Genomic DNA, 288,358 nt, shown 5'->3' with positions numbered 1-288,358 from the left:
AGGCCTTTACAGTTTGTTTGTCCTTCTCCACTTTAAGCCCCTCTATGAGCCCACCACACACAGCTGTTAATGGGTTAGGAGGGATTGGGACCAATGTTCCCTCTAAGGATCGCTCACACGAATTCAGAGCATCACTCATACTTCCCGCACGATCGCTCATTCCGACGGCGTCGCTCGTACTTATCGCGAAAATTGGTGCTCGTAAATTTTTGGCTTAAACAAAATGTCGCTCATAAACAATGTTTCTTGCTCACTATATGCTACTCCTTAGAGGGAACATTGATTGGGGCACCAAGGCTATCGGAGTGGCGTTTATAGATTTCTGTCCAGAATGATGTTAATTTGGTGCACCCCTAAAACATGTGGCCCAGTGAGACCAGAGTTCGATTGCAACGTTCACAGGTTGGACAATTTGAAATGAGAAGGATGCTCTCGATATATAATTTTAAGTTGAATGTTTGTATGGGACGGCACGGTGGCGCAGTGGTAGCGCTGCTGCCTCACAGTATGGAGACGTGGGTTCACTTCCCGGGTCCTCCCTCCGTGGAGTTTGCATGTTCTCCCCGTGTCTGCGTGGGTTTCCTCCCACAGTCCAAAGACATGCAGGTTAGGTGGATTGGCGAACTTAACTTGTCCCTAGTGTGTGTGTGTGGGTGTGTGTGCCCTGTGGTGGGCTGGCGCCCTGCCCAGGGTTTGTTTCCTGCCTTGCACCCTGTGTTGGCTGGGATTGGCTTCAGCAGACCCCCATGACCCTGTCGTTAGGATATAGCAGGTTGTATAATGGATGGATGGATGTTTGTATGCTTTTCACATATGGAGCTCGAGTGAATTCTGTGCATGGCTGCCTTCCCCTCCTCTTCTGAAATGTTGAGTGGGAGATCCTTTTTTCCCAACTGTACTGATTGATCTTTAAAACGAAGGGGCTTTAAAATGTTTTATATATTATAGAAATGCTGTCCGAGTCCCCAAGACTGATTCGTATCTCTTCTGGAAGAGAAGTAGGTGGGAGGTGAGGAAAATTGGGCAGATTTCGTTTAGCAAAGTTTCTAATTTGGAGATAGCGGAAAAATTGTGTTGATGGGAATCTAAATTTGGAGTGTAATCATTCATAGGATGCAAAGACATTATCTATATACTTCACAAATCTCTAAATGATTTAATCCTATTCGTTTTCCAAGCATTAAAAACTGTGGGTGGAAAAAGGTGGTTGTCATGTAGAGGTGCCACAGATCAAATATTCTCTAACTACTCCAAGTGCTTCCTACGTTGGTTCCATATTCTGAGTGAATGAAGCACAGTTGGGTTGTTAGCATATTGACGATAACTCGTATTTACTGGGGGACAAAGCAAGGAATCTAAGGAAGTGCTGCAGGATTTCATTTCTATTGCAGACCAAGCCTCTGTGTGTTCATCAGCTTGTGTCAATGGCCAGGTGTTTTACAGCTTGTATGTCTGCCCCTCAGTAATAAAACTGAACGTTAGGCAGAGCCATGCCACCTTCTGATTTAGGTCATTGTAGGGTCACCCTGTAGATGTGTGGATATTTCAAATTCCAAGTAAATGGGGTTTTGATTAAATCTAATTTCTTAAAAAAAGATTTGTTAATGTAGCTGGGGATGTTTTGAACTAGAAACAGAAGCTTAGGGGGGGATATTCGTGTATTTTTCAAGCCGACGTGATCCAGACCAGGGTCACTTGGTCTGGTGACTAACACTACCAACTAGCACAGCACTGATCAGGGCACCGGGCAGTCCCTACATTGATGGATTGAAGGCCAGATGTCCACATGACCATCCATTTTCTAACCCGCTGAATCCGAATACAGGGTCACGGGGTCTGCTGGAGCCAATCCCAGCCAGCACAGGGCACAAGGCAGGAACCAATCCTGGGCAGGGTGCCAACCCACCGCAGTGTCCACATGACCAGCATCATCTAAAGACCGATTGAGATCATTGATTTTAGGTAGAATGACTAGTGGGGGCTTGGTGGTCTTGTGGCCTTGGAACCCCTGCAGATTTTTTTTTTTCTTCCAGTCCTCTGGAGTATTTTTTATTCTTTGTTACTTAGTATTGCCTAATCTTATTTTTACATTTTTCTTTTTCTTTCTTCATCTTGTAAAGCACTTTGAGCTCCATCATTTGTTTGAAAATGTGCTCTAGAAATAAATGTTGGGTGTGAGTGGTATTTAGTTTTTCTTGGTCCTGACTTTTGAGTTTTGTGTCTTCCTTCGATTCCCGACTTACAATTTTGATTCGAGGAAAGACTGGCCGGCCTCTCGGTTTTACACTTCATGGTCTGCTTTAACATTTCCTCTCTTGATGCTCCCTGACTTTAGTTTTCATCTCCCGGATGCTGCATTACACGTCGTCTGTCAGATGTGGCTGCACGACAGTCGAGTAGCCCTACGCTGTTAAATGTGGAAGGCCAAAGTCTTCCAGTGAAAATCATTCGATAATTTTGCACAATCTGTTAAACGAATCGGCCTTAAGTTGGGAGATGATTCTCGCTAATGATGTGCCTCATCTACTGGATTGCTGTCTTTAAGTCCCCGGGGTAGTCGATGGCTACAAATGATAATATCGGTCATATCCTCTTACCGTTGCGCGCAGTGCGTCCAGTTCGGCTTGTATGTTCTGCATCTGGCGGCGGCTTTCAGACAGCTCGGATTTTGCAGCGTCCATTTCGGGTTGTGCTTCACTCGGTTCTTTTAGATTATTGCTTTCCGCCTAAAGTGTGGGAGGTAAAACACAACAACAAAGGACTCAAGCACCGCTCGGTTTTATGTCAAGCTAGACAGAGAGAAGCAGCAGCAGCCGCCGCCTGTACCTGTTTGTTGAACCAGGACGCCCATTCGTCTCTGTTTTTGCGCATGATGTTCTCATACTCATCACGGAGGTCTTCAAGGATTTTGTTCAAGTCGGGGCCTGGGGTGGAGTCCACTTCCACGTTGATGGTGCCAGTCATTTTCTGCCTGAGGCCACTCATGTCCTGAAAGAACCAGTGGACAGAAATGACCTTTGATCCTCAACGCATTTTAAAGGGCTAATGTTTGCTATCCGCCATATTGTTCAAGTCATTCCCTTTTATTACATTCAAGCCAAGAATCCATCTTAGTTCTGTTTTTTTTTTTTTGAGTAAGACATCTGCGCATACTGCTGGCTTCCTTACCCCGGCAGGATGCTCCTTCTACAGAGAGGTGACAATTTGTTTGTCCCCTTAAGACTTTAGAGAAATGTAAATATTAGAACAAACAACAAGAACTTCTAGCTTGGCGAATGTATAGAGAGCCGTTGGCATCATGTATGGTAGTTGGCATTAAGAGGGAATATGCTGCGGCCAGACCTGCCCAGTCGTGCCACAGGTTTACATTTAAAGGCATTTCACATTTAAATAAAGCTGGTGCAGCTTATTGCGTCCATGAATGGAAGATGACGCACATTGGAAGTTTGTTGTTTTTCCTTCCGCACCCTTCTCCTGATCCACCATGCCATACCTTAATAATAACTCTTTACATTTATATAGCGCTTTTCTCGCTACAGGGGAGCCACTTCAATCAGCACTACTGTGTAGCACCCACTTAGATGATGCGACGGCAGCCATTTTTGCGCCAGTATGCTCACCACACATTGGAGATTGTCAATAAGAGACGGGGGATGATTAGGGGGCCAGAATGATTAGGCTATGGGGGGCAATTTGGACAATTCTTTACGAAGGATGCCCAGGGATCTTTTATGACCACAGAGAGTTAAGACCTCAGTTTTATGTCTCATCCGAAGGACGGTGACATTTTTACAGCATGGTGTCCCCATCGCTGCATTGAGGCACTGGGATCCACAGTCAGACCACAGGATAAGCGTTAAGCGCCCCTTACTGGCCTCACCAACACCTCTTCTAACAGCAACCCAAGCTTTTCCTGGTTGGTCTCCCATTCAAGTCCTAGCTGGGCCTGCACATGCTTAGCTTCAGGCGGATGACCTCTTCTGAAGTGCAGGTGGCTTAGATTATGATAGATTCTGACCGTCGGCCAAATGCTTTGGCGGGTTTGCTTGAAAGACTCCCTGTATGTGGTGACGTTTCCAAGTACATTTGTTAATTCAATCAAACACTTTTTCCCGCTCTTACCTCTTCGTGGTTCTTCTTCAAGTAGTCCAGTTCATCCTGCAGGCTTGAGATTTCGCTCTCTAAGTTACGCTGGGTGTTGGTGTAGTCCGCCTTCAGAGCATGCAGGCCATTGATGTCAGCCTCCACCGACTGTCTCAGGAGCAGCTCAGTCTCATACCTGAAAAGATTCAACGCTTGACTCTCTCTCTCTCTCGTCTAGACCAAAAAACAAGAACCTTCTGGCACGGGGTCCAGCAATGACATTTTACTGTAATAAAACTAAAGAACTGCTTTACTGGGGGGTAGCATTTTGTGAAGTTTTTAACCCATCCTTTCATTTTCTTTAACTGTCTGATCCAGTTCATTACAGTCAGGTGTGTCTCATCAGTGGAAAGCCATTGTGATGGTGTAGTGGTATAAAAATATGAAGATGTTAATGTTCAAAACACACAATAGTGAAGTGTCCTTTAATCAACATAGCTCTCTATTATAAGAGACGAGACGAGACTTTGGCCATGAGATTTTTTCAAGTCCCGCCCTCCTCTCAACCATTTCCGGTTAACGGCTCGCGCACACGGCCCTCTCACCTCTCATTCGTGTGAATGCTTTTGCGCTCTTATCTCTTATAAATCTTAACGATTTCCTCACTTTAAGTTCCCAATTAAAGAAGACTTATTATGTCCAAATCTTATTGAAGAATTTCATCCCGAAGGGATATCAACAGAAGCAATGAGTACACAGGCAATCCTAGCACCAAGAACCGATGAAGTCAAACGAATTAACACCAGAAATGTTGATCGGTTACATGGCAGATTGGTTAAACGCGTATCAATAGACTCTGCTGAAACAGTTGGTGGTGATGGTGCGGAAGATGAAAACATCGACTTACAATATCACGAAGAATATCTACAACCGTTAACAGTGTCTGGTCTTCCACCGGCCAAATTACTGTAGAAAGAAAGATGTATCCGAGAAAGGTAATGTAGTACATCTTCAGGGGATAACATGAGACACCAAAGGAGATCTCGATATGCCATTCGTATTAAAATGTTTACAGTTTCCCGTTAGGAGAGCGTTTGCTATGACAATTAACGAATCACAGGGGCAAACAATCGAAAAAGTTGGTTTATTTATTAGAGAGAAAGAAACAAAATTCACTCCCACGAAGTTATATGTTGCGTTGTCACGATGCAAGTCCAAACACGGAATCACAATTCAGTCTGATATTGATGAAAATTTAATTCCAAAAAATTGTTTTTACTAAAGTTTTACAGTAAAAGTGTAAGTTTAAAAAATATTTGCGTGTTAATTTCAAAGCCAAACACAACAAAATCATATAACGCAACAAATACCTCTAACGCAACATGAAACATAATTTACTTTCAAATTCCTACGTTTTATTATTTTTTACTACGGTTAATTACTCACTGTAATGTAAATAAGTTAGGTCTATTATGCATGTGTAACAACTCCCATGGAAATAACAATCTGTTTAAATTGTGAGTAGCAGAAGCGCAAAGAGGCCAGTGCGTAGCGCCCGCCCGGGGGTTGGCGAGCGAAGTGAGCAGGGGGCAGAGCCGCCTTTCTTGTTTGTTTGTTTTTTTTCCTTCAGACTGAATGTCCGCACATGTTTGTTTTGCTGCGCCTGTGACGCTCCTCGGTCATGCGCTGTAAAAAAAAAAATGGCAGTAAATTTAACGGTAAAAATACTCTAAACAGTGAAAGTAAAATACCTTTTCCAAAAATTAAAAGCAAAGTAACCTCATGTTCTGCTGAAAATTACCTGGATATCTTAAACAATACATTTCATTATGTTTTACAGCCAAGTTCTATAAAATCAATATTTTTCTACCTAAAAGACACGACATACTGTTTAGTGATGCATTACGGTTACCCTGAAAAACTCGCAGTTAATCTGACAATGTAAAACTGTTAAATAACGGAGGTTAACAACTGTAAAGCGTGGTGTCAGTAACACTGAAGTTACGATATTTGCATAAGGCCACGCCCCGTATTATTCTACCCTTTGAACAATCGGGGTTTATTAAACAACGTTAGCAGATTTCTTTTTTCCTGCGTGCTGAAGGTTTTTTGACGTTCTAGAAGTTCATTTATGGTGCGTTGTATTCTGTTAGCTGGCACACCTGTAGGACACCAAACACCACAAAGACAAACTTTACTTCTCCAGCAGACAATGAGACGGAAATTCCTTAAACATCGAATTCTTTTCAATAAATATAATTGAATGATACACATTTGTTTTTGGTTGTTGTTACTTTACTGATACAAGTTGTGTACTGGTGTCTGATCCTGACGATATTTTTCTGATGGTTTGATTGGTTTATTTCTTACAGTGCTTTGATTTCAGGTTATGATGAAGTTTTCACTTCTAGTGGAATGTGTGGTAAAGAAAAAAACAGTTATGTACTACAAAGTTATACCGTAGACCTTAAAAGATTGTTACCTTTGACGCCCAGGAGGAACGGAGGAGGGCTTGTGCCTCCTCCAGACCGCGAGGGGGCGTCCGCCCTGGTTATGTTGGTGGCCTAGAAGCCCAGCCCTGTCGGGACCCGTGGCTGCGCCCCGGTGCCTGAATATCCATGGAGCCCAGCACTTCCGCCACACCAGGAAGTGCTGGGGGGAAGACGACAGGGGACACCCGGACGGCTTCCGGGTGCGCAGCCGGCACTTCCGCCACTCTGGGGCGTGTCTACGGAGGAGTGCCGGGAAGCAGATGGAGCCCATCCGGGTTCCTATTTAAGGGGCCGCCTCCCTTCAGTCGATGGTGGAAGAGGACTGGAGGCGGCCAAGAGAGAGGCACAAGGACTGTGAGGCCTGGACATTTGGGGGAACGGTGCTGGAGGCACTAGGAAGTGCACTAACATCATTATTGTAATATATTGTAAATAAACGTGTGTTGGGTGAAATTAAGATGTCCGCCTGTCTGTGTCCGGGTTCAAGTCCACACCTTCTTTCTTACGGTAACATTCTGGCAGCCACAACAGTACTTTACTGTATATTTATTTATTTATTTATTTTTTTTTACAGTGAGGAGTGCGACCGTGACGTGAGAGGCCATTGCTGCCAGTCAAGCAGAGGTATGTGGCATTCACAGCCTATTTACTTTGGAGTTTGGAAGGCAAACTGAATTCACGTACTGTAAATGTTTCAAATAAGTGCAGCTTTTGGGAGGCGATGCTTCAATGGTGTTTAAAGGCCAGAATCGCCTGATTGTGTCGTATGGATGAGTTACAATACTGGGTATTTAATACAGAGATTTGCTTACTTGTTCCGGAAATCATCCGATGCCAGTCTTGCATTGTCAATCTCGAGAGCCAATCGGGCGTTCTCCATGATCTTGTCCTGGATCTGTAAAGTGGAATATTCAGAAAGAGCAGAGGTGGTCAGCCTAACTCGTGGAAAAGGGTTTGATGTCGGGCGTTGCCATTCCTCCTGGAAACAGCACTTATTTTTAACATTTTATGAATTGTATTAAAATCAAATAATATTCCATACAAGCAAGTCAAATTTAACAAAACTAGGTTCGAAACAAATCAACCCCAACAGCACTGGCTTATTTCATATATTAAGAAAAAGAAAAAACTGATAACAATTACAATACAATTTATTTTTGTGAATCTCAAAATCACACAAGGAGTACCGCAGTGGGCTTTCACAGGCCCAGCCTTTTGACAGCCCCTCAGCCTCGACTCTCTAAGAAGACAAGAAAAAACTCCCAAAAAAAATGGAAGAAACCTTAGGGTAGGCAGTTCAACGAGAGACCCCTTTCAAGGTAGGGTGTATAGTGGGTGCCAAAAAGAAGGAGATCAATACAAAACAGTACACAGAACAGAACACAAGTCATCAATACAATAGAAATTCTATCTGTCTGTCGGTCTGTGTTATCCTGTCTATCCAACCCACTATATCCTAACTACAGGGTCACGGGGGTCACTGGAGCCAATCCCAGCCAACATAGGGCGCAAGGCAGGAAACAAACCCCGGCCAGGGCGCCAGCCCACCACCGCAGGTTATCCTGCCTACTACACTAAAGTCTGTCTGTCTGTCTGATCCTGCCTACTACACTAAAATATCTAGCTATCTTACTAGCTATATAGTGCCTTTCACATATATCTATTGTCATGGGTGACTGGGTGCCATACCCATCTGGGACGCCTATGTAGCGCCTCTGCTCGGAGAGGACAGCCGCCTTGGTTGTTATGGGGGTCACTGGAATCGAGCTGGGAAGCTCAACCCTATAGGGGCCCGTGGCCACTGCCAGGGGGTGGGTTAGTCCGGGGTCACCCGGATTGCTTCCGGTTGCTCAGCCGGCACTTCCTGGTGGAAGTTCATCAAGGGGCACCTGGAGCATATCTGGGACAATATAAAAAGGGCCGCCTTCCAACAGTCAGGGTGGAGGAAGGCAAGGCTTTGGAGTGTGGAGAGAAGGTGGCCCGAAGAGGACCATTGTGAGGCCAGACAGAAGGGTGATTGGCGCTGGAGCACTGTGTGCTGTGCGGGACTGGTTATTGGACTTGTAAATAAATCGTGTGTTGTGGACTGAAGATGGTGTCTGTCTGTCTGTGGTCGGGCTGGCTTTCACACTATCTAGGTTGGGCGTGCAGTGGGTGTCAAAAAGAGGGGTCAATACAATACAATACACAGAACAGAACACAATCCTCCGTACAATATAATGATAAAATGGTTTAACTAACTGGGGTTCACTTGTGGGCATTTCAAATCCAGAAACTTTCATGAATTCTAAAGCTTTTGTGTTTTGTCATAGTGTCCGAGTCCATGCTGTTTCATTACAGTAAATCCCAGCGCTACCAGTATGGAGTTTACGGTTCCTTCCCGTGTCTGTGTGGGTCTCGCTTATCTCGGAGGACGTCTAAACTGATCGGACTGATTAGTTATACCACATGGGATGGGCGCGCTTCCTACTTAGTACAGTATGTTGCCAGGACAGACTCTTGCCACCCTTGACCCTGATTTAAAACAAGCAGGTTTCCAAAGAATATATATTAGTATAATAAATTATGTTCCATACATCCATTTTCACAACCTTCTAAGTCTATTACTAGACATTTAGGAGACCTGAGCTTTCCTGGCAGAATTAGATGCAAGGTGAGAGTCAAGTCGGCACGGAGTTTCAGTCCATCTCAGCGTAAGCTCAAAATGGCAGCCGCAGACACTCAAACTGTTTTCATTTCGAGTCACCAGATAACTACCAGCTGTGCCTTTGGTGGAAAACCAGTGGGCTTGGGCAACAGGGACACAGGAAGAACATTTTCAATGGAGCTGTGATGCCAGTGGCATCGTGCTATCCATCCACCCATCCTCTTAACCTACTTATACAGGGTCACATGGGAGCTGGAGCCAATCCTAGCAGTTGTTGAGCGCAAAGGTAGGAAGGACCCCCCACCGCCCCAAGGACAGGGCAGCCGTCCCATAAGAGGGCGAAAACACAAACACCAATTTACCGAATCTGCATGTCTTTGAACTGTCGGAGGAAACCCACACAGACACGGGGAGAACATGCAGATTTCATGCAACGCAAAATGGGAATGTGAACAGCAACAACATTCATTTCTGTCGCACGTTGTCATACAAGTGGTAAAGCTCAAAGTGCTTAACAAGATGAAGAAAGAAAAGTTTATTAAAAGAAAATAACTAAAAATAAGATTAGAAATTAGGAAACCCCGACTCCTTGTTGCAAGGTGCTGTGCCACCTCCTTTGCTGCCCACTGTATGGCAGCACGTTATGTTGTCCTGCACCCTCGGCTCCTGCATTGTTCTCGCTTGCACATCATCATCGCACTTTATTGTGCTCTTGACTAAGGTACGCTTTGAGTGGCAAATCAGACTACGTCACCGTGACGAGGTGATTAACTAAATGCAGTAGTTGGTCGATGTGCCCCTTTTATGTAAATGAGGTCATTTTAGAACGTGAAGATCACTTCTTTGTGCTATTGGGCATTTTATTTTGTTTGTTTTTGTGTTTCCTTTTGTGACATTAACCCAGATACTGCTTAAAATAAGCCAACCTGGAAACCCACCCATCAAACAACCATGAGAGAGACGAGAGGGAGAGAGTATATCGAAAGGGCTATCACTGCCGAATGAGGTCTGCTGGCTTCGCCCACCTTGTGTCGTTTACAGCACCCATCAGCACATCATCACAGCGTGTTTTACTCGTCAAACCCACGCCTCGTTCATTTGGCTCACTTTTTCTCTTTTTCTAACTCCGTTTGCTCTCGTGGGTCCCATTCGTTAAATGGTGATGTCGATCCTGTCTGCTCAATCGATTCTGTTGAACTACCCGTTTAAAAGTGTTTTCACGTTCAGAAGTCCAAATGAGGCGGTGGCACCTTACTTTACTTCAGTTTCACAGTGCAGACTTCCAAGTGAACGAATCCTATCGATGAACATCCCACATGTGTATGGTGAACGACGTTAAATTTGCAGAAATTGGAGGGTCGGGGGGGTGCATGGAGGTTGGATAACAGTTTGCACAACGCTGCATTTTTCACATTTATTCGGTTTGCTTACGAAACGCAGCTCAGTGAGCAAAACGCCTGTTTATCGAGGCACTGGAGGACTACTTGGAAAATGTTGTACATTAGGGAATTTGTTCAATGGCATTGGAGTTGGCGAGATTTGACCGTTATGGGATGTTGTACCGTAGAGACTTGGGTCTAGTCAGCCTAAAAACATTGTAGCATTCTAAATGTGTAGTGTGACCCTGAGCAAGTCACTTCACCTGCCTGGGCACCAATTGGAAAAACCAAAAGGAATGTAACCAATTGTATCCTAAATGTTGTAAGTCGGCCCCAGCTGCCAATTTTCTAACTAGCTTACCAACTTCAGGGTCAGGGGAAACATTGGCAGCAACACAGGAAGCAGCAGCAGCAGAAGAGATGGTAAAGGTGCCAGTCCATCTCAGGAGACACACACACACACACACACACAGAGTCAAGACCCAGACCCGCTCTCATTATGCCAACAGCCCCTTACTTATAATCACATTTAGCCGCCTCTTCTTCACAAAGCGACTTACAAAGGTCATTGTTAGAGTGAGAGGGGAGGAGCACATTAAGACAATTACTTGGCGTCCCGAAAAGAAAAGGAGTTTGTCATCGATTAGACACCACCATCACTTCCTCACACTTTACAAATCTTTTATGTTGAGAGCAAGATTTTCATTTTCAATTACTATTTTTACTTTTTAAATTGAGCAGCCACCCACTTTCCAGACCCTGATTTACCATTTGTACCATTTACAGGGTCTGCATCAGGCTTGGAGAGCTTTAACACTCTGACACTAACATTAACTTCCATCCATCCATCCATCCATCCATCCATCCATCCATTTTCTAACCCGCTGAATCCGAACACAGGGTCACAGGGGTCTGCTGGAGCCAATCCCAGCCAACACAGGGCACAAGGCAGGAACCAATCCTGGGCAGGGTGCCAACCCACCGCAGGACACACACAAACACACCCACACACCAAGCACACACTAGGGCCAATTTACAATCGCCAGTCCACCTAACCTGCATGTCTTTGGACTGTGGGAGGAAACCCACACAGACACGGGGAGAACATGCAAACTCCACGCAGGGAGGACCTGGGAAGCGAACCCGGGTCTCCTAACTGCGAGGCAGCAGCGCTACCACTGCGCCACCATGCCGCCCACTAACATTAACTTACAGAAGCAAATCAAATCCCTCACTGGCAGGGATATGAGAAACTGGAGCACCAGGAGACTCCCACTATATGGGGGCTCCCCCAAACACTGCACTGGGGCATTGGGATCCACACACAGACCACAGGGTATGCACCCCCTGCTGGCCTCACCAACGCCTCTTCCAGCAGCAACCCTAGATTGGTGGTCTCAAAGTCCCATCCTAGAGGACCACCGTGGCTGCAGGTTTTCATTCTAACCCTTTTCTTAATGAGTGACCTGTTTTTGCTGCTAACTCACTTCTTCTGAACTCATTTTATTTGAGTTGCTCTTGAAGACTCAGACGCCTCAATTATTTCTTTTTCCTTAATTAGCTGCCAAATAATAGTGAGATACAAAACGAACCAAAATGTGAGCAGCAAACTGTGACCATCATATAGCATCTGAAAATAAAAAGGGTGGAGGTCTCAGGAATGCTGATCTGCTTGGCTCCCTTAAACATCTTAACTGCGCTCTTAGAGAAATAAAGAAAAAATCGACAATTTCGGAAATGTCTTAATGCATAATGAGAGCAGCAACAAGCCATGGAATTAAAGATCAGGTTTAATTAACTACAAGAATCAGAGTCTCATTAAGCAACCAGTTGGAATAAAATTGGCTGGAGTTTGAGGCCCTGACTGAGTTGGTCTTCTGTTGGCTCACTCACTTCACATTTCATTTCTGTTTAAGGAAAGAAGTGAAGAAATACAGGGGAACAAATCTTAAAAAAAACAAGTCAATTAAAATGAAAGGAAAAGGAGTTAATTAGCAGCAGAAGCATTGCACTAATTAACAAAAGGGTTAGAGTGAAAACCTGCAGCCATGGGGGCCCTCCAGGACCGGAGTTGGGGACCCCTGACTTAAGGGGGAACACTAGCACTAGAAGTCAAGCGTGATAATCAAAGCCAGATCCCTGGAGATGAGGAGGCGACGGTGCCAAACGCTGTGCCGCCACACCACCTCTGCAGAGGATAAGCACAGAAGACTGGCAACTCATTTCAGCTCCATAGCAGACGTGCCCGTTTCTCTTAGTACTTGTCTTCTGTCCTCCTATCCCAGTGACCCGTTCTGCACAACAAAACGCTGCTATCATTTTAACCGTCTTTACACAGAATTAAGTCATATTTGAATCTGCTGGTGTCTTACCTGCTGCTGCAGTGGATGGATTTTGTCATAGTAGCTAGTCCAGTCCACCTCTTTACCAGCTTTAGCACTGGCACTGACGGTATCGTGTATCTTGCCCTCCAGCTCAGCGTTGGCCTTCTCCAGGGCACGCACCTTCTCTAGATAGCTGGCCAGACGGTCATTTAGATTCTGCATTTCAGCCTTCTCATTGACTCCACCGGACAACGAGCCCCCACCACCTCCTGTTCCTATGCCACTTCCACCAATAAAGCCCCCTCCACCACCAAAGCTTGACCCATAGCTGCCAGAGCCTGACCCAATGAACCCTCCACCACCAAAGCTTGACCCATAGCTGCCAGAGCCTGACCCTTGGCTGCCACCACCAAAGCTTGAGCTATACCCCACGCCCCCCATACTAGAACCCCGCACTGAAGCTCCCCCACCCCAACCCATTTGGGCTGTGGAGAGCTGGGGCCTGCGCTGGATGATCACAGACTGGCTGTTGTACTTTGGAGTAGTTCTAACAGACATTGTAGGAGCCCAGAATGACAAGAACTTGCGTTGAGCCTCGGTGTAGCCAGGAGCTGAATGCAGTGCTGGAGGTGGCTGGGTGACGACTCTTTATCCTGCCAGGTGTGACATGAGGCCCAGCCTCGTCTCCTCTCATTGGACATCCCGGCTCCAGCAGATCTCGCCCTGGGGGGCCTACAGTATAGTGAACTCTAATGAGGTGATGAGAAATGACAGAAAAATGCAGAGTCTGCTACAAGTTTGATTGTTTTTGGCAAAGACGAGCCACGATACGGGAGAGCCCAAAGCACCGAAAAGAGCTTTTCAGAATGTTAACTCTTCATAAACATCAGGAGGGTCACAACGGGACCACTAGAATGCAATGGCAGATTTTCTGTGGCTACAAAAGGGCCAGAAAGTTCAACTTTTTGACTCATTTGCCCATAGAACTTTTAAGAGCCATTTGGTCAAAGCTGCTGATGTTGTTCTTAGTGAGCTGTGGGCAACTACAGCAAGAAACTTTTACTGACGTCCCAAATGTTTGCTTTATTTGGACAGATTTGCTCGAGATGGCAACGTAACTCCATTCTACTAGAAATCCTGCATGAGTGTCTTTTAACCAGGACATGGCACGCTGTGTATCTAAAACCTCTGTCCATACACCTCACTCAAAGTTGGTGAGATATTCATATATGTATATACTTAGGGGGTTTTGCCCCCTTCCCGGCCTGCGCTATGTGCCAGCCACTTCATGTCTCTGCCGCTCGCGTTGTGAAGGGAGACGCGGTCGCTCCTCCGAAACCCCCTCTTAAACGGTGATACAAGGGGAAACACATAGAAGTTTTTTTTTTAAACCCCTCTTTGCTCAATCAGCTGCTGCTGCTGCTGCTGTGCTGTGTGATCCGCATCTCCCGCGGCGCACTTCTGTCATATCGCTTATGTCCATATGTTCAATCTCTTTTACCTTTTTGTCAGTATAGCATTGGATTTTGATTCTGTGTTTGGAATTACATCGTGACAATGCAACATATAACTGCCTGTGAGTGAATATCGTTTCTTTCTCTCTACAAGAAATGTGGCTGACAATGGCATTCGCACAAAGGAGAAATGATTTCTCTCGCGGGATTTCACTTTCACCAAACAACAAATCTTCATCTTCTTCATTGGGAAGCGACGTTACTTTTCCCTGATTGCAACATGAGTTAGACGAACTACAAGTCTCCAACTTAAACTTTAAATCCGAACAATATATTCAATCTCTTTTTGCTGTTCCGTTATTTCGCCGAGTAATAATTTCCGTTTGTTTACGCCAATGCGATCTTTACTATCCTTTGTTTTGTGACTTTCGAATTTTAGTACTTTCATTATCTCTAACCTGCTCTGCATGTGTATCGCGCCAATGTTTTTGAACCTCTTTACATCGTTCTACTTTGTCATCTACTCTTTCTTTTATTTCTGTCCCCGGGCCTGGTTACAATATACATTAGCAGCTGGAGATCCACAAAGGGAGGAAATGAATCACGTATCATGAAGTGGTTTTAATTCCTGAGCTCTCAGCCCTGTATTTAAATAAAACGTTATGACCAATACCCCCCCAGGACGCCCCATCAAATTTTGCCACATATTGCCTTTGATTCTTGTAAGTCTAAGCATTATCCTCTGATGAAGACTCCTGGCAGGGCTGAGAGCTCAGGAATTAAAACCACTTCATGATACGTGATTCATTTCCTCCCTTTGTGGATCTCCAGTTGCTAATGTGTATATATATAATATATACTTTATAATATATATAAAATATCCCCCCCTCTTTACTGAACTGTTCATTTTGGGTTAAATTTGCTGACAAGCATTGGTGGTCTGCTATCTTCAGATCTTTCCACAGATTTTCAGTGTGATTTCGGTCTGGGCTCTGACTGGCCACACCAGGACATTCACTTTGTTCTTCTTCACTCACCATGTTCTCAATGTTGCTGTGTGCTTCAAGTCGTCGTCGTGTTGAAAGCTGAACATTCTGCACATCTTCAACTTTCTGGCAGAGGGTAGCAGGTTTTCCTCAAGAACTTGATGGTATTTTGCCCCATCCATTTTCTCCTTCTACCCTAACGAGAGCCCCAGGCCCCCCACAACAGGATGCTGCCCCCTTCATGCTTTACTGTAGGTATGGTTGTGTTGTGGATGGTGAGCTGCACTGGCGTACCGTTTGGCATTGAGGCCAATTAGTCTGAGATTGGTCTCATCTGACCATAAGACCTTTACCCACTTGGCATCAGAATCTTCAAGGTGCATTGTGGCAAATCCTTAATGTGGCCTTTCTTGAGAAGTGCGACCCTCCTGAACAAGTCACAATTGTGGAGCGCTTGTCAAATTGTTGTCACCTGCACACCATTAATGACCACTCTTTGACATAAAGTCCTGTAACTCCTTCAAAGTGGCCATTGGCCTCTCAGTAGCCTCTCTCACCAGTTTCCTCCTTGCTCTTCCATCCAGTTTGGAGGGTCCTAGTAGTGCCAAACACTTCTTTATTGTGGACTTTACTGGGCTCCTTGGGATTGATAAAGCCTTTGAGATGTTTTGGTCTCCATCTCCTGCCTTCTGTCTGTCCACAACTCCGTCCCTGAGATCTTCTGAAAGTGGCCTGCCACCCGTAGTCAGTTGTTTGCTGTCAGTTGCTCTGCCAAGGAAGGGAATGAATGGACCAGGAACAGCTTCACTGATCACACTCATTACAGCTGATCAACGGTGGGAGGAAGACAGTAACCGCAATGGAAATGGTGGGCACTGACACCTGATGGAGTTTAGGGGGGTCCTTTATTCATCTCAGGATTTCTTGTTTTTGATTTTTTAAAATTCTTCTGAAGTGTAGCTGTGATGTCTTTCACTTGGATGTTAGAGACTGAATTGAGTAAGTAAAGCTGGAAAAAATATTGGTTTGTGTGTGTTATCATTTAAGGCCGTAAAGAAAAAAAATGGGAATATTTCAAAAGGGAGGGGGGGGTGGTTCTTAACTATACCCACTGTGCATTACTGCAGTTTATTTGATCTCCTATCTAGTATTTCAATTCTTCGGTAGTAATAATTAGTTCACATTGTGTGTTATGCGTTTTGTTGTTCTCTGAGTGATAATTAGTGGTTTTCAGTCTCGATTATTAGTATGATGACATAAAGTTATAAAGCACAGGATAGGATTTTTTCATATTAGGACGGAACATTTATGGTTTATCCTTAAGCTAATGAACATTTCGATCATGTGAGCTTTTCATTATAAGCTCAGTTATCATTTATTCCATTATAAATGAGCAGTTTGATTATCGAGTTGAAAGTAATTGTTTCATACCTGTAATCACTTACCTGGCTTTAGGCCGCCTAACCACCTGTATGGGTGACTTTTTGTCATTGAATGAAGTAAAATTCTATTAACACCCTCTCATGACCTCGTCTTCGCTTGACCTCATATCATTGTCGTTCATTTCAGCCATTCAGCGTCTGTTGCCAAATGTGAATGAAGCAAAACAGACGAGGAGAAAAGGTGGGGCTCGGAAAGAATGAAATTGAAAGAAAAAGAAACTGGCAGAAAGTGCTTCAAAGGCACTAACACCTACTAGGGTACTGGCACTTGGACATGGCATTGAGTAAGCCATGTTACTAAAGTTTTATCCATCCATCCATTTTCCAACCCACTGAATCCGAACAGAGGGTCACGGGGGTCTGCTGGAGCCAATCCCAGCCAACACGGGGCACAAGGCAGGAACTAATCCTGGGTAGGGTGCCAACCCACCACAGGGCACACACTAGGGCCAGTTTAGAATCGCCAGTCCACCTAACCTGCATGTCTTTGGACTGTGGGAGGAAACCCATGCAGACACGGGGAGAACATGCAAACTCCACACAGGGAGGACCCGGGAAGTGAACCCGGGTCTCCTAACTGCAAGGCAGCAGTGGTACCACTGTGCCACCGTGCCGCCCTACTAAAGTTTTATTTCTAAGCATGTCGTCAAATTTCAAGTTGTGTCTAAGCTACAGTGTACAGATTAAGTTTGGCAACAGTTTAGAATTCGTAGGCTCATAGCGAGTAGCAAGCCGCGTACTCGCCACAAATTTTAAGAAAACTATAATGAATAACGGGCCGAGTGGGTCGACGTCGTCACCTCACTCGTTGAAGGAGGCCCGGCTGCTCCTGACTGGGACTCTTCCTGGAGTTTACCATCCGACCAAAACTGACTAACTGAGCAAGAAGAGCCTTAGCCAGGGAGGTGACCAAGAATCCAACGGTCACTTTCAAAGAGCTTCAGACGTCCGCTACTAAGATACTGTTGGGAGGTCCTGTCAGATGGACGACTGTCTCAGCAGCACTTCAATCAGGCATTGAGGGTAGAGTCGCTAAGATGGAGGCCACTCGTAAGTAAAAGTTGGCCAAATGGCCTTTAAAGGACTCGGAGAGCATGAGGAGACAAAAACTGACCTCTGTGCAGAACTCCGAGCACTGTGTCTGGCGAGGATCGGGCGCTGCTCCTAACGGCACACCCATAGTGAAGTATGGTGGTGGCAGCATCACGCTAAGGGGGTGCAGGAACAGGGAGACTGGTCAAAATTATAGGGAAGGGTGAATGCAGCCAAATATATAGAGGTCCATATTTGGGTCTGACCCTCTGCTCCACAGTGCATGCCAACTCAGCCTAGAGTGGCAGGTAACTTATCAGCGCGACGATGGCCCAAAGCACACAGCCAAGCCAGAGCTGGGGTGGCACTGCCAAAGCCCAGACTTAAACTTCCATAGAACGTCTGTGGAGAGACCTGAAGGTGGCAGTTTGCAGATGATGCCCGTCCAATCTACTGGAGCTTGAGAGGATCTGCCAGGGAGAATGGGCCTAAGTGCCCAAATCCAGGTGTGCAAAGCTTGTAGAGACTCGCATAAGAAGACTGCAAAGTGCAAACTGGAATTGTTGCTTCAACGGAGGACTGAATTAAGGGTCTGAATACTTTGATGAATGAGCGGTTTCAGTTTTTGACGTTTAATACATTTATACACCTTTTAGAAAGCATTTTCACTTTGCAGTTATGGGTTATTGAGTGTAGACTGATGGGCACCAATGCAAATTTATCTGCTTAGAATGAAATCTACAAAACAATGCAATGTGCAGATAGCGCAGACTTTCTGAACCCGCCATACACTGTCGTGCACGCTGGACTTTATTCTGGACTGGTCTGCACCAGTTAAAGAGCTTGACTGGAGAATCTGTGCTGGTATCTGGAAGGTTGCCAGTTCAAATTCTGTTACTGCCAGAAGGGTACTGCCTACTCTACTGTGCCCTTGTGCAAAGCCCTTAACCAGGGGCACCATAGAATGGGTGACTCTATGTTCTGATATCCAAAAGTCACTCTGGGATTAATAAAGCACACCAGACAATCGAATTTGTTTTATGTAAGCTGCTTCACGTCGTTTCCCTGCCTACTCATCACCTTCCTCACTCATTTTCTGCTCCCTCAGGGCATCGGCTTAGTTTTCCACATTAGACCGTTTGCTACATGCCCATCAAAAGTCGCCTCATCCCAATGCCTTGCAGCCCTCAACGTGCTGCTGACTTTGGCAACAACATAAACAAAAATATAATTTGGGAGCGAGGTGTGGATCTTCGGTATTCTCTAGAGACCCAATTCCATTTCATTAACAGCAGTCGAAATGGGCGTCTGCCTTTCTCTGGCTGGCCACGGGCATTATCCTGCCATGTGCCATCCAGGCCTCTACCGCAACAAGCAGCTCTCAAGAAAGAAAATCTTTCAGGCAGCTTCTGCCAACTGCAGTGCATTTACATTATGGAGAGACTCCAGCGCCATGAGTCACTGGCGATACCCTGAAGGAGCTCAGGATAACAGCACCCTGGCACAGCATGGCACTGTGCCAAAAAAAAAAACAAAAACAGGAGATGCGCTTTATGGCTCTTTCACACTCATGGTCAGCTACACTGAAATGGGTGCCTGGTCACGTCGGCAGGACGAGCCACTTGTCCCAGGTGTGCCTCTGAACAGGCATCACACCCATGCTGCCATTTTAAAGAACAGACATCATCACCAAGGGGTAGTGCTCTTTGTCTTTTGCCCATCGCCATAGGACTTTGATGCAGGAGAAAAGGAAGAGGAAGACAGATGGAAGGAAGAGCCTGCGCAAAGGGGGGGTAGTTGGTATCAGCGGTAGTGAGGGGGCACAATCCTCAATCGCACCACCAAGTTAAGTGGAGGACAATGAGGGATGGTGGGAAGTTGCGCCACTTTGGATGGACCCTTGTGAGATGGGGTGTGGGTGGGTGAGTCTGTGTTAGCCAGGACTTCACCTCTGACCTCGCCGCCATGGGTGGGCCTATCAGGAGCACGCGACTCTCGACGGCGTCGCTCAGGGGATCATCGATCACGTAAACCACTCCACCACGTTATGGAGGGCTATGCGTTACAAGTTCAGACACATTCATTTGGTTTTATTTATTTATTTATTTATTTGAAGAAAATAACATTCCATGTGATCAAATCTAACTGAACAAACCAGCATAGCCGAGAGAAAGAGAGGAGAGCCAACAGCCAAGCTAAGAAGACAAGGAAAAGCTCCCAAAAAAACCCCTGTACGGAAAAAAAAAAATGGAAGAAACTTTGGGAAAGGGAATTCGATGAGAGACCCCTTTCCAGGTAGGGTGGGCGTGCAGTGGGTGTCAAAAATAAAAAAGGGGGTCAATACAAAAACAATAGACAGAATAGAACACAAGTCATCTTCAATACAATGCAAGAGAAATACTGTATCATCTATCTATTATATAGTGCCTTTCTCTTTCTATCTATTATATAGTGCCTTTTTCAATACATCTATTTTATAGTGCCTTTCATATATATCTAGTATCTATTGTATAGTGCCTTTCATATCTATCTGTCTATCTGTTTATGGCGTCCTATGCCCCCCTCTCTTAGTGCCCAGTAGACCAACTGAAGCAGATTTATTAAACTTGACTTTTCTCTGTCAGCTTCCTTTTTTTAAAACTCTTTTTCAGTTGATCTCACAGCCCGAAATGTCAGAGCTGCTGGTTTGAAGTCGTTTTAGGTTTTAAGGTTTCTGTTTTCGGCCGTAAGGGTTACTTGTCGTCTACTTTTGTAGCGTCTCTTATTTATTTATTTATTTATTTTTAATTTTAAGAGATTTAGTGAAATTTCAAAGCAAACAGTCCACACAAGAATTAACAAAACAGGTTGTTACACAGAAGAAAAGGCAAAACAAGAAATGGAAAAAATATCTGTTGTCTAAACTTAGCTTTTCTTACCAGACTTCAGTTGTTTCTATACTATTCTTTACTTCACCTTCAGTACGCTCTCAACCAGGGGTGCCCAATGCGTTGATCGCGATCGACCGGTAGATCGCGTTGCATTCAAAAAATTTTTTTTTTAACGTTAGTCATTTGCCACTTGATTGACTTACAGGGCGGCCAGTCTGAGATCTCCTCTCTTCTCACACACTGGTCATCCCGCACGCACGATCAAAGGCACCAGCTACTGCAAAACTCTGGCTGTGATCTAGTTAGCCTTCCAATTTCTATCGACTAAAGAAGGGATTTAAAAAAAATTGTTTGGGGAGGGTGTGGGCTGAATGTGGAATTGGAAGAGGATTTTTTTTCTCTCACAATGTCACAGTTGAAGTGCGTTTGTCTGATCTGTCAATCTGTCATTGCTATTCCAAAGAAGGAAAATGTGGAAAGGCACTATTGAACCGTTCATAAAAACTACGAAACTGACTTCCTCCCGAAAAGCGATCTGAGAAAGAGAAAGGAGAGGGAACTAAAATCGCAGTTAATCAGACAGCCGTCATTTTATACTCAGCTGAATTCAAAAGCTCCTTGACTGCATTATTCGGCTCTACTTATTTATGTGAGTCAGCCTGTTCTCACATGACGATTATTAAATCCAAATACTGTAGAGACCATAAATGTATTGAATTGTTATTGTGCCATAAAGGTTATTCAGTTATGCAAGGTACGACAACATATATTTTATGTATAAAGTATATATACTATTTATATAATATATATATATATACATACAGTACAGACCAAAAGTTTGGACGCACCGCCTCATTCAATGTGTTTTCTTTATTTTCACGACCATTTCCAGCACTCCATCACTCTCCTTCTTGGTCAAATAGCCCTTACACAGCCTGGAGGTGTGTTTGGGGTCCTTGTCCTGTTGAAAAATAAATGATCGTCCAACTAACCTGACTTCTGCACAACACAACTGCTGGTCCCAACCCCACTGATAAAGCAAGAAATTCCACTAAATCACCCTGATAAGGCACACCTGTGAAGTGAAAACCATTTCAGGTGACTACCTGTTGAAGCTCATCGAGAGAATGGCAAGAGTGTGCAAAGCAGTAATCAGAGCAAAGGGTGGCTGTTGTGAAGAAACTAGAATATAAAACATGTTTTCAGTTATTTCACCTTTTTTTGTTAAGTACATAACTCCACATGTGTTCATTCATAGTTTTGATGCCTTCGGTCATGAAAATAAAGAAAACACATTGAATGAGGAGGTGTGTCCAAACTTTTGGCCTGTACTATATATACATATAAACTCATCAAAAAAAGAAACGTCCCTTTTTCAGGACTGTGTATTTCAACAATAATGTTTTAAAAATCCAAATAACTTTACAGATCTTCATTGTAAAGGGTTTAAACAATGTTTTCCATGCATGTTCAATTAACCATAATCAATGAATTAACATGCACCTGTGGAATGGTCATTAAGACTGCTTACAGAAAGTTGGCATTTAAGGTCACAGTCCTAAAAACGCAGGACACTAAAGAGACTTGTCTACCGACTGTGAAAGATGCCCAGGGTCCCTGCTCATCTGCGTGAACGTGCATTAGGCCTGCTGCAGGGAGGCATGAGGACTGCTGAATAAATTGTCATGTCCGCACTGTGAGACGCCTAAGACAGCGCTACAGGGAGACAGGAAGGACAGCTGATCATCCTCGCAGTGGAAGACCACGTGTAACAACACCTGCACAGGATCGGTACATCTGAATATCACACCTGCGTGACAGGTACAGGATGGCCACAACAACTGCCCGAGTCACACCAGGAACACACAATCCCTCCATCAGTGCTCAGACTGTCCGCAATAGGCTGAGAGAGGCTGGACTGAGGGCTTGTAGGCCTGTTGTAAGGCAGGTCCTTACCAGACATCACCAGCAACAACGCCGCCTATGGGCACAAACCCACCTTCGCTGGACCAGACAGGAGTGGCAAAAAGTGCTCTTCACTGATGAGTCACGGTTTTGTCTCACCAGGGGTGATGGACGGATTCGTGTTTATCATCGAAGGAATTGAGCACGTCTGGGACCTGTTGGATCGCAGGGTGAGGGCTAGGGCCATTCCCCCCAGAAATGTCCAGGAACTTGCAGGTGCCTTGGTGGAAGAGTGGGGTAACATCTCACAGCAAGAACTGACAGATCTGGTCGAGTCCATGAGGAGGAGATGCACTGCAGTACTTCAAGCAGCTGGTGGCTACACCACATACTGACTGGTACTTTGGATTTTGAGCCTCCCTTCATTCAGGGACACATTGTGAAACATTTTTAGTTTATGTCTTATGGTGTTGACTCTTTTAGTGTTCATACAAATATTTACACATTAAGTTTACTGAAAGTAAAACAGTTGAAAGTCAGAGGACGTTTCTTTTTGCAGTATATATATATATATATATATATATATATATATATATATATATATATATATATAATTTTTTAATTTAGGTAGATCATTTCAACCTGGTCATTTTAAAAGTAGCTCTCAACCCGACCCCTGCTCTAAAGATACGGCACTGCATGTTCAATACAGCACGTTAACTGGCCTACTATTAGGTATCTTACAGCAGAGTTTAAAACCGTGCGCCCTCCAAGGCTTACTCTCGGCAATGCAGGTCACTAACTCGCAGTGTCTCATATTTTAATGAAAATAAAATTAAAAATGGAGCTCATCCGTTGTGCACAAAAAAAGCCTTCCATTTTATTTCGCCTTGCAAATTTTCCAAATGGCCCATTCGATCGTCCTGACTGACGTACTTCCCGTGCCCCTTTTCCAACGGCGTGCGGCCAGCGTCGCGGTTTCCCCAGCAGTACGTTAACAGAGCAGCACTGACCCCTACTGGCCACAGTGCTCATCACAACACTCCTGTACGACTGAAGAGAGACGAAGGGCGCCCGGTGACTGACTGGCACTTCATCCAGGGCGGGCGCAATGGTGCTGACTTGGATCAAGTGGGTTAGAAAAATCAGCGTTTGGATGGCGTGGCCAGTGAGGGTCAATTGTAAGGGGACAGTGTAAGCACACGTTTAATATGTCACTGTGCTCAGTACAACTCTTATCTTATAAATGTGCTTTTTTCCGCTCGCATGCACAGCTGACACGTATCCAGATTATGCCCAGGGGTTCAGCACATAGAACTGCTAGGCAAGCGGTGTGACATGAGACGATTGAAACAAGTGGACAGCGTGAGCTGCTGTGACTGAGTGCTGTTTCTATCTGCTGAGTCAGCATGGAATTGTATCCTCGTTTAAGCACCGCTGCCTATGTGTGCCCTGCACGTGAAGAAAGGCGATCAAGTCTTGGCACATTGCCCGGCACACCGATCAGAGATACCGTCATCCGATCCCGAAAATGCCTTCCACTCCACCGACGACACCGACAGACTTCATTCATCTTTGTATCATAAGCAGTGTAAGCCGTCATTAAATCCTGCGTGATTTCGTGCCGGCATATCGCTAAGGAAGGGTATCGCATTTTATGGAATATCTATAGAGATTCGAGTTAAACAACACACCGCAATTACGACAGAACTCCTTCCCAGGGAGCGAGCGCCCCCTGCTGGACCAGAATGATTATATACTGGGCTGGAGTCTTGCAAACTCAGTAGACGTTCCAATGGCTCACAGATCATTTTCACAACTGAAACACGCGCTGGTGGAGCGACTTGCAAGTGAAACTTCGGCTCGGATTAAATCCGAAAACTCCAGAGCGTCAGCCACTCCAGCACACTTCCTGCCGAGTGAAGTCCAAGGAGAGCCGAGCGTCAGCAGCAGCAGCAGCCAAGTCCACCTCGCGAAGTGACAACACAGGAGAAGCAACAGCACGGTGGCCTCCCTGCATTTGACTAGCAGATCTTCTTGTAGTTGTCCGGGATTGCAGTGTTCATATTGTCAGGTGTGCAGAGAGCAGCACAATTCTTACTCGCATGGCTAATGAACGTGCAGCACATCCTGAGCCCCTTTATGTCTGGGGGTCCCAACAACGCATATGCAGTATAACTATAACCCCAAACACCCCCCTTTCTCACCTCCCTATGGCGTTGCCTCTGCCTATTGACATTTTGTCCCGCGTTTAAGGGTTTATGGCCACCACCAGGTGTAGCATCTGTGGTCAGGTATGTGCCCTTGGGTGGCCTCTCGTGTAGCTCCCTCCAGTGGTCTCAGCATTCCTACTCCCTTTAAAGGAATACTACACCCAAAAATGATAGGTTTTTTTCCATCTGTTTACCACCATAGATAGTGATGGCCAAGAATAAAAATTAATCCTAAGGTTTCATGCAGAAAAGAGATAAAAAAAAGGCAAAGAACTGGCGTCAAAGATCCAACGATGGATAACAGCGTAAAATACATGACTTTTTGATTCTAACAGATGGCACATCACAAACCTTTGCATATATAAAATGCATTACAAGAAATGCTTGTGATGCGCCATCTGTTGGAATGACAAATGCAATGCATATAGTACATCTCTGTCTTATGACATTTGGTATTAGTTTTGTAAAAGCTGCATTAAAGTTTGTGTTGTGCCATCTGTTGGAAAGACAAATGCAATGCATACATCTCTGTTGTATGACATTTGCTGTTGGTTTCATAAAAGCAATGTTAATGTTTGTAATGTGCCATCTGTTGGAAAGACAAAGATATGAAACCCTAATAGACCCAAAAATAAACACAGGCACTTGTTCCTTTACTATCTGTGCTACTCACTTAAAACAGGTTTAAATCAAAGTAATCAACGTAGACCTCGGCAATAACGTTGCAGTGCACTGTCTATTGTAATGTATTTTGCAGTTCATGTAGTTATAAAATACAGATTTCAACAGGTGGCACATCACAGGGATTTGTATTTATAAAATGCATTACAACAAATGCTTGTGATGCGCCATCTGTTGGAATGACAAATGCAATGCATATGTCTCTGTTGTATGAGATTTGATGTTAGTTTCATAAAAGCAACGTTAAAGTTTGTGTTCTGCCATCTGTTGGCAGGAATAATATAATTTATTTTCCATCCATCCATTATCCAACCCACTCTATCCTAACTGCAGGGTCACAGGGGTCTGCTGAAGCCAATCCCAGCCCATCCCAGGGCACACACACACCAAACATACACTTGGGACAATTTAGGATTGCCAATCCACCCAACCTGCATGTCTTCGGACTGTGGGAGGAAACCCGCGCAGACACGGGGAGAACCCGGGAAGAGAACCCACAGGTCTCCTAACTGCGAGGCAGCAGCGCTACTCACTGTGCCACTGTGCCGCCCTATAATGCGTTTTATTACAACAAATATTCGCGATGTGCCATCTGTTGGAACAACAAAGATATGAAACCCTAACAGACCCAAAATAAACACAGATCCTTGTTCTTTTATTATCTGTGCTACTTGTTTAAAACAGGTTTAAACTGAAGTAATCAGCGTAGTGATTCCAACAGGTGGCATGTCACAAACATTTGTATTTATAAGATGCATTAATACAAATGCTTGTGATGCGCCACCTGTTGGACTGACAACTGCAATGCTTATGTCTCTGTTATACAACATTTGCTGCTGGTTTCATAGAAGCCTGACCTGACCTTTGCCGATGTCAAGTACTGTAGTTGCTTTTGTTATGTGCCATGTGTTTTGTGGCTGGTCCCCCCAAAAGGCAGGGCCTCCTGCCAATCACCACCAGCAAGTGCCCTCTGCCCTATAAATCTGGAGGATCTCCCACCACTCCTGGCAGTTTAATGTGAATGGGGGAGGGGTTGCCAACCAGCACCCGAGCTGTTTTGTCATGTGGCGACGTGCTGTGCCAGTGCATGCCCCCCAACTTGACCTGACCTCACCTGATTACTGTATGCAGCACCTCCCCATTCACGTTAGTCAATCGCTCCTTATCATTTTATCACTAAGTTATAATAAATGCACTTGCTGAGTAGCCTTAACATCCAAAGGTCAGTGAAGTAACAACCCGGGCACTTGTCTGAGTCCTCAATGGACTGGCAGTCCTGTCCTGTCCTGTCCTGTCTTACACCCTGTGCTCACTAGAATAGGCTCCAGGCCCCCCACCAATCACCCTGGTCTGCATTAAGCAGGTTAGAAAAATGATGGGATTTCTCAGAATCCACACAATGATAAAAGTGCGCAGCATCCCACCCATTCATCCGTCAGGAGCCTCGCATGTTCGGTCAAACTGCTCACTCAGGAGGAGCTTCTGTTGAGCTGCACTGACACCTGCTGGCCAGAATGGCAAATCCATAAATACTCTTCCTAGGCCACCAACTTCCCCCCTTAGTTAAATTATCATTATCACGTTGTGACAAAAGAGACCATAAAGAGTTGGGTGGGGCGCCATGTGGTGAAGCAAATGTAACTGTAGAGAAAACAAAAAAAAAAAACAGCAACTCAAAAATAATCTTGAGAGCACCGTCTCTGACACGAGTGACTCAAGATGGCAGATCGTCCGGGTTTAAGTCCTTCAGTCCAGGTGGGTGGACACAGGAAGGGACCCCAGTGGTGTTAGAGGGAGGGAGAGGAAAGGCATTAAGACACAGCGCCAACCCCTGGAGCGGCAGGGAATGACAATCACTAGAGTCCTTTAAGCTGTCCAGTATGTGCTGGCATTTGAAATATAGTATATAAAAAATAAACACTTTAAATGCTACTGTGTGTGTGTGTGCACACAGTCTCAGGGCTGTGCCAACCTCCAATTCCCAGTGGTGCCACAACTGCCCAGGAAGGCCCTCTAGTGTCCTGGGGAGGTAGTGCCTTGCAATTTCCCTTTCCCCTGATTGGTCAGTTTGACTTTGTCCTGATTGGTCAGTTTGACTTTGTTCTGATTGGTTTGTTTGACTTTGTCCTGATTGGTCAGTTTGACTTTGTCCTGATTGGTCAGTTTGACTTTGTCTTGATTGGTCAGTTGGCCTGTGGTGGCTCAATGATAATGATGGTGATATGACACCTTAGGGGTGCAAAGTTCAATTCTGAATTGTGCCATTTTTTTTTCTTTCTTTTTTTTATTTATAAATATGATGACAACAAAGCCAACAGCTCACTGAGTGACATCGGGTCGCTAACTGCTAGCAAAGCTCAACCCGAGTTGCCTTCAAAGACCAAAAGTATTGACAAGGAGACAAAGGCCTGATGCCTTATGGGAGAAGTGCCAGGCAAGAGAGTCAGGGATACTCGAGGAGGGACGTTGAGGGCACACAAGGGGCGAGACAGCAAGTTATGTAAACCCTAAACGTGTATTGTGTGGCACTGAATGTACAGAATTAGAAATACTCCGACATGATTGGCTGAGGTACATTCGCACCCAGTCCCCTTTCTCAGTCCAGGTGACGTTGGCAAGCCGGATAGGCCAGCAGGTAAATGTGACGACGGCCAAGCAGAGCTCTTTATTTGGCAGGGATGGAGGCTCCTGCTTCACCAGTCAATCACGATACGAGCACAAGACACGGCAACCAAAATCACTGGCATCACCTTGGGACCCCCGCCTTGGGATGCCCAACTAGCTAACCTGCCCGCCAAGTGAACAAAAGAAGGACAAGTCTGAGTGTTTTACTGGAGTATTTGGGAAGACTGGGTGCCCCCCTGGCACTCTGTGTTATCAAAGGCCCTCCACTTTAACATTGCTGGCCTCCCCCTAAACATTCCAAGAAAACGAAAACGGCAGCGAAGCCCACTGGCCTTGTCGTCAGTCGTTCTGTACCCTGTGACGTTTCATGGCATCAGAGGTCCCCAGTTTAGTTTTTCGAGCCTTCTCACCCACCTGCCTGTTTGTATTTTTCAGCGCCAGGCCCTCATTAGTCGTATTGTTGTTTGACATTTTCTTATAAATCCGCGTGACGAAGCCCTTAATGCCACTTGGAAATACACAGCAGGGGGCAGAGCTGCTCCACACAACAGCGTAACGTCACACGTAATCATCCCCCTCTGGTGAGTGCGTGTGGCCTCGTGGTGAAGATGGGGGACCTCAAACCTTGAGGCTGTTGGTTCAAATCCCACCACTGACACCGTGTGACCCCCGAGTGAGACACTTCACCTGCCACTGTGTCTCAAGTGCAGGGCAGTCAGGAGCGGGGGGCTTCAGGGACTCGAGACCCTGTTCTCAGTGCCCAGTCCCTGATCTTTCTTATACTCCTGATCAGTGGTGGCAAGCGGCTGGTCTTCATGCCCCTGTACTCTGGTGACCACGTAATGTTAGATTGCTGAGCACGTCACACCAGACCCCCTTTCCCAAACCCCCTCTGTCGTGCTTATGTTTTAAATATTGGATAGACGATCTTGAAACTTGAGAGTGAAGAGTGAGACCCGCTTCAGTGTTCTTCAATTTGTTTTTTTTAATCCAAATAATCCGCATAACTGACGGAGGGCTCTGAGGCTGACACCCCGGCTGTGAGTGACCTTGGATGAACAATCATCTTAATAATCGCCGTCATTTTAAAACCTGTTTATTTTTTTTCTGTCCCTGAGACGAGGTTACTGCCCGGGCACACCAATGCCACGTTGAGTCTCCTGACGCTCAAATACAATTAATGGCTCAGCTGCAAGATGCCTGAGGATTTAATACACGCGTAGGATTAGCACGTCAGGTCTTGGGAGAAATGCTGAGCACGCAGGACAACACAGCGGGCCGAAGACAAAGAAAGACATTTGTGACGCAAAGGTGAGACCTCGCGATGACAACAGGAAGGAGCCAGAGTGCCATACAGGGGATCCGATGGTGGCACCCAAAAGAGCCGTCTGCAGGAACATTCTAGAAAGATCCACAGCAGGCTCCGGAAATAACCAGAAATAGACGAGCAAAGATTTGTGATGTGCCAGCGGGCCCCTCGTTTAAATCGGCCCCTTACAGTAACATGAGCTCAGCTCAAGTTTACGTGATCTTCATCTGGCTGTGCAGTCAGGTGTTCACTACAGAGCTGTGCTTGATCCACATGATAAGAACCTTCTGGAAGCGCAAAGAAAAAACTTCACACCCTAAGACCCCCAACTCAGGAAGAAATGGAGCTACGGGGAGACACAACACCCAGTCTAGTGCCACTCTGGATAGATGGATAGGAACGGCGCTATACTTGTATAATAGATAGGTACAGTGAAAGGCGCTATATAATAGATAGATAGATGTGAAAGGCACTATATGATAGATGGATAGGAAAGGCACTATATAATAGATAGAGAGATAGTTAGGAAAGGCGCTATATAATAAATAGATAGAAAGGAAAGGCGCTATATAATAGATACAGTGAAAGGCGCGATATAAGAGAAGATGTTAAATGCACTATATAATAGATAGATAGATAAATAGGAAAGGCACTATATGATAGATGTGAAAGGCACTATATAATAGATAGATAGGAAAGGCACTATATAATAGATAGAGAGATAGTTAGGAAAGGCGCTATATAATAAATAGATAGAAAGGAAAGGCGCTATATAATAGATACAGTGAAAGGCGCGATATAAGAGAGTGAAAGGTGCTATATAATAGATTGATAGATGTGAAAGGCACTATATGATAGATAGATATGAAAGGCACTATATGATAGATAGATATGAAAGGCACTATATGACAGATAGATAGATGTGAAAGGCACTATATAATAGATAGATAGATAGATGTGAAAGGTACTATATGATAGATAGATAGATAGATAGATGTGAAAGACACTATATAATAGATAGATATGAAAGGCACTATATGATAGATAATGTGAAAGGCACTATATAAGAGATAGATAGATAGATGTGAAAGGCACTATATAATAGATAGACATTTTTTTTAATTGAATGTTACCAGTAAACTGGAGTGAAGATGACGAGCAGAGACCCTCGGCCATTATAAGCTGAATCATCCTGCTCCCCCACAATGCAAAAACTGACTCAGAAAATGAATGAGTGAATCAAGTGGACACAAACAAATTGGGGGAAAAAAAGAATTCATGAGGATGGCCCTTTGGTGTCCTCTGTTTCTTTTCTCTGCTCTCCATTAATTTAAGGCGACCCAATGTTCAAATAAAATGTATTGACAAAGTAGTCCGCACTCACTCACTCATTCATTCATTCTGTGAGCTCACAAACCTCATTTTTATGAATTGGTATGCAAATAACTAAATAAAGGCATTATGGGAAATAGGGCTGCACCCTCACTCGGCGCCCGTGGATTGGAGTGGGAGAAGAGACGGAGAGCTCGACCACGGGACATCTTTTGACAGGATCTGTTGGGGTGTTGATGTCCGCTGTGTCCCGTCTCCCTTGGCGCCCTCCTTTATGACACCCTGCATCAGTGACTGCTCCACCATCGGCTCCCCTCTTAATCGGCTGAGGCTTTGTTTCCGAGCCTGCGTCGGTGTAGCTGGACGTGGAGTGTTGTTGCTGGGGCCTCGTCAGGCTGGATGATCTCCTCACTTGCCAGGTGTTGTCTTCATCTCAGTTCTTCTTTGTCCTTGCTGTTTGTCATTACTGTTGTTGAAGCTGGCTGGTGCCCCGCTGTCATTTAAAGAGCTGCATGTGGTCTTGAGGTGTCTCTCTGTCGTTTATTCACCGGTGGTATGTAGGACTCATGTGAAGTTCTTCTGAATGTTCTGAAGTCATATTGTCCTGTACCTCTTGAATATCCAGATTAAGAAGACCCCCACGTGTGATTATGTCATTTAACTGGTCTCGATGTCTGGTCAAGCTCTTTGGGGTTCCCACCTATTTGTGCCCCTCTAGACCTGGAAACCCCTCATTTCTTGGCTAGACTAAGCAGTACACCAGTGGGTATCTGCAGCAGAAATGACCAGAAGGGCATGAGGTTGTGTGTTCCACATTCACGGACCCCAGCAGTTCACACCTTTATATGATAGAAGGGGTCAAAGTTATCCCTTTTACTCAAAAATAATAGAAATATCAGCATGTGGAGTGTGGTCTGATGCTGATCACGAATGTCAGAATATTTTCCATATTTGATTCTTTACCGGTGGTCCCAGCCCTCTAACCGCCACTCCCAGAAGGTTACAAGTAACAGATTTCAAGCGTGAGTGGGTGGGCATCGTTTTAGAGACTTTCAAGGTCGGTGGTTAGAAATCGGAGGTTATTTTTGATCTTTTACAAAGTGTCCAGCCTGCTGCGGACCACCAACGGTGGGTGACAAATGACAAATGTCTTATTACGATGGAGAATGTTCAGATCTGAAACGTTTAAACCGAGTCACACATGTTAATATTTCAGATATCTGACGTGTCTCTCGTTGTTTGTTATGCGCTTCTGCCTCGTGACGTAAATCCTTGCATTTCTTATGAACGCCCTGATTAGTGGGGGCTTACGCTAATTTTGAAATCTTATTATCCAAAGTGATCCACAAGTGACAATGTCAATCACCATGTCTGGGTGTCACCGTGGCTGGCACTGCTGCCTCCCACCTCTAAAGTCCGAGGTGTCAAATCAAAGGTGGCACTTGGCGCCCCTGCCCACCTGCCTAAGGTAAAGTCATCTCTGATGGAGGATGGCAGGAATTGTCGGGTAGAGGGGTCCTTACATTGGATTGGCTGAATCTGATCTGGAATGGCCAATAGGGGGAGGCGGTTAAACAAATCTGAACCCCCATACGTGATCTCATCGACTCGTGTGTTCTGCTCTCTATATATATTTCTATTGTATTGAGGATGACTCGAGTTCTGTTCTGTCTATTGTTTTGTATTTGAACACCCACTGCACACCCCACTGCACATCCAACCCACCTGGACAGGGGTCTCTCTTGGAAATGCCTTTCCCGATGTTTCTTCCATGTTTTTTTTTTTGACTTTTTCCTTGTTGTCTTAGAGATTCAAGGCTGGGGGTCCGTCAAAAGGTAACAACAACATTTATTTCTATAGCACATTTTCATACACACAGTAGCTCAAAGTGCTTTACATAATGAAGAATAGAAAAATAGAAGACACAATAAAAAATAAAAATACGTCAACATTAATTAACATAGAATAAGTAAGGTCCGATGGCCAGGGTGGACAGAAAAACAAAAAAAAAACTCCAGACGGCTGGAGAAAAAATAAAATCTGTAGGGTACCAGACCACGGACCACCAAGTCCCCTCTGGGCAATCTACCTAACATCAATGAAACAGTCGTCTTTGGATTTAGGGTTCTGACAGAAGGACCTGATGATGACGGTCACGTAGACTTCTGGCTTTCAGTCCATCAATGTTGGTGCATCATGAAGCTTTGAGTAGGTGGAGGTGACGCAGGCAAAAGAAACAGAAGAGAGAGTTGGGGTCAGTACGGATTTTAGAGCCACCATGAATAGTTTTTATGAAGAATTGAACATACACAGTATCAGGATTAAGTTAAATTGAAGTTATAAAAAGGCCATGTTACAGTAATGTGTTTTCAGCAGTGTTTTAAAGTGCTCCACTGTAACAGCCTGGCGAATTCCTATTGGCAGGCTATTCCAGATTTTAGGTGCATAACAGCAGAAGGCCGCCTGCCCGCCTCACCACTTCTTTGAAGTTTTGTTCTTGGAATTCTAAGGAGACACTCATTTGAGGATCTGACAGGAATATAACGTGTCAGACACTCCGATATATAAGATGGAGCAGATTATTTAAGGCTTTATAAACCATAAGCAGAATTTTAAAGTCAATTCTGAATGACACAGGTGACCAGTGTAGTGACATCATGACCGGTGTGATGTGTTCGGATTTTCTTTTCCCAGTTAGGATTCTAGCAGCTGCATTCTGCACTCGTTGTAAATGATTTATATCTTTTTTGGGTGGTCCTGAGAGGAGTGCGTTACAGTAATCTAGTCTACTGAAAATAAAAGTGTGAACTAATTTCTCCGCATCTTTCAGTGATATAAGAGGTCTAACTTTTGCTCTGTTTCTTAAGTAAAAAAATGCTGTCCTAGTGATCTGATGAATATGCGATTTAAAATTCAGATTACAGTCAACACTTACCCCTAAGTTTTTTACTTCCGTCTTGACTTTTAATTCTAGTGCATCAAGTTTATTTCTGATAACCTCATTGAATCCATTATTGCTGATCACTAAGATTTCAGTTTTTTCTTTATTTAACTTGAGAAAGTTACTATTCATCCATTCTGAGATACCAGTAAGACATTGTGTTAGTGAATCGAGAGAGTCGGGGTCATCAGGCGCTACTGATAAGTACAGCTGTGTGTCATCAGCATAGCTGTGGTAGCTCACGTTGTGCCCTGAGATAATCTGACCTAACGGAAGCATGTAAATCGAAAAGAGCAGCGGACCCAGGATAGAGCCTTGTGGACCACCATATCGGATATCTTGTGTCTTTGAGTTGTAATTCCCACAACTAACAAAGAATTTTCTCCCTGTCAGGTAGAACTCAAACCAATTTAAGACCCTGCCAGAGAGGCCCACCATTGACTAAGGCGATTTCTAAGAATATTGTGATCAATGGTGTCAAATGCAGCACTCAGATCTAAGAGGATGAGAACAGATATATGGCCTCTGTCTGCATTCACCCGCAAGTCATTTACTACTTTAACGAGTGCAGTTTCTGTGCTGTGATTTGTTCTAAAACTTGACTGAAATTTATCAAGAGTAGCAGGTTTATTGAGGTGGTCATTTAACTGCATAATGGCTGCCTTCTCCAGAACTTTACGAAAGGCAGGTTAGAGATGGGTCTAAAATTTTCAAGAGCCGAGGGGTCAAGATTTTGTTTCTTAAGAAGGGGTTTAACTACAGCAGTCTTAAGACAGTCTGGGAAGACCCCCGTATCTAATGACGAATTAATTTTGTCCAGAATATTGTCAATTAGCACGCCTGATAAACAGGCAGGACCCGTTAAACCCCATTACGGCCCTCCTTGTGTGACATTGGGTGATACAAAAATAAAATTGTATTGTAAATCCCAGCATAGCTGCTTGTTTGTTCAGGGGTCTTTTCAGGGTCTTCTCTTATTCCAGTTTGGCTCTCCCATCTCCCAGAGCCGTGCAGGTTAGCTGGACTGGCAGCTCTGAATTGCCCCCCAACATGAATAAGTGTGCCATGAGGTGAATGAGCGCCCATCCTGGAGATGTCCCTGCCTTGAGACCAATAGTGTTGGGATGTCATCTCCGTCCCCCTACGACCCTGACACGGATTTAGGGAGGTAGAATATGGATGGGGGTCCCTGAAGCAGCAGTCCTCTCCTATAGCCCCCGGGCCACACACTTAGTCCTAATGATGGTCCATATAGCGCCTTTCCAAGGGTGGAGTTAAATTCATAGTAATTAAATCTAAAGTTTTGATAATGTCCATCCATCTTGGCTAAAAACGTCTTCATTCCCCGTGTCGAGTCCTTTGGGGTCTCTCCGTTATTTCAACAAGTGGTGATGGCACAATAATAGCAAAGGGACACGTTGATTCCAGCTTTTATTTATCAGATCAGATGCTCGGTGGGTCGCGACTTTCCACACACCAAGCTGAATGTCTGGTTAACCAGCCTGGGACAGTCCAGAAATTGATGTCATCACTTCCTGCAGCCTCTGATTGGCCAATCCTCTTAATTGAGTTAATGGGCAGGGCACCTGTGGTCATAGTTAAGGGTCCGACCGCCTTTAGACCCAGTGCCTGGCTGCCGTTTGGAAAATCCAAGGAACGAAACGATGGGCCTTCACAATCCAAGTTCCTGCTTAGCAGTAAAGGCCAAACGACTGAAGATCTTGTGCCAGGAGCATCTGAGCACACGGTGGGTGGCACACAAATACAAACACCGGGGGAGTGCAGAGGTGGGATGCTCCTCTGGGCGAAGACACAAACGAAGTCCCAGGGATGGATGAACTCCACAAAAGAACAAAGGAGGTGGGAGCCTCCCAACATTGTTGTGACCTGAATGGCCCTCACACAAGGAAGAAGATTCTCCCCCTGACTTCAAGACAGACTGGCTGAAGTTTGCAGGTGATCTCCAGGAGGAAGGAAACAAAAATGGAACTGCTTGGTCGGAATGATCAACCACCACGTATGGAGGAGGGAGGATGAACATTATGGGGGGGGTGACAGCAGCATATCGTGGGGGGGCACTTCAGATGGCATGATGAGGTAGGAGGATCATCTAGAAATCCTGAAGCAACACCTCAAAACCCTATCAGCCAGAAAATGTAAATCCGGTCCCGCAGAGGCCAAGCAGACCAAAGTCGTAACAAAATGGCTTCGAGACATCGAGGTGAACACATTGGAGTGGCCATCAGAAAGTCTTCACCTGTGGGCTGAACTGCAGGAGGTCCACAAACCTAAGTGACTTCCAGCAGTCCCATCAGGAGGAACGGGCACCAAGTCCTGGCACGCTTCGAGAGAAGCTTCTGGAAGGTGACCTTGGGTGTCTGAATCAAGTGAGGCCATTAAAAGGCCACCACTGACTAACACGGAAACCTGATCTGGAAAATAAAAAGCTGGCGTCAATCCAACGAACGCTTAGCGATTATAGTGACTTGATGTCTTATGGAAATGAAGTCGACATCCTGAGGGGCTTCACGTGGAACATACGGTGACGTGACACGAGTGCAGCTGGGAGACACGCAGTTCTGGACATCTTGAGTGGATAGAAAGTCTCACCTGTTAAGCACTAATAGCGGGTTTAGTGACTTGACTAGAAAGGACTTATATAGCGCCTTTCACAGCGAGTCTTCCTGTTATGTATTGAGGTGAATATATCGGTAATCATGTTTGGCAGCAGGTGGCGCCACAGTAGGGTTTAGGGGTGTTATCTTTGGGGCACAAGCTTTCTTTTGTTGTCTTCCGGGGTTCTCACTAAGTAAAGACTGAAGTGCGGGTGACGACATGACTTCTGGCCTCAGCGTCTTCTTATCGCATGTCTGCCCTTCATCTTCCTCGTATCACCGGACGTAATCCTTGCCAACAGTTAAAAACATGAAGAACAAAAATCTCCGTCTTTAACTTCGCCACTTCGCCCCTTTCCCCTCACAGGACCAAACCACAAACTGCATGGTGAAAGATGCCCCCCTAATGGCGCCCAACCACACGCCCCAAGACAGGCGTCTTCACACTCCTGCCGCCTTACACTCTTCACTGGGATGTGTCTCTGGAAAAAAAACTCAAATCCCACATTAAACTCAGTGAATTTGTCTCATCTGTAGCTTTTCATAAAGTGTGATTATTATTTTGGACTTTTGAATTTGCATAAGCAATATAAGCAAGTTTCATCCTCCAGGCTTCCCAGGGCTCTTTCAGTACTGCTCACATATACTGCTTTTATTTTTATCTCCAGTGTTTATTTCAGCATTTCTTGCACTGAGTTGCACTCTGCACTTTGTATGCATATTTATACTGTATATATATTTATATTCATTCTGTCATTTTTATCTCTCAGGTGTGTGATTAGCGGTTGTGTGTATGTCGATTATGTAACTTATAATTGGGAGAGTCACCAAAACCGGAGTCAAATTCATTGTATGCATCCATACTTGGCCAATAAGTCTGATTCAAATTCTGATGTTACCCAGTAGGTTGTTGGCACTGCTACCTCTCAGTTCCTTGGATGTGTTCCGTTTGTGGTTTGCTTCAGGTTGTTGTGTTCATCCATTCTCTGCTTCTATAGGTGGGTGGTTTTCAACAAACTTTCCCCCACACTCTAAAAACCGTGTGCGTTGTATTAATTGCCAATTCAGACTTAAGCCCGCACTTGGTGTGAGCACCGTGGACTCCTAGCACCTCATCCAGGGCTGGGACCTTCACTTCGGGTTCTGAAAATGGATGTTAGCAGATGCCGAATCTTCCTGTGACATGAGGGAGCGCGCCGGGCCGGTGTGGAGAGGCGACTCTTGAGCGGAATGCGCGCCCCCGACAACTCCGCGTGCGCGCGCTCCCTCGCCTGCATTCACATCCGCATTCCCGTTAGTGCGCGACACGGACACTTGACGGCAAATAAATCCTCCGACGACGACACGGCTCTGATTCCCCACAGTTGGTCGTTTAGCTCTCGGTAACGTGTTGTGGAAAAATAAACGAAACAATCTCATCATGCCGGCGTAAGACATAAAAAGGCAGATTTGTCGCGTTGTTAAAACTCCGCTCCGCCGTATCTCAAACATCTAAAGCGACGACTTTTTCTTTCCAGGTTTTGTTCTGCCTTTAAGGTAGATGGCGGATTCGGCGTCGTCCTCTGTTTGGTTTGCTTTCTTTTTTTTCTTTTCGTCGACCTGTAGCCATAAACACTTAAAAGTCAGGAGCCAATCAGATTTGAGAAGCGCGGACGGCGACTATTCTGCGGTTACTCGGAAGGACTTTAGAATCTGGCGCGGGAGGCATCTTTTGAAATTTCGTTTAGAGGATTCTATGTATTATATAGTGCCTTGTCTATCTGTTACATAGATGTGAAAGGCTCTATCTGTCTATAGTGCCTTCCATATCCATATATTATATAGTGCCTTTCATATCTACTGACCATTTTTATATTTCTGTATTTTATAATGCTTTCATATCTATCTATATTATATAGTGCCTTTCACATCTATCTATCTATCTATCTATCTATCATATAGTACCTTTCATATCTATCTATATTATATAGTGCCTTTCATATCTATTTATCTGTCTGTCTTCCCTATTTTCCTGATATTACTGAGCCTTCCCGAGAACTGGTACTTTTGGGGAACCGTCCATTATTTATTAGCCACCCATTCTGGCTGCATTACCATTGACATCCCAGCCATAAAGATGACATTTTGATTTTTCTCACAGCTGCAGTTTATGATGAATATGTTTTATTCAATCCCAGTTATAAATTTAGAAAAGGTTAGCATCTACAGGGTCAGGGAATCCCCACTCGCACCCCTGCATCTCTCTGAGTATTGGGACGTCATGTCATTGAAATCCTCTTCCATGAATGCGACCGTCCAGCCATCCATGATGTGCAGTCGTGTAGCTTGACATCCCCTGGTCTGTGATTCACTCCCACAGGTTTGGTTTTTGTTTGCAGCTACGAGGAATAAGGAATGAGGGTTTGTGTCGGACCTTGAAAAAGAGAAAAGTGCCTCATGTATCTGAGGCCTCGTGTTTGTCACACCACAACAAAGTGGAATACAAGGACATAAAGTCGGAGTGTAGCTGAACTCCCCGTACCCGACTAAGATTTGCATGGCACCGGCCTGTCGGGCAGGGCACTATTTTATGTCGGTGTGTGTTGAGCTCCCCTGGCAGTCATCAAACTTGGCACACCCTTTGGTTTCTAGTTGTGTGTTCTGACCTCCTCATGCAGTGAGATTGTTTGTCACCGCCAGTGACTAGAAGTCATGTGATGTGACGCTGGCTTCACCGTACCCTTTGTCAGTGTGCCACCCTGGATATGCAGCCCGTTGTAGATTCTTCTTGATATTTGTGTATTTGTCAAGCTGGGGTAAAGCAGGAAGCACAAATGAGGACTTAAAGCCGAGGAGTGTGCGTCTGCGCTCAGAGGTGAGTAATGGAGCTGAATTAATAAAGCGATTGTTCTTGTTGCTGGACTCCTGGTGATGGACACGGGCAGCGAGGGAGCGAGTTCAGTGACACCCTGCCGTCCCAAGTCGTTTCCAAGTCGGCAGTTCAAGGTAAAAGCCAAGGCAGATGCGGTACCAGAGCACAAATAAACACGGCACATTGACGTCATATTTCACTTCGTCCATCTTCTTGTGTTTCTCTGCAGTTCAGGGTGTGAGGAGCCAGCAGCTGGCCTGGCAGCCTTGAGCACAAAGCAGAAATAAACGATGGACAGTGCGGTCCACTTAACACACACACACACACACACATATCTTTATGATGAGCACCAAGACAACACCTGTGGGGGTCTCAAAGTCCTCACAGAAAGCAGGTGGGCTGCGATTTGGAATTGGCACTAGCTGTGCACGGTGGCATTTGTGGCGCAAACATTGTGGTGGTGCCATAGCAGAATTGTAACAGGCTTCTCATTAAGTCACCTCACTGATCGTATCTAACTGTCTTTCGGTGACATGGGAGGTCTCACACTGTTCATGTCATCAAAAACGTCAATCAGATGCTGACATGCTGCTGCCAGGTCTGTCACCGTTGTCCCCAGATCACTGTGCCACCCTTTGAAGTTGTCATCAATGGAAGCCGCACCGCCAGCACCTCAGACATGTCATCCGCCTGAAGCTCAGCATGCGCGGGCCCGGCCAGTGCTTGGATGGGAGACCAGCCAGGAGAAGCCTGGGTTGCTGCTGGGTGAGGGTGTTGGTGAGGCCAGCAGGGGGCGACTACCCTGTGGTCTCAGAAATGGCGCTGGCCTTCACGGGAGCCATAAAAGGGAGGTCCTGCCACTCTGCTGCCATTGAAGATCTTTCGAGGACATGTTATGTTTATTTATTTGACTGACGCTTTTATCCAAAGTGACTTCCAACATTTGAGGTACAACTGCTTACATTTCTTTTGTTTTTCCAATTGAGGCTTTTGAAGTGACTTGCTCAGTGGTGTCAGCAGTGGGATTTGAACTCAAAACCTCGGGATTTGAAGTCCAAAGCCTTAACCAGTGGTGGTGAGAGAGGAAGCCAATTATTAGGAACAGGGAGTGATTAAGGGGGGCCAGAATGGAGGAGACCGTGAAGGGCCGTTTGATGATGTAGTGTGTGGTCGCTCGTATTTACTTCAATCTGCCGTCTGCGTCAGTGCCAGTTGGCCTTATCAGCAGCCCCCTTAATTTGATTGTGTTGTCTTCGGCCTTAGAAATGTTAAACTTATAGAGAATGTTGGGGGGGGGAGCAAACATTGTTATCAATGGGCTGTGATGCCACACCTCTCCTTCCAAAGGCAGTCGTCTTGGAATTCAATTGTCTTGAGTAGCGATTGCCCTTACAGTCATTTGAATACAACATAAAAAGAAGGACAGTAAATAGCCTGGGGGTGAGCAAAGTTGAAAAAGACGTCCTCAACGCGGCCCCCCTCAGAGCTCTGATTGTAAGAAAGCCAGCAAGATTAAAATCAGGACTGAAGCTGGACGATGGCTTCACACCCAAATTAAAAAGCTCCATTTATTAACTCTCAATTTGCATGTATGATAGCATTGAACATAATTATAATAATAAAATAAGAATAAAGATCGCGCTATTCCTATGTGGCGGTGGTAGATAATCAAAGGTAGGGCATTAACTGCACTGCAGCTTGCCCATCGGCCCTAACGCCAAAAAGTTAGAGTCGGCGGTCTGCAGGAAGCGACGAGACACAGCGCATTTTTGGGGGCGGGGCTTCCTCCGGAGTCACACCCCGCGCTTCCTCCCCGCCTGACTCACTTGAGGACAATCCGCGTTCTGCAGCTGCGCTCTTGCTGCTCTGTCCGTGTTCGCTCACCAAACTGCAATAAGGGGAATATAAGGAACTGGAAGGAAAGCCTCCGGCTGGCACATAGTCACCAGTCCGGTCACCTCGGCACTTGCCATGGAGCACCGCGGTGGCGGCTGATCCCCCCCCCAGTGTCCGGGATCCACCGGGCTCGTCTCAACTGTGTTTTTTTTTTTTTTCCAGCCAGCGTGTGTGACCGGGTTAAGCAGCGCCACCTAATAATAGCGCCTCCTAATTATAAGGCTGACGATGCCGACCTCCTGGGCTCGGTTTTCTCCGTCCAGGGCCTCCTGTCAGAATAATGGCAACGATACGGACCGGCGGAAAATATGGGCCGAGCTGTTCGAGGAGCTGGACCTGAATAAAGACGGTCGGATTGACGTGACGGAGCTTCGGCAGGGGCTGCTGGCGAGGGGTCTGGCGGTCCGCAATCATGCTGAGGAGGTGAGTCTTTAGGGTGGGAGTGATGGAGCTGGCGGGGAAGACGAGCTGAGCGGGTTACGCGTTTCGGTCCAAAACCAAATTGTGCCCACTGCGCCTGTCACCTGTGTTGGGTGGTTATGTAGTGTGGCAGTCGCACCTGTGGGAATGGCGGGGCTCGCACACCTGTGACCAATGAGAAGTGCTGGCCTCCTGCATTTTCGTGGCATGTTATCAGAGGTGGCATCGCCTGGGTATGTGTTGGTATTGCAGGGTTAGGATTGTTGCTGGTAAAGCGCGTGTCCTTTGACTTAGGTGACCAGATGGTAGAAGCAAAGGCCACTGGCATCATCAGGGTATCATTTTAAAGTGTTGGCCCCAAGAGTAGACGAGTCTTCGTTTTTGTTTGTGCTAATCTCTTTATTCAATTAAATCAGATTGTTTTTTTCTATCCCGATTTTCCGATGAATTCCATGACTTTATCACGGTTTCCATTTTGGAAATGCCGGTTTTGTAATTCCATCATCGAAACATTGTCAAACAATAATAAAAAGCAATTAACAAATAAATACACAGTTTTCAAAAGATACAAAAAAAACTTGCTTTGCCCTCGGGGTGGTCCTTCATTTTTTTTTTTTTTTTTTGAATCAGATAATTCTGTCTTGTCCATGGCCGTCTGCAAAACACTCGTATTGGGGAGAAGTTTCTCTTTCTTTATATATAACCGCCTCCTTAACCCAAATTGCTTCTTTTATGTAATTTATTCGTACCCAGTGCCACACATGCCCTTTTCTTTATTTACTGTGCCACTTACAATTTGTTTTCCACACTCAAGCGGTGCACGTTTCGCAGTTTTGATTTCGTTGCCTGGTGAGTCTTCGTGTGTTCTTGTGACGTCTGACCCAGCAGTGGTGACTTCACCTGTCCAGAGGGTGTGATCGGCACCTGGGCTAACATCTGGAATGGTGTCTTGCCATAGCGCCCGTGCTGGGAGTACAGCTGTGTTACTGGTGCAGACACAACTCCTCTGCCTCTCCCAGGAGTAGCAGTGGTGCCTTCTGGTACCACCACAGTGTCTGCCCACGTGGTGGGTGAGGGTGCACCGCTGCCAACTGGCACAATTATGGCATCTGTTTTAAAAGTTATACATGCGAGAGGAGACCATTGAGGCCATCAGGCTCGATTGTTTAGCTGGTAGCGAAGCCACCTCAGTGTCCCCCCTGAGAGACTTCTTGACTCGTCTCAGCTCCGTAGTTTCTTCACCATCTACGACTGGATCATCTGTTCATGTCTTACTGGTGCAGTTCTGAGTATCTGCCGTCGGCTTAGTCCTGTATGGTAGACATGATGGATGGACTGGCATCCAGACTGGGATGGCAGGTGGTCCCCTACTTGGCCTGGAGACCAGTATGGAAGAATAGCATTGATGAATGGGCATGCCTCCAAGCTGTAGTGCTTCCTATTCCCTTTTCCCACAGTTGCTGAATGCCCCCCCGCACCCCCCCCGACTATGATAGGCAGCACAGGTTCAATTTGGGCACCCATAGGGCTGCATGGCAAGTGCACTTCCTGGTTCCTCAGTTGCTGCCAGCGGGTGCTGCTGAGAGAGGACTCCCCCTTTTTTTTATGGTGGGTCCGCCTGCTTTCTGGATGTTGTGTTCTGGCACTGGACGTGCCCACAGGTCCACCATAAAAGGGACCACCCAACCTCACCTCCCTTCACTCGAGGCGGTGGACAAATCTCATCGGGGGGTTAGGACAGTGGAGGAGCTGTGGTGTGGGAGGCAAACCTGTAAAGCCACAGCTTTGAGTCAAAAGGGCTTCTGAACCATGGGGGGGGGCTCCGAGACCCCCCCCGTGGCCACACCCAGACCTGTTAAGGTTTTTTTTTTTTCTCTAGATGCCGACTGTGTAGCCATTACAGTGTCGTTCTGCCAGTTAGTGGGGGGTGCAGCGTGCGTCCCACCAGGTGCCAGGAATTCATCTGTCCTGTCACACAGCTGCTGGAGTTCTGCCACGTGACCTCGGGGGTAGTGTGGCCAACTGCCGCTGTCACTGCATTGGTCTTGGTGACGGCACTGGCTGCTGCTGTCATCGTCCCAGTGACACAACCTTTATACGTGTCCACCGTGCCAGTCCTGGGCGCCGTAACTCTCTGTCTGCGCTGTTACAATGTCGGCCCCTCAAACGTCCGTGTGCTCAAGGGTCCCCTTCAGTGAAGTGGCTGTTGTGCCCAGCGGTGCCAGGATAAGCTGCAGTGACCCTGAAGTGGATTAAGTGACGTTGAGAGTGCTGTGGCATGGCATCAAAGCAATCTGATATGGCACTGGGACGGGGGCTTGAGGGGCACATCTGAGGTAATGCTATTTGATCCTGCCTGGAAAATGTCGCTGTCTTGGTCACCTGACTATTTCTGTTTTACTTTAGTGGGTTTTTGTGGTTAATTCACACATTTTTATAAATAAATTACTGCTTGGCATGGTGCCAGTCTAAGTATAAAAAAAAAAAAGAGAGAGAGAGAATTGGACTGGATTTTTAATACCCCCTCAACCCCCCCAGCCCCTGGACCCTCCACCCCTGAAATAATGTCTCCCCGTCTCTCTCTCTCTGCTAATTTTATTCTGTCATTTCTTGTCCCCAGTCCTCACTTTTGATGTCTCTTCATACTCACACAGTGCCATCTCCAGGACTGGCACCCTATAAGTGCCCACTTATGTTGTCACGGGTCTCCCCCAGGACGCTCGTGCTCTCGGGGTGGGAGGCTCTGCCTACTCTCACAGTCGCAGCATATGACTGTCATCGTCTGCTATCAGTTGTTCTTTGCAGGGTCACAGCCATCTGTCCTCCTGCAGGGGGCACTCACAGTGGGTTTGCCAACTGCTGGCCGAGTCTCCGAGAGCTTGGTGGGGCTGTGAGTATCAGGTGGTGTGGCAGCCGGGCCCCTCTGTTCAGGATGGTCACCATTGTCACTGCTGCCTTCTATTTGCTCTGGCAGATCCAGGGACACTTTCTACCCACATCTGCTGCCTGTGTGTGTGGAGATTCCTGTATGTCATGAACTTGATGGGCCATCGCAGACCACCGCAGGACTGGACAAGGCATCCAGTCCCAAAAAGCCCCTCTTGTTACAGTAGGGTACCAATATAAGGGCGCCTTTCCAATTCTGAAAGTACTTGTGTGTGTGTGTGTGTGTATAAAAATATATGTGGTCACTAGGGGGCGTCTCGGCAGTCCAACTCCTCAACCCAACTGCACAAACACCAGCCACGGGTTCAAGTAACCTTTTATTTTGAAGATGGTACCTTCAGGGCACACAGGCCCCTCACAATAGCCCAATCTTTAGGTTTTTTTCATGCCTTCATTCCTTCCTTTTCTCCAAATGTCCTCCAGTAAGTGTTGTCCTCCTTGGACTCCAACCCCCTGAATGAGGAGAGGAAGCCCCGGTTATGCTGAACCTGGCAGTACTTCTGGTGCCACAACACTGAATGAAGGAGTCACTTCTGGGTGAGACAGAAGCTCCGGAAAATATCGTGAGCTGCAGCCTGCGGCACCCAACAAACCCATCAAGGCTGGCCAACGGGACTACAACACCCAGTAGGCCCTGCGGGGGTGTGCATGGGTGCGACGGCCCAGGGTTTAGGCCACCTACTTGTATTGGGAAAGCATACAGTTCTGAAAAGCTGTCCATCTATTTTATAGTCCCATCCAGGAAAGGGAATGCCGTCCACCCCCCCGAAACACCAATCCACTGTCGTCTCCCATTTCAGTATGCATACCTAGCTGGGCTGCCTGTCTGCCTTAGATGGGTTGAAGTCAAAGTAATCGGTGCAGACCTCTGTGTTAACATTTGTAGCGTCCCATTTATTGGAGTGTGCTTCTTAATAAGTGTAGTAATAAAGTGCCTTGTGTTTCATTCCAACAGATGGCGCATAACAAACATCTTTGTTCATAAAATGCATTGTCTTTGTCATTGCAACAGATGGCGCATAACAAACATTTGTAATAGTAAAGTGCATTGCGTTTGTCATTCCAACAGATGGCGCATAACAAACATTTGTAATAGTAAAGTGCATTGTGTTTCATTCAAACAGATGGCGCATGACAAACATTTGTACTAATAAAGTGCGTTTGTCTTTCCAACAAATGGCGCATGACAAACATTTGTAGTAAAAGTGCATTGTATTTGTCATTCTGTGTCACCGTATGCTGCAATGTAACACATAGCTGGTGTGACCCTGAAGCCACTTGACTGATGCTGGCCTTCTAGTCCGAAGTGACAGGATGTCACTTTTGATGACCCCGTTCCCAACAGGGTCACCCTTAGACGTCGTTTAGATGTTCAGATTTACTGGCTAAGTAGCCCCTCATGAGTGCACAGGGCCGATATGCGCTGGTATGTGGGCACCGGGTAGAGGCTCGGGCTGCCGGACGTGGCTCTCTCTTCACATTCTGGCTGGGATGTTCTTCGGCGGCAGTAGCTTTTGACACCTCGGCTGTTAAACCAGTGCCACAAGCCCCCTACCCCCCTGTTGTGCTCACAGGTCACCACGACTTGTTCCTCTTCTCTACACACTTCCACTTTTCTTTCGCGGTTGCGCAGCCGCGTATCTCAAGAGGCCCACGCCATTCAAGTCCGGTTTCAATTTCCTAAGAGGGTAAGTGTGGCGAGTCAGCAGTGACGTAACACCAGCCGGGAAACGAGACACTAAATGTGATACCTCCGGGGTGACACACAAAGATGAAGACCACGTGTGTTTAGACCCTCCAAGCCGCTCAGCCCCCGGGTGGAGTCTGCTGGATGTGAAGCCGAACTCGTGGAGGAGATGCAGTGTTGGGGATCCTGATGCCACCGTCCTTCAGATGTGACATAAAACCGAGGGTCCTTGACTCTTTGTGGTCATTAAAGATCCCTGGGCAGTAGGTGGGGTCCCGATGTCTTGGCTAAATTGCCCACCCCGGCCTGGTCATTCTGACCCCTAATCACCCCCTGTCTCTCTCACGGGAACGCAGTTGGAAAACTTTTACTCTAAAGTTTTACTTTACACAAAGAACAATAGACCCGGGCGGCACGGTGGCGCAGTGGGTAGCACTGCTGCCACACAGTTAGGAGACCAGTGGGTTCGCTTCCCAGGTCCTCCCTGCGTGGTGTTTGCATGTTCTTCCCGTGTCTGCGTGGGTTTCCAAAGACATGCAGGTTAGGTGATCCTAAATTGTCCCCAGTGCGTGCCCTGAGGTGGACTGGCGCCCTGCCCGGGGTTTGTTCCTGCCTTGCACCCTGTGCTGGCTGGGATTGGCTCCAGCAGACCCCCGTGACCCTGTGTTGGGATATAGCGGGTTGGAGAATGACTGACTGATGACAACAGACACTTGGAATAGGCGACCAAGTAGTGTGGTGGTCAGTAAGACTTTAGGGTCCCTCAAAACTCGACTTGCGATTTTATTGAAGAATTAAGTGGGCAGGACTGGCAAGCTTTGGTGGGCCTACCGGCCTGTTCTGGTCTGAGTGTTCAATTGTTCTGATAATCTGAAGATGAAGTGTGATTTATGTGGACGCACCCCACCGACTGCTTCATACTGACTCGCTGATTCTGTTTTCGCTCTCGTGTTCTTCCTCACTTTCTATTGTTTTATTTAAATATTCTTTCAGGTTTCTTTATTTTGTGTTTTTGTTTTATGGCTGTTGTCCTTCCTTGTGTTTTATGTGCGGAGCCCCTTCCCCAAGAGGCGGAGCCGCCGTGATGTCACTGTGGAGGGACCGCCCACTTCCTTTTTATATTCAGTCTGCGGAGTCGGGTCTGTCAGCTCAGCGGCTCTCAAGTGGTGGGTCATGACGAACATTTTGTGGATTCAGAGATGTTACGCCAGAAAGTCCAGTCGTTTTCAGGGTCTCTCAAGTGATTGGATTGAATGGCTGTACGCCCCAAAGCCCCCCGTGGTAATGACATGCTTGAGGAGCTTTCTGCGTAAATCGGCCCTGACCATAAGCAGCAGCACTCTTCATGGCCTCGTCACCATATAAGCCAACTCAGGATCTTCTGGCATTTGCAGCAGGAATTTCATTGAGTCTTTGAGTAGGAATGAAGCTGTCATCACGGCTAAGGGACAGAGGGGGGTGTCTGTGTGTGTGTGTCTGTGTCTGTGTGTGTGTGTCTGTGTGCGCGTGCGTGTCTGTGTGTGCGTGTCTGTGTGTGCGTGTGTGTGCGTGCGTGTGTGTGTGCGCGTGTTTGTGTGTGTGTGTGTGCGTGTGTTTGTGTGTGTGTGCGTGCCTGCGTGTGCGCGTGTATGCGCGCTCTGCTTTTAACACTTTCAGCATCAGAAGGACATCCAAACAAATGTCACATTGGAAAATGTGCGATGTGTGCCAGCTGCAGACTCGATGGCGCTCATTGCAGGCTTTACCTGACATGGCGTGAAGCAGAGCCCGTGAGCTGCACGCCAGGACACAGATTAGTGAGTGTGCGCTGCCACCGTCGCGTCACGTCCTTAAAGAGCACCTCCAGGCTCTGCGCTGTGCCCTGCTGGAGAGACCCGATGAAACTCCAGTTGTGTTCAAGGTGGTCGCCGTCCATTTCTGACCACCTTCAGATGTGGCCTGAGAGATCAGACCTGATGATCTTCCTGGTGGGATTTGTGCCCGGCTTGTTATCAGTTAGTGGATGAACAAGCAGAGACCGAAAGTCAGTGTCCTCCCCTGTACACCAGGTGGCAGTGGTCCTCATATGGCAACTCGGTCGGGACACCCGCTGGGGTGCTTGGGACTTGGGAGAGCGGAAGTGCAGCCCTGTTGGGGTCCCTGGGGATCGACAGATTGAACTGTCAGGCCAGGGCCTCCCAACTTGCAGGGCGACACGGCATAACAGCAGCAACGTTTATTTCTAGAGCACATTTTCATACAAATAATGGAGCTCAAAGTGCTTTACATGATGAAGAAAGAGAAATTAAAAGATAAAATAAGAATTAAAATAAGAGAGCACTAATTAACATAGAATAAAAGTAAGGTCAGAAGGACAGAAAAAACAAAAACAAAAAAACTCCAGACGGCTGGAGAGAAAAAATAAAATCTGCAGAGGCCACAAGACCACCCGGCCCCCTCTAGGCATTGTACCTAACATAAATGATCTCAATCAGTCCTCATTGTATTCAGGGCTCTCATTGAAGGACTTGATGATGATGACGTCACGTGGATGTCTGTCCTTCAGTCCATCAATGTAGAGACATCACGGTGCTTTGATCAGGTGGTGGTGGTGCAGGTCGCCACCCCAGAAAACCGCAAAAAGAACAGAAGAGAGAGTAGGGGTTAGTAGGGATTTTGGAGCCACCATGAATAGTAATGATAATTAATTAAATATGCAGAGCATCAGGATTACACTAAGATGAAGTTATGAGAAGGCCATGTTACAGTAATGTGTGTTCAGCAGTGTTTTAAAGAGCTCTACTCTATCAGCCTGGTGAATTCCTATTGGCAGGCAATTCCAGATTTGAGGTGCATAACAGCAGAAGGCCGCCTCACCACTTCTTTTAAGTTTTGTTCTTGGAATTCTAAGGAGACACTCATTTGATGATCTGAGGTTACGATTTGGAATATAAATTGTCAGACATTCCGATATATAAGATGGAGCAGATTATTTAAGGCTTTATAAACCATAAGCAGAATTTTAAAGTCAATTCTGAATGACACAGGTGACCAGCGTAGTGACATCAAAACTGGAGAGATGTGCTCAGATTTTCATTTCCTAGCTCCATTTTGCACATTTTATGTCTTTTTTGGGTGGTCCTGAGAGGAGTGCGTTACAGTAATCTAGTCGACTGAAAACAAACGCGTGAACTAATTTCTCAGCACCTTTCAGTGATATAAGAGGTCTAACTTTACTTATGTTTCTTAAGTGAAAAAATGCTGTCCTAGTGGTCTGATGAATATGCGATTTAAAATTCAGATTACAGTCAACGGTTACACCTAAATTCTTTACCTCCGTTTTGACTTTTAATTCTAATGTATCCAGTTTATTTCTAATAGCCTCGTTGTATCCATTATTGCCAATCACTACAATTTCAGTTTTCTCTTTATTTAACTTGAGAAAGTGACTATTCATCCATTCAGAAATACCAGTAAGACATTGTGTTAGTGAATCGAGAGAGTCGGGGTCATCAGGTGCTATTGATAAGTACAGCTGTGTGTCATCAGCATAGCTGTGGTAGCTCACGTTGTAACCTGAGATAATCTGACCTAACGGAAGCATGTAGATTGAGAAGAGCAGCGGACCCAGGATAGAGCCTTGTGGACCACCATATAGAATATCAGGGGTCTCTGAAGTATAATTACCACAACTAACAAAGATTAGCAGCAGAAGCTCTAGCTCAAGGAGTCCGAGTCGGGAGACCGCAGGCAACGTAAGGAGAAAGAGTTCATTGTGTGGTTTGGGATGTTCTTTAGAATGCTGGCTAATTAGTGTATAAATTATAATTAATTAATAAATAATAATGATAAGAAGACGATTGTGAAGAGGTGCTTTGGGGGAATAAACATCCCTTATTTAAATAACTAATAAACGTGTTGGAAGTTACTGTGCCTTGGGTTTGAGTGGGGGGCTCACTGGCACCCCCTTGTTCAGAGCTACAGGGGATGAAATTTAATGTCAGTAAATGTAAAGAACAACACGTAGGAAGTCAGAATGTGAGGTCTTGAATACACAACAGGACGTCTGATGAGTTACGAGTTAAGATCAGAAGTGCTGAACCTTCTCAGTTTAAGGAAAAGGAGATGAAGAGGAGACCTGATGTGTGGACTTCAAGTCCTATTAGTGCTTTATAACACACTGGTGAGGCCTCATCTGGAGTCCTGGGTGTAGTTTTGGTCTTCAAGAAGGACATGACAGCACTAGAGGGGAGCGACGAGGCTGATTCAGGACTACAGGGGATGAGTGATGAGGGAAGATGAAATGAGCTGAGCCCTTAAAGGAGATGAAGAGGAGACCTTACTGAAGTGTTTCAAATTATGAAGGCAATCAGTCCAGTGGGTCGTGACGGTGACTTTAAAATGAGTTCATCAAGAACACGGGGACACGGTTGGAAACTTGTGAAGGGGAAATTCCACACAAAGGTTTGGAAGTTTATCTTTACACAAAGAATGATAGACACTTGAAAGAAGTGACCAAGTAGTGTTGCGGACAGTAAGACTTCTGGAACTTTCAAAACTCGACTTGTTTTTCTAGAAGAAATAGTGGATGGGACTGGAGGCTTTTGTTGGGCTGAATGGCCTGTTCTTGTCTCGATCGTTCTAATGTTCTAATTATCTGTTCTTACGAAACGTTCTTCAAAATTCAGTGACATGTTTCCTGCCACCACAAGGTGGTCTTCTTTGGCAGTTGCCCTTTGTGTGCCTTGTGTGCGGCAAGGAGCTTGTAGTGTTGGTCTGCAGAACAAGAAGGAAGAAGTGAATTTGGAGATGAGCAGCCTGGCGGTGACGGCCATGTCCAGAATCTTGGTTTACGGCATGTAAAGTGGAAAGAGGTTTGGGGCAGCCACCCGTATCGTATGCATGAGTAAGGCTGCAAAAGTAAGATGTGGGTGCACAGAGGGGTGTCCACAACAGAGCGGAGTTCATGCAGTACGTGGTCTGGGTTTTGTGGCAGTTGGGCGGAAGTGACATCATGGAGGGTGGAAGCAGAAGTGACGTTTTTGCGGATACTGGAACCAGAAGTGACGTCATGGAGGCCCAGTGCTGGAATTGACATCATGGGGCCTGGAACCGGAAGTGACCTCTCCATGGATAGCAGAACCGAAAGTGTCATCATGGAGGGCCCACCTCGGGAACCAGAAGTGACGTCTACATGGATACCGGAAGTGATGTCATGGGAGTCTGGCAGGATTTCCTGTGTCCTGGTGTGCAGAGATTAAAGAGAGAGGTTTACTGCACCCTGCCACCCCCTGGCCTGGCATGGAATTACCTTCTTTTGGTCCTTCTTGCTGCCTCCCATGCCCACGTGTTTGACAACTGGGAGTTACGCACTGCTGTGGTTGAGCTCCGTGGGTTGAACGTCCAGCCAGTGGTGATTTTTAAACTGCTTGGCTATAAGCAACTGTTGCAGCCACAGGGGGAGCCGCGTGTGCCAGCAGGGTGCCAGTTATGTAAGTGGGATTTTAGCACTGATGGGGCTTTAAGGACAGGCGCACACACACACACACACACACACACACCTTAAGCATCTTTACATTGCTATTGATAGACGTCCAGTCCTGTGCACTGGCGCCGGCTTTGGGAAGTGTTTTAAGGAGCCCACGCGCCAAGCACAATGAGTTTGCCATTTTAATAATTGGCAGGATGGAAAGAAATAGTGAAAAAAGAAAGAGGAAGGTTTAAGAAAAAGAAGGTGCAAATCCCTTTTATTCATGCAGCTGCAGAGTCCGATTTATTCAGCTTTACTTTTGTAATAATTGTTCAGTGTAATTATTAATTTGATTTTTTGTTGTTGATGGTTCTTTAATGTATAGAATATTATAAAAGTATAATCCTTGTCTTGCGGTTTACTCCTCAAATGCCATCCCCATATCTGACTATGAGAAAGTCGAGGGGAGAGCACTCAGTAGAAACGACGGGTGAAGTCAGCCAACGGGTAACCAGCTAAGTTAGCAGCTTCAAACTCCAACCTGTTTCATTCCAACCATTTTCTTAATCAGAAGCTGATGGTTGTTATTAATTTATCTCATTATTTAATTACTGGGCTTGTTGGTGCTCTCATTTGACCACAGCAGGAAGCCCCGTCAAAATGTTTAGTGGGCCTGAGTAGATCAACATTACTGAGACCTTCACCTTTCGTTATTTTCTGATATTTTATGATGGACACTATGGGTTAGCTGGTTGTGTATTGGCTTGTTTTGTATCTCATTATTGTTTGGCTTCTAATTAATGAATGAAAGAAACAGTTAAGGGATTTGAGCCTTAAATAGCAAGTCAGTTAAAATGAGGGGGGAAAAAGTAATTCATTAGCAGCAAAATCAGGTCACTATTTAAGAATACAATACCATTACAGTGCTGCCATTTATTTGTGCACGGCCCAAATCACACAAGGAGTGCGGCGGTGGGCTTTGTCCCAGACTGAGTTCAGCGCCTGAGTGTTCGGCCCCACGTGTGTTTCTTCAAGTCGTTACTCGTGTCCGGCTCTTCTTCTGAGTGACGTCGGTGCTTTTCTTACACTCAAGCCCAGTTATCGCTGATGCGCTTCCTTGGAGGCTTTTCAAACCGGCTGGGATTTGCGGCGGTCCAAGTTTTGGAGGTGGTCTGTGCTTAACTTCCAGCTGAAGGGTGTTAGGCGATTCCTCGGCCCCTTGCAGGGACACATTCTTTCTGCACATCACCATTGACTTTTTGGTATGAATGTTTTGTTTAAAAAGGAAAAGAAACCAAATGGTTCTGCATAAATGAAGATGGATTATGATGTAGCGCAGAATGCATTGTTATTTGCTGCCTTTTATGACGTTATGTTGCTTTATTAACCATAATTACAGGAATACGAGTCCAGACGTGATGGTGAGATGAGCCCACCCGTCCTAGGACAACCCGTTAAAAAGTGTGGTGAATAGCGGTGAAATCCTGCACTGCCAATGCTCCGCCCTCCGGGCTGACTCCACCCACAGGATGGACTCAACCCGTATGGGGTGAGTCTACTGACATGATAGGCTCCACCCACAGGTCTGTCCCCACCCACATGACTGGCGCCATCCACCGGGCCTTTTCCACCCACAGGATTGGCTTCACCCGTAGGGTCAACTTTACCCATAGAGCCAGCTCCACCCACAGGACTGAGTCCACCTATATGGACAGACTCCACCCAGAGGGCCGACCCCACCAACATGACTAGCTCCAGCCACAGGGCCTTTTCCACCCACAGGATTGGCTCCACCCATAGGGTCGGCTCCACCCACAGGACTGACTCGACCCATCTGGCTATCTCCACCCACATGGCTGACTCCACCCTTAGGACTCCACCCATAGGAACAGCTCCACCCACAGGGCTGGCTCCTAAAACCCCGCCCCCAATTCCTCAAGCCTGTGTGTTTTTAAACTGCCGCTGGGCTTTCGGGGACAAAGCAAAAGCCACTGAACAAAAGACGTGACACGGACAGCATTATGGTCTCTGCGTATACAACATGTTAAAACACTGTGGCCATTTTTCAAAGCCGTGTTTGCATTTCTGATTAGGCAGCCACGTTACGGTTCTTTATTTATCCGTGTAGACGTTCAGGTGGATGTTGTGCTGCCTCGTCCGGGCTTTACTGGTGTTTCTGGGCACATTTGTCATTTCGGGTGTTTTGAGTACTGAAATCCGCATCTCCTGTGGTTCTCCGTTATCCCCTCTCTTAACAAGCATGCCCCTTTGGAGGAGTGTGACGCGCCGTTAACAGTTAAGTTAAGTTGCCAGTTCTTTCAAGCCAACTCAGAGTCCACTCAAGTCGCCATTTTGAAAGGAGAGCCGCGATTGTCGCTAACCGGGCCTCCTCGCCCTCAGTGGGGTTGGCTTGTGTGCCGTCCGTCAGCAGGACCACTCGCTCTTACAGCCTTTGAGCTCGGGTTTCAAATTCTCTCGAGGGTCTCTGCCTTTTGATTATTAGATAGATACTTTATTAATCCCAAGGGGAAATTCACATAATCCAGCAGCAGTATACTGATACAAAGAAACAATATTAAATTAAATAGTAATAAAAATGAAAGAAATTAAAATAAAATTATTGTTAGCATTTACTCCCCCGGGTGGAATTGAAGAGTCGCATAGTGTGGGGGAGGAATGATCTCCTCAGTCTGTCAGTGGAGCAGGACAGTGACAAAAGTCTGTCACTGAAGCTACTCCTCTGTCTGGAGATGACACTGTTAAGTGGATGCAGTGGATTCTCCATGATTGACAGGAGTTTGCTTAGTGCCCGTCGCTCTGCCACAGATGTTAAATTGTCCAACTTTAATCCTACAATAGAGCCTGCCTTCTTAACAAGTTTGTCCAGGCGTGAGGCGTCTTTCATCTTTATGCTGCCACCCCAGCACACCACCGCGTAGAAGAGGGCACTCGCCACAACCGTCTGGTAGAACATCTGCAGCATCTTACTGCAGATGTTGAAGGATGCCAACCTTCTCAGAAAGTATAGTCGGCTCTGAGCTTTCTTACACAGAGCATCAGTATTGGCCGTCCAGTCCAATTTGTCATCCAGCTGCACTCCCAGGTATTTATAGGTCTGCACCCTCTGCACAGTCACCTCTGATGATCACAGGGTCCATGAGGGGCCTAGGCCTCCTAAAATCCACCACCAGCTCCTTGGTCTTGCTGGTGTTAAGGTGTAATTGGTTTGAGTCGCACCATTTAACAAAGTCTTTGATTAACTTTCTGTATTCCTCCTCCTGCCCACTCCTGATGCAGCCCACGATAGCAGTGTCATCAGCGAACTTTTGCACGTGGCAGGACTCCGAGTCGTATTGGAAGTCTGATGTATGTTGACTGAACAGGACCGGAGAAAGTCCAGTCCCCTGCGGCGCCCTGTATTGCTGCACACAATGTCAGACCTGCAGTTCCCAAGACGCACATATTGAGGTCTGTCTGTAAGATAGTCCACAATCCATGCCACCAGGTGTGAGACTATTTGTATTTGGCCCGAGATGCTCACAGTCCAGCACCACACCTGACCTCTCCGGCGGGCTGCGTCTTTTTTTTTTGCTTCGTGTCCCCCCACCCTAATCTGTGTATGGGGGGAGGAGCTAAAGCTTTAGATTCATCCAAAATTTCAATGTCCAATTTTTGAGGGATCTCGATGTTTTAGGGTATCCAGATAACAAAATCTCGATGACGAACGTGTGTGTGTGTGTGTGTGTCGCAGTTTCTCGAGGACCTTTGAGAGCTAAAACAGCCGAACAGAAAAACATTGAAACCTCAGAGATGACGAGTTTGTGACGTGACATGACCCTGTACATTCTCCTCAGTTGTCTCTTCATGTAATCATCAGTAAGTGGTGGACTGTTTATTAACCAGACCAGTTCAAGTGGTGGTATTTTTTGATGTAATAGGTATGGTTTGGGGTGGGGTGGGGGGTCTACGGGGCTCTGGTTATTGGAAGAAGACAGTTATGGTGGTAGGAGGACCAATCTATTACAAACACTGGATCAGGGTGTTAGCCTTGCCTGCATTCCCTTCCAACAGCCGAGCCCTGGAGTCCTTGTGCCCAACACTGATGAGCAGTCCATTCTTAACATCTCCCATGTTGCTGAAGGGAGTTTGATGACGAGGTGCTGATTAGTTTTTGAGGCCCTCCATTCCCATAATTCTGAATTCTCGTCATTAATTTCTGTCGTGATGAGCTGTTTTATGGTCAGAGCTGTAAAATCAGGACTGAAGTCTTAGAGGAGATTCAGGTCAGTTGGTTTCTAGGGGCGCAAAGCCTACTGATGCTCACGTCCACATTTTTTTTTTTTTTTGATTCTTCTTCCCTGGCACAACAGGCATGAGCTGTTAGACGTTACCTGGCAGCAGCCTGTCTGACATGAATCCCCCCCTTAGGGTGGCCGTCCCCCTCCTCCCTTTTCACTCAACAGCAGCGAGCTGACTTGGCAGAGTGTTACGTGAGCGGAGGTCATCTTACTGTATAAGTGAGGCCTTCACAGCTGGTTGTGGCAGAGCGCGACTCTGGGCAGGGTGGGTGGGCGAGGTGAGTCTGTGTGTAATGGACCAAAAAAAAAAAACGTGTAGACCCCCCCTAAGGGGCTTCAGAGAGCCGCATCAGCGTGTAGGATGTGAGGGCCCAGGGCCTGTCTTGGCCGGCAGTGAGGTGGGGAGTGGTAAGGGATGGTGTCACTAATAAAATGTTAGCCCCCCCACCTAAAGAACCAAACGTCATTAATAAAACACACAAAAGAATAAGGCAGTGAAACCCTGGGATGTTCTTCTCTTTTTAGTGTTTCCCAATGACGAGTAGAACTGGAAGAGAATTCCCTCCAGACCAGAAAAACTCCCCCTGTAAGTCAAACCCCTCAAAAATCTGCTCATACAGTCGTGTGAAAAAATAGGTTGCCCCCCATATGGAAACGGATGACTTTTTTTAAATATATTTGGACAGGAGAGCAGTAGATCTTCATGCAGGCCGTGCCGACAGGTAGAGGTGACATCTTTTGAAGTGAAGTGACTCAACTTTATTGTCACTGTAAAGGGGGGTCGGAGCGCAGGGTCAGCCGTTGTGCAGTGAGGGTCTCCGGAGCAGTTTTACAGGTTAAGAGTTCTTGCTGAAGGGCCCAACAGAATAGGATCCCTTGTGGAAGTGATGGGGTTCAAACTGGGAACCTTCTGGATACCCGACGCATCAAACTAACATGCCGTCTTCACTCTCGTACTCTAAACGGGTGCAGATTTGTCACATCCACCCCTCAATGTGCCACCCCTTCCTAATCAAGTGTTGTAGATGAGGTGCCCATGATCTGAGCCTCCTTAGTGAGTAGGAAGGCAGACCCGAGTGTTGACGTCGAGGGTCTGCTGTTCGCTTTACTAAATGACGTATGCCAGCGTCTTAAAGAGCCCTCCAAGGCCATCAGAGAGAAGGCTGTGGAAGCCTAGGAGTTTGGCAGGGGATGTCAGAAGACCACCAAATTCTTTGAAATCAAATCAAAGTCCTCTGCAAGTGGCGTAAATTTCACACCACTGCTAATTTGGCCAGAACTGGGCTGCCTCGCAAATTCTGGCCAGAAGCTGAACCTTTTATACTAACAGTAGTTTTCAAGAACTCCAAATTTCATTGTGGGATCTGCAGGCACAACTCTGTTCCAACAGTTGGTGTCCAAGTGCCAGCCTCTACAAGCAGAGGCAGATGGCACACATGTGACCCACATGCCAGCTGTGCCAGGAATGACCAGTTGCTGTCCACTGAGAGTGGCAGAGCAGGGGGCCAGTTTGCAATCAGACGTCTAGGCAAAGACCAGGTCAGGGATTCTGGTGAGATGAATCAAAGACCGCGTAACAGTAGACATGTGTGGAGCAAACTGAACACAGACTGCATTTCAGGGGAAAGAGTCTCATGCCAGCTGTGAAGGGTGGTGCTGATGTTCTGGTTTGGAGTCGCTTTGCTGCTTCAGGCCCCGGGCAGTCATCGAGTCAACTAGGAACTGTGCTCAGCATCACAGTGAGCTTTAGGGGACCGTGAGGCCATCTGTGTGAAAGTTGATGGTGAGCCGGAAATGGGCCTTTCAGCCCGATTATGATCCAAAGGACGCTGGCAAATCCACCAAGGGGCGGCTCAAAAAAGAAGAAATGGAGGGCTGTGGACGGCGGGCCTGGTCAGAACCCTGACGTTGGGTCCTATTAAAATGTTGGCTGTGGCAGTGGATTTTGATTTGATATTCTTGATTAACCCCACGGGGCACAGGGTCAGTCCCCTGGAGCAGTTTTACAGGTTAAGGGTTCTTGCTGAAGTGCCCAACAGAGTAGGATCCCTCGTGGCAGTGATGGGATTTGAAGCGTCAACCTCCCGGACAGCAGTGGAGAGAAAACCCACAGAACCTCCTACAGCGGAAGAAATCTCACATGGAGTCGATGTCTGAGACTGGTGGGCAGTCGCACACACAAGTCATTTCTGCCAATACCAGCTTAGGGTGGGCTTAACCTTTTTCACCACAGACCACCTGTTGATGTGTTTGATTGAATCAATGATTGAATGGTTTCCTCGTATATCACCAGCACTTGCCTGTTTGGCACTCCCGTGGGGTGCACTTACTTTTTCACATGTGTGTGTGTGTCTGTGAAACTAAACAAGCACATCCCACCAATGACACATACAGTGCACAATATCATCTTATAGTTTAGCGTTCTGTGCTCTGTACTGAACTCGGTCAATCCTTGATCTTTAGATCTGTAATCTAATGCTCTGTGTGTTTTGCCCACCACAGGATATCCTACGAGCAGGTGACACCAATTTGGATGGCCAGCTGGACTTTCAGGAGTTTGTGGAGTACCTCAAGGAGCACGAGAAGAAGCTGAGATTGATGTTCCGCAGCCTCGACAAGAACGACGATGGTGAGTATCAGAGGGGTGGAACGGCGTGCACGTCCACGTTGCTCCACCCTGGAACTCGTTCGTTTGTAGGCCAACTTTGGGCGAGTTTGGGGTTTAAAGGAAGCTCTACCGTTCATATCCTCGGTTCTAGCTGAGGATTTAGCTTCTCCTCCGTGAAGGGTGTGGCGAGACTGACTTGGCTATCAAGACGGCTGAAAGCGGTGCCCCCGGAGAACACCTGAGTCAAGTCTTTGTCTGCCTGCTGTAGGTGAGATCGATGTGTCGGAGATCCTGCAGTCGCTCCAAGGCCTGGGGTTGTGTGTGTCCCAACAGCAGGCGGAGAAGATCTTGAAGAGGTGAGTGTTTCACTCGAATGCTTTGGTAGATATTCACGTTTATGGGTTGACCTTCTGCTGATTTACCTGTTTGTTCCTCCACATTACCAGTATGGACAAAGATGGGACAATGACTATCGACTGGAAGGAATGGAGGGATCACTTTCTCTTGAATCCTATCACAAACATGGAAGAGATTGCCTACTACTGGAAGCACTCGGTGGTGAGTAATGTTTAAGTGAGTGGTTTGCAATGTCATGAATACATCATCTGCTGTGACCCCATGACCCCAAGACCCCATTAGTGCAGAATCATCCAAGTGACATGACCCTAAAAACTTGTGTCCAGTCTGTGCAGTCTCCTCAGTTGTCTCTTCATGTAGTCATCAGTAAGTGGTGGACTGTTTATTGACCAGACCAGTTCAAGTGGTGGTATTTTTTGATGTAGTAGGTATGGTTTGGGGTGGGGTTGCGGGGTCTACATGGGCTCTGGTTATTGGAAGAAGACCATTATGGTGTGTGAACGCTGGCCCCGGCACAGACAGACGGACAGCATATTTTTACCACACACCATTTATTTACAATACTATTTACAAAGTTTGTGCTCACGTGCACCCCCAGTGCCTTCTCGCACCGATTTCCCCAAAGTCCAGGCCCACAATGCCTCCGTTTCTCTTCAGGCCTTACAATGCCTCTCTCTCTCTCTTTTCTGGCCGCCTCCAGTCCTCCCGCTAGCTCCGTCCACTTCCTCCCGACTTCCACACATCACTGGAGGGAGGCGGCCCCTTAAATAATGCTCCCGGATGAGCCCCAGGTGTTTCCGGCATCTGTTCCTTGGCCACTCCCCAGCGTGGCGGAAGTGTCGGCTGCCTTCCTGGCAGCTCTCCGGGCGCCACATAAAGTCTTCCCCCCGGCACTTCCTGGTGTGGCGGAAGTGCCGGGCTCCCGGGATAATTAGGCACTGGGGTGGCCACGGGTCCCTACAGGGCTGGGCTTCCATGCCCTGTACCCGAGGCCCCCTGCCTAACCAGGACGGACGCCCCACTCTGTCTGGAGGAGGCACTCGCCCTCCTCTGGTCCTCCAAAGCGTCCCGGCCGGGCTCCAGACCCAGCCGAGGACCGTACGGGATACACCGGCATCGGAGCGCCGCCTGGCGGTGGCCACGGGTCCCTACAGGGCTGGGCTTCCAAGCCCTTGACCCATGGTCCCCAACAGAACCAGGACTGACGCCCCCTCACTGTCTGGAGGAGGTACAAGCCCTTCTCACGTCCTCCAAGGCGTCCCGGCCGGGGCGACTGCACGGGATAAACCGGCATCAGGGCGCCGCCTGGCGGTGACCACGGGCCCCTACAGGGTAGGGCTTCCATGCCCTCGACCCGTGGCTCCCAACAGAACCAGGACGGACGCCCCCTCGCGGTCTGGAGGAGGCACAAGCCGGGCTCCAGCCCCAGCCGGGGACCACAGGTGGTAGGAGGAGTAATCGATTACAAACACTGGATCAGGGTGTTAGCCTTGCCTGCATTCCCTTCCAACAGCCGAGCCCTGGAGTCCTTGTGCCCAACACTGATGAGCAGTCCATTCTTAACATCTCCCATGTTGCTGAAGGGGAGTTTGTTTTCTGCTTTAGCTCTGTAAGCTTGCTGATTTGTCGCCTGGTCACTTCCCATGCAGAAGAAGCTTGCTGTCCGTCTCTTCACCGGGGCTGTGTTCAGGTGTCCTGGACCATCAGGGTAGATGTGACGCCCGGGCCTCCCGTTCAGTGCTGGTTTCTATCTTGTGCTGGTTTTACTGGGGTAATGCACAATGCAATCAAACTTATTTTTGGTGTAGCGCCCTCCACTGAGTGCTGGCGCAGGAGCGCTGTGAACAATGCAGATGGCACTAATGACTAAATACAGAACCGGTACACAAAGATTTGTTAAAACACACAGAGAAGAAGGTGGAGACTAATTAAACATAAATGGAAAACAACAATATGTCCATTAATTAACAGACGGACTTCAGCCAGTCGACAATGGAGAAGATTATCACATCATAAAAAAGGAAGTCGGAAGTAAAGTCACAGTCCTGGAGACCCCAGCCCACAGGCCGCCCACCCGCTCCTGGGTTTGCTATATTAGAGTCTGTGCTGGCCGTCCAATCAGATGAATTTTTCCATCCAATGATTCCAATGCTCCTTTGTCCAAGATGAGAGCAGCCTGGCAAGAGAGCATTGGTACCAAGGCTGTCTTAACACATGGGCACGCTGGGCAGTTGCCCTCACTCTAATCTGTGTATGTTGTGACTTGCTGAGTGGTTGTGTAGGTTGGGGAGCCTGTAATGCTGTTAAGATGGCACTGGCCACACCTGGATACCAAGAAGAGAAGCAGAGTAGAGCAGAGGGGGGCTAATAACGGTTTTAAAATATTAGGGATGGGCTCAAATCGGACTGAGTACAAAGCAGTGTTAGAAAACGAGCCGCTCTGTCTCCTCATGGCATGAAGGGTCTAGGGGTCAAATTCTGACCAGGCAACTGTCTGGAGTCCTTGTGCCCAACACTGATGAGCAGTCCATTCTTAACATCTGTCACATCTGGGTGGACTTTTCTATAAAGTTCTCACGGGTTTCCTGAGCAAATGTGCGGGTTGCTGGATTGGTGCCACTCATAGAGATGGTAACCCGCCCTGGCGCTCAACGTGGCCACGACGGGTTCCTGCTTCATATCACCTAACAGAATGGCGGGCACATAAAATGGGCAGTAGTTTAGCGCTTGTGACTTGCGGCTCAATTCTAACTCTAATGGGGTCTCCTGGTGTGGAGTTGGCACGTATTTATATGCGCCTCGGAGGATTCTCTTCATGTCCCCAGGGGCCAGTGGTGTCCCCTGCCGACTTGGTTTCTGTTTCTCACTCATGCAGTGACACCGTTAAGGAGAAAAGAAAAATGGATTAAGGGAAAGGCTTCAATAATAGCTGAATGGACGGAGCTGCCATGGGCTTAGATTTTCGTTTCTTGCTTTGTTCTCCTGTGCCACCCTTTGCCCCGTGGGCAGAGAGTCTCCGAATGCCTACACCTTTGTTTCAGATCCCAAGCTGAATAGTGAAGCTTCTTCCCCAGCGTGGCGAGGAAATGAAGGTGAGAGCAGCTTGAACTGGTTTGCCTCTCCTTGCTGGCCGCTTTTAGCCTCTCCAATCCTGTAACAGGATTTCAGGCTGTTAATGAAGCTCTCCCCGCCACAGGACTCGAGTGTTTTGGTCAGTTTGTGTAGGAGAGAGGAGTGCGTGAGCGAAATGCAGATTGGTCGTGAGAAAAGGCTCTGGCAGGCAGATTGAAAAAGAGACGAGCAGGAAAAAAACAAAAAATAAATTGAAAAACGCACTCAAAAAGGTGCAGGCCGGGGAAGAGGGCAAGAGTAGCTGTGCCATCCGAAGGATAAGGAATTGACCTGAAACTGAGCCTTGTTTGGCTCCCCGTGTGAGTGGTCTTAAGAACTGAAAACTGTATGGGGTGGGACAGGTGGGCATGCAAACACCGTCTCTGAGCTCCTGCTCAGGATGAACAGTAACAGCCAGGCAGAGCCTTCGGAGGAAAAGAAGGACCTTGAGGAGGTAAGTAACACTCCTGTCCTTGGCATCTCGAGTAACTGGCGTCAACGTCAGGCTTACAGATAAACGAGGGTTCAGTCCGTCTCCCCTGGGGTTTTAATTAATGGCAGAGTAAGAGGGCTGCTGGGTAGGGGGGGAGACGCTCCGACAGTTAGCCGGCAAGAGGAGTCTTGGGAAGAGAATGTCTCTGCTCAGACCACGCTGTCACTCAGGCACAGGGCGGCTATAAATAACTACAAAGGCCGCAGTATTTAGTGATAACAAAGCCTTGCTAAATTCTCAGAAAGGTTCTGCTCTGAACTCTCCAGCTGGGCTCCTCTTCCTAGTCGGCCGGTGGAATGTCAGATGTACATCAGGAGACCCTCGGCATCTAGAAATTAACAATGGAGTTGATCTGAAGAGCCAAGGAGATGAAGCATCGCAGTGAGGTGGCGAGGACCGCTTGTGCCAAGACATTGGCGAGTCGTGTGCCACTGCCGGGCAATTCTTAACACCGTCTCAGGAAAGAATGAGGAGGGGAAACAAAGGACGAATACGTATCTGGTGACCGTGGCACCTTTGGTGGGATAATAATCATAATAACTTTATTTATAAAAGTCATCATGCAATCTATAATAAGCATTTATTAATAATAATAAAATAATCTGATAAAAATAAATATAATAATAAAAGATAAATAATAGTCACTTTGTAAACATCATACAATCTATAATAAACATTTATTATTAATAATAATAAAATAATCAGATAAAAATAAATAAAATAATAATAAAAGATAAATAATAATAATCACTTCATACAATCTAAATATATAAAAGCCAACTACCATGCATGGACTCGCTCATCACGAAATCTCCTGAACCATCAGGACTTTGGAATGTACCCTCGGCCCATAGGCGCTCGCTAAGAAACGGTTTGAAAAATGTCACTGCCCAAGCACGAAATTTCTTATAGTTTTTTAGACCCGTTTGTATGTCTGTCTGCTTTTCACGAGAGAACTAAACGGATTTAGATCGGGTTTTTTTCTATAATTTGTTGGAACATTCTGGTTGATTCTGCGACTTCTGTCATCGCACTAAGTGTCAGAGTTCGCTTGTGGTACCGAATTATTAGCACAAATCCAAGAGAGACTCATTGGACTGCGGGGCCCTCCTCACCCACGCGCCAGCCTCGGGGCATAACCTTAACTCTGCTTAGCTAGCAAACAAGAGAACTACTTAATGGATTTAGATTGGGTTTATTTCTACTGTAGAATTTGCTTGAACATTCCGGTTTGATTTTGCGACTTCTGTCATTGCGCCCAGAATCGTAGTTCACTGGCAGGAGGGATGCATTCACGCTAATCCGAGACTGAGGCTGTGAGTCGAGGGGAGGGGGAAGCGTGAGGTTAGGAGTGGGGATCCAGACGGGGCCATCCTCACTGTCCTGTTTCACTAATATGCGGGCGGAGCCATGGGGGACGGCTAGTTAATAATAATAATAATAAACATTTATTAATAATAAAAATAATAGAATAAAATAATCAAATAAAAATAAACTTTTAATAATAAGAACTATTTAGAAAAGTCATCATACAATCAATAAACATTTATTATTAATAACAAAATAATCAAATAAAAATAAACAAAAATAAAACAAGCCAGACAGTTGCTGTTAGAATCGCACTCGGAGGATAGTTCAGCTGGTGACTACGCTGACGATTTTAAAAATGAAACCGGTGATGAGGATTCAGATAATGACTTACCCGCTTGGCACAACACTCATGACTTGGACTAGCCAAAGTGTAGTAAGACATCGCGCAAGGTGCTTCTAGGCTTTGGTTCTGCCAACAAAAGATTGTTTTGAGGCACATCGTTCAAAGGCTCAGTTCTGGCGAAAGGTCATGAAAATGGAGCTGCATCGAGGGTACTTGTGATTAAAAACCGTGCACCTTTATCTTACAGACAGCATACCGAGACTTGAAATATGGAGTTACAGCAGTATAAAAAATGTCACTTTGTGGTAAAGTTTTACTTTTCAAGTTCAGAATATGTTGGGGAGCCGAGGGGTTATGGGCGGGGAAGTCAGGGTTCAAAGGGTGAAAAGCCTTTGCTCCACTTTTAGGCCTGTGTAGGCCACAAGCCTGCCTTTTGAGTTAGGGCAGGGGTGGTGAACTCCAGGCCTCGAGGGCCACAGTGGCTGCAGGTTTTCATTCTTACCGTCTTGTTATTTAGTGACCAGTTTTTGCTGCTGATTACTTCTTTTAATTCACTTGACTCAGGCCCCATAGTTGTTTCTTTTTCTTTAAACAATAATGAGGCACAAAACAAGCCACCACATGACCAGCTCCCCTGTGCCCATCACACAATAATAAGGGCGGAGTGGTGGCTCTGAGGCTAAGGATCTGCGCTGGTATCCTGAAGGTTGCCGTTTTGAATCCCCGTCACTTGAGCAGGGCCCTTAACCTTCAATTGCTCCGGGGACGCTCGCTGTACAATGGCTGACCCTGCGCTCTGACCCCAAGGGGTATGCGAAAACTAACAAATTCCTGATACGAGAAATTGTATAAGACGAAATGAAAAGAACAAAACAATTAGAGAGGTGATGGTCTCGGTAAGGTTGATCTCTCAGGTCACTCAAACATTTTGACATTGGTGCTCTTACAAAGAACAGAAAAACAGCAGTTTTGGAAATGTCTGCTGTGGCAGGAGGAGAGCAGCAACAAGCCACTGAATTAAAGAACGGGTTTAATGAACAGCAAGAATTGGCTTCTCATTTAAGAACGTGCTTGGAGTGAAATTGGCTGGAGTTTGAAGTGCCAGTTTAGCTGGTCATCTGTCGGCTCGTTTCACATCTCATTTCTACTTGGCTGTCATTTAATGAAGAAAGGAATCCATTCAGAGGGTTAGGGTTACTGAACTCTTCTAACAGGGCCGTTAAAGTGAAGGCGAAAAAGTTCATTAGCAGTGAAAACTGGTCACTGATTAGGAAAAGGGTTTGAATGAAAAGCTGCGGCCCTCCAGGCCTGGGGTTCACCACCCCTGAGTTAGGGGCTAGTCTGCCCAAGGTGAGGCCTGTTCAGTCATTTTCAGACAATCGGGAACAGGCAGGTCGGACTTTTTGAGGCCTGCCCACATTTTGAGGTCACAACAGGGGGTCCCTCTACGAGTCCTGCGGCAGATCTCTGGAAAGGCCCGAAAACAGCATTAAGTGCCATTGTGCTGCCCTTTATGAGCCCTTGTTTACTGACTGCCCATCAAGTAAGCTGTTCCCATGAAATGAAATGCCATTTAACGGTGGTGCCCCTGGGGGGGACAATTGAAACCCATTTGGGGCCTGTGAATCACAATGGACTCGGTTAATCTGCTGTTGAGCTTTCCTTCGCTCATTAACATCTGTCGAGCCGCATTGCCTGACTGCACTGCTGGGCACCGGGGGCTGCGTGTTTATTCTTATTAAAAGCCTTTTAACTACCAGGACCGTCGCTGGCGCCTTGAAGCTTCTCAGGTGGTGATCTCAAAGAGAGAGGAGAGTTAAGGAGACAGGAGCACAGGGAGCCTGCATCAGTGCTGCCCAGTAATAATCTCCCTATTATAATACCAAACTCCTGGGACGAGACGAGACTAATCCGACGACAAGGATGTGACTTTTTGGAATGAAGTCCCGCGAGACGGAGACCCTTAATATGAAGTCCTTTCAAGTCACGTCATACTTACAACTATTTTCAGACAATACCACCGTCCTCTAACCTCTCAGTCGTGCGAATGCTTTTGGCAGACACACTTCCTGCGCTCTCGGCTCTTATAAATTTTATCAGGACATTCATTTTATACGTTTCAGACACGTCAACGACTAAGCGAAGAAGAAAGAGCAACGCGTCAAAGAGAGACCCAAAAGCATTGGAGAGAAAAGAATGCCAAAAAAGAACAATAGTAATCTATGTGCAAATTGAGAAAATAAGGAAAGTAATAATCAGGCCGGACCAAAGTGGAATTGAAAACCTTGCAGGCCCAGTCGGGGTCGGAAATAAAAGACAAAGAGTAGAGGACAAAGTAGAACTTCATAAAGACGTTCAAAAAACGTTGGCGCGATTACAATAGCTTTCACTATGACAATTAACAATTCACAGGGACAAACATTCGAAAAAGTCGATTTATTTATTAGAGGGAAAGAAATGAAATTCAGTCACGGGCAGTTATACGCTACGTTGTCACGATGAAAGTCCAAACACGGAATCAAAATTCAAAGCGATCTTGATGAAAATTTCATTCCAAGTATTGTTTTTACTGAAGTTTTAAAGTAAAAGTGAAAATTGTGCATATGTAACAATCTCTTTAAATTGTATATCCGGGTAAGCAAAACCGGGGGTGGGCGAGCAAAGTGAGCAGGGGGCGGAGCCCCCTTGTAATAATAATAAATAATAATAATTGTTTCCATTTATATAGCGCCTTTCTCACTACTCAATAGCGCTTGAGTGAGTTGGCAGCCCCTTGAACCGCCCCTAACGTGTAGCGCCCACCTGGATGATGTAAGCTGTGGACCCCCCTTCCCTAGAGATCTCTGTATATAAAAGCCAAATGCAATGCACTGACTCGCTCATCACGAAATCTCATGAGGACTTGGGACTTGAAATTTGGAATGGAGGTTACCTTTGGCCCATGGGTGTTCACTAAGAAACGGTTTGAAAAACTTTGTGGTCCGAGCGCGTTCTGTCTGTCTGTATGTCTGTCCCGCTTTTCACGAGAGAGTCACTTAACAGATTTAGATCAGGTTGTCTTCTAGAATTTGCTTGAACTTTCCTGTTGATTTTGTGACTTCTGTCATCGCGCGAAGTACCGCAGTATTTATGCAAATCCAACAGAGCAGGGGGCGGGGCCTTCCTCATTCACGCGCCAGCCTCCGTTCGAGTCATTCTACCTCTCGCCACGTGTTGGAGCGCACCTCCCTCTGCTTAGCTCGCAATACCTGTTTGTTCAGCAGACATTAATATCTACAGGGTGTTAAGGAGTAACGTTTGACGTTTTTGAGTGAGAGATCAGAGCTGCGTGTGTTTTAGGGGGTAGCTGCTCATTGGCAGTGATATTACGGCTATGTGATCTTCACCCCACGCGGCGGACACTCTCCCAAACACGATCAGATACAGTGCCAACGTCTATTGATTTTTAAAGTTTGTCCTGTTTCACTACCATGTGGGCGAGGCCACGGAGTACAGCTAGTATTCACATAAACACAACTTTGCATTAAATCAATATGATGTACTTTATTTATCGAGATTTGTTTTTCTCATACATATATAACATACACAAAGTATTCTTAAGTTCAAAAATCTAAAAAAAACATGCAAAACGTAATGGCCACTCATAATTATGAAGTATAATCCATCCATCCATTATCTAACCCGCTATATCCTAAGTACAGGGTCATGGGGGTCTGCCAAGACAGGGTGCAAGGCATGAAACAAACCCCAGGCGCCCACCGCAGGGCGCACACACACACCAAGCACACACTGGCGATTCTAAATTGTCCCTAATGCACCTAACCTGCATGTCTTTGGACTGTAGGAGGAAACCCACGCAGACACGGAGAGAAAATGCCAAACACTGCGAGGCAGCAGCACTACCCACTATGCCACCGTGCCGCCCTGAACTACAATCCTCTTGTGCAAATTAAAACGGATCTACTACATTTTCTACTACCATTACTACTACTACTGCATCTACTCTAAATCAACAGTATATAAATGCTCAATGTTCATGAACCTCAGGTTAAGAACCAACCCTGACTTAGATGATGTGACATCAGCCCTTTTTGTGCCAGTCCACTCGCCACACGTGAGCTGTTAGGTGAGAGAGAGCCAATCGGAGACTGGGGATGATTAGGGGGGCCAGAATGACTAGGCTGTGGTGGCCAATTTAGCCAGGACATCATGATACCCCCCTACTACCCAGGGATCTTTAAAACTGAGTCCGGACCTCTGTTTTATGTCTCATCCAAAGGGCGGCGCCATTGTTACACAACACAGTGTCCCATTTTCCCCCCCCCCGTGCACTGAGGCATTGGGGTCCCCACTCAGACCACAGGCTAAGCGCCCCCTGCTGGTCTCGCCAACACCTCTTGCGATTCCCTAGATCAGGGGTGGGCAGCGTCGGTTCCTGGAGGGCCGCAGTGGCTGCAGGTTTTTGTGAGAAGTCAATTATTGCTGGCGAAGCCCTTGTTGCTCAGGTGACGTTTTGATGCTTCATTTTAGGGGTCTCACTTGTTCAGGTTCCCCATCCTGAATTACTGAATGCAGCGGTTCAAGACTGAAATAAGCGTTTATTGGCAGCTTCTTATTAGCAAGAAGAAGTAAATGACAAAGCAGCCAGCAGTTCTCCATGTGACTTGTTTCCATTGACGTCTGCGTCTCTCTGATTTAATGAGGCCGAACAGACTGAAGATGACACCTTTTAGGATTCAAATCATTTGGATGATATCCTTGGAAAGGAAAAAAAAGAACCTGACATGGCAGACTAACAAGCTGTAAAAATGAAAGAAGGTCTGAGACTGGCAAGGCTTGGTTTCTAATGGAGCAATGTAAAACCAGCAGCCACTGTGGCCCTCCAGTGCCAACATTGCCCACCCCTGTGGGCCCAAAACGTGCCTACCTTTACGTGGCTGACCTCTTCTGAAGTGTAGGGTGGCATGGCATGAACGAATGTGAATAAATGTATGGCACATGAATGAATAGCCCGTGCCCATTTGATGCTCAAGTATGCCACCGTTATCGGTTGGCACTGCTCTACTGGTCTGGCTGTTCAAATCTATTCTTACATGCCTTGGGGTGTCTTTACTTCTTCACAAAAGTACTCAAGGAAGTAATCTTTGCCAACTGCGTGAATAACTTTTATCGGTAAGCTGCTTTTGTGCCTCATAAAGGTCAGCGTTGTTAATCATTAACACGGATTTGCCTCTCGAAGGAGACTCGAGTGCTGCCAAGGCCCTCCTGTCAGATAAACTAAAGCAGGCCTGAAAGCCCACATGGTGGGCAGTGGAAGCAACCGCTCTTACGAGGCTGGGGGGGCTGACTGGTTTGCCCTCTTGACATTCTGCCGAGTTTCAATGAATTAACAAGCCCCCAACCCCCCTTAGGAGTTTGAAATGGAAAAAATCTGAGTTGCCAATTCAGTCCATGCCTGTGACGGGCGACGTGACCCTGAGACGTCACGTCCCCTTGCGCCCGGTTCTATGCCCGCGTTAAGCGTATTGATAAGCTCTTCACTGAGGCCAAACTTTTCCATCTGCCTCGGCTAAAGACTTTCAGATCGTCACACGTTGTTGTGTTTCCATGCGTCCTGTCATTCAGATGAGATCAGACAGACTTTATTAATCCCACCGGGGGGGGGGCAGATTTCAGGTGGGCACGGCGGCAGAAACACAGAAACGAGGATATGGACTCACAGGACAGCTGGTACAGCCAATCGATCCATAAATAAAAATGAGCTGCACAAGTACATCGGGCGGAAGCATTAAATTGCCTGAGATTGGTGGGCAGAAAAGACCCCCCCAGAGTGGCGCTTCGTAGCACACCCTGTGGAGTAAAGTGCTCTGAGACACAGCATGCCTCCAGGAGGGCATTTTTCATGATGGCATCCAATTTTTGCCACAACTGTGCCCAGGGTCCGCCCGGTGATGGCACAGGCTTTACTGCTCGGGCCTTGTGCTGCTTTTGAGCTCGGGTTGCTATGCCAGGAGACCACCACACTGGCTACGACGGACTGGTGCGGCTTGCTGCTCACATCAATAGGCCCGAGTCTCCTTAGGAAGTCCAGCGCCACCGTGTTGTCACACCAGTCCAGTCTTGCTGGTCCTTGTCACCCTGAATGGTGAGTGGACTCAGAGGCTCCTCGGCGTGTCCAGAGGTCCACTGATGTTGAGTTGTCAAGGAAGTTGTTGTCCCCGCACCTCAAGACCAAGTCCTCCAGAACCTTCCTGAACCCCGACTCCTCTCCATTTATTAATGCAGCCGGTGACGCCAGTTTCAGTAGATGGCTGTGACGGTGCGGGTTCTGCTCCCAGACTCCCGCCTCCAGTTTGGGGAGCATCTTGAACCCGACACTGTCGGTAATGTAATCAGATGAGCTGGACAGTGAAGACATGAATGACGAAGCAAAGGGATGGTGCAAAAAAGTGCAAAATGAATGGCGTCCAAATAAATAGTTCAGTGTCGCAAACAGTCCTTAAATAAATAATCTGTGGAGGTTAACATCCAATAAACACATCCTTTAAAAACGAGGTCATAATAACGATGGCAGGATGCAGTCTTGTCTTACTAACAGGCGGCTCACCTGCTTCTCCCATACGGGCCCCGCGACAGGGAAGTCACCCTACCGCTAATGCAGCTGCCCTTCTCCTCCGGGTCCGCTAGCCTCTTCCATTCCCTGGCTACGGACGGAGGGCACCAGCCGGGTTCCGCAGCGGCCAGGGCGCTCACGCTGGGGCTCAAGACTCCTCGACTGCCACTTCCTTCCTTCAACGGTGAGTCGTCTCCTCTGCCGGTCACTCCAGCTCCTCCAAAACTGCTCAGCAGGAGTGACCGCTTCATTCGGCCCCCCGAGAGTTGGCCTAACACTCCTGCCAGCTGCATGCAACCTTCAAGCGAGCCTTCTGTCACCCGCACTCTCGCCCGCTCCGGCACTCCTGCCTTCACCTCCCTTAACCTCCGTTCTCTCTTTCCGTCCTCTGCTGCTTCTCTTTTTCTCCTCCCCTTCCACACTCGCCGCTCCTACTGTATAATATAATGGGGACGTGGCTCGGGTGTGGATTATGGCTGCGGACGATTTGTCACCTGTGCACATAAGCGAGGACCGCCTGGGAACCACTCCGGCCACACGACCAAGCCCCCCTCCTTAAGCCACGAGTGCGGCAATTATGTATTTTAGAAACTGGCCATTCATCTGAGCCGTGGACCACCCCCACCATACCACAATGGCAAGCGCTGATGTGCTTAGGAGTCTGCTGTGTGGTGACCAGGAACAGAAACAGGACAGACCCCTGAGGTGCTCCAGTGTGACACCCCACCATTTCTATCACACAAACTGCTCTCTGGTGGTCCGTGATCCAGGGGATTGTGGGGGCATCAAGATTCAAAGCCTTGAGCGTCCTCCTCAGTCATTTCTCTCTATCCATCCATTATCCAGCCCGCTATATCCTAACTACAGGGTCACAGGGGGTCTGCTGGAGCCAATCCCAGCCAGCACAGGGTGCAAGGCAGGAAACCAACCCCGGGCAGGGCGCCAGCCCACTGCAGGGTCATTTCTGTCTATTATAAAAATAAATCCTGGAAAGGGAAAGCAGGGCAACGAGACGTGATCTTCTCAGAAGACACTTAAAAGACCCGCGAGACGCAAACAATACCAAATAACACCCGGTCGTGTAAAGGCGCGGAGCACACACACGGATCCTGTGCTCTCCGCACATATAAAGCGTATAAGGACGATACGTTCGAGATGAAACGTCAACGACTAAGCAAAGAAGAAAGAGACGCAAAAGCATTGGAGAGAAAACAAGGCAGATAAGAGATTCTGAAAGCAGTGGAATTCGAAAGGTTCAAACCAACGATGGCGCGATACGCATGCAGAGAAAGGTAACGAAGATGAAAGCAGTAAAAGTCGAAAGTATTGTAGCGTCCCAGCCAGGTTGAAGCCTCTTTTGTTTTAAGGGACTGTTAGGGGGCAGCATAGTGGCACAGTGGGTAGCACTGCTGCCTCGCAGTAAGAAGACCTGTGGGTTCGTTTATCGGGTCCTCTCTGCGTGGAGTTTGCATGTTCTCCCCGTGTCTGCGTGGTTTCCTCCCACAGTCCAAAGACATGCAGGTCAGGTGTATTGGTGATCCTAAATTGTCCTGAGGGTGTGTGTGTGTGCCCTGCGGTGGGCTGGCGCCCTGCCCGGGGTTTGTTTCCTGCCTTGCGCCCTGTGCTGGCTGGGATTGGCTTCAGCAGACCCCCGTGACCCTGTAGTTAGGATATAGCGGGTTGGATAATGGATGGATGACTGTTAGGTCCGATTGAGGGAGGGCAGAGTACAGCACGGAATAGCGGGGTATTGATTGATGCGGTAATTTGGAGAAGGTGCTAGAAGGTTGTGTTTGGGGTTACGAAGTCGCCGATTGTTCACACTGAGGGGTTTCTAAGTAATCGACACAAGTCGGGACACCTGTGTTAATTGTTGGCTTCACCTTTCAAGGCTTCATTTCCTTGACTTGCTGCAGAACTTCTGTAGGTTGTAACCCGTTAGTCGTCCCCTGATGAAGGCCCACTTGTAATTTTCTGAAATTTCCTCTTTTTTTCGCTGTTGCTAACCTCCTAAACTTTACATTTTAAACTCTGCCACTTTACTGCTTACCTTTTCCCCATTTTGGGTCATTCATTGCATTTCAACTGATTACATTTGAAGAAGACCTGAAACGCCTGAGGTGTTCTAAAACGTTTGACCGGCTGTGTCCATCTCGCCCCACTGCCCGGTGGTCCCTGTTTCCACTTCCCAGCCCACTGGTTATCCCCCCTGACAAAGTGACTGTTGAATAAGCATTGTGTGATGAATGAGAAATTGTTCTTAATGGTTTCCCTCCGTGAGTTAAATTTAAAAGAATTCAATTCAGAGCAGCCCACCTACCTTTGGGTGTCAGGATTTGTAATGCAAGGACGGGGTTCTTGGCAGGCAGGTGGCATATTTGTCTTGAAACGGTTCTAACCGGCGCGCTGAATTTCTCGGCAGCCCTCCTTGTATGATTTCCATTGTCTTTTAATTGCTGATTTATTATAATTGCATCCCCCCAGGGTGAGTTCCTAAGTTGCTAGATTTGTACCCCCTACTGCTCTGTGAACCAGCGGCCACCAGTCTGGACCGGTGCTGAACTGAGAAAGGGAGCGACACTTGGAAGCAGTGATGTGAGGAGTGTGGCACTGGTGGCAGAGCTGCAAGTCTTCTGCTTGGTGCCCTGATGCCCAGGTGCCCAGACGAAGGGCACTCGCTGTCCTAAACGTCACACTCCGTCGTCACGGGCTTGTTGTTTTTTTTTATGTCCATTATAAATGTCATGGTGTCTCCGTGTTCTGTTTTGGAAACCCGACACAGAAGGAGTAACGGGTAATGGGAAAATACGGCAAGCGCAGCAGTTTGCTATGATTTGCGTAAAATACGAAATAAAAATGAGCAAAATCAGAATTCTTTATTCTAATTGTGTGTTTGTGGTATTGGCGTTAGGGTTACAGACTTGCCAGATTCTCCTCTGAACACGCCATACATGAGCTGCCTGAGCCTGCGACCACAGAGAGGCCGGGGTGCAACTCCACTTCTGGGGGGCTCTGCTTGTGGCGGGCGCTCGGTGGTCTGTTATTAGACATTTTAGCAGGAAGGCTGAATGTCACACAGCTCTGCCTGCGATGGCACTTGGTTCCTATGTACATAAAATACACCAGAGGTGTCCCATCATCCAGCCGTCCACTGGCTAAACCTGCTTTATCTTGAGAAGGGGCAGCTGGGGCCGATCCCGGCAAGCATTGGGTGCCTGGCAGGATTAACTCCTGGACAAAGCGAGAGCCAGTCCATCACACACGGGCCACTTTAGCATCCCCAGCGCACCTCACGTGTGTGTCACGAAGTCAGAGTGCGTATTTGGGGGCAGAATGGGCTCAGACGGTGATGGTGTGAGGAACCTCATCAGCATTAAGTGAAGTTAAGAGTGGTGACCTGCAGGGGGCAGTGCTGGGGCTGCTGCTATTGTTAATAAATGATTTGGATAGGAATAGAAATAACAAGCTGGTGAAGTGGGCAGAAGATACCAAGATAGATGGATGGGCAGATAACCGAGAATCCACTGATTTCTTACAGGGGGACTTGGACAGCAGACAGGCCTGGGCAGATTTGTGGACGATGAAACTGAATGTCAGTAAATGTAAAGAATTACAAATAGGAAGTGAAAATGTGAGGTCTGAATACACAATGGAAGGTCGGAAAATCAAGAGAACTCCTTATGAGAAGAAGTTAGGAGTCGTAGTGAACTCTCAGCTATCAAAAGCCAGACAGTGTGCAGAAGCCATTAAGAAGGCTAACACAGTGTCAGGTTATATAGCGCCTTGAGGTGTGGAGTACAAGTCACAGGAGGTTCTGCTCAGGCTTTATAACACACTGGTGAGGCCTCATCTGGAGTCATTCACGTTCTACACACTTTATTGTGCTGTTAAGGTGTCTATCTATCTATTATACTGTACAGTGCCTTTCATCCATCTATCTATCTATCTATCTGTCTGTCTATCTATTGTGGAAGATGAACCCCGGGACACAGACAGACACCAAATGTCCAAAAAACACACATTTATTTCCGTCAGCACCTTCCCAACCAATACAGTGCACAAATCGCTATCCAGCTCACAGTCCTTCTCCTTCTCTCTATTTCTTCCTCCACACACAAGCTCCGTCTTACTCCTCCCGACTCCGGCTCATCTAATGGAGTGAGGCAGCCCCCTTTATAGTGCCCCGGATGTGCTACAGGTGTTTCCCGATAGTCTTCTGACGGCACTTCCTGGTGGGACAGAAGTGCCTTAAGAACACCTGGAAAAACTTCTGGTTGTGGCGGAAGTGCTGTATTCCACGGCTCCTTAATCCTCTGGGCGCCCCTGCCGGTGGCCACGGGCCCCAACAGGGATGAGCTTCCCAGCTCTGTTCCCGTGGCCCCCATGCAGACCAGGGTGGCTGCCCTCTCGTGGTCCGAGGGGGGGGGTATTGTCCCCCTCGTGGTCCTTCCAGGCGTCCCAGCTGGGTAGGGTCCCCAGCCATCTGTCTATCTATCTATTATATAGCGCCTTTTCTTTCTTTCTATTATATATTTTCATCTATCTATCTGTTATATAGTGCCTTTCATATCTACCTGTCTATCTATATCTATCTATCTCTCTCTCCATTGTATAGTGCCTTTCATATCTATCCATCTGTTATATAGTGCCTTATCTATCTATCTATCTATCTATCTATCTATCTATCATATGGTGCCTTTCATATCTATCAATCTATCTATCATTATATAGTGCCTTTCATATCTATCAATCTATCTATCATTATATAGTGCCTTTCATATCTATCAATCTATCTATCATTATATAGCGCCTTTCATATCTATCTGTTATATAGTGCCTTTTGTTGTCTGTCTGTCTGTCCATTTTTGGTCTGTTTGCCCAGAGCTGAGCAGTTTGAGTCCTGCCTCAGTCCTTCAGGTTGTGTTTTCCTCTTCACCTCAGCGCTCTTCCTCACGTTGGACAGTCGAGGTCTCACTTGGCGATGAGTAACGCTTTGTTGTTGTTTTATTTCTTATTTTTTTGACTGCGTTAGGACCCCTGCTGCCCCTGAAGCCATATCAGTCCATTAAGTGCTCGCTCTGGGTCAGCAGTAGAGGATTTTTGTGAATGCGCTTACAGGGAGCATAAAGTAATGAAGGTGGTGTCTAAATTATTGATGAATCAATCAGTCCATCAGTGGCGTTCACTTTGAATTCTAAATATAAATTGTAAAAGAACACTTGTAAGTAATGACTTTTAAAACGTCATTGCGTGGGTTGATGGGTAATTAGCGTCTTTTCCATAATTGATGAGGATCCATTTGCTGCAGGATGTTGACGCCTGTGTTGTCGCCTTTAAGCACTTTGCCTTTCCGTTTGCCACACGGCAGATGGTCCTGCCAGGTCTCGCTCTCTTTGCTGCCCTTTTCCTCCACAATGCGTTGCCATAAATCAGCCTACTTCCACTCGGTCAGCTTATATGCACATTTTACAGGAAGAAAACGTTCAGCTTACTGCCTGTGGAGACGGCCGACAGGATGATTTATAGAAATTTGTGTTGAATGCACCCCTTCTATTGAGGTGCCCACAGTACTACATGGAAGGCGAGGGCGGGCATATGCCAAATAAGACTCGTCTGGAGTCTGAGAGCCAGGAAGTGCAACTGATGGGACAGAATCATCCGAGATGGTGAACCAGTCAACGGTGCACATGAAAGCCAAACGTGAAGGTATGTGTGCTGACTTGAGTGAGTGATGCCCTACTCCTGAGCCTGCTCTACTCTCTGGCTTAAATAGGGGTGGTGACACCAGGATGGCTCCGCCTTTTGGGGCTCCACCCACAAAGCGCAGTAAAATAACAGAATAGAATTCTAAATATAACAGTTGTAAGATCAAAGCAAGACCCGTTAGTCCACCATTGGTCAGGGTACCAGCCAGTCATCCCATTTAATGAGGGGGACTGCAAACGTTCACAAGGAAAATGCACAGCAAACTGCATTGAGCCTGTGAAGACCAAAACAATAAGGTGCTGCGGTCTAGATGTGTCATGTTCAGGGGTTCAAGCCCTCTGCGACGTCCCACCCAGCCCAGTAGACGTACACCCCGGGACATGAGTGGGTCTCCAGTATGTCCTCTCTGCACATCCTCGGCAGTGGCACAATGGCGCTCAGTGGCTGGCAACACGAGTCAGTGGCAGAGGCCGTCCACCTCTAAAGCCGTGGCTAACAACGGGGTCACCCGCAGCCAGAGGCTGGGAGACGTGGGCAGGCGGCTCAAGTTCCCAGACCGTGTTACGCCAGCTTACTTTGAGCCCAAATGTGGAATTAGGGTGCTCATAGTGCAGCCAACGGTCCCTTGGGAGGACCACATTGAAGAGGCAAAGAGGTCCAAGTACCTGGAGTTAGCGGAGGAGCCCATCAGGGTGGGGTGTAGAGGCTTTGCTGGCCGGTCTACAACACATTTGGCATCACAGGAGCCATGAAGCCCACCATAGAGACTGCAGAGAGGGCCTCTGGGTGGCTTTGGATCAGGAGGTCTGAATCGTGGGCTAATTGTTGCCTGGGCCTGATCAACCCTGGCGGTGTCATCACCTGACCTCACGAGACTCCAAACACCAGATGACTTCAGAGGTCATCACTTGATGACTAGGATGTGCCTTTAAACTAAGGAAAAGTCTTCCTCGGATGTTGGTCCACAATTGAATGCCCACCTCCAGTGGCTTTGGGGCTCCTGGTAGGAGTGGGGCTTTGTGGCAGAAGTAGAAGGTGGGTCACTAGTTGTCCGGCTGGTGAGCTTCTGCAGATGGCATTGATGATGACACGCTCCCTGTCTGCTCAGGGTGGTATGACTTCCATGGTCTAAGCCCTAAAGTTCTCCCTTGAGTTGGCACAGCAAGAATCAGATCAGGTTGGTGAGCATGCACTGGCACAGTGCCCACCACAACCTGAGTGCTGCCATGCAGTAATGATGTCATTAAAACATGAACTATACAGAAATACTGGGAAGTTGAGCAAAATGGCACCATGCTGGAAGAAGGGGCCTGCGTTGCCTCAAAAGCTGGCATATTATCTGTTTAGTGAGCCAATAAAAGGGGAAATTTTGCTTGACGTCTCATGACATCCATAATGGCTGACACGGTACAACATCCTACTTCTACTGGAAAGGAGATCCCCTGGGAAGCCCTGTGTCGGACACTGGCTGTGATGTTTGCTCCTCTTAAATATACAGGCCCAAAACCAGATTGCCATCCATCCATTCATGAACCCGCTTAATCCAGTTTGGGGTCCTAGGGGGCAAAGCATTGGGTCCAAGAATAAGAAACCAAACCCAGACAGGATGGCAGTCAACTGCAGGGCGCACTTACAGTATTTGCCAAGCGGTGTGGTGTAGTGGTTAAGCCTGTGGACTTCACATCCAGGCTGTACTTCTTTCTGTGTGACCCCAAGCAAGTCCTGAAGACCACCAGAGCTCCACTCCATGGAGGAGGTTGTCACTTTGTTATATGTCATTGGCAGCACCGAGTGACACTGGGGTTAAGATTGGGGTTTGGGGGGAGGAGCTCCCTGACTTAAGTCAAGTAAATCAGGTGACCAAAACCTGCAATCCCATTGGCTGTCCAGTGAAGCAGAGGTCTGCAGCTGAGCCCATCTCAGCAGGTCACTTAACCGGTCTGTGCTTCAAGTATTAAAATGATGATAATAAGCAGTGTAGAGTCAAACACACACCACTTTGGGACGTGAATAGAAAGGACCCTGGCAGACGTGGGGGAGAAGGTGCCAAACCGTACCCCCTGATAGTGACAAGGCCAAGAGTCTAGCCCTGGACAGTTGAGCTGTGAGGGGCTCCATGCTAACCCAGAAGAAGAGGGAATGTCAGATGACGTTAAGATGGCCTCACCCCAGGGGAGCAATCCCATAATGCATCACTAATCTCTGGCCGACGGGTTCAAAAGCAGTTGACGTCATATGTAACCCGAATGTTGATTAACTTTTATAACGTCTAGACGGCCCCCCCACAGCCGGACGCTCATCAAATGGGCTGTCGTGGTCTCCACTTGAGGTGATCTGTGGAAGCGGGCATCCTTCATTTTGATTGTTTTCACCCCCTTTTTCATTTTTTCTTTTCTTTCCATGTTTTGAAGGTTCTGGACATTGGCGAGTCTCTCACGGTGCCCGATGAGTTCTCGGAGAAGGAGAAGCGCACGGGCATGTGGTGGAAGCAGCTGGTGGCGGGTGGCGTGGCAGGAGCCGTGTCCCGTACCGGCACGGCGCCGCTCGACCGACTGAAAGTCTTCATGCAGGTGAGGTGGGCGACGCAAGGAAACGCCGACTGTGACGCACTTGGCCTCGGCGCTCTCTGTGTTTCGCGTGTGGTGTGGTGTCCTTTCAGACAACGGCTGGAGGCTTCTGGGCCGACATGCTGTGGATTCATCGAGACTTGAGACCCCTTTGCTGTTTTCACGTTTTCTTATGTGGCAGGCCTTGTGTTCCAATCAAGTCTTCTCCGCAGAAGGACCAAAGTGAACGCAGGATTTTACAACCACCACGAGATTTGTTTCTGTCAGACATTTTCATACAAGTGATGTCGCTCAAAGTGCTTTACAGGATGAAGAAAGAGAAAAATGACAAAATATATAAGAAAATACCGTTTGTACTCGTGTAAGACGCATACCCTAATTTTTACAAAGAAAATCACGAAAATTGTTTTGCCCGTGTACAACACCCGTTGTGATTGTATAGGAAGCGTTTAGGGCGTGTTTTCCGCAAAATGCCCTTCTGTTTTTGTTGCGTGACGAAAGTTTTTTCTTTCTTCTGTCGCCAATCTCGAACACATCACTCAATCAATCAACATTTATTTCTATAGCACATTTTTATACAAAAAAATGTAGCTCAAAGTGCTTTACAAAATGAAGAGTAGAAAAATAGAAGACACAATAAAAAATAAACATAAGTCAACATTAATTAACATTTAAGGGGTCCGATGGCCAGGGTGGACAGAAAAAACAAAAAAAAAACTCCAAAGGCTGGAGAAAAAAATAAAATCTGTAGGGGTTCCAGACCAAGAGACCACCTGACCAGTCCCCTCTGGGCACTCATGACTCTGGAGCAGTGTACTTGCGACCTGCTGCCCGATTTCCTATCTTCTCTGCTTCCAAAATCACTTTTAGTTTCTCTCCCGCCGTGAAGGAGCATAAACGCTCGCTACTATCCGTGCTGAATGACGACGCCAAACTGACTCAAAAACGAGAGTGCGAAAGAGAGAGCAGAAGAAGTCACACGGGTGGCACAGATCTCAAACTTCCATAAAGCCTGTGACTATTTGTGACACGAGGGAGACTCTCGTAGCGGATGATGAGTGGTCTTCTGTGGGTTGTGGGATGAGGCCACATGTGAGCATTGAAAACAATTGGGAACAACAATACAATACAATACAATACAATACAATACAATTTATTTTTTTGTATAGCCCAAAATCACACAAGTGCCACAATGGATTTTAACAGCCCCCCAGCCTTGACTCTCTTAAGAAGACAAGGAAAAACTCCCCAAAAAAAAAAATGGAAGAAACCTTGGGAAAGGCAGTTCAAAGAGAGACCCCTTTCCAGGTAGGTTGGGCGTGCAGTGGGTGCCAAAAAGAAGGCGGTCAATACAATACAATACACAGAACAGAACAAATCCTCAATACAGTATAAAAATAAAAAATGTACAAGTATGGAAGAGAATTTAACAGTATATGATATCACGTAATAGGATTTGGATTTGTTCAGAGTCCTGGAGACCTCCGCCATCAAGCTGCCTGCCCCTATTGGCCAATCCACAGCTGAAACAGTGCCTGGCCAGCCAATCTGATGAAAGGACCCCTCTATCCCACGATTCCTGCGATCCTCCATCAAGGATGACTTTATCTTAGGCAGGCGGGCAGTGGCACCACATTTGAGTACCGAGAAGAGAAACCGAATAGGTGAGGGTTAGTAACAAGTTCCCCCCCCCAAGGAAGCTTGCAATATTGTCATCTTTCTAGTTATCCAATAAAAGGGGGCATTTTGCTTCTCATCACTTCCATAATGGCTGACATGGCACAACACCCTGGTACTACAAATATCCCACTGAAAGAAGCAGCCCGAGCCTTCATGAAGTACTGTGGCTGCCATTCCTGCCCTAGTGGGTGGTCTTTGTTTTGATGTGACAGGCCTCACCCACCTGGATGGGGGAATCTCCTGTCATTCTTCTGAAGCTCTGTTATACTGGATGGTGGAACAGCTACAGTGCAGGAAAATACGCATTCGTTCCCCTGCTGAATCTCTTAAGTTTGCTCCTTTACCAAGAAATGAGCCGTCTTGAATTGTTATGGTGGCTTCACTTTAATGGAGAGAGAAGAGAATGTCAGCCAAAAATCCAGAAAACAAACACAAAACATAAAAGACAGAAATTGATTTGCATGTCATTGAGAGAAAGAAGGATTTGATCCTCTACAACCCAGCCAGAATTCAGGATCCCATTGTGACGATGTTGGTTCTGGCTCCACGCTCCCATGGCTGTTTGGGAACCCTTGAACTCCACACCGTCGATAATGTTACCGAGTGAGCTAGTCAGTGAAGGCAAATAATTGAGCATCTTAGTAAGGGGATGGTTAAAAGTGAAACAGTGCTTTTATTTAAAAACAGTGAACAAAATAAACAGTGTTCATAAAGTGCAGTTCTTTCTTCATCAAATAAATAATCCATAAAAAGAACACATGGAGGTTAAAACCATTGGGAAAAAAAACAATCCTTTAAAACCAGAGGTTAAAAATCTTCTTTAGGAAGCAGTCTTTAAAACAATAACAAATCCGGTGCATCATTTCTATTAGCGTCTCACCTGCTTATCCCGTTTGGGCCAAGCAGCAGGCAAGACGCTCTATGCAGCTGCCCTCCTGAAACACACGCGAGACTGGAGACCTCCCGATCCCTGGCTTCGGTATGGCACTCATCCCAGTCCCCGAGACTTGATGTCCACCAATGACCAGGACGCACACATTGGGGACTCCACCACCAAGCCTCCCGACTTCCGCTGCCTTTCCGCGGCTTCTCTGCGGCCCGTCGCTTTCCTCTAGGCACTCCCGCTACCTGGTCACTCAGCGGGAGCAACCTCAACTCAAACGTCTGGGTGTTGGCCTAACACCCAGCTTCCTTACAGCTGCCCTCGATCGTGCGCTCACCACACGCACGCACTGCGTGTCTGTCTCTCCTGCACCGCATGCTTCCTCGCTCCCTGTAACCTCTTTCCTCATCTCCTTTCTCCTCTCTCCATTTTTCTCTCCGATCGTTTCTTTTTCACCCCCTTCAACAACTTAACGCTTCTTTTTTATAACGTGAGGGGCCATCACAGCTGTAGCATTAGCCACGGGAGCAATCACGAATGTGGGCAGTTCCCCACCTGTGCACATGTTGAGAAACGCCCACATCGACGACTGCCCCACAGCTCGCTACAACATGGCCCCCCCCTCATGAAGCCGCCTCGGGTGCGGTGATTATTTAAAAATGGCCTTTGCTCAACGAGCTGTGGACCCATAACACCACACCCACCGATTGGCTGTGTGCCCACATGGCACACAAATTACAATCAATCAGTCACAGATCCTGTGTGTCTCACATTAAAATGAAACTACTGCACAAATTAGAGAGACGCTTCATTTCCTGGTAAAGGTGCAAACTTACAGATTCAGCAGGGGATTGAATGCGGATTTCCCCCACTGCATGTGTCAGGTCTCTCCAGAGATGTTCGATTGGGTTCAGGTCTGGCCAGGCTCTGGCAGGGGCAAATCGTGAACATTCCCAGAATTATCCCTCAGCCCACCCCCATGTCGTCTTGGCTTTGTGCTTGGGGTGGTTGTCCTGTTGGAAGGAGAGCCAGCGCCCAGTCTGAGGTTCACAGAGGTCTTTTCATTAACGGTATCTCTTCATGCTGGAGAGACACACCTACCCAGAGGGGCCACTTCAAATTGGGACCCGAGTGCTGCTGTATTGGCTCTTCCGGGAATGGGGCTTCCGAGGGCTTTCCCCTATCCCGTTAATAATGCGAGCAGCCGCAGCTGAGCTACTCCTGCAGAGGGCAGAAAGGGTTAGGGTTTGGCCGCTGGTTTGACTTTGTGTTGCTCACGAGTCCCAAATGAGGTACATGACCTGCACTGTGAGGCAGCATCAGTTACGGCACTACGGCCATGTGGCACGATTACCCGAGGGTGATCCGGCTCATTGTTGAGGACCTGAGTGGCTGGACCAGGCCAAAGGGACGCTTATGTGACACCTGGTGGTGGCAGATAGATGGCTGGGACTGGGCCACGTGTCCTGGTTTTTCCTGTCTTGCTATATGGTTATGAGACATGGACTCTATCCGGTGACCTGAGACGCAGACTTGGACCTCTTTGGTGTCTCTTTGGAGGTCCGAGGGTCCTGCTGGTTTGACTTTGTGTTGCTCACGGAGTCCCGAATGAGGTACGTGACCTGCATTGTGAGGGAGCGTCAGTTATGGCACTACGGCCATGTGACGCGATTACCCGAGGGTGGTCCTGTACGTTGAGGACCCTTTTTAATCTTATTAAAGAACTCCAGCTGTGCCTGATGAGATTCAGTTGCTCTGCCAATCCAACCCTTTGCTTGACTTGTCAGCTGGAGTCGGGTGCCCTTTGTGCGCTGGAACTCCTCGACACTTCCGAATGAGGACTGGGTGGTACTGGTGATTTTCACGTCGTGTTTTGGGTGGGGTGTGCCATCTTAACAGTCTGCAAAGCTGCTCATCCGCATATCAAACACAAAGGCGTTGAGCTGAATAGAAGATGTGAATGGCTGTTTGGCAGCATTCTTTAGGTTGTGGCCTTAACCGTTTTCACTTCTAAATTTTATTTAGAGTTAATAACAAACACACCCTTGTTTGACAGAAGGAAACACTCCGACCCTAAGTAGAGTCAATGTGACGTATCAAAGAAAGGGTCGTGACGCAGCGGACTCGGGAGAGTCTCCGGACCCCCTTCGCTGCCTGCGTCCTTTACCATGTTGTAGATTTGAAACGAAGAAATCCACACTCAGTAAGACTGTGAATGACTCGATTCAGACAAAAAAAAAGGTTTGGGGGTCCTCCTCGTGAGTCGTTGATAATCGTTGAGTAGTCACGAAGGACTGATGCTGGTCTTTTTACTACAGGGTAATAAAATACAAAATGGTTTACAATACGATTTATCTTTGTGAGGCCCAAAATCACACAAGAAGTGCCGCAGTGGGCTTTAACAGGTCCTGCCCCTTGACGGCCCCCCAGCCTTAACACTCTAAGAAGACAAGGAAGGAAAAAAACATGGAAGAAACCTTAGGAAAGGCAGTTCAAAGAGAGACCCCTGTCCAGATAGGTTAGGCGTGGAGTGGGTGTCAAAAATAAAAGGGGGGTCAGTACAAAACAATAGACAGAAGAGAACACAAGTCATCCTCAATACAATAGAAATATGACAAGTACGGAGCAGAACTGAACAGTCGATGATATCACAGGATACCATTTGGATTTGGTCAGAGTCCTGGAGACCTCGGCCATCAAGCTTCCTTCCCCTATTGACCATTCTGCAGTTGAGTCAGCGCTGGGCCAGCCAATCCGATGAAAGGACCCCTCTACCCGACAATCGGATGAAAAGAGACTAAAAGACAAATGAAAAAGGTGAATGGACTTGGTTTTCTAATAAGGCGGCAGGAAGCAGGGTGAGGTCACCAGGAAGGGACGGAAGTGAGGAAAATTCTTCTCGAGAAAAGATGTTAATACTCATCACTAACCCTGTTTACTTATCGTGTTATCGCCCTGAATTGGACCCTTCGGCTGCCCCTCCTATGCGCACGTGTCTGACAACACAATGACAAAGTGAAAACCTGTTCTGAAAGGTCTGCAAATTCAGGAATGTAACCACAAGGGGGCGCCAGACAGCCGTCAAACCTCAGGTGCTGTACATTGATTGGATAAAATAAAGGATCTGAGTCTTTTCCCATGCACCTTTGCAAATCTCCTTTCAATAACAAAGCCACAAACGTGATAAACCAATGAAACGTCTCTCCTCCTCCAGCTGAGTGTTGCCCACTTCTTTCCTCCCAAACTCCAAGAGGCTACAGGTGGACTCCAATGAAGTTCTAGAAACATCTCAAGGAGAATTAAAGCAACCGGGATGGACCTGAGCACAAGTCTGGAGTGCCACAAAACTTCAATGAAGGAGAGATTTCACTTTTTTCTGCCCTTTGTCACCCATTCTGTTCAGAACATTTATGGACAGAATTTCTAGGAGCAGGCAGGGCGTTGAGGGGGTCCGGTTTGGTGGGCTCAGGATTGGGTCACTGCTTTTTGCAGATGATGTTGTCCCCGTTTGCTTCCTCAGGCCGTGATCTTCAGCTCTCTCTGGATCGGTTCACAGCCGAGTGTGAAGCGGCTGGGATGGGAATCGACACCTCCAAATCCGAGACCCTGGTCCTCAGCCGGAAAAGGGTGGAGTGCCCTGTCAGGTTTTGAAGCGAGATCCTGCCCCAAGTGGAGGAGTTCAAGTATCTCGGTGTCTTGTTCACGAGTGAGAGAAGAATGGAGAGTGAGATCGACAGGCGGATCGGTGCGGCGTCCTCAGTGATGCGGGCTCTGCATCGGTCTGTTGTGGTGAAAGTGGAGCTGAGCTGAAAGGCAAAGCTCTCAGTTTACCAGTCGATCTACGTTCCTACCCTCACCTATGGTCATGAGCTGTGGGTAGTGACCGAAAGAACGAGATCGCGAATACAAGCGGCTGGAAAGAGTTTCCTCCACAGGGTGTCTGGGCTTTCCCTTAAAGATCGGGTGAGAAGCTCAGAGTAGAGCCGCTGCTCCTCCGCATCGAGACGAGTCAGATGAGGTGGCTCGGGCATCTGATCAGGATGCCTCCTGGACGCTTCCCTGGCGAGGTGTTCCAGGCACGTCTAACCGGGAGGAGGCCCCGGGAAAGACCCAGGACACGCTGGAGGGACTGTGTGTCCTGGCTGACCTGGGAACACCTCGGGATTCTCCCAGAAGAGCTAGAAGAAGTGGCCGTGGAGAGGGAAGTCTGGGCATCCTCTGCTCAAGCTGCTGCCCCCGCGACCCCATCTCGGATAAGCGGAAGAGGATGGATGGATTTTTAAAAACGTTTTCAAACCTTTGCGTAAAATTTGCAAGTTTCTCCCGAATGAGTACAAGACAGGCCCCCCCTGCATGTCCCGTTTTTGTCACCGCAGCTTGAATTTCCACGCTGACCCCACCGCAGAGTGCTGCCATCTCATGAATTCAAGTAGCCGATTAGCGGTGATGCAGAGGAGTCGCCCCAATTCTGCTAAGCAGGCCACATGCATGATGATGTGACGGTTAGCGTGGTGGGAAGTGATCAGCGCAGGACAAGCTTAGGGGGTCCTGCATATAAAGAAGGTCAAGTCGGGCAGTGGGGCAGAAACCTGACGTAGCGCAGCCATGGCGTGGGAATACACGGATTATAAATGAATGTTTAGAAAGGCACGTTTAGTGCAGACACATGGATGTGACTCTCTTTTTTATTTATTATCTCGTTAAATGTATACGATTAAAATGATAATTATTGATCTTGTCTTGAAAAGGTGCAAGCACACAAACACCGCAGCTACAACGTCTTGAAGGGCCTGCGAGGAATGGTGCACGAAGGGGGCTTCCGTTCTCTCTGGCGTGGAAACGGAATCAACGTGCTGAAGATCGCCCCCGAGTCGGCCATCAAGTTCATGGCTTATGAGCAGGTAAGTAGGAGCTTTAGGATTGTCTCATCAGTCGACCGAGCAGGTCAGACCACCGAGACGTGTTACTGCGCTGAATACACGGGATGAATGAGGAAATGAAACTCGGTGGTCTCCGGGCTCGGCTCCCAGCCTCGTTCCTGCCTATGGAGTTTCTCCAGAGGATCAATGTTTTGTTCAACATTCCTAGGGTGCTTGCATGTTAACCGGAGTGAAACCTTTAAATTGACCCTGTGTGAGCAAGGATGGCGGTTTGCGCCTGGCACTTCTGCGGCATCGTCTCCCAATGCCCAGTTTATGCCCGATGCCACTGGAATAGGCTCTCTCCTATGAGAATAAGCCGGTTTGAAAAATGAGCGACTGTGGGTGTGCCGTGTAGTCACCTGGGCATGGCTGGGATGCACCCTGTAGCCCCCTTTAGCGTTATTTTTTAAAACAAGTCGAAGCATAAAAATGTCCTGTCGTGTAACAAAACATGGGGGTATCAAAACGTCAACGTAAGTTTGGAGGGGAAGGCAACGCCGAGTGCCCACTGCTGTACTGATGTCCTTTGTGTGACACGTTTTGAAACGGCATCCAATGCGCAGCGGTCTTTGGGGGTACAATGCCAGTGCCTCATTGGCACAATCAACACACCCCATGTGTTATTGTAGGCTACCACAGCGCATGGCTTAGTGACTTCCATATTCCCCCTGACACAAACTTTAACAGTTGCTGCTTTTGCTGCCATCTTTCATGTCCCCTCACTTAATCATTTTGCCTTTTTTGGCCAAACAGCTGCTGTCACATCACATGACCAAAGTCACCTGTCATATCCCATTGGTTTGGTCGCACGATGCCATATGCGCCAGCTTCACTATCTGTCAACATCTGATAGACGTACTTTAATTGTCCTCAAGGAGTAATTAGAACTTTACTGAAGCTCAAGAGAAAGAAAGTGAAATATTTAAATATGTAATAATCTTCTTCTTCTTTTGGCTGCTCCCATTAGAGGTTGCTATAGCAGATCATCTTCTTCCATCTGTTTCTGTCCTCGTCATTTTGTTCTGTCACCCCGTCACTTTCATGTCCTCTCTCACCACACCTACAAACCTCCTCTTAGGCCTTTCTCTTCTTCTCTTACCTGGCAGCTCTATCCTTGGCACCCTTCTCTCATTATACCCCTCATCTCTCCTCTGCAGATGTCCAAACCAACGCCATCTCTTCTCTCTGACTTTGTCTCCCACCCTGAGCTGACCCTCTAATGCCCTCATTTCTAATCCTGTCCATCCTCGTCACACCCAATGCCAATCTTAGTGTCTTTACCTCTACCACCTCCAGTTCTGTCTCCTGCTTTCTGGTCGAAAAATCGATCATAAAATCAGACCCCGACTTATACGCCCGTTCAAAAATGTGACACTTACTTAATGTATTTTTTTTTACATCAGTCTCATATTAGTTTCTCAGGCACATCGAATTTTGTGGCAGCAGCGCAGTTGCCAATTTCTTTCGCCACTTCAACAACTTTTAATTTAAAACCAGCTTCATATTTTCTTCTGATCGAATGCTCCATCGTAGATACGCGATGCATTTACGATAAAAGGTGTATGAGGGTGTGAGACACAAAAACACCAAACAGTGCGAACGTCACTTCGGAATAGTGCGGGTGTCACCGTGTGGTCACGTAGGCACAATACAGAGAGAAGCTAGAAGCACACGCTGATACGGCGCATTGCCCTTATAGAAATGAAAGGCCGTGTGCTCCGTGGTGACTCTCTCAGGTGGGCGTTAGCATATCATCCCTTGGACCAATAGCGTGAGTTTTCCGCATTCAACTTATACGACCGACATTATGAAATACCGTAAATTATACGGTAAAATCAAGCCCAGACTTAATCCGCCGGAGAACTTAAACGCGAGTATATACGGTATTGATGAATTCTTCTCATCAATTGCTATCTTAATGACCTGTTTTATGATCAGAAAGATGAGCATCAGGGGCGGCATGGTGGCGCAGTGGGTAGCGCTGCTGCCTATCAGTAAGGAGACCTGTGGGTTCGCTTCCCGGGTCCTCCCTGCGTGGAGTTTGCATGTTCTCCCCGTGTCTGCGTTGGTTTCCTCCCACAGTCCAAAGACATGCAGGTCAGGTGTATTGGTGATCCTAAATTGTCCCTGGTGTGTGTGTGTGTTTGTGTGCCCTACGGGTGGGCTGGTGCCCTGCCCGGGGTTTGTTTCCTGCCTTGCCCCCTGTGTTGGCTGGGATTGGCTCCAGCAGACCCCCGTGACCCTATAGTTAGGATGTAGCGGGTTGGATAATGGATTAAAGATGAGCATCAGAGCAGTAAATCGTCACTGAAATGTCATAGAAGGGTTTGGGTAACTTGATTCCAAGGGTGCAAAGTCTACCGACGCACACGGACAGATTTTCATAGCATTAGCGCCAGTGTGGGCGGGGTGGTCTTGTGGCCTTGGAACCCCTGCAGTTTTTTTTTTTATTTATTCTCCAGTCCTCTGGAGTTTTTTGTGTCCTCCTGGCCACCGGACCTTTGTTACTTAGTATTGCCTCATCCTATTTTTATATTTTTCTTTCTTCATCTTGTAAAGCACTTTGCGCTCCATCATTTGTATGAAAACGTGCTCTAGAAATAAATGTTGTTGTTGTTGTTGTTGTAAACCATCAAGTGACAGAACGCTCAGAAATCTCTGTGATTATTTCATCCACTAGGTGGCAGCACAGAGTACTGTGCCGAGTGTTCATGCCGATTGGAATTCCACACTTGGGAGTTAACATTAAAGAAGTTACTGGAAAAAGGATGTTTCAAAGACATGGGGGGAAATACGGCTGACGGCAAAAGGTGTTGTCGGAAAATGATTTTTTATTTATTTTTTGCGAGGTTTTTAAGTTTTGAATCAATTTGCTTTATTTTAGTACATGGAATCCAAATAGCTTTTAAGTTCTAAAGTGTTCAATTATTTTGCATAGTTTCTGATGCCAGGGGCAGCACGGTGGAGCAGTGAGTGGTTCGCTTCCCTGGTCCTCCCTGCGTGGAGTTGGCATGTTCTCCCCGTGTCTGCGTGGGTTTCCTCCCACAGTCCAAAGACATGCAGGTGATGTGCATTGGCGATTCTATATTGTCCCTAGTGTGTGCCTGTGTGTGGCTGGGATTGGCTGCAGGAGACTCCCGTGACCCTGTGTTAGGATATAGCGAGTTAGAAAATGACTGACTGGTTTCTAACGCCATTTTCTTATGTTGAGGGCAAACCTTCTTCAGCTGCGGGTCCTATGTTGTCTGTTTTTCGATCACACAGAGTCAAGATTCTCAGTCCTCCGTTTTGTGGACTGTCTTGCTATGAGATGCCATCGGTGGTTTAAGCCAACACTTTTGCACGGTATGATAGCCCCCCTCAAAAACAAATGGCTGTCAGTGGAGGTCCTCTGGGTGGGGGGTCAGTGATAATTCTGGGTCTAAAAGGTTTAAGAGCCTCTCGTTGACAGATGGGTTGCCAGGGGCGTGGCCTCGGAGGTCGTGACATTTCTCATCTGAGAGTGAGAGCAGAAACAGTTACTGTGCGCAGTTCTCTTTGTAAAGGCTGCCCTGCTTGATGATCTTTTGGCTTTGAAGTTTTGAGTGATTTTTAGATTTCTGACAACTGTCTCTTCATCTTCTCGGTTGCAGTTTTACTTTCATTTTGATGTTTGATCTCCTTGTTCAGCTCCCTCTTCTAACGTCTGGTCCTCCAACTCTAGCAGAACAGGCGTACAAAGTTAAACAAAGGTGTTGGTTACAAAAGAAGACCTGATGTTTGTTTGGAAATCGTTTAGAGTCGACGATTTAACTTCCATGCGTAACGAGGCAGCCTCGGCCACGGCTCGGAGTCCCGGGTTACTTGATACGTTTGACAGCTGAGATGGTGGCTGCTGCCTGCTAAGGCCTGGAGCTGTGAAGGAGCCAGAGACGGGTGACACGGCAAACGTACGGAAATTCAAACGCTGGGCATCTGGCCAGCATTCCCATCCAGCGTCGTTAGACGCGGGCATCGGCTCAGCGCTTTCTGCAGGAGTTCACAGAGCTCCATTACTCTGATTCACAGAATGCCAGCCTCTTCCAGGAGGAAGGCAGGCGGTGATTAACTGTCGGGTGAGGTGGTCCTCACTGCTAACGAGATCCGGTGGGCTGGCGGGCTATTTAAGGCTTCACAGTGTGCTTTTTAATTGATTACTGCTTGAAAAATAAAACACAAACCCAGCAGGGAAACCAGTAGTTTAGCAGTCCTTTTAGAAAGTAGAAATAGTGTACTGTAGATATGCAGTTATAGGCCGTTGAGTTATTTACAGTAAATAGTGTGTGTGTGGTCACAAATAATCACACCAGCCACCCGTATAATGTATCCTGGCTGCAAATATAGTACATCTTCAAAGAGTTGTTCACAAGACTGAGTCCGAGACGGAACTGATTACATGAGGCAAAGATGGAGGCTTTAAAGACCCGTACAGGAAGTGATATCATCAAAGGGGCTGGACTCGGATGTGACGTCATCTGAACCAGAAATGACATCATCAAAGGGGCCAGAACCTTGCAGGATTTCCCAGGGGGGCACGGTGGCGCAGTGTGTAGCGCTGCTGCCTCGCAGTAAGGAGACCTATGGGTTCGATTCCCGGGTCCTCCCTGCGTGGAGTTTGCATGTTCTCCCCGTGTCTGCGTGGGTTTCCTCCCGCAGTCCAAAGTCATGCAGGTTAGGTGCATTGGCGATTCTAAAATTGTCCCTGATGTGTGTGCGCCCTGCGGTGGGCTGGCGCCCTGCTCGGGGTTTGTTTCCTGCCTTGCGCCCTGTGTTGGCTGGGATTGGCTCCAGCAGACCCCCGTGACCCTGTAGTTAGGATACAGCGGGTTGGATAATGGATGGATGGATGGGTCTGTAGGGAAATGAGAAAGACAGTCCGCGCACTCTGCCGCCCCCTGGTCAGATGTTTTATTACAACTACTCAGGCCCTTTAGCTGCCTCCTACTCGCACGTGTGTGACTGTGTGTGTATATAGTAGAAGACCAGCCCGGCTACAGACAGACGCACAGACCTGCAGTGTCCAGAACACACACGTTTGTTTATCTTTGGCACAGCACAATGCACAGGCCCCAATAAAGCTCTGTCCTCTCTTCTTTTCTCTGACCGCCTCTTCTCCTCTCCCACAAGCTCCATCCTCTTCCTCCCAACTCCAGCTCCCTCACCCGGCAGTGGCCCAAGTGCTCCTCGATCAACTTCCAGGTGTGGCAGAAGTGCTGCAGACCACAGCTCAGGAAACCTTCAAAGTAATGTGCAGTTAATGTCTCAACAGCATTTCTGGAGCTTCGTAGAGCCAGATAACTGGAAGAATCGCCACCAAGCAGCTCTGAAAATGTCTGCTGTGTTTGGGTCTCCATACCTCCTGTGAGTCTGACGTGAATGTCATGAAGTCAAAGTTCAGAACAAGACTGACAGACGAACATCTAAAGGACTCCATCAGAGTGAACCTCAGTGGCTCCACTCCACCACACACCTCAGCGCCAGGCATCTGACCAACTTGGGATTAATAAAGTATCTATCTATCTATCTATCTATCTATCTATCTATCTATCTAGTCACACATGCCACTGGACACATGAATAAAGTGACACAGTGACCAGTGACAAATGAATAAGTCACATCTGTGTATTTGAAGTTGCTTTGTTCTGACAGCATTCGTGTTTTAATTCAATAGCGTGAGATACACGAGAAAATGCCTAAAGACGCACAACATGCACCTGCAGGGGAACTCGATAGTTGTTGTGCTTTTTTAGTGCCAAATGTGAGTTGTAGACACCAACATTTTGTAAATGTTCAGACAAAACAAGCGTATTCAGTCTGTTTGGGTTGAAATAAGCTGTGAGAATAAACGTTAGAAAACACGAGTAGCTCTCAGCCATTTTCATTTTATAAAAGTAGCTCTTGGGGAGGTTGGAGACCCCCGGTGTAAGCCGTGTAGTTGCTTATTGAATCCCAGTGGAACAGACCATATTCTCGATTAGGGGGGGTCACTTGTGGTGTTAACTTAGTTTCTGCCCGTTGCAGTTGAGTGAAGGAAGAACAAGTGGCCACTGGAACTGTTGGGGCACCAAGCCGGTCGTCCCCGTTTTAATTCTAACAAAAATCTTTTCTTTAGAAGAAACACAAATTAGGGCCGCTACGGGCGTCAGCAGAAAGTCTCCCCAAACTGCTAAGGTAACTCCCGCCGGAATGAACGTCGTCTCCCGTCAATAGTGGGGGGGTCTTGAAGGGGCGGAGACAAATTCTCTCATTAGGTGTCTTCTCTGTGTGGTGGTGGGAATAAAAAAGGAAAACATTAGTGCCAGCGCCCCCTCTCGACCCAAAATCGTATTAGATAGATAGATAGATAGATACTTTATTAATCCCAAGGGGAAATTCACAATTCCATACCTGTGGTGAGTGGTCCTCAGATGTGCGTGTGGCTGACACGGTTACTTCTTTCTCTGTTTTTCTTCCTCACTGTTCCCTTTCTTTTTATCCCCTTGATTTTCCTGTCATTCCCTTTCTCCCTCCTAGCCCTGATATTTTCTGTTCATCTGTTCCAGTGTGGTGCTGAGGTGTCACCTGCTACACTCGGGTCCCAATCCAGGTGGTTTGTCATGTGGTGGGTGCAGCGACGCGATATCAGTGCCTGCTCCCCTCCTCCTCTTCCTTCTCTGCTTTTATCTTCAGTGTCTTTTTAAATATTTTGTTCTTTCCTCTTTTTTTTGTTGCAGATCAAGAGGGCTATACGGGGTAACGAAGGCACCCTACAAGTGCATGAGCGGTTTGTTGCGGGGTCTTTAGCTGGAGCCACAGCACAGACTATTATTTACCCCATGGAGGTGAGATACGTCTTTCCATTACAAGCTTTCATTCGTTGCTCAGAGATGTTTTAATGGAATTCCTACCAAAAAGGCCTCACAACCCCCACCCAAACACCCCCCCCCCTAGGCCCAGTGTTGGGCCCCTCCATTTGTTCCCCTTTTCTTTGAAACAACAGCGAGCTCACATTTCTTCTTGAATTGAAACACAGCATGCGGGTCTGCTGCCCCTTTCATTAAATCCAAATCCAGTCAATTGAGTGATTGATTGTCTATTAGACCTGTCCTGTGGTTGATTGATTGATGGCTATACTACCTATCCTGTGATTGATTGGCTATGCTACCTGTCCTGTGATTGATTGATTGATGGCTATACTACCTGTCCTTTGATTGGCTATGCTACATGTCCTGTGATTGTTTGATTGGCTATGCTACCTGTCCTGTAATTGATTGACTGTGCTACCTGTCCTTTAATTGATTTATTGATTGATTGGCTATGCTACCTGTCCTGTGATTGATTGATTGATTGGCTGTATCATTTGTCCTGTGAGTTTGTATCCTTGCTTTTATGTTTCTGCTGCTGTGTCCATCTAAACGCCCCCCCTGGGGTTAATAAAATGTTTTAAATCTAATTGAATTCCTGTTATCTTAATCAGGTCCTGAAAACGCGCCTGACTTTGAGGAAGACTGGTCAGTACGCGGGCACGGCAGACTGCGCTCGTCAGATCCTGCGCAAGGAGGGCATTCGAGCCTTTTATAAGGGCTATGTTCCCAACATGCTGGGCATCATTCCATATGCTGGCATAGATCTGGCTGTCTATGAGGTAAGCTGAAACTGTAAACATCACATGAATAGTCCAGCCACGAGTATCTGTGTGAGTGTGTGTGTGGGTTTGGTCGATTGGGGGGATTCCATTGGAGGTCATGTTACGTACGTGCTGTCCTGCCAGCCTCCATGTGCCACGTCTGACACTCACAGCAACTGCTGACAGCCGCGGCTTTAAACGTTTTTTTTTTTTAAATAGCCACCCTGGCTGAGTACAGCGAGTGAGGTTTGTTATTCGGTGCCCACTGTGTGCCCGTGTGGTGGACCTGATCCTTCTGAAGTTATTCTGCCCGTCTTCACTTTACAAACTGGGATTGTGGGTTCAAACGCTTAGCCTTGCAGGATTACTGAGGTGTCATTCTTATTCTTTCTGGTACTTTTCAATTATTGTGACGCACATTAAGGCACCGTGTGCATGTGTACAGCCTTAGAATTCTGGAGAGTAATTTTAATATTAGGGTGGGGTTCTGGAGGGTTCATTTATTAAGATTAGAGACACACAGTGGGTATAGAAAAGAATCCCCTCCTTCAAAATATTCCTATTTTGTTTGCTTTACTGCCTTAAATGATAACACACAAACCAATATTTCTTCCCAGCTTTACTTACTCAATGCAGCCTCTAACATCCAAGTGAAAGACATCACAGCTACAGTTCAGAAGAATTATAAAAAACGCTGGCAACACGAATTAGACAATCTACACGTCTCCGACTTAAAGGTTAAATCCAAACAACATATTCGATCTCTTTTCGCTGTTCCGTTATTTCACCGAGTAATTTCCGTTTGTTTGCGCTAATGCGATCTTTACTATCAGTTTTTTGAGTCTTTCAAATTTTCGTACTTTCATAATCTCTAACCTGCTCTGCATGCGTACCGCACCAACGTTTTTGAATTCTTTACGACGTTCTACTTTGTCATCTATGTCCTTTATTTCCGGCCCTCTCTTTCTCGCGGGACGTACAACGCTGCTCATGTTGGGGGTGGCTGAACGCACGCTAAGGAGATGCGGTCTGATCAGCTGCTGTCTTGGTGCTGCTGGTGTGCTTGCATGTTCTACTTGTCGTGCTGCGTGTCCGTCATTTAAAAGCCCGTACAGCAGCTGTCCTTTTGTCTCGTGGGACGTCAAATTGTCTTCCGAGAAAATCACGTCTCCTTTTATCTATACTAATAAAAGGCAAAGCCCTCACTGACTGACTGACTCACTGACTCACTGACTGACTCATCACTAATTCTCCAACTTCCTGTGTAGGTAGAAGGCTCATTCCTTACAGCTTCCTTACAAAAGATGGGCAGGTTTCATTTCGAAATTTTACGCATAATGGTCATAACTGGAACCTATTTTTTTCATCCATATACTGTAATAGACTGCAGCTTGATTGCCGTGGGAGGCGGAGTTTCGTGTGACATCATCACGCCTCCAACGTAATCACGCAGTACATAGAAAACCAGGAAGAGCTCCAAAAAGCGCTGAAGAAAACATACATTATATAATTAAGAAGGCAGCGAAACAATTAGAAGCGAGCGAGTGACATATAAAACCATATTCAGCGGCTCACGTGAACTGACGCAGCACGCAGACAAAAACCGACAGTTCCAAAGACTGCTGAACAAAAACTGAATTACTCTGCTACGCTCAAATAGACAAACCACACGCTGTGGCGCAATAGTAGAGGTTTCGCCTTTAGCGCCGGCATCCGAGGTTCGATTCCCGAGAGGGGATGCACTGAGTATGTACGCGCGCTTCTTGATTCATTTTAGCCTCGCATCCCCTTGGTTTGAGACGTATGAAAAAATATGCGGTTAACGCAGGAAGACAGATCACCAATTGAAGCTTTATGAATAATGGATACTTTATTCGCGATCAATGATTGTTTTGGTAAAGCCATACTCGGTGTATTCATTAGATGAACAGTAAAAAAGTAATAGCGAGGGGAGGATGACTTATTGAGTCACGCAGGCAAAACCACAATAGCACGCGGGCTCGATGTACTGTAGTGTGCGTCAACTCGATCTGAATTGCGCGATCACATTCGAAAAAATATATCTTTTCAAGTTCTATTTAGTCCATATGTGTCAAACTCAAGGCCCACGGGCCACATCCGGTCCGGCGTGTAATTCTATCCATGGTCAGCGGGCACTCGTATTCGCATGCGCCCCAAACCGATTCCACACACGGGAGTTTTTCGTGCCTCTCAGCTCGCTCCTTTTAATTCTCTCTTCTCCCGGCTCCTTCTCCTTTTTTCGGTAGATGGTCCGTCCCCTCGTGTCACACACCAGCGCGTTTATGCGAAGACCCTCCAGCTCCCCTTGAAGTGCCGTCCTGAACACCATTAATTCCTCAGACGTGTATTTTAAAGTGGACAAGGCGGCAGGAACAGACCAAGTGAATACAGCGTGCAGTGACTGTTAACACCAATGTTTGACGCCATCTTCTTTTACGTGATGCCAGTCTCAGTCTGTCTGTCTGTTGCTCCTTTTCATTAAATTAGACCCTGAAGAACACGTGGCTCCAGAATTACAGCCAGACGTCTCCGGACCCTGGCGTTTTGGTCCTCCTGGCCTGTGGAACGGCATCCAGCACTTGTGGACAACTGGCCAGCTACCCGCTTGCTCTCGTCCGGACCCGAATGCAGGCACAAGGTAAGCCCACCCTCTCGGTAAGAGTTTAGTTGATTGGCAGCCCCCCATTCGGTGCCCTCAAGAGCTTCCTCGTCTGCTTTGTTGTTTCAGCTTCACTGGAGGGAGAGCCGCAGCTCAGTATGGTGGGCCTGTTCCGGCAGATCGTATCGCGGGAAGGAGTGTTTGGCTTGTATCGAGGCATCGCGCCCAACTTTATGAAGGTGATCCCGGCCGTCAGCATCAGCTACGTGGTGTATGAAAATATGAAGCTGGCCTTGGGAGTCGTGTCAAAGTGAGAGTGTTAACAACGGTGGTCCCAGTTAAGGTCTTCATCCCCGTCGGGCACTGGAGAAGGACCGGGCAGATCCTGCAGGGAATCGGCTTCAGTGTTCAGATTGTCTCCCCCTCCGTTGAGCCAAGCAGGACGCACAAGAGGTGGAATGAAAGGTGTGCTGCCCGCTAGTGACAGTGTGGCATTTCTGCACATATACTGAAACATCTGCAGATGGCAAGCCATCTCTGAACCTCGTTTTGCTCTCGGCAATAATATCAAATATTCTTTTTTTTATTATTTTTAAATAAGCATATGCACCTTGAAAGCCACTCGTCGCCCCCATCATTTCCTGGGCCTCATTTCTTTGCCACACAAATTTTTTATTAGAAGATTTTAAACCTAGGCAGCATGCTGGCATAATGGTTGGCACTTGCATCTTGTCCTGGGTTCAGTTCCAGCTGTCTTTATTTTTTTCGGCTCTTGTCACATCCTAAAGACGCGCCAACTGGATGAACTGGTAACTCCAACCTAGCCCAGTTAGTGAGCAGGTTTGGTTTTTACCGTAAGTTGGCCCTGCTGTAGATTTCAACTCCTGTCCCAGGGTTGGTCCTGCCTTGTGCCCAGTCCTGCTGGGATTGACTAGGGCTCGGGTAATGGAATGAAGAGAAGATGAATGGATGGAAACTTCTGGCTGGCTGGCTGGCATCTCACCACCGCCAGATGCCCGGGCTTCAAACGTGGTCAAGTCAATGCATGGCATTTGTGTTTTCACCACTTGAGAGTGACTGGTGACTTTAAAATTGGCCCAGTGTGCATGCCCTGGCATCTCACTTGGGGTTCGTCCTACCTTGTGCCCAGTGCCAACGGGCACCACCAGGGACTTGCAGCTCCTTATAACCCACTAATGGATGGACACTGAAACGTGACGAATACTTGATGCCTACTCTGGCATGAATGTGAAAGGACTTAACCTACAAAACACTGCCAGCTTTTAATGCCAGGGTGTTTCCTATCAGGGACTAAACTGAACACCTGATTTATTTTTCTTTCCGAAAACTTGGGCTCCACCGCACTCCTTCTTCCTCTTTCTACTGAGACGCCACCACAGCACGACGAGACCTCGGGCCTCAGGGGCTTTGACGTCAGACAACTTGAAGAAACGATTTTTTTTTATTTGGTTTTCCTGCCCACTCCAAACGTTCATTAGATGAGCCAAGTGCCTCCCGTTGATGACGTGGTGGTCGTCGATGTCCGCTATTAATGTCCTGAAACTGAAAGAAGAAGAAGGAAATGCCAAGTGGGTGGCCAAGGTGCGTGTACAGCTCAGCTGCATGCGTTTGCACAAACTCTTGAATGTGTTTGGAGATCCTTGAACTTGCGGACCACCTGCCCTATAGAATGAACAAGAAACTTCCAGAAAAGAAACGGGAGAGACTCCATGTCATAAAACCAAAATGGAAGTGATGACGTCCTGTGGCCTCCCCGATACCCCGTCTTGTCACCAGGAAAGCACCGCTAGTGGAAAACGTGGCATGGGATTCAAGTGTCGCTGTCGTATCTCCTGTTCACCGGTTGCCCAAGACCCCTACAGTTAGTTGCGGATAGGAAGCTTATGAGGCTTAAAGAGGTCACCGTTACTTAAAAGCGAGCGCCGCTAAAGCGTGACGGCCAACTCGGGAGAGGCGAATGTGACGATGAGGATGCTGAGGGATGGCATGTCAAAGATACCAAAGCCCACTGCAACCAAAAAAAAAAAAAAGCACCCACAAACTTGTACAGTCAGTGCGGGGGGGTCCGCAAACAGACAAAGTGACGCACAAATAAGTTACCCCAAAGTCAGGGCAAATTATTCTAGTGGTCCAGGATGGGGGGCTGCATGTGGTGTCATGAAGACTGGCTCAGATTTCCACAATGCAGGCAGCACACCCAAGTGCCGAAATCTTAACCAGCCGTCCCCCCAGACCCCGAGGTTCATGGAGTGGGCTCAGCAGCTCTGAGCGTCTAAGGCTGTGGGTCCACACTGCGGTGTTTTCATTTCAAGATTCAGTCGTTCAACGTATCTGATATATTTTTTTAACTATTTTTAAATGGGCATATGCACCTTGAAAGCTGGTTATCGCCCCCATCATTTCCTGGGCCTGATTTTCTTGCCACACAAATTATTTATTATAAGATTTTAAACCCGGGCAGCATGCTGGCATAGTGGTTGGCACTTGCACGTTGCCCTGGGCTCCACTCTAACTGTCTTATGGTTTGTTTGATTATTCCGCTGTTGTCACAACCCAAAGACGTGCCAACTGGATGAACTGGTAACTCTAACTTGGCCCAGTTAGTGATCGTCGTGGTGGGTAGGGGGTGGTTTGGGGTCTACCGTAAGTAGGCCCTGCTGTAGATTTGAATACTGGTCCTGCCTTGTGCCCAGTCCTGCTGGGATAGACTTGGGCTCGGGTAATGGAGTTGAGAGAAGATGAATGGATGGAAACTTAGATGGCTGGCAGGCTGGCATATAACAGTGCTCCAGACGCCACCAGGCTTCAGACGCGGTCAAGTCAATGCATGTCGTTTACGTTTTCACCAGCTACTCCTCCAGACGCACACCCAGGTGCCCGTTCCAGCAGACCGAGGCAGAGCCAGAGGGTTGTGGATTGTGAACGTCTAAGGCTGTGTGCCCACACTGCTGTGGTTTTGTTTCAGGATTCAGTTGTTAGCCATCCCCCATTTTGCCTCTTCGCCCACACTACCCTGGCATTTTTTTAAACCCCCAGACTTTTGGAAAAAGCATCTCGTGAAATGGATGGAGAGACAGGAATGGCGCTTTGATTGGGGTGTGTGTGCGTATTCTGTAGCCCTCCCCTGATTGGACCCAGCTTTTAGAACAATCGGGACCAGAACAGGCCATTCAGCCCTCCAAAGCTCACCAGTCCTGTCCACTTATTTCTTCCAAAAAAACATCAAGAGGAGTTTTGAAAGACCCTTACTGTCTACCACACAACTTGGTCGCTTATTCCAAGTGCTTATTATGTCTCATTCCCTGATTGGTCAAGCTACTTGTATTCCAACATGGCGGCACAGAGGAATTGCCTTTTGTTGGGTTGCTTACCCGTACGTCATCTAAAGCGAGTCTTGTGCGGTGTGAGTGCTGTGCACACGTGTGCAAAAGGCAAATAGTTTACCGATGGGTACAAGTTGGTGGCATATCCCGTGGCTGGTAGTGTAAAGGATTTTTCACGTCAATGCACACATGCCCAGTGTAGGTGACTAGCAACGTCTTGTGCGTTTTTTGGTTGTTTTTCTTCTGGACGGTGATAACTTTTGCAAACGATGTAAAAATGCCGGTGTGGATGGAGATCGTGAATGAACACCTAGTAGTGCGGACGTAGCCCGAGTATCTCATCGTACGGTAAGTGGGGTCTTGGCAGGTTCATCATGGCACCCTGAGTCTAAACACGTGACACACACGCACACACTGTCCGCTTACATGGGTTTTGTTTCAGATAATCTCTAATTCCGAGGTCTTTTCCCCCCTTTAATGATTTATAGGATCAGAAAGAATCCGTTTTGTTTTTTTATGTTTGAATTGGCCTTTGTAATTCAGGATGGCATGCAGAGTTTACAACGAGCGTTTCAGACTCCCCTCCTAGTTTTCTTTACGGCCATTTTCCTTGATTTGTCCCCAATTTGCGTTGGAACACGCCGTCCTGCCTCGATATTCCTCGACTCAGTTTTTACAATTCAGAACCCTCAATTGTTTCCCACGGAAGCCAAGAGAGGACGTGCGATAGCGTTTATTTTTTAATTTTTTTTTTTAATTGTTTCCTCAAGATAACGGGCTCATTTTATCGAGATCTTGTTTTCTCGAAATTATGAAATAATTGTATCTAACATTTAATGTTTAGTTTATCGAAGCCACGTTCTGTTTGAGATGGCAGAAGAGCAGAACTGTGTTGATCAGCGCCTCACATTTTTGTTCAATCAAGGGCTGACCAGGCAGGCTGAAATATGTTTACGCCTAATAACGTTTGTGTCCGTCATTTAAGAAGACGGTTAGCAAGGCTTCAGCTGTATAGGAGTCCCAATCTAAGTGATCCTGATGCCAGGAGCCAAGGTTAAGTTTCATTTCCTCAAGATGTCGATAAAATGAGTCCGTTATCTCGAGGAGACCATTTAAAAAAAAAAAATAACAATATTGCACATCCTCTCTCAGCTTCCGTAGTTTCCAGCAGAATAATAACGAAAGTGCAAAGTGAACCAGCGGATGACACTTCTAGTAAAGGGGAACGTCAGACGTGCCCAGCACGGTAGCTGATCCTCGTCGCCAGAGGATGTCAGATTATGCGACTAGAAGTCGCAGGGTGTGTCCCTGATGCTTTTTTATTCCCGCTTTTGCCCTCTTTTTATTCGGAGCTGGTGCCGTGCGAAGGATTTACAGGTACACAACCAGTTTGGGCCACGATCATGGCTCACTCTTTTGTGTTATCGTCCAATCTGCCGTGATACATAAAACATGAGACGTCAGACAGACGAGCATCTCTTCTGCGAGCGAGGTCCAAAGTACACCCGCGTCCCTTAACTCTTTCAGGGCGGATGTCGACTTTTATCGAAAGTTGGGGGTTGAGGTCGGTAATCGGCTTGTCCACTTGCACCACACTCACCGTTACGTTTTTAGTTCGACTCTCTTTGCTGGAATGAGCGTGAGCTTCGGTGATGTGACCTCGTGTGAGCAGCACAGAGCAAACGGCCTCTAAAATGGCATCGACATCTGACGAGAGACCCCGTGGACGACGGTTTTCCGTATTATCATTGAATCGGACTCTGATTTTGATGCAAGTGATTTGGAGATGGAGAACGGAAAGTGAAAGTGAGGTCCTCCATATCAGCTGATCACGGTGCTCGACACGTTTGTGTAGCTGACGCACCGGCAGCAACATTCGCCTGGGGGGGACCACCACTTAAAAACAACACGAGATACAAAGCAGATTACGTTGCCCTGCGACTGCCACTGCTGCCCACCTTCTGTGCGGAGACCGCCAGGCAGCCGGCCCCCATTAAGCCCAGCCCCGCACAACCGCTGCTGCCTGAGACTGCCATACCGGCGCTGACAGCACACAGCAACAGACGTTTCATGTTGATTTATGGATGAAGCCATCGTTTTGCGTGCTTTTCAGAAAAATATTCAGCCCTCAAAGAGTTAACTCCATGTTTGTGCGTTGTACTTTTGGTTGTCGGCTCTCGTCCACGCCAAGCCGCCCCCAACGATAAGGACGAGTCGGAGGGAGCGAGCGAGAGAGAGAGAGAGAGACGAAGCGACCCACCATAACAGGAGATGACGGAAGAACGTCAGCACATGTGCCGCGGCTCTGAGCTTGTTTCTGTTTTGAGGTTTGACATGTGGACCCCCCACAGAAGCTCTCGTTTCATGATCCCGTCCTTGTTTTGGTCAACTGGAATTGACAATAAAAACACGGAAGTGTGAAAGGATTTATGGGAAAGGTTTGGGAGTAGAAATGCTACCAACAGTCGAGTGCAGTTCATGAACCAGGAATCAGAAGTGACCCCGTGGTCAGACCTCATTCACTGTACTGCCGGATTACGTGCATTGTGCTTGTGACGATGCGGGTTCGACTCCATCCTCCTATTGCTGTTCAGGAGCCATTGAACCCAACACCGTCGATAATGTTACAGAGATGAGCTGACACATAGGGACAAATCTCTCAAGGCCAGGGGATATTCCATAAAGTGCTTTTATTCAAAACAATCAAAAACAAAAAGTGCAAAAGTGCAGCGTCAAAGTTCAACAAATAAATCCATAAAAATCAAGTGTCCAGTGGGGTTAAAACCATCGACAATAAATAAATCCTTTAAAATCGGAGGTAAAAATGTAGAAGTTAAAAACGCAGTCTCTCACACCCTTCTTGTTCTCTGGCCCACCTCCATCACTCTCTCCCCGGCTCACCATTACTTGCAGCCGCGGAGACCCAACAGTCATGAGCTCCTTCTGTCAACCTCCGTCCGTCTCGGACTCCATCAGGACGTCCCTGCCAGACCGACGAGGCTGGCTGTCCTCCCGTGATCTTTCGCGCACCTGTAGTCGCTCCTCGGATCCAGCGGGATGACACCTCCTCTGCTCACCCCACTCGCTAGTTGTCAGTGGGGCGAACTAGCCCCCTAGAGCGCCTCCATCTAACGCTCCTTCGCGGGGACCCCGCTCGTTCTGTCTCTCTCTTAAGGTGGCCATATCATCCAGCTGAGACTGCAATTGCTATCCTTTAACCTCCTTCCATTTCTCTCTTTTTCCACGATTCCTGATTTATCCCCCTCTCTGGTGTACCTTCACTTATATATAATCCATATACACCTCTCTCTGCCTCCGTGGGCACAGCGTCTTAATTACACACCGCAGGAAGCCAATGAGGCAAACAAGAGCGACCGCACCCTCACGCAGGTGCGACTCGCTCAATCACCCCATTAACTCCCCGCGGTTGTGCAATCGCGCCCACGGAGAACGACACGGATATACGGATTTAAAAAACCTGACTTTTTTCGGAAGCCGCGGACCCGCTATACCACAGTGCTCCCTGCTGTGAAGTGCAGATCGGGTAGTGACAGGGACAGACTTTGTAACGCTGATGTCATTCGTCAATTTCTGGGTGTCGGTCAGTCATAGTGACAGGAGCCCTAATACGCAATAAGGGAAAAAGGATTCGGAATATGATACTGTCTCGAGGAGAGGTGTGGTGGCACAGTGGTTGGCGCTACCACCTCACGGCACCAGTCCCGTCAATAAGCAGTCCAGCGCCCTCAGGGACATATTAAGGGACTCTGCACTTCCTCCGCCGCTCCCTCCACCTTGATCCAGCAGGCTTGATTCTGTCTTTAGTCATAGGGGGCGCTGCTGAGTACGCAAGTGCTGACAGTCAATGGCCGCCCCTCCCAGAAGTTCCAACGCATTTAACACGACGACAAGGAATAAGGAACACTGGGGGGGAGGCTTTGGACCTCACAAGCAAAAACGAGGAGCTCGTCGTGTACCACGAGAGAATTGTGGGTGAACTTGCTGCGGCTGTGAACCCTTTGTACAGGGTGGGCTCCGTCAGGCAGAAAAAGGGGGCGGTGACGACTGTGCTGGCAGGTTGGCACGCACTTGGTAAATGTGATGTGGGCAGCGAAATCGAGTCATTTAAATTGACATGACCCCATGACAAGATCAGCAACTGTGGTGGGCAAATCTGATGTACCCCACAAGTAGAAGTCGCAAAATATGACATTGGCTTAAACGCAGCCCATCTCACACTTTGTGGTGCCGCTTGACCCGCTCTGCACATGGCACATTCACACATTGCTGATGTGACACCTTGATTTGGAGGTGACGTTGGCTCAAGTGTAGCCCACCTCATCGCGTCCTTTGCCTGCTGCCATCAGGGGCGTTTCTTGGTCAGACCCCCCCCCCAAGCTCCCAGGCTGTGAAAATGGAGGATGAGTAAGATGAGGAAGAGTTCTCCTCACAAGCAAACACAATCAGTTTTCTAGAGCTGCTCAGATACGGGATGGATGTCTTTTTGTGATTTTTTTTTTTTTTTTGAAAGCGGTGGTCCGTATTTCATCCAAATTCTGATTGCCCCCCTCCCTGTGAATGCTACTGATTTCTCTTTATTGTCGCTGACTTTTAAACTGCATGAATTGATGAGAAGCTCCTGGCTGCGTCTCCGCTTGTTTTCAGAGAGCGAGTTGTACAAAATCATTTGGGAAGCTTCCTGCTCAGGGCGTATTTATTTGGTTTTGCTTGTGTTTCTTTCTTTCTTTCTTTTGTTTCTTTTTTGAAGGATGACTTCTGTGTGTTTTTAATGATAAAGTCCCAAAAACTGATCACAGCTTCCTGGTTTCTTGTGTTTTGTTGGACTCTTTGAAGTTTCTTGTCTCCTTTCGTGTCTTCAGTACAATTTCCGAGGAAGATGAAAAAAAGTCGTTTTTGTTTTGTTTTACGTTTTTCCCCCAAAGGCACCCGTGAATAGAATTGGGGAAGAAAAACAAAAATCTACCAACAAGAAAGCGCCATTTCAAATACCTGACACCACACGGAGGTCCGTGCCAAGGAGCCACGTCTAGTTTGGCACGTGTGCACTGGAATTTGATCCTGCATGTCTATTTAGAAGAGAAATAAAATACAAAAGCAAATACACAAAATAATTAAAGAAAAATACGTGGCCTACAAAAGCCAAAACCTTCTGACCGCTCAGGATGGCGACTGTGCCCACAGGCCCTCGTCTTTCTATGACTGTAAAGGCCCTCTTAGTGGCATTTCTATGCATAGCACCAGGGGGTGTGGGGGTGGATTAGCTCAACTGGCATTTATACTTCTACATAGACGTCTAGTGAGCCTCCTACCAGTGCTTGCTTACATGTGTGCCAATCTGGGCACCATACTCTCCTGCTACGCCTTACAGGTATGCCTGTCAGGGCATTATATCAGGTGATCTCCTACTAGCACTTACAATTATGCCACTCTGGACACCATACATTTATAGCTCTCTTGACATCTAGTGATCTCCTATTAGTCCTTGCAGTTATGCCAATCTGGGCACGATACTCTGACATTTCTAGTTCTCTGATGCCTGCTGCTCTCCTACTAGCACTTAGAGGTGAGTCACCTGGGTACCATACTCTGTCATTTATAGTTTTCTCACATCAGGTGATCTCCTACCAGCACTTACAATTATGCCACTCTGGGCACCATACTTGTATAAATATTATTCTTATTCTCTGACGTCTAGTGATCTTCTACCAGCACTTACAGATGTGCCAACCTGGGTACCTTACTTTGGCATTTATAGTTTTGTCATCTTAGGTGATCTCCTACCAGCACTTGCAGGTATGCCAATCTAGGCACAATGCTTTGGCACTTAAAATTCTTTGACAGCTAGTGATCACTTACTACCCTTTGCAGGAATGGCAATTTGGGCACCATACTCTGGTATTTCTACTTCACTGATGCCTGCTGCTCTTCTACTAGCTCTTACAGGTATGATGATCTGGGTACCGTACTCTGGTATTTATACTTCTGTGATGTTTAGTGATCTCCTACCAGGACTTACAGGCATGCCAGTCTGGGCACCATACTTATATATTTATTTATTCTCTTACATCTAGTGATTTCCTATTAGCACTTGCAGGTATGTCAATCTGGGCAGCATACCCTTGCATTTGTAGTCCTCTGATGCCTACTGCTCTCCTCCTAGCTCTTATTGCTATGCCAATCTAGGTATCATACATTTACAGTTCTCTCACATCAGGTGATTTCCTACCAGCACTTACAGGTATGCCACTCTGAGCACCATACTCTGGCATTTCTAGTTCTCTGATGCCTGCTTCTCTCCTTATGTGTTGATGAGCCAAAACATTCTGAGCACTCGCATATGAAGCGAAGGATGGCGACCATCTGGTCACGATGGCTCGTGTCACAGTCCGCACATATGAGGTGGTAAGCTGACAGTGGGTGCTCATAGTGGGCATGCTGAAGACTCGGGCAGATGTAAAGAGCAGCGTGGCACTGACAACTGGGTCCGAGCAATTCAAGAACAGAAAGGCTTGTGTTGTGCTCCTCTGGTGATTACAGACCGGGGGTCCAAGAAGGGAAAAACCAACAACAAAATGTTGGAGTCATCGATGGGAGAGATCGACATCCTGTCACGTATGAACCAATGGGAGGGCTGTGATGGTACAAGTGGCAGTGCTGGTTGGTCTGATGGTCAGTCGAGTGTCATAGCACAACGTGCACTGAACCCTGTGGCGTGTGGGACTGGGCAGCTGCAGTTCCCTTGCCAACCCACATCCACCGTCGGAATTCTCTGAAATGCCCACATGAGGGTTAGAAGTGCACCAGGTTCTCTGGTCCCATGAGTCACGTGTTCTGTTTTATCCTGTGGACCGGCGGGTATGTATGTGTCGTTTACCCAGGAAAGAGATGGCACCAGGATTCACCGTGGGAAGAAGACAAACAATATGAAAATATCTCCTGTTACTCGTGTCATATAAACTGCAGGTCATGTCCTGTCTTCAACTCAACGGGTTATTTATTTAGTAACACTTTAACACAAAATGCACCCGTTTTACATGCTGTGAGCATCCTGCACAAGAGCACGTCAAGTGGATTATGTGTCCTGAGTAACCAGAGGGGGTTTTTCAAAGACATTTTTGATATTTGCTGATGTCCATTGTTGGCTCACGTTATTTAAGAAATTTCCTGTTCTTTCTCTATGAAGGCCATCCCTACAAACTAATAACGTGTGAAGGGAACATGCGTTGCGTTGTAGAAGAAAGAGAAGGGATTTTTCAGGAGGTTGGGTTGGTGACGGAGACGTGCTGACGTCATCCTTACAAGTGGATTCGGAAATGAAGTGCGGAGTGTTTTCCTTACCCGACATATCTTGAGTTCATTAAAATACAAATTCTGCTCCTAAAAACAGAGACTAAGGATCTCTGGGGGAATTTTAAACGCTTCTTTTTTCACCCTTTGGAATTTGTGACAGATAGGGGCCGCCACTGAGCCCCAAACCCGGGGCACAACCAACACAAATACAGTCACGGGCGCAAAATGGAGGTTTCTGTTCTACCAAAGCCTCCCAGAGGTTTCTTCAAAGGTGGCACAAACACAATTCCAATCAAAGGATTCTCATCTCCTCCTCTCTAATCTCGTCTCTCCTCTCTTCTTCTCTCCTCTCTTCTTGTCCCATCTCCTCTTCTCTCCTCTCTTCTTCTCTCCTCTTCTTTCTTCTTCACCTCCTCCCCTCTAATCTCGTCTCTCCTTCTCTCCTCTTCTCTCGTCTTCTCTCCTCCCCTCTAATCTCATCTCTCCTCTTCTCTTCTCGCCTCGTCTCATCTCCTCTTCTCTCTCTCTCTTCTTCTCTCCTCTCCTCTCTTCTTGTCTCATTCTCTCTTCCTCTCTCCTCCTCTCTAATCTCGTCTCTCCTCTTCTCTCTTCTCCTCTCTTCTTCTCTCCTCTCACCTCCTGTCTCATCTTCTCTTCTCCTCTCCTCTCTTCTTCTCTCCTCCCCTCTAATCTCATCTCTCCTCTTCTCTTCTCACCTCCTGTCTCATCTTCTCTTCTCCTCTCCTCTCCTCTTCTCTCTTCTTCTCTCCTCTCACCTCCTGTCTCATCTTCTCTTCTCCTCTCCTCTCTTCTTCTCTCCTCCCCTCTAATCTCATCTCTCCTCTTCTCCTCTCCTCTTGTCCTCACACCTCATGTCTCATCTTCTCTCCTCTTCTCCTCTCCTCTTGTCAAATACGTTAAACAGCAATTCCATAGTGGGAAGAACGTGAGGCATATAAAGAATGATCAGATACGGTAAAGCGTTAGCGCTGGTAGAATACGATGGCACACGCGTTTGTAAGTAAGAAAGCGTTTATTAAAGTACAGGTAGGTAAAGAGATCGGGGGGGTCTCTGCTGTACATAGCTGGACATTTAGTGAGAAACGCTGATCAGACCCAAGTGACTGCCGAAACAGACACAAGTCGGTAAGGAAATAATCAACGATGAAGTGACGAATAAAGTAACAGCGATTCTGTAGTGAGGTCAGAAGTTAAGGCGCGTCACGAATGATGGGGGCGCTCAGCATTTTGTCTTGAACAGAATAGAAGGAAAACAACAGATGAACGTAATACTTGCGTGGACAGTTAAGATCAAAGGCAATCTGTTTTTCCTAATTCACGGTGCCATTTGTTTGAGCTGACCAGCAATTCAGGAGATTCCTCAGGCTATCGATTACTTTAAAACTTCGAGATCTGGGACAACAAGTTGCTAAATTGGTTTACAGCCTGTGAAAGGAAGACATGCCAGTAAGTACTAAGCAACATCAAAAGTTTAATTGTTGAGGAAAACGAACAAAAGAATTCATTCATCATATTGACAGCCAGCCAATCAAAATATCTGACAATCACATCCTGCGAAACACCGCCGGGGGAATTTTATAATAAACTAGCTGTGTAAGCCTGTGCTGTAAAATTCTAGGGGGGTCCTAGAAATTATTGAAATCGTCAGAAAAAAAATGAAATGTAGAGAAGTCGGGTAATTGAAAGGAACGACTCTGGGCATCTCTCTCCTAGGAGGATTCGTTTTGCCAACGCGCTCATCTCGCTTGTGTTAGTGGCTGAGTGAGTTTTCCTTTTCCTTGGAGTCGGAGCCCTTAGCCCAACTCCACCTCTCACTTCCAGGCCAGACAGGCAGGCTCAGGAACCACTGCAGTGCCCCCTGGTGGCAGACCCCCAACATCTCAACGGGGTCGTAGAGAAGTCCATCTCCCATGGAGCCCTGCAGGATTCCAAGTAACCACTGCCACCCAAGGGAGGCTGCCATTTTGCATACTGAGGAGGTACAGTTCAGTCCACGCCTGTTCCTTTGGTCCATATACAGAAGAGACGTCCCGGCAGGGTCCGCCACAGAAGGAATATAAACCGCGTAAATGGCAAGGTTCAAAGTAAGGAAGCAAGGTGGGCTGCAAAGTTAAGAAATCAGAAGTGAAGCGAAAGTGAAGTTTAATAACTTCAGCAGGCAGGCGAGGGGCCAGAAGGTGTCAAATAACTGCAAGTCATTCTTCATTGTGTTTATTTGTTCATTTTAAAGTATAAGTTTGAAATTTTTCACATCAAAAGTTATTTCTTCACAAGCGTGGTATGCGTGTGCCACCTGAAATTGTGTTCTAAAGTTAACCGTTTTCTAGAAATTAGAAAACCCTGGATGATGGGAAGAATGTCAACATGAGGGAGTCAACCAGTATGACAACTGTATCCATCACTGGGCAAATTATTAGGGATGCCCGCAAGCCCGCTCATCCATGCAATGATCTAATCAGCCAACCCTGTGGCAGCAGCACAATGCAGATAGTAGACAGCAGGTCAGGAGCTTCAGTTAATGTTCACATCAAACAACAGAATGAGGGGGGAAATGTGACTTCAACTGTGACATGACTGTTGGTGCCAGATGGGCTGGTTTGTGCTGATCTTCTGGGATTTTCACGCACAGCCGTCTCCAGAGTTTATTCAGGATGTAACAAAAAACAAAAAGACGTCCACTAAGCAGCAGGTCTATGGACAGAAAGACATTGTTGATGAGGGAGATCATCAGTGGAGAACACGGCCAGATGGGTTCAAACTGGCAGAATGGCTACGGTAACTCAGATAAGCCAACGGTGGTGAGTAGAACAGCATCGAGGCAACAACGGCAAATCTGTGCCTAAATGTAGATAAGACGGAAGAGACGACCGTCGACTTCAGAAAGACCCAAGGTGTGCACACCCCACTGCCCATCCAGAGCTCTGCTGGTCGAATTGGGCAAGAGCAACAAATTCCTTGGTGTGCACCTGGCAGTGGACCTTTCTTGGTTCAGCCACACCACCTCCATAGTCAATCAAGAAGGCACCACAGCATCTCCACTACAAGGTCTACCTCCCCCATTCTCACCACATTCTACCACCGAGAGGGTCCTGACCAGCTACATCACCATCTGCAGCATCTCTGACCATAGGCTCCTACAGTGGGGTAGTGCAAAAAATCATTGGGCCTTCACTACCCTCCATTACCCTCCATAGTTTCCGGAGCCGCATGCGAGTGGCAGCCATTCCAGCAGCTCCGTGTATGACTTTATCTTTTTACCTTTTTTTTCTTCTATTTTTCTCTATTTCACTGATCACTTCTACCACTTTCTTTTATGTGGAATCGCTCCCTGGACACTTTTTACTATTTTTACTATTTGACATGGATTTTTACACTCCGAGAATCGCCTATTCAAGTAGTCAGCTTAAAGCACTGAGAAGAAATGCCCACATCGGTGTGGTTCCCTATTTACCTGACGAGGTAAGAAGACAATATCGGGGCAGCGAGCCGGCGCAAAGATAAAAGATAAGATAAAAGCCAGGCAACTTGAGAGAAAATGGCGTTATAAACCGTCGGTGCCTTCTGTGATCCTGGGAAATGTGAACTCACTACCAAATAAGATCGACGAACTGGCTGTGCTGGTGAAAAATGTCAGAACCTACAGAGAATGCAGCTTGCTGTGTTTTAGTGAAACGTGGCTAACAACTACCATCCCAGATGCTAACGTGGAGCTACCCGGCCGGGTTTAGCACAGTTAGAGTGGACAGAGACGCAAGTACCTGCGGGAAGAAGAAAGGAGGAGGACTCGCTCTCTATGTGAACACAAGGAGGTGCAACCCTGGACATGTAAACGTCAAAATCTCCAACTGCTGCAGGGACATCGAACTGCTGGCCGTAAGTCTGCGTCCCTATTACTTGCCCAGAGAGTTTGGACACGTGATTGTTGTTATTGTTTACATCCCCCCTCGGGTGAACGCGGAGTGACATCATCCATTCCGCAGTTGCTAAGTTACAAATGCAGCACCCTGAGGCACTTGTGCTAATCGCTGGACTTTAACCATGTGACGCTGGACAAAACATTACCTGCCGTCTCCCAGTATGTGGACTGTAACACCCGGGGAAACGGGACTATCGACCTACTGTATGCAAACGTTAAAGACGCATACAGCGCCACCCCGCAGATCATAACCTGGTTCTGCTTCAGCCTCACTACAAACCAAGAGTGAAGGCGCTACCTACAACCACACGCTCATTCAGGAAGTGGTGCCCTGAGGCAGAGCAGGCTCTGAGAGACTGGAACTACAGACTGGGAAATCCTGCTGGGGTCACATAGTGAGAACATTGAAGAGGCTGTTGACTGCACAACTGATTACAGTAATCCCTCCTCAATCGCAGGGGTTGCGTTCCAGAACCGCCCGCGATAGGTGAAAATCCACAAAGTAGAAACCATATGTTTGTTTGGTTATTTTTATATATTTTAAGCCCTTAGAAACTCTCCCACACCATTTATAAATATTCTCCGCAGTTATACAGTAAACCCTCGTTTATCGCGGTTAATCCGCTCCAGACAGATAAATGAATTTCCACAAAGTAGGATTCTTTATTTGTAAATCTAATATTTTCGCAGTTAGAGCATTGAAAACCTGTTTACGACCTTCTAAATACGTTTAACATTATTAGAGCCCTCTAGACATGAAATAACACCCTTTAGTCAAACGTTTAAACTGTGCTCCATGACAAGAAAGAGATGACAGTACTTCTCACAATTAAAAGAATGCAAACATATCTTCCTCTTCAAAGAATGTGTGTCAGGAGCAGAGAATGTCAGAGAGAGACAGAGAAAAGCAAACAATCACAAATCAATACGGGCTGTTAGAGCTTTTAAGTGTGCGAAGCACCGCGATAAAGCGGCCGCAATGAAGGGATCAATGTGAAGGTAGTCTTTCAGCATTTTTGAGAGGAGCGTCCACGTCCGTATCTTCTAAGCAAACAGCCCCTCCGTCAGGAGCAGAGAAGGTCAGAGAGAGAGACAGAGAAAAGCAAACAATCAAAAATCAATACGGGCTGTTGGGGCTTTGAAGTGTGCGAAGCGCCGCGCGGGAAGCATATCGTATATCATTGAGAAGTTTTATTTAATACGTAATACGTGCTCTGATTGGGTAGCTTCTCAGCCATCTGCCAATAGCATCCCTTGTATGAAATCAACTGGGCAAACAAACTGAGGAAGCGTGTAGCATAAATTAAAAGACCCACTGTCCGCAGAAATCCGCGAACCAGCGAAAAATCCGTGATATATATTTAGATATGCTTACATTTAAAATCCGCGATGGAGTGAAGCCGCGAAAGTTGAAGCGCGATATAGCGAGGGATCACTGTACTTCAACTTCTGTACGGACATTGTAGTTCCAGTAAGAATGGTACGCTGCTATGCTAACAACAAGCCATGGATTACAAGTGACATCAAGGGCCTTTTGAACCAGAAGAAAAGGGCTTTTAAAGGCGGTGAGCAGCATGAGCTCAAGTGCGTGCAGAAGGAACTCCGAGTCCAGCTCAGGGAGGTGAAGGAGCAGTACAGGAGAAAGCTGGAGCAGAAGTTGCAGAATAACAGCATGAAGGAAGTGTGGGATGGGATGAAGATTATCAATAGCTGCAGCTCGAAGCGGGGTGCCACCATCGAGAGAGACGTGGAGAGAGCAAACCAAATGAACAACTTCTTTAACAGGTAAACCCTAACCCACTCTCACCTCAGAGTACTGCATCCTCCAACCATCCTTCTGTTGATACCAACATAGGAGAGACATCCTCACCCATAATTACAGCAGCCCAGGTAAGCAGAGAGCTGAGGAGACTTTGTGCCAGCAAAGCAGCAGGTTCAGATGGAGTATCGCCACGACTGCTGAAGGCCTGTGCGTTGGAACTGGGGAGTCCTCTACAGCGCATCTTCAACCTGAGCCTGGAACAGGGGAGAGTCCCGAGGCTTTGGAAAACATCTTGTATCACTCCTGTCCCAAAGGTATCACGTCCTGGTGAGCTGAACGACTTCCGGCCTGTCGCTCTGACGTCACATCTGATGAAGACCATGGAGCAGCTGCTGCTTCACCACCTGAGGCCACAGGTCTGCCGCGCCCTCGACCCTCTGCAGTTCGCATACCAGGAGAAGGTGGGAGCGGAGGATCATCTCTATGCTACACTTGGACAGAGGCAGTGGTGCTGTAAGAATTATGTTTCTGGACTTCTCTAGCGCCTTCAACACCATCCAACCTCTGCTCCTCAGGGACAAGCTGACAGAGATGGGAGTAGATTCATACCTGGTGCCATGGATCATGGACTATCTTACAGACAGACCTCAGTATGTGCGTCTCGGGAACTGCAGGTCTGACATTGTGGTTAGCAGCACAGGAGCGCCACAGGGGACTGGACTTTCTCTGGTCCTGTTCAGCCAACATACATCAGACTTTCAATACAACTCGGAGTCCTGCCACGTGTAAAAGTTCGCTGACGACACTGCTATGGTGGGCTGCATCAGGAGTGGGCAGGAGGAGGAGTATAGGAACCTAATCAAGGACTTTGTTAAATGGTGCGACTCAAACCACTTACACCTTAACACCAGCAAGACCAAGGAGCTGGTGGTGGATTTTAGGAGGCCCAGGCCCCTCATGGACCCTGTGATCATCAGAGGTGACTGTGCAGAGGGTGCAGACCTATAAATACCTGGGAGTGCAGCTGGATGATAAACTGGACTGGACTGCCAATACTGATGATCTGTGTAAGAGAGAACAGAGCCGACTATACTTCATTAGAAGGCTGGCGTCCTTCAACATCTGTAATAAGATGCTGCAGATGTTTTATCAGACGGTTGTGGCGAGTGCCCTCTTCTACACGGTGGTGTGCTGGGAGGCAGCATAAAGAAGAGGGACACCTCACGTCTGGACAAACTGGTGAGGAAGGCAGGCTCTATTGTAGGCACGGAGCTGGACAGTTTGACATCAGTGGCAGAGCGACGGGCACTGAGCAGGCACCTGTCAATCATGGAGAATCCACTGAACAGGATCATCACCAGACAGAGGAGCAGCTTCAGCGACAATCAATCAATCAATCAACATTTATTTATATAGCACATATTCATACAAAAAATGTAGCTCAAAGTGCTTTACAAAATGAATAGAAAAATAGAAGACACAATAAAAAATACACATAAGTCAACATTAATTAACACAGAATAAGAGTAAGGTCCGATGGCCAGGGTGGACAGAAAAAACAAAAAAAAACTCCAAAAGCTGGAGAAAAAAAATAAAATTTGTAGGGGTTCAGACCACGAGACCGCCCAGTCCTCTCTGGGCAATCTACCTAACATAAGTTAAACAGCCCTCTTTGTATTTAGGGTTTTCATGGAAGGACCTGATGATGACGGTCACGTAGACTTCTGGCTTTCAGTCCATCAATGTTGGTGCATCCTGATGCTTTGAGTAGGTGGTGGTGGCGCAGGCCACCACCACAAAGAAACCGGAAAAAGAAGCAGAAGAGAGAGTTGGGGTCAGTACAGATTTTAGAGCCACCATGAATAGTTATTATGAGGAAATTTAACATATTGAGTATCAGGATTAAGTTAAAGTGAAGTTATGAGAAGGCCATGTTACAGTGATGTGTTTTCAGCAGTGTTTTAAACTGCTCTACCGTATCAGCCTGGTGAATTCCAATTGGCAGGCTATTCCAGATTTTAGGTGCATAACAGCAGAAGGCCGCCTGCCCGCCTCACCACTTCTTTTAAGTTTAGCTTTTGGAATTCTAAGGAGACACTCGTTTGAGGATCTAAGGTTACGATTTGGAATATAACGTGTCAGACACTCCGATATATAAGATGGGGCGAGATTATTTAAGGCTTTATAAACCATAAGCAGTATTTTAAAGTCAATCCTGAATGACACAGGTAACCAGTGTAGTGACATCAAAACTGGAGAAATGTGTTCGGATTTTCTTTTCCCAGTTAGGATTCTAGCAGCTCCATTCTGCACTCGTTGCAAGTGATTGATGTCTTTTTTGGGTGGTCCTGAGAGGAGTGCGTCACTGATGAGATAAGAGCGGGAGATCACGTCAGAAAGGCTTATCGTGATGTGTGCGCTGTTCGGACGTCCTGTTTTGTGATTGGAATTTAATGAAAGGGATTATTAATATTATTATGTGTGATTGTACGATTGTTTTTTCTATTTATTGATTACATTTTATTTATTGCCAGAATCCAATAAAAAGGATTATTACTATTATTTATTAAGTGTGATTGTATGATTGTTTTTCTATGTATTGATTACATTTTATTCATTGTCAGAATCCAATAAAAGGATTATTATTACTATTTATTAAGTGTGATTGTAAGATTGCTTTTTTCTATTTATTGATTAAAATGTTATTTATAGTCAGAATTCAGTAAAAATGATTAATATTATGTGTGATTGTACAATTGTTTTTTTTTCAATTGCTTAAACTTTATTTATTGTCAGAATTCAATAGAAAGGTCACGTGTGGTTTGCGTTTTTGTCTCGTGATGGGTTGCCGTAGACCACGGGTGTCGAACTCCGGGCCTTGAGGGCCGCATTGGCTGCAGCTTTTCATTCTAACTCATTTTCCTAATCAGTGCCCAGTTTTCATTGCTAATTAACTCCTTTTCCCTTCATTTTAATAGCCCTGTTTTTAAGGATTCGGCCCTCTGAATTGATTGGTTTCTTCATCAAATGGCAGCCAAAGAGAAATGAGATGTGAAACGAGCCAACAGATGACCAGCTAAACTGAGGCTTCAAACTCCAGCCAATTTCACTCCAACCAGTTCCTTAATTAGAGGTCCGTTCTTGCTGTTAATTAAACCCATCGTTTAATGCCATGGCTTGTTGCTGCTCTCATTCTGCCACAGCAGACATTTCCAAAACTGTTGATTTTCTGTTTTTTCTAAAAACGCCTTCAAAATATTTTGGTGACCTTGGAGATCAACCTTACTGAGACCCTCCCCTTTCTTTATGTTCAAATAATGTGGTTAGCTGGTGATGTGGCAGCTTGGTTTGTGCCCCATTTTTGTTTGGCTGCTAATTAAGGAAAAAGAAACAACTAGGAGTCTGAGTCAAGTTAATTAAAACAAAGGCAAAAGAAGTAAATTAGCAGCAAAAATGACTCACTATGAAGATGGTTAGAATGAAAACCTGCAGCCACTGCGGTCCACCAGAACTGGAGTTCGACACCCGTGCCGTAGACAATTTAAGTCATCAACGTTGCTCTGCTACGACCTGCTGTGGCGAATCACCAAGAGGTGAAAGAAGACTGTTGGCTGTGATTCTCCAAGGGGGACCAACGGGATGAGTTTTGGCAGGGATTCCAGGTCTCAAAGACACTAAGAGGGCAAAATTGGGTCACATAAAATAAAGTTTAGGAAACACTAATTTATAGTTTTCTATACCTCTTTACCTGGTTTGCACTTATCTTGTGTTTCTGTTGCACTGCGGTGGTCCTGGTGAGCGTTATTTCGTGCCGCTGTATGCTGCAATATGATGTATTAATACTTGGACAATAAAGCCACTTCACTTGATTACAATCCTGCCCAAATCTGTCTTACAAATTTTCTAAAAGGATATATTTGCTGTACGAAATCTGAAATGGATTTCCTTCACTTTTTGCATTACTGGAAATGTCATATAATTTATTTGGAGTTTTTCTATGTGCACTTCTTTTTTTTGTAAATCTGAGAAACTGAATTTCTATTTAATTGCAAGGGTTCAGTTTTATTGTACTTATCATGTCACAGTAGATGCGTTTCAGATGAATAACACGAGCAGACATCCAGTCCATTTTTTCCTTACGCCGTGAGACCTGTTGGTCGCGATTCGGTGTCTCTTGAGACTTTCTTTATAAGAGTTGACATCAAGCACCACTTCAGTTGTGCAGCACCGACCCATATTACGTTATTCAAATAAAGACAAGACCGAGAATGCAACCTAGACAAACACGTGCGCGCTCTTATATCTCAACATCAGATGGCGTTTTCTTCCTTTCCTTTACTGTATTACGTCTTTTCGCATTGTACATGTGGGCTGATCCAATCAGTTCAAGGCAGCAAGGTCACGAGTTCCCGTATATTACTACACAATGGATGCCATCAATCGGACGAAAAAGGGTTTGATTTTGTTTTATTTGACCGCTGCCCAGTCGTTCAACTCAATTTCTATCGCTGATTGGTCAGCCCCATTGACCCTACTCACCGCCCACAATTTATCCGTTCACCATGCGGATGAGTGATCGTTGTTTGATCCCCATAGGATTACAACTTGTCAATCACTAACGTTCTTCAAGTATCTGCATGCTGGTTGGCTAAGCTCGATTTCCATCATTTGGAGTAGGTTCCGCCTTAGCCGGCTTCCCGCTCCTTCTCCCCACCCCCCAGGCTCCCTGCGCTCTCTGAGATTCGACCCGCTCGCTTTGCCGCTCTGCGCAGCCACAATGTCGGAGTATAACGCGGTACCGCCGCCAGGCCCCGGGACACCTTCATCAGCACAGCAGCCTCCTGGCGGTGCCGGGATTCGGAAAGATGCATTTGCGGACGCAGTGTTGAGAGCCCGACAGGTAAAAGGGAGACGTTGAGAGAATCAATGGAGGCGGCGTGTGTTTGTTAGGCCTCTGTGGGGCAGCGGAAGGACCGATGGTGGGATGAGGGAGGGCATGCGGGAGGGAGGAAGGAGTGGTAGTAAAGGAGGAGGAGGAGGAAGAAGAAGCCACCGGGCACATCCACATTCTTTTCCGCTCCCTCTTTTTTTGTTCAATTTGGCGGTTAAAAGGAGATTGGCGATGGTGGGAATGTACTTCAGAGCAGGCCCAGTTTTTTTGATTTAACTCCCACGACGGTGGCCGTCACGCGGGCTTTCTGCTTTGTTAGCGGGCTCTCGGCGTGCGGGTTGGCGGTGCTGGTGTGTGCGCGCGCTCTCTTTGCTCCCCGCACGTTGTAAATCCGGCGTGATCACAGCGGGTCCTGAGGCGGCGAGGAAGAGGAGCGGAATACGAGTGGCGTTTCACTCGTAGAGCTGCTTTGGAACGATCGCTGCGATTCATCAGGCCCGACTTCGACTGAAGGGCCGCTTTCGCCCCGACTTGGCCGTGTCTGCTCGTGTTTACATCGGGATTGAGGGTCGAGATGTTACAGGTAACTGAAATGGCTGTCCGAACGGCACGCGCCTCGATGGCGCTCTTTGTAACAGAAACACCAGCAGGGGAGTTCGTACGCTGTGTTTGGGGTGAAGATCTGACCTTAAATGCGGGTAGCGTGAAAGAATGAAGTTAAGTGGGCCACGAGCGATTTTTTTTTTTCCGTATCGACCCCTTTTGATAACGGCGAGGTGTAGAGTCTACATTATCCTGTCTTGGTTTAGCTGGAGGTGATAAGACACCGGTTTGTCGTATTATTTTATGTTGAACGTTTAGTGTAACTCTGTGCTACATTTCTGGCAATAGCTCGCGGATAGACCGACACCTTCACGTTGTTTTTTCCTGACAAATAACACGTGTTGGCTTTACGCTTGGGCCCATCTGTTTATCGTGGCGCTCTGATGGCAGAATACTGGCGTCTTTTCGAAATGTCGAACAAAAATTGTAGTAGGCCTTGCTGTATTCTAGGAGATGTTTACTGCGTCGAAAGATCTTACCGCGGGTACTGCTTTAAATGAGCGCACATTCAGGTTGTATTGGAGTCCTCCTTTGTTGTAGTGTAGTTTAGTTTTTGTTTGGGGTCGAACTAACCCTCTCGGTACTTGGAGATTGATCAGAAACGAGCGCATATCCCAGGTCTTAATAGCACACTGGCTCTGAAATGGCACATTACCACGCTGTGTGCTTCCTCGTGGAACTATTGCTTCACAAAGAACCGCCTCATTCTAGGAAGAGCTTTTTACATATAAAGCTGGTTCGTGGCTTTTGAAAAGTCTCCCAGTGTGTGTTTGTGTATAAAGTTAGAGCTATGGCCTTTGGAAAGGCTCTTAATGTGTGGACTAAACAGAAATCTGAAAACAGCTTGAACTTGACCCAGTGAGAGTCCTTTTAGAATCAAATACCCACCGATGTTTTACTCCTCAGTGATCTCTTCATGGTTATTTATGGTATGGATGTAAACAAATGAAGTTCTTTTTTGGAACCTCTTTATGTGAAATGGTGCTTTCAGGGAACTAAAAATGTTTCCCCAATGGAATCTCTCTGAAGAACTACTTTGCCACGTTTATTTTTACAAGTGTATAACATATTTTAGGTAATGGTTATCAATAGACAGTTGCATCAGAACCTGTTTAGGTGTTTTATAACAACTGTGGTGAATACTTGTGGAATTGAACGTTATTTTATTTGTGTTTATTTCCAGGTAAGATTAAGATCTTATTTGTCGCATACAGATTATACACGCGTACACTTAGTTGTTCAACTCCAGTGACTATTCTTTAAGAATAATAAAGGACAATAACAATAATACACAACTTTTAGAAGTGTCAACAATCATTAATAGAATTCTAAATAAATGACTAAATATAAATAAGTTAGCGAGTTAACAATAGGGCAGTGTTTTTCAACCGGGGTTCCATTGAACCCTTGCCAGCCAAGGGTTCTGCCAAAAAAGTCCCATGATATAGGACATACTGGTGGATAATTGCACAGGGTTCCGTGAGCAAGGTAACCATTTGCGCAAGGTTCCACTCCAGCGAAAAGGTTGAAAAACACTGCAATAGGGCAACATGTTGCTCATAGCACTCTCCTCATTTAGGATGCAGATGGACTGTGGGCAGAAGCTCCTCTTTAGCCTCTCTGAGCTGGACTTTAGACAGCCATAATGTTTACCTGACCCCACAGTACAGAATAGAGGCAGTTGTTGCAATGGCTGAAATGTTTGAGAATTTTCTTTGCCACGATCCAACATTGCTTGGTGTAAATGTCCCATACCCAGTGATGCGCTCCACTTACTTTATTGCAGTCCTGCTCTGTGCTGTTCCCATGCCAGGGGGCAATACTTCCAGCTGTGGGTGTGTAGAAGGTCTTTAGTAACTGGGAGGGCAGCCTGAAATCCCTTAGGTGGTAAAGTTGTTCTTTACAAAGGTGTCTGTAGGCTTGGACCATGTCGGGTCCTTAGTGATGTGGACTCGGAGGTTGGAAGGATCTTTTTGGCAAGTTTCTAATATAGCTCTGTGAAGAAATGTTACACAGGTCTGCAAACTCACAAATTGCTTTAATTGTAAAGTTATGTTGATTAGCATTTATAGGCTTTATAGAAATAATCTGTTATGTCACATTTATGTTTAAAATTGAAACATTAAAATGTAACAAATTATACTTTTAACATGAGTGGCAAGTGCCTATAAACCACTTGAATCTACTTAATTCAGTTTTAGACTGCCCATCATTCTGGTACTGGGTTCCCACTTCAGGATTAACTAAACATCCATCTTTCGTGACAGTCTGATTCTGATGAACGCCCCTTTTGCCATTTTCATAAGTCATGACACTCATATTTACAGTATGTGCCTCGAAGCAAAAATCGGAGAAACAAAGAGGACAAGAAGAAGCAGGATGGTGGAAAGTAGTAAGGGATCAGGAATCGGTCAGTCAGGCATTATCCAACCCGTTATATCCTAACACAGGGTCACGGGGGGTCTGCTGGAGCCAATCCTAGCCAGCACAGGGCGCAAGGCAGGAAACAAACCCTGGGCAGCGCGCCAACCAAACGCAGGGATTAACTAAACAGGCAGTGCTTATTTCCATGGATGACTTGACTTGAGGACTAAACCTCTCACCCTCATGTTGCTTTCAGTTAAATCATATTGAAGTCTCACTTGGTGTTAATTACTGAGAAAGTCAAAGTAACCAAAAACAGCATTTTGAGGGCTTACATTTGTTTCTCTTGTTTTTGTTTTATGTATGTAAGGTTTAAGTGACAAATACCCTTGACTTGTTTCTGCGGTTTTCTTTTTCCTGTTGTTCACTGCTGACCAGATTCTTTGGTTTGTTCTTAATTCATAAGAGACCTCCTGTTAAATATTCAAGTGAGAAATTTTTAATATTAGCTTTAGGGCGAGTTGTGTTGCAATGGTTGATGATAGGGGAGTGTCATGTTGGAGCTGAAAAGAGGAGATGTGAGAAAAAAATAGGTGAAAATACAATGTTTTATAGGGATAAAAAGACCAATGCAGGTCTGAGTTGGGGGGCGATGATTGTTGTGGAGATAAAATAAATTACAGAGACCACATTGGTCTGTGGATCCTATGATGAAGAGTTTTACTGGTTTGGAAGTAGAGACTCTGGAGAAAGGTTGAGGAGGATTTGATTATAAGCGCCTTTTCTATAAATCCCTTTGATTTTATAAAGTTGTGGATATAATCTAAAAATTAGAGACATGGAGAGTTGCTGGTCCATATGCGTAAACATTTGCTGTCTGTTTGTGATTGTTTCAATTTGTAATGTATCACTCGCCCATAAAATATCTGAATGTGTTTCCACAGATAGCGGCCAAGATTGGCGGAGATGCTACTACAACTCCAGTTAACAACAGTGCGCCAGAATTCACATTTCAGCCTCAGAAGAGACAACTGGAGGATGGAGGTGAGCGGAAATGCATCAATGCTGCATGCTTGGCCTAGACGTGGTGTTCAAATTGACCTTTGAGATACAAATCTAAATGGTTTGCCTATACGTGTTTAGGTTGGTAATAGAAACGTTTGATTTTAATTATTCTGATTTGCCAGTGTTTATTATTTCTTTACTATTTCCCTGGATACTTTTATTTTAAGGTAAGGTTTCTGATGGATGTAACATTGCCAGTCTTTTATGTTTATCAAAAAATAGTCTAAACTTTTGTTATCGCTGGGTGGTATTCGTAGTAAAAATTTTCTAAAGCTGATTTTTAAGGTTGATGATAATCTTAATAATTTGTATCTAATTTTCTTTACGCAGAGCAACCAGAAAGCAAAAAGATGGCCCCTCAGCCTGATTGTAAGTACTAAAGGAATTTTTCTCCTATTTGACTAGACGTTCATTGTTTGGAAGCATTCTGTGTATCATTTGAGTGGCCTTGATGTGTGCAGATTCAAGTTTTCACATCGGTGGCAGGGAGACATTCTCTAGAGTGTTTGTTTGTTCTTATTTGGGAAGGTAAAAAGCAGTTTAATAAAATGCATTATGGCTAACTTTTTTTTTGTCGTCCTGTTCTTTCTTTTAGCTGTTGGCCCTCAACTTGGTGCCATCCATCAGCAACGGTAAGCTGTGCAGAAACTGTCATTACCACTTTTTTATTGAATCATATAGGATGAATAGAAAAATGAGTTTAACTGTCGACAATTGAGTATAGCTGGGGGATTGACTCTGTAATGTCTGTTTCCAACTGAATGCCCTGCTTTTAGGTTGTACTGAGCAGAGTTTCCATGGGTGGATGAAAATCATGGCATCTCCCTCAATCAAAACCCTTTTTATACTTTTAATTTAAAAAAAGAAAATAAAAAGTGTGTTTGAGTGTAATTTGTGGAGGTGGTAGTAAAATCATTTCAACTTAACCACGAATATATTTAGCACTAGAGGGGCTTACATCTACTTAAAATGTTGACATGCTTTTTTTTATTTTTAAACATTATAGAAGTGTATATATGAATGTAAATTATTCTGTTATTGAAGAATACCTTCTGAGCACTTGTTGCATCTCTTCACCAAAATGCAGCTGTTCCCAAGGCCGATCAGTATTAACAGTTAATAGGGTCATTTTGTGTACAGAGTACAGTAAATATCTTGCTTGCGCATCTTAACCTACATGTGGCACTACACTACTCTCTGGTGCCATGATAACCGAGTGTAACTACTGTAATAAACACAAGAAACAGTTCAAGGTTCGGGCTTTTTAGCCCTGTATACTGCAACAAAAATATTCGGTCAGTTCTTGCAAAACTCAAGACACTGAAGGGAGGGAAGACGGACATTTTATGGGGGCGGACCGGATGTTGAAGTGAGGTATGCTTGGATAGGTGTGATGAATTCTGGGATTTGTGACGTCATCTTAGGTCATCGAAGAGAGCACGTAGACCCGGAAGTGTGCTCTTCTCACAACAGTCTTTGTGTTTACGGCTTTGTCGCCTCGGTTCTTCTAAGGAAGGAAAGAAAGACACGTTAGTACACTGTCGTTGTCCTTTCCCTGGGACTTTTCTGAAGCAAACCGGGTCGATTAGCCGTTCCCCAAGCGCTTGTTCCTAACCTGAAAAATATCAGAACATATTCGTCCAACAGGTGTATTGCTCCATTATAATAAAACATATTTGTTCACCTGAGACCATATATTAATTCTATTGGTTTTTTTTTTTAATTTTACCTCTTAGCACATTGTACTATCTATGAAGCACTATGGTATCATTGGCCTTAGCACAAACAGTACATGTCACAATAAGATGCTTATATCTGGCATCATCAGACAAATGTCTGTTTTTTTATTAGCTTTTTTGGAAGCTTGTCAGGTTTCAGTTCAGAAGCCATTTCAAATCTACTGATTTTTAAAATGAGGGTTACTAAAATGTACAGTACTATGAACACTCCAAGGTACATGGAAAGACAAATTTAGCCAGATGGCAACAGCTGTATTCATATTAAATAGTAGTATATTTTTTTAGATATTTAACTGTTTTATGGCTGATGTCGACTTTTGTCAAAAGGAGGTGTTGACGATGGTAATCAGCTGTAAACTGTGACAAAACCAGCCGTTATGTTTTAGTTGGACTCTTGTGTTGCCACAAGGAAAGTTAGCTTCATTGTTTTGACCGAGATTTCCTGCACGTCCGTGAATAGTAAGGCGCAAAACTGGCACTGACATAATGTCGAGAGATCAAAGCGAATGCGTAAAGCAAAATACACAGTGGATGAAGTTTTGCCTATTATCTCTGAACTGGACTATGACTTGCCAGACTCTGATTTTGATACAAGTGATCAAAAACGAATGTGAGGTTCCAGCTTCAGCTGACTGTTCCCCAGCTAATCGTGGAGCTAAACAGGTTCACAAAGCTGACACACCTACAGCACTGTTCCCTAGGAGGACTGCCACTTAACAATGGTAAGAGTTAAAAACCAGATTGCAACTGTTTGCAATGCACTGCAGTCGTGACCGCTGCTGCCGCCGCCCCAGCCACGCGAAGACAGCCTGAGTTAAAGCCTGCCGCACATTCTTGCCAAACTGGCGGCCACAGCGTGCAGCAACAGACATTTTATGTTGATTTCTGTGTGAAACCATTGCTTTTCAGAAACTGTTTTTTTGGAAAAAATATTCAGCCCTCAAAGAATTAATGTGAATTGGTCATTGGTTGCTTTATTGTAGTATTTGCTTGGGGAACCTTGTAGAGTTCTTAATGAAGTTTAGTCTCAAACACTTGTATGTTAACTGCAGCGACACAAATTGTTAAACCATTCATTTACTTCCATGAATCCATAAATTAGTTTAAAACACAATAAAAACACACTTTTCAGTTGTATAAACATAAAATGTCATTGCGCTACAAGTCTTATTACTATTTTAATGAAGTCATAACACAAATTTCAGTCAGCAGCATTCCCCTGGGGGAATGAACCTGCGAACAAGTGCACAGTTTGGTTATCACGGACAAAATCGCGTGCAAAACCTTAACAGTTACAGGTGAAGTGACCGACACCAACTGGCCACCTGCCACTAATTAAGATTCTTAAAATGCAGATCATAAGGAGTATTGTGGTGGTTGTTAATGGAAGATGCATATTTATATTGTAACTGAAGTCTTTTTTTTTTTTTTTAAATGTTTTGAAAATAATTAGTCGTTTTTGTTTCAAGGGGAACTTTTAACTTCATTCAGCTTGGTTTCATTTTAAGATTTCAGATTGATTTTATTTTAAACTATACAAATATGGTTATCTACAGTTAAAGTGCTTGTCTACAAGCTACAGTTAAGTGGGTTACAAGTCCGTAATCACTGCCACACTAAAAGATTACATGCACAGGAGATATTCATATCTTACAGAGAATACACAGACATGGTTGCAGCTCTGTTCATGTAAAATTGTTTCTAAAAATAGCCTTTTTGGTGGATTGTTGTGGCATAATAACATAGCAAATGGTGCTACAAGTCCATAGCTCATTTATTCCGAGATCAAAACCACAATCTATATGCAGTTTCCTTGGTCTTTTCCACATGGACCACCTTTGGATGGTACTCTTTTATTAGTAACTCTATATTGGTGTTCAATAAATGAGTGTAGATATGAGCATACCCTGTTAGGGGCATCTGGAATCCTGTCAAGTGAGTGGTGTTCCCTGCCTTGCTTCTATTGATGTTGGTATTGGCCTTTAAACTCCCTCAGCCCTGACTTTGAATAATTGCATCAGGAAGACAATCACTAGTGTTCTGATTCTATTGATGTTTTGAATTACAGGAATAAAAGATAATTAGTGGGGGTGATAATCTGAAAGTAGACAGTTTGTAAATGCCCATTTCAAATGATAACATTTAAATGTGTTCTTACTAATGATCACACATACATACTTGCAGTACATGTATATACAGTACTTTTCATCCCTCTAGATGCCTGTGTTACCCACATCTTCCCAAATTGAAACTGGAGTGCATTCTAAAGTGACACTGTCTGCTACAGACCCGACAGCGTCACGCTTCAGCGAGTTCACTTGTATCGTCTGCCTTTGCCCAAGGAGAATTACAAACCTGTATCCCCACATTTTGTGCATTCTCTTCAGTGCCTTAGTGCTTTAATCGCTGCTCTAGAATTTATAAAAGTAAAATTTTACGTTTTCAAAAGTTTGAAGGAAAGTATTTGAGTTAATATAACTAGTATCTTTGGATTGTAATGCTTGCACTGTATTATGAAGCTGTTGTCTTCCACCGCTCCTTGAAAGCAAGCATTTGTGCTGCTACACTTGCAGCTTTTAGAACATTATCTGCTGTGTTTTCCATTGCAGATATTTAATTTAATTTCTCTTAAGACTGGAAAATCTAGTAACGTATCCTGAGCAATTAAAGTAACAAAATTAGTAGTGCAGTCATTTGCTCATCTGGATTTCATAAGTATACTTTCCCTAATTTGTTCTTGTGATGCATGCCTCCTTGTATTTTTTGCATGCATGCTATATACAAATTAACTGTCAACTCTTGTTTTTTTTTCTCAAACAAGTAAACTTTAATTAGTAATTTGGATTCGTGGACATAACAAGCTGAACCTGCTCAATTTGAATGTGAAAAGGCCTTTAAATGTAAACCTGCAGTACAAGTGAGCAGATCTGCCCACATCTTACTGCTTATCCTACAAGTCTGTGATTGACAGCAGCAGTACTCTTATTGAAGCCAGAAGCTCTTATCTGTGTTTGTGGGGTGGCTGGTTGTTTGCTTGAGAGAGATATATAAAAGAGAGAAAGAGAGAGAGAGAGATATCATTCTTTTTCCTTGAACTTGGGTGAATTTTTAATTTCTCCTCGACAACAAATAAGCTGTCTAATTTTTAATATATAAACTTAATACATATTGTTATGCTCACTCCTGTGCCTTGTAATCAGGGCTGTGGAGTCGGAGTCGAGGAGTCGGAGACAATTTTGGGTACCTGGAGTCGGCAAAAAGTTAACCGACTCCGACTCCTACTAAATTTAAATGGGAATTAAAACAGTAAGTTGAAATGTCCCAATTCACAAACAGTCATAATGAACTACTTCTCTGCTGTAAGAATAAAGCCCAATGCATGCAGTGCATAATGTTACCACAAAACGAACATGTCAGGTAACCATGAAGCATGCATTGTCGTGTTCCACTGTTACAGGGAACTGTGAACCTAGCCTAAAGCCCCCCATACATTTACAGATGCACTGCCGATTTTTCGGCCATTCAACGAGTCATCACGCGTCAAACGCCTGAAAAATCATCTGGTGTGTTCTCAGCTCCGTCGGCTCCCCTTCGCTATGCGCTAGTGAAGGGGGCCGAAGGAGCCGAGAACACAGATCTTCCTACCTGTCTCCAGCAGAGGCTCGTTCTGCTGATCAGCTGGCCGGTGAGTGACACAATGCACTAAACTTCCGGCTGGCTGACAGAGGACACAGCCACTACAGCAGACAGAGGCATCACATTACTTTGGATGGGGGCGGTGGTCGAGATTTTCGGTAAGCTGGATCTGCCCGTCCATGTGGACACCCGCAATCTGCGGCCGCCAGTCAATTGTGTTTGTCTTTAATCTGGCATTATAGTAGAGTGTTGGCTTCCTAGCCAGTAGTTCTGTGGTGAAATGACATGCATGTTGCCTTCCTTTCCTTCAATGGATGTAGAAAATACATTAGCATAGTATATACATACAGAGGAGTTGGAAGATTTAGAAACTGAGGAGTCAGAGTCGGAGCATTTATCTACCGACTCCACAGCCCTGCTTGTAATGACTAAATCAGGTTCAGTGTTTCATTGTTTATGGTTGTTGGATTAGAAGCCTCATACTTGGTTAACATCGCTGATTGTCTGCTTTAATATTGGGTTTCTCCAACCCTACTTTAGTATTTTTTTTTTAATTCTATATTATTTATGGATCACCCACACTGCCTCTTTATAAAAGTGGACGTACTTGTTTTCTAAGTTCAGTTTCATTTGCAGTTACTCAATAATGAGGTGAAAACACTACTACTAATACAAAACTAATCAGTATTTGTTTTTGAGGGTTTTTATATTTGTTTTCTTTTTATAATACATGAACCATTTCTAGTAATTGACCTAAATATTTCTAAATGAAGCATTTTCTTTTTTTTCATATTGCTAAGGAATGTTTAACTACCAAGCATAATTTTGAAGCACTTAAAGCTTTTATGTTTCATATTTCACCTTTTTAATCATGCTAAGAATTATTTTTATACATTTTACTTTAAGAATGCAATTGTTTTGCTGGTTGGGGAAAAAATTAAAACGTTGTGTTTTGTTTTGTTAGACCTACTACCACAGAAGAGTATAGAGTTCCTGATGGCATGGTGGGACTGAGTAAGTACTCGTTTTTAAGGATGTAATTTGAGTTTTCTGATTAATCAAATAGTTTAATGGGGTGGGGGGGGGAATGGACTTGATACTTTTTTGTATTTGTATGTATTTCTCTCTCCTACCCCTTGCTAGAACTAGGCAAAAGCAGTAAAGTTCCACAATATCAATAGTTGTGCTAAAGTGAATGTATTTTAGTATTATCGTTGATAACTGAAGCCATAGCGTGCAAGAACATGAGTGCATTGTTTGACTGCTTTGTAATACGTGCTTGCACAAATGTGAAATGTATCTGTCTATTCATTGTAACACTAATGGCTGCCCTAAAACTGTCTAAAAAGTTCAAGAAATAATCCTCTACATACAATAATTTTGAATAACGTCTGCTGTAATTTAGTGAAATGCTTAATCCTAGTGTTGTAGATCCTGATAGCTCAGAGTCCAGTGTCTGTTTTACTTTTATTAGATCGCAGCTTCCAGATCAAGGTTCAACATTTTGTTATAATTCTTCAGTTTAACCAAAAATGTATTCGCACAGCAGAGGATTGGGAACATGTTCACACAGAGGTGGCAGAACATGGCAAGAATTATACATTGAGCATGAGCATGGTGCATTAGGTTCCAGTTCTAAAACTGGCACAACTGTTCACCTGATTTTTCAGGCCGTAATCTCAACAGCTGAATGCTTTCGATCCCTACATATGTATAAGTAGTTAAATTAACATTTTTTTTCTGTGCGTGTCTCTCTGCATATTTGTGTGTATGTATCCTATGTAAAAAGTCAAAAATATATAATGACTTATGGATTTGCATTTGGCCCAGGGCTGTTTTCTTTCTTGCAGCCAGTGCTGCCGATTTAGGTTCTGGCTGTCTACCAGCCGTGTTATTCTGAAAATGTGTTGTGGGAGTCTTTCTTCATCTTAAATCATTCTTTTGTAAGCTTATTTGTTTTCAATCAAATCAAAAATGACTAAATTCATGATAGGCCCACCAAGACCACTAAACCAGTGTAACCGCATACTTTTTAGTTTCATCTTGCACTTGGCAGATGCAGATCAGGTTAGTGTGAAGGAAGTGGGCAGTGTGTGCCTGTAAGTAGGAGTTTGGGAAAGAGAGAGAGAGATGTTAGTTACATACTGTATTGGTGCTTTGGATATATAACGCCTCACTTCTTCCTTCTGCCCATCAGCTTTCTGCATCCATTACATTTTCTTTACTTTTAAATAACAAATACTTCATTAACCTTAAAGTACAATATTTAAATGTCCATTCACAAAATGTAGGTAAAATTGGTCAATTTCTAAATGGGTTTTATAGTTCACAGTGTAAGCCTCACTGCTTATGGTAGTTTATAAATGAGTTTATTCAGCTGCTGCATTGATGCTAATAAATGGAAGCTTAAAGATGGCATGGGGAAGGAGAAGTGTAGGCTGATTGTTTTTGGTCCCTAGCATGCGAGTTGTATATTGTGATGACTTTAGAAAAGTATTTTCCTACTTATTATCTGTGCCACGTTTTAATGTGCCGATGCCATATTGGCTGGATGTGTTCACCCTCGACAAAGGGGAAAAAAATGATTGTTCCTTTTCAAATCTGAATATAAACTACAAGTTTCTAACTCCAGGTTTACTCCTAACCCACTGTGTGCACAGTGTTGGTGGAATCCACATTTCTTGCTTTGTGCCAAATGCTCCCACGGTAGTGTGTAGATTCCTATTTTCAAGACTAAATATTTTAGAAACAAGAAGGAAACTGAGTTAAGTGCATGAAATAATTGGTAGTTTTCGTCCAAGTTAGTTGCTGAGTTTTGAGGAATATTATGAAATATTGTCTAAATGAGGAGAATGATTTACAGGGGAACATTTTTAAAATGGAAAAAAATAGTTTTCATTCATGAATTAAAAATTTATGTTCAGGAGTTGGAGATAACTCTTTTTGGTTGGGTAACAGTGCAGATGTGCTCATTTTATTACTCTGAACTATTTTTATTCTAAGTCTAATCCCTGCCTCTTGTGGGTATTGTGTGGGAAGATGGTTTTTGAGCACTGCAGAGTTTGTATTTTTTTTTTTAATAATCTAACTTGCATACAAGATTTAATGATCAAAGTTAGCAAAACTATAGCAGTATTTGTGCTCAAAAATAAAATAAACATTCAAAGTATAATAGGCATGAATAAACATTCATAAACAATGGTAACCCCCTCCCCTTTCTTGTTTTATCAGTCATTGGAAGAGGTGGTGAACAGATTAATAAAATACAACAGGACTCCGGCTGCAAAGTACAGATTGCACCAGGTTTGTAAGGATGTTAATTTTGTTTTCTTTTGCTCTGTCTTGTAGTTTTTTTTTGTTTTTTTTTTTTTATTTCAGTGTATACCTCTTAATACTGCTCTGTATGATGTCTTGAATTCTATGGAAAAGTTTAAATGCATAGATAACTGATGCAAAAAAAATATTGGAGTATTGCTGAATAGCAGTGTCTTGGAAAATTGGTAGTCTGTAGATGATTAAAGTTTATTGAGATATTTTGGAGTTTTCAAGTAGTAACATTTTCATTTGATTCTCAATTAATTGGGGTAACGGCTCTTACTGTGGTAGTATATACTTGATATGAAGCCATAGTAAAGTTGTTGAATGTCTTAACTCTTAAACCTCTGGAACCAGCTGTAGTCAGTTTGCAGTGCAATTTCCCAGCACGCCGAAGCCAAGTATATTCAGCAACATATATTCATTGAACTGCGCAGCAGGCTATATTCGCTTCCCAGTGCATTTGGCCAGCATGGTGGAGCTGATCAGTCAGTGCTGTATATTCATTGAGCAGCCAGCTCATGCCCACTGCCAGCCCCAGCAGAACTGCAGCATCACTGTCCCTGGGACTCGGCCGCTGCACTAGACAAGCCTGCAAGCGTCAGTGCTTACCTCTGTGTGCTTGCGCGCAGTCAGTTCAAGAACAGTTGGCTCAGTGATTTACTGAATTTCATCAATGATGTCGGTTGCACCTTGTACATATTGTTCCAGTAGGGTTTTTTTTTTTAATAGCTTTTATAGTTTATTAGCAGTGTGTAAAATGATCAGTGTTGCAGTAATTGTTCTGGTCTTTGCATGAAAAAAATTGTGCTCCAGTAAAATTTCACATTTTCTTTGTGAATTGTGACATCTACTTAAAGTGCAGCTAAAAAGTATTTGACGTCCAAAGGTGCATTTTTAAGATTTTGCAGAAGTGTTTATGCAGATGACTGGGTGCTACTGAACGTGAAATATTGTTAGATGCTTCTTAGTGTCTTCATTTGTGGAATTCAAAGGAGAATGGCACCAGAAACTAGATGGTTTACTAACTTGTGTTATATATACTATGTATATCTCTCTCTCTCTCTCTCTCTCTCTCTCTCTCTCTCTCTCTCGATCTACAGTCATGTGAAAACATTAGGACACCCTTTGAAAGCATGTGGTTTTTTGTAACATTTTTAATAAATGGTTATTTCATCTCCGTTTCAACAATACAGAGAGATTAAAGTAATCCAACTAAACAAAGAAAACTGAAGAAAAGTCTTTTCAAGATCTTCTGTAAATGTCATTCTACAAAAATGCCTATTCTAACTGAGGAAAAAGATAGGACACCCTTGCCCCTAATAGCGAGTGTTACCTCCTTTGGCTGAAATAACTGCAGTGAGACGGTTCTTGTAGCCATCTACCAGTCTTCGACATCGGTCTGAGGAAATTTTACCCCACTCCTCAATGCAGAACTTTTTCAGCTGTGAGATGTTTGAGGGGTTTCTTGCACGTACAGCCCTTTTCAAGTCACCCCACAGCATCTCAATGGGATTCAAATCTGGACTTTGACTTGGCCATTCCAGGACTCTCCATTTCTTCTTTTCAGCCAATCTTTGGTTGATTTACTAGTATGTTTTGGGTCATTGTCATGTTGCATGGTCCAGTTCCGCTTCAGCTTTAATTTTCTAACTGATGGTCTCACATGTTCTTCAAGCACCTTCTGATACACAGTAGAATTCATCGTGGATTCTATGATGGTGAGCTGACCAGGTCCTGCTGCAGCAAAGCAGCCCCAAACCATGACACTTCCACCTCCATGCTTCACAGTTGGTATGAGGTTCTTTTCTTGGAATGCTGTGTTTGGTTTACGCCAAACATGTCCTCTGCTGTTGTGTCCAAATAATTCAATTTTGGACTCATCTGTCCAAAGAACATTATTCCAGAAGTCCTGGTCTTTGTCAACTTTATCTCTGGCAAATGTCAGTCTGGCCTCGATGTTTCTCTTGGAAAGCAAAGGTTTCCTCCTTGCACACCTCCCATGCAAGTTAAACTTGTACAGTCTCTTTCTGATTGTAGAGGCATGTACTTCTACATCAACAGTAGCCAGAGCCTGCTGTAGTTCTCAGATGACACTTTAGGTTTTTGGAGACCTCTTTTAGCATCTTGCGGTCTGCTCTTGGGGTGAACTTGCTGGGGCGACCAGTCCTGGGCATGTTGGCAGTTGTTTTGAAAGCCCTCCACTTGTAGACTATCTTCCGGACAGTGGAATGGCTGATTTCAAAATCTTTTGAGATCTTTTTAAATCCCTTCCCAGACTCATAGGCTGGTACAATCTTTTTCTGAAGTCCTCTGACAGCTCTTTTGTTCTCACCATGGTGCTCACTCTCACTTCAACAGTCAGGAGCACACCAAACTAAATGTCTGAGGTTTAAATAGGGCAAGCCTCATTCAACATGCAGAGTAACGATCTACTAATTATGTGCACCTGGTGTGATATACCTGTGTGAGATCTGAGCCAATTTAAGAGGGAATACATGTGAGGGTGTCCTATCTTTTCCTCAGTTAGAATAGGCATTTTTGTAGAATGACATTTACAGAAGATCTTGAAAAGACTTTTCTTCAGTTTTCTTTGTTTAGTTGGATTACTTTAATCTCTGTATTGTTGAAACGGAGATGAAATAACCATTTATTAAAAATGTTACAAAAACCACATGCTTTCAAAGGGTGTCCTAATGTTTTCACATGACTGTATATATATATATATATATATATAATATACACACACACACACACACACACTGACCTAAAGGATTATTAGGAACACCATACTAATACGGTGTTTGACCCCCTTTCGCCTTCAGAACTGCCTTAATTCTACGTGGCATTGATTCAACAAGGTGCTGAAAGCATTCTTTAGAAATGTTGGCCCATATTGATAGGATAGCATCTTGCAGTTGATGGACATTTGTGGGATGCACATCCAGGGCACGAAGCTCCCGTTCCACCACATCCCAAAGATGCTCTATTGGGTTGAGATCTGGTGACTGTGGGGCCATTTTAGTACAGTGAACTCATTGTCATGTTCAAGAAACCAATTTGAAATGATTCGAGCTTTGTGACATGGTGCATTATCCTGCTGGAAGTAGCCATCAGAGGATGGGTACATGGTGGTCATGAAGGGATGGACATGGTCAGAAACAATGCTCAGGTAGCCCGTGGCATTTAAACGATGCCCAATTGGCACTAAGGTGCCTAAAGTGTGCCAAGAAAACATCCCCCACACCATTACACCACCACCACCACCACCAGCCTGCACAGTGGTAACAAGGCATGATGAATCCATGTTCTCATTCTGTTTACGCCAAATTCTGACTCTACCATTTGAATGTCTCAACAGAAATCGAGACTCCTCAGACCAGCCAACATTTTTCCAGTCTTCAACTGTCCAATTTTGGTGAGCTCGTATAAATTGTAGCCTCTTTTCCTATTTGTAGTGGAGATGAGTGGTACCCGGTGGGGTCTTCTGCTGTTGTAGCCCATCTGCCTCAAGGTTGTGCGTGTTGTGGCTTCACAAATGCTTTGGTGCATACCTCGGTTGTAACGAGTGGTTATTTCAGTCAAAGTTGCTCTTCTATCAGCTTGAATCAGTTGGCCCATTCATTCTCCTCTGACCTCTAGCATCATCAAGGCATTTTCGTCCACAGGACTGCCGCATACTGGATGTTTTTCCCTTTTCACACCATTCTTTGTAAACCATAGAAATGGTTGTGTGTGAAAATCCCAGTAACTGAGCAGATAGTGAAATACTCAGACAGGCCCGTCTGGCACCAACAACCATGCCACGCTCCAAATTGCTTAAATCACCTTTCTTTGCCATTCTGACATTCAGTTTGGAGTTCAGGAGATTGTCTTGACCAGGACCACACCCCTAAATGCATTGAAGCAACTGCCATGTGATTGGTTGATTAGATAATTGCATTCATGAGAAATTGAACAGGTGTTCCTAATAATCCTTTAGGTGAGTGTATATCTGTCTGGTGCATAGCTAATTTTTTCAATTTTGGCCAAAGAAAAAACACATTCCATGAAATCCTTTCAGGAGGGCAATATGGTTGATTTTCAAATCTTCAGCATGTTTGTCCTTTATGGTCCTCAAATTTTTTTCCTCCTAAAAAGACTGATGCCATGTTTTAACAACATCTGGATAGTAGTCGATACGTGAGCTCAAGATAGTAGCACCTTTTTACTTTTTGATTCTTGACTTTTGTGCTGGTTTAATAACAAAATGATTCCTGCTTACCTTTCTAGTTGTAGTATGAGTAACATTGACATTTCTTGGCTAATAAAATGCATTTTTCTTTCATTCTGCATTATTTTCTTTATATTGAGCACAGGGGTTTGTCCTGTTTTTTTTTCCTTACTTGCAGGTTACAAAAAAGGCAGTCTTACTAATGCAGCATTTTTATGTGGGCTTCCTTTTATTCTGCGGCGTATATGCACATTTGGATATTGTAGTTCATCCAAGCTGCCATTGGTCATTTATCTTTTTAAATCATCATTTGTTTTATAAAGGAGCATAGAACATTTTTTTTGTATGCCTCATCCCAATTGTCTTTCTTTATTCAAGAACTGACATTTGCTAACTAATTTCAAGGTCCTATACTGCCTGCAATGCAAGCACTTCTAAGCACTGCTGAAATGTTTTACGTGATGATTAAAGCATTGAAGCCCATGCTCATTACTAAGAATGAAATGTAAGCTGCAATTTTTCCATCCAATCTCTCAATATCAGAGCTGATCCTTGCAGCGTCACGCGCTTATAAGATACTTTAAAAGGACCTGCATCAAGATGGCAATCGATACATTATTTCATTACATTCAATTTATTGCACACGGAACATTCATTATTTAAATTCGCTTATTCTAATATAAAAAGTGGAATCCCCCCGAGTTCACCTCTAGTTGTGGTTGGAAACTGGTCGCTGTCTTTACAAATGAAGATCCAAGTTATCCACAGCAGGCCAACTTCTTTAGCATTTTAGGAGACTTGGGTGGCAAGTTACATTTACTTGAATCCTTTTGTATTTGCAGCTTTGAGTAACCATTTTCACACTGCTAGTTTTCAAAAAAAAATTGCTGATATGTAAGTGTCAGTTTCGTGTGTTGCACAACCTTCTGGTGTGAGGCTGTAGAGAGTAAAGTGCAATTTCAAACCAAGAAGTGGCTTATTCTGTATTATTCAAATTATTGATCTTTTTGAGTAGAGCTTACTGTGGATTCAATTCCTACCATAGTTTGCTTCATTGCTTATTGTAAGCTGCAGTAAGACCTAAAGGACATGAAACAAGTAAACTGCAAACAACTTCAGAGTATCTGCTTTGCACATAAAGTTTTAAACATCTACTTGCATCTAATTAGAATTATGGCCATGTAGAGTAATGCAACAGGAAAAACTAAGGGTGATGTACTGTAACTGAGTGTAGCTCATGTGAAAACAAGCTGAAATAGATCAAATTGGCTTATTGTAAACCATATCGTAGGTGTCCTGCATTTGCACTGCTGACACTTGTGGTATGGGGCTGTTGAGCACAAGAGACAAGCACTTGGATGTTCACTTCCATCTACACACGCAGTACCAAAGTGACAAGAAAATTCAGCCTCCCGTTGTTTGTAGTTCTTACAGTATATGAAACTTACTAGTAAGATGTGGTGCTTTGTTACATAATAGGCAAATAGCTCACCAGCTGCAGACTTTAATAAGTGAAATGTTTTACATTGATAGTGGACTGTTCATATTTATTTCCACATGTGCGTTTGAGCTCCTAGAATTCATTAATCATTAACCTAGTTAAGTTTAAAAAACGGGTATGGCAGAATAAGCTGCTGCAAAAAGATTAATCATATCTGTCTGCATTGTAAAGTTGAAGTTTTGCATAGGTATTGTAATCTGTAAATTGAAATAAAGATGAGAATTGTGGGAAACGCCAAGTCCTAACCATTAGGCTAACACTAGCATTATTGACATAAAATAAGCAAAATATGTCTGAAGAGATAAACAATAAACTGGTACTAATCTAATGTCTGGATGGTTATCTTGAATAGCTGGCTTCATATTGGCAATGGTACTGGTCAGAGCTGATTTACCAGAATGACTATCCCTTATTTAATTTTGCTTTTAGAGCAAATGTGGATTTCTAATATACTCTTAACGCATTGATGATGATGATGTTAAAATAGATGTAAGCTGTATTCAGAATATGGGTATTTTTAAAGTACACGGCAAAAATGGTTTAAAGTTTTTGATTTTTTTTCTGTTGACTGTGGCAATTTAAAAAAAAATTGCCATTTAATTGGAGGGTGAGCTGTGCAGCGCACTTTCTGCCCAAGTGTCTGCTGCTGCTTTCAGATTTTATAGTGATGTGTTTCAAGGCACATTCCTAGTTTTAAGTCCGATTAATAGTTGTGCATGCATGTGCAACACCTGTAAACTTTAAACCCATGGCCATCCTCTCTTAAATCCAGGAGAGAGCAGTGCCCATTAGTTTACATAAATACATTTAAATATGATAGTAGCTGAAGCTTCAGGTCTCATCTCCTGACTTCATTTTTTTTTTAATTGACGTAAGTGTGGAACATTGAATTTCAGATTGTTGTTTTTGTTTAGCAGCTTCAAAAGTGATTATTGCACTACAGGCCCACAGGCCATTTCGAAAATTGTGAAGCCAGATTTTTATGTAACCTGATTCATGACTAACATGACCTGAAGCCAGTGATGCCAGATACTGCACAACTGTGCTTAGCAAGGTTGTTTTGATACTTTCACATTTAGATGTGTGAGTGTAACCATGATTATAAGGAATATAACATGCATGTTAAATGTTTACTTGAAAAAATGTAAAGATTAAAATGAATGATGAGGGGCTAAGGAAGTTGTGGGTTGCCAGGCAGTGTAATTATCAACTGTGTACATCTGGTATTCTCTTGATCATACTTGTAGTCCAGAAAATGCAAAAGGGTGCAGACTTGTAAATATTTTAACTGTTTGTTCAGGTTTCCTTTGTTTTATACTAATGTATGTATTCACCTTTCATATATACACATGCATTTGATATTTGTTATTCATTCATTTTTTGGGGGGGGCGGGCATTGTATGTTGTAATTGTGTACTCAGTTTTCATTTTTAATATCATTGGGATCCTGTAGTAACAGAAGAAGTTGCTATCATGGTGAGGTCTTCCCATTATAAATTTTATAGAGGAAGAGCTCAAAGCCCTTTTCTGTTTTTGTTATTCTCTGTACTGGCTGGGCATGTAATAGTGGTTGCTCATCGAATTTGTGATTTTACAGAATTGGGAGGGAGAGAAACAGAAATGGAGAAAGCCAGCTGAAGGGGTCACATTTATTTCTGAAAATGGAGGGGTCACAAAATAGTTTGAGGACTGCTGTCATTGAATATTCTGTATATTGTAGACGTCCTTAAATTAAATCTTCAGACTGTAGACAAGTTCACTGCATGATTACTAACACTCTGATTTTTCACTTCAATTTGGATCCTATGATTATAGTAACTTATTGAATTTCTTTTAGACAGTGGAGGTTTACCAGACAGGAGTGTATCATTGACGGGTACTCCAGATGCAATTCAGTAAGTTACTTTTATTCAGAATTGGTTTTCAAGTGCTGCTTAATGTAGTGTGTGTTTTGTTTATCAATTGTCATTATTTTTTGTAGTGTCCTTGTTTAGGAGAGCTCACAGCTATGAGGCAATTGATCCAAATTAGTTGTTACAGATTTCTCCCAATATGTGCACCACAAAGTTGAAGTCTGAATAGAAAAAATAAAATTGCAGTGAAATATTGCGTAGAATTTCTCTGAATTCTGTACATATATTAACCCTGTTGTTTGATTGACCTACAGTATGCTTTAAATGTTTTATTTTTATTAGTATCTAGTAATTCCAACTTTGAAATGTATTCCTTACTTTTAGACAGTTAATATTTTGTAGCACTGTTTGTTTGATTGCTCCTGTTTGGTAACAGTTTACCCGATTATTTGTTCTCCCCTTCAGCAAGGCAAAGATGCTTTTGGATGAGATTGTCTCACGAGGTCGGGGTGGCCCACCTGGTCCCTTTCATGAATCGACCAATGGACAGAATGGCTCAGTGCAAGAGATCATGATACCAGCTGGCAAAGCTGGTCTCGTTATAGGCAAAGGTGGAGAAACCATTAAACAGCTACAGGTATGTAGGTGGGAATCGGGTTTTTTTTATCATAGTGTTTGATGTGTAATGTAGACACAAGTGCTTTTTATAAGTTTTAGACTTAAGTGATTGTACATCATAAAAGAAAAGAATGAGTCAGTAGAGTAAGTGCAACATGCAGAGCCTGTCAGTGTACCTAGTAATTATTACACTTTCGCTGTAAACACGCTCAACATTTCTATGTTTTTGTCTAAATTGTATAAAGAGGAAGTTTCAAAGAGCTCTGCACTATTTGGGGTAGTATTTATGTTTAAATAATTTGTGGTTCTGCTCAAGTCAGGATCAACTTTATCATCCCAGTGATGGAAATGAAATTGATCATTTATGTTTAAACTGGGTTATCTAGTCATTTGAGGAGAACAAAAGTAAAAGATCATTAAATTTCACTGTGAAAGAAAATCTGAACTGAAAAATGTTATGTGCTTCTGTAGTGTTTGCTGGGTTTCCAGTTTGATTTTTGTTTTTATTACAATAACAGTTCAATTATGTGTTTACAATTTACCCATAGGAACGTGCTGGTGTGAAAATGATTTTGATCCAAGATGGTGCCCAGACAACGAACATGGATAAGCCCTTACGCATTATTGGTGACCCCTATAAAGTCCAGGTTAGGCTTGATTGTTTTTTCAATTTGTCTGGAGGTAACTGAGTAAAAATGTCATCAAAGATTTTTGTTTGGCTTTCTGGAGTTCTAGGTGTTGCCGGCTGAACATTTTAGATTTTATTTATTTTTATTTATTTTTTGCCCCCTTTATAGCAAGCTCGTGAGATGGTGATGGAGATTCTGCGGGAAAGAGACCACAGCAGTTTTGGTGAAAGGAACGAGTATGGCTCTCGAATGGGGGGTGGTGGCGGCGGCGGTGGAGGAGGAGGAGGCGGAGGCGGCGGCGGTGGTGGCGGAGGTGGAGGCATCGATGTAAGTTTTTAATTTTTCTGTGTGTGTTTTGACAATGTCTGAATGTTTTACTTGACGTTGCCTCTTGTTTTTTTTTGTTTTGTTTTAATCTAGCATAGTCCTGAACAAAAATGTATTTGTGGATACATTTTTGAAGCTGGTGTTCCGATTTGAACTCCGTGTGCTGTTCATTTATTTGCAGGTTCCTGTTCCCCGACACTCAGTTGGAGTTGTCATTGGCAGAAATGGAGAAATGATAAAGAAAATTCAGAATGATGCTGGTGTCAGGATACAGTTCAAGCCAGGTCAGTTGAATTTCAGTTATAAATTATTCAGTTTTAAGATTAGAGGTATCAAGTCTATGATACAAAATACTGAATGTAGAAGAAAATGCAGTGTATCCTAGTGAGAGAGCGAGGGAGACGCACAAGGACAAGTCAACATCATAAAAATAAGGAGCCATCTTAGATACTTTTTTTTATGTTCCAGATGATGGCACGGGACCTGACAAGATTGCCCACATCATGGGCCCCCCTGATCGCTGTGACCATGCAGCAAGCATTATTGGTGACCTACTTCAGAGTATCAGGGTGAGTGGCAACATGGCTTCTATTAATCCTTAATGCATTGATGATAAAATCTTTAATGTTTCTAAATAAAATATCTGTGTATTTTGAACTGGAACATTTTTTTTAGTGGCAGAATACTATGCTTTCAGGTGTTGTACTGTGTTTTTACCCTCCTCTGTACTTCAGAGAAATGTGTTTGAAAGTTGATTTAATATATAGATGTAATATTGTAATACAGTTTGGGGAAGACATTTTTTATTTGGTATTGTTGGATGCTTGTCCTTGCCATCTGTTTGCTGAACTGGCCTATTCAGTTTGGAGTCTGAGTTGCAGTAGTTGTAAGGATACAAACCATTCTTGTATGTGGTGCCAGTCCATTGCAGGGCCTACTGAGTTGTATAGGGCCGGTTTCCCATGTTGTCAGTCAACTTGTTGATCTCTGATACAAAGCAGAAAGGGTGGAGTGATTGTTGTTCTCAAAAGGTCAGCACAAGTTTAAGAGCAAAGGTGACCATTATTGGGCATAGATTACCACAGCTCCAGGTTTAGAATTTGACCTGTATCTTCATTTTATTTCTATCCTAGTTCTTTAATCTTTATCATTGAATTAGTTTTCTTACAGTAATATCTGGTTAACATAATATAAATTCTGATTGGAAAGTCAGTGTAGTTATTGTTGCCCTGGCTTTTACATAAGTGTAAGTAATTTACAAGGAGGTACAGAAACAGTTAACCTACAACTAAGTTAAATGACACGCACAGATAAAATTAAGTATCCCTTAAAATAAATAATTTGAGGAAATTTTAAAAATAGGGAAATAATTTTAAGAGTTGCACAATTTTAAAAATTCTTTCATTTAATATTGTCTCCCTTCACTTCCCATTAGAAATTTGTCTTTGAATATGCTTTGTAATTAATGTCCTTTCTTTACTAGTCTGGCCCACCAGGTCCACCTGGTCCTGGAATGCCTCCTGGAGGCAGAGGAAGAGGACGAGGACAGGGTAACTGGGGTCCCCCAGGAGGAGAAGTCACCTTTTCTATTCCCAGTCACAAATGTGGCCTTGTAATTGGCAGAGGTGAGTCCTATTGTGCAAGTTCTTTGGCTGTGAATAGTGAAATTTTCATTGTTTGTGTTAAATTTAAGATTATAGTGCATGCATATTGAAAGTAGAGCCAATTGGACCCTGTCTCTATTCTAGGTGGAGAAAATGTCAAAGCCATTAACCAGCAGACTGGAGCCTTTGTTGAGATCTCTCGGCAGCCACCGCCTAACGGAGACCCCAATTTCAAACTATTTATTATCCGTGGCTCCCCTCAGCAGATTGACCATGCTAAGCAGCTAATTGAAGAGAAGATTGAGGTACTATTTTTAGAAGTTGTGACTGTTTTTTTCTTCATTTGTGGATGTCGGGTTAATAAGTTTGATTCTCGCCTTCACATACATTTAAACATTGTCAAATTAAGGGAGGACTATTGCATTCCAAGGAACATTCACTCTTTAAAAGCAACAAGACTTTTTTCTAATAAGTTAAAATTGTCAGTCCATGCATTCTCATGTCTGGTCTCTATATGAAAGTCTATATTTTGAAGTATTTCCAGTACCTAAATGTTGAATCTTTTATATTGCTGATAGTGTTGCTAATATTGAAATACTAGTAGTCGCACCGTGAATTAGACCAAAAGAGGTATAATGTCCAAATCCCACAGTAAAATGTGCATTTTGATAGGGCTGAGTATTGCTAGCAACTTCATAATGCTGCAGATCCCATTACATGTGCTAGTTTAGACCTTTTGTTCTTTCCTTTGCAAAGAGTGTGAACAGCCACCTTTTTAGCCACCATCCTAGTGTTCAGATAACTGTTTTCCTTTTGACTAAGTGCTGCTCTCATAACAAGCGCGCTGCTAAAGGTGTTGTACAGTGACGCTATAAAACATCTCATCCTTCTTGGCACTCCTCCCATTGGGTGGCTGATGCATCTTTCATCAGATTAGCATGGATGTTTCATTTAAACTACCGTAAATATTTTTCTTTGCATTTGTACAAGATTTATATATAATATTTAGTACCCATGTATTTTGGCATCACTTGTTAATGCTAACAAAAGCTTCCCAACCCTCCACCCCTTTATATATCAATTCTTATTTTTCCATCAAATGTATTTCAGAGTTAGTTATAAGCAAATTAGGGTCGTCTTTTGCTGCATTTTTTTCTAATATGTATAGAATGATCCATTATTCAGATTGCATATTTTTGAAACAAGTGTACCACAAATGTTTAAATTTCAAACTAGTCATGTGAACTATAAGCACATTGTCACTATTGGTTAAAAGGTCTTCCCCTTTGATTTCTTTTAATTTAGAAGATGCCTCATAACTTACAGAGCTTAGTCTATATAAACTTTATTTAGTTTATATTTTTGCTGTTTAGTACATATTGGGATACCATAGCTTGTGCACTCTGCAGGATATTTCAGACCGGGAGAAACAAAATGCTAACCAGGCCTTTGTTGCTGTATTTTGCAAATATTAAGGAATTGTTTTTAAATTTCATTTGGTGAAAAAAATCCTCTACACTCGCAGTCCGCAGTTTAGAAAAGAACAGTACATTTTAAAATGTAATTTTTTTCTTTTTTTTTTTTTAGGGTCCGCTTTGTCCAATTGGACCAGGACCAGGACCTGGACCTGGTGGGCCTGGGCCTGCTGGACCAATGGGCCCTTATAACCCTGGTCCTTACAATCAGGGGCCTCCAGGTGCACCACCACAGTAAGTTACTAAATCATCATGATGTCCTTTTCAGAATATTCCTATTTAAGAGGTCTGGCTAGTTTCAGTTGCCTCAGTCTAATAAGAACTGTCTTTACTGCAGCTATTTGCATGTAATGTATATTAGTCCTTTACTGTAAAGAAAACACATTGCGCCATGAATAAAATATCAGGATATATAGCAAGGCACAGGTTATACACGTTTTCTCAATTTAATGTAGTTTTTAATTTGTGTAGGTTGTAAATTCTTTGGTGCATTGTTTCAATTTGCTATTCCGTTACTGTAAGCTTTGATGTGCTACATGTTAATGTCCAGTTAGGTTTTCTGCTATCCTTGCTTTTTTGAATGCTTTCTTAACGGTTTATGTATTTGTTTACTTTTACCAGTGGAGGACCACCACCCCCACATCAGTATCCACCTCAAGGATGGGGCAACACCTACCCACAGTGGCAACCACCTGCACCTCATGACCCAAGTAAGCACTTGCCTTAACTCCTGTATCGCTTGTCTTGAATACCAGCTTTTCTCTGCTGTGCAAGCTAGTACTTGCAGAAACTGCCCTTTAATTCAGTGCAATTTCTGGAAATCCTTTTTTGTCTCATACGTACACCTATAGAGTTCCAAGTAAGGTTTAATCATTAACATTACCTTTATCCTATTAATTCAAAAGGCTGAAATTTTGAAAGATTGCCTGTGTGTGTGAGAACTGGATCTTGACTCCTTTCTTGTACACTTTGCCAACAGGTAAAGCTGCGCCACCAGCTGATCCAAATGCAGCCTGGGCAGCATATTATGCTCAGTATTACCAGCAGCCTCCTGCCCCAGTTCCAGCACAGCCACCTGCAGCACCTGCACCAGCTCCTACCCCTGGAGAGCAACAGCAGCCCAGCCAGGCTGCTGCTGGACAGCCAGATTACACTAAAGCCTGGGAGGAGTACTATAAGAAATTAGGTAAGTACAGTGCAAAGATGTTAATTTTCTAAAAGTTACAATACTGCTGTAGGCATTTAAGGGTACTGTGACGTTTGCAGACTGTATTCTGGTGGTTAAGTGAATTTCCGTAATGTTTGATAAAAAATATACTTTCTAATTTTGTAGATTAAATATTTGATGCCTGTCTGGTAAATTTTAATTTTCTGTGTGCATTTACGTTGTGAGTTAGCTGTGCGTCTTCACATTCTGCAGAATCTTCTTGTTCATGCACTTGCATTAAAAAGGGTAGTTTGAACCATTACTCCCTTGTCCATATATAGACCATTTATAACTAAAATTTATATACTTCATGGTCTGAAAGATTTGTTATAAAATACTTACAAATCCAAGTGGTTAGACATTGTCGAAACTGATCACTTTGGCAACATGGGGGGACTGGACAAGATAGTCCGTTTGACAGCTTAACCTCTGATTTTGTTAGAAAGTAATCCAGACTTCAGTTATCTAAGACTAAAGAGTCCGTGGCATAGTAAGTCAAGTGAGCAATAAATAGGCAAACAAACTGAGTACATTTAAATTGTCAAATGTTTTGTTACCTGTAATCTTAGAACAGTTTTTTTTTTTTTTTAAAGGAGTCAGAATAGGTTCTGATAGAGTTAATGTTGAAGAAAGAAGTGAATTTTGTAGATCAAACATTTACCAACATTTTATGGTTTCACTTGAAATTTTTGTAAAAAGAGTTTCTCAGTGAAAGGTTAGCTATCTGCTGAAGAGATAACAGGTAAGTAAGCACAAGATTGTAATTGTAGTTTTTTGAAAGCTCTTTAGCTGTTGCATGGTGGACAGGGGTATTACTTTATAGCCTTACTTGGGTGTCTTATTTTAGTGATGTGCTCAAACTAGATGTAGACAGGAAAAGCTAAACTTTGGACTTTAGTGCACCACTGACAGCACTGGGAATGCTTCAAGTAAGTGGTGTGATTTCTTTTTCAAATTTCTCTTGTATTTCTTAGCTCAAGCAGCAAGCACAGCACCACCAGTGGCTGGAGGACAGACGGACTACAGTGCTGCCTGGGCAGAATACTATAGACAGCAAGCAGCATATTACGGGCAACCAGGAGCCCCCACACCAGGACAGCAGCCACCACCACAACAGGGACAACAGGTAGGTTTAAAAATGTTCCTTGTTTCTATACTTTTTTGTTTTAAGATTTTTGGTGTACAGTAGGAAGACTTTTTCTGCTGGAACGTCAACACTTAATCCTGTAGTCATTTTACTTCAGTAAACATGTTAATTGGCTTTGTCGTCTTTAGTTGTTGCATCCAGCATAGGTGCCATCTCTGTCAGTTCTGTGAAGCTCAAGCACCCCCATAATTTTTATGTTAAAGTGTAAAAATACCACACAGCCTACATATGTCCGGCGTGTCCAATTGTAATGTGGCTTTAGAAATGCTTTGTGGCTTTTCAGTTCATCCTACAGAATGACTCCTTTCTGCTGGTTTTGAACATTGTTATCCATCTTTTTTCGTCTTCTGTACTCTTAGTTCTCAAAATTCTAACACTGTGATGCAATTATAGTTAAATTAGGAGTTCAGCTAATAATGGACATTTCGAGTCACTTTACTGATTTTATTTAAGTGATGCTTCAACAGCAATAGACTATATAATTAAAAATTGATAATTTAAATAAGAACATGAACCAGCTTTTTAATCTGCTTTGAGGTATTTTACTTCACTGTGCTGAGCAAAACTTTTTGACCCCTATTACGGTGGTTTTGAAAATTCCTGTGTAGTTTGCAAACTCTCTGAGTCACGGGTCCAATTCAGTTGATGAATCACAAGTGAATAAGAATTGTCTGACTTGTTAACAGGTTTGATTCAGTCTCCAACTCAAAAGTCTTGGCTAAGAAGATGCGGTCAGATCAGCTGCTGCCGCCGAGCTGCGTGTACTGCTTGTCAGGCTGCACATCAATAATTAAAAGCCTGTACAGCAGCTGCCCTTTTCTCACTACCTTGTCTTGCGGGAGTTTTAGTGTCTCCGAGAAAATCACACATCGTCTCCTTCCGAGATGGTTCTTATAATAGAGAGAGATTGATTGGGTTTACTTTATTACTTTGTGTTTTCACGAGCAGACACTTGGTGCCCAGATAACCATCTCTAAAGTATTCCTTGGTTGGCCTAAGGTTTTTGCACAGCTCTGTAGGTTTGAAGCACAATATGGGATGTTATAAATATATTTTAAGTCATTTTTGTTCAGTCCGTTTTGCTTTGCTATACCTAATTGGGACTCTGGTCCTTTTTAAATTGTGGTAAATAGAGGATAGCGTGATCACTCACTATTTTAGTATTCAGATTAAACTGAATTTGTCTACCCCATTTTTTTTTTATTATCCAATACAAATGCATAACATAAGCTAGCTGTTGTGCCACTTTCCCGCTGTTTTGCTAATTGCTTATATTGTTTGTGCTTGGTCTTCTGTCTGTCTGAATACGTCATACTATCATCCTTTTTAACGAGTTTTTTTTTTTTTCCCCCACATTTTCAGGCTCAATGAGGAAGATTAACGAATGTGAACTGAACTGTATCAACCTGTGAAAGGAATGGGTGTAGCTTTCTTTTTTTTTTTTTTTTTTTTTATCTTTATCTAAATGTGGGTAGAGGGAGAGAAGTTGTTTGGGGGACCTGCTGTGGATTTGTTCCCATCCTCCATCCCGCCTAGCCCACCTGATCTCCCTTTTGCTGATTTAACGCAAGGAGGCTGTTGAACATGTGAACAGAACTGCGGGCTCCATGAACATCCCCATCGATGGGAACGTGTGAATGACTGACTGGCTGATCCCTTTTTGAGAGGAGACAAAATAAAACTTCTTGGTCCATTTGTATAAATTTTCAGGATATTTCAAAAAAAATGTCATGTTCCTTTAGGGTATCATTTTATTTTTTTAATTGTAGAAATCACTGTTTTTGCTTTTAGTTTTGAGTCCGAACATTCCTTTTTCAGTTAAAGGTGTCTTTTGTGTCAAAATACACTTTTTTAACTTTTTATTTCGCCAATCCATGTCAAACTGGTGAATTAGTTTTGTCCAATTAGACATGAGAAAAAAAAGAGGGAAAAAGTTGTATGCTTGGTTTTTACTTTTTACTGCTCGTTTTTAAATCTTCACAATAAACAATATGAAATGGATATTGGCTGTACCCAAATTCTATGCCCACATCCCATGTTAGACTGCTTGGTCAGGGGAACGCTCTTCCACCGTCATCTTTTGAGGACTTTAGACTTAAAGTATAGGAGGTAAAATTCTTGCCAGGACTGACTTCTGTACTTGGGTTGGGGGGTTTTGCAGGTGGTATTGGGCAAGTGCAAATTACTTAGTGAGGAGAGGTGTGTAGTCAGTAACATTTTTATTCTTTAACTTTCCAAGCCCCCGTTAAGAAACAAAATATTTTTGAGCCCCCAGTAGATATTTGTATTTTCTGGTATCTCCAAGTAATGAGAAACTTTCCAAAGACCAGGGAAGCGTTTATTACATTTTTTTTTTTATTAACATTCTCAGACCCACTTGTCCCAACAACTTCAATATTTTTACAGTGTAACGATTACTTACATATGATTGGGTACAATGATGTTTAGTTTGGGGGTATGTTGCTGCTTTTAATGTGCAGTTCTTACAAGTATAGGTTGACTGTTCATATTTTGACTTCCATATTTGAATTCTGTACTGCCATGACTGACTTTAACTGTTGGAGAGTTTTATGTTTAGAAGAATTGAAGTTTATTATATAAATGACTGGACAAAAATTCATATTCTAGTTTCTTTACGCACAAGTGTTGTTCTCCACTCCACCATATTTTCATGGCCTTTGTTTACCTGCTTTGTGTCCTTTGGCAGGCTGGCATTGGTGGTATTCATTTGTGAGTATCCAGACAGAACCTTTAATGGGGTTGTGAAAAAGTGACCTGCACGAACAGGCTGACCTTGATCATTGGGTGCAGTTTACATTTGAGAGGTGTGTGTGGTTTTTTTTTTTTTCCTATTCTTCTGTACTCCTCTTCACTTGTGCGTCATTCTTCAGGTTGAATATGTAAAAGTCATTTGGTTCGCAGAGTTTTTAAGGGAGAGGCAAAATAAATCCTGTGGTATTAAAACAAAAAATCAATTAAAAAAAAAAAATCACAGGTTCCCAAAATGGTTTGGAGATGATGGTGGTTTCTGTCTTTGACAACTGCCTAAAGCTAATATTTCCAATATATATTTTAACTTGTATGTTGTGGAGCCATGTTGAGTTTTGCTAAATGTTGTGCACATTTGAATTTGGATGTCATGTTTGCTTAATTTTTCTCCTTTGGACTTAACCAATGATTTCTGAGGAAAAGTACTGACAGTTCTCTTGTGCTTTGTAATTTGTGTTCTTCTATTGAATGATCACTATCAACCACTCATGTTTTTATAAAGCATGACTTAGTCACCATGGGAAGAGGATCCCACCATTTTTTTTTAATAAAAAAGAAAAAAAAATCTAAGACTTTAGGTTTAAAATATCCATGTTGTGTTTTCTGTCTAACGTGTGTGCAGTTTGCGTGATGAGGACTCATGACTTGTGTGCACGTGATATCTAAAGTGGCTCGGCACAAGTGTCGGAATCATGGTGGCAGTGTTCAGATGGGACTGAATCCCCTCGCTGAGAATGAGTGTCTTGATGCTTTTTACTTAAAGGGCCCTACATACAGTACCTTGGGGCAAAGCTTTTCCTTTTCCATAACCTCCCTTTGCTGCTCCGTAGTTTACAATAACAGATCAGACAGTTCAGATGGTGTGATTGAAGTGCACTGTACAGACTTCCATTTAAGGGGTTTTGCAGACACCATGGACCCCTCATTTCAGGGCACCATAATGTTTGGGACACAGCCAATGGCAGGTCTATTAAAACTGTCATAGGACTTGTCCCTTGCGTGCAGTGGCTACTTGAAATTTGCAATTCGTGGACATCAGCAGGTGCTTGGGCGTCTTCTCTGCCAAGCCTCTCATTCAGCCATCTTCAGCTCCTGCTTGTTTCAGGGGCTTGGCTCCCAAAGTTTTCTGCTCAGCATATGGTGGGCTTGTGTAACGGATTAAAATTGGGTGACTGGCTTGGCCATTCAAAAAATTTAAGGTTTTTAGCTATGGTAAACTACTGTGTGAGATCAGCAGTGTGTTTGGCTCATTATCTTGTAACATGGAAGTGCTGTCCAGTGAGTTTGGAGGCATTGACTGTAACTTGAACAGATCAGATGTTTCTCTTCACCTCCGAATTCACTGTGCCACTACCATCAGCAGTACCATCACCAATGAAGTGTGGCAGCTAGTGTTAAATCAGGTTTAACAGATGAGGTGGTCTGCTTTGGGTCTTGGCCAGCTCCTTGTCTCCACACTTAGCTCCTTCCATCACTCTGATGAGGTTCATCTTTGTCTTGTCTGCCCACAACATCTTTTCCCAGAATTCTGCAGGCTCTTTGAAGCCCACAGCCTGTAATCTGGTCGTCCTGTTTTTGTGGCTGACTAGTGGTTTGCATTTTGCAGGGTGGCCTCCATTTCTGTTCATTTCTGTCTTCTGCTGATAGTCGTCTCTGACACGTGCACATCGGCCCCCCAGAAGACTGTTTCTGGTCTGTCGCACAGGCATTTGGGGCTTTTTCTTGACCATAGTGAGGATTCCTCTGTCATCAGCAGTGGAGGTCTTCCTTGGATTAGGAATCCCTTTGCGTTTACTGAGCCCACCAGTGTGTTCTTTCTTCGTCATGATATCCCAGATAGTTGAGTTCAGTCATCCTTACATTTTTACTGATGTCTCCAGTGGTTTTATTCTTGTTTTTCAGCTTCATGATGGCTTCATTGGCACAGCCTGTGCCTCCGTATTGAGCAATGGGTAGAAGCAGGCTGCGGTATCTTGATGAAGCCATAAAACCCACCTGAGGAATCACAGATACCTCTGACACCAATTGGTGCCCTGAACACATGACTAAAAAGTGTTGTGTGACCGAAATGCCAGCAGATCCCCTTAAATGAAAGTCTGCAGTGTGCACTTTAATCACAATGTCTGAATTGTTGGAGCAAAAGGGTCTTTGTCCCAAACATGATGGAGGGCACTGTAAGTAATTGTTCATGTGAGTTTAATATCTTAGCCCACCCTAGAGAGCACTTTGCAGTCACTCTTGAAGTTTGATTTAAACTGTGCCACTGTGGACATTTGAGCAGATTTCATTTTATTTCACTTGGGAACTCCAAATTACAGAATGAGAAACCTAATCATCCGCTGCGTCTAAAATGACCCGTTTGTGTCCAGAACTGTGCACACCTGTTTGAACGTTTCTTCTGGGGTCCCCTCTGCACACACCTGCAATCACAAACAGCGTCCAGTTAGATCTGATGAGACAGGATAGCTTGATAGAAGTCAAATGTCTGTCAGTAGCATGCTATGCCTCCATTTCACATTCTGTAATTTATTAAGTCACATCTGCTTTGGCTTTTTACAAAAAAGGATTTAAGGTTATGATGAAAAAAATGACCTGTAAATACCTGTCATTCATATCCTGTCGCGCGGTCAAGACGTCCTTTGGCCTTGACACTCTGTGAAGTTGCCATTGAGCTGTGTGATGTGCGCCACATTCAGAGCTCGCGTGACCTGAGAATTTGAAGGATTTGCACCAGCAAGAGAAACATGCGTCACCTGGGCCACCCCTGGCCATTCCAAAGTGCTGCCTTACTGGTGGTGCCTTGTAAGTTATTAATAATGAGGCATCTTATTAATGACTCTGTGTGAGTGATTGATGTACCTGAAGTGATGAGACATAGATGGAGTTTTGTATGGTTCATCATTTTAAACAAATTTCTAAACTTAATAGTAAAATAGTTTATCATTATAAATGTTGTTCTGTGATGTCATGCAGTCCTGCCACTTGTTCTTTATATTCAGCACTTCAGAAGAGGTCATCCACCTGACCAGTACTTGGATGGGAGGGAGGCCATCTAGGAAAAGCTTGGGTTGCCATTGTGAGAACAGCCTCGGGCACTTACCCTGTGGTCTGAATGAGCATCCCAATGCCCCACTGCAGTGACTTCAAAATGGTGCCATCCTTCAGATGAGATGCAAAACTGGAGTCCTGACACTCTGTGCTCATTAAAGATCCCTGGGCATCCTTCATAAACAGTAGGGTGCATCCTGATGTGCTGGCTAAATTGGCCACCACAGCCTGGTCATTCTGGACCCCCGATGATCTCCTGCCTTTAACTGACTTGTCTCACCACCTAGCAGGTCATGTGTGGTGAGCAGCGGACTGGTGCAAAGACGGCTGCCGCACATTAGTGGTGGCTCCCCACTCACTATGTAAAGGGCTTTGAGTAGTGAGAAAAGGCGCTATATAAATGTAAAGAATTATTATAATCGTTTAATTTGAAAACAGTTGTGTTGCCTTTATTCTGCACAAAGTATAACAAAATGGTGATGTGTTGTGCTCTGCCAGTAGTAGTTACATTGGCTACTTCAGTGACAGGCCACCTGCTGCCTCCGAGAAAGTCACCCCAAGGTGCAGTTCTATGACAATGATGGCAGTGAAGGGCTGGGCCCCCTAAAACCCAACATCAGCATATTAAACAGTTTTTTGGCGAGCTTTTACTCTGATTGGACACTTTTGGTGACAAACCGTCCAATTGCTGCAGTAATGCTGTGCGCCCAGCACTTTGTAGGACCCTTGTATTAACACCCCCCCAGCCGGTCCTATCCACCAGTTAACAGGTATGGCCCATACAATAATACCAAGAACACCAGCTGGTATAAGGGGGTGACAGCTCCAAGTTTTGGATGGACAGGGTTTGGATTCTCCTGAGTGACTTTGGAAGCGGAGTTTACCTCACATAACACCCCAACCCCCCCCAATTGGTAGGTTTTGGGGTGGTGGTCCTTACCTTACAGTAAAAGATTTCGGAGTTGAAGGCTTTTGAGCTGCAGTTCCTATGTTTTGGGTGCCCCCTTTGCTGCAGTTGGGCTGGCTGATTAACCTGGGCATTGACAAAGCAGCATGGTGGCACTGTGTCGCTTCAGCTGAGGGGTGATGGAGCACTTTGCTTCTTTCTGCTCGTATTTCTGTGCCTTTTGTAATTTTTCGCCAACAGCTCTTTTAATTTTTGTTTGTATTACACTGACGGTGTTGCTGCCACTTTTAAATTTTTGGAAGGGTCTTAACAGAAATACACAAACGGAAACTTGGGAGTCTGAGAAAAACAAGGACACAGCGGAGTCGCTCTGAGGGGATGGCTCCAGTGTTAACTGGGCACCCCAGTGTTTAAGTGAGGCTGACATCCTGTGGACTCTCTGCCCCCACTCACTCCTGGGCCGAGTTTGGCCAGCTGCTGCTTCACCTTCTGGGACGCGTGCAGATTTCATCCACATGGCGGACATGGAAAGAACTTGGGGAGCCTACAGAGCGACCAGGAGGAGATGTGAACTGAGACCCCCGAACTGTGAGTGTCAAAATCTTTTGTCTTAGTAGCTGCGGAAAATGTGTCACCAAAGTATACATGAATGTTAATGTCCCCTTTGTGTTAATTGTGACAAAAACTGATTACCCTGTGCACAAGTCCTCTCTTCTCATAAGCGGCAATGGTGGGTTCCAGCTTTTTCTTGCAGGCCTCTGTGCTCATCCTGATGGAGGCTTCATCTTGGTGATGCTGGCTGACCAGACTTCGGATGTAGAGTCTGTCTGCCATGGTCTCTGACGAGCACTCGAGCAGCAGCACCACTTCAGGACTTGCTACCTGCCACACACACACACACAAAAAAAAGGATTTGTATGAGTATTGCAGACCCTCTAAAGACGCAGTCGAAAACTGGGGTCCTTGCTTCTGCCTCAGTGCTCAGGTTCATTTTAGGTTGTGTCCGTCAAGAATGAGCGAGTAATTGGGACATTGCTTAGGGTGGCGTGTAATTTGTGTGCCATTTTAAAGATTTTGTTAAATGAAGGTAAAAACTATGAAGGGACAGGCGGATGTGTCAAGTGTTACGGAGCTGGCGAGTGAATGGCCCAGTGGTGGTCATTTATGAAACTAACCGTAATCGGCACAGACCTTCACATTAAAGTTTGCAGTGCACCCTCTATTGGAATGTACTTTATAAATGCGTGGGGTAATAAAGTGCATTGCATTTGTCATTCTAACAGATGGCACCTCACAAACATTTGTACTAATAAAATTCATTACTAGGAATGTTTGCGAGGCGCTATCTGTTGGAATGACAAATGCAATATTTAGGTCTCTGTTATATACCGTTTCTGGTATGGGATTCTTAAAAGCAGTTTTCATGTTTGTGATGCATCATCTGTTGGAAAACACATGCAATACATACACTCACCTAAAGGATTATTAGGAACACCTGTTCAATTTCTCATTAATGCAATTATCTAATCAACCAATCACGTGGCAGTTGCTTCAATGCATTTAGCGGTGTGGTCCTGGTCAAGACAATCTCCTGAACTCCAAACTGAACGTCAGAATGGCAAAGAAAGGTGATTTAAGCAATTTGGAGCGTGGCATGGTTGTTGGTGCCCGACGGGTCAGTCTGAGTATTTCACAATCTGCTCAGTTACTGGCATTTTCACGCACAACCATTTCTAGGGTTTACAAAGAATGGTGTGAAAAGGGAAAAACATCCAGTATGCGTCAGTCCTGTGGGTGAAAATGCCTTGTTGATGCTAGAGGTCAGAGGAGAATGAATGGGCCGACTGATTCAAGCTGATAGAAGAGCAACTTGGACTGAAATAACCACTCGTTACAACCGAGGTATGCAGCAAAGCATTTGTGAAGCCACAACACGCACAACCTTGAGGCGGATGGGCTACAACAGCAGAAGACCCCACCGGGTACCACTCATCTCCACTACAAATAGGAAAAGAGGCTATAATTTGCACGAGCTCACCAAAATTGGACAGTTGAAGACTGGAAAAATGTTGCCTGGTCTGATGAGTCTCGATTTCTGTTGAGACATTCAAATGGTAGAGTCAGAATTTGGTGTAAACAGAATGAGAACATGGATCCATCATGCCTTGTTACCACTGTGCAGGCTGCTGGTGGTGGTGTAATGGTGTGGGGATGTTTTCTTGGCACACTTTAGGCCCCTTAGTGCCAATTGGGCATCGTTTAAATGCCACGGGCTACCTGAGCATTGTTTCTGACCATGTCCATCCCTTCATGACCACCATGTACCCATCCTCTGATGGCTACTTCCAGCAGGATAATGCACCATGTCACAAAGCTTGAATCATTTCAAACTGGTTTCTTGAACATGACAATGAGTTCACTGTACTAAAATGGCCCCCACAGTCACCAGATCTCAACCCAATAGAGCATCTTTGGGATGTGGTGGAACGGGAGCTTCGTGCCCTGGATGTGCATCCCACAAATCTCCATCAACTGCAAGATGCTATCCTATCAATATGGGCCAACATTTCTAAAGAATGCTTTCAGCACCTTGTTGAATCAATGCCACGTAGAATTACGGCAGTTCTGAAGGCGAAAGGGGGTCAAACACCGGATTAGTATGGCGTCCCTAATAATCCTTTAGGTCAGTGTATGTCTCAGGCCATTGGTATGGTATTTGTAAAAGCAGTGTTCGTGTTTGTGCCATCTGTTGGAGTGGCAAATGAAATGCATCTTACTGCTACAAGTGTTTGTGTTGCACCATCTGTTGGGAGTGAGAAATTCAATATTTATGTCTTGTTATATACCATTTGGTATAGGATTTGTAAAAGCAGTGTTCACATTTGTTATGCACCATCTGTTGGAGTGGCAAATGCAGTGCATCTTTCTGTTACAAATGTTTGTGATGCGTCATCTGTTGGAGTGGCAAATGCAATATCTATGTCACATATGCCATTTGGTATGGTATTCGTAAAAGCACTATTAGTATTTGTGATGTGCCATCTGTTGGAGTGAAACATGCAATGCATCAGAGTTACAAGTGTTTGTGATGTGCTAGGTGTTGGAGTGAGAAATGCAATATTTATGTGTCTGTTATATGGCATTTGGTATGAGATTTGTAAAGGCAGTGTTTGTGATGTGCCATCTGTTGGAGTGGCAAATGAAATGCATCTTACTGCTACAAGTGTTTGTGTCGCGCCATCTGTTGGAGTGAGAAATTTTACATTTTACGTCTTGTTATATACCATTTGGTATGGGTTTCGTAAAAGCAGTGTTCACATGTGTTATGCACCATCTGTTGGAGTAACAAATGCAGTGCATCTTTCTGTTACAAATGTTTGTGATGCGTCATTTGTTGGAATGACAAACGTAATATCTATGTCACATATGCTGCCATTTGGTATGGTATTCATAAAAGCAGTCTTAGTGTTTGTGATGTGTCATCTGTTAAAATGTCAAATGCCATATTTAAGTCTCTGTTATATGCTGTTTGGTATGGGATTTGTAAAAGCAGCCTTAATGTTTATGATGCCCCCTCTGTTGGAATGACAAATGCAAAGCATCTTATTACTAGAAATGTGATGCGACATCTGTTGAAGTGACTGAGACATGGCAACCAGATGGACACACAGATACAGAGACACTTGTCATTTTTGTAAGGTACGCAAACAGTGGGCCCTTCCAACCACCTGCTGGTAAAGGGACTGCCCCCCAACTGGGCCACTAGAGGGTGCTACATTGTAGTATCGGTTCTGTTTATGGTTCAGGAGGCTTTCAGCCCAGTAGAGGGCACAAGTAAGTGACGTGATGGGCTGGGAGCTTCCACTGCTCCAGCAGCACCTCATGGAGATGAGCTTGGCAGAGACATCTGGTGCAGAGAAAGGAAGGCCTTGGTTATCACTTAACAGGCGGCCTGTTGGGCAGAGTTAAAGGCTGATCTTCTGGATGGCATGCACTGAGAGCACATTTATTTATTTATTTATTCCTCCATAATTTGTTGCTGGTTTTATTTTGGGCTGGAGTGTTTGTTAGAAGATGAGATTCCATATTTATGATGCTACAGGGTGGAGAAAGCCTCCCCTGGTTTTATTACTTGGGGTCTAATTTCATAAATGTAGTTGTAGCCAAGGGGTCAAGTTAAATGGCGAGGTCTGATGTTGGAACTCCTGACTGCTGCCATATGCTGGGATGCCTGGTGGTTCAGCTCTGTCATCCCAATGCCCTCGATTTCCAACAAGTCATGTATCCCCCAAGGTTAAAGTGGGGAGGGCTTCCTAAGATTCTCCTTTTTTTAGGCTGGATTTCCTCCATGAGTCTCAAACGAGATTTTCATCTTGAGCCCAAAACTCACCACCTTTTCGAATTCTTCCCTCTGGCCATCGCCCTCATCAGTGGGAAAGCCGCTGATCACGAACCCTTTGGTGGATGGCAAACTCCTGAGCATGGCGTCTCGCAGCTGCGCCACGACGATTTCCTGCAAAGAGCAGATGTTATGAAGCAGTGCCCTCCCTCATTCCCAGGAGGATAAAGTTGGCACTCCCTGGCTCACCTTTGGCACCGTGTCCCCCCTCTCCATGAGCTCCTTGATTTTCTGCCCTGTTAGAGACCTGCTGGCCACCTCCAGCTTCAACAGCTCACCCACAGCCAAGTGCGGGTATCCGTATCTGGCCGCGATCCGCTGGCATTGGGTGTTCTTTCCAGAGCCGGGACCACCAAACATGAATATAACGTGAACCCGATGCAACTTATCTGTGAAAAGAGAGGATTTAACATGGGGCGGCATTGTGACATGGAGGGTAGGACTGGGTGCAAATCCCAGTCCGGTGGATGCCTGCGTTTTACTTCAACATGCTGAACGTGTGCCGCCGGCGTCCATCTGTGAGCCTCAAGAGCTGGTGGGCCTGTGCCCGTCTAGCATTGCTTCTCCCTGGCACCCTATGTGTCGAGTTTGAATCCCACACTTGGTCTCTTTGTGGAGTTTGCACATTCTTCAAGGGTCTATGTGAGGTTTTCTCAGCGATCCCCCTAACGCTGCCAAGGTTGAGACAAGAAATGCTGTTTATTTGATTTAAGGCCGAGCCACAGTTGATAGATTTAATACAATAAACAATACACTCAGGCTGGGCGTCTATTACTCTCTCCCAAAACACATGCACACTTCCCCGTTGGGCCTGTTCTGATTAGTTACTCCATTATTTCCTAAGTAGTTGTGCTACCTGTGTAAGATGGGCTGAAATGGAAGTAATCAACCTAAACCACGGCATTAAGGTTTGCAGTGCACCTTCTACTGAAACGTACTTTGATAATCATGTAGGAATAAAATGCCTTACACTTGTCATTCCAGCAGATGGCGCACCACAAACCTCTGTAATAATTAAATGCATTACCACAAATGTTTGTGATGCACCATCTGTTGGAATGACAAGTGTAATGCATAGGTCTCTGTTATATGACATTTGGTATGGGATTTGTAAAAGCACTGATCATATCTGTGATGCACCATCTGTTAGAATGGCATGTGCAATGCATTTGATTACTAAAGATGTTTGTGCTGTGCCATCTCTTGGAGTGAGAGAGAGACATGGTAACTGGACGGATATACAGACAACTGGATGAGCACGTTTTTGGGTCCGACGCTAAAGTAGCTGCTGCCTTTGGTGGGGTTTGCAACTGTTTGCTTTTCTTGTTGGTAATTGTTGTTATAAGGATACAATTAGGGGAGAAAAACCACAGAGAATAGGGCAAATCAATAGTTACAGCATAAACCCACATCTTTCTAAATGTCTAATAAATGTAAAAATCCCGCTGGAATTCTGAATAAGAGTATGGCGCACTAATGAAGTGAGTTGAAGTAGACATAAACGGACTTACTGATTGCGAAGTTGATTGGAATAGACACCGGTGTAGCGACAGGGGGCGCCAGGACGGAGTTAGATTTGTAAACTAAACGTCTTTGTGCGCGCTTTTTTCTTTTTCTAAATTTGGTCGTTCTGTTTAAATGCCAAATCCCTAAATTGTGGACGTGCTCTCCTTTAGGAGTTTCTCGCAGTTCAGTCTGAGCAGGATGGTCCGTGATGAGACTCTAAAGGCAGCTCGCTCGCTCTCTCTCGACCTCCCTCCCTCTCTCTCTCTCTCTCTCTTGCTCGCTCTTCTTCCCTCTCTCTCTCTCTCTCACTCGCTCGCTCTCGTCCTCTCTCTCTCTCTCTCTCTCTGTCTCCAGCGGTGACCGCAGCTCAGCAGGGAGGGTGGAGTTTAATCGCAAAGCCCCGCCCCTTCCTTCTCATCCCACCCGGTGACATTTCGGCACGCACGCACACCTATGGCTGGACGCTCCATCCTTTGTTCTTACCAAGTGACCTTTTCTAAAATGATCCAAGCGTGCCATTTTGGGCGACATGACACTGCAGGAATCGGACTTGGCTTTGGAGGCGAATTGACTAAATGCCACAGCCTTCTCAGATCGACCTGAATTTGAACTTCAAAAGCCGTAGGTGTGGGCAGGCACAGTGGTTAGAGGATTGCTACCTCATGGCTCCTGGAATATTGGGGGTTCATTTTTCAGTTGGGGCGGCACGGTGGCGCAGTGGCACTGCTGCCTCGCAGTTAGGAGACCCGGGTTCGCTTCCCGGGTCCTCCCTGCGTGGAGTTTGCATGTTCTCCCCGTGTCTGCGTGGGTTTCCTCCCACAATCCAAAGACATGCAGGTTAGGTGGATTGGCGATTCTAAATTGGCCCAAGTGTGTGCTTGGTGTGTGCCCTGCAGTGGGTTGGCACCCTGCCCAGGATTGGTTCCTGCCTTGTGCCCTTTGTTGGTTGGGATTGGCTCCAGCAGACCCCCGTGACCCTGTGTTCAGATTCAGCGGGTTTGAAAATGGATGGATGGATGGATTTTCAGTTGTCGGTGGCTGTGCGCAGTCTGCATGCACTGAGTAAGTCCTGGCATCACATCCAGGTTTTTTTGTTCTCTAGCCCATAAAATGAAGAACATGCAATTTTAGTAAATGTGAGAGTAATTGAAGGACACCCCTCACGGCGAGAGCGGGACTTGGCCTCGGGTCCCAGGAGCTGTAAGGCGGCATCACAGATTGTTGTGCCACTTTGCTACTCCACTTCTGCAGATTTAACTTTCATTGTCTTGGGTGTTCAAATGAAGCTGTTGGCCACTACTGGTGGGCATTAGTGCCTGGCACTGCAAAGATCTGTGGGTAGTGAAGTGAGGTAAAGAGGTTTTATTCAAAGTCATGGGGGCTCAGTGGTGTTTATCCACACTGGCAGCAACAGGCAACAATGCCAGAACCAACTCTGGGTAGGATGACAATCCTTTGCAGGGCACAACCCTGTTCCATTCATGCCACTGTATGCTAGAATATTTCATGAACAAAAAATTTAAATGCTGGGATTGTGTGCCAATCGCTTGGCATTGTGTACATTTGAGCCCATCACCATTTCTCAGCTCCTCTTTATAAAGATTTGTACCCTTCGCCCCTCCGTCCATCTTCTGGACCCGTTCATTTGTTAATGGGGTCACAAAGAAGCAAAACACATCAGCTGAGGGTGAGACGTCAGTCATTTACAGGCCACAGGCAGCAACTCAAAGCACTGTGCCACAGAAATAGAGACCAGGCAAATCTCAAACCCGGGTCCATGGACCTGTGAGGTAGCAAAGCAAACCAACAACTGGGATGAAGCCCACCTCAAGACCCCTGTACTGTCAGGGAGCAACTCTCCCCGCTGGGTTACACAGGCAAGACATAGGGTGGGCCTGAATTGAGGGTCCTGAGAAGCCCAGGTCACCACAGATATGGGGCAGGACCTCGACCCACCATGCCACTTTAAACAAGCACCAAACCGAGACTGAGCCCCCCAAGTGCATGGAGTTGTGAGGGCTCAGCTCTAACCGTTGGGCTATACAAGCAAAGCATAGGGTGGAATTGAATCGAGGGTCCTGGAGCTGTGAAGCAGCAATGCTGACTGCTGTGCCCCTCGTATAGTAGGTGAGATGAGACCTTACCCACAGCGCAATGTGTGCAGAGACCTCGCTGAACTGGGCAGTGCCCACCATGCTGTGTGTTTGGTTGCCGTCTGCTCGACTACTGGGGTCCATTGAACTGTGAGGTGCTCTTTACACAACGCTTAAGGTGGAAATGAGCGGCCGTTTCTAGAGGTGTAACCTTCTGTGCCACCCAATCTGTGACCGGGCTGAAACTGACCCCAAGTCCGCTGAAGTGTCAGGGTGCAACTGTAACAAACAAACAGGGTGGAAATGAACTGAGGGTCCTGGGGCCGTAAGGTGGCAACGCTAACCGCTGTGCCGCTCATATGCCAAGCAGGCTGAGGTTGAACCCGTGGCCACAGAGCTGTGAGGCGGGATTCCTAGCCCATCTACCACGTAAGCCGGGACTGAACTGTGAAGTTGTGGGGCAGCAGCGCTAACCACTGAGCCACTGTCCTGCTGCGCTGCGTTTTCAGTTTTAGACTTTTAGACCACTTTTGTGATTCCGTTTTGGAATTTCCATATCCGTGGACTTTTTCAGGAACATCAGCCGCCCCACCCCTACCCCCAAAGCCCCCACACCCCGCCATGGCTAATGAAAACCGATTGTACCTTTTTATCTTCATGGAATGATTGGTCACATTTTTTTCTTCCTGGGGGTCTCTTTCCCCATCTGTCGTTTCCAGCCCTCGCAGCCCACCATTAAATAGCATTCGACAGACTTACCCTCTGCGGTTTCTGGTGGGCACGTCATGCAGTCGTGTTCAGCCTGTAAGCAGAGGAGTGCAGACATGCGGTGTGATCAGTCACATTGATTTTTTTCTCCAGTGCAAAAATTAGTTACCCGCAGAGTAATCCTGAGCAGAGACGCGGGGAAGCTGCAGCCGATCCCAGCAACCATCAGGAACAAGGCAGGATCAACCGCTGCACAGGGTGCCAATCCATCACAGGGTAACATTTGTTTCCCTTCCTAAAAATCCCAAATCCTACAGTAGTTAGGGTCTAATTAAGGCCATCACTCCTCGCCATCCCACCCTTTAACTCGGAAATCTGAAAAATGGCCACAGTTGCTCAACCTGTGATTGGGCCACCAGGTGGCACACTTGCAAGCGCCCATTCTGCCCTCCGCCCGTTTCCCTGTCCCAGGATTGTAATTGGTGGAGAGATGCGGTAGGCTGGCGCCCGGCCCGGGATTTGTTCCTGCCTTGTGCCCTTTGTAGGCTGGGATTGGCTCCAGCAGACCCCCGTGACCCTGTGTTAGGATTGGATAATGGATGGATGGATGTGGTGGGGTTGAAGCCCAAGTGACCATCCTTGCTAAGGGGTGAGGGGGGCATGAAATGGAGTGATCCAAAACAATGGACCCCAACCCCCTTGGAGAAAAAGAACAACTATGAGGAGGCAGATTGTGTGATCTGAACATGTAGTGAAGACCACTCTCTCAAGAGGAGTGCCAGGGCAGGCCAAGCCCACTGGGAGAAGACCCTCGACTGGTTCGCCTTGGGGTACTTGGAATTTTCTCAGTATTCCTTGAAGACTGAGGGGGTATGATGAAGACGACCAGGTGTATTCAGCATTATTACCACAAGACCCTCATTGGCACGAGTCAGGGGTGGGTCTGGGGGGCCCATGGTGACTTCATGGGTGTTCCACAAAGGCTTCATATCCTCCAACCTGAGGCCACTCCGCTGATTAGCGGTCAACAGACTACCACCACCTAGTGCATTACCCCAGATGAGCAGAGTTACTGCTGTACTGCCCAATTGTGAGGGTCCGCAGGAAGCGACTAGCAGATCCTAAGATGAGATCAGCTCACCCCTGGGTGTTGGGGTGTCTGAGCTCCACAGAGAATATTAATTAGAGGAATACGACGGAAACGGGATTTGAGACGTGGGTGAACGTTGGCATTCCTTACCTCGTCGTCCGTCTCGTCTGAATCGGAGCCATTCTCCGCTATCATGCTGAGGTCCAGCTCGCTGGCCCCTAAAATGCACAGAATAGACTCTGATCAGACTTCCAAAGCCCACCATCTCCTAGGGATTGGTTTCTGATGCTTTAATGGTCGAAGACTGGTCAGTCCCCCTGACCCCAATACCTCATCCCACATCTCATTAAGGGCTCCTTAGGAAGAGACAGCATGTCAGGTTTGAGTGGGGGGGCAGCAAAAGGAAAGACCCCCTCAGTGTTTTTTCAGCCTCAGGCCATCTCAATTGCTCATTAGAAAGACTGCACAATGCCCAGCGGCCCAGTGTCATCCTGAGTGACTGGCAATGTGCTGTAAGTGACCAGTCATGTAACGTCGAATGCCTGATGTCTAGTCGGGCCGAGGGGTCCACAGACTTAGGGTCCGTCACTGCCAGTCGCCTCTTTAGCCCAATGAATAACCAGGACAGTCGCCATCCCAGACCCTTAAGTGACCGGCTGGCAACAATGACGTCTGTCAGCTGACGTCCACCTGTAATGGTCTCGCTCTTTGTCCCTTTAGGTCTCCCCAGCTCCTCCGTCCATGCCGCTTCATAAGGGATGGATTGTGGTCTTTGGAGACCCCCTGCTTCTTCAGTCCAAACTGACCCAGACAGGTTATGGTGGTGCTACTGGCACTATACGACATTATGGAGTAGACGTTGGGTTTTATACTGAAACCACAGGGCATTATGGGAATGCTGTTTAGAGGGTGATTTATGCACTTCGGGGTCCTGGGAGCCCCTGGCGTTCAGAAGGTGCTGTAGGGGGTTTGGATTTAGGAGGAGCCCAGGTACAGGTAACAGTTTTTCAGTTATGTCACACTGTGCCCATTAGGGTTGTGTGATATACCGGAACTGGCAAAGAAGCGGAAAACCCAATTTTTAAAACGATGCAGCAGCAGCAGTTTGGTACTTCCATTACCAGATGTTAAAAGTCCTTTAACCAAGGGGGGGGGACACCCCTCACACCCTCACCCTTGCTCTTTGAGGTGCTGGAGACTCTGAGGGAACCCTCATTTCCTTACCACCCCCTTTTAATCCAGTGGGAATCCCCATTCCCTCCACACCCTTGCTCACCCATCTACGGTTTTTGGTGTGCTGAAATCTCCATCGGGGGCTCTTTGACATGCTGGAGACTCAACGAGGGACCCTCCCCAACATAAAGGTGTAGCAAGTCAGGGAGCCAAAGGCTTATTCCGTTGCACCAGGTTGGCACGCGGTCGTGCGACTAGAAAAGGGGGCATGGGGTCACCAGTATGAGCTTTGGTCCCATTATGGTAGCAGTGCTGAAGTCTGAAAGTGGGTATCGATCCAACAATAGTGCCTGGTCGATTGCCCCGGGTATGCCAGTGCTCCACCATCCCAGTCCATAATCCATCCCCGTGTTTCGTCATCCTCACCTTCTGCTGGTTCCTTGGCAGGGAAGAGCCTGTGGTCCACAATGACGCAGATGTCCTGGAAAACTTGTTCTTCGTCCCTGCTGGCGTCCAGCTAAAACCAAAGCATGAAGGATACCGAGTCTAAAATGGTGGTGCCAACCCATCAAAGAAAAACCTGCCACAGGTTTGTAACGGCCTGACCTCTGCCCTGTATAAACGTCCCAGTCACCCGTTCGGCCCAGATCGAAATTGGTGTGGTGGGCAAAAAGCAGGGTGGCGAAGCAGAACTCAGCCCAGGCTGGTGGTGCCACGTCATCACAGGGCACAACTTTACCCAGTGCAGGCCAACATCAACATAAAGCACATATTCCCAGGGGGTGCCCGCTCTTTGCCACTTTAAAATAAGTTGAACAGGGGTGAAGACACTGGGCACAGATGGAAGCTGGGAAGCGTCCAAGCAGTTTCTTCCAATTTTGCTCCTAGGGAGGCCATCATGGTGGTAAGAGGGTTTAATAAGGTCGCCCCCCTTGCCCGGGCGTGGCTTCTTCTTTCCGCCATATTGGTTTACCTACATGTTTATGTTTATCGATTGTTTGTTAAGTTAAATAAAATATAAAATTCTGGACTTCACCGGTCTCTCATCGACCAGTCATGTGACCGTGACCCCTGCACTCTTAGCTAAACTCGCGCATTTCTAGTGGTCCCGGAGCCCCCTCTTTTGCAACAGTGTTGTGCTTCTTTCTTGTTTTCATATATTTTTTATTTTTTCAGGTTGTATTTCGTGGGTTTCTGTCTCAGCCGGAGTAGGTCAGCCCTGGCATGGAGGCGAACCAGGTGGTGGTCACCATCTTTGGGTGGCCCCTGCCATTTTTAACGATCACAGACTTTGAGTTACAAACACCAGGGGGCGCTCCTCCTCTCTTACCGTTAATATAAATGAATCTCCTCGCTCGAAACACCGAGGGGCCTCAAACATACCCCGGTTGTTCTAGAAGCTTCTAAACTTTTTTTTTAAACATTTCATGAAGTTTTTTCTGCCCAATCTATCGCCATCAGCGTGTGATGCCCCACCACAGAGGGTAGCGGAGTGGGAGCAGCACCCCGTGGTCCGCTGTCTTGGCCTCCCCACACTCCCCCAGCGGGCGCTCACCTTGACGATGACCTCCTTGTCCTGGTAGTAGCTCACTAGGGGCATCGCGTTCTGCTTGAACGTTGCCAAGCGTCGGGCGATGGCCTTGGGGTTGTTGTCAGGCCGGCCCTGCTGCTCTCGCTTCTCCAGTCGCTCCTTAAGCTTTGAGGCGCCGCACGACAAGAACAGGACGAGGTCCGGCTGGCAGATCTGCAAGAGGGAGAAATGGCTATCTCTCTTGGTTAATGCCCCCGCCACCCCGACCGGACCCCGTGCCCTCCTACTACCTGGTCATCAAAACAGATGGCCTGTGCCACGTCTCTGGGAAAGCCATCGATGACAAAGCCCTTGGCGTCGGAGTTTTGCATCAGCTGCTGCTTTATTTCATTGATGGTCGTCTCCTGGCAATGAGAGAGAAATATGAAAGTTCATTGGAGAGGCACTGCCAGGGTTTCAGGTGGCACTGAAAACCTGCCAGCTACTCCCTATGGAGCTGGGCATACGCTATTTGTCGGGGGCAGAACAGGGACGGTACCCTGTAGAGACCACCATTGATTGGAAGTGTGAGTGAATGGGAGCCACCAGGCGGTGCTGTGCTTTATCATCTTAATGAGGGCACATTAATGGGGCATTGAGGAGAACCCGACTGAGTGATAAGTGGCAGCAGCACGTGGGACAGCGGAAGTCCTGCTATGCATTTTGGTGGGCAAGTCAAGGGACTGAGTGATAGCAGAGACCACTGATGAGAGCTTAGAACTTGCAAAGTGACCCCTCGGTGGGCTCTAAAGGCTACCCAGAGCCAGAATGTGAAATGGGATGGAGGCTCAAGTGCTGGGGTATTGGGGCCAAACAAGGAGGGAGAGAGCTTGGTCATCATGTCGGACAGTGGGCAGGCTAACCCACCTTGGAGTCGGTGACCAGGCCCGAGTTGGTCAAGCCCAGTGCTCGCTATATGGCTGTGAGACATGGACGCTATCTGGTGACCTGACACTGAAGACTGGACCCCTTTGGTGTCTCTTTGGAGGTCCTTGGGCGCCACTGGTTTGACTTTGTGTGGCTCACAGAGTCCTGAATGAGGCACGTGACCTGCAGTGTGAGGGACCGCACTACGGCCATGTGGCACAACTATCCGAGGGTGACCCGGCTCATTGTTGAGGACCAGGCGCCAAGGGGACGCCCACGTAGCACCTGTCTGTGGCAGATAGATGGGTGGGACTGGATCACATCAATGCCCGGGGGGGACCCCGAGCTCTTTCATCGTGTGGCGGGTGCGGCAACACCCTGACCTGACCTGACCTGTGCCCAGCTTTGATCGCGCCTCCCTTGTGCCTTTTTCTTTAGTTTACGGTGATTTCAGTTTGGTGCCATCCCTTGATTCAGGTTTGGGTGGTCCCACCACAATTCACAGTTCACAATTCACAATTCAGAGAGTGGCGCCCGTCTCAACTGCTGTGGTGATTGCAGGGCTCACAAAACTCAAAGAAAGGCTTCAAACTCTTAAAGTTTGTAAATTAGGGAGAGGGGAACCGTAAAAACCCCCGGCCCTAGAAAACAGTCCTAATGATATCAACTCTTTCAGGGCTGATGTTGACTTTTGTTGAAGTTCAGGGGTAGAGGATGGTAATGGGCTGTAAACTGTGACAAACTGTGCCAAAACTCGCCTTTACGTTTTAGTTCGACTCTCTTTGGTTAAAGGAAAGTTAGCTTTGTTGATTTGACTTCGATTCCCTGTGCGTGCATGAATAGTGAAGAGCCAACAGCCTCTAAAATGGCATCAACATCTGGCGAGACTAAAGCAAATGTGCAAAGCAAAATACTCCATGGACGTTTTAAGTATTATTGTTGAATCAGACTCTGAGTTTGATGCAAGTGATCTGGAGATGGATATCGAAAACGAAAGTGAGGTACCAGCATCAGCCTATCGGTCCCCAGCTGAGCGTGGTGCTGAACGTGTTCATGTAGCCGATATGCCTACAGCAGCGTTTGCCTAGGAGGACCACCACTTATGATGACAAGAGGTACAAGCCATATTACATCACACCTCGACTGCCACCGTCGCCCACCTGCTGTGCGAAGACAAAGAGGTAGCCGGTCCGCCGTGCATTTGTAGCAGTGCTACCATTGGTTAGAACTGCATCTCCCAGCAGTCCTTGCAGGGCTGTTGGGGGCAAAGGTGGCCAGAGGGGTTCAAAAGGAGGGCAGGGGACGAAGAGGAGGAAAGTTTTATTTTGGTCGTTTGCTGCTTGTATTTATCTGTGGAACTGCCTGTCGTTTTCCTGCTTTACATCTTGGTGTCCTGGATTGTGTTGTTTGTTGGGGTCTGGAATCATTCGTCTACCTGTTTACTGTTACTGAGGACGTTGTCTGGATTATTTGGCTTTCACGGAAGAAGGCGCGCTCCTGAACCATTCATCGGTCATCATACTTCAGCAATTACCAGTAGGACTGTGTTTTTCCATTTCCCTCGCTTCATTCAAATCACTGGACATAACTTCACCGCTATTATTTCATACATGGACTTTACTGCGTGTTTGTCATGTTTATCTGTTAATTGTAATATCGCCGAAGGGATCAGGGGTGGTATTATTGTTTTCATTTAGTTAATTTAATTTCATTATACTTTTTTGTCGTTTAAGCACCCAGTGGGTGTGTGTCGTACCAAGGCTGGGGTTGTCCCTGGTAATCCTCATATAAAATAAATAAATCACCGTCTTTCTCGACGGTGTGAATCTTAGCGGCTTCTGACCGTTACATTCTTCTGGCCCTCGAGCTCCCCCTGCACAGCCACTGCTGCCAGGGATGCTGAAAAGGCGCCAACAGCAGTCTTGATTTACGTGTGAAACTAATGCATTGTGTGCTTTTCAGAAAACTGAGTTTTTTGGAAAAAAATAGTCAGCCCTCAAAGTGTTATAATGATGCTATTATTCAGAAAGGATATCGATGTACTGATCAGCAGGGCCAACAGTGACACTGAATGGTAGGGACCAGGGGCCTCATGTATAAACGGTGCGTACGCACAGAAATGTTGCCTAAGAACTTTTCCACGTTCAAATCGCGATGTATAAAACCTACACTTGGCGTAAATCCACGCACTTTTCCACGGTACCTCATAGCTTGTCGTACTCAAGTTCTCCGCTCGGTTTTGCAGACTGGCGGCACCCAGCGTCAAAGCAGTGCTACTGTTCCTGTGTGGTTACTCTTTATTTTCATGACGCGGCTTTATAAATACACCGAAACTAACCGCATATTGTTTATTAGTGTAACGCATCTGATTGTAATTAACTCGTAACGATATAATGGACCAGGGAAAAGCCATAGAATTCCAAATATCATAACTGCCTTAGCGTTGTTCCTCTCACTGCACCTTCTTCTTTCAGCTCCTCCCGTTAGGATCATCTTTTTCCATATTACTCTCACTGCACGACTCGGAGTATTTATATCACTGTATCTGAGTGTGAATCACAGCAGCAGCTGATCGGAAAGAGAATTATCGATATACAGCTTCAAGGACACGCCATCTCAGCCACTGCAAAACGTTTCAAAGCCTTTCCTGTACGGACCTCGCGGTTCAGAAACAGTTTAATCCCAAGAACTTTAAATGCACTCAATCAGTTGCTCCTTGTAGAACTGTTTGTACTTATAAGTAGAATCACCTCACTGTAAACTTGCACTACAGTTATAATATCGCACAACCTGAGCCACTTTATAAAGCGCGTATTTACATATGATGACGATATCATTTTTAAGATGAAATGCAGCAAAATATGTTTGTTATATTATACAGGTAAAACTTTAACTTCATTTAAATAATCTTCACTGGGACTGGCGTGAAGGATAGAATAATTAAACATGTACTACGAAGATAGTTCAGTGTTCCTTAAACTTTTTAAAGAATCAGAGCTCTAAGTTTACAGATCGCAATCGGTTACTTGGAGAAAGAAAAGTAAGAACTGCAGTGACGGCCACACCAATACATATTGAATATAAAACAGAAAGAGAAAATAACAACACAGCTAAAAACACAGCGACAAATTTCGACAAAAGTTAAACGCTTGTGTCATGAGCACGAGGCGGCTGTGCAGTGTCTACAATGGGCGTGGCCATCCGCCGTGCATAAGACACCTCACTGACGGGCGGGCGAAGGAGCCACCGATTCTTCCTCTGCCCAGTGCCACCACAAGCCTAGAGCCGCCCCTGATTTACTGCTGCAATAAATAATTTCATCGATGGTCGTGCACAATCGCTGCGCTGTAAAACCCATGTTTAATAACGTGCTTTAAGTCTTAATGACATCACGTATACATCTCAGTATTTTAGTTATTCAGAGAGCTGTAATATCACGAATGTCATGGACTCTGTGACCAGTCGGAGGAAGAGAGCCGGTTTAAGAAGCAAGTAGTGATTCACACACACAGATCACATACGAGTAGAAGATCAAATACAAAACAAAGCATTTAACGTGCTACTTTAATTACGATGTGATTTGAGAAACTGGTTAATTAAACAATTTTAAGATGTAGTTTATGATGTTCTACTTTAATGACAAAATAAACTACGTGATTAAAGGTGAAATTTCGAGACTGAAGTTGACATTTCGTGCTTTTTCCCCACTGTGTGCCTTTTTTTTCTCTGTATTCTAATAAGCTTTCATACGACACTCAGACGGTGGGCTACGACTCGCCTTTTCACGGCGACTGATATCTCAGCTTTCAAGTTTCTCCAACACGCTATGTCACTCGATCAGCTTCCTTTTGTTGATTATACCACGGTTTATTTGAACAAATAGTATGTTTTTCCTTTGCCTCCACTTGGTATTCGCTGAAATTCTTATATTTTCCCCCGTGCTTTTCTCATTGTCTTTTCACAGAAGGCTGCGCTTAAGGGCGATTTATATTGATTTGCATATTCAAATAGGCGTAATTCTGGGAGGAGTTGGGGCGTTACATAATGCGCGTGCACGAGCGTTAGTTTTCACGCTGATCGGGATTTATGTAGCAGAAGGACGTGGAAGTTGGAGTACGCACAGATTCCTGCATCTGGATTTTTCTGTGCATCAGCACATTTCGGCTTTTGTGCTTACGCCATGTTATAGTGCGAGTTCTACGCACGGCGTTATACATGAGGCCCCTGGACAAGATGGAGGCAAAGGTCGAACACCTGGACGTCAACAAGACTGCAAAGATCGAAGTCGAGAAACAAGACGCGCAGAGAATCGTTGACCCTAATTCAGCCGTTGGAACGAGCAGCAAGTCGTCAGCGAGGATGAAATTCGTCAGGTATGAGTGGAGGGCAGCAAAAGGAAAGACCCCCTCAGTGTTTTGTTTGGGGGGCTCAGGCCACTTCACTGACTGCCATCTCAATCGCTCATTAGAAGGACTGAGTGACCGGCAATGTGCTGTAAGTGACCAGTCGTGGAGTGTCGAATGCCCGATGCCTAGTCGGGGAGAAGGGTCCACAGATTTAGGGTCCGTCACTGCCAGTCACTTTGTTAGCCCAATGAATAACCAGGATAGTCGCCATCCCAGACCGGCTGCCAATGTCCGACTGTCCACCCGTAATGGTCTCGTTCTTTGTCCCTTTAGGTGTCCCCAGCTCCTCCGTCCATGCTGCTTCAATAAGGAATGGAGACCCCCCTGCTGCTTCAGTCTAAACTGACCCGGACAGGCTATGGTGGCGCTACTGGCACCATACAACGTTATGGAGTAGACGGTGGGTTTTATACTGACACCAGAGGGCATTATGGGAGTGCTGTTGAGAGGGCGATTTATGCACTTTGGGCTCCTGGGAGACCCTGGCATTCAGAATGTGCCGGTTTTTCTGTCATCTCACACTGTGCCCATTAGGGTTGCGGGTCAGGGCTGTCTCCTCGTGTGGGCACATGCACAGAATCGTTGGCCCTAATTCAGTCGTTGAAACGAGCGCCAAGTGATCAGCGAGGATGCCATGGATTTCGTCAGATTTGGGAATCCGTGTTCATTTGACCGTTTAGTAGACTAGAGCGGAGCGTGTTTGAACTTACCCATAAGCCATTGCGAACGGGTTATATTCCGTCAGTAATTTTCTAATTGCCTTTACTTTGTGATTTGCCCTCGTAACTCGACAATTCTAGAACATTGTGCCACAGCAAATGCAAACTATGACCCCGAAAACATCTAGAATGTGAAAAAGAAAACTCCTTCCCAGTTCAGTCCATGACCGAGAGACCGAGAAACAAGGGGAGAGTTTGGAAAATTATCAACGGGAAACATTAAATCCAAAGAAAGGAACAAACAAAAGGAAAGATAAAAATCCACAAGAGTAAGAATCCAAAAATGACATCCGAACGACGTGAGCAGCAGCTAATGGCTCAGCCGTGATGCCAAGGCCTGCCAGTCCTAATAAAGGCTGAGGCCCCTCCCATAGGCGAGTTGTCACAGGGCTCCGCCCCCTCAGGCTCAACATACCAACAGCGAGGCTGGCAACTAACAGAATTCCCATAAATTACAAAGGCATGAAGATTTAGAAACCTAAACACTGTGCCAATCAGTGGCTTTCAGTTGGCAGAGCTGGACGACTGCTCGGTGGGTTTGCCCACCTACAGGAATGTCTGGGGGTTGCCACAATGAGCTCGTGTTTTGTTGAGTCAGTTATCTAGGAGGCCAAACCGGGATTCTTCCACTTGTGTCTATCCTGTGCCCACCACCCCCTACTCGTCTGTGGTCAGTCCATCCTTAGCGTCGGCCCCCCGCACCCTTTGCTCCTCATCACGTGGTATCTTTGGATCCCCTCAGTGTCTCCTTGGACGCTGCCCAGCCACACGTGATTGCTTCCTCGACAGGAAGTGCTCTAGTGCCACCCAGAGACTGACCTGTGGTGCCAACTCCCCGTTGGTGATGATTTTAGCAATGAGACCCCACTTCCGGTTGCTCGAGGCGCTGTGTATCATCTTCTGCCGAAGGACCTCGCCCACGGAGATGTACACAAAGCCGTAGCGCTCCGCCGTCTTGAGGCTCTGAGTGCCCTTTCCGCTGGCTGGTCCTCCTGGAAGAAGAGCAAAGGTGTTAGAGGCCGTGCCCTCGGCCTACACAAATACTAGGGCTTTAATGTGGTACCCACTATGAAAAGGCACTATATAAGTAAGTGTGATCGACGCGCAGTGTGCCCATCCATCTGGCTGGTCCTTGTACTGTAGAATAAAAGCATGGTGTCAGACGCCAATTCACCCCCTTATTGCTCACCTGGCATGCACCCATACAAGTCATAATCTCGATTTGAGAATTGCTGCATAAAAGAATGTTTGAGTGAGGCTGAGTTAGGTGGGCCTACTCGGGGGGTATCTTAGCTGGCAAAGTAGTGCCCTGGGGACCCTGTTTTGAGACCAAAACCGAAACATAATAGGCATCAGAAACATTGTGAACCCCGGACAGTGCCCATACGTCAAGACAGCCCTGGATTGGCATGATGTTAGATGCCAGTTGCCCCCCTGGCGTACGCACACTCTTATACATAACTGGCAACTTCCTGGTCATCCATGAGCCATGGCCTCATAGTGTTTTGGTGGCAACACCGAACGTCGCCTGTGCCGATGCCTTCCAAGTGCGGAGAGGAGCGGTTGGTTGGGTGTTCCTTCTGATTTGGCCAAAGTGTCGGGAAATTCAGCTACTCTTCATTGTTTTCTCTGCTTGTAACTTAATTTATTATATCAGTTTTACTGTTATTATTGCCAACGCTGTTGGAGATGGCGTCATGTGGCTCATGGCATTAATGAAACAAGCAAGGAAACACGCAGAGCCCCAGTCCTCCAATAAAGGTGGCTCTTGCAGAATAAGCCTAACATTTCCATTTTGCCATGTGCTTCAGTGTCTTTTTGTCGTATTGTTTCTCGTTCTGCGTCACTGATGTGCCTCCTGTGTTTGGTCTGATGCTCCGGAGATGTTGCTGCTGGTGTTCCCATCACCGTTTTTAGCACTGAATTTTGCGTCCATACCATGTGAGGACAGGAGCACAGGGCGATTGTGCTGGCGTTTGTCTGTCTTTGTCACATGCGCATATTGTATCCTGTACTTGACGCTCAGCAGATGGCGCTGCTGTTCTTCCTCCTCTGATATGCGGCCTCAGCAATGCACTTTACGCTCAGCAGATGGCGCTGCCATTCTTCTTCCTCTTGCTGTGTGTAGCTTCAGCAATGCACTTCATGCTCAGCAGATGGCGCTGCTGTTCTTTTTTTTTCTATCATGTTAACCTAAGAAAGAGGCACGCCCTAACTTTCCTGAAGCTGCTACAACTCAAATTCAGCATGTATCGTTTCACACACTTTTGATTAAGACCAAGATCAAAATTCTAGCCCCAATTGTTTGTGAGTAAACGTGTGACAGACTGACCCAACCCTCCGCATTTGTATAAATACAGAAGACCGTGAACGAGCTCACAAGTCATTTTGTATAAAGGGACAGACATGTCCACAACAACAGGGCTGGACTCACCAATGATCAAGATGATGCGAGGCCTGGGCTTCTGGGGGTCGAAGATAACGTACTCGGCGATGAGCTCGTCGGTCTCGGACAGATCGGTGTCACTCTCGATGGACAGCTGGTGCCCAAGCTGTCGATCACCACGAGGCAGGACCGCACTGCTACTCTCTGCATGGAGGACATAAAGATGGAGAGAGAGAGAGAGACGTGCAAATCATTCTTCGACAGATTTCAGTTTTTAAATTTTAAATAAATTTTCACACTTTTCTGAAGACATGTCACTTTGTCATTAAAGGTGACTGAGTGTAGACTGCTGGGCAAAAATGTCAAATGTATCCATTTAAAATGCAATCAACACCCCAATAAAGTGTGCAGACAGTGACGGGGTCTCGGTAAACTCTGATTCCGCTGCAGTTTCAGCAGCCCCATGCCAAGCTCAGACTGGCATCCCTTATTGTATGGCGCCACTGCGGATTTTCTATTTTGGGTCACATTGCCAGTAATGTGAATTTAACTTTATTTAAATGTCAGATGTTAATGTGTGCATTTGTTAGTAGTATTGTCTGGAATTTACTAGTAAACTTAAGATGTCCGTTAGCCCGCTTCATTTTGTCCTTCAGACGGGGAGCTGCAGTGCCCAGCGGTACGGGCGTGTTGTAGAATCGATCGATAAAAGAGGACAGACATGAATGAACTTTGATTCTGTTTACGTAAGAGTGAGGTGGCATCGTGGTGACCATAAGTGTTCGGTCCTTCGCTCTACGCCAGGAGGTCACATTTATCAGGCGTCTCAGAATTACTCAGGAACTGGACTAACAGGCCGATCTCAGAGTAGAACGTGACAAGCAGCCGTGAAGCGCAATACGGCGGGGACGAGGCGCGCTTAGCCGCGAAGAAATGACGTCATGACATCGCGACACGCCGAGCCGTGCGCTTCACATGGAACTTTATCACATTTCAGCTCATAGACATACTGTATATAGACAGACGCCGCATTCACTGTGTTACCCTGTCGACTCGATACGTCAGCGCGTCCGCCCTATTGCGAGTGGCAAAAGTGCCATTTTAACTAATACAGGTAGACGTGGAAACCGGGTTTTCTGATGAAAAAACTGTAACGTTTAAAACAGTATCGTTTACATACAACAGATTTTGGCGAGTCGTTTAAATGCAATTGTTTATATCCATTTATACAATAATAATGGTGATTATTAAATAATAATTATAATTTTTATTATTAAATAAATTCCTCCCATATAAGTAACATTTCTCGGACTGCCTTCTTCCATCTCTAAAACATTTCTAGACTTCGTCTTGTTCTTACACAACACAGTACTGAAGTATCGGTTAATGCCCGAGTCACCTCGCGTATAGTTTACTGTAATGCACGTGCGTGAAGCATCTTTATCTATTACTTCACGCCATAGCGTGCCACTCGCAACATGGCGCCGACGTTGACGTACGATGCTGTTGGTCATGCGCCGTCTAGTAATTCTATGTCTATGTTTCAGTTGACAGCGTGCGGCTTCTCTGCGCAGATGGAGCGATCAGGCAACACACACATTTTGTTACCAATATCATTCCGTGCCAGTCAAACCGACATTTCCCTACGAGTTCTTTGTTGTCCAGCGTTTCCAAAACTTTCTGCTTTATCCATTGATGTGCGCGCCGATCTTTGCCTGAACGCCATCTTCTGGCCGCTTTTAGCGAGTTGGGACAGCCCGTGAGTTCCCCATAATCCATCCATCCATCCATTATCCAACCCGCTATATCCTAACTACTGGGTCACGGAAGGGTCTGCTGGAGCCAATCCCAGCCAACACAGGGCGCAAGGCAGGAAACAAACCCCTGGCAGGGGCAATCCGTGCGACGTTAATTTAGTTCCCTAAACTAGAGAATAATTAATAAAATTCTCCGACTCCTAAGAGTTGCACCAATTTGCCTCACTCTGAGGTTTTTGTGCCAGTTTGGACCATTTCCTACTTTGAGACATTTGATGAATACGGGCCAAGGTCTAATTCTCCAAGTATACTGTGACACCAACTGGATAAAACGAATAGCAAGATACAAGTTACTGTCTGTTCTCAGGGAGAGGGAGAGAGGGAGAGAGAGAGGGAAGGGAGAGAGAGAGAGAGAGAGAGGGAAGAGAGAGAGAGAGAAAGACAGAGAGAGAGAGAGAGGGGAGAGAGAGAGAGAGAGAGAGAGAGGGAGGTTAGCACCAGGCGCTGATAGAGCGCATTGCCACACCCACCACATGGCAAATCCCAGATTAGGATCCGAGGGCAGCCATGCGATGGGTGACACCTCAGCACCACACTAGTTCAGATGGAATGGAACAGCGTGAGGTTTTCTTACAGCGCCTGGAGTGCCAATCCTGCCACCAACCCCCAGGTTTTCCGTGCAGGTTAGAGGGCCTTCTTCAAGGGCCCAACAAAGTAATCCATCTTAATCAAAGAATAAGTGTCTGTGTGTCTGTCAGGTGGACATGTCTGTGACATTCCAACAGATGGCGCATCACAATTCTAAAAATAAAATGCTTTGGGTTTGTCATTTCAACAAATGCCACATCACAAACATTAATACTGTTTGTACAAATCCCATACCAAATGGCATATAACAGAGACATCTATGATGCATTTGTCATTGTAACAAAGGGTGCATCACAAACATTTATATTAATAAAATGCATTGCATTTGTCCTTCCAACAAATGGCGCATCACAAACTATTTTAGAAATAAATTGTTTGTCATTCCAATAGATGGCGCGTCACAAACATTAACACTGCTTTTACAAATCCCATACCAAATGGCTTATAAATGAGACACGTGCATTGCATGTATCATTCCAACAGATGGTTCATTACAAGAATTTTTAGAAATAAAATGCATTGCAATTGTCATTCCAACAGATGGTGCATCACAAATAATTTTAGAAATAAAATGCATTCTGTTTGTCATTAACACTGTTTTTACGAATCCCATACCAAATGGCATATAACAGGGACATACGCATTGCACGGTGTCCTGCAAACCTTAACGCTGAGGCCTACGTTGGTTACTTAGACTTTAGCTCATCTTAGACGGTTACGTTTTTCATATTTTCTTAGCCCAGTGTCACTTTTACTGCATAGTAAGTATGAGACTACATTAGAGCTACCAGCTGTCATGACCCAGAGTCCCAATGCACGTGTCCCAAAACCGCTTCCAAAAATGCCCACATTTGGGTGGCATTTCATGTAAAACCCTGGTTAGATAAGCGAGCAAATGCAGGATCTTTATGAAATTAGAGGTTTATTCTCATGAAATGCTCCGTTCTACTTTGCAGCTCCAAAGAGCACAAAAGGCATAAAGACGTGGCCAGCAACCACAAGGCAGTCCAAGCACACAAAGGCGCAGTACAGAATCCGAGGGGTGGTAAAGAACAGAGCACAGGTTCAAAACGTCGGAAACAAGTCATAAGCACAGAAATCTCGCAGCAGCTCACCAACTCCCAAGTGCATTCAGAATGAACCACTAGCAGCTGTGAGAGACCCTCCGGATTTATAATGCAGGGGGCTGTGATTGGCGGGTGGTCCCACCTTTAGGAAACAGAACCAAGAATGAACAAAGGAAACACCAGACATGAATTTGAACCCCAGCTGGTGGAGGACCCTTTGGTCAAGACGTGACACCGACCTGCAAAGGTAAGGCCATCGAAACCTTTAAATGGGTTCGGGGGGTGTGAGCACAAATCCAACGTGTGGGGTTGGTTTGGGCTGCATGGCTGGGGGTCCCATTATCTCTAGCAGTTCCCCCTGATTGCAAGAAACAGCGTCTGGCAGAAGTCAGGACTTTATCAGCTTGCCATCCTGGCCTTTGAATCTCATTTTCATGATATGAGCCACCATGGCACAGAGTTTGTCATTTTCTCCTCTCCTGTGTGAGAGTTTGTGCAGCTGGAAGTAACTGAAGTCCTTCTGGAAAAAAATAAAAAGGGCACCAGGGCTTCCTCTCTTGGTTCCTACAGACTGCATGTACCTCGGGCGCTGTGCCCAAGGCTTTGGGGGTCCTCGTTACTGGGGGGAAAAGACAGTGGCATGTGGGTCTGTGCATAATTTCAAACGATGATCCAAAAGTAAAGCGCGGTGACGGCCACAAATCACACAGTGAGTTCAATGTCACAACGTCACCACTGGTATTAGCAGTGTGGCCAGAAGCAGGCAGCTCCGTGTTCATTGTTGTCGCTCAGCCGGGGTTTTTACACTCATATTTTAATTATGTTTAATATTTTTGGGTGATTATATACATTTAGTTAACATTATGTTATGTATTATTATGTATTGTGTATGGACTGCCTTCTGTTTTCTTACATTAGTTGTGCTTTGTGGGTGGAGCCTAGGAGGTGTGGCCATGCCGACATCACCACTGAAGGACCGCCCTCATCCCTTGTATGTTTGTTTCTTTTTTGATTTCTTTTACTTTTTACATCATGCAGGTTTATAGAGCAATAATTAAGAAACCAAGGAAGATCATTTTAATTATAAAGTCTTTTTGTTTTGTTTTTGGTCACTCGAGATGGTGGCTGTCCCGATCTGTGACTTTGGAAATCTGGCAAACCCTGTCTACGCTAAACTGAGCCCCCTAAAGGGATACGCGTATGTCAGAAACACGGCGGCGTGCGAACGCAAAAAAAGATCTCGAGAGCCCATAAAAGTTTCTTGTGTAATAACTTTATATATAAACATATATCTCGTGTGTGTGTGTGTGTCCTGCGGTGGGTTGGCACCCTGCCCAGGATTGGTTCCTGCCTTGTGCCCTTTGTTGGCTGGGATTGGCTCCAGCAGACCCCCGTGACCCTGTATTCGGATTCACCGGGTTAGAAAATGGATGGATGGATGGATGGATATCTTGTAGTTAGGAGACCTGTGGGTTCACTTCAGGGGTCCTCCCCTTGTCTGCTCCGGTTTCCTCCCACAGTCCAAAGACATGCAGGTCAGGTGCATTGGCGACCCTAAAATGTCCCTAGTGTGTGTGTGCCCTGCGGTGGGCTGGCGCCCTGCCCGGGGTTTGTTTCCTGCCTTGCGCCCTGTGTTGGCTGGGATTGGCTCCAGCAGACCCCCCGTGACCCTGTAGTTAGGGTATAGCAGTTTGGTTAATGGATGGATGGATTTGTGCGGGTTTTTAAAGCGACTCTCCTCCCTGATGTACTTGAAGTTCAATGGGCGTCTGTCATCGGTTGAGATGATTTCCAGGTTTTCCAACATTGCCCTCCGATGCCCACACACACACTTCCGAAGTCAGCCCCAATCATCTTAGCTGCATGTCTGGGTATCGACCGGAACTTTCTTAACTTTTGGTTTGTGAGTCCACTAAACCAGGCAATGACAAGACTTGCTCACACTCCGGTAAAAGGGCAACCATGAGCTCCTTGGCCACTTTAACTAGTCCGGAGTTTATCGTGAAGAAATAAGCGCTGATTGTATGTACACCAATGGTAGCGCTGCTGTCTTCTAGTAAGGATAACTTGGGGTCGCTTCCCGGGTCCTCCCTGCGTGGCGTCTGCATGTTCTCCCCGTGTCTGCGTGGGTTTCCTCCCACAGTCCAAAGACATGCAGGTCAGGTGGATTAGCGATCCTAGAATGTCCCTCATGTGTGTGTGCCCTGCGGTGGGCTGGCGCCCTGCCCGGGGTTTGTTTCCTGCCTTGCGCCCTGTGTTGGCTGGGATTGGCTCCAGCAGACCCCTGTGACCCTGTAGTTAGGATATAGAGGGTTGGGTGATGGATGGATGGATGGATATTCACACATGCAGGGCCGGATTAAGAAGAAATTGTCCCTGATGCTGCAGTGTAAAAAAGGCCAATTTTATCTCGCATTCGACACTCACCGTACATGCGCACTCAGACCGACCAAGGAGCCTGAATTATTTGCGACGCCACCAGCCAGCCTTTATTGAACATGAATAATAATAACGACGTAGTATCGTAACAACTCGAGATTAACATCAAACTACGTAACATCAACATTCAATAGCAATTGTCTGAAAAGTGCACTTAATGCAGAAAACCTAACAATGAAATACACACAATTTCACAATTCTCTTACGAAACAGAGTAAGAAAAAATGAATTTGCAGAGACATTGGGTCAAAGTGACTCAGTTCAGGCTCTTGAGGGTAAAAATTTGTCCACAATTTAAATTTCATAATAGACCAGAATCCTGTCGAGGATTTTAAAAATTCTAAACATTCATGCCGGGCCCGTGGGCCGCCTTTTAGTTTTACCTTTACAGATAGCCATTTAAATAGCCATCGATTTTTACTGTACAACTGACTTTTAAGGTGAAAATTTTACTACGTGGCACTTACCGAACAGTAATAAAGTGGCAAGAATGCACAAGATATTGCAAAAAACGCAGCTAAATTACTAAGTAAACTGTTTAACGTAAAATTGATAACATTAACTTGAAATCTTTGGTTAACAATAAACATGACGAGTCATGTCACAGCGCAAAGAACAATAGTAACTGTATAATAAGTAACGCTGTGTCTAGGCATCCGAAAGTCGGACTCCAAATTTCATTCTAAGAATTATTTTGAGGTTAATATTGCAAAGGAAAACTGTTCAGCTTCCGGAAAATTCTCGTCTGTTTTCATCTGGGCCTGTTTCAGGAATGGGCCTCGTGCTGCAGCCTCAACCCGGCGCTGGTCGCATGTCCTTTAAGAGTCTCTCTAGAAATTTGATTATTTTCAGGCCAACCTTTTTTCTTTTTGTTCTTCTTTTGTTAGACTGAAACAAATCCTTTACCTTTTGTTATAATTTAGCGCCCCAAGTGGCCATCTCCACTCCCCTCGTCCTTCCATGAGCTGCGCCGCTCCATGCTGGGATCCTTCCGGAGATCGCTGACCCCCAATGTGCAGCCCCCAGGCTAACAGGTTTAAGCAGCACAGAGAGGGGGTCTCACACACGCATGACTTTCCAGGGTGGTCCTAACCCTTCTGTCAGCGTCTGACTCGGAGGTCCGTGTGGCCGCCGTTCCCCTCCATATAACGCCTTTTGATGCCAAAGACTTCTGCGGCTCCATGTTTGTGAAGTGACCCGCTCAGGGTGACGGAGGGACTCCATGACGGGGTCTGCAGCATGCAGTTCAGTGTCTTAACCACTAGGCCACGCTAGAATTATGTAACTTGCATTTCGTCCGTCCGTCCATCCATTCAATTTCAAACCCGCTTACCCTGAGCCTCCCTGCGCCAGCACAGGGCACAAGGCAGGAGCGAGCCCTGCTATGAACGTCCCCACTAAAGGGCTGCGGACTGTAATGGAGGAGCCTGAGTGTTCGTTTGTTTTCTTCTACTCACCAGCTTACCCGGCGCCATGAAGAACGAGGACTATACGATTATGAAATGGCTCGCTAGCAGAACAGGCAGACAAGCGGGACCACCCAGCCGGGCTCATGCAGACGGTGAACAACAGCAAAGCTCGACGGGGCAGCGAGCGACAACTGAACAAGTAAAGCAACATACGGCTGCGGAGCTGCGCCCTTTGGCCTGCAGGGGGCAGCGCCTTCTTGTCTGTAGTGATGAAGGTGTCCCACCGGACCTTCTCCACGCCTCCAATCTCTCGAACGCGACTCAGGCACCCCTCCAGAAAGTCCATGGGGTCCTGCGGCCGATGGAACATCAGACCTGTCAGCATACTCTTACGGAAAGAGAGAGAGAGAGAGAGAGAGACAAACAAAGAGTGGGTTTCAGGGCGGGTCACTTCAAGCCCCCCATCTCCGACCAACATTCCCCGTGCTGCATCTACAGTATCTCACACATGAGAGTCCACCCCTCACATTTTTGTAAATATTTTATTCTGTCTTTTCATGGGACAACACTGAAGATATGACACTTTGACACAATGTAAAGCAGTCCGTGTACAGCTTGTATCACAGTGTAAACCTGCTGTCCCCCACACAGCCATTAATGTCTAAACCGCTGACAACAAAAGTGAGTCCACCCCTAAGTGACAAAATGTCCAAATTGTGCCCAGGTAGCCATTTTCCCTCCTCGGTTTCATGTGACTCGTTCGTGTTACAAGGTCTCAGGTGTGTTAAGTTTGGTGTTCTCGCTCTCACACTCTCTCATACCGGTCACTGGAAATTCAACATGGCACCTCACGGCTAAGAACTCTCTGAGGATCTGAAACAAAGAATTGTTGCTCTACATAAAGATGGCCGAGGCTATAAGAGGATCGCCAGCACCCTGAAACTGAGCTGCAGCATGGTGGCCAACGCCATACAGCGACAGGTTTAACAGGACAGGCTCCACTCAAAGCAGGTCTCACCATGGTGCCCGTGCTCAGCGTCATATCCAGAGGTTGCCTTTTGAAAATAGACATATGAGTTGTTGAAGGGGTGGGGGGTCAGCCTGGCAGTGCTCAGACCATACGCCCGCCGCACACGGCATCAAATTGGTCTGCATGGCCGTCGCCCCACAAGGAAGCCTCTTCTGAAGATGATGCACATGAAAGCCCGCAAACAGTTTGCTGAAGACAAGCAGACTAAGGGCATGGATTACTGGAACTGATGAGACCAACATAAACTTATTAGGTTCAGATGGCGTCGAGCGTGTGTGGTGGCATCCGGGTGAGGAGTACAAAGACAAGTGTGTCTCGCCTACAGTCAAGCGTGGTGGTGGGAGTGTCAAGGTTTGGGGTGGCATGAGTGCTGCCAGCACTGGGGAGCTACAGTTCATTGAGGGAACCATGAATGCCAACATGTACTGTGGCATATTGAAGCAGAAACTGGGCTCCAGGGCATTATGCCAACATGATAACGACCCCAAACACCTCCAAGATGACCACTGAGGGTAAAGGTGCTGGACTGGCCAAGCATGTCTCCAGACCTTAACCCTATTGAGCATCTGTGGGGCAGGTGGAGGAGCTCAAGGTCTCTAACATCCACCAGCTCCATCATGGAGGAGTGGAGGAGGATTCCAGTGGCAACCTGTGAAGCTCGTGTGAACTCCATGCCCAAGAGAGTTAAGGCAGTGCTGGAAAATAATGGTGGCCCGCCACGCAAAATATTGACACTTTGGGCACAGTTTGGACATTTGTCACTTAGGGGTGAACTCACTTTTGTGAGATACTGTAACATGTATCCCACCAAGACAGCTCTACTCAGTGTCGCCAGCATGTGCCAGCTGGCAAGAGCTAACAACGTCTCGTCTTCTAGATCTCTCTCTATTTGCCACCCTCTCTGACCTTGGCATCACCAGGACTGCCCACATGTTGGTCTGAGTTCCACCTATTGGGCAGAGCCTACCGTATGTCCTGGCAAAGAGAGATGTCAAGGGTGCCCCAAGGCCCGCTGCTGGGTCCCCTCTTCTTCTCCCTATACACCTCCCCACTAGGCCCCCTCATCCTGGTCTATGGTTGCCCATATGAGTGCTATGCCATTGGGATGCAGCTGTGCCCGTCACTCCCCCCAGAGGACCACAGGGCATGTGATGCACATCTCATTGATATCTCAACTTTGAATGAAGGGCACACCATCTTCAGCTCATCCTGGCAAAGGTGGGATGCCTTCTTATCCCGAGCAGCCCGTCACCCCATCTCTGTTCGTTTCGGCTCCTTATGGCCAACACCACCCAAGTGAGTACCCAACAAACCCGCTGCAGATGATTCCTATGGCAGTGACATGTCTGGTGTTCAGCCAGCCCGGGTGGGCACATGTCGTCATTCCTCTTTTCAGACCCCCACGTTGGCTCCCTGTAGCAGCACACATTAAGTTGAGACCCTTGATGCTGGCCTACAGAGTAGTCAACACCTGCCTGTATGGAGACACTCCTGAAGTCCTCTGCTCCTCCTCATCCACTCAGACCTGCTGATGAAGGTGACACCAAATGTCAGTTCGGACTCTTTTCATATGTAGCTGGAGGAACGATGTGCCCCCCTCAACTTCTGACACACGTAGACCGATGTTCTACTAAACAGGCAGGCAGTGTGGCGCAGTGGTTAACGCTTTGGACTTCAAACCCAGCAGATCCCACCACTGACACCACCGTGTGACCCTGAGCAGGTCACTTCACCCGCCTGTGCTCCAATTGGAAAAACAAAAGTAATTTTGTAAGTCCCTTTGGGTAAAAGCATTGGCCAATCCTGTCAGTGCCTAATGCTACAGAGTTCACTAAAGTTCATGGTCGCCATTTTGAAGTTGAACAAATTCAGCACTCCATGTCATGTGACATGCCATTGCGGAGCATGTCGCTTTGCGAGAACACCTGGTGACACAATGGTTAAGATTAGGGTTTGAGAGGGCGGAGTTATCCGACTGACGTCAAGCAAACCACGTGACAAAAGCCGGCCAATCCAATTGGCTGTCTAGCGGAGCTCTGTCACTGGACCCATCTCGACAAAGCAGCCCCGAGTTTCAAATTCGACTTAAGGGGGGTATGCCAGTTGACCATTACAACTAGGAACTGGAAAATTCTGACTTCCCAGTACAATCGGAACGCAGCGTGAGCTCTTGACGTGTGGTGGGCAGTTGTGTCCCTTGTCCTGTCGCAGTTGTTCCCAAGCCCCCTCCCCCCACCCCAGACATTATCTTGAAGTCTCTATGGATGAACGCGTCTTCCTGGCACATACTGTAAACGTAAATGGTGGCAGTGCTTGTGCCTCGTAGAATAGCAGTTTCTTTCTTTCTTTCTTTATTTCTCCAGCCAGACGCTTCACACTCGATAGCCGCCACTATCGCCCCGTGGAGACCGTCAGCTCGCCGCATTTCCAAACACCTCGTAATGTCGGTAGATTTCCTGGCAGCCCGTTAGGTTGCAAGAATCGAGTAAAAAAAAAAATAATAATAATAATAAAGAGGCCGAGCAGTTATTTTAGGAAGTCATTCGATGTATTGATTTCAAGAAGAGCTTTTTACTGAATAGAAGAAAGGACCCGCCGATGTCTGAAGCCTGTCCGTCTGCCTCGGCCATTAGCGGCTAAATGAAAAGTGACAGAGGACTCGTCTGGAGGCATTAAAACGCAAAAGCGCAACAAGCGACATGCCGCACACGCCCGCCGTCAAAGTGCCTGAGCGGTGGGCTTCAGCGAGGGCCCCGAGCACAGCTGTCTGGCTTCGGGAGATCTAAATACAAATGGAGAAGAGAAAACACCGGGGGCCGCTCTCTTTTACAACCTGCAGCACGTGCCCACCTGTCTGTGCCAGCCAAAACGCCCAATAGAGAGCGTGAGATGAGGGTTACCTACAATGAAAGAGAGGGCACTGATTCACACCGAACGGTCACCAGAGGCTCCCAGAGTCCCCACAGGACGTCGCTTTTCATTGTTTCATTATTTTATGACAGTGCGCATTCAATTTAAAATGGCGATCGACTTATTTCAAGGATGAGTTTGGTTAGACTTCCAGTATAATGGCGGTCTGTAACTCCTCTTAAGGTACTCATTCTAATTAGAAGGTTGGGTGCAGGAACCATCCCTGGAGGGGGCGTATGGTCATCACAGGTTACAGTGACATGCCCTCATAAAAATGAAGGTGCCAACTGGATGAGATGCCAAAGCAGAACCAGAACTGTCCATTAAATTAAGGTGCCAACTGAATGAGATGCCAAAGCAGAACCAGAACTGTCCATTAAATTAAGGTGCCAACTGAATGAGATGCCAAAGCAGAACCAGAACTGTCCATTAAATTAAGGTGCCAACCGAATGAGATGCCAAAGCAGAATCATTTTTGATTCCCAAAAGAACCATCCATATAAAGGTTCCAAAAAGAACTTTTAATTTTTTTTTTATCCTTAACAAAGGTTACATAAACAGCCATGAGCAGCTGATATCAGATCTGTGAGACACTAGATGGGGGTCCTAATCTAAAAGACCTCCTGCTGCGCACAATCACGCAGACTCAGCTCAGGTTTTCTTGATCTGATCGTATCCTGCCGAATCGCCCACCACACATTAAATATTTCTGGCTTGTCCACAAACGCTAGACGCAGGGCCAGTTAAACAGAGAGGGTTGATGTCAGGAATGGCATCTAGCTGTACAATGTGGCCAAAGTCTTAATGATGGACTCAGCCCATAAATTAGGAACCTTCTCACAGCCCACAGACCCAACTTCATATGTAAAGAACCCTCTAGGAGGCTCTGTGGGGAACCACACTGCCCAGTAAAGTCCAATTTTGGAACCAGCATTCCTAAGAGTGGACACAATTGCACGGTTTTCAGTGGGCAATTAAGTAAAAGACAATGTCCTTATGAGGGCATGGAGATTAATAGAAGGAGATGGAGAAAACCTGCCTGGAAATCAGGAGAACATGGAAGCTCCACAGAGACAGTGGGCAGATGCTAATCCAGTCTTTTGAGAGTGGATGGCAGATGTGCTAATCACTGTGCCACCATGCTACCCTATACACTCATTTTAGACCTCTGTGTGTGTATTTATGTGTGTGTGTGTTAATCACTGTGCCACCATGCTGTTATATACAGTATAATCTCATTTTAGACCTGTGTGTGTGTGGCTAACATATTAGCTGTGTTAATCACTGTGCCACCATGCTGCCATATATACTCCCATTTTAAACTTCTCTGTGTGTCTGGCTAACATATTAACTGTGCTAATCACTGTGCCACCATGCTGCCATACAGACTTAGCAGTGTGTGTGTCGATAGATCAAGAGTGTGCCACGACCCTCACCTGGAAAATAGGATCAGAAGATGAGATGAAATGAGACTAAGGGGAGTCCAACTGCAATGCTGGAGGGCTGCAGGTTTTCCTTTCCACCCTTTTCTTAATTAGTGGCCATTTTTTGCTGCTAATTAAGTTCTTTAACTCTAATTGACTTGCCTACTTTGACTCGGACCGCTTAATTGTTCTTTCCAATCAAACAATACTGAATGATAAGCAAAGCGCGCCAACGCGAGAAACTTACCCGAAGGCTCCAGCAGGTGGAAGTCTGCCCGTCATGAACTTGGGGTTCCTAAGCACAATCGGTGCCAAAAATGTCTGGAAATGCCCAACGGAGGGGACCGTCCAAAACTCCGAACCCTCAGAAAATATAATTCTGCCCACAAAACATTTAAACGGTGCCCTCAGAACAAAGAAAACCAGCAGCTTGAGAATGAAGAACACGAGCTGCACCAGCACGCCATAGAATCGAAAAATGGCGATTCACGGACAGCAAGAATCGGCTTCAAAGTGATTGGACTTTGGGGTCCGCCATCTTTGCTGGCCATCTCGCTTGTGATGCATCTGATTTTTGTTTAGCGGGTAATTAATAAAAAAGAAACAAATAAAAAAGTCCGAGTCCGGATAAGCAGGTCAATTAAAATGAACCAAAAGCAACACCGTGCATGATGCGGCAGCCAATGCAACCCGCGGGATCTCCTGTTGGAATTGGACAGACGTGGGCGCGTGTGGCACGCATTCAGAACAGCCCTGTTTGTTACACTCCTCTAGGCAAATCAAACTATGTGGATTAATCTCAACATTCATGTGCGTGAATATACAGTAATTACGGTAATTCCGTTCTACTCGAAAAATTGAACGGGCCTTTAAATTGATGAGCCGCGTCTTTTCAGTTTCCTAAAGCGAGCTGCTGCCGAGTTAGTAAGGAAGGTCAAACACGTGATTAAAGAAATTTCTCAATGCGATAAAGTTTAGTGAATATTTAAAAAGGAACAAATCACAAAAATGCAGAAAAAAAGTTAGGATACCCACAGGAAAACGTGTTTCTTCATTTCCTTTCTGTACTTAACGGCTGCGCTGTTTCTCAATGGCAGACTTGCATGCGCTTTACTTTAAATTACATTCAGCACGTTCTTTACCTGGCATATCCAATACGATACGTCACGGGGCACGGGTTGAAAACTGTGTGCCCATCGTGCCGTACCAGCTGCCGGGAATATTCCAGTAGCTTCTTGGGAGGGTTTGTAGCATAGAAATTCCCATAGACTACGCATTTATATACAGCGCTTCCCAAACTCCTGCAGATTTTTCATTCCAACCAGCTTCTGTTTTTAATTGGACTCTTTGCCCAGTTAAGTGAGTTGTTATTTCCCAGTTTCTGTGTTTTGGAGTCAATGGAAAAATAACAAAACTAAACTTGCTAAATTTCTATTAAAATACTAAAGGGATTTTTAAAAACTTTTTAACAATTTTCAGTCTGCTTTTCCAGGTGTTCTGATTCTTTAATTTATCATCTACTAATTCGTGAGCCTGACCAAGAGTGGCGTTCTGCGGGTGGCAAACGGGGTCCGCGTGCCCCGTTCGAGTGGATTTGTCAAGTTATATTCTCCAGTTATAGTTTGATAAAGTCCGCGTGGTATCTTGAAAAAATGTGGCTGAATACTGTAAAGAGAAAATCCCGTGTATGTTGACATTATTTTTTTTATTAAATTCACGCGCAAGTTTATACAGTCCACACATACCGTTAACAGCGTTTAACGTATGCAGCCCCCCTGTGGGGTTGGTCAGCTTTAGCCCCCTACGGCCACCTGTGGGTCTGACGCTAATGTTATTACAGCCTTTCATCATTCAGTGCTGTTTACCTGCAGGCTTCCAGTTCTGTTTGTTTTAATTATCATTATTAGGATTCAATGAAGGGTGCTAACTGCACACACACAAAAAAATAAAATAACAAAACAATAGGACAACAACAAAAGAGAGGGAAGCGTTTAAAGCAAAAGTAGAAATATTTTTAAATGTCTTATAAATGTAAAAATCATACTGCTGTGCTTTTCTAAACGCAGCATAAGAAAAGGAGAAAAGACCACCAAAATAAATTAGATCAGTTATTATCGCAAGTTGTGAATTTGGCTGGAATAAAAACCTGCTGCCACAGGGGGTCCTCAGGCCCGAGTTTGGGAATTGAATACACAGTATAGGCAGACATTGTAACATAACTATCCATCCATCGCTATATCATAACTAAAGGGTCACGGGGGTCTGCTGGAGCCAATCCCAGCCAGCAAGGCAGGAAACAAACCCCAGACCAACTACACACTAGGGACAATTTAGAATCGCCAATGCACCCACCGAACCTTTGGACTGTAGGAGTAAACCGGAGCAAATCCACGGAGGGAGGACCCGGGTCTCCTAACTACGAGGCAGCAGCGTTAGCCACTGCGCCACCGTGCCGCCTGTAACTTAACTATCCATCCATCCATCCATTTTCTAACCCGCTGAATCCGAATATAGGGTCACGGGGGTCTGCTGGAGCCAATCCCAGCCAACACAGGGCACAAGGCAGGAACCAATCCTGGGCAGGGTGCCAACCCACCGCAGGTAACTTAACTAAGAAAATACAATTTAACATAACAGAAATAACTATAACTAATAAATGGCTCTTACAGTAGACGTATACGATGCTGGAGTCCCCATAGTGGTGCTCTGCTCAACGCTGTCATCTCCCACATTCAACATCCGGGATTCAAATCCTAAGGCTGCTCCTTGACCGTGTGGAGTCTGCATGTTCTCCGAGTGACTGAGTGGATGCCACATGCCCCCTGCCGGTAGGTATACAGGTCTCCCTGTGTATGGAGTCTGCATGTTCTCCTTTTGACCTCATGGTTTTTCCTCCTACATTTCAAATGTAAGTTGATTGGGGACGCAAAAATGTCCCCTGCTTTGATGTGTGGGAGGAAATCCACATGCTGCCCATGATCACATATATGTAATGTTATTTTAATTGTATGTTGTCATTTTTCATGGTATTGTTTTTTACTTTTTATTTATTGTTTTTCTTTTAGTATTTACATTTTTTTTATTAATTATTTGATTGGGCAAATTTTCTTTTTGCATTTTTGTGAGGTGTCTTTTGAGTGCCTTGTAAGGTGCCCTTAAATATAATGAATTATTATTATTATTAATAATAATGATATGATCTAGGATTCAGATCCTAAGGCTGCTCATTGACCGTGTGGAGTTTGCATGTTCTCCCAGTGGGTGAGTGGATGCCACATGCCCCCTGCCGGTGGGTATACAGAGTTTGCCAGGTCTCCCTGTGTATGGAGTCGGCATGTTCTCCTGGTGGGTGAGTGAAGTTTTCATGTTTTTCTTTATTTATTGGTGACCGAGTGGAGTTCTTACATTCTTCTGGTGGGTGACTGAATTTCACGTATTCTCTCGGTAGGATTCTGCACGTTCTTCTGGTGGGTGAATGGCGCCTTTGTGTTCTTTTTGTTTTGGTGGACGAGTGGAGTTCTCATCTTCTTGTGATGGGTGACTGGACTTGACACGTCCTCAAATGGAGGGTGAATGCTTTTTCTTCCTACATTTTGAATGTTGTGTAGATTAAGTTGACTGGCGACACTAAAATGTCCCCCTGCTTTGGCGTGTGTATTTAAACATTTGATTCTGGGAATCTGCAGGATGAACTCCACTCTGCAGTGTTCTGACCCAGAGCATCTTAACTAGCCGGAAGAATAAATATAACAATATATGTAATAAAAAATGTAACACAAGATGTTAGAGCACAGTTCCAGGCTGCTGCCACTGTTGTGCCCTGTGTTTTTAAGTCTATTGATTTTTTCCTTAAGTGAGTTGGCATTCGCTGATGGGTTTATAAGGGAGGCGATACTGCATATCAATGCAAATATTTGGGCCCGTCTTAACGTATGGGTACAATGGGCACTGGCCGAGGGTTCCAGGAGCATGGGGGCCCACGATGTGTGTTTTTATTTTGCTACCAAAATCGGGATGCCAGCGCACTACTTTGTCCGGGTTCGTTTGGCTTGGTTGCTGTGAAGACGCCATGGGATCAGAACTAGGAAAAGGTCATTCATTGCAGCGCCTTTAAATCACACATACTGTATATATATATATATATATATATATATATATATATATATATATATATTGCATTTGCTCATAAAACTCTCCTCAGCCGCAAACCCTTCAAAGGGCGAAATAAATATGTGAATTCCAGTCTATTTTTACCTTTTTGAAAGTGGCACGAATCGCACCTCTTTAAAGCTGGCAGCTGCTACTGAATATTCCGCATTGGTGCACCCAGAGCTTTTGGAAGTGTGAATTCATAACCTGCACCCTCATTTTAAATGGGGCATGTCTTAAGTTATGCGCTCGCCGAATTCTCAGGAAGTCACCCGCCCCGCCCGTCCCCGCTCGCTCCCCTACCTAAACCCGACGTCCCCAGCCCAGCCGCCGCAGAACGCGCAAAGTTTACCTCGAAGAGCAAAGGGATCTCCCGCTGGACGATGTAGTCCTTCGCCTCGGTGCTGCTCAGCTCCTCCATGACTCGACACACTCGGCTGTGATTTTATTTTTTGCTTCAGACGAGATGCGCTCGCAGGTGGGACTTCAGCGTCGCGCTCACCGCCGACCCGACTGATGCTCGTTCGGAGACTGCGCTTCGCCCCGACGCTGTCTGTGGTGCTGAAACACCTGACCGCCGCTGACTCCGCCCCCTGCCCTCCCTATGGGCCCTCCTCACCCTCGCGCGCCTATTTTTTTTTTTTTTTGCCTCGGCACCTCCGGCTGCACCCCTGCTGTCCGCGCCGTTTGGTTTCCAGGGAAATGCGCCGCGCTTGCCGCTTTACACTCGCAGACGGAGGACCCGCGGAGACAGACATCAAGTCACACACACACACACCTGCGTGGCGCTATACAAAGCCCTGTCTTGGTCTCGCCCGTATTTGTGCGCCATGATTTCATATCAGATCCCTTTTTTTTGTTTGTTTTATAAAACCTTCCTCATATTTGTCACAAAGCGAGGTGTGCCTAAATTTAGCAACATATTATTCTAATGCTAGATGCCTTCGGACTAAAATCCTATTTTTAGCCTGGAAACAGAAATTGACTCCATCTTAGTGATACAGGAAAGCCACAGGTTGTGGATGTTCTCAAAATCGGGAATGTTCTGATGGAAGACGAAGCTTCGTGGTCTGGCAATGGAACCGGGCATTAAGAATTAAAGTGACCTCCTTTATAAGTCCGGGGAATCGCAGTGTGGGACATAAGAAATATGACAAGCCAGAGGAGTCCATTCAGTCCACCAAGGCAGTTTCTTTATCTAATAGCTGCGCTCTCCAAACCTCTCATTCAGATCCTTCTTAAAGATGGTCAGGTCAGCATTTCTCCTTTAACTCCATGTCTTTGCCTGACAAAGTGCCTCCTATAGCTTCAGTTCCAGTTTCTGCTGGTGTCCTCCATTATGTGATTCATCATTAAGTGAAAAGAATTCTACCTTTTGAGAAGACCTGGATGAGGACCCCACACGGTCTCCTCCGCTGGAGACTAAACAGGTTTAATTCTCCGACTCTGTCACAGTAGGATATGTCCAAGTCCCATGATGCTCTTGGTGGCTCTCCTCTGCCCAGCTTCAGGTGCTGTTATGTCTTTTTTTTTTTTTTATAATGTGGTGACCAGAACTGCAGTCAGGACTCCAGATGTGGTCTCACTAGTCCAGGGGTCTCCAACCTTTTCTCCCCTGAGTGCTACTTTTACAAAATGAAAATGGCTGAGAACTACTCATGTTTTGTAACATTTATTCTCGTAGCTTATTTCAACCCAAACAAACTGAATACGCTTGTTTTGCCTGAACATTTACAAAATGTTGGTGTCCACAACTCACATTTTTCATTAAACATCACAAAAAATATTTCGCTCTCTACGTCTGTATGCATTTTCTCGTGTATCTCACACTATTGAATTAAAACATGAATGCTGTCAAAACAAAACAATGCAATTCCAAATACACAGATGTGACTTCTTCATTTGTCATTTTGTCACATGTCACTGTGTCACTTTATTCACAGGTCCAGTTGCACGTGTGACGTGTTTTTTAGTTCATCAGATGACTGGCATTGAGGTGTGTGGTGGAGTGGAGCCACTGAGGTTCACTTTGATGGAGTCATTTAAATGTTCGTCTGTCACTCTTGTTCTGAACTTTGACTTCATGACATTCATGTCAGACTCACAGAGGTATGGAGATCAGGGGTGGCCTTAGGGATGTGCAAACTGTGCACCTGCAGGGCCGCCAAATCCCAGGGGCCGCCACGCCAATACTGTAAATCTCCAGCAGTTCAGGAAGAATCGGCCATCACGCTTATGTCCTGCCCCCACCAGGCGGCCTCCACTGCTTGAGCTGGCACCTCTGCCATCTTCAACACAGGGTACCAGCGACGAGAACATAAGAGTTCCAAAAAAAAAACCACTTCCAATAACGGCCACTAGAGGGGGAAACATACCTAGCGCGGTACAAATGAGCCTCGAGGAATCTTCAGAAACTAAAAGATTTATTCTTCACGTATTGCTCTTCCATGGACCCCAAGAACACTAAAGCGATCCAAGGCGCACAAAGCCCCAATACCAGGATCCAGAAATATGAGCGTGGAGGTCAAAAATCCCAATAAACACCAAAGCGTAGAAAAAGAGTAAGAACTCCCCAGGACTCCTTGAATGCATTTAACAATTAACCGCCAGGAACTGGGGGAGACCCTCTGGGTTTATAGGGTGGTGGGCAACTCCTGGCAGCGGCTGGCAGGTGGTCACCCAAAAACACATCAATACAGCATAGTACACAAAGCAGATGGACAGATGACAGATAAATACTGTATATGTGAAAGGCGCTTCTTCTTCTTTCGGCTGCTCCCGTTAGTATGATAGATAAATATATGTGAAGGGCGCTACATGATTGATAGATAGATATAGTATATAGATATGAAAGGCACTATATGACAGATAAATACTGTATATGTGAAGGGCACTATATATAGATATGTAAGGCACTATATGATAAATACTGTGTATGTGAAGGGCACTACATGATTGATAGATAGATACAGTATATAGATATGAAAGGCACTATATGACAAATAAATACTGTATATGTGAATAGCACTATATAATAGACGTGAAAGGCACTATATGATAAATACTCTATATGTGAAGGGCACTTCTTCTTTCGGCTGCTCCCGTTAGTATGATAGATAAATATATGTGAAAGGCACTATATAATAGACTTGTAAGGCACTATATGATAAATACTGTGTATGTGAAGGGCACTACATGATTGATAGATAGATACAGTATATAGATATGAAAGGCACTATATGATAAATAAATACTGTATATGTGAAGGGTGCTACATGATTGATAGATAAATAAATAGATATGAAAGGCACTATATATGTCCCACAGGGCAGCTCGATCAACTAAGTTGAATGCTTTACAAAAATCAACAAAGACTGCAAAGAAATTCTGTCAATATTTGCATTTGTGCTCCACGAGACCCCTCAGTGCCAGGATGCGGTCGATGGTAGACCTCTTAGGTGTAAAACTAGACTATTCCGGTCTTGACGACCACCCCAGCACGGACCTTACCCGGCACAGAGAGCAGTGTTATCCCCTTGTAGTTGCCACAATCCAGTTGATCCCCTTTCCCTTTCCAGATAGGGGCAAGAACTCCCATTTTCCAGTCAGTTGGGATGATGCCCGTCTCCCAGATGGAAGCAAAGATTGCTTGCAATGCCAGGAGAGCAGCCTTACCACCAGCCTGGAGAAGTTCACCCCCGTATGCCACAGATCCCCTCAGCTGCTTCACCTGCACCTGTGCAATCTCAGTGAGACTCGAGGGGGGTTTCACAGCGAAATGGAGGATCAGCCTCAAGAACTGTGGACAGCATCTTTAATGAAAATCTGAGATATCCAGTAGTACTTAGATTTGTAAAGAAAAATTGTGGTGCTCTGCCATGCATGGAAGAACCCCATTGAAGAAGATCCCAGACCTCACCGCTGCTGCTTGTGAAGCGGCCCCTCAGTTCAAGCTTCAGGGCCCCAGTTATGTAAATCTGCCACTGGCAACACAAGTGAGTATGGGGAAGGCGCTATATAAATAACAGTCATTATTATTATTAAGTAAGGTCAGTTGATATTTGAAAATCTCATTAGCGCTATCCTGAAGGTCTATTCAATGCATGAGCATTTTGGAGTGCGTCCGTTTTGACCAGCAGCCAATCCATAAACTCATAGCTTAGTACATTTGTCCTTCCTATGGCTTGTTTTTCATTAGCACACATACACAATTTTTAAAAATGTTAAACATTTTAAAATTTTACGTTTAAGAATGGGTCCTAATCTGGACCTTGAGTTGGTTTGTCGTGTGGTGGGTGCGGCAGTACACTGTATCAGTGTGTGCTCCTAACCTCCTCCTCAAAATAAATCGTTCAATTCAATACAAAGGATGGCACGGTGGCGCAGTGGGTAGCGCTGCTGCCTCTCAGTTCGGGGATCCGGGTTTCTGGGTTCCCCCCACAGTTCAAAGACATGCAGATTAGGTGCATTGGCGATCCTAAATTGTCCCGTGTGTGTGTTTGGTGTGTGTGTGCGCACCCTGCGGTGGGCTGGCACCCTGTGTTGGCTGGGATTGGCTCCAGTAGACCCCCGTGACCCTGTAGTTAAGATATAGTGGATGATGGATGGATGTTTAAGAAATTGGAACTCCAATAAACCACAGAGCCTCCACATCCAGTAACGAGCAACGGCACGTCCATCGATGTCATTTTCTCATCACTTGTGTTGGAATATTGTTGTCTATGAAAGCTCCTTCCACCACCACAAGCCAATTTGTTAATTATGATATTATGAAATATTTTTAAAAATGCGTGCTTTATGTACTCTGCTAATACATGTGTAATTACTTTCTATTACAACGTGCATGGTTATGATGTGAGAGAGAGCGACAGAAATAAAGAAATCAATAAAGAAATGATCCGGGGCGAGAGCGACTAACACCATTTCCCTACTAAACCACCACAAGTTCAGAAGCGCACCAGCGGAAGCAAAAGTTGAGTTAAATGAGAATTGTTATTCATCCATCCATCCATTTTCTAACCCGCTGAATCCGAATACAGGGTCACGGGGGTCTGCTGGAGCCAATCCCAGCCAACACAGGGCACAAGGCAGGAACCAATCCTGGGCAGGGTGCCAACCCACCGCAGTCCATCCATTATCCAACCCTCTATATCCTAACTACAGGGTCACGGGGGTCTGCTGGAGCCAATCCCAGCCAACACAGGGCGCAAGGCAGGAAACAAACCCCGGGCAGGGCGCCAGCCCACCGCAGTGAACGAATCCAGAGTCCTTTAAATATCCAATTATTGTGCATAATCATCTTCAGTCCGTTATGATGAAGGATCCGCCGAGCCGAACCTCACGTCCTGGGAATCGCAAACATACACAGTCCCTTAGGCTGGCCCTTCAGGTCATCTCCCGAATAACTTCACCTCCTCCAAAACACAAGGAAAGACGATGCCTACTTAATCGAACCCGAGGTTCACCTGACTTTTTTTCCAGCGAATCGAGTAGCTTTCTGCCTGCCGCTATCTTCTCCTCCTTCACTTTTCTCCCGCCACAGATTTACACGTGGTCGGCTCCTCCCCTTACAGTTTGTTTGGCCCCCCGAGCCCGGCGCTCCCTTCCCCACGGACCATAGGCCGGCATTGTACATTCAGCTATTCCACCATTAACAGGACTAAGGAAAGGTGCAGGCTGCCACTGACACCCACACATATCCATGACAACCGTTACAAAGTGTTATTACATTAAAACAATATTAATAATAATAATAAAAATATTGGCTGACTCCTTTATCCAACAGGCAACTTACAACATTTGAGACACCATTTGGTTACATTTCTTCTGTCTTCTCAGGCAGGTGAAGTGACTTGCTCAGGGTCACACCCTATCAGTAGCAGGACTTGAACTCGCCGCCTGAGGGTTTCACAACCGCACCATCCAATAATAACAACCACAAATATCTTTCTGCTATGAGTTCCATCCATCCACTATCCAACCCGCTATATCCTAACTACAAGGTCACAGGGGTCTGCTGGAGCCAATCCCAGCCAACACAGGGCGCAAGGCAGGAAACAAACAACCTGAGCAGGGCGCCAGCCCACCGCAGGGCACACACACACACCTATGAGGTAAATGAACAAAAAAAAAAAAACCCCAGAAGAATCCCCATACATTCAATATGGCCATCTTTTCAGCTGGTGTACAGTATGCGCGACTGAGCGTTGCGCCCTTCATTTCCCCGCGCGCGTCCACCGCTCTGCCGCTCTCCCTCCCGCCGAGTGTCTCCAAGTCAGCGCGCCGACGCGCCTTTTCCTTTAAGAGGGCGTGGTCACGCTGGCCCCGCCTCCCCTGTTGCACACGTGCTTCGTTGTCTGCGCTGAGTGTCGCCGCTGCTCCGGGGGCCTCGGCGCTGCAGTTCTCTCTCATCGTGCGAAAAGGTTTCCGTGCAAAATGACGTTGGAGGCTATCCGGTACCGCGCTGGATCGTTGCAGATCCTCAATCAGCTCCTGCTGCCTCACCAGACCGCTTTTGAAAGTATCACTTCGGTGCAGGAGGGCTGGGAGGCCATTAAATCCATGAAGGTTAGCTGTTGATTAATTATACATTCACCGTAGCTGGCCGGGGAAGAAGGTCTGAATCGCGGCTGACGCCCCTTCGGTAATGATCGAGAAGAGGGGGTTGGGGGGTGTATTTGTATTTAGACTGATCAGGATCGACTTGATTATTTTTTTCTGTTTGGAAAAGAAAAAGAAAATGTCGCTTTTTTGCTAAGAGAGCAGCAAGTAATTTTGTGACCTCAGACAAGAGATGATCGCAGCTGTTGACAGTGAGCGATGTGCCCGGCGGAGGCACAAGGAACAGGGAGAGTGGCATGGAGGAGAGTCCGAGGATGGGCAACACGCGGGCACGCTGCTGTGATTCCTCCAGACTAGAATCATCGGGCGGGGGCGCTTCGTGACGCTCAGCCCCTGTTGGTCACAATCCAAAGTCAAATAAATGCTGAAGGTGGGCAATCCGCACTGACTCGAAAATCTGGTCAGGTCTCTGGGAAAAAAAAAATCAGACGTGAGGAGAGCTTAGCTGTTGTGGGTCCTGCTGGTGGTGACCCCCCCCCGAAGTTAACGCAGGGGGCACACCTGAGGGCACACCTCACTCCCTTCACCCCGTCTCCCTGGCTGGGTGTGGTAGATGGGCAGCCTGTTGTTTCTCTAAACCCTTTGTTATGTTAGCACCCCCTCTGTATGCCCATGATGGACTGGCACCGATGCCATGGGTACTTCCATTCTTGAGATGACTGCTGTTGGAATTGCCCCCCCCCCTTATGTGACCCCACAGTTGGATGAAGGTGGTAGACACAAGTATTGCATGGAGCCTCAGTTGGGCCCAACGGTAAACTCTTTACCAGATTAATCGTTTTAAATTCTTAATGGAAGATTCTCCACCAGGTAAAGACGGGCATATGTCTATGAAGCCTGTTGTGATCGTAAACACCAGTAAAGGCGCTTTATAACAAACTTCATTACAGTATAGCACTTGCTGCATTAGTCAAGAGCCAGGCCATCGTAATGCATGGGCACACTGGGCAGTTGCCCAAGGGTGCCATGCTAATCTATGTATGTTGTAACTTGCTGAGTGGTTGTGTAGGTGGGGGGCCCCAGTGGACTGCTTTGCCCGAAGCGGGGCCTATAATGCTGTTAAGATGACCCTGGTCAAGAGAGGCATCTTGTTTTTATAGCTAATTTAATCTAAACTCTGTGTGTACATTGAAATGACTCACTAGAAAAGGAGCTATATTAAAAAAAAGCGATCAATTATATTTATACACCGCAAGAAAGGCACTATATTAAATACATGTGTGACAGGTGGTGGTATAAAGTACTTGAGAGGGTATGTGGGAAATGCTTCTCAACACAGTGTGCAAGGTGCGAAAATCAAATAACGGCTCACAGGGCAGTTTAGGAACAGAATGCCATCTCGTTATGTGTCATGTAAAACTGGCGCTGCCTTGATGGCACTAAAACCCCAAAACTGGATTAAGCAGGTTTAGTAAAAGGATTAGACGACCATTGTAAGAATTGTCTGAAGGGTCCCACAGTGCCCTACGCGACAACCTCTTTTTGTGTAATATAGCGCCTTTCACAGTAGGTGCTGAAAAATAATCTTAAAGTCGTTGATCATGCCAAGTTGTCCCCAGCAGGTGTTTCGTCACCCTGTGATGGACTTGTTCCTGCCTTGCACCCGATGCTTATGGGGAATGGCTCCAGCTTCCTCAAGACCCTGCTCAGGATAAGTGGGTTTGAAGAATGGATGGATGGCTTCACATTATAAAAAAACAGTGCTGTGAAAAAGTGTTTGCCCCCTTCTTTATCTTCTCTCTTGTTGCTTATTCATAACATTTAACTATCTATGATCTTCAAACACATTTTGTATAATTCATAAATGATCATTTAGAAAGTGTATTCATATAATACATGTTGCATAAATCAAATATTCATTTGTTTACTCGGGTCGTCTTTTGGATTTTACTCAACTTGTTTGGAGTTCAGAGACAGTTAAGTATTATGAATAAGCCAAGCAAGATAAGACTAGGAAGGGGGCAAATACTTTTTCACAGCATTGCTTTTATGTTATCTTTTTTAAACTTGAAGCCATCCATCCATTTTCTTGGGGTCTTGAGGAAGCTGAGGCATCAGGTGCAAGGCAGGAACAACCCCTGGACAGGGTGCCAGTCCATCACAGGGTGACGAAACACACAGTAGGGACAATTCAGTATGATTTATGACTGTAAAATTATTTTTCAGCACCTACTGCGAAAGGCGCTATATAACATAAAACGAGGTTGTTGTGTAGTGTCTTTAAAAGCTCCTTCATGAAATGAAAAACGATGGATTGGTTTGTAAAACAATTTTTGCTTTGCTCACCGTGTCGGGGACGAGTTGGTGACATTTGTCTGTGACCCTCTGCCCGGCCTATGGATTCAAAAAGTGCAAAGAGGCCACCAAGCTTTTGGAGTTTGTGGTCCAGCAGGGTAAGAATGAGAGCATGCAGCCCCTCAAATACTAAAGGTGACAATTTTATAATGTGCCTTTTGAAGGTGCTGCATCAGACAAGAACATAGGACCACCATAAAGCACATCTTGGTACTTGTTATGAAATATGTGGTTTATTAAATGAAAAGTGGCAGATTCTTGTAACCCTTGCTTGTAAGATGCTACGGTCAATGAAGACCCCAACAGGTGGGCCGTGTTGACTTTTTTCGAGTCACCACCATGTCTGCCTCCTCCTCAGGTGCGTGGCGCTCCTGCGATTGCCATAGTTGGTTGCCTCAGCCTGGCGGTGGAGTTGAAGAACGGCCCGCAACGCGAGAGGGACGAGCTGGTGACCTTTGTCTGCGACTCCTTGAATCACCTGGTGACCGCCCGGCCCACGGCCGTGAACATGAGCAAGGCGGCCGCCGAACTTGCCGAGTTTGTGGTCCAGCAGAGTAAAGAAGACAACGTGAGCACGCAGACCCTGCAGGAGAGGTGAGCACCGCTGAGTACTTTGTAGGCCGCTGGGGTCTGTCCTTCCGCAACGTGTGAGGCGAGTGGGGAAGGAGTTGGAGGTGCAAGTCCTATTCTGTGTCCGCCATGTGACAAACACAGTGTTCATACTGTAATGATTGTGAGGACATGGGATGGGCAAACCATGAAGGGTGCTGCAGTACGTGGCCGGACCACCAAGTGGTGGAGTTCAGGTGTGTCGCAGTTAAAAGGTGCATCAAGCCGGCACGTTGACATGCAGTCTCCGTTGACCAATGTCGGGATGTACTGAAGAGCTCAGTGGCTTTAAAGGTGGCACTGTCAGAACATGATGCCACCCTTGCCACACACCAGTGCTCTGCTAGTTGTGCCCGGCTTATAGCTGCACATTTGATGCCACAAGTTGGCTCAGAACTTTCAAACTCAAAATTCCCCAACTTCACACACACACATCACGTTAACAAACGATTCAGGTGTCTACTTCATTTACTTAAGAGTTGTCCCTCCAAATATAACGATATTACGAGGCCGATTTGTTTCACCTTTTAATAGCTATGGCAGATTTGGGCAAATGAAATCTACAAGACCGTCAAGTGTGCAGCAAGTGGGGGGTCCGAATACGCACTGTGGCTAGTGGCCAAGTTCTTCTTGGGGATTTTATATCCGGGTACTCTGGTTTAACGGCCATCCCAAATATATGCAGTGGCTTCAAATTGGCACAGTATAAGTGAGCGTGGGCATGTGCCCGGCATTCCCCCCAGATCCATCCATGGTATATTCTTGGTTGGTGCCCGATGCTGCTGAAGAAGATGCTCAAGCACCCTCTAGTGGTTCCAGAAAGGGGATCAATGGAGCCAGCATTTTTCTTTCCCTCCAGAATTGGTGCCATGCTCTGTAACTGGCACAGCTGGTCAGTCTTTTAGGTGGCGGACCTAGGGTGCCATCATCTGAGGGGCGGCAGTTATGAAAGTTAAGGGTGGGCACTCTGGACACTCCGAGGTGGGGGGGGGGAGGTTCAATCCCAGCCCACCAATTGGTTATCAAACTCTGATGATACTGACTGGGTGCCATTTATGAAAGTACGAGAAGGCATTCTCTGTACACCATAGGGCACCCACTCCTTAAAGTCTATGGTATACACACATTGGGGCTCACGCTGCAGCACCAAGGGGGGGACAACACCCTGAGCCCTCTCCCCACGGGTTGTCCAACTCTGATGAAACTGAGTGGCCGCCGTTTATGAAAGTAAGAGTGTTCATTCTCTGTACACCAAGTGGCACGCAGTTTGGGCACTGAGGGGGAACAACACTCCAGCAAACGTCATTGATTTCTGATGATAATGAGTGGGTGCCATGCATGAAAGTAAAAGTGTGCATTCTCTGTACACCTTTCTTTAAAGTCTGCAGTATATACACAAAGTGGCTGGTGCTGCCAACACTGAGGGGCAGCAACACCCTGGCACCCCCCACCACTGGTCATTGAACTCTGATGATACTGAGTGGGTGCCATTTATGAATGTAAGAGTGCGCACTCTCCATACACTCCTTAAAGTCTGCAGTGTATCCATAAAGGGTGCCATTTGTTGTACTGAAGGGGTACGTGCATCAGATACCGTAGGGGGCAATTCCTCCCCCCCACCCCTGGTCATGAAACTCTCATGATACTGCGGGGGCATTGTTACCCGCTGGGCACCATTTATGAAAGCAAAAGTGCGCACGCTCCGTACATCGGGGGCACATGCTCCATAAAGTCTGTGGTATATACACATAGGGGCATTCACTCCAGACACTGAGGGGGAGCACAGGTTGTCAAAGTCTAATGATAATGCTATGAACAATGAGGGGGCAACATCCGTCCACCCCGCCTTGGGCTCCAAATGGGCTTTGACTGCCTCTGCTGCAGCTCCACACATTCATAGATCATGGAAATGGATGGACGGCGTGTCTGCCGAAGAGTCCGAGATCACAGTAAACGTTACAGCACAGTGTAATCAAGCGCATTTAATCCAAAACTGAAACCAACTCTAGATGAGGTGCAGATTCATGGTGGGGTCTGCAACCCCCAGGTGAAATAAGGGTCCCCGTTTAAAATCACATATTGACTTTTGGGGTTTTGGGATATGAAGGTAAAACCAAAGTACCTGGAGAACATGCAGATTCCACACAGACAGTGACAAGGTGCTGAATTCCAAACCTCTGTGAGCAGGCAGCACTAAGCACTGCGCCACCGGGCTGTCACGTAATGGCTGACCGACTCATGAAGATCACATGTCCGTGGCCTACTCCCAGAATCTCCAAAAGTGGATGTTTATGACAAATTCTCTGATCATGTGGGCGGGGTTTGGGCGGGGGGCTTATATGCATTGCTTTTAACTAATTTGTTTCTGTTCTGTACACTGCAGTGTGATTGGCTGGATTGAAGAAATGCTAGAGAAGGACGTCAGCGACAACAAGAAGATTGGCAATTTTGGGGCACAGCATATCCTGTCGGGCATCAGTCAGGGGAAGGTCACCATCCTGACCCACTGCAACACGGGGTCGCTGGCCACAGCGGGGTACGGCACCGCACTGGGTGAGGCACTGGCACCGATGCCCGTCAATACGCGCCTCTGATTTGCAAAGCCTTTGGCTGAACGCTTTAGTGTGGTCTGGTAGGAGAAAGTTAGAGGGGCTTGGTGGTGGGGGCCGCACTCAGAGGAGAACAACTGAGTGGTCAGAAACAGTGGAGGGGCGTAGCAATCACCCCTTGGCAGCTTTCGCAACTTTGAATTGCGGTGGATTTCATTTTGTCTTTTTTAACACACCGACCAACAGATAACGACCCTTTAATGTCAAAGCGGAAAGCAGATCTCTGCAGGGTGGTCCAAAGTAACGACACAGATGAGACCCCAAAATGATGAAGTGCGTAAATGTTCACCCCCAATCAGTAGTAGATGTGTGAGGGATGTGTTGTCGCAGGGGTGGTCTGTGCGCTGTGTTGTCCAGCGTTACGATGACAGTGTCGGAGTCGATGTGAGCCTGCAAGGAACTGGTAGCTCTGGTCACGAGAATATGAACTGCAAATAAGTAAACGGTGCGTCCCACTGAGTCAGACGGACCCCCATTAAGAGAGCGGATAAGGAAGAACCCCAGGACAGGCAGATTTCAGTACTCAAAACACCCAAATCTGCTGTCACCAGTAGCCCCCCACCATCCGTCAACACCTCCCGAACCCCAAACACACGAGACCCAACCTCACTCCGGGTTCAAATGAAGGATTTTTAATCCACGCGGCTGAAAAATAACAATTAGTGCAGCCGATATGGAGACTGGAATGCTCTCCTTTCTTCTCACCTTCTCGCCTCCCGACTCTGACTCAATGATGTTTGGTGGTGGGGTCCCTTTAAGATGTACTTCCGGTGGCACATCGGGGGCTTGTTGGAAGCACTTCCGGGTCATGGCGCCCTCTATTGTCAACCCTACAGGGCTCTGCTTCTGGACTGCAATACCCATGCAGCCCTGTGGGTGTCCATACTGGGACTAACTGTGAGGAACACTGCCACCTATCCATTTGGAGGATGAACTGCTTCTGCCTTCCAGCTCTCACCTGTCCATCCTTCCTTGCAGCATTTATAAGGCGTCCCGGCCAGGCAGTGTCTGCAATCTGGCCATCCTTCCATTTTGGCTTCCCAGCTGGGCAAGAAATCCTCCTCTTCCATCCTGGCTGGGGTTCCCGTCTGTCCTCCTGGGCGCTTACAGCCCCTAGGAACACCAGTGGATGCACAGATGAGGGAGGCTGGATGACATCCACCTTCGGACCGCGCGTCTAAATGATGAATTTAAAGAGATTTAACATGGCCGGCCTTATGGGAAATGCTAACATGCCGTGACAAAATGGCCGCCACGTTTTAACATGTTGTGCATCCAGAGACGACAATGCTTATCTAAGCTCGATTTGCTGCTGTTACGTCATATAGTGATGCATTAGTTAAAAATGACAGAAAGATATCACAGCAGACAGAAACGTGTGGAGCTCCGTAGCTGCGGTGGTCTGTCTGTCTCTACTGTCGCAGCCCTCATTACGAAGTGCAAGTGAATTACTAAGCTTCATTTACCGTGTGAATGGCTAACAGCAGTGGTGACCTTTTATTTCCTCTCGCCGTCACGTCCGTTGCTCAGTATCTTTTGCCCTGTCCCTGAGACCCCGGCGGCAGGTTTAAAATGCACAGACTGGAGAAATTATGGGTGGGACTTTTAGGAACATGCCCAGTGGGCGGAGCCATTGCAGTGCACGATTTCACCCCCCCGTTTGCCACGCCATTTTTAACGGGTTGTCCCCTTAGACAGCGTGTCCTCGTTTGGCTCCACGAGACATTAAGTGTTGCTTAACGTTAATGTAAATGATTTTTAGCACCGGGCTGCGGCATCGCGAAAAAAGCAAAAAGAGAGGAGGGCTCCCCCAAAGACGTTGTGAAGGAACCCATGTCACTGATCAGCTGATCTGATCAGAAGTGTTCACCCCTTTTAACAGGACACCCCTAATTCCTCCCAGGGTGCAGTCCACTGGTTTCCGTTCAGTGGAGACCACCTGTCCGAGGTTTCATTTGATTGTATCTGAAGGTCTGACTTGTGATGATTTGACTCATATTCTTAGGTCGACTCATATTTTTAGGAAGTCACTCTGCACTGGAGAGATTCCTAAGGACTGGAAAATGGCAAATATCATCCGTTATATAAAAAGGGGGACAGGGAAGATCCAAGCGACTACAGGCCAGTAAGTTTAACATGCAGCACAGGAAAATGAATGGAAGGAATTATTAAGGAGAAGACTGAGCAACACCTGGCAAGGACAGAAGTTGTTAGGAACAGTCAGCATGGAGTCAGAAGAGGGAGGTCGTGTTTTACTAACAGGCTGGAATTCTATGAGGAGGCAATAAAAGGATACGATCAAAGTGGAGCAGATGAGATTTATCTGGACTTTCAGAAAGCATTTGATAAGGTGCCACATGAGAGGGTGGCCATCAAATTAAAAGAAGTGGGAGTTCAGGGTGATGTTTTTAGATGGGTGCAGAATTGGCTCAGACACGGGAAGCAGAGGGTGATGGCGTGAGGAGCCTCATCAGAACTGGCCGATGTTAAGAGTGGTGACCAGCAGGGGGCAGTGCTGCTATTTTTAATATTTATAAATGATTTAGATAGGAATAGAAGTAACAAGCTGGTTAAGTTTGGAGATGATACCAAGATAGGTGGACTGGCAGATAATTTGGAATCCGTTACATACTTGGATAGCATACAGGCTTGGCCAGATTTGTGCCAGACAAAGTTTAATGTCCATCCATCCATCCATTATCCAACCCGCTATATCCTAAGTACAGGGTCACGGAGGTCCACTGGAGAACAAGGCAGGAAACAAACCCTGGGCAGGGCACCAGCCCACCGTGGGGTGCACACACACACCCACACACCAAGCACACACTAGGGATCGCCAATGCACCCAACCTGCATGTCTTTGGACTGTGGGAGGAAACCCACGCAGACACGGGGAGAACATGCCAACTCCACGCAGGGAGGACCCGGGAAGCAAACCCACGTCTCCTTACTGCGAGGCAGCAGTGCTACCCACTGCGCCACCATGCTACCCAAGTTTAATGTCAGTAAATGTAAAGAATTACACATAGGAAATGAAAATGTGAGGTCTGAATACACAATGGGTGGTCTGAAAATCAAGAGTCCACCTTATGAGAAGGATTTAGGAGTCGTAGTGGACTCTCAGCTATAGACTTCCCGACAGTGTTCAGAAGCCATTAAGAAGGCTAACACAATGTTGGGTTATATAGCGCCTTGATGTGTGCAGCACAAGTCACAGGAGGTTCTGCTCAGGCTTTATAACACACTGGTGAGGCCTCATCTGGAGTCCTGGGTGTAGTTTGAGTCTCCAGGCTACAAAAAGGACATAACAGCACAAGAGAAGGTCCAGAGAAGAATGACTAGGCTGATTCAGGGCTACAGGAGATGAAATTGAATGTCAGTAAATGTAAAGTACGACACGCAGGAAGTCAGAATGTGAGGTCAAAATACACAATGGGAGGTCTGATGAGTTGTGAGTTAAGATTAGAAGAGCTGAACCTTCTCAGTTTAAGGAAAAGGAGATGAAGAGGAGACCTGATGTGTGGACTGCAAGTCCTATTAATGCTTTATAACACACTGGTGAGGCCTCATCTGGAGTCCTGAGTGTAGTTTGAGTCTCCAGGCTGCAAAAAGGACATAACAGCACAAGAGAAAGTCCAGAGAAGAGCAACAAGGCTGATTATGGGGGGCTACAGGGGATGAGTTATGAGGAAAGATTAAAAGAGCTGAGCCTTTACAGTTTAAGCAAAAGAAGATGAAGAGGAGACCTGACTATAGTGTTTAAAATGATGAAGTGAATCAGTCCTGTGGGACAAGACGGTGACTTTAAAATGAGTTCATCAAGAACACGGGGACACAGCTGGACACTTGTTCAGGGTGAATTTCGCACAAACATTATAAAGTTTTTCTTCATGCAGAGAACCACAAACACGTGGAATAAACGATCAAGTAGTGTGGTGGACAGTCAGACTTTAGGGACTTTCAAAACTCGACTTGATGTCGTTTTTAGAAGAAATAAGTGGGCAGGACTGGCAGGCTTGGCAGGGCTGAATGGCCTGTTCTCGTCCAGATTGTTCTAATGATACCTCTGCCCAGTGCCATTTCAACGAAATTCTAAAGATTTCTCGACCGATTTCCGATCAGGCACTTAATGATAAGCAATACGCTCTAATGGCCCCAAAAAACTTTTAGGTGGGTTTCTGGTGTAGCAGACTGGGGATAAAATGGTGTTCCGGTGAGAATGGGGGCTTGGGCTGCTTTTTCTGTTGTAAACAGGGGGCAAAACAAAAAAAACGTTTTGGGGGGGATCCACCCCGTAACATTGAACAAGCAATGCTGTTTAGTAAGTTCTGAATCAGAGTGTGGCCACATTGGAAGATGAAGTGGGCGGGTCTTTATAAGTGGTGGGCAGGAAGAGGCGGGTCCTCGGCAGAAGTCCGCTCAGTAAGGAGGGTGTGGTTGGACAGCAGAAGTGGGTGGGGCTCTAGTTGTGTTTCCCTTCTGGTGGTCTGTGAAAGAGTGGAAAAAAGGCATTAGTGCATCTCATAGACCCCGACTCTGCATCGTACCCTCAGTTAAGCCCTTAGGCTGCCCCCCAGCACCCCCTATGCATGTGTGTGTGACACTTTCTTTCCTTTTCCCCCGACATTTCTTGTGTCCTTCTCCACTGCAGGTGTGGTCCGATCCCTTCATTCGATGGGCCGGCTGGCTCGTGTCTTCTGTACTGAAACTCGCCCCTACAACCAGGGGGCTCGTCTTACAGCCTATGAGCTGGTCTTTGAGGAGATCCCGGCCACTCTTATCACTGACAGTATGGTGTCCATCGCCATGAAAGTGAAGGGCATTTCAGGTGAGTGGATCGACACCCACCCGTCGACACAGACTTCATGTACCCCCCGGGCCCAGGCCGAGCCTGCCTTCTTGACCCTGCAGTGTGTTTCCTTTATGGTGGGCACTACACCATATAAAGCCAAGAGTCTGAATTTGACTTTCCTCTTTTTTTCCTCCCCTCAGCGGTGGTGGTGGGTGCTGACCGAGTGGTTGCCAATGGAGACACAGCCAACAAGGTTGGCACCTATCAACTGGCAATTGCCGCCAAGCACCACAAAATCCCCTTCTATGTGGCAGCGCCCAGCACGTCCTGCGACCTGAGCTTGGAGAGCGGGCGGGAGATTGTGATCGAGGAGAGGCCAGCGCAGGAGCTGACAGACATCAATGGCACCCGCATCGCAGCACCAGGTAACTGGCAGACCAGAGTGCCTTCTGCATGAGGGCATCTCCTGTGGTAAGCACGTGTGGGCAGAGGGCACTTCATGCCTGCCATTTGGTTATGCTGACAAAATATTTCTTACCCGGTGTGGTCCTACTTTAGGAATCTTCAGGAGGGCAAAACACTGGCAGCCCCTGATATTTACAGTCTTCACCACTTTGGAAGTTTTCACATTTTCTTGTTATACATCATGGAATCAGAGGAGTGAATTTAGTAAGCCCACTAAATCCTGAGCAGGGTCAAAGGGTGGGCTGGATCCTATCCAATGCAAGCATTGGGAGCAAGACGGGAACAATCCCTGGACTGACTGGGTGCCAGTCCATTGCAGGGTGAACACACGCCTTGGCCAGTTTAGCATCACCAGTCCACCTAACCAACGTGTCTTTGGACTGTGAGGCCCACCCAAACACAAGGAGAACATGCAAACTCCACGCTGGGCAGACTTGGGATGCAAACCCTGGGTCTCCTTACTGTGAGGCAGCGATGCCACCACTGCGCCACCATGCCACCCTCAATGACAAATGTAAAACACAAAATAACTGCTCTGATCAGAAGTGTTTACCCCTTTTAACAGGACTCCCCTAATTCCTCACAGGTTGCAGGCCACTGGTTTCAGTTCAGGGGAGACCACCTGCCTGAGGTTTCATTTGATTGTATCTGAAGGTCCGACTTGTGATGAGTCAGCATGGTGGCCTGACCTACACAATGAAAACAAAAAAAGAACACAACAGGCTGCTCCATGAAAAGCTCGAGTTAAGGGATGGAGACGAGAAAATCACCAAGGGACGGAATCTCCTGTAAAGTCCATTCGTGAAGAAATGGAAGGAGATCTGCTACAGCAAGCTGTCCGCAAAAAGTGAAGAAGACGAGAGAGGGTGACCACCAAGAGACCTTTGGGTTGTAGCGCAAAACTCTGGGCCCTTTACATACAGTGCATCCGGAAAGTATTCACAGCACATCACTTTTTCCACATTTTGTTATGTTACAGCCTTATTCCAAAATGGATTCAATTCATTTTTTTCCTCAGAATTCTACACACAACACCCCATAATGACAACGTGAAAAAGTTTACTTGAGGTTTTTGCAAATTTATTAAAAATAAAAAACTGAGAAATCACATGTACATAAGTATTCACAGCCTTTGCCATGAAGCTCCAAATTGAGCTCAGGTGCATCCTGTTTCCCCTGATCATCCTTGAGATGTTTCTGCAGCTTCATTGGAGTCCACCTGTGGTCAATTCAGTTGATTGGACATGATTTGGAAAGGCACACACCTGTCTATAGAAGGTCCCACAGTTGACAGTTCATGTCAGAGCACAAACCAAGCATGAAGTCAAAGGAATTGTCTGTAGACCTCCGAGACAGGATTGTCTCGAGGCACAAATCTGGGGAAGGTTACAGAAAAATGTCTGCTGCTTTGAAGGTCCCAATGAGCACAGTGGCCTCCATCATCCGTAAGTGGAAGAAGTTTGAAACCACCAGGACTCTTCCTAGAGCTGGCCGGCCATCTAAACTAAGCGATCGGGGGAGAAGGGCCTTAGTCAGGGAGGTGACCAAGAACCTGATGGTCACTCTGTCAGAGCTCCTCTGTGGAGAGAGGAGAACCTTCCAGAAGGACAACCATCTCTGCAGCAATCCACCAATCAGGCCTGTATGGTAGAGTGGCCAGACGGAAGCCACTCCTTAGTAAAAGGCACATGGCAGCCCGCCTGGAGTTTGCCAAAAGGCACCTGAAGGACTCTCAGACCATGAGAAACAAAATTCTCTGGTCTGATGAGACAAAGATTGAACTCTTTGGTGTGAATGCCAGGCGTCACGCTTGGAGGAAACCAGGCACCACTCATCACCAGGCCAATACCATCCCTACAGTGAAGCATGGTGGTGGCAGCATCATGCTGTGGGGATGGAACTGGGAGACTAGTCAGGATAAAGGGAAAGATGACTGCAGCAATGTACAGAGACATCCTGGATGAAAACCTGCTCCAGAGCGCTCTTGACCTCAGACTGGGGCGACGGTTCATCTTTCAGCAGGACAACGACCCTAAGCACACAGCCAAGATATCAAAGGAGTGGCTTCAGGACAACTCTGTGAATGTCCTTGAGTGGCCCAGCCAGAGCCCAGACTTGAATCTGATTGAACATCTCTGGAGAGATCTTAAAATGGCTGTGCACCGACACTTCCCATCCAACCTGATGGAGCTTGAGAGGTGCTGCAAAGAGGAATGGGCAAAACTGGCAAAGGATAGGTGTGCCAAGCTTGTGGCATCATATTCAAAAAGACTTGAGCCTGCCAAAGGTGCATCGACAAAGTATTGAGCAAAGGCTGGGAATACTTATGGACATGGGATTTCTCAGTGTTTTTATTTTTAATAAATTTGCAAAAACCTCAAGTAAATTTTTTTCACGTTGTCATTATGGGGTGTTGTGTGTAGAATTCTGAGGAAAAAAATGAATTGAATCCATTTTGGAATAAGGCTGTAACACAACAAAATGTGGAAAAAGTGATGCGCTGTGACTACTTTCTGGATGCACTGTAAGCAGTCTCTGTGGGCCCCTCTACATAAGCTATCTTTGTGAGCCCCTCTGGGCCCTGTGCATAAGGGTTGTACATAAGGGTTACGCTGCAGGTTTTCCCCTTGAAAACAATCTTTTCATCACAATCTTCAAGCCCCAATCCTCCCAGTAGGCCCCTGGAAATCATTACCCTCCCCACTATATGATGTCCATGTTTATGGGAGAATGACAAAGAACACACAGAGGGGACCTGGCTAAGAGGCTCAGAGGAGACCATGAAGTCACCCTGAACAAGCTTCTGATGAGACCACAATGGAGCATGTTGGCCATCAGTCTGCATGCCACGTTACACGTTGCACATTATCAGAAATGCATTCATTCCCATGGCAGTGGCAACATCAGGCTCTGGGGATGCTTCTCTGCAGGAGGCTTCTTAGAGGAAAAAAAACGAATGCAGCAAAATATGGTGACATCTTGGAGGAGAACCTGATGCAGTCTGCAAGGAACCAAGATAACGAGCCCACGCATGAAGTCAAAGCTGCACAGGAGTGACTTCAAGACGACAATGTGAATGTCCTGGAGTGGCCGAGTCAGCGTCCAGATCTCAAACCCATGGAGTATCTGTGGCTGGACCTGACCAAGGCTGTTCACTCATCGATCCCCAAGAGACCTGCCAGAGCCTGAGTGGCTTTGGAAAGAAGAATTGAGGAAAACGTCAAGAGCTGATGGAGAGGCCTGAGCACACAGACTGAAGGCTGGCATGGCTGCCATCTACTAAAAGCTGACTTGAAGGGGGTGATGATTTATGAGATCAATTATTGTGTGTTTTATATTTGTAATTCATTTTGACCACTTTGCAGGGATCTGTTTTCACTTTGACATTAAAGAGTCTTTTTTTGTTCCCCCCAGCCCCCCAAACCAACCATAACCTATCGTCTATGGGGGAGGAGCAAAAGCTTTAGATCTGTCAAAAATTTCGATCTCCGGTTTTCAACGTTTCTCATCGTTTTAGGGTCCCCTGATAACCGAAAACGATGATATCTTGTTGATGGGTGTGTGTGTGTGTCACAGTTTCTTGAAGATGGTCATAGAGCTAAAATGGCTGGACCGAAAAAAACCAAACTCGAAACTTCAGCCTGTTACGAGATGATTAGTTTTTGAGCCAAATCGTGTGAGAGAGAGAGGCCCTCAAATCGTGTAATTCTGCAATTCATTATGAATTCTTCTCGTCATCTGCTATCGTAATGACCAATTTTATGAATAGGAAGATCAACATCAGAGCGGTGTAGATGCCACATGGGCTGGACGGGCATCCCTGCCAGAAGAGGGGGTTCCTAACAGGCATATAGGCATCCCAGTTGGCGAGGAAGAAAGGATCAGACCCCGATGGACGGACAGTCCATTTGGAAAAGAAGGACATCGCTGCAGGTTTTTTATTCCCCCAGTATGCTAGATGGTGGCTTTGGAAACTAGCAGGGCATGCTGGGAGATGTAGTCCGGCAGAGTAGCCCTGCTGTGGTCACTGGGTTCCACGAGAGGGCGCTACAGGGAGACAAGCTCCCTATTGTAATGGACTTACATACGACTCGGAAGTGCTGTAATAAAAGGGACCGCACTCCCTTATCCAGGCGAGTGGAGGGCAGTACGTTAGGGAGAAGGAAACTATTGTGGCGAGGAAGACCCGTCTTTGTGTTGGTGTCACATTTGGAGGTATTTATAATAAAACCTTCCATTATTTGCACCCTGGACTGTGCAGATGTGTTTGTGTTGGGGTTTGGGGCTCACTGACGCCCAGTGGTAAATAATCACTGAAATGTCATAAAATAGTTCGGGTCACTTGCTTCCTAGGGGCGAGTCAAAAGAGCCGCATTAAACTCCCTAAGGTTCAAAGGTGTATAAAAATTCAAAATGGGAAAACTTCCAAAACTGGTGAATAAAACCTGCGCAGTGATCACAGTGAGACCCCCAAATGCCTGAGGTTCAAGACCGGTAGAGACTAATGGCCTCCTTCCATTTCCAGGTATCGACGTCTGGAACCCCGCCTTCGACGTGACACCCCACGAGCTCATCACAGGGGGCATCATCACGGAGCTGGGGGTCTTCTTGCCCTCGGAGCTACAGGCTGCACTCACTGGAAGGCTGACTGCTCTTTAGGTCGCCCAACAGGGTATTGGGGGTGTGTTGTTGGGGGTGGTGGGGTGGGTGGGCTTTAGTGATCATGTAGGCGCATTGACTACAGAACAGAATCAAATTGGGGTGCTGTATCAGGTTAAGCAGCTACACTGTCCTCACGATTAAGGAAAGTGGACCAAACGGGCCGAGCGAAGTGGGACGGGGTCAAGTGCCATTGACAGACGGGTAGGCAAACGGGCTTGAGGTGTGGGAGAGGGGGATTAACGGGGAACGTGTGATTGAACAACACATGGAGTTTGTTCTTTGTGGCGTATCATTGTGCTCCAGTCGGCTGAACTGCAGAACTCCCGAGGCTCAGGAATGGCTAGAATGTAGGAGTCGTGGCCGCCGATTGTGGCACATTACATTTGTGAACTTGTGACACTGCCTTGTTTTCTTTTTTCTTTTTTTTTGTACAAACCAAATAAACTTTTTAACAGATAATAAGACCTCGTGGTGGTCTTTGCTGTGGGTGGCAAGAAGTGTGGCACAGCAGCCAAGTCCTTGAGTGGGCCATTTAAAATATAATGGTCTTAAGCTGCACGGTAATGCACATTGGAACTGCGTTTGCTATAAAAAGCGCTATACAATCAGTGGCCATTTATTAGACCCCCCAAATCAAGTATCTGGTAGGACCCCAATAGCCTGATTCTTCTGCTTAACAGATTCAACAAGGGGCTCGCAGCATTCATTCAGGATTTAGGTCCGTGTCCCTCTAGCAAGGCCAGGAATGCTGAGAACGTCCGGAGACCACCATGAATGAATTTGTCTTAAAATATGGGTGGGCTCCTTTAGATTAGTGGTCCTGTGTATTGTGTTTACCCCACTTTCTTGACACCCATTTCATACCCAACCCACCTGGAAGGGGTTCTCTTCAAAAAACATTTGATAAGGTTGCCACACGAGGCAGGTGGGCATCAAACTAAAAGAAGTGGGAGTTCAGGGTTATATTTGTAGATGTGGGGCTGAATTGGCTCAGACACGGGAAGCAGAGAGTGATGGTGTGAGGAAGCTCATCAGGATTGGGTGAAGTTAAGAGTGGTGACCAGCAGGGGGCAGTGCAGCTATTCTTAATATTTATAAAGGATTTGGATAGGAATAGAAATAACAAGCTGGTGAAGTGGGCAGATGATACCAAGATAACTCTTCACAGAGGGACTTGGGCAGCAGACTGATGGAATTTAATGTCAGTAAATGTAAAAGACTACACGTAGGAAGTGAAAATGTGAGGTCTGAATACACAATGCGGGTCTGAAAATCAAAAGTACATCTTATGAGAAGGACTTAGGAGTCGTAAAGGACTCAACACGATCAACTGACAGGCAGTGTGCAGAAGCCATTAAGAAGGCAAACAGAGTGTCAGGTTATATAGCGCCTTGATGTGTGGAGTACAAGTCACAGGAGGACCTGCTCAGGCTTTATAACGCACTGGTGAGGCCTCATCTGGAGTACTGGGTGCAGTTTTGGTCTCCAAAAAGGACATAATAGCACAAGAGAAAGTCCAGAGAAGAGCGACGAGGCTGATTCAGGACTACAGGGGTTGAAATTGAATGTCAGAAAATGTGAAGTACGACACGTAGGAAGTCAAAATGTGAGGCCTGAATACACAATGGGAGGTCTGATGAGTTATGAGGAAAGATCAGAAGAGCTGAACCTTCTAAGTTTCAGCAAAAGGAGATGAAGAGAAGACCTGATGTGTGGACTACAAGTCCTATTAATGCTTCATAACACACTGGTGAGGCCTCATCTGGAGTCCTGAGTGCAGTTTTGGTCTTCAAGAAGAACATAACAGCACAAGAGAAAGTCCAGAGAAGAGCGACGAGGCTGATTCAGGACTACAGGGGATGAATTATAAAGATTAAAAGAGATGAAGAGGAGACCTGACTGAAGTGTTTAAACTGATGAAGGGAATCAGTCCAGTGGATCGAGACGGTGACTTTAAAATCAGTTCATCAAGAACACAGGGACACCGTTGGAAACTTGTTAAAGGTAAATTTCACAGAAACGTTAAGATGTTTTTCTCCATGCAGAGAACCTCCGACATGTGGAAGAAGCGACCAAGTAGTGTGGTGGACAGGAGGACTTCAGGGACTTTTAAAACTCGACTTGATGTTTTTTCAGAAGACCTGTGAGCTGTGTTGGGCTGAATGGCCTCTTCTCGTTCTGATTGCTCTGATCTTCTAATGTTCTCCCTTTCTGTCTAAGTTGCCTTTCCCAAGATTTCTGGAATATTTTTCTCGTCCTCTTAGAGAGTTGAGGCCTTCTCAAAAAATAGCGCCTGTTAAAGCCCATTGTGGCATTCCTTGTGTGATTTTGGACCATACAAGAAATAAATTGTTGTTGTTGCTGTATTTCAACTTTTTATTTTTCTCGTAACCCAATTTTGCCTATGGCATGTGTTTACGACCTGTAATTGCCATGGAACAGTGGCCAGCCATTGTCTTGTATTACCTTAGAGAACCCCTGTCGATTATCATCCTTGGATGGGCATGGTTTGTCCACCTTGTAGAATCACCCGCCATCGTCCTTGGGGTTCCAACTTGGATAATAGCCACCAATCATCGCCTGGGTTGGGGTGGTTGGAGTTTTCCACAAATTGTTTAGGACCCTTGTAATTCAGGACTCAATTATAGATATAATGTGACCCAAATGGTTTGCGACCCATAATTTAATAAATGCTGCATGTGACATTTCTAAATCAATCAAGTATTGGTGGTGGATTTAAACTACAAAGAGCGATGGCGCTCTGGTCAATGTCATCTGTTTAGATGGACAAGCCGTCTATGGCTGAAAAAGTCTCTCTCAAACTCCCGTTCAACCCGTGGTGCCTTCAGAAAATATTCAGGCCCTTTCACATCTTGTTCTGTTGCAGCCTTATGCTAAACTCATTTCAGTTCACCCCTCCTCATGCCACACTTTGTACCCCAGAATCCATCCATCCATTATCCAACCCGCTATATACTAACTACAGGGTCACGGGGGTCTGCTGGAGCCAATCCCAGCCAACACAGGGTGCAAGGCAGGAAACAAACCCCGGGCAGGGTGCCAGTCCACCACAGGACACACACCAAGGACAATTTAGAATCGCCAATGCTCCTAACCTGCATGTCTTTGGACTGTGGGAGGAAACCCACGCAGACACGGGGAGAACATACAAACTCCACGCAGGGAGGACCCGGGACGCGAACCACAGGTCTTCTTACTGCAAAGCAGCAGCGCTACCCACTGTGCCACCGTGCCGCCCGTACCCCATGAAAAAACAAAAACAGGATTTTTGAACATTTTCAATCAATCTATCAATCAATCAATCAACATTTATTTATATAGCACATTTTCATACAAAAAAATGTAGCTCAAAGTGCTTTACAAAATGAATAGAAAAATAGAAATAAACATAAGTCAACATTAATTAACATAGAATAAGTAAGGTCCGATGGCCAGGGTGGACAGAAAAAACAAAAAAAAAACCTCCAAAAGCTGGAGAAAAAAAAAGAAATCTGTAGGGGTTCCAGACCACGAGACCGTCCAGTCCCCTCTGGGTAATCTACCTAACAAAAGTCAAACAGTCCTCTTTGGATTTAGGGTTTTCATGGAAGGACCTGATGATGATGGTCACGTAGACTTCTGGCTTTCAGTCCATCAATGTTGGTGCATCATGAAGCTTTGAGTAGGTGGTGATGGCGCAGGCCGCCACCACAAAGAAACCGGAAAAAGAAACAGAAGAGAGAGTAGGGGTCAGTACGGATTTTGGAGCCATATTTTGTAAACTAGGGGGCTCTGCCCCTTGCTTGCCTCGCTTGCCCATCCTCAGGTTTGGTTTAAAGGATTTACAATTTAAAGAGATTGTTATTTTCATGGGAATTGTTACATATGCATTATTTTCTCTTTAAAACTTTTGTAAAAGCAATACTTGTCCTTTATTTCCGGCTCCAGGTGTGGTTAAATCTCTTTCTTGCTGGACGTTTAACGCTGCTCGTGTTGTGAAAGGGGCTGAACGCACGCTAAGGAGATGCGGTTGAATCACCTGCTGGCTCGTTGCTGCTGGCGAGCTGCCTTTTCTGCTTGTCACGCTTTGCGTCGATCATTTAAAACCCTGTACAGCAGCTGACCTTTTGCCACTTCATGTCTCTGCCACTCGCATTGTGAAGTGGGGGGCAGCTGAACGCGCGCTAAGGAGAAGCGGTCGGATCATCTGCTGGCTTGCTGCAGCTGGCAAGCTGTGTGTTGTGCTTGTCACTTGTCATTGTTTTAACAGCTGGGAGCACATGAAGTGTGTCTGCCAAAAGCGTTCCAACAACTGCTAGGTTAGATGTCCGTGCACTGTGTGGCCAGCCAGTATGCATGGAAGGACCAGAAGAGGGACTACACCTCCTCCGGACCACGAGAGGGCAACTGCCCTGGTTGGTATGGGGATCACAGGAACAGAGCATGGAAGCTCAACCCCATAGGGGGCCGTGCTCACCACCAGGGGGCTCCCAGATGCCTGAAAAGCCCTGGACTTCAGCATTTCCGCCCCAGCACCTCCGGGGAAGGAAAATCAGGGACTGCGGCCCTCCAGCTAGAGTTCGACACCCCTGCCCTTAGAGGAGCACCGAGGGTGATCCGCAGATGCACATGTGTGACACCCCATTGTCCGAGAATGTGTCACATTTGCTCCCATCATAGAGGAGTGGGACTTACAACATCGTCATCGCATTGTCAATGGACCACCATAAACACAAGTAAGCTGTACTACATGTTTTTAGATAATACTGTACGTTTTATGTCTCACTATCTGATTTCTATGTATATGTAATACTCATAATACAGTATATGCACTATATATGCTTACATTGCATTGCTGGATTTATTGTGGACATTTTCCTTCATCGATTGTCTATTAGCACATTAGTTGTAATGTCTTGTGTTTAATTTGTGTATAGAATTTTCATTGTATAGTGTGACTGACTGACTGCTGTGCATATGACAATTCATTTTCAGCTCAATTCATTAGAACCATAAAAGAGCAATCAAAGGAGTAAAAACTGGAAAAGTGGAATTACGTTCATTATAAAAGTGCACCCCACGTAAATACTGAGATAATGCAGGCGGCAGAAAAAGAGCATTACTTTAAAACTGTGTTAACGCTATAAATAAAATTATAAGGGAAAAAAGCGTTTTACCTGCCTGCATATCGGAGAAACCAGTTTGGAAAGCAGCTGTATAACCCAAATCCTTACTATCGGTGGCAGATTATTCGTCGAAACGCATCACGTATGCAAGTAGGCTATTTAGTTTGGGCGTGGTGTCATAATTTGAAAACACATCAACCAAAAGATTGATTTCTTTTCACTACGGCAGAGTTTAAAATGCTTTAACAAAGTGCATGACACATTCATTCATGTGCATCGATCGCTTGCCATAACTGAACTGAAAGCTTGCGTATTGCGTTTCGCTTAGTGGCAGCAGCTCCGTGCGGACTGCATTTTGATTCAAGACCCCGCTTTAATGTTGCCGAAACTAAATGTATAATCAAATGACCAATCAGCGTCAAAAGTTGGGGCAAGGGGCATGAATACTTTGACACGAAAACTGCGTGCCGTAATGTAAAGCAGTCCTGCTTTTAGTTGCTATGTTTTTAATTATGACACGATAAAATCGTACCAAAATTAAACAGCCCACTTAGTTATGTACTGCGTTTCAACATAGTTAAGACATTGGATTACATTTCATGTGCTATGTAAATAAAATTTGGTACGAATAATATTCCGTACGTATCAAACAATGCCCATCTACTTTTAACTCCTCGTTGCCCGACATTCCACAACACTAGTCTCCTCATTTTCCCACAATCCTCTGCGTTTCTTACAGTTGGACTCAGTATCCCACAATCCTCAACAGCTTCCTTTTTTGACACTCAATACCCCACAACCCCCCGCGCTTGTTTCAGTACCCCTCTGTATCCCACAAGCATCCCGTTTTATTCATTACAGCATACGAAAGGCAATATGGCACAAGGGAAGCAAAAATTTAAATCTCAAAGACCCGGAGCGAAAAAGAACCCCACCCAAGCGAAGACTAAAGGACCCAAAAAAGGAGGTGAGGAATAAAACTACATGTTAGCGGTCGGGCAGTTTTACGGGGCACAAACGCGTTGGACATTTCCGCCGTTTGTGTGGGATGTTGGGGAAAAGGCGGCCGTGCGATTATTAGGTGGGCATTGAGTACATCTGGCCGAATTGTGGATTTGGGACGCCCAAGACAAGAGTTCCGGAACCAGAATTTGTGCAATTGTTTGTTTATGAACAAAACAGAACGACGATGGGTTTCATTCGGTTACCGCAAACGGTTTTAAGTCGTTCGCTGGCTGCGGCCGTTTAAGTAAGTGGGAAATGAATCAAAATTATAAAGAAGATATGTTTCAAATGCTCTCAGTATTAGGCAAAGAAGAACAGTTTATGCCTCCCCAAACCTTTTACAAAAAGCCAATATGCAGGCATTTTGCCTTGTTTAATATTACTGCAAATTCTTTAAATAATGAACTTTTTTTTACAACCGTTTATTTTTCGCATTCATTAATGTGGCACTATAAGGTTTAATTTAATTTAAAGAGCAAAGTAATCCTTAGTAATGTAAATGAAAGTAACGAGTGGGCAACTGGCGTTTGAATTATGAAGAACGATACAAAAACAGGCTCGGGGCACCTTAGAGACACAGCTGCTGTTTTAAATGGTCACTTATAGGGCTTTAAGCTCATTTTACAGCAACGTTTGAATTTTCTTTTTATTCCGTTCACAATCTTTTTTTTTCCAATGCAAAAACTCAAATATTAATTTTCCCAGTCCATAAATACAATACAAAAAAAAACTGTCCAGAATTATGTCATCCCTTTCATTTATGTCCATAGATACCGGAAAAGGCAAACTTCATTTATTAAAAGAAAATATTTTATATCCACATTGAGCACATTCACACCAAGCACTCGCTACCAGTGCGGCTGTTTGACAGTATATTCAAATAGAAATTGATTCATAAGGCTTTTAAAACCAGTACCCCCATCATGTTAAAACTTAAAATGTGCGTTAAAGCTCGTCTGTTCACTGATTTTAATTTCTTTTACAGTGTTTTGAGTAATGAATGTCTAATTAATGATGCAGTACTTTTCATTTATGACAATTCCATATTGTATATTGGAATCTTGAATATGAATTGTATTGTAATCATCACTTAAAATATTCCAAGGCTTTGCTTAGCTGCAGGTTCTCTTTAAGCTCTCATCTGCATTTCATCTTCTTTGGCGTGTACAACACAGAATAGTAAAATTATTAAATTGAAGTACAGCACTACTCCGCTCAAGATTTTCACTTCCTCTCAGAGTGCAAGTCAGTCAAATCTAAAAACGAGTAAACCTTATCTTATGGATGAGTTGCAGTGCAGTGCAGCATATTGTCATGAACTTGAGATTTCCAAAGCACAATAAGTCCCTAAGTTGCTCAAAATGCCCACTAGATATGGAAACTGTCATACCACAACTAGTCACAAAAAGGGGCAGTGAAGAAGTTTTTTTCAGTAAAGATTTGTTTTCCAAATATTCTGTGATGTTCAAAACCCCTGAAAAGCACAAAAGTAAAAGATGTTGCCTGCAAAGACAATCCAAAGCAAACAAGGTCTGAAAATGCAAAGCCAAACAAAACAACAGCATAATAGCAATAATGACTAGTGAAACGCATTCAGAATGAACCGCAAGGGACTGTGGGTTTCCAGGCATTCGAACAGGAAATAGTAACACGTGTCATTTCAAATGTATTGGTTATTGAAAGTGGATTCACGCATGTAGGCAACCATAGAGCATCATCTGCTGGAGTGCTGTGCGTTTTTAAGGTAATAAATGATATCTGGTGTGAAATTTTGCCAGATCCATATGCGGACTGATGATCTGCTGTGGCAACCCCTAACGGGAGAAGCCAAAAGAAGAGGAAGAAAGGACACCACAATCAATTTTTGGATTTCAATAGTCTACCAACTCTAATAATGCGCACACACCCTCTAATAAATAGTGAAAAGCCGCCTTCATTCAGGGAGTTCTTAAGCAGTGTCGTGATTTACTTCATGAGGAAGAAGTACATAATAAACGAGAATAGTTACGTGACATATTTGAAATATTAAAATGTGTGATTCAGTCTAAATGTTTAAAATCTAAACCGGTGATTACCAAACTGGGGTGCAATTTGATTTTTTAGGGTGGCAATTCGAAAATGTAGGTATGTTAAAGAATTTATAAAATGAAAATATAGAAATTAACTGTTAACAGTGATAGAAAAAATTTGTTATAAATAATTTTTATTTTTACAGAGACATTTATACATTTATATAAACATAGTAGGGATGGTGAAGAACCCTTTAATTTATGACGTTACAACCGGCTTGGGTTTTTCTACTTAGAAATCATTTTTACCATTAAAATAATATGAATTGTAACAATGATTATAAAATTTTGCAATATAACAAAAATATAAAATGATCAAAATATTACAGAAAAAGCTGTCATGAAAGTTATTTCATTTATAAATGATTATAACATTTAGAATTTTTTGAATAATAATAATTTGAATTTTTAATAATTTTTAATTACGAATTAATTTTTAATTTTTTGAACAATATGAATTGTAACAACGATTATAAAATTTTGCAATACAACAAAAATATAAAATGATCAAAATATTACAGGAAAAGCTGTCATGAAAGTTATTTCATTTATAAATGATTATAACATTTAGAATTTTTTGAATAATAATAATTTGAATTTTTAATAATAATTTTTAATTACGAATTAATTTTTAATTTTTTGAACAATATGAATTGTAACGATTATAAAATTTTGCAATACAACAAAAATATAAAATGATCAAAATATTACAGAAAAAGCTGTCATGAAAGTTATTTTATATTTATGAATATCATGTCTCTTACTGACCCTGTAAACGCGTGCCGAAAGAAATCCCAAAGTCCAAAAGTTCGTTTTTAAAATATTTAGTGAAAGTTAAAAGCAAATAATCCACACAAGAATAAAAGAAAAAATAGTTACACACGTAGAATAAAAGGCAATAAAAAGAGAAAAAATGTAGCTTGTCTTAAACTTAGCTTTTCTTGAGAAACTTTAGTTACTTCTGTACTTAAAGGTTCTTTACTTCTTATCTACTTAAAGATTCTTAGCTTCTTCTTCTGTACGCTTTAGACGTATGGCACAACACATAAATTAAGTGTCGTTTTCTTACATATTTACTTCACACACTCAAAAGACCCGTAGGCCGATTGGCACATAGACATGTGTCCAGGCACGGTTTAAAACCGTATGCCTTCCATACCTTACTCAAGGCAAGGCTGTCGCTAACTGAAGATTATTGTTTTTAGTCAAAGCTGTTAGAAATGGCAGGAATATACCAATACAATTCTATTTACGGGGGTTATAGGAACCTTCCACAGATTATGCATTGTCATCTATACTAATAAAAGGCAAAGCCCTCACTGACTCCCTCATCATTAATTCTCCAACTTCCCGTGTAGGTAGAAGGCTGAAATTTGGCAGGCTCATTCCTTACAGCTTACTTACAAAAGTTGGACAGGTTTCATTTCGAAATTCTACGCGTAACGGTCATAACTGAATGCTACTTACGTACATATATATGTCCATAGCCTGCAGCTCGGTCAACCGTGTGAGGCGCCGTTGGGACCCCCATCCCAACATCTCCCACGTTGTTGGCTGCCTGCCTATATAAGGCCGTCCGTCACTCCAGTCTCTACATTCCCTTCTTTCCTTCGCCACAGGATTCACGTCTCCCTGCTGATAATGGCAGCCTTTTTATTTAATCCATGTCTTCTCCGCTGTTTTATTGTTCATTTATTACGATGCAAAGTTATCGATGAAGCCGGTTGTATGCTTACAACGCTTGACAGATGCTGAATGTCACTTCAACACAAGTCCTGCAAATACTAATGTAATTGAAACAAGCCATGAAACTCAAACCGATTATGACAGCAGCAATCCAAGCTGTGAGAAAACAGTAAAAAGGAGGCGTGTCAGACGTCGTGGTACATTTTCTGATGCAGCTAGACGGAAACAACTTTGTGACGCTGCCGCCAAATACTCGCAGAAAAATCCACAAGTTCATAGAGGCGCTGTTGCTAAATACTCGCAGGCAATTCCTCAAGTTAATACTGGGAATGCCTGTTAAACATCTTAAGATTCACGAGTGCCGATTTGGGTAGTGAACACTTCGATGAATGAAACCTGTTATCTTTACAACGGTTGACAAACACGGAATGTAACTTGAACACAACACGTCCTCCAAATACGAACTTGATTGAAAGAAGTAATGATAATCAAATCCTTGATGACAGCAACACTCATAACAGTGATGAAACAATTACATCGACAATCATGTTACTTTATTTTTAAAATGTTTCCTTTTTCATAACTTATTTAACACGCTACTTCTCCACTGCGAAGCGCGGGTATTTTGCTAGTCTAATAAATATTCATAAATTTTATAGAACTAGGAAAATGGCTCTTACAGTGACTTTAAAGCATTCAGAGGTAAATTCTAGGAACACAGGAGGACAAAATGAAACGGAAACCAATGGAGCTCATCCAACATGTGGATGGCCCAAAACGAATTAAAAACGGTTATTACTGCCTTTGAAATAAAAAGTCATGGCCAAAAGTTTGGAGAATGACACAAATAGGAATTTTCACAAAGTTTGCTGGCTCAGTTTTTTGTGATTGCAATTTGCATCGACTCCAGAATGTTCTGAAGATCCATCAGATGAATTGCAATTAATTACAAAGTCCCTCTTTGCCATGAAAATGAACTGCATCCCCAAAAACAAAAACATTTCCACTACATATCAGCCCTGCCACAAAAGGACCTGCTGAAGTCATTTCGGTGAACCTCTCGTTCACGTGGGTGAGAGTGTCGACAAGGACAAGGCTGGAAGTCATGCTGTTTGAGTTACAGTAGAGAGGTGAAGAAGGTGTCGGGGCACCCAAGAAAGTCCAGCAAGTTCCTAAAGTGGGCATCACCAGGGCAGAGCTTGGACAGGAATGGCAGCAAGCAGGTGGGAGTGAGGCAGAGATTTGTGAAAGGATGGCCTGGTGGGGGTCAAGTAGGGCAGCAAAGAAGCCAAGAACAACATCAGGGACAGACTGATATTCTGGGATTGGACTGCTGGGGTCAAGTCATTTTCTCGGGTGAATCCCCTTTCCGATTGTTTGGGGCCTCCACAAAAAAAGAAAAAGTGAGCGGCGCTACCATCAGTCCTGTGTCACTGTGAAACTTCTGAAAAGCTTGTCATTCTACTTCAGTACACCAGGGAAACACCTGACACAAAGATCTACAAACACTGAAGCAGCACACTTGGTGAAAACCAACACTGGGGTCATTCTCTCCAAACTTTTGGCCACGACTGTACAGCAAAAAGGTGAGTTTCACTAATCGCTTCAGCAAGCTACCTAATAAGACATCAGTGGAAGATGTGTCCATGCTGGCATATCTGGAGTCCCAGGGGGAGCACATCGATAGTAAAAAGAATTTGGATTAGTCGTCAGCCTTGATGAACGCCACAGGAGAAAGCCTGCCTGCGTCTCGGCCCACTTAGTAGTGTGGCGGACCCGGCCGGGATGCCCGTTCGCTATATATTCAGGGTAGAGCAGCCATGGACTGTGCAATACCTCCCCCTGGACGCTTGATGGCAGCCCCCCCAGGCTTGGAGCGGTGCCTCGATTTCCTGCAGGGCTCCATGGGATTTGGAGTTGGGTGCAGCCCTGTTGGGTCCCACAGGCAGCGCCAGGGCGTGCTGCAACTGGGACTCCTGAGCCCGTATGGGCAGCGTATTCGCCACAACCAGAACTTGGCAGTCAACCACCTGGAACACTTCTGGGTGGACTATAAAAAGGGCCAGCAGCCACCACTCAATGGCCAGAGTCGGGAGGAGGAAGACGAAGTTGCCTAGGAGGAATGGTGGAGGAAGAAGAATGTGTTGTGCTTTATTTGTGTACTGGGGACTGTGTTGTGCCTGTGGGGTCACAGGGAAGACTTGCCCCACAGGTGAAGCAAAATAAAAGGTTTTTGTTTTTGTACGTGCCTCCGGTGCGAGTCTGTGTTGGGTCAGGCGCCTGTTGGGTCAGGCGCCTGTATAGCGCCTTTTGTTACAGTAGTGAAACAGGATACACTTTAAAAATCAATTTAAAAAAAAATGCAATTCTGGCCAAGCAGAAGGTAGGTACGGTCCAATAAACAGTGACACTGTATCTGATCATGTTCAGCTTTGACAGGAGACCGTCCCCCACATGAGGAGAACAACAAAGTGGCCGTGATATCTCTGGCAATGAGCAACTACTCTCTAAAACACACGTAGCTGTGATCTCTCTCAAAAACATCAAACGTTACTCTCTAACAACCTCTAGATGATAATGTCTGCTGAATAAACAGGTGTCACTAGCTAAGCGAAGGCAAGGTGCGCTCCAACACGTGGTGACGGGTAGAGCGACTCGAACGGAGGCTGGCGAGTGAATGAGGCGGGGCCTGCCTGCCTCCCCACTCCTGAGGTCCCGCCTCCGCCTCCCACTCCCCTCAGCCCTATATATACAGTGGGTACGGAAAGTATTCAGACCCCCTTCAATTTTTCACTCTTTGTTATATTGCAGCCATTTGCTAAAATCATTTAAATTATTTTTTTCCCTCATTAATGTACACACAGCACCCCATATTGACAGACAATAAAAAATAATTTTTGAAATTGTTGCAGATTTATTAAAAAAGAAAAACAGAAATCTCACATGGTCCTAAGTATTCAGACCCTTTGCTCAGTATTTAGTAGAAGCCCCCTTTTGAGCTCATACAGCTCAGGAGTCTTCTTGGGAAAGATGCAACAAGTTTTTCACACCTGGATTTGGGGATCCTCTGCCATTCCTCCTTGCAGATCCTCTCCAGTTCTGTCGGGTTTAAGTCAGGGCTCAGTTCTGTCTTGGTCTCATCAGACCAGAGAGTCTTATTTCTCACCATCTCCTTCATGTGTCTCAAACTCCAAGATAGAACTTTTTGGCCTTAATTTTAAGTGGTATGTGTGGAGACAACCAGGCACTGCTCATCACTTGTCCAATACAGTCCCCACAGTGAAGCATGGCGGTGGCAGCATCATGCTGTGGGGGTGTTTTTCAGCTGCAGGGACAGGACGACTGGTTGCAATCGAGGGAAAGATGAATGCGGCCAAGTACAGGGATATCCTGGACAAAAACCTTCTCCAGAGTGCTAAGGACCTCAGACTGGCCAAAGGTTTACCTTCCAACAAGACAATGACCCTAAGCACACAGCTAAAATAATGAAGGAGTGGCTTCACAACAACTCTGTGACTGTTCTTGAATGGCCCAGCCAGAGCCCTGACTTAAACCCAATTGAGCATCTCTGAGAGACCTAAAATGGCTGTCCACCAACGTTTACCATCCAACCTGACAGAACTGGAGAGGATCTGCAAGGAGGAATGGCAGAGGATCCCCAAATCCAGGTGTGAAAAACTTGTTGCATCTTTCCCAAGAAGACTCCTGGCTGTATGAGCTCAAAAGGGGGCTTCTACTAAATACTGAGGGTTCAAAGGGTCTGAATACTTAGGACCATGTGATATTTCAGTTTTTTTTTTTTAATAAATCTGCAACAATTTCAAAAATTCTTTTTTTTGTCTGTCAATATGGGTGGGGTGCTGTGTGTACATTAATGAGGAAAAAAAATAATTTAAATGATTTTAGCAAATGGCTGCAATATAACAAAGAGTGAAAAATTGAAGGGGGTCTGAATACTTTCCGTACCCACTGTATTATTTATTTACTAGCTGATTACCCAGTGGCTTCGCTCACTGAGTGCAAGGGGAAAAAAAAATAAAATGTAGTATTTATAAAATAAGTTAAGTAGTAAAACATTTTGATAAAAGAATTTGAAGAACATATAAGAAGCGTATAAAATTATTAAACAGTAAAACATTTCCATAAGAGAATTTGAATGATATATAAGAAGCGTATGAATTATTAAACAGTAAAACATTAACACTTAAGAAGTAAAGATACATTGAGTACTACTGCAGTGGATTCCGGTAAACTACCTGCTTGACAACCTTGCATTACGTGCCTGTGATTTAAGAGAAAAATTATTCAGAGAAATGTGGACGCTGCCCTTCCGTGCTTAACAGACTGAAGGTCCAAACAATTCCCAAGTCCAAAGCTTCACATGAAGAGGTCGGTACATCTTCTTAGATGTAAACCCTCCATCTTCTTAAAAGAATTCATCACAAAAGCGACCTTGAATGTTGCGCGGTTTTAGTGACCCGAACTCACCTTAAAGGAGAGTTAGTAGCCGTGCACCGCAGTTTACCAAGTGAGTCACGCTTTGATGGCGCCGATTACACTCATTCGCAAAGATTTCCACTGTCCAAAGAGCCGATGGGGTACTTGAAGTGTCACAAACAATGCAAGGAGAGAGGACGCCGCCCGAAACTGCGAAGCTGTTGACCCGACGGAGCAGCCCGACATTCTGCGCCTCCCAGCGTCCACTTTGTTGTCTCGATCCCTCGCCGCTGAAGGCGGTCTTCTACAGCTCGGCACAGTTAAAAAGTAGAAAGACGCAAAGTTGTTTTCTTCATCTCTTCTACTATCAAGTACTGCCAATAAAAAAAAAAAAAAGTTACAATGTGGCAGTTTCCGCGACAGTCACTTGGATGAATAAATAAAACTTCTCTGTCAGAACACGCTTGGCGGCGGAGGGCTCCGCGCTGGAGTCCAGAGAGGAGGGCTGGGAGAGGGCAACGCGGGACGCACTTCTATGGGCTAGATCGGCGTGTTTGTGTTTACTTATCTTCAATATCAGTAAAATAACTCTCATACAAATGACAATTCGTAAAGACGATATAAAAATGGCGTCCACAAACGAAGTGATTACTTCCTGTATTATAATATGTTCTGTGGTCCTACACAATTTCCGTTTCAAACGCGAAAAGAATTTTATATATATAGATTTCATGTTATTTTTTTTTTTCTAATCTTTTGCATGCTGCAGTTTTGATTTCATTAATTGCCTTTCTCTTCCCTCCAGGTAGACTCATCACTCCTAAAAAGGCCCAAGTTGTCCAGCAGCAGAAGCTAAAGAAGGTGAGTTACTAGTAGGATTTGTTTCCACACTATAAAAGGTATGATGGAAAAAAAAAAAAACGGGTCATAAAACATTAGATGCCGGACCTCAGTGTGACGAGTGGGATGCTTCTCTATGGTAAGATTGCTCCTCACCCTCATTTGCTAAACCAGCTGAAATAAAAATGTGCTTTTGGCCCCTGTACCCCTCTGTGGCGGGAGTGCAGTCACAGAAAATTCCTCCAGATTTTATTGAAATGGATCATATTTTTAATTAATCAACAAAGGCTTCCACAGATGCAAAAAATAGCACTTTCAAAAATACACCTTAGTTTGACACCACCCAGAATTAACATGCGTAACGTGATTTTCCAAGTCACTGAATTCCAGGCCTGTGTTAATGTAGGGTGAGGGGTTTCCTGGTGGCTATCCCAGCTAGCATAACATGCAAGGCAGGAGCAAACCCTGGAATGGGTGCCAGTCCATCGCAGGACGATCACACACACACACACACACACACCAGGGCCAAGTTAACATCACCAGACCACCCAACCGGCATGTATTTGGGCTGTGGGAGGAGCCTGAAGCACCAGGTGGATATCCCCAATACGTCCCCATCCCCACACGGACATGGGGAGAACATGCAGACTCTGCACGGGGAGGACGCAAATCCTGGTCTCCTTACTGCCAGGCAACAGCAGTATCATTGTGCCACCCTGAATAAATATGAATGAATCAAAAGGGATAGATACTTTATTATTCCCAAGGGGAGAGTCACATAATCCAGCAGCAGCATACTGATAAATAACAATATTAAATTAAAGAGTGATAACAATGCAGGTATAACAGACAGTAACTTTGTATAATTCAGCTCCAGGTGGAGCTGAAGAGTCACATAGTGTGGGGTCCCCTCAGTCTGTCAGTGGAGCAGGATGGTGACAGCAGTCTGTCTGTCGCTGAAGCTGCTCCTCTGTCTGGAGATGATCCTGTTCAGTGGATGCAGTGGATTCTCCATGATTGACAGGCGTCTGCTCAGTGCCCGTCGCTCTGCCAGGGATATTAAACTGTCCAGCTTCATTCCTACAATAGAGCCTGCCTTCCTCACAAGTTTGCCCAGGCGTGAGGCGCGTAGAAGAGGGCACTCGCCACAACCGTCTGGGATCATCCTGTGCTTGTCTTTATCTCCACTCTACCTTGAGTGCTACAGCTTTTACCTCTGAATCTTGAAGATTCTGTGCACCCACAAGCCAAAAATACCCTTTGGTAAGGACTGGCACATCCACCGTCAATGGATAACCTAAATAAATAAGGATAATGCATAAGAACAGGACTACTCATGATGTAATCAAATGGCTGCCTTAAGAGTGACCACATCAGACCCTGACACCCAACTCCTTGACTGGCAGGTTCATTAACCTCCATAGCATTATGTTTAATCCCACAAAAACAAGCACAAATGTTGTGGGTTTTTTTTCCACCCCCAACAAGAAAAAAATATTATTACATGTTACAGAAACCAGTAAATACCAAAGTATCAACACAAATGCCATTGGAAAGGTATGTCTAGTGTCTACTGCTGTATTAGTGCAGATTTAGTACGCGTCCTTCATGTGATCTGTTTTGAAACAGTCACCAACACGCAGCCAGATGATGTCATAGTTGGGACAAGCATGTTGCTTTTCTTACAATATTGTTTCCTGTTTTCCTGCACAATGTCAGACCCTAATCCGTAATCTGTTGCCAAAGAACAACAAAAGAGCCACAAAATGGTTTGGGGCAGCCCCCAAGTACAGTGGAACCTCGGGTCGCGACTGTAATTCGTTCCAAAACTCTGGTCGCAACCCGATTTGGTCGTGATCCGAAATAATTTCCCCCATAGGATTGTGTGTAAATACAATTAATCCGTTCCAGACCATATGTGCTGTATATAAATATATATTTTTTAAAGATTTTTAAGCACAAAAATAGTTAATTATACCATGGAATGCACAGTGTAATAGTAAACTAAATGTAAAAACATTGAATAACTCTGAGAAAACCTTGAACAGAGAAAACTAACATTGCAGGAGTTCATGCTATGGCCTTATGAACCGCTCGCTGTAAACACTTTTTTAATGAGTTTTAAGCACAGGAAAAAAAATGAAAAATTGAAAAATCTGTAATTTATATAAAAACTAACCATAAACAACCAAGAAAACTAACCTTGTATGAGTCGATTTCTGGCATGAAGGAAGTGAGCTGTTTCTTTTTTCCGTTTTTTTTTGTGGTGGTGGCCTGCGCCACCTCCACCTACTCAAAGCATCATGATGCTCCAACAATGATGGATGGATTAAAAGGCAGAAGTCTACGTGACCATCTTCATCAAGCCCTTCCGTGAGAACCCTAAATCCAAAGAGGACTGTTTGATTTATGTTAGGTAGAATGCCCAGAGGGGACTGGGCGGTCTCATGGTCTGGAATCCCTACAGATTTTATTTTTTTCCCCAGCCGTCTGGAGTTTTTTTGTTTATTCTGTCCCCCCTGGCCATTGAACCTTACTCTTATTCGATGTTAATTAATGTTGATTCGCCACTCGTAGAAGGATAGTTTTGCAGTAAATAAAATCGCCATGAATCTTCCTGGCTTTCCCGTAACATCGCCTCGCTTACGCTATCCCCTACAAGTTGCTTCTCGTTCAGCCACACTAGCAACAGTTTATCCACCTCTTCCAGCACTTGAGGCCTCTGCCTGGTTAACACTGTAACTCCTTTTGCAACATTAGCTGCTTTAATGGCCTCTTTCTACTTTAGAATAGTCGAAATCGTAGATTTTGACTTCTTGTACTCGGTGGCAAGATCAGTAACACGAACGCCATGCTTATACTTTTCAAAAATTTCTTTCTTTAATTCGGTTTCAATTTTCTTTGAACCTTTCTTCTCACCAACACTACCACTCTTCACTTGCTTGGTGGCCATGGTTAACTGCAAAAGTAATGCAAAAGTACACAAAATAGAGCACAAAGAGTTCACAGTGAATGCACGCACGTCTGACCGAGAACAATGCACAGGGAGAGACTGAACACGTACGGAAATCATCGGCGCGTATGAACTGGAAGGGAAACTGGCTTGTTTGTGTGTGGCCGTGAACAGATGCAAAAGTTTGGCAAACATTTTGGTCGTAACCCGATTTGTACGTGTTCCGAGACGTTCGTGAAAATCCGCGTTATATATTTAGTTATGCTTTCATATAAAATCTGCGATAGAGTGAAGCCGCGAAAGTCGAAACGCGATATAGTGAGGGGTTACTGTATACTTGAACATGGCTGCAAACAGGTTGATAAACAGTGTCACACACGGAAACAGCTAAAGGGCCTAAATGATAGTAATTCTTCGCTAGACCAGGGAACGGTGGAGTGTGCTAACTGTCTCTCTCAGTCTTTTGCAGACCATTAACGGGAAATCCCACATGGTAACGGCGCCATTGATGACATCACTTCCAGTCCCCCGGAGGTGCCACTTTTGGTTTCTGGTGCCAATGATGACGTCACTTCCGGTGACGCCGATATCACTTCCAGCTCCGGCATCGATGAAGTCATTTCCTGTACTGTCCTTTAAAGCCGCCATCTTGCCTCAATACAAAGCAGTTCTGTTTTGGACCCTGTTCTGTGAACGTTTCTGTTCAAATTTAAATCAGTTTAGCAGACAGGAAGCAATATATATGGGTGGCTGCCCTAAACGTTTATGATGTTTATGACTCATTATTGTGACAGTGGCGTAGTCGGCAGGATGATTACTTCCCATATGAGACCGGAAGTGACATCATCATTGGCACCAGAAACCGAAAGTGGCGCCTCCGGGGACCGGAATTGATGTCATCAGTGGTGCCATGCGGAAATTAGTGCACTCCGCCACCCCCTGGTCTGGCGTGGAATTATCCTCATTTGAGCCCTTTAGCTGCCTCCTATCCACACGTGTGTGGCACTGTGTTATTACAGATTACCACAGTGCAAGCCTTAGTGACTTCTGCATTTTCACTGATGCGAACATTGTGAACAGTGCTTAGGGGGCTAATGCTTTTCTTGTCCTTCCACTTGATCGCAGTCCTTTTAAATATTTGGTTAGAATTTTGTGATAGCGCTCCTTGCTGAAAGGGCGCCGTGTAAAGTTTAAGCAACCCTGTGGCGTTTTCATTTGGAGTCGTCTAGCCAATTACCACTCAGAAGTGAGGAGGTTAATTAACTGTGTTATAACATGTGCGACATAGGAGTGCCAACACAAGTCTGAAGATGTAGCAGCAAGAGGATCCCACTTCTAACACCAATATGTACTCTCTGGCAAGGCAAAGAGCTAAGAATCTGCAGACAGGACCAGGAGATGGGGAACGCTGGATCAGTGTTTAGGGACCAGCTAGGGCCAAGCATCAGGCGGTCAAACCAAATAAGCACCTAAACTACTTTGTAAACCAAAAGCACTGTGCAAATTATGGGTTTTCAGACTCCATCCTGGGGACCCTCTGTGGCTGCAGGTATTTGAGACACTGAAGCTTCATGCAAAGGAATTCATCAGACATATCATAGCGGCTCAATCATACAAGTGCTATATGGATCAGTTTCACTATCTGCGTCAACAGCTGCCTGTGCTCCAATTGGGAAAAAAGAAAAGAAATGTAACCTATGGTATCTCAGATGTTGTAAGTCACTTTGGATAAAGGCAGTCGGAGAAAAAAAAGTAAATTTAATTGTAACGTTTAACAACCAATTCGTGTTGCCATCACTGTCACTTGATTCAACTAATATTTAAAAGTCAGTTTGTCCTAAAAGCGTTCTTACTATTTTTTTTCGTTTACACGCCATTGTGTGGTATGTTTGAAGGCACTGCCCCACTCATGAATGTTGGTGAGTTAACATGGAGTAGCAAAAGGCATAGAAATATTCACAATTTCTTTGGAGTATGGTGATATTTTGTCCACTAGATGGCAGCAGAATACTGTAAAGCAGGGGTCGCCAACACCGCTCCTTGTGGGCCACAGTGGCTGCAGGTTTTCACTCTAACCCATTTCTTAAGTAGTGACCTGTTTTTGCTTCTACTTCTTTTGAATTCATTTTAGTTGATCTTGTTTAAAGATTTGTTCCCCTGAATTTCTCCATCGTTGCTCTGATTTGCTTCATTTCTTTCCTTAAATGGCACCCAAACAGAAATGAAAGTGAGTGAGCCAACAAAAGACCAACAAAGTCAGGGCCTTAAACTCCAACCAATTTCACTCCAACCAGTTGCTTAATTAGGCGCTGATTCTCGTTAATTAAACCCGTTCTTTAAGTCCATGGCTTGTTGCTGCTCTCATAGTGTAACAGCAGACATTTCTGTAATTTTTGATTTTCTCTTTTCAAAGAGCTCTGTTCAGATGTTCTGTGGACCTGAGCAGATCAGCATTCCTGAGACCTTCATCTTTCCTTATTCTCAGATATTGTATGATGGACACAGTTTGCTGGTCCTGTTTTGGTTCATTTTGTATCTCATTGTTTGGCAGCTAATTAAGGAAAAAGAAACAATTAAAAGGTGTCTTAAGTCTTCAAGAGCAAGTCAAATAAAATGAATTCACAAGAAGTTAATTAGCAGCCAAGCCAGGTCACTAAAAAAAGGGTTAGAGTGAAAACGGTGGTCCTCTAGGACTGGAGTTGGTGACCCCTGCTTTAAAGCACGGGTGTCCAACTCCGGTCCTGGTGGGCCGCAGTGGCTGCAGGTTTTCATTCTAACCATCTTCTTCATTAGTGATCAGTTTTTTGCTAATTAACTTATTTTGCCTTTGTTTTAATTAACTTCACTCGGGCCCCTTTGTTGTTTCTTTTTCCTTAATGAGCAGCTAAACAATAACGAGACACAAAGCATGCTGCCGCATGACCAGCTCACCTGTGCCCATCACACAATATCTGAAAATAAAGAAAAGTGAAGGTCTCGGTAAGGTCTGTCTGCTGAGGTCACCAAAACATTTTGACGCTGTTCTTAGAAAAAACAGAAAAATCACCAGTTTTGGCAATGTCTGCTGTGGCAGAATGAGAGCAGCAACAAGCTGTGGAATTAAATAACGGGTTTAATTACCAGCAAGAATCGGCTTCTTATTAAGAGATTAGTTGAAGTTTGAAGCCCCAATTTAGCTTCTCATCTGTTGGTTTGTTTCACATCTCATTTCTGTTTGGCTGCCATTTAATGAAGAAAAGAATCAATTCAGAGGATTGAATCCTTATAAACAGGGCTATTAAAATGAAGGTAAAAGAAGTTAATTAGCAGGGAAAACGGATTACTGATTAGGAAAAGGGTTAGAATGAAAACCTGAAGTCACTGCAGCCCACCAGGCCTGGAGTTCAACCCCCCCGCTATAAAGACTTTGCACTACACATGCAAGCAATAGAGGATATGTAACCTGAGACACTTAGGCCTAACCGTATTTACGTAGAATTCTGATCCTGAGGGACACTTGGGGTTAATGCCAAGGAGGTTAAAAAGTGAAAAAGTAAGTACACCCCACAACTTATTTTTCTGTTTTTTTTTAACATATGTGTATATATCAAGGTTTGATCTTCATTTAAACAGAATCTCTAGGCAAAAGTGATGTATTCATAAGAAAAAAATGAAAATTTTACTTTGAAATAAAAGGTGAATAAATGTGCCATCTCTGTCTGTGGAAAAAGCGAGCTCACCCTTGGCTGGAGTATCCAGTACTGCACCCTTTGGCAGAGACCACCTCAATAAAAGTAGGCATTTCCTATAACTATATAGCGGTCTCTGACATCGGTTTGGAGAAGGTTTTTCCCACTCCTTCATGCTAAATTCTTTCAGCTATGCAATGCAATGCATCTGGATGGGATTCAGATTCATTCAGGCTTTGACTTGGCCATTCCAGAACTTTCTGTCTTTCTTTCTTTCTGCCATTCCTTGGTGGATTGACTGGTATGTTTTGGGTTATTGTCATGTTGCAAGCTGTACTTTTGGTGGCACTTCATTCTTCTGACTAGTGGTCTCGCATTATCCTCAAACCTGTTTTTAGTACAGTGAAGAATTCCCAGTTGATTCTGTAATGGTGAGATGCCCAGGTCCTGATGTAGCAAACGTGCCCCAAATCATGCCATTTTCATCACCTTGCTTTACAATTGGTATCGGGTTCTTCTGGTCATATGTTGTCTTTAGTTTTCCTCCAAATAACTCATTATCTTTGCAGAACAATTGAATTCAACTTTGTTTGATATTTAAAATAGTGTTCCTTGGGTCTTGATGAGTTTGAGTCTGGATATTCTCTTAAGTGTACGCCACATTGAAAAGAGAGATTGCTATTCAGATTGTGAATCGTGATATGATTTTTTTTTTGGAAAGATCGCCACCCCTAATTTGACTAATCAAGTTTTCAAATTTATTTAGGATTCATTAACCCTTTGGCGAGCTACTTGGAAAGGGGTTGCAAGCTAGCGGTAGCTCACGAGCAATGTGTTGGTGACCCCTGCCTTAGTCTATTTTAATGAATGTTTTATTGCGTTTCACTCAGCTAGTAGGTGGGGTAACTGAATGGTCAACTTTCAGGACTGACATGTAGATGGCCGGGGTCCTTGTCCAGCCCGGGACTCCTCTTCACTGTATGGACTGGGGAAGCAAGCCTGTTCAGAACAGTACCTCAGCCGGGACGCTAGATGGCAGCCCCCCTGGGTGGCAGTGGTGCCTCGGATTCCCACAGGGCTCCATTGGAGATAGAGTTTCCTATAGCCGTGTTGGGATCTCAGGGATGCCGCCAGGCGGAGCTGCAGTTACCCCTGAGCCCTTGTGGGCAGTTCTTCCCCCACAGCCAGACATAGATCATCAAACACCTGGATCACTTCCGGGTGGGCTATAAAAGGAGCCAGCAGCCACCACAACTCCCAGAGCCGGGAGGAGAGGGACTAAACTTGCCAGAGAGTAGTGGTGAAGATAGAGGGTGAAGAATGGAAAGTATTGTGTGTAGTGGTGCTTTGGACTGTGTTGTGGGCTCGTGGGGACAGCGAAGACGTTCCACACGAGCGAAGAAAAAATAAATGTGCTTTATTTTAGTAGTGTGCCTCCCACATCTGTCTGTTTCGGGATAAGCGCCGGTATAGCGCCATCTACAGTCACAGTATGCTCCGCTCAAGTGCACACGGTGATCTCATCCAGCGGCCGTGTGATGGCTGGCCAGGGACCTTGCCCCACTGGTAGGCCTGGAGAAGAAGCAGGGGACCGAGAGAAGGACAATTCCTTCCCCAGGACGTAAGAGGGCAGCCATCCTGGATTGTGTGGGAGCCACAGAACTGGAAGGCTCAACCCTTTGGGGATCCGTGGCCACCATCAGGGGAGCACCCCCAAGGATTAAGGAGCCTTGGACCGCAGCACTTTTGCCACACCAGGAAGTGCTGCAGGGAGATCATCAGGGAGCACAGCTGGGTGCATTATAAGAGGGGCCACGTCACTCCGGGTGGAAGAGGACTGAGCTTGGAAGGAGTGGAGTAGAGTTAGCAGAAGAAACAAAGATAAGGACTGAGAGTATTGTCTGCACTGTGTGATATTGTGTGCTGTGAAGAAAAGAGGAATAAAACGTGTGTGGTTTGTACATCTGGAGTCCGTGTTGGTCTGCGTCTGGGCTATCTTTTTCACCGGGTAAGAGTCCTTGTTCAGTCCCGGCTGGAATGCAAGTCTCTGCATGCCGTCCATTAAAACTTTTTAGATGAAGATGAAATCTTGATGCAGTAAGTCCACGTATGTTAATTAAGATAAAAAACATTTATTGGGGTATACATAGTTCTTCTGATTCCTGCTAGGAATCACTCATCGCTGGCTTAGGAGCCTAATGGACGTCTGCCTCCTGTGTCCTCTGAAAAGTAAGAATAACAGGCAGTGCATTACAAAACTACAGGACAATCATGGAAAAAGTCTTTTAACTATTGTTGCCACATTCAAAGAATGACTCTGTGATGGTCTTCAATCTGTCAACTAAATGCCGGCCGGTCAATCCACCCTAAATGAGGCTGGCAGTCAGGAAGTTGTCTAGCCATTCACTCAGCCGTTAACAACACGGCGCGTAAGGAAATACGCAGGTCTGCCATTCATTCACTCCATCGCCTCACTGAGCCGGAATTTGAAAATCTCCAACTGGCCCCTGAATCTCTCATGGACGGCTCGGCTGCGCTCGGTGATCGCCGATGAAATTGGGGAGCGTTTCTCTTTGCAGGCAAAATCTGGACTTTCTCGTGGAGGACATGAGTTGGTGGTTAAAACAAAACACACTTAAAAAAAATGAATAAGCATTAGGTGGAGATGGCAGAGGATCGCAGTCATATGACTTTCTAATCTGTCGCTCCCCCTTGGGGATTTTTTCTTTTTTTTTTTTCTTCTTCAAATTAACTTGACGCTCGGCTAAATCGCGACCGCTCTCCAACCTAATCACTCTTTTAGATTTCTGTATCTTTTCATACCAGCTTTCCCATCGTCCTGCTCATTCCTCCTCTAACACAAGCACACTGTTTTGCCAAAAGCTTTTGGGACCCTCCAAATCTTCAAATTCAGATGTCTCAATCACTTTCATCGATCACAGGTGTGTAACATCGATCACCTCGGCATGCAGACTGATGGCTTCTACAAACATTTGTGACAGAATGGTTCGCTCTCAGGAGCTCAGTGAACTCAAGCCTGGTACTGTGATAGGATGCCACCTGTGCCATTCGTGAAATGTCCTCGCTACTAAATATTCCGCAGTCAACTGTTAGTGGTATTATAACAAAGTGGAAGCAACTGGGAACAACAGCCATGAAGTGGTAGGCCATGTCAAATCACAGAGCGGGGACAGCGCCACCAAAAGCTGAAGAACAGTGCAGCGTAGAGAGACAGAGAGAGAGAGAGAGCTTCATGGAATGGGTCTCCAGAGCCGAGCAGCTGCAGCCAAGCCTGACATCACCAAGCGTCGGATGCAGTGGTGTAAAGCCCACTGCCTGCCACTGGACTCTCGAGCAGTGCAGACTTGACCTCTGGAGTGATGAATCATACAATCTGATGGACGAGTCTGACCAGGAGAACGGTACCCGCCTGACTGCATTGTGCCAAGTGTAAAGTTTGGCGGGGATTATGGTGTGGGGTTGTGTTTCAGGGGTTCCAGTGAAAGTAACTCTTAATGCTTCAGCATACGAAGCCATTTTGGACAATTTCATGCTGCCAGCTTTGTAGGAACAGTTTGGGGATGGCAACGTGACTGCACACGCACCACTGCACAAAGCAAGGTGTATAAAGAAATGGCGAAGCGAGGAACTTGGCTGGCCTGCACAGAGCCCTGACCTCAGCCCGACTGAACACCTCTGGGATGAATTCGAGCGGAGATGGTGAGCGGAGACTGTGGCCTTCTTGACCGACATCAGTGTCTGACCTCACAAATGCTCTCCTGGTCACAAATACCCATAAACACACTCCTACACCTTGTGGAGAGCCTTCCCAGAAGAGATGGAGCTGTTAGAGCTGCAAAGGGTGGACCAACTCCATATGAAAGCCTATGTATTAAAGTTCATGTGTGTGTGTAAAGGCAGGCGTCCCAATACTTTTGGCAATATAGTGTATGTTGGGCTGATTTAGTGCTTCCTGCCATTTTACCGATTCTGCTGGGTTAGTTTCCGGCTCTCAGTGACCTAGGCCAGGATATCGGGGGGGATGGTTGCAATTATTAAAGCGGATGGACCCGCTCTTATTTTGCCATTTTTGTGTTGTGGCCCTGGCTGCATCATAACCCCTTGAAGTTGTGATCGTGCCACACTTGATTTGCAATGACTTTTTTTTGTCTTTTCATTATTTTTTTTTTTTCTGTTTCCGCCTCCTGTTTCTGCTAACCTCATCACTTAAATTGCAGTAGTGAACTACAAATTTCCTAACAAATCATGTGAGTCAGTTTTTTGGCTCATTTCCTGGACCCTTTGCAGACTTCCTTGTTATTCTTTTGGTGCAGTTGGCATTTTTAACACCCTCTGAAAGGCCGTAGAGATCCCAACATGCTTGTACACTCGGTCCTGTTGTGTTCGTTTTGAATGCTTTGAAGTCACTTGGGTTATTTATTTATTTATTTTTGTCCTGTGCCTCCTGACTCCCTGGAATGAGAAAAGCCCCACGTATGATACCCATTGGACTCGTCTTGATGTCTAGTTATGCAAGATGTCAAACTTTTTGGTCTCCCTCCTATATTTTTTTGTACTCTAGACCCGAAAAGCCCCCATTTTTACACCATATTTTGTGCCTGACATTACACCCTTATGATAAAGAAAACACCAATAGGAGTCTTCAGCAAAAATGATCAGAAGAACTTTAAGTTCTGCAGGTCACATCAACCAACCCCAGGGGTATACAAGGGGCCAAAGTCACTTCTTTTCATAAAACATTCACAAAAATGGGAATTGGCAATACAGGCACGTGGAGTGTCGTTTCATGCCATTCTGAGGTTGCTGATCATGGATGTGGTCATATTATTGATATTTGCTTCTTAAGTGGTGGTCCTAACCCTCTTAAGAGCCACTCCCAGAAGATTAAAAATGACAGATTTCAAACAATAAGCATGTGGAGTCTCGTTTTAGACTATTTCAAGGTCTGTGATTATGAATATGATGTTATTTTAGACATTTTTGATCCTTGACTAGGAATCTAGCAACCTCTATGGACCTCTGTCAGTGGGTGAAAAATGACAGATTTCTGTTAAAATCAAGAATGTTTTAGCCTTTAAACATTTCAATTGAAGCACACATTTTAATATTTCAAATACTTGACGTAACTATTCTCGTCTACCTCATGAAATAAATTACAGTAAGACCCTGCTTAACATGGGGGGATACATTCCAAGAAATCCCAACGCTAAACGAAACAGCATTAAACGAGGTTATCTTATATCTTATCTTAAGTATGTGAATTTCCCCTTGGGATTAATAAAGTATCTATCTATCTATCTATCTATCTATCTATCTATCTATCTATCTATCTATCTATCTATCGAGGAGAGGTGAAACAGGACAGCGAATAAAAGTTTCTTGTTTTGTTTTGTAACATGTATAATTAAATACTTTTTTATTACATTTATTGACATTTTTATTGCTAATATCGATTTCTATTCATAAATCATTCATGAAAATCAAAAATATTCGAGTAAATACATAATTTATGCTCATGATGAGGAAGGTTCTTCTTCATTTGACACTTTTTGTGAAGAAGTCTTCTAACGTCGTTTGCCTTTTTCTCTGTCGTTGTCGATAGCCAGACATCGCATCAGTGACACGTAGTCTTGCCTTTGAGCTTCTAGCAAAATTTGGATCATTTTATATAAACTGATCCATAATTGCCGTAATAGCGGCTAAACTTTTTTTTTTTTTGAAAATCCATTGAAAGTTCCTTTCGTTCCTCATCTTCAGAAACACTAATTTCGCTAATTGCATCTCATCGTCTGAGCGTCTGCATTTTAGTTTCCAGCGAAATGCTTTTTCTTGTCATTTTACTTTCTTTTTCTTTGCAACCACTCATTTTAAAACTAAAAAGGGATAATTGTTATTTATTACAGTAAAATAAAATGTTACGTTTATATCCTTACACAATAACTTTGATGACCAATCATAAATGAACAGTGATGCAGCAGGCATACATAATGCAGCGTGCTGCACTGATATAAAACATGCCACGAGACTGCAAGCAAGTATCTAATCAAGGTGTCGGATTCCAGCAAAAACCGATATTTTCACCAAAAGCCACACTTTTATATGACTACAAAGTGAATCAATGAAAAATTTAGAATTTTTTGAATTGGAAAAAAAAAAAGTGTAATACCGAAACAGCGTTAAACGGAGCAGCGCTAAGTGGGGTCTTACTGTATTACATTGCTTATGAACACCACAAATTAGTGTGGCTTGCGCTAATTCAGACGTTTTACTTTGCAATGTCTCTTGTCTGGACTAGCAAAACAGGCCGAGGAATGAAACTTACATAAAATACAAATAATTAAGGTTTGTTTTAAATAAGATAAAAAATGGCTGTGTAGAAGAAAAATGATAAACAGGTGTCACGATCAGCTTCAGTTTTTTAAATGATAAAGCAGGTGTCACGATCAGGTTCAGTTTTTGGGGTTTGTGCTCAATTCTAATTACAGTTGATATACATTAATGTCTTCGAATCCAAATTCTGTGTCTGACGTTAGAGTCACGTCCCACGTTTCTAATGGCGTGGCCTACAGGGTCGTGACCTTTGGTTCATCTGCATGACAGGATAAAAGGTCAACTAGGATCTCTTTATCAAATCTTTGGATACAAAAAAAACCCACACTAATTGCTATCGTTTTCTTCACGTCTTTCTTGATTTTAATTTCTTGCCTGGGTTTTACCTTCGATTCGTTCTTTAACTGATCCACTCTTTTCATCTGTCTCCATTTCCAGTGTCAGTCAGTAATGTTTGTTATTAAATTTGTCTCCCTGTGCACAGAACCTGGAAGTTGCTATCCGTAACAGGATTGAGTCAGAAGTGACGATGAGAGCCAGTTCCAGTCTCCACAAGAAATTGTCCGTCGTGAAGACTACTGAAAGCGCAGATAAAGGGAAGAAGAAAAAGAAGTAGAGCATGTGGGCACAGGACGGCTGGCATCCTGCCCCGAGTCCTCCTCTTGAAAGGACTTCCCGGTAAACCTCCACTGTAGGCGGCGATGTCCTCGTGTCGCCTTTCTCTGAAACTTCTCTTTCCTGAAATAAGACACTCTTTGATGTTTTGAAATGTCCTGAAGAAAGGAGCAAGTTGCTAATCTTGCCTGCTAATATTAAGCAGCAATTGGGTTTCTTTGACGTTTAATGTTGAAATGAGCTTGTTGGCATTCAATTATATTTTAAATATCTTCCACCCTAACCTTGAATTGTCTGTTTTGTATAATTTCTTTCTGTGTTTTTCTGAAAGAGAAGTCTGTTTTAAGGTTGGGGTGCACGACGCTGGTGAATGTCTTTTCAGTTCTCATTTTGGGCCGTGTTGTTTTCAGCCGTCTCTGTTGAGCTAAAAATATTACAAGAATCTCCTCATTGTCTGCCATTGTTGAGATTGTTTATTGTGAACATGAATTGGATGATATCACGTATCTGTTCAATTTGTTTTTTTTAGCAGCGCTAGCCCAGGATTGATCAATTTTTAATGTTATAAGTGAAATGGCGTGGAGAGGCTCAGACAGCAAACCCATCAGCAGTGGAACAAGTGAGTTGTGAAGAAGGTAAATCCAAGATTTAACATTTGAAGGTTCAGTGTAATTTATCTTTATAGTGTATGCTGTTCAACTTTTATTAATACTTTTTTCAGATAGATAGATAGGAAAGGCATTATTTAACAGATAGAGAGATACAATCATTTGAAAAAGAATGTACCCCCTCTTACTGTTCTATACTTTTACATATCAGGACATACTAAAAAAACAATCTGGTCCTTACCAGTGTAAGTGCCACACAGGATGGATGGGCATCCCGACCAGGAGAGGAAGAGACTTTACCTGGCCGGGAGGCCCCAAGCAGATGGACAGGGCACCCAGACAGATATATTTAGAGTTCCTTCCCTGACCGGGATAAAAGGGAAGGATTGTCACTGATGGCTGTTTATCCCACCAAGGTGGCAGCAGCCCTGGGGATCAGCGCCAGGTTGGGAGCCACACCCACCACACGACGAAGCACTTGAATTGGGACCCAAGTGCAGCGGGTGACACCTCAGCACCACACTGAGAGTTTTACTTTTTTTTTTTTTTTTTAAACTGTAGCTGGACTGCGAAACCAGTAGGGCATGCTGGGAAATGTAGTTTGGTTATGCAGCCCAGCTGAGTTTTGTGGGAGCCACAAGAGGGTTACACTCCATGTTATTGGGAATTTTCGTATGACCCAGTAGTACTTCAAATGACAAGAAGCCCTGGTACCAGAAGTACTCCAAAGTCCCCCATAAAAGGGGCTGCGCCACCTTGTCTAGGCAAGCCGGAGCTGGGAGGTAGGAAAGCAAAAGTCGACTGGAGGAGGGCAGTGCGGTAGAGAAGAGGAGAGGAGGAGAAAGAGAAGAAGAAGCGACTTGTTTTGTGCTTGTTTATACAAGGTATTTGTGTAATAAGCACCTTTTATTTGAACCCGGGATTGTCTTGTGTGTTTGTGTCTGGGGTTTGGGGCTCTCTGGCGCCCCCACCTAGCTTTCACACCAGATTCTAAAATTATTTAAATCTATCCTTGGGTGTGAAACAACACACAACAGATTCCACCATCTTTATTTATTTAACAAAAATGAAGCCAAAATGGAGAAGCCACGTGTGAAAAAATGAAGTACACCCCATGATTCAGTAGCTTGTACGACCACCTTTGGCAGCCATCACTTTGAAGTTATCATTTTCTGTCGGACTTTATCAATCTCTCACGTCATTGTGGAGGAATTTTGGCCCCCTCTTCTCTACAACGTTGCTTCGGTTGATTAAGGTTTGTGGCCATTCGCTTGTGCACAGCTCTCTTAAAGCCCTGCCTCTGCATTTCGATCGCGTTGAGGTCTGGACTTTGACTGGGCCAACGCCATACTTCGATTCTTTTTTTTTTCAGCCATTCTGTTGTAGATTTGCAGGTGTACTTGGGATTGTTGTCCTGTTGCATGTCCCAGTTTCTGAGTGGAGCTCCAGACCGAGGGCGATTGACAGTCATTTTATATTTCTGCCATTTGCAAATAATCGCACCAACAGTTGGCACCTTCTCTCCAGGTTTCTTCCTGGTGGTCTTGTAGCCCATTCCTGCCATTCTTTGACAGCTCTTTAGTGTTGCCCATGGTGGTGGAGAGGTTGGCATGGAAGAAATTGATTCTGTGGACAGGTGTACTTCATACACATAACGGGTTGAGATCAGGAGTATCTGTGATTGATTGCCTCATGGGCACACACAGAGCCAGTCTGTGGAAGGCTGGGTTGTAGAAGATCAAATCCTTATTTCTCACAATGACATCCAAATCAATATATAACTTTTATGTTTTGTGTTACTTCTGGATTTTTGGTTCATGTTCTGTTCTCTCTCCATTAAAATGAAACTACCATACAAATTAGAGAGACTGTTCAAACTTACCAATTCAGCAGGGGATCAAATACTTTTTGTCCCCCGCTGTATTTTTCAATCCTTTACCTTTACCCAGTTTACCACAAATAGAAGGTGACACGAAGCGATAAATATGGGACCACAGCTAGTCAAAGAATGAACAATCCTAGCACTCGGCAACGCTTGTAATCAATGTTACAAGGGGGGGATGTGAAGGGTTATGACCAGTAGGGAGCGCTAGCTGTTGAAATGGAAAAGGTTCCGAGCTGGGAATTGCACTGTGGAGAAGCTGTTCTGCTTACAGTGCCATCTCAGAGCCACAATGGTGACAAACTAACCGCTACGACAACTGTACAAATAATAAATTGATCCTTACAGATTCCATTAATACGTTTATATAATTCTCCGACTGTTTAGAACACGCCCGTGAGAGCGCATCTGAGGTGTTGTGGGCATTTCTGGTCACCCCGCTACAAGAAAGACAAAGCAGCACCTGAAGGCCACAGAGTGTAATGGCAGACGCAGTACCTATGAAGCCAGTCACGTAATGCCCTTCACGTCAGTCGTGCAGCACCCATCACATTAGACTGATTAACATTGGGGCTCTGTGACACTATACACTGTGTGCACAATTATTAGACAAGTTGTATTTTTGGGATTCATTTTAATATGAAACAAATACAGTGCCATCAGTCAATCCAAAATGTTAATAAACTTGAAACCTGAATGTTATGCAAAGGAAATGTGAGTGTGAACATCATCAGGGGAATACACGTGTGTGCACAATTATTAGGCAACTAAATCAAAAACGCACATTTTCCCGATCTCCCTTGTTTATTTTCATCTGTTAAAGTGAGAATAATAAATAAACCAACAACACAATTTCCAAGTAAACATTTCTGACGTCAGTGACCAATATAGCCATCCTTCTTTTCAATAACAGCAATAAGCCTTCCATTCATGGAGTCTGTCAATTTCTTGATCTGTTGCCGATCAACTTTTTGTGCAGCAGCAGCAACCACAGCCCCCCAGACGCTCTTCAGAGAGGTGGACTGTTTTCCTTCCCTGTAAATCTCCTGTTTAAGAAGGGCCCGCAAGTTCTCAATAGGGTTTAGGTCAGGTGAGGAAGGGGGCCATGTCATTATTCTGTCATCTTGAAGGCCTTTACTGGATAGCCACGCAGTGGAGGACTTTGATGCATGTGATGGCGCATTGTCCTGCATAAAAATCAAGGTCTTCTTGAAAGGTGCTGACTTTTTCCTGTACCACTGCTTAAAGAAAGTGTCTTCTAAAAACTGGAAGTAGGTTTGGGAGTTGAATTTGAGTCCCATCTTCAACCCAGAAAGGTCCAACTAGTTCATCTTTAATAATACCAGCCCATACCAGTACACCACCTCGACCTTGCTGGCGTCTGAGTTGAAGTGGAGCTCTGTGCCTTACTGATCCAGCCACGGGCCCATCCATCTGGTCCATTAAGTGTCACTCTTATCTCATCAGTCCGTAAAACCTTTGAAAAATCTGTCTTCAGATACTCCTTGGCCCGGTCTTGACGTTTCAGTTTATGTGTCTTGTTCAGTGGTGGTCGGGTTTCGGCCCTCCTTACCTTGGCCATGTCTCACAGCACTGAACACCTTGTACTTCTGGGCACTCCAGGTAGGTTGCAGTTCTGGAATATGACAGCACTGGAGGATAACGGGTTCCTGGTTGCTTCACGTTTGATTCTTCTCAAATCTGTGGCAGTTAATTTGCATCTTTTTCTTCTCAGCACATTTCTTGCGACCCTGTTGACTAATTTGCAACGAAACGCTTGATGGTTCTGTGATCACTCCCCAATATCTGACTTTTTTATCTGACAATTTTTGACTTTTCAGAGTCAGTTAAATTTCTTTTTTGGCCCATTTTGCCTGAGAAAAAGAAGCTGCCTAATAATTCTGCACCCCTTGATGTAGGGTGTTGGTCTCCTTATGTCACACCCTCCCTCATTACACAAATACACATCACCTGATATGCTTAAATCAAATAAGCATTCGAGTTTATACAGCTTGGAGATGGAATATATGAATGAAAATTATGATATGATCAAAACACTCACTTGCTTAATAATTGTGCACACAGTGGAGTTAAGATTAGGGGTGTAGGAGGGTTATCTCATATCTGATATTGTGGGCATTACCTGACCTACTGGTATTACAAGCTGCAGTTAGACCCTTCTCCTTGAAGTTGGGCAGAGGAGAATCAGCCAGGAGCATCACAGGACTTAAGGATGCGTCCTCCTGGGACATGAAACCTGCTTAGTCTCGAGTGGAGGAGACTGCGTGGGGACCTCATCCAGGTCTTCAAAGTCCTCAAAGGAATCGATAAAAGCCGATCCAGCAGAATTCTTTCAAGTTAACGGTGAATCACATAATGGAGGACGCAAGCGGACATTAAGCGGCAGGTGTGGGACTGAAGCCAGGGGGCGCTCCTTCACGCATAGAGCTTGTGGGAGTTGAAACAGAAACCCTGGCAACCTTTAAGAAGGATCTGCATGGGATGTTGAGAGAGCTTAGCGAAACAGACCTGAACGCTCTCCCCTCGCTTGTCAGATTTTCTTATGGCTGTCATCTCTATTTCAGTATTTAATTTTTTTTTCTGCCTGCCTTTCTGGCTGAGCTTGACTGTACATCCATGCCGACGTCATTTATTTTTGAATGGCTTGTCCAAATGCGGTATATGTGTGAAGTTTATGGCAGTGTTAATAAAATAAAAGTACAGCTGGGAACATTAAAGCCGTCTGACAGGCGGGTTTGTCAAGTTGAACCTCCCTGTCTGGCTTTTTATGTACATAACAGGGAGCAGTGGCCTTGTGACACACACACACACACACACACGCCCCACGTTGGCTATGAAGATGAGCTGGATGTTAGAATAATCAAGTGAAAATGTTTCCAAAATGGGGTTTAGCTAATTGAAATGTCACTCTTTCTTATAAAAGCTGCTTTCTAGCGCCTTTGCTAGTTTCATAAGCCTGCGAAGTTCAGTCCTGAAGGGCCACGGTGGCTGCAGGTGTCCCTAACAACCAGCCGGTCATTAAAAAGATCAGAAGTGTTTGGTCTGAGGAGAGACCATTTTGTTCTCCAGAGTTCGTTATTTCCTAATCACCGGCTCCTTGCTTAATTGGGCTTTCCTGTTGAGCAGTTTGCGTCTTCAGAGGGGCCCGAGCAGCGGGGCGTTTCCTGCTTGAGGACGTGTTCGCTCCCTTCCATGTTGTTCAGAAAGGAGGAGGCACGGCGGTGCAGTGAGCAGCGCTGCTTCTTTCTCTCGTGTTTGAATCCCATACTTGGGGATTTTCTGTTTTTCTTGCGCAGGTTAGGGTAACTGGCAATTATAAATAGGCCCGTGTGGGCATGAGTAGGCTGTGGGCTGCCAGCTCAGTGTTGGCTTACAGGGGTTGGAAAATGTGTATGGGACATACTCAACTGCTTTACCTTTATTGTGTTGTAGATTTCACTTTAAATGGATACCTTTGCCATCTGTACCCATCAGCCTCGACTTGGTAACCCATAATGACAAAGTGAAGGCAGGTTTTCGGAAAGGTTTGCAAATTATTACTTCATAGAAGTATTCAGACTCCTAATTCAGTACTTTGTAGAAGCCCCTCAATTCCAGCTTTTGAGTTTTCTTGGTCAGTCTCGTCAAGCTTTGCACCCCTGGATTTGGGCAGTTTATCCCATTCTTCCTGGCAGACCCTCTCAAGCTCTGGTAGACTGGATGGGAAGAGTCTGTAAGAGGCCATCTTCAGGCGTCTCCTCGGATGTTCCATGGGGTTAAAGTCTCGGCCAGTGACACAGTACCGAAGGAGTACAGTCTCCGTCTCGGATCACTGGACAGCGTCCACGTCTCATAAACAGGGAGCACCAGGACTCTAAAGACTGTCCTTTTGCAGAGATTACAGGAACGCCATATCCCCACTTTTTGGTGATCTCATGACCATACCCCCCCCTTGGTCTTGGCTGTAGGCTTCAGGTCTTCTGTTTGCTTGGGTGCACATCCAGCTCTTGAACCCCGCAGGTCACATGTCAGCCCTGGGCACACCTGTGCCTTTTGTAACCTGTAGGGGGTGCCAGAGAGCCCCCCAAACCCTCCCAACAGAAATATCACTTCCAATGATGATTTATTTTCCCAGTTACCTCAACGGGTGATGCACTAACACACCGCACAGCACAACTCTCTCTATCTTATCTCCTTTACCTCCTCTAGACAAGCCTTGTTGACATCCACCCGAATGTGGCCCACCCGGATGAGGTCAGGCGGCCTCTATTATGCCAGCCCGGTCTGACCCTACTACAGGTGGGAGATACTTCCAGGTCAGGCAGCAGTGCCTCAAAGTGGGGATGATTTGTCCCTGCAGCTCCCCCAGGTGGCACCCACAGAACATAGCAGGGCTGCGCTACTGGACTACAATTCCCAGCCTGTCCCGCGGGTATCCATACAGGCATTATAGTCCAGGAGGACTGTAGTGGTCTCTAACTGTGCTTCCATTAAATTGGCCTCCCGACTGGGTAAGTGTACTTAAACCATCCTGGCTGGAATGCCAGCCCATTCCCAGTGTCCATCAGGCTTTATGTAAATGCTTTGAGAATGGGGTTGTGGGTTGCATAATATTAACTTCCTATTTAAGAGAAGCCTCCCGCCCCCTCGATTCTGCTCACTCCTTTTTTGGCCCTTTTTCATTGATGCAATTTCATGTCGTTATTTCAGCACAAGTCCTCCTCGGAAACCAACTCTATCAAAAGGAAGTGTTTGCTGACCAACACCCCACCCTTGGAAACAGCAGGTCATGCGTTGTGCTGCGTCAGCATGATGGGATGGCGAGGGACTTGAGTGGCATGCTGGTTGTGGCCTTGAGGTTTACAGAGTTCATTGTAACACTGCTCATCATGGTCCATGTTTGGGGGTCACATGCCATTTTACATTGCCTCCCCTTAGTTAAGGGTTTGATTATAACACTGCTCACCTTCATCCATGTGTGTGTGTGGGGGGGGGTCATGTGCCATTTTACACTGCCCCCCCTACTAAACACTGTGTGGCCTTGAGATTTAGAGGGTTCATTGTAACTCTGCTTAGCTTGACCCATCTGCAGGGGGGCAGCAACAACAACGTTTATTTATATAGCACATTTCCATACAAAAAATAGCTCAAAGTGCTTTACATAATGAAGAAAGGAAAAATAAAAGACACAATAAGAAAATAAGACAACTTTAGTTAACATAGAAAAGGAGTAAGGTCCAGACGGCTGGAGAAAAAAAGTAAAATCTGCAGGGGTTCCAGTCCCCTCTGGGCATTCTACCTAACAAATGAAATAGTCCTCTTTGTAGTTAGGGTTCTCACGGAGTCACTTAATGTTGATGGTCATACAGACTTCTGGTTTTTAATCCATCCATCATTGTTGGAACATCACGGTGCTTTGAGTAGATCAGGGGGTCCTTAATCACAGTCCTGGAGGGCCGCAGTGGCTGCAGGTTTACATTCTAACCCGGTTGCTTAATTAGAAAGCAATTCTTGCCAATAATTTAATTTCATGGCTTGTTATTGCTTTAACTCTGCTATGTCAGGTTGTTCTCATATCCTAGATTTTATTCCCCTTTCTAAGGATATCGTCCAAATGATTTGAAGGCTAAAATGGACCAGTAATCCTCGGTCCTTCACTTTTTTCTCTTCACTTTCCTTCCAAGAATTTAGTTAAACCCAATAGTGCATGATAAATGCACACAGGAGTAAATGGTAACAAGCTAAATGGAGAAATGCTGGTCTTGTTTGTCATTTGTATGTTAATGCTAATTAGGAGCCATTAAAAACCAAGAATACAGCTGTTTATGACTAAAATAAGCAATAAGGGTTCAAAATCTTAACAAGCGAGACCACTAAAGTGAAGCAGAAGTGTTACTTGAGCAATGAGGGCTTCTTATTAAGCAATTGGGTTGGAGCAAAAACCTGCAGCCACTGCGGCCCTCCAGGACCGTGATTGAGGACCCTGAACTAAGGGGTCGAGTCAAGTTAATTAAAACAAAAGCAAAAGAAGTGAACTAATTGGCAGTAAAAATTGGTCACTAATGAAGAAGATGGTTAGAATGAAAACCTGCAGTCACTGCGGGCCTCCAGGACCGTGATTGAGGACCCCGGAGTAGATGGTGGTGGCGCAAGGAAACAGAAGAGAGAGTAGGGGTTAGTACAGATTTTAGAGCCACCATGAATAGTTACTATAATGAGTTGGATATACAGAGCATCAGGATTTTAATTACAGTGAAGTTATGAGAAGGCCATGTTAAAGTAATGTGTTTTCAGCAGTGTTTTAAAGTGCTCCACCGTATCAGCCGGGCGAATTCCTGTTGGCAGGCTATTCCAGATTTCAGGTGCATAGCAGCAGAAGGCCGCCTGCCCGCCTCACCACTTCTTTGAAGTTTTGTTCTTGGAATTCTAAGGAGACACTCATTTGAGGATCTGAGGTTACGATTTGGAATATAAGGTGTCAGACATTCTGATATATAAGATGGAGCAGATTAGTGAAGGCTTTATAAACCATAAGCAGAATTTTAAAGTCAGTCCTGAAAGACACTGGTAACCAGTGTAGTGACGCTCAGACTGGAGTGATGTGCTCAGATTTTCTTTTTCTAGTTGGGATTCTAGCAGCTGCATTCTGCACTCGTTGCAAACGATTGATGTCTTTTTTTGGGTGGTCCTGAGAGGAGTGCGTTAAAGTAATCTAGACGACTGAAAACAAACGCGTGAACTCATTTCTCAGCATCTTTCAATGATATAAGAGGTCTAACTTTTTCTATGTTTCTTAAGTGAAAAAATGCTGTCCTAGTGGTCTGATGAATATGCGATTTAAAATTTAGATTACAGTCAACAGTTACCCCTAAGCTTTTTACCTCCGTCTTGACTTTTAATCCTAATGTATCCAGTTTATTTCTAATAGCCAAGTGCCCCCCCCCCAGTAAACACTGTCTTCAAGAGGAGCTCAAACGGTGACTTTTGTTCAAGGCGTACTGGGCTTTGGCCTGTAGCCCCGCCTCTGCAACTCAAAGTAGCTTTGGGGACGGCTATTCGTGCAGTTCACTTCACAGAGCGGCTAGACTGGCAGAGCGATGCCAGGCCATCTCGTAGTTTGCCGTTTACACTTTTCCTCAATTGTTTTGGCCTGACTCCCCGAAGGACAATTGAGGTTCTCAAAACTCCCATGCCATTCGGTCACTTGCTCACAGCAGAACGGCATTTCTCATTGACTGGGGTGCGGAGGAAAAAAGAGAGGCAGGTAGAGAGACCCTAGAAGTAATGTTGAGGTCCGCGCTCAAGGGGGCCGAGGAGGGTCACTCCAACTGAGCATTACTTGGGGTAGCTGGAGTGACCCGATCCATGTTCCTGCATAAGGAGTGGCAGTGAGAGGTGAGGTGAGGGGTATGGCGCACTGCTGGAAGCCTAGGATGTCCTGCTATGCCCGTCAGGAAGACGCCTCTTTGGGCTGGAGGATCTCATATGGGGTAAGCAGAGGAGACATCGCATTTAAAAAAAAAGATGCACCGGGGACTGAGATTGAGATGATCACCACCACCAAAAGATCAAGGTAGCACACTGCCCTCTGGGTTTATGGATTGAATGGTGGGTGTCCCAGATGTCCACATGGCCATCATCTTCATCAGTTCCTTCATTGTGAAGCCTTTAAACCACGAGGACGCATTTAGAACATCTGTGTTAGGTTGAAAGCCCAGTGGAGGCTGGGTGGTCTTTTGGCCTTGGAACTTCATCCAGTAGAGGGCACCTGCTCCCTAGGAATGGGTTTGTTGATGATTGCAGTGTAATCTTAACCTAAATATCAATTGCTATGAATTAAACAGATATAATATTAATTAATAATCACTTGGGTTGAATACACTTAGCTTAAGTTTAATGTCGGCTTGCACTGCAGAGACTACAATGACGAATGAAGCCAGTGACTAAGCCCGGTCCTGGGGCCTGAGCATTGGAGTCTTTGTCAGGTAAAGGTGGTGACGTCATCCATCCGTCCGTCTGTCCGTCCATTGGCTTCAGCGCGATTCTCCAAGGGTGTTTCGGGGCCCCCTCAGACGAGTCCATGTGCTGATATAACGCAGGGAGGCAGGTGAGGTCATCGTGAAATATATAAAAACTAATGATGATAACAACATAAAATAAATGTGTCCACTGGTCTATGCTATAAATTTGTTTTCTGGATGATTCCAATAAGGTTGCTCGTTTTTATAGTCAAAATTGCTGAATTGACGCATTTTCTGTTCAAATACAGAAGAGAAACGCCAGGTGCGGCTGCAATGAGCCTCGCCTCACCTCGGACTGCGCTCTCCTCACTCACGGGGGTGTTGTGTGCGATTGGCGTGTGCCTGTCGCTGTCTCTCTGTATGTCACCCATCTAAGGTTTGCAGACACGTTTATAATACACCATGGCTTTCCACAGTCCAGCTAATATCTTTGATGAATGCGTGTGACATATGTAGTCTCGCTGATCGGATATAAAACCGCAGTGAAAAGGCACAGGGTGAGGCAGACAGTACCGTGCCAACCTAAAGGGGGCGCACGTGAGCCCAACAGGTGTTCATTGCTGCCGTTCTACGCAGAGGTGCCGATAAGTTAGCGATATCAGAAAGTCAAGTGCACTGCAGCAGTGTGTTTATTTTTATTTTTTGTTTCCGACTGACTGCCAAAATGGAAGATTAAGACTAAAGGGAAAATAAGGAGGACTTTTACATAAAGTGACAGAGATTTTCGTGGAGAAGGATAGGCCATTGGACTTCGTTACAAAGTAAGGTAAGAACATAAACGGTTTTCAATTTTATAAAAAATTGGGATCAGACTATGATAAAAAAGAATCCAAAATTTAAAAACTAAATTTTGACCTTAAATAAAATATTCTTTTGTTTTTCTTGTTATCCTTTTGTTGATCAGTCTATATTAAAATTGATTAAAGCATCAGAATTAAAAGCTTTTAAAAACAACTAAAGATTTCACTTAAGATCAAAATTGAAATCTGTTTTTTTGTACACCTACATACTTCCATTATCCAACCCGCTATATCCTAACTACAGGGTCATGGGGGTCTGCTGGAGCCAATCCCAGCCTGCACAGGGCGCAAGGCAGGAAACAAACCCCGGGCAGGGTGCCAGTCCACTGCAGGGCGCACACACTAGGATCAGCTTAGGATTGCCAATGCACCTGACCTGCATGTCTTTGGACTGTGGGAGGAAACCCACGCAGACGCGTTGAATGAGTGTGAATTGTGAAATTGCGACGGCAAATTTAGGACACGTAGAGGGTGCTGAGCAAATGTGCTCTCTGTGCTCTCTCTCTGTCGCCTCTTTAAATGTAACGTTCTTTCTTAGCCAGATATGCGCCTTACCTGTCTATGTGTGTGTAATGAATGAGATATGAAACATAACCAGTAGTCAGGGTGCAGGCTGCCAGCTGAATAGTCAATAAGCGACTCTTTGGGGTTCATATGTTTGTAAATCTGACTCTGAAGGAGTCACCAGCCATGAACCTCACCGCACGTCACTGACTTAACGTATAGAAGTAGCTAGCGCACGGTCACAGCATCCCACCGCCGGCCTGAGTGGTTTCCACTTGTCACTTGTAAAGCTTGTCTGGCAGTTCTCTCTGTGTGCTTAATCTGGCAGTGTGTCTGCTGCACTGCATTTGAGTAAAATAAAAAGTCAGTATTTGATCCCCTGCTGAATTATACGTTTGCTCACTTACAATGAAATGAACCGTCTCGAATGTTTATGGTAGTTTCATTTTAATGGGGAGAGAACAGAACGTCAACCAAAAATCCAGCAAAAACACATCTCATAAAAGTTAGAAATTGATTTGCATGTCATTGGGAGAAATAAGAATTTGATCCCCTACAACCCAGGGAGTTCTAGTTCCCACAGATTGACTGAGCACACAGATTACAATCAATCAATCAATCACAGAATCCGCTTCTTCCAACACCATGGGCAACACCAAAGAGCTGTCAAAGGAAGGCTGAAATGGACGACCAGACCACCAGCAAGACGCTTGGTGAGAAGGTGACAACTGTTGGTGCGATTATTTGAAAAATGGAAGAAACATATAAAATGACCATCAGTCGCCCTCGGTCTGGAGCGCCAAGCAAGATCTCACCTCACGGGGTGCCAAAAAGGGCCCTGCAAATGATCAGGTGCCCCCTGGAGGTGACCATGCATGGGCCCCAGCAGCACTGAGCGTCTATGCTCATAACCCGTGACTCCACTGTAAGCAAAGGGGGCGCTGCCCTCTGACGGTCTCTTCCCCCGGTCCTTCCATACTCGGGGCGTCCCGGCCAGGTAAGGGCTCTGGCCATCTGCCACAAGAGCTAACCCTCAGCAACAAGATAGCAAGGGCGGTAGGCTAAGGAGTTGAATGTAACACACGTTACGTAGTCCAATTACCTAACATGGAACTCACCTCATTGAAGTAAAGTTGTATAAGGGGCACACGGGGTGGAAGGGAAACCCCCCGATCGACCAGTCAAGGGCATGGTTCCTTACCTGGATGGGAGGCTCCCAGCCAAGGGAGAGAAAGGTGCCAGACCCGATAGGGACTTCTCAGGTGGATGGATGGACGGACAATCCCAAGCGGGAAAGAAGATTCCTTACCCGGGTGGCAAATGCACAGGCGTCCCGACCGGATGTATTTCTAAGTCATTACCTGGCCAGGAAGAAAGGGAAGAGCTGTCTCTGGTGGGGGGTGTTTACCCAAATCAACCACCCGTCTCTAGATGGCAGCAGGTCCGTCTTAACAGCATTATAGGCCCCCAGAGCAAACCAGTACCCAGGGTCCCCCTCCTACACAACACCTCACAGGAATAAAAATGTAAACGGTCGATAAAATTAAGCAGATATTTATTGTATTGGTACTTCCAACAATATCAATGTTTATAAATGAAAAGACACGCCGTACAGGAAAGATTAATCAGCAAGTCACAACATACATAGATTAGCACAGGACCCCTGTGCTCATGCTCAGTGTGCCCATGCGCTAAGACGGCCCTGGATGGCAGCAGCCTTTGATACTGGCACCCATTTGAGAACCAGCATGCAATGCTGGGAATTGTAGTCTGGCAGTGCAGCCCTCCATGGGTGCCACAAGAGGGTGCTGCAGGGAGTTGTAAGATGGAAGTATTCCCAGGTTCTCAATAAGAGGCACCGCACTTCCTTGTCCAGGTGAGTGGGAGCTGCAAGGAGTAAGACTGGAGGTGGGCAGTGTGGTGCCGGAGAGAGGAGAGACCAAACACGTGTGTTTTGTTTACAAGGTATTTGTAAATTTGAACCCGGGACTGTCTGGTGTGCTCATGTTTGGGGCTCTCTGGTGCCCCTTCGCCTTCACAGCACTGGGCGTAAGACAAGAAGCACACATGCCAGTGTACCAGTCCTTTGGAGGGCTCAGCCAAGCAGAAAAGTGTGTGCCCATGGGCAACCCGGAAACAACTTGGCCCATTGGCCCCAGTGAAAAGTGCCAGTCACGCTACAGCATACAAAGACAATTGTGGTGACAGTTTGGGGAAGGCCCTTTTGTGTTCCACCTTAAAGATAAGTAGGAGCTCGAGTGGGTGGGCTGCACAGAGCCCTGACCTCCATCCTGATAAACTGAAGTGCTATTCCGTGAACTTGGTGTCCTCGTCCAACATCAGTCATTTTTGGGCCGGGTGGGCACACATTGGCACAGACACCCATTCCAAAATCTTGTAGAAAAATCTTTCCCAGAAGAGAAGGGGCGGGGGTGGAGGATATGCCAGACCCCATCTTAATTCCCCTGGCTTTGGCATGCAATACCCAACATGCTCATCCAAGTGTGATGGTTAGGTGCCCACCAATGTTTGCCCACATAAGTGCTGATTTCTGGAGGTGGTAGTTGGATTCTTGTTACTGTCTCTTAAAGCAGGGGTCTCAAACTCAAATTGGTTTTGGTGCACTGCTGGTATTGTCATGTCCTACAGGGGCCACATGAATGTTGAAGTACAACAAGAAAGAGTAATATTCTTTAAAGTTGGCATAGCGGGACTGATTCCTGTAGATTGGTGAGTTTTTTGGTTATTGATGCCTTCTTTAACAAGCCTGACTGGACAATCCGATGAGTGAATCCCGGGATAAGAACTGCTAAACTGTGTGAGGAATGAGCTTGTTGGTAGTACGCCATGTAGCCACCAGGGGGAGCCTTGAGCCTCACGTTTGGTCCAGTCAGTGAGATGTCAGTCAGCTGCCAAGAGCCGAGCGACACGGGCCTACGGGCCTATGGCAGGCAGCGGTGGAAACACTGAAGCTGATCTCGAGGGAGACGAGGCTCAGACGTTCCCTTCATAAAGGCTCCTGTTAATCTGTCTGTCGTGTAGCAGAATCAGTCGAATGTTTTCCGACATGTGCAAGTTCTGTGTGCGCCTCACCTTACCTGTATATAAACTGCTCAAAATAAATGAAAACACATCAGATCTCAATGGGGAAAAAAATCCTGCTGGCCATCTCAACTGATATGCACTGAGATGGTGATGTGTGAAGAACGAAAGGATGGAAATGAAAATGATGAATCGACAGAGAGAGGGCTGAATTCAAAGACAACCTAAAAAAATCAAAGGGAAAAAATGATACAGGCAAGTCCATTGGGCCGAAATTTCATTGCAGCATCTCCAAATTGTACCCGGTAGTTTGTATGGCCCCCCCCAATGTCGGGGCATGCTCCTAATGAGATGACAGATGGTGCCCTGGGGATCTCCTCCCAGATCTGCGCAAGGGCATCACTGAGCTCCTGGACAGGCTGAGGCGTTGGATGGCCTGAAACATAATGTCCCACCCAGAGGTGTTCTATTGCATTGAGGTCCGGCGAGTAAGTTGGCAGTCAATGGTATCAGTTCCTTCATCCTCTCGCCACATGACGCCGGGCATTGTCATACACCAGGAGGAACCCAGGAGCCACTGCACCAGCATAGGGTCTGATGATGGGTCCAAGGATTTAATCCCTTAAACTAATGGCAGTCAAGGTGCCTACCGTTGTCTAGCCTGTAGAGGTCTGTGTGCCCCTCCATTGATATGCCTCCCCAGACTGACCATCGCTGACCCACCACCAGACCGGTCACACTGAACGATGTCAAAGGACAGCATAACATTCTCCACAACTTCTCCAGACCCTTTCACGTCTGTCACATGTGCTCAGGGAGAACCTGCTCTCAATTGTGAAAAGCACAGGGCGCCAGTGGTGGACCTGCCAATTCTGGTATTCTATGGCAAATGTCAATCGAGCTCCATGGTGCCCACTAGAGGATGTCAGACCCTCAGGCCACCCTCATGATGTCTGTTTCTGATTGTTTGTTTAGAGACATTCACACCAGTGGCCTGCCTGCTGAAGGTCATTTTCTAGGCTCTGCCAGTGTTCACCCTGTTCCTCCTGGCCCAAAGGAGCAGATACCGGTGGGTCCTGCTGATGGGTTAAGGACCTTCTATGAGGGGCCCTGTCCAGCTCTCCTAGAGGAACTGCCTGTCTCCTGGAATCTCCTCCATGCCCTTGAGACTGTGCTGGGAGACACTGCAAACCTTCTGGCAATGGGAGGCACATATTGATGTGTCTGCCATCCTGAAGAAGTTGGACTACCTGTGCCACCTCTGTAGGGTCCAGGCATGACGTCCTGCTACCAGTAGTGACACTGACCGTAGCCAAATGCAAAATGAGTGACAAAACAGATGAGGAGGGAGAAATGTCAGTGGCCTCCCTCTACCTGTTAACCCATTCATTCCTGTTTTGGGGGTCATCTCGCTGTTGCCCCTTTAGTGCACCAAAGCAACTGAAACTGATGAACAAACCCCTCTGCTACTTAACTGACCAGCTCAATAGCCCAGAAGTGTCATTGGCTTGATGCGATACTCGGATTAAAAAGTTTTCCTTTCATTTTTTTGAGCAGTATATAAGATGTTCCAATTTAAAGGTCATTTGTCAAAGCCTTTTATTCTTCATATCTTATTACTTTGCTGTCTAAAGCTTAGAGTATAAGGTGGGCTGTACACTGCAGTTCTCCTGATTTTGCTTGGTGTAAATTGTGTGAGATACACAAAGCATCACACCCTTCATAAGCTCAAGCGACTGCATATTCTTTAGCACGGAGACGTCCATACGCACCCCGCCTCAGCTCTGCTTGTCATAAACACGCCAACCGTGCCACACGCACTTCACACGAGGTCATCCACCTGACGATAAGCACGTGTGGCCTGGCCAGGACTTGAATGGGAGACCATCTAGGAAAAGCTTGGGCTGCTCTACTGGAAGAGGTGTTGGTGAAGGACAGCAGGGGGCGTTTAGCCTGTGGTCTGAATGGGGATCCCAATGTCACCAGTGCATTGACAGGGACACCGTGCTGTAAAAGTGGTGCCGTCCTTTTGGTGAGATGTAAAACTGAAGTCCTGACTCACTGTGGTCATTAAAGATCTCTGGACATCCTTCAAAAAGAGTAGGGGGCATCCTGATGTCCTGAATAATCTGCCCACCGTGGCCTGGTCATTCTGGGCCCCTAATCATCTCCTGGCTCTGATTGGCTTTCCCTGTCACCTAATAGCTCAGTCGTGGTGAGCAGAGTGGCACAAAAATGGCTGCCATCGCATCATCCAGGTGGGTGCTGCACATTAGTGATTGAAGTGGCTTCCCCTTTTCTGTGTAAAAGCACTTTGAGTAGTGAGAGGAGAGCCATATACATATATAGAATTATTATTAAAGGAAGAGCTTTGAAAGGACTGCATTGCTGACCACTACTGTTATTTCAAGGAACATTTCCTAACATGGCTGACATTTTTGAATGTGAGAAACATAACAGTGTGAGACGTGAAGACGGGCAGAACAAGAACCGCAGCCTGAGGACCCCCGCGCCACGCGAACTTCAGAGCAGCACTGGGCATTTCGGCTCAATTCACTGAACCGACTCTTCAACACGGCCCCGTTAAGTGAGTCGACTTTGTTTTGATTCACGTGATTCATTTCTAGGGGTAACTTATACTGGGACCCCTCTGATCGCCTTCAGAGAGAGAATTGAGTAATTCTTACATTAGACTCGTATACTGTATGTGTACAGAAATACAGAATTTGTATTATTATCTGTTAATGTAAAGTACCGTTAATTCATTATTTAGAAATGTCTGGTTAGTTGTATGTGTGTATATAAATATATAATTACAAATACATAATTAAATAATTCTTACATTAGTTTCATATATGTGTGTATATAAATATATTAGTATTATTGCTTATTAATGTACCGTATGTTTAATTCACTATTTATAGATATATGGTTTGCTGTATATAAATATATAATTTACTAATTCTTACATTAAATGTATATATGCATGTATATATTATATATATATTTATATAATTAGTATTATTACTTGTTAATGTACTGTATATTTCATTCATTATTTAGAAATATATATTTAGTTGTATGTGTGTATATAAATATATAATTACAAATATATAATTTAATAATTCTTACCTTAGTTTCACAATTATGTGTATATAAATATATAATTAGTATGGTTGCCTGTTAATGTACTGGATATTTAATTCATTATTTATTTAACCATAAATATATAGTTAGCTGTACATAAATATATAATTACAAATATATAATGTAATAATTCTTACATTAGTTTTATATATGTGTGTGTATATAAATATATAATTAGTATTATTGCTTGTTAATGTACCGTATGTTTAATTTACTATAAATATTTAATTGAATATAAATGTATAATTGCAAATATATAATTTAATAATTCTTGCATTAGTTTCATATATACATACAGTATATATATATATATATATATATAAAATTAGTATTTTGCCTGTTAATGTAATGGTTAGTTTTATATAAATATATAATTAAATAATTCTTACATTAGTTTCATATATGTGTATATAAATATATAATTAGTATTATTGCTTATTAAAGTACTGTATGTTTAATTTACCATTATAACTATATGGTAATTGTCTATAAATACATAATTATAAATATATAATTTAATAATTCTTGCATTAGTTTCATATATGTGTATGTGTATATATATATATATATACTGCGGTGGGCTGACCCCCTGCCCAGGGTTTGTTTCCTGCCTTGCGCCCTGTGATGGCTGGGATTGGCTCCAGCAGACCCCCGTGACCGTGTAGTTAGGATATAGCGGGTTAGATAATGGATGGATGGATGAAGATATAAATTTATATAAAATTAGTATTAGTATTATTGCCTGTTAATGTACTGTACGTTTAATTCATTATTTATAAATATTTGGTAGTTGTATATGAATATATAATTTAATAATTCTTGCACTAGTTTCATATATATGTGTGTGCATAGACATATATACTTAACATTATTACTTGTTAAAGTACTATATTTTTAATTCATTACTTATAAAAGTACGATTATAATTCATTATCTATCGTAACGAGACGTGGGCCACTCTGGTGGTCCCTCCATATTATTTGGCCAAAAAGAACAGAACACACGACTGCCAGGAGAGTTTGTTTTGTTCAGATGCGCACCTCCTTCAGACTGCCCCAAGATGGCGCTGGAGTCGGTTATGATATCTACACTCCAGAAGGGGGGCAGGTTGGGGGGGTTCAGGAGGGTGAAAACCAAAAGTGACGTGCGAGCCGGAGGAGCTGTCAGTCATCGTTTCTGCAGAGGTGAGAAGAGAGAAGGCGTTACACGACAGCGCCACCTTCTGGCTCGGAGTATTGCTGTTATTAAATGAGCCCCCAAGCCGAGGTTGTCCGCCAGACGCACACGTCTGCTAATATTTAACATGATAATTCTTAGGCCATTGCCATGTTTTCGCACACAAAGCATGATAACACGTTTAAGGTTCCTAACTAAAATAGGGCGTCACATTGCAGAATCACAAGTGAATGATAATCGTTACACTGCAGTGATTTGTTCACGAGTCAATGCGAGTCAGGAGGGTCTTGGCACATCTGCCAACAGGCAGTGGGTGTGAAATGGAATACGGGGTCGACGTCATGTAGGACACGCATGCACTTTACCACTAGCCCTGTTGAGCTCCACTGAAGCGGTTCGTTTGTGCCCATCATGTGCCCGCTGGTTCAGACTCCGGCTCAGATTAGTTGGGTTAGAAGATGCCATGAGATGATTTATCTGCGCCTGACTCCCTACTGACTTGATACTCCATTTCAAACACTGCCCCCTGTCTGTGCAGATTTCATACGCTGGCTCAGCCCTCTAGGTGGTGACACCGAGTCTTCATTTTTTGTTTTTTCTTAGCCTAACTGCTCCCTGGGGACCCCCAGCAATGGATTATCTGTCTGCCACATTGATGTCTGAATCCTATAGAGCTGTTCACAGATTCTAAAGATTTATATACCTGAGGGTCGCCCCCTGCAGTTGCGGGGCTGAGGGCACACAATGACCTCGATTGGATTAAAGACGCCGCCGTTTAACCTGCTGTTTTCAACTCGAGTCCTCCCTTTTGTCCGCGATCGTCATTATTGGAGGCTTGTATGCTCATTTCTAAGGCTCTGCATTCCTGTGCTGTGTGCCCAAAAGCAATGGTGGGCCACCGCTGAGCTGTCCATTTAGGGGAGTCGGGACACAGAGCCTCTGTTTGGAAGGTGGCATGATGTGAGGGAGAAGGGGTGGGGGGGATTTTCACATTTTAATTGGGACAACCCTATCAAAGCTGAGTGGTCCTCCCTTACAGGTAACTACTGGACCTGCCAGGTAGGCCTTAAACCACAACTCTAACATCACTTGCCACCCGATTCAAAGCCACAGATTGTCATCTTCTGCATCGAGTGCCTGGCGACTTCTAGTGGTAGGTGACTATATTTTCAAAAAAACAAATAAAAAAAGATGGGGGTTTATAGAGAGGAAATGGGGATGAGTAAAGGACACAAGACACACACACACATGCTTCTGGAGCATGATTGCTTTTTCTATGTAAAAGATCGATCCGTTTACATGAATGAACTTTTATTTGGCAAAATCCACAAAACTCCACAGGGAAGGCACCAAAAATTAATTAAAAAAAGTAAAGAAAAAGAACATTAGACAGCTGACCCATAAGTCACCATAAGCCAAGATGTGAATCACCAATAGAAACAACAGTGGCGGCACAAGAGCGGAGTGGTGGCTCTGAGGCTAAGGATCTGCGCTGGTAACCCGAAGGTTGTCGGTTTGAATCCCCGTCACTTGAGCAGGGCCCTTAACCTTCAATTGCTCCAGGGGTGCTGTACAATGGCTGACCCTGCGCTCTGACCCCAAGGGGTATGCGAAAACTAACAAATTCCTGATATGAGAAATTGTATAAGACGAAATGAAGAACAAAAAAAAAAAAAATTGAGTAAAAGAAACTGCAAATGTGTATAAATATTGTAACCTGTAGGGGGTGCAGCAGCACCTCACAGGCAGAAGACCGTCACAGCAGACCTCTTGCAGAATATAAAACCCATCTCTCTCTGTCTTTGCCTCTCCCTTTATATATTGTAATAAGTAGAGACTTGAGGCGTGAAAAGGTTTGGGGCAGCCACCCGTTTAATTCGGTTTCCTGGCTGCAAACGTACTTGAGACATCATAGTCAAGTTTACACAACAGAGTCCAAAACAGAACTGCCTGCCTAAGCAAGGCAGTGAGCTTTATAGCTCAGAGGGCGGAAATGATGTCGTCCTCTGGGCGGAACTGGAAGTGACATCACCCTTGGGGCGGAACCGGAAGTGACCTCATTCTTGGGGCGGAACCGGAGGTGGTGTGTCCTTCCTGGAAATGGCGGCTCCTGGTGGGATTTCCCGGGTAAGACCTGCAGAGAACTCAGAAAGAGCGTCAGCGTACCCGCCCCTGGGCAGATGTATAAACAGTATTGTCTAAGCCCTTCAGCTGCTTCCCATGCACACGTGTGTGACAAGACTCCCCCCTCAGCCCAGACCCGTCGGGTCGGGCGACCTGCACCGAGAGGTCGTGGGCCCGGGAGAGGGCATCGGCGTTGGCATGAAGGGACCCCTGTCGATGAGCGAGCGTATATTTGTACTGCTGCAGGTCAAGAAACCACCTCGTGACCCGCGGATTGACTCCCTGTGAAGGGCCATCCACTTTAAAGGCGCATGATCCGTCACCAGAGTGAACACGCGACCCAAGAGGTAGTACCGCAGCTGCGTCACCGCCCATTTGATCGCCAGAGCCTCCTTCTCCACCGCCGCGTACCTGGTCTCCCGGTCCAACAGTTTCCGGCTCAGGTACATAACGGGGTGTTCAACACCGTCGACGCTTTGGCTCAACACGGCTCCCAAGCCTGTGTCCGGCGTCCGTCTGGAGGACAAAGGGAGAGAGAAGTTAGGGGAGATTAAGATAGGTGCTGAAGTCAGAGCCCTTTTAAGTCACTGAATGCAGCCCCGCTTTATCAGACCATACCACCGTATTAGGAGCTCTTTTCTTTGTCAAGTCGGTCAAGGCGCCGCTCTCGGAGAAGCGAGGCACAAACCGGCGGTAGTACCCGCCAAACCGAGAAAGGATTGGACTTGCCGCTTGGTTTGGGACGGGCCAGGCCATTATGGCTTGCAACTTGGAACACTGTGGCCTCACAGTACCCGCCCACTAGGTAGCCCAAATATTTGGCTTCCTCAACCCAAGTAACATTTCTTGGGGTTGATGCGAGCCCGCCTCTCCCAATGTCCGTAATACTGCTGTGACCTGCTGTATGTGCTCCTTCCAGGTGCTGGAATAGATGACAACGTCATCCAGATAGGCAGCACAGAGCGAGTTATGGGGCGGAGCACTTTGTCCACCAGGCGCTGAAAAGTCGCAGGCCCGTGTAACCCGAATGGAAGGACACGATACTGCCAGTGTCCGCTAGGAGTGCTAAGCGGTTTTTCCTTCGGACTCCGTTAAAGGAACCTGCCAGTACCCCTTTGTCATGTCAAGTGTAGTCAAGAATTTGGCTGGTCCCAGTCTCGAGGAGGTCGTCCACGCGAGGCATGGGATAAGCATCAAATCGGAAACTTGGTTGAGCCGGCGGAAGTCATTGCAAAACCTCCAACTGCCGTCAGGCTTAGCAATCAAGGCGATGGGGCTGGACCAGGGACTACTACTTTCCTCGATCACTCCTAGTGCCAGCATTCGCTTGATTTCCAGTTCCACTTCTACTTTCTTTGCCTCCGGAGTCTGTAGGGTCGCTCACGGACGATCACCCCGGTCAGTCACTATGTCGTGCGCAATCAGAGAGGTCCGACCTGGTTGTTCACTTACCACCTCTGGGACCGGCGGATAGCTGCTTGAGCTCCTGTCTCTGTCTGGGAGATAGCTGTTCGCGAAATTAAGGGCACTTACTTCCGCGAAGAGAGCAGGGCTGTCCGGAGGAGGGATCGGGATCCCTCTCCTTCCACGGTTTCAGCAGGTTTACATGATATATTCGCTCAGCTGGTGGCGATTGGGCTGTTTCACCAAATAGTCGACCAATCCCTTCCTCTCCTTAATTTCGTAGGGGCCTAGCCAATGTGCGAGCAGTTTAGAGTGTGAAGTAGGAACCAATACCATGGCGATCCCCGGTTGGAACTCCGGAGAGTCGTGCCACGGTCATACAGGCGGGCCTGTGCTGATTGTGCCTCCTCGATATGACTTTTAGTATAGGTCTTATTACATCAAATCTATCGCGCAACTGGGCGATATACTCCAAAATGTTAGTGGAGGGCTGTGCCTCCCCTTCCCAGCCCTCTTTTAAAATATCTAATAAGCCCCGGGGCTGTCTTCCGTATAGTAATTCAAAGGGAGAGAACCCGTAGAGGCTTGAGGACTTCCGGTAGGCAAAGAGGACAAGGGGGAGGAGTTGGTCCCAATTCCTCCCATCCTTGCTGACTACCTTACGTAGCATTTGCTTGAGAGTTTGATTGAATCTCTCCACTAGCCCATCGGTTTGAGGATGATACACGAGGTTTTAAATGCTTTATTTTCAGTAACTTGGCAGTCTCCTTGAGCGTTTCCGAGGTGAAAGGCGTTCCTTGGTCCGTCAGGACTTCTCTAGGAATGCCCACGCGTGAAAAGACTCCTACTAGTTCCGTGCAATATTTTTAGTGGTAGCCGGCGCAATGGAGCGGCTTCAGGGAATCGGGTTGCATAATCCACGAGGACGAGTATATATTTATATCCTCGGGCTGAGGGCTCCAGGGTCCTACTATATCCACCCCAATCCTGTCAAAGGAACGTCAATAAGGGAAGGGGAATCAGAGGAGCACGGTCCTTCCTAGGAATTTGCCGCAGTTGACACTCCGGGCAGGAAATGCAAAGCGGCGAACCTCCTCATTAATCCCGGCCAAAAACGGAGCTTAATGCGCTCTAATGTTTTATCGGGCCGAGATGGCCTCCAAGAAGGTGAGAGTGGGCTAACTTCGCAAACCTGCCGCCGGTAGGTCAGCGGGACTAGCAACAACTTCGGACCTTCCCCTCATGTTCAGCAACCCGATACAATAATTCATTATCCATGACAAAGTGAGGTCCCTGTGGCATGGGCAAATGCGTGCGTTGGCCGTTAACGAGAACCACTGCATTCTTTATGTGCTTCAGAGAGTCGTCATTCCACTGTTCTCTCTTGAAAGAAGCCGGAGTCGCTCTAAACTGAAAGTGCAACTCAGAGAGCGGGTCCGGTCTGACCTCAAGGGGCGGAGAATCCTCCTCGCTGCGGGCGCTAGTGGATGGCGTAGTAGCCAGCGACGGTCCGGGAGTATCTTCGTCACTCTCTTGGCCTACCGCCCACTCCCTGTCGGCTGATTACACGGTGTGGAAGCAGCTTGAGATGAGTCTTTATCATCTATAACGAGGCCAAAAGCTTTTCGGGGAATGCTTTCTAAACTACCGCGGTTACTGTCAGACCAGTCCCGCCCGAGGATTACGGAAGCGGAGGATCGGGTGTACCGCTCTGTAAGCCGCGAAGGGTTCCTCCGAGACACGTAACACGGGCGGTATTATGCGGCGGATATCTCCGTGTATACATTTTAGACTGGTCTTTTCTTAATCCATTGTTGCGGTAGAACAAAGCGGCGAGCAACGACAGACACGTTACTGCGGAATCAAACAGCGCTGTTACCTATGTCCATTAATAATAAGCTCTCCCGTATGTTTATCCGCCAGGGATTGCTAAGGGCACACAAACAACCCCGCCATTGTCCCCTACGGTCCGCCTTGTTCCCCGACAGGTCGCAAGCCAGGCGGCCCGGCGACTTCGGAACAGGCTCTGGATTGCGTGGAGGGGACTGCTTCAGTGGGACATAACTCCCGGGTAGTCCACAAAGCAGCTGTTCTGCCCTCCCAGGTTTCACAGCCGGCCTTGGTGTTTTTAGGAGCTGTAGTAGCTCGTCCATTGAATGAAATTCCCCCAGGCGGCTGGGCAAATCCTGGGGTAGGTGTTGTACCAGCAAAAACAGGCCACTTGCTGCACTATTTGTAAGGGGCTTAATTCAAATGGCGTAGCCACTCCCCACCTGTTGCCAGAGAGCCATAGCCTGCTCTGACAGCCCTTTACTGGGTTAAACTCCCAGTTTAATATTTCTTTTCCCTGCTGGCCTGGGGATAACCCATCATTAACAGGGACCTTGGTCCCGATGGGGCTCGGCTTTCCTGCCCAGGAAAGCATACTGAGCTACTCGTGTGTGTTCCCCAGAGGCCAGCCCACGCCTGTGGGTCCCCTCTACTTCTCCACGAGATGGGTTGTAGCCCGGGTTATGCTCGTGGAGCAGAGCCTGCACAGCGTCCTTCCTGACCCCCGGCACTCCCTGCCCGAAACTCGGCCCGGTACTCACCCACCTGGTTCCTTGTAAGGTCGTGTCCCGGGTTCTTCAGGGACACCATCCTGCCGACTACGCCACTGTAATAAGTAGAGACTTGAGGCGTGAAAAGGTTTGGGGCAGCCACCCGTTTAATCGGTTTCCTGGCTGCAAAGCTTTGAGACATCATAGTCAAGTTTACACAACAGAGTCCAAAACAGAACTGCCTGCCTAAGCAAGGCAGTGAGCTTTATAGCTCAGAGGGCGGAAATGATGTCGTCCTCTGGGCGGAACTGGAAGTGACATCACCCTTGGGGCGGAACCGAAGTGACCTCATTCTTGGGGCGGAACCGGAGGTGGTGTGTCCTTCCTGGAAATGGCGGCTCCTGGTGGGATTTCCGGGTAAGACCTGCAGAGAACTCAGAAAGAGCGTCAGCGTACCCGCCCTGGGCAGATGTATAAACAGTATTGTCTAAGCCCTTCAGCTGCTTCCCATGCACGTGTGTGACAATATATATATATATATATATATATATATATATATATATATATATATATATATATATATATATATATGAAAGACACCATATAGCTGATAAGATACATAGATACGAAGGGCACTATATAGCTGATATGATAGATAAATAGATATGAAAGGCACTATATAATAGATAGATAGATAGAAAGGTGCTATAAGATAGATAGATAAATGTGAAAGGCACTATATGATTGATAGATACATAGATAGATGTGAAAGGTGCTATATAAGAGGAAGATATGAAAGGCACTGTATAGATAGATAGATATGAAAGGCACTATTTAATAGATAGACAGAAAGATGTGCAAGGCACTATATAATAGATAGAGATGAAAGGCACTATATAACTAATAAGATAGATGCACACACACAATAGCAGACCTTTTTATTCAAGGCAACTTACAAATCACTGATGGGTAACATAACTTGCTTAATCCTGCAGATAGAAGGCTATGTGGGTGACTCCTCACCTCAGGAACACAGTAGCAGTTGCTGTTGGCCACCGGTGACTGGTGACTTTATCACCTTGGGTCAGCGTCACTTACTGCAGTTCAGTCTGTGCGGGAGGACGGTGGCTGCAGGTTTTCTTTGCATCCGTTCTCTCGTTTGTTAACGGACCGTTTCTGCACTTGACCTGTGAATTTAGCCTTAACCTGAACTATAATGTGAGAAGCAGCTGTGTTAACACATTTGTTCACATTACAGAGACCACCTTTAAGCAGCCAGACTTTTGTAGTGTGGTGCTGGTGTGAGTGTCATGGCCTCAAATGGGAGAAGATCAAAATGGAAGTGCAAACATGCGATTTAAACAACAGGCAGCCTTCATTTTTACACGGGCGATGATGAAGACCTTCAAGCCCCCTTGCTAAACTGGACAGTTCAGCTCACATGTGCACACATGGCCAAAGGTGTGGAGGACACTGCAGGGCCAATTGGTCAGCATGAAAACGATCTCACAGACTGTCTTTCTAGGTACAGTAAGTAAGGACATTGACCATATGACAGAATATTGGAAAGAAATGTCTTAAGATAACAAAGTGAAGGGTTGTCCTTAACATTTTATTAGTAAGTTCAATTACCGAGAGAAGCCTATTATTTTTTTTGCCAACATCAAGTGGGGTGAGTGCTACACAGAACGTGCTAATGATGAGGATCTTTTGTTTTTTACGAAATCGTGTGGGGGGCCCATTGTGGCTTGGCCTCTATTAGGCTGATTATCTTTGTAAAGCAGAAGCCCCCATTATCACCTGGATTGGATAAGCTGGGCATTTGTGTGACTTGCAGATAAGCAGGGGTCTGGCCGGTGGGGGTGGGGGCCAGGGATTAATGTGATTATCAGCTGATGGCCTTAACTTCGGAGAAGTTGCCTTCATTGAGGAAGTGGAGTGCAGAGGAAGTCGGCTCTGTGTTTGCGCAGAGGACCTCTTCCTTGAAGCCCGCCGGTTCACGTTGTTTCATATAGCACCCTTTTGTAGCCAGCGCCACTCTAAGACACCTTAGTGCTCTGCAATAATTGACTTGAGGCCTGGGGGGGGTGTCCCTTTTTCTTTAGTTTTGTGCCATCCTGCTTTTTTGGGGAAGAAGGTTCAAGCAAATCAGCGTGGGACCTTTTATTGTTGTTTTTTTTGCCTGTCAAACAGCTGAGTGACTTGAGTTTAGTGTGTCGGTGTCACGTCTGTGCGCACCTTGACATGCGATTTAATAACCCGGTTATTAAAAAAAATGCCATGTTATAATAATAATAATAATCAGACATTTTATTTATAGACATATATTCTAATTTAAGAATCTGCAGTTGGGCGGCCTGGATATGTGGCCGTGTGCACCCTTAACCGCGTTACACCTTTGTGGTCTTCGTATGTCTGTCGCACTTCGGTCAGCCTGCACATGTCAGCCACCAGTGGGACACAGTGACACTGGAGGACACGGTGGACGCGTCCGCAAAGATGAATTTCCTGTGGCAAACTATTGAGTAATCTCGTTATTCCTTCTCCCGGTTGAAATTGTTTGTCTCGATATTTCAGAATTCAATAAATTTATGTTGATGAGCTGAAGGTCCGGTGCTGATCTGAGCAGCACAATCTCGGGAGCGAGAACACGTTAAAAGTAACGGGCTTTACGTTCTCCATGAAGTTACGAGTAACCCAAGGCAACACTTACAGTATCTTGTTGAAGCAAAGATGCCCGTGTTGTTCTTATCCCGGCACCACAGAGTGTGAGGTGTTGCGTCTTTGCACAAATTCAGACAGGACGCAGATTAACAACACGGTGGTGTCTTTATTCAGTAAATCAGTCTGCACAGGTTGGCCATTGGTAGGACACATTGACAGGGTAGAATATGGTGGACGCGTCCGCAACGATGAATTTCCTGTGGCAAACGATTGAGTGATCTCATTATTCCTTCTTCCGTCTGAAATCGTTTGTCTCAATATTTCAGAATCCGGTAAATTTATGTTGATGAGCTGAACGTTTAATGACGTTGGAGTCCGGAAGTGGTCTCACACACGTTAACAGCGGTCTTTAAGACACCAGGCTTCTACCTTACCCGGGTCACTCACCGTATCCCGGTTTGGCGTGCATCTTTGTCACCTCTCACTTTTAGGCCTTCACTGCTGGTTAACTTTGGCAGCTTTTCGAGAAGACCACCGAGTGCGTAAGCCCCTCCTGCTGGTATGGTAAGCCTCTCCCACTGGCAAGTCCTACACAGGATCTCAGAGTAGTGACAGGTGGTATGTGTGGGCCCGAAAAGCCCCATGTTAAACTTACAAAGGCTGAGAGGTGGACCCCAGATGTGTGGATATGTCTTGGTGGCCACAAACCAATAAAGCTAGGGGTCAAATAATATAGAGATGGAGCTCATCAGCCTTGGTTGGCAAACCATCTACTGTATGGCAAGGAAACCCCCAGGTAGAATATTCTCACCAGTCTGGGCTGGTAATAAATAACCCCACGAGAAGGTGACCATGAAAAAGTAAACCAAACCTGAAGACCACCAGTGCATAATGGCACAACGATGCATCTCCCTTTTTACACATGGACAACACTTGCTTTTCGTGTGACCCTGCTCTGCTTGTGGGGTCCCCCTTAAGACAGTCACATGTTCTCACCATGTCTCAATGTGAGGAGGGTGATGGCAACTGAATAAAACACAACAACAACAGAAGGAGACCCTCAGAACTCTCTAGAACATCTTCAGTGAAGTTGCTGAGGGCATCTACAATACCACATGCCAAGTTCTGGACTGGTAGGACTGAGTAGTGACAGGTGGTATGTGAGGGCCCGAAAAACCCCATGTTAAACTTACAAAGGCTGAGAGGTGGACCCCAGATGTGTGGATATGTCTTGGTGGCCACAAACCAATAAAACTAGGGGTCAAATAACATAGAGATGGAGCTCATTAGCCTTGGTTGGCAAACCATGTATGGCAAGGAAACCCCCAGGTAGAATATTCTCACCAGTCTGGGCTGGTAATAAATAACCCCACGAGAAGGAGACCATGGAAAAGAAAAAACCAAACCTGAAGACCACCGGCACATAACGGCACAACGACGCATCTCCCTTTTTACGCATGGACAACACTCGCGTTCCATGTGATCCTGCTCTGCTTGTGGAGAGACAGACAGTCACAGTCTGTGCCCTCTATATCGAAAGGGGTCCACCCCAAGTTACATATGGTCACTAAGTCCCAATGTGAGGAGGGTGAAGCAAACTGAGTAAAACAGAACAACAACAGCAGACCCCCACCAGACCTCTCTCAAAATTCTTCAGTGAAGTTGCAGAGGACATCTACAATACCACATCCCAAGTTTTGGACTGGTCAGACTGACCAGTGCTCGTGCAGAATGGGCAACCAGACAACAGAGCATCTACGGCAAGACCATCCCCTGCGTGAGGACAGGAGATGGCAGATCTGGATGGAGGGGACACCAATGATACGGAAGCTGTACAGCGGCCTGGATGGCCCACAATGCCCGGTGTGTCCATTTGAATGAACGATAGGGTGGGTGCAGGTCAAGATCTCTTGTCTGTCACTCAAATAGCAGCAGCCCCTGAGGCTTCAGATGGTGGGAGGCACTCATCCTGACGTCAAGATTGTGTCAGCCAGAGTGTGATGGATGGCTTCCTGGCCAACATTCTTCCGGGCTGCTGACCCTGCCGTGGTCAATCAGGTATGAAAAATCGATATGATTCTGGGGGCGTACGAAGTCTAGCAACCTGACCTCCTGCCTTTGTGGGTTCACTTTGCCCACCAATGTTGCCCACCTTCAGATTCATCCTCTTGTAGCCTTTCAGACGCTGAGCTAATTGATGCCAGACTGAGCATGTGCAGTAGCGGCGTGCGATTTGTCTGGCAGGCAGCTGTGACTCTTCCCTGACTTGATAAGTTGAAAGATTCAGGTCGAGCATCCTCGACACCTCCGTTAATGGGCAGCCAGGGAGAAGTGTGTTGGGCTGGAGAAGGGGGAAGGGGGGCTTCCCTGGCAGGGGCTAAGTGGATTAAAAATGTCAGTCATCAAAGAGTAAAGGGCTGGAAAGCACTAACTGGCCTTAACTGGGGGCCACTTCACACCACTTGAGAACAGGGGAACAAAGGGATTTCGGCATTGCAATGGCTTCCTTCCTTCAACTGTTGTGCCCCTGAACAGAGACGAGTCCAACTCCTGCGTCTGAGGCTGGGTGGGCCGAGCTCGGGGACGGATTTGTACAGCTGCATGTCATGGGGTAAAACCAACACGAGGGTGTGGTGGACTTTAACAGGCTTGATGTTTTGTCTTTATGTCCCTTAATTTTTTCTTTTTTTTTTTTTTATTTATTTATTAATTTTATTACAATCAATACATAGCAATCAAGTTTTAACAAAAAAAAAAATTATGCTAAGAACAGATCGATCCCCACCCTTGAGAGAGAGAGCAAGCCAAACGTGTAAAATTTAAGGCTTTTAAAAATACCTAAATCAACAAATTCTATGTGCTTTATGAAATCATTTCAAAATATTACTGATTAGATCCTGCCATGTTTTGAAAAAAGTCTGCACAGATCCTCTAACTGAGTATTTGATTTTTCCAATTTTAAATAATATAACACATCAGTTTCCCACTGACTTAAAAGAGGAGAGTTTGGGTTCTTCCAGTTTATCAGAATAAGTCTGCGTGCCAACAGTGTAGTGAATGCAATCACAGTTTGTTTGTCTTTCTCCACTTTAAGCCCCTCTGGAAGAACCCCAAACACAGCTGTTAATGGGTTAGGAGGGATTGTGAGTCCAAGACTGTCTGAGAGGTAATTAAAATTTTTGTCCAGAATAATGTTAATTTGGAGCAGGCCCAGAACATGTGACCCAGTGAGGCTGGGGCTTGGTTGCAACGTTCGCAGGTTGGATCATGCCCTGGAAACATTTTGGAGAGTTTTAGTCGAGACAGATGTGCTCGATATATAATTTTGAGTTGTATAATTGTATGCTTTGCATATGGAGCTTGAGTGAATTCTCTGCATTGCTACTTTCCACTCCTTTTCTGATATATTAATTGAGAGGTCATTTTCCCAGTGTCCTCTTGGATCTTTGAAAGGAAGGGATTGTAAAAGGATTTTATATATTGTAGAGATGGAGTCTAACTCCTTGAAATTGAGCAATAATTTTTCCAGCGTGGATGAGGGTGCAAGATGAGGAAAATCTGGAAGGTTCTGTTTAACAAAGTTCCTGATTTGAAGATAGTGAAAGAAATTTGTAGCTGGAATGTTAAATTTGGAACGTAATTGTTCATAGGATGCAAAGACGTTGTCTATATAAAGGTCTCTAAGCAAGTTAATTCCAAATTTTTTCCAGATATTAAAACTGCATATGTTTGTGAGGGTTGAAAGAGGTGGTTCTTTTGCAGGGGTGCCACAGAAAGAAGCTTCTCCGTCTTAAAATGCTTTCTACATTGGTTCCAGATTCTAAGTGAGTGGAGCACAATTGGGTTATTAGTGTATTGCCGATAACGTGTGTTTATTGGAGCACAAAGCAAGGAATACAAAGAAGTACTGCAGGATTTTACTTCTATTGCGGTCCATGCCTGTGTATGTTCTTCTATTTGTGTCCAGGTTCTTATCGACTATGTCTTATCGATTATGTCCCTTAATTTAATGAAAAGTGCAACTTAAATATCCAACGAGCTTTACGTCCACCCGCAGTCTGACTTGTTTATTTATTTTAGGGACTCCAGGAGGGGCAGCTGCCTGTTGTGACACCGCATGACACAAGGCCATTGTAGAGAAAGCTCGCCCACCAGGCCAGTTTAGAGTCGTCAAGCAAGCAAAGCTGCCCATCTCTGCGATCGGGAGGAGAACCCACACTGACATGGGCAGAGCATGCAAACATCCCATAGGTAGGTCTGCGGCTGGGGTGCAAAATAATAAACATAAAAGGAGCAACCCGGGGCTTTGTTAGTGAATATGTGTCACATACACCAGGATCTACAGGACAATTGGGTGTAGGGCACAGCAGTCGGGTAGGTTGGCATCAGGCTGTGCCATTTTAGTGATGCTGACTTAAAACAATTCAAGGAGCAAACCATAAAAACAACAGAATAGCCCTCCTTGTTTTAAACTGGGGTCACTGAACACGACTTTTAGTGGATTACAGCTGAAGTAACAAAACATAAGGACATGGAAAATCTGAAGGTAGCATGTTAATACATCTGTCTATCATATAGTGACTTTTATATCTATTTGTTATATAGCGCCTTTCACGTCTATCTATCTATTATGTAGTGCCTTTCATATTTTTTATCATATAGTGCCTTTCATATCTATCTATTATTTGATTATAGTGCCTGTCGTATCTATTTATCTATTATATTGTGCCTTTCCTATCTATTAAACATATAGTGCCTTTCCTATTTATCTATCTATCGTTATATAATGTGTTTCATATCTATTTGTTATAGTGCCTTTCATAACTATTTATGTATTATATTGTGCCTTTCATATATATTTACCATATAGTGCTTTTCATATCTATCTATCTCTCTAGTTTATATTGCCTTTCATATCTATTCAACATATAATATCATCTATCTATCTATCTATCTATCTATCTATCTATCTATCTATCTATCTATCTATCTATCTATTATTATATAGTGCCTTCCATGTATATTTACCATTTAGTGCCTTTCCTATCTATCTTCTAAGTAACTATACTGAAGTGTAGTGCCTTTCATATCTATTTGTCATATAGAGCTAAACTAAAGTTTTTTTTAATGTAATTGAATATTATTATATAGTGCCTTTCATATCTATCTATCTATCTATACTAAAGTGTTTTATAAATGTAATTAAATAGTATTATATAGTGTCTTTCATATCTTTTTTTCATACAGTGCCTTTCCTGTCTATCCTAAAGTGTTATATAAATGTAATAAAAATATTATTATGTAGCGCCTTTCACACCGATTATATAGTGCTCTTCCTATCTATTTACAAGTTCGTTTTGCGCTCATTGCCCGTGTGCATATTTCTGTGTTTTTCGCGCGGAGTTTCTCCCTCATTTTGTTGTTTGAGTTTATTCATGTCTTTTTTTTAATTCGAGTAATTATCTCGCTGGTCATTTAAGGTGGACTTCATCAGAATGACTTGAATCGAATGGGTGTCTTCACCCCCAGCTTTATTGAACCTCAGAGGCCTTGGTTACCCTGTCATGATAAACGTCAGCGGAAACGCGCCCCAGTCTGTCCCACAGGATCAATTCACAAAAGTGCTATGGCGAGATAGGGGGTTGTGGGGGGCTATTGCCCGATCCGGCGTGCGTCTGCTAATTTCGATCATTAAGCTGTAGCTATCCATCTCCTCGATCAAACGACATCAATCAAGCTCCTGTCAAAGCGCTCGCTTGCTCAGTGCAGATCAGTCATTGCCGGGGGCCGCACGGATCCTACCGCGACGGCATCTACGCAAGGCAGGACTCGACCCTGCGTCCATCAGTTCTTTCGTTTTCTAACCCGTTGTTGGCCATAATAAATGACACCGAATGGAACGATACACTATGATTTACGGAGTTTGATTAAACGTACAGTAAAATCAGCAGAAGCAAACGTGTCACTCAGAAGTCTTCCTCACATGTCTTCCTCTGGTTTGTGCGATGACGTTTGAAAGGCGGTGCCCGAACTGAAGCGCTAATGGCTCGCTAAAGCCCGACGTTTTTCAATTCACATAGAAACTCAACATTTCGGCTAACAGGCTTACCAATCGCCATGCGGTTTAATCCCCTTCGGTCCGACTCCTGAATGGACTTAAAGCCTCAGGAAACGAGCAATAAGAGCTGGGGGCATCAGGCTTAGTGACAGACACCCCAGCGTGTGAGGCGTCCCTCGAAGCGCTTTAGCTCCGCATTCACACCTGGGCGACTCGGACCCGGAGGGGTGACAACGCTGTGTATTGTCACCGTCCTGAAAGTGCGAAGCCGATCCTTCTGTGTGGATTGAGATGAAAAGTTAGGATAAGACTTTCTGGGGGGTGTCAAAAATAAACGAATAATTTGCGGCTGCCGGGGTGCGAAATGACAATCGACGTCGTGCGGGCTGAGCAAATGCAGAACAACGACTTCTAAAAACTCGGCGTGTTTGCAAAGTGATTTCAAAATGGACACGTAGATATCTCTTCACGCATAAACATTAACATCCTCCGACTATTGGATCAAGGGGGTCCTGAGCTTACACATCCACCCCCCGAGTGGACGACAGTCCATCGCAGTGCCCACGCACGGACTCCCGAGCTTTGAGATGAGCCACAAGGACAAGGGGGACGGGGAGAACGTGCGGACTCCACCCGGTAAGCGCCGCCGTGTCACTCGAAACTTCATATTCACGATCAAAAGGCAGGAGACACGATGTGGAGTTTAGTGATGAACTGAAGAGACAGAAGGACCACCGCATATGTAGACCGAGGCTGGTTACGGGGGATTTGGAAAAGCTTCCAGCCCCCATACACATACACGCACATTTTGTGCTAAAATCTTTTCAATTCATGTCTTCCTTCATCAGGCAACACTCAATACCCCCGAATGACAAAGCAAAAAACGTGATTTTAAAAATCCTTTGTTAAAAATGTGAAACAGAAACATGCCACGTATTGAGACCCTTCGCTCATGTACTCCATTGAAGCCCCTTTAACAGGAATCTTCTTGGGTTTGAAGCAACGAGCTTCACAAACTCTTGGGTTGGTGAGAATTTCCTGCCATTCTTCTCTGCAGATCCTCTCCAGCTCTGCCAGGTTGGAAGAAGGACATTGGTGGGCAGCAGTTGTTAGGTCTTTGCAGAGACGATGATTGGCTTCTGTTCTGGGCTTCTAGCCGGGCAGCTCAAGCACATTCATCCACTTCTGGGTGGTCCACTTTGTTCATCCCCAGAATGAGATCCAGAGACATCTTGGGACTTTCCTCCATTCAGCCTTCCATCATTGAGTGTCCTTGTCCCTGATGCTGCCAACCACCACTCTTCTCTGCTGCCCAGGTGATGAGCGGGCACTGGTTTCCTTCCAGACATGATGCTGGTTTTATCAGACCAGAGAATGGGTTCTCACAGTCTGAGGGTCCTTCAGTTGTTTTTCCTTTTTTTTTTTTTGCAAATTCCAAGTGGGCTTCCATGTGTATTTTACAGAGTTCCCATCTGGCCACTCTGGCAATGAAGGTCAGATTGGTGGAGAGATGCATGGATGGGGGTCCTTCTGGAAGTTTCTCCCATCTCCATGCAAGTTCTCTGGGGCTCAGCCAAAGTGACCATCCGGTTCTCGGTCACCTCTCGCCTTTCTCCTCCAATTGCTCAGTTTGGCCAGGTTGCCAGCTCTGGGAAGAGTCGTCCTTGTCCCAAACGTCTTCCATTTAGGAATTATGGAGGCCACTTTGCTCTTGGAAACCTTCAATGCTGCAGACTTTATTTTCTTGTAGTCGTCTCCAGATCTGCGCCTCGATGCAATCCCATCTCCCATTACTTCGACCCCATGGCTTGCTTTTTGCTCAACTGTGGGACCTTCTGTGCGCAGTCAGCCACAAGGTGGACCCCAAAGGAGGTGTAGAAACATCTCAAATGAGGATTATTACAATGGGATGCACCTGAGCCAAATGTCAAGTGTCATGAGAAAGGGTCTGAACATTAGTGGCTCGCCACTCGCTATGAAAAGCGATTTAAGTAGTGAGAAAATAGAAATATAAATAATAATAATTATTATTAAAAGAGATGAACGGGCACACAGTGCACATCAATCAATCAATCAACATTTATTTATATAGCACATATTCATACAGAAAAATGTAGCTCAAAGTGCTTTACAAAAATAGAAGACACAATAAAAAATAAACATAAGTCAACATTAATTAACATAGAATAAGAGTAAGGTCCGATGGCCAGGGTGGGCAGAAAAAACAAAAAAAAACTCCAAAAGCTGGAGGAAAAAAATAAAATCTGTAGGGGTTCCAGACCACGAGACCGTCCAGTCCCCTCTGGGCAATCTACTTAACATTAGTCAAACAGTCCTCTTTGTATTTAGGGTTTTCATGGAAGGACCTGATGATGATGGTCACGTAGACTTCTGGCCTTCAGTCCATCAATGTTGGTGCATCAGGATGCTTTGAGTAGGTGGAGGTGGCGCAGGCCGCCACCACAAAGAAACCGGAAAAAGAAACAGAAGAGAGAGTTGGGGTCAGTACGGATTTTGGAGCCACTATGAATAATTATTATGAAGAATTGAACATACAGAGTATCAGTATTAAGTTAAAGTGAAGTTATAAAAAGGCCATGTTAAAGTACATGTTGATCGACCCCGTGTATGTGTTTGCATAGTATGGTGGACTTACATCCAACCCAGGGTGGGTTCTTTCTCTGCCTCCTATGTCGGACAGGACTTTGGACTAGCTAAACTGGAGCAGATGGAAAAGAAATGATGAGGAATGAAATATTATCGCTGTGACTGTGCCAGCCAAGGCAGAGGTTTTCTTTATTTAAAAATTTCTTTTTCATTTAGATCAAAATGTGTGTGTAAATGTATTTACTTAGTTTCTTATCTATTTATGTATTTTATTTATTTGAAGAAGTTCTGTAAAAAAAAAAAAAAATCTCCCCCTGCAGACAAATAAAATTCTCTCTCTCTATAAACGTCTGTCTATAAGCGAGCAACAAGTTCTTCATCCAAGGACAGGAAAGCAAAGTTATGTCGTAGTTTCTGATTAAGACCACCAGTTAAGGATTTCAACTTCAGAATTCAGACCCTGAGGTTGCAGGTTCAAATCCCACTACTGACACCAGTGTGTGACCCTGAGCAAGTCACATGACCTGCCTGAGCTCCAATTGGGAAAATCAGAGAAATTGTATGTTAATTGCTATAAGTCACCTTGGATAACAGCGTCAGCCTAGTAATACTATACTATAATATAATATAATATAATATAATATAATATAATATAATATAATATAATATAATATAATATAATATAATATAATATAATATAATATAATATAATATAATGTAATATAGGGTGGCACAGTGGTAAGGTGACCTGGGTTCATTTCATGGGTCCTCCCTGCGTGGAGTTTGCATGTTCTCCTCGTGTCTGTGTTGGTTTCCTCCCACAGTCCAAAGACATGCAGGTTAGGTGCACTGGTGATTCTGAATTGTCCCTGGTGTGTGGTTGTGTGTGCCCTGTGGTGTACTGGTGTCCTGCCCGGGATTTATTTCCTGACTTGCGCCAGGGATTGGCTGCAGCAGACCCCCGTGACCCTGTAGTTAGGATATAGCAGGTTGGATAGTGGATGGATGGATAATATAATATTTAGATTTGAGATTATTTATTTATCTATTTATTTATGCAATTATTTATTTTCCCTCTGTGGACAAATAAAGTTCTATCTATCTATCTATCTATCTATCTATCTATATATTATATAGTGCCTTTCATATCTATCTATTATATAGTGCCTTTCAAATCTATCTGTTATATAGTGCCTTTCAAATCTATCTATCAATCTGTTATATAGTGCCTTTCAAATATATCTATCTATTATATAGTGCCTTCCATATCTCTATCTATTATATAGTGCCTTTCCTATCTATACATCTCTGTTATATAGTGCCCTTCTATCTATCTCTTATATAGTGCCTTTCATTATCTATCTATCTATCTATCTATCTATCTATCTATCTATCTATCTATCTATCTATCTATCTATCTATCTATCTGTTATATAGTGCCTTTAATATCAGATTTGTGAAGTCCCAGGGGATTTCGGATGTTAAAGACGGACTCATGCTTACAGCGACAGGGCTAAATTCAGGTTTTCTTGATCTGCGAGTATCCTGCTCAGTGCACTCTTAAAAGTGCTGGTTCTTTAATGGCACTTTATGCTTCTTTACTTGGTTGTGTGGTTCCTCGTAGAACTACTGCTTGGCAAAGCACCATTTTATTTTGGAAAGCCTTCTTTGCATATGAAGTTGATTCTTTTTATGCCTTGCAAAAGTTAGTAATATGTAGAAAAACATATTTAAAACATGGAAGGCCACGTAGCAGGACACTCACAGATTATTAGTCCGAGTTATTTTACACACCAAGAGTCTTTTTTTTTAAATCCTGACCCATTGGTATTTCACGGACCATCTATTCCTGGTTATTTACTGTACTGCCTGTTACGGATTTAAATAAATGAAAGGTTATTTCTAGAACCTTCATATGGATGGGTGATTTAGAATAAAAAATGCTCCACTTATGGCATCGCTCTGAAGACCAACTGTGGCCCATTGATTTGTAAGGGTGTAGCCTACTAAATATGAAACCTTTTCAAAGCCCACAAAACCGTCCCCAGAATTAAACTTTTTTTTTGCGAAGCAAAGGTTCAACGAGGAAGCTACACCAGCCGGCGAAGCGCCATTAAAGAGCCCTCATTGTCGTGACAGGATGTGTGTCCCTTCCTTTGCTGACCGCTTGTCCTGCACGAGCGAGGAGTCGTGACCGGTGTCCTGATCAGATTCCACGGTCTTTATCTTCTTCTTCTACGTCTGTTTTTATTGATTGATTTCTCAGCACGATCTCCAGACGGGGTGGCATGGCGCACTCACTCAAAAGACAAAAAAAAAAAGTGCCATGGAGCTTCTTTGTGAAATTTTCGATGAAGTTTTCATTTAGCACTGCTGCTGTCATATGATTCTGTGATAGCGCGGTGTTAACGCGTCCGTCCATTTTTCAAACTTGCTCGTCCTGAGCAGGGTCGCGGGGAGGATGGAGTCTTTCACAGTAAGCATCGGGCGCAAAGCAGGAGCCATCGATATAAAAATACTGTTTAGACTGTTGGAAAAGTAACGCAATCCCTCAAGTCACTACACCGTATTTCATATAGCATATCAATTAAAATATTTGTTCCGTTTTATGTGCCCGGTGCGGTTAGAGTGGTCGAGTCTAAAATTACATCAAACGAGTCCCGAAGATTGATTAACTGTGTGCAGTTTACAAAAAAACCTTCTTGGTTTTGTTTTATTTATTTATATATTGCTCAGATTTCTTCCTTAAATGTTATAAAGTTAGATTTTTATTATTACGTTACCGCTAAGAGTTATATTTGTTCACTAAAGTCATAGTTTGTGGGGCAGCCAGAATCCACTCCGACACCCTCCCTTCCCCCTCTCCCCAGCAGCACTCCCACCCCACCATCCATTCCAAGTAGATGTTAAATGAATTATTATGCATTGATTAACGGGTTTGCATTTGATAAAGGATACTTCCATGAGTGAAAGCCATTGCCTGCTTAAATTTCTACTTCAAAGGCGACGACATCAAAGGAAATTCATTCCATTCAGTTGGAGGGGCGGACTTCGTGATTCGCGTTCAAAAAAAATTATGAATGAAGATAAGGTCCTTATAAGGAGTACCGAGCCTGATATGGCAAACGTGCGTGACGATTGGTCAGAATTAGCTGGGCAGGTGTTTGAAAAGGGCAAGTTACAAGGACGAGGGGCGGGATCATGCGTTGACTGACAGCTACGTGCGCGAGTTAGAAAAAGAAAAGGAAACGTCGGAAGGCCGAAGCCAATAGGAACGTGCAATGGGCGGGACACCGAGGGTTGCGTTATGGAAGTGTTGAAATTAATGCATTTACATTGTTGTGAGATTTAAAGGGACCTAGCCATTGCCACACGAGGAGGTTCGGAAAAGCGTTCCGCATAGTAGCTTCTCTCTCTCTCTCTATATATATATATATATATACATACATATATATAGATATATCCGACGGAAGAAACTGCGTTTCCGAAGCGAGGATTCATGTAACGGGAAGCGGCACAGAGGAACACAATACCAGCTCCAAATCCGGGAATCGCTTTTTGCCCCAACGTACAGTACTCGACCGAAAAAAAAAAAAACAAAACACACACAAAAAAACAAAGAATATTTAAAAGGGGAAACCGTGTGTGAAAAGAAGCAAGAAGAGAATTCGACATTCGATCGGACGATTTGTTTTTTTTTTTACGCAGTAAGCAAACCAAGGAAGTGGAATATCGGAATATCCCGGACAAGAAAGAGAGTGACATCCAGAAAAACACAAATCGCTCGTTTGTTGGTAAACGGAATTAACGGGAATAGTCTCGTCGCTCGTGTGTTTTTGTAAGCACGGGAAGATCTGTACGTCAGAGTCCGGTTTCAACGTGGAGTTTTAAAGGGGGGTGGGGGAGGCAAGGGGGGGGGTGCTGTGAATGGACCCGCCAGCTGCTAAACGGAGGTGTACCGGGCTGGTCCCGGCGCCAGTGCTCCGAGAAGGTGCAGCCAGAGGCGTCCAAAAATGCAGACTGGAGTCGCTGCTGGATCTCAGCGCCAAGCGGGTGGCAGAGAGCTGGGCATACGAGCAGGTATGTGATTCCGCCGCATGATTTTACCAAGATTGTCAATCTCGATTATATAGTTCCTTTCGTGGCTATCTATCTATCTATCTATCTATCTATCTATCTAAGGACAGAATTCGCCATAATCTTCTGGTTCCAGTAAACGAGAACTCAAAATGCTTGTGTTTTTGGTTTATGTTGGCGTCTTTATTTTTTAAACACTTTTGACTTGTTGGTCTTTACGGTATCCCTGTGGACTGTCAGATTATTTTATCAAACGCATCAACTTTCCAATGAGTAATGTGTATATATAGCGCCTTACACAGCGAGTTCGTCCTCACGAGGCGCTTCTACAGCCCACACTAGAATTCCAAATAAGATAAAAGTGCAACGCGAGACGATTTAAATAAGTGAAGTTGGCACATAATATTCGGGATTGACATTATTGGAAGGGTTTCCGTTTATTAGAAGAGAACGCGATGGGTTCGGAGATTATCTGGCGATGTAAAAGGGAAGTGTGTTGTGTGCTCTTCAGCCAGCCGCTGGCGTCGTGTGTAAGGCACGGAAGGTGAAATCGCTCGGCGCTCACGAGTCTGCTTTTCATTACTCGCTTTCCTCCGCACCGAAGTTTTAAAGTGAAGTTTTCCCCGTCCTTACCTCGTGTGTTTCGAATAATCGTAGTTTTGTAAGCTGCGATGTGAACGTGTATGCGAGCGACACACAGATACAGGAAGTGTCTACCCCTCCCGAATTGGGGAAGAGAGCCCCTTTCAGACAATGGGAAAGCGATCCGATTATATTCTAATAATAGTGGAACAATGGCGCTTCTGTGAGCTGCGGCGGTGCGCATTTCAACACGAGGTGAAGCAGGAAAAACTGCTTTCTTGTTCTCTCCCTCTTTTCTTTTCTTCTTCTTCTTCTCCGCCCCTGCACATCGCCTTAACGGAGACCGGCACGGGGAATGTCCCACCGATAGCCCCCGCAGGCTGCCCACCAAAACATTGCTCAGATTCGGAGCCGCGCACGTGCCAAGAAGCGAAGTTTCCGAGTGGGCTGCGCTTGTGTGTGTCGAGTTTGTTTTTCTCAGTTAGGCTTTGAATTTATTTACAAAAGGAAAAACAGGGGAAATATATAAGGTCTTAAAAAAAGGAAAAAAACAAAAAGTGAGAGGCAAAGAGATGAGATTTTCTGTCAAAACTGGTGGGGCGCGGTGCGGTAGTGACCTTTGGAATCCGCCGTCGAAATTTTTCCTTTTCAAAAAAAAAAAAAAAGAGAGAAGCAAATTGGGTCATCCGCGTTTCACTTCATTTGCACTCCATTTTCAGGACGATGTCACGCTCAAGTGAGCGCCACGCATGTTTTAAACTGGCAGATGGTCGTCAGTGAAACCCGAACTCGCGCCGCTCACCAGTGTGCTGTAAAGTGCCCACGGGCTTTGAGCTGCCCCCTGGCCTGGAAGGCAAGGGGGTGGAGGGGTGTTTGGGGGCTTGGGTGAGGGGGGTTCACTGACTGATGACAGCCCAGGCATCCCACAGTGGAAAAGCTGTAAAATAGAACTTGTTAAAAATACACCAAAATACGGCCCGATTTCAGAGTTAAGAGAATATGCGACATTAAAAGAAATTGCGAACTGGGGGTCTGCAGTGGGAAGGAAACACGAAGCTGGGTGTGAGCCGAGAGAGCGAGTTGTGTTGAAACGGGATTAGAGGGGGCGTCACGGGGTCGTCTGAGTCAGTGTGTGTGTCTATCATATAGCTATCTATCGCTGACACTCGTCTATTAATTATATAGTGCCTTATCTATCTATCTATCTATCTATCTATCTATCATAGTGCTTTTAATATCTAATAAATACCATCTTTCATATACATGTATATATTATATAGTGTCTGTTACACTATGTGTGCATTGTACAAGATTGAAATTTTTTATCATAATTAATTTAGCAGATTTTGTTAAATATTTTGTATGAGACATACCACAAGATCTAATTCAAAATTCAAACTTTTTACGTTACTGATTTGACCAAGTGAAGTTAGTAATTTTAAAAAGTCAAAATAACAAGCAAGCTGGTGTGGTGGCGAATGATGTCATCTTCATTTTCAAAGTGAATGTTGCGTTAATAGTAAAATTAGAAATCACATTTCATAAAGCCTTGTGCAATAGTGAAGAAATCGAAAAAGTGTGAGGAGTGAAGGAGGTGCTGTGCTCCATTCTTAACCAACAGCTAAAAATGCATATGTGAGCTTTAAATATTATATGTTTAGTACTATTGAAGGCTTTAATGAGGTCAGATTATATCATCCTGTTTAATTCCAATGTGTACAATAATGGACAATGAGTTTAAAGGGGTCTGTATCTATCTATCTGTTTGTCTATCTATCTTATCCTGCCTACTATACTAAAATCTATCTATAATATAGTGCCTTTCACATCTATCTATCTATCTATCTATCTATCTATCTATCTATCTATCTATCTATCTATCTATCTATCTATCTATCTATCCTGCCTACTACACTACAGTCAGTCAATCTATGCGGTGACATAATGCTTTCTAAACTCGTGAAGATGCAGTGCAGCAAGCAGACTGTAACGTGTTAATAAAGCGACATCTTTGAATCTTCCCCTCCAGATGTGTCCTCCCAAGTCTAAGGTGATAAACTGTAATGCACTCACTTGCCTGTTCAACCATACAAGCATGAAAAATATAATATTCACTTAGTTAACGTGGAAGAAGAAAATTCATGTGGAAAAAGCGCATGTGTGTGTGTCGCCTTCAATGGGTTGGCACCCTGACCAGAGTTGGTTCCTGCTTTGTGCCCCGTGCTGCCCAGCGTATGCTGCATTCCAACCCACACACACACAGCCCTGAAGTGGCCATTTGTGAATGTCGTGTTGTGATTTTTATTTCTGTGCACACTGGGACTCGGTTTTCAGGGTTTATGAAAAATGAGAAGACATTTGACAGCCAAGCCAGCGCGGACCCTCCCTGCTCTTGATGTCCTGAGTGGAGCTCTCACTCCTTAATTCAACTAAGCACGACTGAGAAGCTTGTGTTATGTTCTGAATGGGGGGCTGCGAATGTTCACAGAGATAGGGGATGAAACAGAAGTCGGGTTTCCGTGGTGTGAGGAGACAGCAGCACTAACCCCTCAGACATCATTACGATGTGGGGGCAACAACTTTGTATCCAAGTACTGAAAATTCAACTGACTCACTGCAGTCAGCACAGGAACCAAGCAGACTGGAAAGGGAGCAAATAGTCAGAGCCCACCGCAGTAAAGTACAGGGGCTCACCTGAAAAAGTGGGGGCCATTTGAGAAAGATCAGTGGCCCTCCTTATGGTGAAGTGCGCGGGCCCCAGCTGCAACGCATTCGGGCCGCTGTTCAGATTTGACATGCAGTATCTATCTATCTATCTATCTATCTATCTATCTATCTATCTATCTATCTATCTATCTATCTATCTATCTATCTATCTATCTATCTATCTATCTATCTATCTTATCAGTTATATAGTGCCTTTCATATCTATCTGTCTGTCTGTCTGTCCAGTATATGGTTTAGTGTTCTGCTTTAAACCGCCAGCTACTCTCATCGTTAGGTCACATAGCTTTGTAAAAATCAATAACATAATTGAATAAAATAACATTTACAAGAAGCCCAGTTGAGTCCTCATGAGAGCGGAGTTGACATTGAAGGTTCACACAGCAGGTGGTCTTTTGTTTGCTGTCCCCCCCCCAAACAGTATTTGTGTTCTAGCCCTGTGCGATTTGTAAGTCGCCTTGGACAACAGCACATTTGTGCAGTCGAGTGCCCCCCGTTTCCCATTTTCAGCCCTCCGCGTTGTATTCTTTTTTTTTTTATTGACTGTTTTCTGAAAGCCCCCGATTACTTGCCCCCCCCCTCCCCAGTTGTTGTGTACCCACACAGATACGAGGGCTGCTCTTCCTCAATCACGCCGGCCTGTTTTGGTTTTGCCTTGGGGTTCTGCTTTAGTCGTCTCACTTGTGCAGACGACAGAGAGCCGGCCTGGAGCTTTGGTGTGATGCCAGGACTCGATGCCCGCACCCTCCTACGCTCCTCAGGCACACATGCCAGTGACACAAGTGTCTTTTGTTCCAGTTCACCCGCCTGTTGATTGCAGAGCAGGCTTTTGACTTTTTTTGTGACTCTGATCTGACTCAAAAGATATTTTAACGATTGTTAACGTCAGTCTAATTATTCACGAATTCTAAAGCTACCGCATTATGGCAGATTTTAGGGTTCATAACCTGCCCCATACTGGAATTGTTAAAGATTTAATGAGTATAAACTTCAATATAATTGGATGCCTTTTAAAACACATTCTATTTTATGCCAGTTCATACTCGAGAGTTTCCAGGGGTGCACTTACTTTTTCACACGCCTCTGAGTTTTAAGCAGATTGGGAGTGTCACGGCTCGGCGTCAGCAATGCGCCTCTTCAGTTCCTTATGAGTGTCGTATTTGTGTGGCTACTCCAGTTGGTACGTTTGGGTGGATTTTTGGTGTTCCCTGTAAGGATCAGCTCACCCCCCAGGACAGCTCCGTCTTTGTGTTCAGTTCCTCCTCCAATGTTACGATTTTGAATATGGCTTCACTATATCAATGAATGGCTTTGTGCAAAGGATAAAATCCAACAAGTGCTCTTTCTGTTAGTCTTCCATTTTTGAAATGTTTGAAAGACGTGGTGGTACCAAAGTCTTGAAGGGAGCCTTCTTCCTCTTCTTCTTCCTCCTCCTCTTTTTCTTCTTCTTCATCATTTCCCCCTTCTATATGGAGTCCATGTGCCCGATGACTCTTCTCCACACAGCTCAGTCCTGCACCTTCTCCTTTAGATCTTCTTCTACTTTATCCTCCTCCTCTTTGTCCTTCCTCACTTTCTCTTCTCCTTGTCCATTACTCTTTAGCTCACATCTTCGTCTCTCCTCATCACATGTCCACACCACTTCAGACTCCATTCCTGTACGTTCTTAGCCGTCCCTCCCGCTTCTGTTGTACCTCTGAGGGTCTCATTTCTTATTCTGTCGCACACCCATCTCCACCTTCTCATTTCTGCCACCTCCGACTTCTTCTCCTGCTTCGCTCCCTTGACTGTCCACATCTCGGCTCCAGATATCACTGCTGGTCCTACCACCATCTTACCTTTAACCTTCACCTTCATTCTTCGATCACACTGTCCTCCAGATACCTTCTCCTCTTCCAGTTGTTCCATCCACACCGCACTGCACTCTCCACATCTAATTCTCCATCTTGGTCTACCGCTGATCCTCCATATTTCAACTTCTCCACTCTCTTCAGTGGTCCCCCCGCAGTCTAACTTCTCACTCCTCTTCCTCATTACATCTCAGATATTCGGTCTTCTTCTCCCTGTTTCTTTTCAACCCTCGGTCTTCCAAATCCCTGCTCCATGCTTCCAATGTCCTCTCCACTTCCCACAACACAGTGTCACCAGTGCTAAGCCCACACCATGGGCACTGATTGGTCAACATGATGTCACCAGCCTGCACAAGGGGCACTGATTGGTCAACACAATGTCACCAGTGCTAAGCCCGCACCAGGTGGACTGATTGGTCTCCTGACTCAACACCTCCTTAACCCAATCAAAGAGGTCAAGAAGACCCCCTGGCGCAGACCTCCTAGAACTGGGGTCTTGCCTGTTACCCCAACTCAAGTGCTCACTCCCTCATACATCTCCTCGCCCACTCCTGTGGTCCTCCTTCCTCTCTCGTGCACCGCCAGACCCCTTGACGTGACGCGACGCTCCACCGTAAGCCTAACCACCACGAGCGGACCCTCTTGGTTGTTTTCTCGATGCCCCCTTCCATCAGTCGTCTCAATGCAAAGATGGCATCAGTTGTTCCTCTCCCTGGCATAAAACCGAAACCGCTCCTCCCGCTATGCTGGTCTCTTCTCTAAGCCCCCCCTCTCTATAACCCTTTCCCAAATTGTCATTGGGTGTGACATCACTTTTGCCCCTCTATTGTTTCTCCAATCCTGAATCTCCCCCTTCTTCTTGTAAACGGGTATACTCCCAACATTCCTCGGGTATTGAAGTGGCATTACAAGTCAATTTTTAAAATTTTGCCAACCATCCCAATCCGTTATAAAACTGAGACCCTTGTATCCATTCCAGTTCAAGTCACGACCACCCACACCCCTTTAGGTGGGCCGTTAGTGCCAGCGAGTGACCCTTATTTATTTATTTATTCAGTCAAAAAGGTTCTCACCTTGGTCTTTCTTTGATCATGAGACCCCTCGGTCGAGCCCCCCTGGCTAGTAAGTGCTCCCACCACCACGTTGACAAACTCGGATATTTAAGCAGGCAGTGAGAGGCGGCGGAGCTTTGGCTCCTCCAATGCTGGCTTGACGGCTTCCTGCCACATTTTGTAGATGTTTGGATTTCTCAACATTACGGCTGCTTTATGCATGTCGTGTGGGTCAGGACCCCCATAAAAATGGGTTTTTACACATCAGGACATCAACGTGAATGTACATCGGACTCACATGAGTGTTTCCTGCTCTGCAGTACAAAAGTAATAACCAAAGTCCTGCAGTTTCTAGACTGACGTCAAAACACAGAAAACGAGGAGATGGCAGCGGGCGCGATGGAGATCGGGAGGGCAGCTTTAGGAGGAAGAGCTTGATATCCGCACTATTAGATGGTGAAAGGGTCCGGAGACAAGGTGGGGACCAACCCTGGATTGGGGTGTTCAGTCAGCAAGGTAATTGTGCGTTGTAGCAGTACTGAAAAATTAACAAAATTCATTTTTTAGAAAAACAACACGGCACCGGCACTTCAGTATTGTGGGTACCCGAAGTAAATGTAAGTTTTCCACCCGATGCCACATTCTTCAACATGTGGCAGACTATACGGGGTATAGGTGACGCCCTGAAAGCTTCACAGGGTGCTTCTGAGTATTGGGGAATTCATGGGGGACCACCCACACCCTACTTGCTTGGATGTGCTGCTTCAGGCTTACAGCGTGAAAGACAAATCTCTTGGGTCCGTCTTTACTTTCATTGTTTTGCTCTTATTCCACTGTCTACTGGTCGTCTACTGTAAGCCCCCCTCAAACTGAGGACTTGGCCGCAATATAATAAATAATCCAACTCCCAGCAGCACCTCCAGCCCAGTGGCTAATCCTCCAGTTGAACTCCAGTCCCAGACT

General features: G+C 45.4%; 7 protein-coding genes across 9 annotated transcripts in view; 5 read left to right on the top strand and 2 right to left on the bottom strand.

Annotated features, from left to right (window-relative positions):
• Positions 1-13,561, bottom strand: part of LOC120540027 (keratin, type I cytoskeletal 10-like) — a 23,457-nt gene extending 9,896 nt beyond the window's left edge. The window contains exons 1-5 of the mRNA XM_039770475.1: positions 12,974-13,561; positions 7,388-7,470; positions 4,123-4,279; positions 2,827-2,988; positions 2,598-2,726 (exon numbers count right to left, since the gene is read on the bottom strand). Of these exons, the coding sequence (XP_039626409.1) occupies positions 2,598-2,726; positions 2,827-2,988; positions 4,123-4,279; positions 7,388-7,470; positions 12,974-13,483 (1,041 nt within the window). The 5' untranslated portion in view covers positions 13,484-13,561. The remainder of the gene's footprint in view (positions 1-2,597; positions 2,727-2,826; positions 2,989-4,122; positions 4,280-7,387; positions 7,471-12,973) is intronic.
• A 27,447-nt stretch (positions 13,562-41,008) lies between these two features.
• Positions 41,009-98,766, top strand: slc25a23a (solute carrier family 25 member 23a). The gene is made up of 10 exons (XM_039770474.1): positions 41,009-41,500; positions 58,380-58,506; positions 58,754-58,841; positions 58,932-59,043; positions 78,831-78,989; positions 86,298-86,450; positions 93,203-93,310; positions 93,946-94,113; positions 96,604-96,754; positions 96,845-98,766. The coding sequence occupies exons 1-10, from the start codon at positions 41,306-41,308 to the stop codon at positions 97,027-97,029; spliced, it is 1,446 nt and encodes a 481-aa protein (XP_039626408.1). The 5' UTR covers positions 41,009-41,305; the 3' UTR covers positions 97,030-98,766.
• An 18,988-nt stretch (positions 98,767-117,754) lies between these two features.
• Positions 117,755-148,245, top strand: LOC120540024 (KH-type splicing regulatory protein). Of its 2 annotated transcripts, none has more exons than XM_039770469.1 (19): positions 117,755-117,969; positions 121,872-121,971; positions 122,323-122,361; positions 122,588-122,624; positions 128,332-128,381; positions 130,599-130,670; positions 138,234-138,291; positions 138,715-138,886; positions 139,416-139,514; positions 139,665-139,823; positions 140,005-140,107; positions 140,292-140,392; positions 141,307-141,448; positions 141,572-141,732; positions 143,015-143,136; positions 143,524-143,612; positions 143,882-144,088; positions 145,084-145,235; positions 146,619-148,245. In XM_039770469.1, exons 1-19 carry the CDS (start codon positions 117,847-117,849, stop codon positions 146,625-146,627), a joined length of 1,995 nt encoding a protein of 664 aa, XP_039626403.1. In that variant the 5' UTR covers positions 117,755-117,846; the 3' UTR covers positions 146,628-148,245. The 2 variants fall into 2 exon arrangements, with proteins under 2 accessions (XP_039626403.1, XP_039626404.1); XM_039770470.1 differs by lacking the exon at positions 117,755-117,969 and adding an exon at positions 118,356-118,543.
• A 234-nt stretch (positions 148,246-148,479) lies between these two features.
• On the bottom strand, positions 148,480-190,249 carry LOC120540025 (adenylate kinase isoenzyme 5-like). 2 transcript variants are annotated; one of them, XM_039770471.1, is made up of 13 exons: positions 190,083-190,249; positions 180,431-180,605; positions 172,946-173,101; positions 171,331-171,503; positions 164,771-164,884; positions 164,505-164,693; positions 163,376-163,466; positions 161,927-161,994; positions 160,738-160,780; positions 156,569-156,768; positions 156,371-156,493; positions 152,674-152,862; positions 148,480-150,445 (listed from the first exon to the last, which is right to left on the bottom strand). In XM_039770471.1, the coding sequence occupies exons 1-13, from the start codon at positions 190,149-190,151 to the stop codon at positions 150,371-150,373; spliced, it is 1,665 nt and encodes a 554-aa protein (XP_039626405.1). In that variant the 5' UTR covers positions 190,152-190,249; the 3' UTR covers positions 148,480-150,370. The 2 variants fall into 2 exon arrangements, with proteins under 2 accessions (XP_039626405.1, XP_039626407.1); XM_039770473.1 differs by lacking the exon at positions 190,083-190,249 and adding an exon at positions 185,829-186,542 and having other exon boundaries at positions 180,431-180,603.
• Positions 190,250-196,059: 5,810 nt separating this feature from the next.
• mri1 (methylthioribose-1-phosphate isomerase 1) lies at positions 196,060-212,242 on the top strand. Its single transcript, XM_039770468.1, has 6 exons — positions 196,060-196,297; positions 199,005-199,240; positions 201,639-201,808; positions 206,516-206,692; positions 206,857-207,081; positions 211,647-212,242. The coding sequence occupies exons 1-6, from the start codon at positions 196,166-196,168 to the stop codon at positions 211,778-211,780; spliced, it is 1,074 nt and encodes a 357-aa protein (XP_039626402.1). The 5' UTR covers positions 196,060-196,165; the 3' UTR covers positions 211,781-212,242.
• Positions 212,243-217,682: 5,440 nt separating this feature from the next.
• c12h19orf53 (chromosome 12 C19orf53 homolog) lies at positions 217,683-240,823 on the top strand. The gene is made up of 3 exons (XM_039770467.1): positions 217,683-217,876; positions 226,912-226,967; positions 240,403-240,823. The coding sequence occupies exons 1-3, from the start codon at positions 217,786-217,788 to the stop codon at positions 240,532-240,534; spliced, it is 279 nt and encodes a 92-aa protein (XP_039626401.1). The 5' UTR covers positions 217,683-217,785; the 3' UTR covers positions 240,535-240,823.
• Positions 240,824-280,179: 39,356 nt separating this feature from the next.
• Positions 280,180-288,358, top strand: part of LOC120540545 (zinc finger SWIM domain-containing protein 4-like) — a 29,494-nt gene continuing 21,315 nt past the window's right edge. Inside the window, exon 1 of the mRNA XM_039771383.1 lies at positions 280,180-281,190. Within this exon, the coding sequence (XP_039627317.1) occupies positions 281,038-281,190 (153 nt within the window). The 5' untranslated portion in view covers positions 280,180-281,037. The remainder of the gene's footprint in view (positions 281,191-288,358) is intronic.

The sequence above is a fragment of the Polypterus senegalus genome, chromosome 12 (genome assembly GCF_016835505.1).
Source record: "Polypterus senegalus isolate Bchr_013 chromosome 12, ASM1683550v1, whole genome shotgun sequence".
Taxonomy (NCBI): Eukaryota; Metazoa; Chordata; class Cladistia; order Polypteriformes; family Polypteridae; genus Polypterus; species Polypterus senegalus.
Note: the sequence above shows the minus strand (reverse complement) of the source record. Positions and strands in the feature narration are given on the sequence as shown.

Bases quoted from the DNA above. Each gene is read 5' to 3' on its own strand.
- slc25a23a (XM_039770474.1), top strand. From the start codon at position 41,306: ATGCCGACCTCCTGGGCTCGGTTTTCTCCGTCCAGGGCCTCCTGTCAG. The intron at 41,501-58,379 runs GTGAGTCTTTAG...TGCCCACCACAG, and splicing joins TCCGCAATCATGCTGAGGAG to GATATCCTACGAGCAGGTGA. The intron at 86,451-93,202 runs GTAAGTAGGAGC...TTTTTGTTGCAG, and splicing joins AGTTCATGGCTTATGAGCAG to ATCAAGAGGGCTATACGGGG.
- LOC120540024 (XM_039770469.1), top strand. From the start codon at position 117,847: ATGTCGGAGTATAACGCGGTACCGCCGCCAGGCCCCGGGACACCTTCA. The intron at 138,292-138,714 runs GTAAGTTACTTT...TCTCCCCTTCAG, and splicing joins GGTACTCCAGATGCAATTCA to CAAGGCAAAGATGCTTTTGG. The intron at 139,515-139,664 runs GTTAGGCTTGAT...CCCCCTTTATAG, and splicing joins GTGACCCCTATAAAGTCCAG to CAAGCTCGTGAGATGGTGAT.
- LOC120540025 (XM_039770471.1), bottom strand. From the start codon at position 190,151: ATGGAGGAGCTGAGCAGCACCGAGGCGAAGGACTACATCGTCCAGCGG. The intron at 164,885-171,330 runs GTCAGTCTCTGG...TCTCATTGCCAG, and splicing joins ACGGGGAGTTGGCACCACAG to GAGACGACCATCAATGAAAT. The intron at 164,694-164,770 runs GTAGTAGGAGGG...TCCCTCTTGCAG, and splicing joins CCATCTGTTTTGATGACCAG to ATCTGCCAGCCGGACCTCGT.
- mri1 (XM_039770468.1), top strand. From the start codon at position 196,166: ATGACGTTGGAGGCTATCCGGTACCGCGCTGGATCGTTGCAGATCCTC. The intron at 196,298-199,004 runs GTTAGCTGTTGA...CCTCCTCCTCAG, and splicing joins AGGCCATTAAATCCATGAAG to GTGCGTGGCGCTCCTGCGAT. The intron at 199,241-201,638 runs GTGAGCACCGCT...TGTACACTGCAG, and splicing joins ACGCAGACCCTGCAGGAGAG to TGTGATTGGCTGGATTGAAG.
- c12h19orf53 (XM_039770467.1), top strand. From the start codon at position 217,786: ATGGCACAAGGGAAGCAAAAATTTAAATCTCAAAGACCCGGAGCGAAA. The intron at 217,877-226,911 runs GTGAGGAATAAA...TCTTCCCTCCAG, and splicing joins TAAAGGACCCAAAAAAGGAG to GTAGACTCATCACTCCTAAA. The intron at 226,968-240,402 runs GTGAGTTACTAG...CCCTGTGCACAG, and splicing joins AGCAGCAGAAGCTAAAGAAG to AACCTGGAAGTTGCTATCCG.